A 286,049-nucleotide genomic window follows, 5' to 3' on the forward strand; every position below is an offset into this window, starting at 1 on the left:
AAGTGCTATTCAATTAACTCCCAATGTATGGAGGCAGAAATCTCTCTGGTTGACTAGAAACCACAAGAGGAAAATTTGTTATATTTTTCTTTTCATTTGGTGGATTTGACCCTTTAACAGACCAGATTGGCATAAGCATCTTTTTAAATTCAAGTCAAATTATTGTAATCTCAATTTTCTTATAAGAAAAATAGTTTTAACCTGTATTTTTTGAAGCAAGTATATTCAGCTTCATCTGCATTTCTATGAAAACAAAGTAAAAAGTAAAGAAAACTTCATAATTTTTGTATTTTATTTTGTATTAATGTATTATTAAGACAGGAGACTAACAGTACCAATCATGCATGAATTGTTATCTTAACTTTTACACACAGAAATACACCTTATAGCAGTATGGCTTGTAGCCTGCATTCTCTCTCTCTCTCTCTCTCTCTCTCTCTCTCTCTCTCTCTCTCTGCATATGTGAGTGAGAGACTGTGGCTGATACTGTGCCCGGGTGATGAATGACCAACAGTCGATAAAGTGCACAGCAATAACCTCCAGGCAATCCAGAGCACACTCCGTTACGGGCCAGCAAATTTATCATTCAATTGTCAGAGGATTTTATCAAGTATGTTTTCTCCCGTGTCTTTTGATTTATTTTACAATTTATAAAAGTCACTCTGAGTCAGCATTCGACAAGTGTCATTGCAACCAATACACAAACTTATGCAAGGCGCAGGAAAATTCCAGGAACATATCCAGAATTGAATGGTGACCCATGAACAACAATAGGATGTGGCATTTCGAAAATACTATTAATTTAGCAAATTGTCGAATTGTCAAATCTATCCACAACAGAGTAGCATGAGTGGTGCTGAGGCCAACAGTATGTTACAAACTAAGCAGATGACCTCGCTCTCTTTTCTCTCTCTGCTCAGACAAGTGAAGTGCGTGGGTTTGGGCGGCATGGTGTAGGAGGCCCAAACCCTGCTGAGCCCTGTGGGCTATGAACACTCATCAGCAGATGGAGTGCACTTCGCTATCTTGAACAGAATATACATGCTCCCCCATTACACAAATAGGTCTACAGCAGTGGAAAAGTTGTCTCAGCAAACCACTTGTTTATTTCTGTCTAGCAGGCTAATTGTTAATCATTTTCTTTTAATTGTGCTGGTGGGCCTGGCCTCTCAATCTGCAGTGGCAGGCCTCCCAAGGCTCGCCACAGCAATAATGGGATGTTCAGTCTCATGGGTTTAGTCATGCAGCGGTACCCTGTCCCCCAGCAGCCACTGAGCACAGCATGAAGGCAGCCCTTGAGGGACATTACCAGGCCAGCCTCTCGGATGCGTAATATGTAAGCTGCTTCTCACTAAAGGCAGGGAGCCTGGTTCTCTGTCTTGCCCAGCTCTTGCATCTCTCTCTGGGGGCTTGGCAGTGCCCATGTGGGGGTGGCAGTGATTGATGATGCCCACTCCGTTTAACACACTGTGGAAAACCAGCGGCAGATGGGGATCTACAAATGCATGCTTCGCTGCAAAGCCACATAAACCCAGGTCTTGAGGAAGTTAGCTTTGCTACAGTGTGTCAGTATGCTGTTTTTACAAATGCAGTAGATCATGTTGCTGTCTTTCTACATATAGATCATCCCATTGAACATGTATCATCCAATATGGCATGTGTCAGGAGAAGGGGTGACTAATGATTCAAAGAACTATATCACTCTTAAAGGCATAAAGACATGGAGCCTGTTTAAATATTATTCCGCAATGTGAGTTTTTTTCCCACCCATTTAAAATGCATTAAGTATGAAATTTAATGCATGAGTATTATGGATGCATGAGTATTCTTATTATGCAGTTATTGAACCATTATCATTCTGTGTTCATGTCATGTAGTGTAGTGCCATGTCCAGAGAGATTGCATTTGTGCTGTGTTCACTCTGCTGAAATTTGAACCCCCCATTTCCTCCACCAGTTTGATTTGACGTATTAATCTTATCAACTTTACAAGAGTGCAGTCGTGAATAACTTAAACATTCTAAAGTTATTTTCATGCAAAGGGGAGAAGAGGGTAGGAGGAAGTTATTTGTCGGTCTGGTGAAGTGGGAGGAAGTTCCATTTAATTGGATTTTGATGTGCCCTGTTGTCATGGCACCCAGATCCCATCCTTACACGTGAACTTATGTCTACGTGTGGGTCTTTGTGTAAGTGTGTGTATATAGATGTGTGTGTGCGTGCGTATGTATGTAAGACAGAAGAGCAAGTGAGAGACAAGGTGGAAGAGTGATAGAGACAGAAAGACAGACAGACGGGGAACAAAAGGGGGAAGAATGATGTGACTCAGGAAATGAGCTTCCATAAAGAGCATTTAGTGATTGAGGTATAGCTAGTAATATTGATTGAGAGAAATAAATGTGTTTGGCCATTTGTCACAGCGGCCTCAGGCTACAGCTGGTTAAGTGGCCACGGATCCCATCACCAGGGGCAAGTGAAATCACAGCCAAGAGGTTTAGTGCATGGGTAATGAAGGAACACAAAGTCCATCTGCATTTCAGTCTGCTTTGATGCTTTGATGTGGCATGTGCTCTATCTCGATTTATCTCCAAAGGTGACTCTATAAAATCTCAGATTAGCAAGACACACACATCATTTTTCTGCGCTGGATGTGGAGCACAAACACAAATATCCTGAGTATATTTTTTAACCCTTAATTAACTGGTAGAGAAAGCATTCCTGTTTAAAGCAACAATTTGGAGAAGTAACCATTCAGACAGTTGCTACTGTCCAGAGTGTCTTGCCTAACTCCAATGGAATGGTTGGGAACTCAGATGCTTTTGTTAAGGGTATGTCATTGATAGTTCAAGTTCAATTTCAACATTATCTTTCATATTTCTTAGAAGCAGTGCATTCCAATGGAATGAAAAGGATGGGCTCCAGTTAACTCTATATATTACACAAAAATAATCTAAAACAATAAAGATTAAAGCCCCAGTTTTTTTGGCCACTTGATGGCAGATGGGCAATCTTTAAACACAACACTGACATATTGCCACCTTATAAAGTTGTTGTGGCTAACATGTTAGCAAATAGTTGCTTATTTACACATTCAGCAGACACACAGCAGCATTAGCATTTATTTGGAGTTGTGTTTTGGGTCACCTGATGAATGTAAGTCAAATATTCACTCTCCTTTTAGCTCTGTTCTGGTCTTCAACAACTCCTGAGAAAAATATCTGGCTCTTTAGCTGCAAAATAAATGCTCCACTGTGTTCACCAGCTAGTCGCTAATTTTGTCTGTCTGGCATTTGGTGCTGAGAAGGTACAAACAGCTGCCAGCTTTGAGACTGAACCAAATTGGGATCTGCAGAGTTGGGTGTTAATTCTCTGTGGGTTTGTTACTACAAGCGGCCCCTTTCATATTACACACAGCAATTCGATCCATTGTTATAGATTGCAGCTTTAAATAATAAATATACAATTCAGATAAAGTATTAGGGACAAGCTGTACAATAAATAGGTTTTAGAAATACAGATATACTGTAGTTCTATAAATGAAAACAGTCAATAAAATATGAATCATTTATCCACCCACATTCTTCCATCTAGTGTGCAGATTTAAATATATAATATTTCATGTTGTAAGCTTGCTTTTCCTTATTTTTCCAAATATGCCATGCCACAAATCCATTTGGTGAAAAGGAAGTATGCCTTTTAATTTTAATCAAAACAGCTACAATTCCATTTCTTTGATTCCTTCTTTGATAATATGTTTGTGTATTAGTAAGCTGAATTGACCAGAACCCTGACCAGGCCAGAGCAAGTTAATGGTGCAATAAGCTCAAGGTGAGGTAAATGCTATCGTCACTGGGGGTAAAAAAATACCAGAAGTACTGATTCACTCCATAAACACTGTGTTGAATTAATTGCTGGTCCCAGTCCACAGACACAGAGTCATTAGTCTATAAATCCGGCCAGTTGCCAAGGATGTTAAGAGTGACATAAGGCAAGATTAACCATCCATCCTCAGAAGTACCAAACTGACTCACATTTGAGTGTGAATGTAAATACTAATATTGACATGGGGAGCTCTTGTAGCTTAACTGTGCACAAGGGAGCTCTAGCCAATCCAGTCACACACACACACACACACACACACACACACACAGAAAAACACTTCTTTTGAGGACGCCTTACATCATGAAAACAAATACATCCTACTTTTGTAAGTGTGCTTTGTTTGATTTTGAGAGGTGTTCCCAAAGCAGAGAGTAGACACTCCTAAAATAATTTACAGGAGTCATAATTTAGAAAGATTTAGAGACAAAATATTGTTTGTATGGAGGAGGTGACAATGGAGGAGGTTTTAAAGCAACAAAATGAGTCTCACTGTATTAAATAATGGACTGTGACAATGTTCATGGAGATGGCTTGCTATGCTCCATATCATTTTCATATCATATCATTTCTTGTGGTTGTCAGATATCAAAAATAGATAAGGAAGCACCTCAGTGTTGCATGTGAGCACTTAGATCCCACGACAGTGCTGACGAGAATCTGGAGCATCCAAATTTAGTCGAATGAAATCCGGGGTTAATCACCCAGGATGCAACACAGACTCTCAAACATCTGTTAGAGAAGAGAGAGCACGGTGGCTTGCATGGAAAATTCATTTGCTCTTCAAATAAATAGGGGGATACGGTGAAATTACTTTCCAAGCCTTGAGTGGAGAAGAAACATTAATTTGTTTTTTGACCAAGCTAAAAATAATGTTGAATGGAGAAAAAAAGGGAGGTACAATTATGCTGTCCACAGGGCTGCCTCTCTTTAAACAGCAAGGAGTGTTTTATAAAATCATAACCTATTATTCCAAATGGGCTGGCTTCTCATTAGTCATTTGCTCCAGAAAAATGAATCTATGTACATACAAAATAATTATATTATTGTGATTAATTGTATAGTGCTGCTGAACAAAAACCTGTTTCAAAAGGTAAGCAGCTGAGCACGCACAGGTTTGGCTAGCCTATATTAAGCGAGGCTGTTCAAATGTTGTAGATATTAACCCACATCAAATGGAGGCCTATTGCTGGCCAAGTGGGTTTAAGTGCCTCATAAACATTTCAAATATTTGGACTTCAAATCTATGCAACATGGACATAAGATATGGTGATGGTTTTTTGCAAGGCCACGGCTCTGTGGCTAACCCTGCACTACAAAAATCTTTGTTTTGTCTCTGGAGAGCTAGGGGTTTCTATCCCAGGTAAATCTAAATCCCAGACTCTACTCTATTATTCTGCTCCATTCTATTTTACTCCACGCTACCAGAAGCAGTGTTGTAAACAGTTACATGAAAGTGCAATTCTCTAACAAGGAGTTTTCCTGGCTGTTAATTTGTGAGTAGAATCTTTTGGCTGGATGACTGTTAAGCTCCTGCTAATTGTTGGGAGGCAGGTTTACCTTGAAAACACGCTTCAACTCTCACTTCACATTAAGACTAACCAATACAGAGAAGTGAAGAGAGAATGAAACAGACTTAACACCAAAAAACTTAAGACAGCATCCTATGGGAAGATCCGTGCCCATTCATCTTTAATGTATCTCAACTTGTGCTCCGAGGCTCTGAGGACTGACAACGGAGAACAGACAGAACGAAAGAAGAATGGGAAAGGGAAAGAGGGAATTTGGAAGGAGAAAAGAGAGGACGAGGGGGCAGCTTACTGGGGAATAGGAGTATACTGTGAATGATTGATGAGTAGACAGGGCTGTTGGGTGCATTCGCCAAGCAATAAAAATGGACTAATCCATCCTTTTCACTCCCTGAGGATCATAGCCGTCACTGAGCTAGTGGGATTTTTGGAACTTTCCAGGCTGTTCACTGACCAGTTTTCAAGAAGCAAAAACAGTGGAGAAGTTAGTGCCAAATGGTATCCAGCCCACTGGAGTCTCTCCATCACCTCCCTTTTTCAATCTCATTTTTTTTTTTTCATTTCCATCATGCTTTCCCTTGCCCCTGCTGTCTGTCTGGCGATCTGTCTTTTTGTCTTTCTATACCTGTCCATCTGACTGAGGTTTGGTTAATTTGCCTGGATCAATCTGTTCCCCCCAAAATGTCCACACTCATCTCCTGTGTCATTTCCCCCTTGACCACCCACTCTCACCAGTGTAATTTTCCCTCCAAACTCACCTTCATTCATGCTGCATCCTGATTACCCTTTTCTCCCTCTCTTTATTATTTTTCCCATCAGCTGCCGGTATTTTTTGGTAAACACAGAGTGACCCCTGTTGGTGGAGAATGTACTTACAGGCAGCAATGGCACATCTTTCTCTTCTCTAGGGGACATCAACCGTGAAATCAGCCTGGCATTGGGTACACTGTGACAGACCCTCTGTCTTGGGGCCATATTTGCCCCCTGCTCTCCTTCCTCACTTGGGAAGTAGCACTAGTCAGCAGGTGGGGTTAGTCTCCTTGCTTCTTATGTCTCCACTCCTCCCTCTCGTTTATAGCTACTGTACAGCTGACCAAGTCATTAAAAGGCTCTAAACTTGTAGCTGGCAATCAGTGCCTTCTCATGTTTTTCTTTTTGTCTTAGATATATGAAATAATGTATTTCTAATGTAGTGCAGTGTGCTGTGCTGTAATAAGCACTCAGATTTTTTACTTAAGTACAAGTAGCAATACCACAATGTAAAAATACAATAAATAGATTAAACGTCCTGCATTCAATTAATGTATTAGCAAAACATACTTAAAATGTCAATTGTCTTAATCTGCAAAGTAACTAGTAACTACAGCTTTCAAATAAATGTAGTGAGGTAAAGACTACAATATTTCCCACTGGAATGTAAGTGGAAGTCTAAAGTAACATTAAATAACGACAAAAATTCATTTGTGCTTTTTTTTAAGGCAATAATTCAATATTTCACTTTCTTGTTAAGAGTTAGATGAGAGAATTGATACCACTGCAGTAAATAAAAGGCTACAGCCAGTAGTTAGCTTAGCACAGCACAAAGAGTGGAAATAGGGGAAACAGCAAAACTATCACATCTGGCTCTATCTAAAGTTCATTACTTAACACATTATATCTTGTTAGTTTCATCCATACAAAAACCGATGTGTGAAAACAACAAGTTGCAGTTTTATATTATGTGCTGGACTATTTCTTGGGCTGGCGCACTTACTTCCTGAAGTCTTGTTGTCAACATAAAGTTGCCAGGCAACCAGCAGAGACTTCAGGAGTATGACATCTTCAGTGGTGAGCTTTAGAGGTGCTGTTAGGCAGATTTTGTTACTTTTGGACAGAGCCAGACTAGCTGTTTCTAGTCTTCACGCTAAGATAAGCTAAGCTAACCAGCTGCTGGCTGTAGCTTCATATTTACCGTACAGACATTGGACTGATATCGATAGTTTGTTTATTTCACAAAATGTCAAACTATTGCTTTAAGTATAGTACTTGAGTAAATGTACTTAGTTACTTTCCACATGGCTTGCATGCTTATTACAAAAGTAATGACAAAATGTAAGCTACAGTTGTGTCTTAATCTACAATATTTTAGTCTTTCACCAACATTTTTCCTATGCTTTTTTGTTCTTATTCAATTTGTTAACTCAAAAGCACCATCATAGCATCATAGATTAACAGAAATAACAAATTATGCCATTGATTTCTTTGACTATAGCTTGAAGTAGAACACTCACAAATAATTGGTTATAGTAGTAATGTTATAAGTCAGTCTATGTTTGTCCATACTGTATAGGTCATTTTACAATATAAATAAATGTGACTATCCATATGATCTATAGGCACATGTTCACATGTTTCTAGAAACAGATCTAAACAGACTACTTCACATTTGCTATTGAAACAATTGAGTGACTCATCCATTCGGAGATACAGTAGCTTCCTGAGAAATAAAGTTGATATCACTGTATTTATCTGCCGTTGCTCTTGGAAGTCAAAACAGAGAGAAGTGAATCATCTCAAATTTGCTAAAACGCTTAAGTTATGACACAGCCAGAGGAGATTTCCTTTGAAATGTTGAGTACAGTGTGCTGGGCTGTCTACAATAAGTGAAGTGTAATTGGGCTTCAGTGTAGAAAAATGTCCTGAGCCTGACTTCAAATTGAATTTGCGCCAGAGTGAGAAGAATGAACAAGACATATGCAGATGGGAATGTCACTGTGAACTATGCTTTCTCTTTGCTTTCATCATCCACTAAAGGCATCATGACATTGTCGATTTTGTTAAGGGGATTCAGTTTTAGGAGTGAAATAGATCTATGTTTGAAACAGGTGATGAGAAGGTTTGTGGGAAGCACCAGGTTTGTTTGATTAAATCATGTACGACAGTCCTTGTATTAGGGAGTAAATGACTCAAATATCACTGAAGTTACACAAGGAAACTTAAGTGATATTTCACATGAAGATGATTTATTAAAGTGCTGACAAGCTTGGAAGTAAAATAACACCTCAGACATGCACCTAATGGCTTTCCGTTGGCAAGTTATACCTGACTCCCCAACAGCCAATCACGCTCTCCTCAGACAACATATTTGGTCACCAGATGAGACTGGCCCCTCTTAGACTCTCAATTACCTCACATGATTTATTTAAAATTTCATTTGATGAGACTGACCCTTTGCCCCAGCCACAGAGAAGACTGAGTCATAAACGTCAACCATGAGATTTTGATTTAGGGAGATCCAAGTGATTAAAAGTTAATTGTTGAAATGTGTCAAGGTGGCTTGTTTAATTATGGCGAACGAGGCATTCATTTTCAGCACGACTTAAAATAGCGCGGCGGGTAACTAACACTGCGAGGCTCGCCTGTGTGGATGCAGCACTGCTTTATTTACTTTGCAGAAGTCACTGTGATGACCCCTGGGGAAGATAATTAAGGTGGAATCAACATTTCATGGTGTACGTGATGAGCATATCAAGACAATTATGCTCTTCAGAAAAGGGACGGGGAGCTTGAAGCAGGAGAAAATGCTGATAACCAGTGTTACGCAGGTTTAAATTGTGAGATATAACAGACAGTTTTGAGTATTCAGATGCGGCTTATCCCCAGGCTACCACTTTAACAGGATAATTAGGTCCAATGTAGTAGCTGGAGGAGGTAGCTGGTAGAGTGGTAGTGCATGGATTCAATCAGCCTGTATTTTTTACCGTATTGTTAAGCACTTGAGCCATTCCCCACTTTGTTAGTTCCCCCACTATCCCTGGGAAACTAACAGAATGCTCTACCCATCTCCTTTAGATTTGTTGGGCACATATTCATTGCCACTGATTTATGTGTCAGGTCATAGTCCTCCATTGGCATTAATGTATTCCATCATTTCCAGTGTATTCGAGAAGAAGAGAAGCTATGAAGAGCTTTCTTGCCTCCCGCAAAGTTTGAACTGGGTCATGTTAAAGACTCTGCAGGCCATTTCTCTTTGCATAAGTGTTCCTTTCATGGCATGCCAGTTACACAGCAGATACTCAAGCAAAGTTCTTTTTCATATAAACTAGCGCCCCCTTTCTCTCCTTGTGAATAGAAAAAGAGCACATTCGACTATTAATCAACAACGGTTAAATTATTATTATTATGACTCCAATGCGATCTTCTTGTTTTATCCAACCACTAGTCCAAAATCCAAAGATATTCAGTTTATAATGATATAATACAGAGAAAAGCAGAACATTTGCACTATTGAAGAAGCAAGAACCAGAGAATTTTTGGCATATTTTATCAAAATAGTTGCCAATTCATTTTCTGTGGATCCACTAATCGATTAATCGACTAATCGTTACAGCTCTACAAAATATTTTCTGCTGAATACTGGGAAGAGTTCACACTGTTACGATTGCCTTCTGTCCTCTGTGCTCCTGTGGCCCTTTTCATGAAATTTGCAACATGTAAGCTGTAATTTGCAACATGAAATATTTTCCCCTTTTGCTCATTTTGAAACATTTCACAAAAAAAACCCAACACCATACTTGCGACCCATTAGCTTGCGAGAGGATGTAGGACTCCCAAATCTTTCTGCACTTTGCAAGAGAAAGTCATTTGAGAAATAAGATGATGTCACTATTTGCGATCTGCGTGTAAGCAGTGCTTGTAAATCACTTTTGTGAAATTGGTTAGTTTGGAGAGGGAAGGAGAGGAGCCTGACAACATTTTTTTGTTGTGAAAAAAAGAATGTTAGCTATAAAGTTATGTTTGTGGTGTTGAATATCTGAACTACAAAAATGTATGTTACTGAAATCTTTTACATATCTGTTGTTTATTAGTAGAATTGTTCATTCTGGACAGGTTGACTATTTCTCCCATCAAATATCATTTAAGCTCACTTGTCTGAGCCTTAATGGTTAAAGCTTAATGTTATTCCTAGTTCAAAGTACTATTTAGCATGTTTCATTGGCATTAAAACACAAACACACACGTACACACTCAGTATAATTGCAAAACTAAATTATGGTGGCCATGGGGAAATATGAATTATTTTATGTGTGCTGTACTCATTTCACGCCTGATGGACTCTCACCTTTAACCGCGAATGTGCATGTTTTCGATGCATTTTCAGGCAAGGGTATTCTAATAAAAAAATGATGGCAGCATTCTCCCTTTTTAATTGGACATTGTTAGAATGACATATCAATCCTGCTGCAGAGATGCCCTTTCCATGTATACTGTAATTGAAACGTTCTCTGTTTCAACCTCACAGTCCCACTATACAGGAGATTGAGACTGCTTATGTCTTGCAAATCTGGACCGCCTGCATGGTTGTTTATTGTTGACTCTGCTTTACTAAGCATCATATCATCATATCAATTTATTTTGTATTTGTTCCTTACTATTATCTTGATGTGATTTACTCTCTCTGTCTTCTGGGTCATAAATGCTTCTTGAGTGGAAACACACTAATGTGCAATTCTATTTGTTTTCTCACTGATATTAGCAATACTATTACTATTGGTGATTCATCCGCCTTCATAGTCTTTGTTTTCTGCAATTTTACATTCCAAAAGCTCTGATTTCCATTAGCATTTTTGCAATTATCCAAAAATTCTATTAAAGTTCTTGGCAATGAAATGACAAGAAATGATCACCCTATTAAGCCCCTGGAGCTAAAAACAACATAATGTGCATAGTATTGTATGGTAATAATTTTGATTAGAAAAAAAAAGTGAATTACTACCTGTGTTTAACCACTCAAAATTCCATTTCAGGTATTCATGGCATGAGGCTGACAAGCGAACTGAAGCCGAGCAAATAAAAACTGGCAGCCGCTGGTTGAATGGCTGCATGTTTGGGTCATGATAAGGAAGAATTACATTTCTACACATCACTGAGGAGAGGAAAACAAAGCCTGGTGTGGGGTTAAACTGTTGGAAAATAACCTGGCAAAAAATAAGGAAAAGAAGCATCATTCTCTCTTAGTGATTTAAGCCTTTTCCTCAGTGGAAGATGTAAGTGATTTAGAGCTCATCAAAATCACACAGTATGGCCCCCAAAGCACACATAGTAAAAAAGTATGATAGTGGTCTGCAGGGGGGCGGGGTACTGTATCAATCTTTTGGGGGCGTTCCTAATGGAGCTATTACAGAGTCAGTTGTCATAGCCAAAGAACTTCATTAATCATGACAACAGGGAATACTATCTCATTTAACATTACAACCTCCAGATTCTCTATATTCTGTATGATCAAATTCAACACTGCAAACTCATTTATAGATTCCCATCCATCCATGCAGGAAGTCTGACTCATATCCCCCCTTGCCCGGCTCAATGTCAACCTGCCCTTCACACATTTATATTTTATGTATCTCTGTGCAAGCAAATCATAAAATCATTCCAATAAGGATGAAATAAGAAAATAACAATAATAATAATAACAAATCTAATATTTGCAGGTTTCCAGAATATGCTGATTTTCTGTTTCATATAACAGTATAATTTATTATCTTCTTGTACTGTTTGTTGGTTGGTCAAAACAAGACATTTGAAGATGTCAACTTTCTGATGAACATTTTTTTTCTGACTGTTTATAGACCAAACGTCAATCAATCAAGAAAATCATCAGCAGATTAGTTGCAGCCCTACTTTTGGTCAATGGTCAAAGATACAAAGGCCAGAAAGAAAGTATAGATGCAGATTCATTTCAGTTGGAAAGGACAAAATAGGGGCACAAGGCCCACTGTACATTATCCCAGCCAGTTGGCAGCTTGGCTCCTGAGAGCCCACTCCCACTGGGTGTGAATCAGAAATCTAACAGCTAATGGCAACAGTCGCACCATGGTAGCACTACTGACGGCAAACTAATACCCACACATACAGTGGAGCGGAGCACAAGAGCTGTCAACACCCCACCATGACCCTGTGGGTATAAACTGGCACAAGAAAAAGAAAAATCACGCCCCAGCTGATATTGATGGCTGTTATTTATTTTTCCAAAACCTCTTAAGCACACTTGAGCCTTTTACCACTAAGGGTGGATTTTCCTCTTCAGTGTTTGTCTTGCTATAATCAAAATGTCAAGTCACATTTATAAGTGGAAGAGGGGGCATATTGAACAGGTCAGGGAAGGAGTATATTATCATCAACTCTGTAAACACAATTCAAGCATTTATTTTTTAATATTTCTGAGTGCACCCAACCTCAAAATAAATCCCAAAAATTTCTCCAGCAATTCAAATATTTCCCTAATTACATGTTGTGCACATTTTGGGTCACTAGAGAGCAGCACGGACAATTTCAATTGTGTTGCTTCAACTTGGGTTTTTCACTCCAATGATTTTACACATACAGTAAAGGACAGTTTCCTCATCATAAGGAGTGCTATGCAGCAAAGTCTAAAGTCTGAGAAAATAACCCTGATGATGAATCAGCAAATTATTTAACAGAAAGCCAGAAGGCATGGAGTTTGAAGACATGGGCATTTACCAGGGAGGGTGGGTCAACTGAAGATGCTATTTGCATTATGGGAAATGTAAGATCAAGTGTTTTTGAAACGTTTTTGATCCATGCTAGAGACTAAAATTCAAGATATTTCAGCCTCTGCTCCCTTGATTTTGACCATTTCTATTTTTTTAATGTTTTTTTAAGTCCCCAAACTTTATGGACGTGCAAAACTACATTGCTGGAGTGCCCCTTTAATTATCATGTATTACTTTTCTAGTACATGAACCAAAATCCAGAAATGATTATGTATCTTACTGCATATCATAAGAGTAGAAGAAATTAGAATTTATCAGAATCTATTAGCGCATTATTGAATTAACAACGTCACGAGACAAGCATTGACTAGAGTGAACGCCTCCTGTCTCTCTCCACTGGCTCCTAACTCAACACCATACCTTCACGTCCTCGCTGCCAGCTCTGGATCCCAACCCCTGGTCTCCTTCCACTTCCCCTTTCCTGTTCTTCAATAAATCTCTTTATATTCCTAGCCCTTATCTGAGTCCTGCACTTGAGCCCAACCGTTTAGTAAAATGTACTCAAGCAGTTGCACAAACCTCCTCTCATGCTGAGTCAGGAAAGCAAGGTGTGTAAATGTCTGTATGAGTTCCAAGTTACGTGAACATGATATGACCTAAGTTTTTTTTTTTCTGTTTGAATGAAGTGTGTTTCAGGATGAGTTAATAAGGCAATTAGTTCGATGAAAGAGAAACTTGAATTCAGAAGGTGTACACTTGTATTTTTCTGATTAATAAGGAAAATAGGTGTTTGAATATTTACTTTCTTGACATTTTGTGAGGTTATTGTATTTATTAGACTAAAAAAGCTAAGCCCTCTTCCCTGGCTCAATAAGAAGTTGTGGTCAAGCAAGCCAGAAAGTGAATAAAGAGAGGGAGCCTGGTTAGCAAGAAGCAGTGAATCAGAGAAATAAAACATTATTTTCTGATTTAATATTCCAATAAACTGTTAACATAAATACATTTAACTGCTTTTTCAATAAATGTTTAATGATATCAGTATAATGTTTCTACTTCATACAAATACTGATTACTAATCACTAATATTTGTAACATCACAATTCATAATTAATCTGAAAAGTAAATAACAGTTTTTGAGGTACACATTTCAAGACATGTACTTTGAATGTAAATAAGGTGCCAGAGTGCGTAAAGAAGCATCAAAATAGAGCTTGTTTATCAAATATTTTTTCCAGGGGAGGAAACCTCCCTACTTCCCTATAGAGGTCTGGGCTTAGCCCCGAATGTCCTCTCATCCAAGAAACGCCCCTGCAAAGAACAGGAGTCCTGAGGGGAAGAGACGTCAAAGTAATCAACTACTGAATGCAAGAAGAGAGAACAGCTGTCACACCATAAAACGATTTTACCCTTTTTACTCAGAATGGAAAAGTCTTCTCTATTAACATTCCTACAAACACCATTATTTATTTTGTCATAAACATAATCTACCACCATGATAAACTAATAACAATGATACAATGTAGTTTTTTATGCTTAGCTCCTACAGGCAATAACCTTCTTGATTGATAAAGGCTGGTACATGTTCAGAAACTTGAATTGGTAGCCGGAACTGAAAAACAGCAGCTCATTCCAGATAATACTCAGAGCAAACAGGCACCGGCCTAATCTATCTTGAGCAGCACAGTAGCACACATGGCAGAATGCGAGACCGTCATGATTTTCAATTTTGATGCAGTTATTTTTCAGCATTGCTCCACAGTGTAGATATTGTGTGACTGAATCACCACAATAAGAGCGAAGCGCTTCAGCAGAAACTCCAGGTTCTTTCCCCGGGATCCCAGCAGAGAGTGCATTAATCATCACAGTCTCCCCTCCCAAGTGAAGACAGAGAGCAACAGCTGGGGGAGAGGAGCTCGGCTTTAAACAGTACAGACTGCAGGAGGTTCAGCCATCACTTCTTGTTGTGGATTCTGACATCAATAGTAATGAATACCTTGGAGCGTTGCCTGACCGCCTGAGCATGAATTGCTATCACACATGAGGCTGGGCATTGGAAGCGGTTTTGTTTGTGTGTCTTTGTGTGTGCTAGCGACCGTGTCTGTGGGTCTGTGTGTGTCCATGTGTACTTGTACCTGCACGTCCTCATGCATTGCTGCGAGTGTTTGCCTTTGTTGGGGCAGATATGAGTAATATGCAGAATAACAGGTAGCCAAATGACCTGGGCTGACAGGAACAATTAATCAGAACATTGTTGGTGCTCTTGGACGAGGCCGGGGCTTCTTGCTGAGGTTACACCTGCAAGGGCTGGAGCTGCACTGGGATCCAGTGCACCTATACACAATGATCTTCAAATGATCTATGGCTGCTTGGACCACATTTATTTCAAGCAAAGAAGGAAGTGTTTGCATGGTTGTTGGACAGTTAAGGGTTCAGTTCACCCAAAGTGCAAATAATTATTTTCTCAAAGAAAACTCAAAAAGACTGATTATCTAATTTGTGCAAACATAAACAAAACTATCTGAATGGCTAGATGCCACAAATATAAAATAAACTTTTTATATTTGGTTGAACCAACCTTTTTATAGAATAGAGGATAACACACACGGGGTACATCCTCGCTGCTCTCGGCCATCATGAAAGCCGTTCCAATGCTTTTATTTCTGCTCAGAGGAGTGAGGAGGGATGTCTGAGGAGGCATGAGTAAGGATACATGAGACCCATTTGTGGAAGTCTTTTATGGGACTGTTTTCTGATTCACCATCTAGTTAAAAATAATGGATCTGCGTTGTGTGTGTGTCGGTCTGATTAACAAAAGAACCATAACTGTCTTCATTCGTTAGAAGGATTTTTCTCTTCATGATTTGTTAGTTTCCCTTTTAATCTGTATCATGAATAATATTACTGTATAATCAGAGGAGAGGAGATAGTCTGTTATCGTTCAGCAACAAACACATTTTAATTGTCATTTCCATTTTGTCAAATGTGAAATGTGAAAATCCCAGTACATCTGGTAGAAACTAGTTTAATGTGATATATTTACATTTCCACTTTCACTAAAAATATTTGGGCTAATACACAATTTCTTAAAATTTTAAGACATTCTAATCATAACCTGTATTGTTAAATCAGAATCAGAATCAGAAATACTTTATTGATCCCCGAAGGGGAAACTGTTACAGCAGCTCACCTTTACGTCAGTGCACACAGGAATGTACTAGCAAAAAATATAATACAATACACTATGATACAGGGCAGAAAATAAATAAGTACCAGGTGAGTATAAGTATAAAATAAGTGTGAAGTACAAAGTGGGTTTACCGGTTGATAATGATAATACGGTAGAATAATACAATGTAATAACATAAGTAATGTAATGTAATAAGTAGTAGTGCATGTACTGTCCAGTTAAGTGTAGCCTATTGAGATTATTATGAGACAGTGGATATTGCACAGCAGTACTAGAGGTATGAATACATATCAATATCAATAAATAGGAAAAACTATTAACTGTATTAACACAGGATATTGCACAATTATTTCAAGTATTGCAGAAATGTAATGATAAATGTCCAGTTTAATTTACAGACTAACACAGAGGGAGGAGTTAAAGAGTTTGATGGCCACAGGCAGGAATGACTTCCTGTGGCGCTCTGTGGTGCTTTTTTGGGGGGATGAGTCTTCAGCTGAAGGTGCTCCTTTGCTTGACCAGCACGTCATGGAGTGGGTGGGAGACACTGTCCAAGATGGCATGTAGTTTGGCCAGCATCCTCCTCTCTGACACCACCGCCAGAGAGTCCAGCTCCACCCCCACAATGTCACTGGCCTTATGGATCAGTTTGTTGAGTCTGTTGGCGTCCGCTACCCTTAACCTTCTGCCCCAGCATGCAACAGCATACAGGATAGCACTGGCCACCACAGACTCATAAAACATCTTCAGCATTGTCCGGCAGATGTTGAAGGACCTCAGCCTCCTCAGAAAATAGAGGCGGCTCTGGCCCTTCCTGTAAACAGCCTGAGTGTTCTTAGCCCAGTCCAGTTTATTGTCCATGTGTACTCCCAGGTATTTGTAGTCCTCTACAATATCCACACTGACCCCCTGGATGGAAACCGGGGTCACTGGTGCCTTGGCCCTCCGTAGATCCACAACCAGCTCCTTAGACTTTGTCGCATTTGTCGCAAATACTGAATTTATAAACAGAATATCAGTAAATGCAGATGCAAATATTATTATAACTTAAAAAACTGCATCCTGCCAGTAGAAATGGCTCATGTACAGGAAAGGACGTCTCATTTCTCCAAAAATGTGTTTCCTTAATACCTCTCTCCTTGCATCTCTCCTCACGTCTTCAGTGGGAGGGACTAACATACAAGGAAAAGGTGCAAGTGAGGAAAACGTGGATGCAATTAAGGGAACTGGACCCATGGACAGACTTGCATTAACTGATTTTTTTGGCCACTTCATGGCAGCGTAAACAAGCTGTAAACACAACACTGGCATATCCCTTATAAAGTTGTTGTGCCTAACATTAGCAAACAGTTGCCTACTTAGACATCCAGCAGACACAGAGCAACATTAGCATTTATTTGGAGTCGTGTTTCCATGATGTTCACCTGATGAATGTAAGTCCAATATTCACTTTCCTTTTAGCTCTGTTTTGATCTCCACCAATTCCTGAAGGAAACATCTGGCTCTTTAGCTGCTAAATGCTCCGCTATGTTCACCAGCTAGTTTCTAACTTTAACTGTTTGCCGCTTGGTGCTGGTGGGCAGCGTACAGTTGGTTTTTCTAGAGCTTTTTCAATTTAAACAACTCCCTGCTGCATCAGAAAATAGTGGATGAGCAGTAAGAGTGAACCAAAGCAGAAAACTCGCACGCCGTAAAACCAAAACAATGAGTTAAAAGACACTGAAAAGCTCCAGAGATCTGAGGGGAGAGACGGAGTTGGGTGATAATTCTCTGTGGGGTTGTCATTGTAAGCAAGCCCTTTCACATTACACATACTTATTTTATCCATTGTTAAAATAAAAATATTGATTATAACAGCTTTAAACATATCTTATTAATTTGTCTTTGTTAAGTCCCCTTCATTGGCAGTATGACAAGGAAAGCTGCATATGTACAGTAGAATAACATTTTAAAGAGCGTAGAAAAGGTTTCAGTCGTAGTCATCTGGACACTGTTTTCAGAATCAAGACGTTTCGGCTCCCATCCGGAAGTCATTCTCAATTGTGAAAATGGTCTGAGAACTCAGGAATTTAAGCTACTCTGTGTTGCTTAGGCCCTACCCTCAGGGAGGAGTCTTCCTGAGTGTCTGCTGTTTACCCTCTCTAGTTTCACCTGAAACTGACCTTCTTTTGTCTCCATGATGCCCAGTAATCAGGCCTATTGTTTTCTGGCTGCACCTCCCTCATCACTGTTAAGTACCTGATTAGCACAAGATTAGCATAAGAGGTAAAAAAAATACACTTTGTTAATTAATTGCCAGCCAATAAGAAGGTTGACAAACCAAAACCAAAAGAAATTTGTGTACTTGATGTCTAGATAAATACAAATGCTTCCAGAGTACATCTCGGTGGGTAGATGTCCATGAACAGCAGACAGGAGTAGTCACTATATTGCAATTCTGTGCTCACATCCTGCTCAGGGAATTCAGTTGTCACTAATCAAAGCAAATCTAATTAAACACAGACTCGAAACCTGGGCCCTCTCCATTCTATTGCTCTTTTGTCCAATCTTCTATCAATGCTATAGCCACCTAGCCAGTCTTAATGCTTTACCTCCTCTACAGTCACACACAATGTCAGGAGGTCAATGCTTGCTGATCTATGTAGGACAAGCAGTGGGGTGTCTGAAGTAATAAATGAACAAGATGAATGTGGGGGATATGCTCATTTGAAGGCTCTTGTCACTGAGGGTTTGTCGTCCGGCTGCACAAAGGGTGGAGCCGTCCTGCCTGATTTACTTTAGATTCAAACCATGGCTAAATTGGAAATCGTGAATCACTCTGACACCATTGGTGCAAGATGGATTACTCCAGTTAAAGGCTGCCTTTTCTTTCCTTTGGTTCTTTTTAAAGAAATCATACAAAAATTAATTTTTCTGACAGACGGCTGACCGGGGCTGTCAACGAAAGGAATAGCAAAGGGAGGCCACTGAGACACTACAAAGCTGTTTTATCAGCACGACACTATCCCAACCACATCCAAAAGCTCTCAGCAGAACAATGAGCCTGGCTGAATATTCGATCAACTGTCTCAGGTTTAACAAGCCTTGCCAAACTACACCTGCCTGGAGGAAAAAGATATGCCTTTGAGCAGGGTAATGCCTCCCCCAAAATATTAAGGAAGTAAGTGTTTGATGTTCACAATGCCCAATTTGCACTAATATCATCCAATCTTGGGCACTTGGATTCTCAGCAAGGTTCAAGCAACTAAACGATAGCTTTCTGGATGCCAATAATGCCTTCCACTAAAATCTAGCTATAAATTACAAAACAATACACTCAACCACAGCCCACTGTAGGCTAAATGGAGCATTTACAGGTTGAATTCAATAAAATACTATATAACAGTCCTTCATGCCAAGTGTGATACAATGGATATTTCTTCATAATGCACTTGTAAACTCTCCCACATATAAAGTCATGGATAACTCACTTGTACAAAGCTGTGGATTTATGTGTGTGCTTTCTGTATCTTTCTGTCTTTCAGTCTGAGCTTCAATGTGTGTGTGTGTGTGTGTGTGTGTGTGTGTGTGTGTGTGTGTTCACCCCAACTCATCGTTGCCGGCTGCAGCTCATTGCCCTGCAGTAATATCAGGCCTTGCAGACACCTGGGACCAGTTGTGTGGGCCCTCAGAGGAGGCAACCGCCTGGCAACTGGCCCTGATTACTTTCTCCACTCTCCGGAACTCAACTCTGTACATGCCATTAACCAGCTGCATGCAGTGTGATCACAACTCGACCGTGCCATTAACCCTGTACGCAAAGGGTTGTTTACAAATGCATACACACACACGCATACACACACACACACACATGCACACACACTAAACAGCACTTCACAACTTAACCACTATCCTACTGGAGCCACAATCATTTGCAGACCAACATAATCTCCCGGGTGAGAGCTATACAGCGGTATAACATGGAGCAAGGGTGACATCTAGTGGGCAAATTATAGCATAATTAGACAACCAACTTATTATTACAGTAATACACTATAATATACAGGGTAAAAAGGGGTAAGATGCCCCCTACTGAAAAAATTATGAGCTGTTGGAATGTGATTTCAGTTTGAAGTTGCATGTACCAACCCAGATTGGGGGGTATGTTAAGTTTTGCGTATTTGAAATTGGCTTAATTTCCTCATGTCTGTTTGTGGCCCCACAGACCCCACTGCCGTATATGTAAAAGTAATAATTACAATTGCAAAATCAGGTAAATCATGTATCTCTTCTCATTTGCAGACAAAGAAATGTACAGTATGCATATCCTACATAGTGACTTTACTTATGTTGGGGGTTAGTTACACCCCAGAAAAGTGTAATTCCCTGTTTGACCTCTAATGAACAAACTTATACAATTCCAATTGCAGCATTCCAAATAGACTTATTTGGGATTTGGGAGGCATAGTGCTGAAAAGCTACTGACAGCACCAATCACAGACATAGAGCATATGAAAATTCATTCTATTTAACTATGTTTAACAGAAGTAATGCAACATTTTGTGTGGTGGACTTTGAAACATGGCATCAGTTATGATCATCTTTATAAGCAAGTCTCCTAAATAAAATTTTGAAGGTGATAAATCAATGTTACGTATGTGTCTTGAACTGTTAACACCCCCCCCACCCCCACCCCCACCCCCACCCCACCCTCAATCTGGGGGGACTAATTTTGATTTTAGCTATCATAATTTTACAATTAATTTGCAATTTAATTTACAATTTACTATCAAGTTAAGAGCACTTGATTTGTATTGATGTCTTATTTACACTGAGTAAAATAAAATAAATAGACCAAGTTATTTTAAATAGGCTACTTTAATAGTACTCAGGTCCTTTACTTAAGTAAAATGTGTAATACCTGCATGCAAAAATACTCCATTACAAGTAAAAGTCCTGCATTCAACAATTAGTAAAAGTAAAAGTACAGAAGTATTATTTATCAGCATAATATACTTAAAGTATGAAAAGTAAAAGTACCCGTTATGCAAAATGGCCCCTTTCAGAGAGTTGTATTATTACATATCACTGGGTTATTATTAAAAATGTGTATTTTGTGTATTGTAGTGTGAGCAATAAAAATACATTATATTTTATTTGTTGATCATATGTTTTGTATATGAAATAATATCTGAAACAGCATAGTAACTAGTAACTGAAGCTGTCAAATAAATGCAGTGGAGTAAGAAGTACAATATTCCCCTCTGAAATGTAATGAGATTGAAGTATAAAGTAGCATAAATTATGACACAAGTACAAGAAGGCCTGCCTCAAAATTGTACTTCAGTACTTGAGTTACTTTCCACTACTGCCTCACACAAATCAGTAACAAACATAATTTCAATTATGTCTCCATTTCCACATTTTAAAGAGAGGTATATGACTAAATGATGGTTTATTCTTCACTAATATTTTTTTTATCTGAATGCTAATATGTATAAGCAGCTATGTTTTGCTCTAATAGAAAACAAGCTAGTAGCATTATCAGAGTATGAGTTGATCTCATCTCTTTGTTTCAGAGATCGTGGTATTTGTGTGTGTGATTCACTTTTACACATCAACCAAATTCAGACTATGTAGAAAAGTAAGTACATAGGTGTGGGGGGTTGTAGGTATTTTGCCCCCAAACCACTAGGGGGCGTCTTGTCCCCGATGTGAATTTTTTTTTTTTTTTTCATTTATAATGTAAAAAGGAGGAGAGGAGATCCACTGATATTCGACACATGTAAGAATAATGTTACTCCAAAACATGACAGAGGCATTGTTCCAGTCTCAAGCTTTTGGCTTTACTTTAAAACCATCATCAATTTCATATTTTACCCCAAACTTATGAATTGGTCCTCACATGAATCTTCTCATTGGATCATCAACATGTTTTTTTCTGTCAAAATACACAGATTCATAAAAACCAACCAGGAAACATTTGATCAAGATACCTCAAAATCCAAAACAGAGAAAAGTAAGGCCATTTAAAAATTACAACCATTACTGTATGTAGGCAACACATAGACGTGAGCGTTCATCTAAACCCTAACATAACCTTAATATATATTACATATTTCTATCAGTTTTCTTCTTCAATTGAATTTTTGTTATATATTTATTGTTGTAAAATTTGCTCTATGAATAAATTAACTTGACTTTGTTTTAGATGCCACCTCTATAATGCCTTAACCTTACAGCAAATGAAGAGTGAATTTAATTTCATTACTTTTATTGACGTTCTTTTATTGCCACTGTATTCTGTAACTTGCCGGAAGGGACAACAGCAACAAAGAAAGAAAGAAGACAAATGCTGTGTTTTACAACGTGACTGACTGACAGCCAAAGGAAAGGGAACACCTTATCTTACCTCTGATATATGCAAATTTTTCAAGGCTCAGCATGCCTTCGTCAGGAGGAAGAAAAGAAGGGAAGAAACTATTTTCCAGGAGGGAGGTGCTATGAAATCAGAACCGTGTCAAAGTTACTGTACTTCGAAACATTAACAGGAGTTATAAGTGACTTCTGATCACAAATGGAACACGGGGAGAAAGCGACAAACAGTGAAGGTAAGTTCTCGGTTCTCCTCTACGGTGAGATTTGTTGACGAGAAATGGGCTGTTACCTAACCTGACCGGTTAGCAGTGGAAATGTCCCGTTGGAAACTTATACTTGTCACCTGTGTCATGTAGATGTACGCGCTTGGTGTGTCTCCTAAGGTAGAGGAACGTTAATTACTCGTTTATATGTTCATACAGGTAACATAACGCGCGTGAAGCAGCTCAGCGTTTCTTCCTGTTATGTTCAGCTCTCTTTATTTAACTTTACAGTAGCCTACAGAAGGAGCACGGGCCTCCTATAGGCCTAACTGATACTGTGTGGTAGGCGAGTCTTTTCCCATTTGATTTTAACTCCTTATTATTAAATGTGAATACATTTGACAGGGTAACATCACGCTGTTGACAATTACACCATACAGATTTACAGACATTTACATAGAAGAAAACTTTTTGAATGCTCATTTGTAGCTTTATCTGACTCACCAAATGATAATATAAAATACATAATATCATGGAAAATGGCAACTGACAAATCGGTCAAGAGCATATTAAGAAGGAATAGAAATTCTTGGTAAATATAATTTATGTGAGCATTCACAATGAAGACTATTAACGTTTTAACTAACGATTATTTTCATTATAGGTTAATCTGCCTATCTTAATTATTTTCTTGAGTCAACAATTAATGTTTGGTCTGTAAATCTCTGAAACATGTCCATCACAGTCAAATGTCTTGTTTTGTTCGCCTAACAGTTCAAAACCCCAAAATATTCAATTTACTACATTTGAGCACCTGGAAGTACCACTTTTGTTTTGCTGCCATTTTTGCTTAAAAAACAGTGATTGTCAATTCATTTTGTGTCCATCGACAAATCAGTTAATTGACAAATTGTTCCAGCTCTAAAGGCAATCCAACTCTATAGTATGTACTGTATGGTGGAATAGTTATTACAAACTCGTGCTGTGCAACTCAGAACTAAATTTGAAAGTCTAGTGGAGATACCAGAGTTTCATAAGATTCATTTTACAATCTTAATGCTACTTAAAGGGAAACAATAAGGGAAAACTGGATGTTAAGAGGTTGAATTATGTCAAATAAACATGTATTCCTAATTAAATGTCATTTTCTTTCAGTCAGTTGATGAATTTCATCCTGAGGCTGTGTAGCACATCGTCTATGCTGCTGAAAAGAGGCCAGATGCTCCAGGATGGACCAGGCAATTCTCAGCCAGAGCTCAGCTTCGGACCTGCTTGAACCAGACAGTGAGGAGTTCCTGCTCAGAGTGGACTTCTTCAGGAAACTGGGTTACTCCTCAGCGGAGGTGAAGGCTGCTCTGAGGAAGCTGGGCCTAAACACAGACACTAACGCAGTGCTGGGAGAGCTGGTCCGGAGCAGGACCGGCACTGCACCCTGCATGTCCAGTTCTGACAGTGATGAGAGTACAGGCCAAAAGGACCCTCTTCTGCCTCCCAGTTGGGCACTTGGACCCTGCAGAATGAAACCACAACAGACTACAGACACAGAATTGAAGCCTGTTATTATCGATGGCAGCAATGTTGCCATGAGGTAATCTTGATACATCTTTTTCTCATAATTTTCATAGCTGCTATGTTTTGCTACTTTGAAACATGCATTTTCCTCAATCGTCGTGTCACTTTATATTCATCTTTGTCTTTATATTTGTCTATTTAAAAAGGGCGTTCACCACCCTGCCTGTGCATGCATTTTTGTAAAGGCCACTGCTACAATATGCAAATTCTAGGCACACACCTCTCAAGAGATATGAAGTGTAATATATACAAGTTCGCAGTGAGTAATAGCCCGTGGGAAGGTTTCCTCAGAGAGAATATTCAAAGACACATTGTGTTTACACAGATCAACTGAAGTTTTACCACTCCCTTTCACATCATCATCATTTTCATTATTTTATTTATTTAAAGCCTGTGAAAACACATTGAGGAAGAACCCTAATTTTCAATGGTGCTGACGTACATACAATAAATGCAAACACAACTAAAATTGAAAAGCAATAAAAGAAGAATACATGGCTATATCAATTAAAACAAGAAAAACATTAAAAACAATAACAGTTACGATCAAGAAGATTAGCAATTAAACCTTGGAATTGTCTCAGTGGTATTAACAAGGTCAACTTAAAGTTTTGTCCAAGTATGTGGGGCACAGTAACAAAAAGCAGATCTTTCTAACTCAAATCTTTGGCACCCACAGGGTGAGCCATATCTGTGAGTGGATACAATGGATACCAACTTTCCAAGAAAGCAGGGCTGGGTGATGGTGGGGGCTTTTGCAGAATAGCTTTATAAATAAATAAGAACAAATGCTGATCCCTCCTTACTGAAAGAGCAGGTAAGGCAGGTTTTTGGTATAGTAGGCAATGGTGTTTCCCGGGAACTCCTGGGGATTTATACTCAAATGATTTAAACTCATGTTCTCTCATCTTCTTGTTTTTACAGTCATGGCAACAAAGAAGTGTTCTCATGCCGAGGCATCCAGCTGGCAGTGAAGTTCTTCCTGGACAGAGGTCATAATACTATTACTGTGTTTGTTCCCACTTGGCGCAAAGAACAACCCAGACCTGATGCCCCCATAACAGGTGACGATACAAGAAATATACAACCAAGCAGACAGATTGTTCTCATTAAGCAGACTGGAGATAGTTTAGCCACACACAGACACAAGCAGAAACAATGTCATTGGCTAAACCTTAAGCAAGTAGAGGCTAACACCCACCTTTAAAAGGGAGTCTGACCTCAAGTGGCCAGCAGGTCAGCCAGGCTAACTAGTTTACTTTTTCAGTAGTATTAGCATACTGGAGATAGTAGAGATGGAAATGACAAGTCACTTTGCTGATTTGAATCACTTTGCTCAGTTCAGTTCAAAGATTTGTAGTCACTTACTTATGTTGTTCGTTCACTTTTTTTCTTAAGCTAAGTGAATGTGTCCTTGTTAACACGGACCAATATTCGGCTGATTCTGACTGTCTTCATTTCAGTAGTACATTCAGTCTGTTTCTAGTCCAAGCTGTCACGTTCAGTTCAGTACAAAACTATGGCTTAGTGATAGAGCTGGTCATCCACCAATCGTAAGAGTGGTGGTTCGATCCTGGCTTCCCTCAGTCCACATATCGAAGTGTCCTTGGGCAAGACACTGAACCGAGGGCTGTGCCCTGCTCCCGAGGGCTGAGCCCTGCTCCCGAGGGCTGAGCCCTGCTCCCGAGGGCTGTGCCTTCGGTGTGTGTGAATGATTAATTAGTTTCTTTGTACTGATGAGCTGTGTGTGAATGGGGTGAATGCGATATGTAGTGTGTGAAGCGCTTTGAGTGGTCAGAAGACTAGAAAGGCTATACAAGTACAGACCATTTACAAGCACTGCACATAAGGTTAATAGCTCCATAGCCTGTTATTTACAATTGTGCTATCAGATTATGATTATGCCTTTCAATATGCTAGGAAGTAACGTACTATGCAGTACAGCTGAGCTGACAATGGTGCTCTCAGTCACCAGTTAGGGAAGCTCCACTGTTAAAAGCTACTGATTCGGTCAATGCCATTAGTGATTCTGTATACTGTAGTCAGTTCACTTTGAATATTAATTGATAAAGATTTGTTTGTTCTTACATAAGCAGGAAATACTAGAATTGGTGAGCTGAATTGGATGACTTACATGACATGACATGCCAATCATTTGTAGTTTTAGAAAAGTTGCACCTCTAAAGCTCACTAATTAACACGTTATATCTCATTTGTTTAATCTGTACAAGTGTTTTAGAATGTGTTTTCTCCTTTATCTATTTCTTGGCTGGGTACAATAACTTCCTGGAGTTGCCCTGCTGGCAACTGGTCCTGCCCAAGGAATAGTCCAGCCCATAACCCCCATGTAAATGAATTGTCATTTTACATTTGTTAGATTAAACAAGATATAACGTGTTAATTAGTGAGCTTTAGAGGTGTTGATAGGAGTGTTGGTAGAAAGCAAATAAGCATATTTTCCAAAATCTTCCTTTAATTAGCCAGGAATCAGTGGTTCTTTGCTTTGTCCCCTGAAGTTCAATTAAATCACTTCTCTTTTACCAAGAAATGAGAATACAACTACTACTTAAATCTCTGCTAAAACTGTAGCTGTAGATATGTGTATTCCTGTATCCATGATTCATTCTCCTGGCAGCCATAAGATAATGTTTCACTGTTGTCAGAGGCAGAACTACTGAACTCCATTGGGCCGTTGGGCAACATGGTTAAGATTGTGAAACAGAGGTTTACCCAGTTGGCTACCAAGTTATGTTTGAGTATGAAGCCAAGACAACAGAAAGTGTGGGCATACACTAAGAATGATTTGCTTTAATAGTTTTCGCGTGGGTGCAGTATGATTGTCTCCAGCAGTAGGACACAGTAAAGAGGTCTACATTTCCGACAGCTGAGTCACTAACAGTTTTGGGTGTTATCTGAACAATCCAGATTAATATCATGTCTGCACTACACCATCTCTTTGAGTAGAGAAGCTACCTTTTATTCAGTCATAATGCATCATGTTTTTAAACTATTCAGCCTTACCTGACCTCTGACAACAACAACAACAACAACAACAACTATATAATGGAGGTTGGGCAATCCTTTTAAAACTGATGCATCATTACCTTGTGGCTCTCATGATTTAGTAAGTGTGTAGCCTGGGTAGAGAAATCCAAAGGTTCTATTTTAAATCTGGGAACAAGGAAGTAAAAATCAGCCTGTAGTCATTAATGGGAAAGCCCCATCAGGAAGTTCAGCTGTTTTTTCTTCCACAGCCAGTTTACTTGCAGCAAGTAGTTAACTGCTGACAATCATCTACAGCAAGAGATCATATACAGCAATAAGTTAAGTGAAGACAGAACAGAAAAAGAGAAGCACTTAGTTAGAAAGAGTGTGTGAGTGTATTGTCTGTAAATCAGTAGCTCAACCATTCACACATATAGCTTTCATGTAACCTGGCCTCTTGGTTATTTATACAGATTTCATGGTTCATTTAATTTCACTTCTAACTTGTGTAATAAGCACCCACAGTGTTTGTATTATCTTTTCATTCACTCATGTTGCAAATAGAGTAATATGATATAATGTAAATACAGATAAATATGATGTTTGTGCAGGTGACGTAATACCTTACCTGATGTCTTTTGTTTCCTATGATTGATTGCTGGGGCTTTGTTAAATGCTTATTGCATTTTTCTTAAGCTTTGTGGTTTTTGTAACGTGCAGTTGTGGATAATAACAAATGTTTATCATGTTTCATAAGAAAGCTACACACTTTATATACAACTTTAAATGAAAAACTATGACATACCTTAGTTAAATGATTGTTCGCACTTTCAGATCAGCACATCCTGATAGAGCTTGAAAAACGGAATATAGTGGTCTTCACTCCATCGCGCCGTGTTGGGGGTAAGCGAGTGGTTTGCTATGATGACCGCTTTATCGTCAAGTGTGCATATGAGTCAGATGGAGTGATCGTATCCAATGACACCTACCGTGACCTCCAAGGAGAAAGACCTGAGTGGAAGAAATGCATCGAGGAGAGGCTCCTCATGTACTCCTTTGTGAATGACAAGTAAGCAATTAGCCTGTTCTTCTACCTGAGCCTATGAGGTTTCACACTTTCCTTCCATGAATGCTGTTTAATGTTGTTGAGGCCATGTTGCATCTTGAGGGTGTAATCAGGGAAACATAATTACGCAGCACTCAGCTGATTTGTCACAAGCAAATGAAGAAATCAGAGATCAGTCATTTCTGTTTTTTTTTTTTTTGTCCAGGTTCATGCCCCCAGATGACCCTCTGGGTCGCCGTGGCCCCAGTCTTGACAACTTCCTTAGGAAAAAGCCTCTGCCTACAGAGCAAAAAAGACAGCTTTGTCCATATGGTATGATATGATTAGCACAGAGCTCAGGAAGAGGAACTCTTCTCATGCAATATACTGTATTGTATAACAGTGTATTGTTACTTTTCATCCTTTCAGACAAGGAAGGAATGTCGTTCCCAAATGAGATGACCTATAACTTGTGTGTGTGTGTGTGTGTCCATTTTTGTTTTCCTCAGACAAAAAGTGCACTTACGGCATTAAATGTAAGTTCTACCATCCAGAGCGGGCAAACCATTCCTACCTGTCCTTGGCTGATGAATTGCGAGAGAAAGCCCAGATTTCCACTGTAAAAGAAGAGAGAAATGCCAGATTATCACCCAGACAGCTTCAATCTGATCCTGGGCATGCTCATAATGCCTGTTTCCATCCTCATGACTCTAACACAGAGTACATAAAAGACCAGCAAAGTTCTTCACATCCCGGTCAGGTTAGTGAAAATACACTGCTGTACTGGGAGGATCCTAGAAAAGGTCAGAATCATATGCCCTGTTCTGTAACAGGAAGCCAGTGTCAGAAAGAGTGGCCTGGGCTGCACTCAGTGCCCAATCATTACTATGCCAACATCTCTCATGAGTACCTGGATTCTGGCTTTGTCTCTCATGAGAGCCAGTACTCTGACTTTTCGCATTGCCCCAGCAACTCCCACAGGCTTAGGCCCGAGCAGCAAAGTGCTCTCGCTGGACCCAGACATACCTCAGTGCATTTAGAAAAAAATAACACCAGCCAGTCCTGCAGGTGCTGTTCCCATGTAGTGCCCTCAACAGCTCATCAGCAACAACATGGAAACCTGGACTCCAAGGGTCAACCCAAACACAACACCTACCCTTCTCACTTGTTCCCATCTGGTGTGCCACATCAACACAGCCTCCCCAGCCATCTCTATTACACCAGAGCCCCATATCATCAGCAAAATTACCTGTCAGATCCCTTTCTGGCGCTGTCCCAAGCCAGGACATCATGTAGTCTCCCCTCTTCGGTCCATTCCTCACACTCCCACAACTCTTGCTGCTCTTACAAAGATCATCAGTACCATTCCTGGGGCCAACAACAGTTATCCACTGCTGCATTTGCTCCACAAAGGTTGGAACTCCGCAAAAAACTGCAAGCCATCTTCAACCCACATCAGGTGGACACAGTCATGGAAATGTTTCCACATCTGATGGATGCTGAGAAACTGGCTGCAGAGATCCTCAACCTGAAGGCACAGAGAGGGATATTCTGATGATTTCTCTGATGACTTTCTTGCCTTGCGTCTTCTTCAGGCAGAACTAACTAACTACATGTGTTGACACTCTGGCATAGCAAACAGAGAATCTCTTGAGAAGCTTTTATAGTGTCTATAGTTGAGTGATTTGAAAGCTACTTGCAAAGATGTTTTGTTGTGTGTAATGTGCCATTATAGAAGTGCAATTTGCCTTCCTATTTATGAATTGTTCAGATAATCTGTTCTGTGTTATATGCATTTGTATGACATTGTAGTTAAATGTGACTTTGTCATCCATGTTTTGGATGAAAAGTGCCTCTAGACCAAAAATAGTTATGACTGAGAGAGTTTTGACTGTTGATGCATATTGTGTCAAATGTGATGTATTTTAATCTCTGTCCAAAAAGAAGTCATGCAATAAGGAATAGCTGTATAAAGTATTACTTTTTCTTTTACTTTCACTGCAGTTCTCCAGAACAGCTTGCTGTTCAATATTATCTCTGAAGTGTAGCTACAGTATATTTCAACACACAGGAATTATAGTAAATCCTGATCTTACTAGGAAACTGAGAAAAATACTTTGACACTAGTGAAAGGAATTTGCTGGTGTGTCATCACCCTTTTCCTGTAAATCAGCATCAGTTTCATGAAACATTCTCAGAACAAGTGTTGCTGTAACACTACACTTTTCAATTGAAAAATGGCAATGAAAATGTGGAATTTAGTTCTCATGAACATGCAGATTTATGTGAGTCATAGTAAGCATATCATGTCACTATCATATCACTAAAGATAGAAATAATGCCATGTTAGATATTATGTGTGTCAGTTGGACTTGTAAGGTTAGTGCTGTACCAGGCTTTCTTGCGCTTAACTAATGCATCTGTAAATATGCCTCCAAAGTTTATCAGGAACTGAGGAACCTGTCTACTACAAGAGCCCAAACAAATTTACAAACTAAGAAATGTTCTACTCTGCAGCTCATGTTGCAAACTTGAACAAATCAGAAACTCATTTTGTTTTCCAGCATCTGAGAGGAAAGGTCAGCCTGTGTTTGTTTGTTGTTGTGTGACACACTGATGTCAATTAAACAAAGTGTCTGGCTATTCTGATGTTGATGATGAATGATATAGCTTCATTTTTTATAAAGATGTTTTAACTGACCTATGGATAGCAATGTTGGTCGTTTGGTCAGTCGGTCCAAACTGAAATATCACGATCCACTATTTGATGCATTGACATGAACATTTTGTACAGACATTCATGGTGCCCAGAGGATGAATCCTAATGACTTTAGTGATCCCCTGACTTTTCCTCTAGCGCCACCATTAGGTTTACCTTTTTTTCATATCTCAACAACTATTGGATGGATTGCTGTGAAATTTGGTAAACACATTCATGGTCCCTAGACGAGGAATTGTAATCACTTCAATCCTGACTACTTTGATTTGACCAAAAATCTGCAAAACTAATGGCATTGCCATCAGTCTCAGTTGTACTTGGTGTTTAGTGCTAATTAGTAAATGTTAACATGCTAACACGCTAAATTAACACGGTGAACATGGTAAATATTATACCTACTAAGCATTAACATGCTAGCATTATAATTGTGAGCATGTTAGCATGCTGATGTGAGAATTTAGCTCAGGGCAAGAAAATAAATTGTTCACAGTGCTCAACGGGTTCCTGTACCTATGTTCTGTACCTATGGTTCTTAAGCCTGACCATGTGCTTGAAATTCAGCATTTCTCTGTAGCTGTGTTTCCATCAACATATTTTTATGCACATTATGAAGTATCACATTAGAAAAGGTTAACAGCAAAATTCGCAAAAAGTTTTTACGCTTGCTTGAGTTGGTTTTTGCCTTTTTCGAAAAAGAGTTAATGCACTTAATGGGAGTTGGAAATACTTTTTCCAAATCAGTTCTGACATAGTGAACATTTACATTGTCGTATAGCCCTTGCTGCGTGCATTAGAATCATTGCATTTCCTTGTCTTTGTCTCCAGACAGCATGAAATATGGCCAATACTAGCTGACATAAAAGAATAATTACAACTGGAAAAAAAAAGACCTCTCTCCATTTTTCTCTCCTAGATGGCCAAGGTGACTGGTTTTGTTTCTTCTTCTTTGAGGTTTGCTTCAAACCAGTTGATGGAAACACACCTAATTTGCTTTTTTTTCCTGCTTCAAATTTGCTTGACAATGAGATGGCAACACAACAATGACACTTTTTGGCTTGTTTTGTGAGCAGACTAGTACACCAACTAACTCAACAAAAGAACAGCAATTACTTTGTGCAACTCTAACATCACTGTCTGCCAAAGCTCACACAATGGAACTATTTAATGAAATGGTATTTTTATTGTGAACAACAGACAAGACACACATGACATACAAACATAATGTTTATGTATATACTTTGATACAAAGATGTATCTCATTATAATAAGGTATCAAATCCATGGCTGTAACTACTGTTCTGCATTCAGCTGGCCCTCTTTCCATGCATCCAGATGGGAAGTCTGTTCTTTTGTCATTCCCAGGCCATCAGTAGTTTATGGAATGGTACAAAGGCACCATAGCCAGGCTTGCTGCAATTGACAGAAATAATAAAATATTAAAACGATAGGCATGTTTGAAGTTGACACTATAATGTAATGTTATGAGTTTAACCCAGGCTTTGGGAATCGTAGTTCAATAACAGATGATCCTGCTAGAACATTACAAGTTCATTTAAAAGTAGTGTGAAAATCTGCAATGTAAGAATAGCAACTTCTAGTCAATAAGCTTCAAAACACATTAAAAAGGGTCTGTAGGAAGTATTTGAATTGCCTTTTCAAAAAAGTAGTGAGTGATTATCCCAGTAAAGCACCATTGAGTGACACAGTGGTGGACACAATAAATCCCAGTGCAGCACTGAACGTCAGGTTGCACACCCTGAGACACATTAAGAAGCTACATTTTACTTGTGTTCACACAGTAAGAAAATGAGATCAGTTACCATTCAAAGTAGCTGTGTCCTCTGTGGCTGCCGTCATGCAGTCCGTGATCAGGTGTCTGCAGCTCCACCCCAAGGTAGAGATCTGCTTCCCCCTGCAGGTGGCCCAGGAAACGAATAGTTCCTGTGCTGATCCGTCCAGACGGCAGCATGATCCTGACCCGGTGACCCAGTTCCAGGTCCATGGGGGAGTGGGGTACAAAAACCCGGTGAGGTCCTTGGGATGTCCTCCATAAACCTCACACTGGAGGAAGAGAGGGTTCAATCACTAATACAACAAAGATAGAGATGACTATGATCAATTCTATGGTACTTTATTTGACAGCTTTAGAAACATCAGTGATAGTATCATACTGTATATGGAGGGTGTTTTTTCTTGCTGAAATATTCCTTTTAGGGCTGCACCTGGTGATGGAAAGTACATACTCTACTTAAGTACAATTTTGAGGTACTTGTACTTGAGTATTTCCATTTTATGCTACTTTATACTTCACCACAATTCAGAGGGAAATATTGTACTTTTTACTTTAGTTACTAGTTGGTCTGCAGATTCATATTAATGATACAAAACATAATCAACAAATAAATTATGATGTATTATTCTGGATAAAGGTAATACTTTATTGATCTGTTGGTGAAATTCACAAGCTGCCCAGCAGTATATAGTAAAAAAAATAAGCCCCACCTTTATCAACTACAACATTAAACTGATGTACATCTTAATACATTAATAATTATAATTCAACAATATAATATACATTCTGAAATGGGCCATTCTGCATAATTAGTACTTTTACTTTTTGTGCTTTTGCATTTTGATGCTTATGCTTTTGTACTTTTACTTAAGTAACTTTTTGAATGCATGACTTTTACTTGTAACAGAGAAGTTCTACACTGTGCTAATGCTGTTTTTACTTAAAGTACCCATCCACTCAAAAATGTGTTTTTCTTATGTTTAAGTCCCCTAAAATGTCAGACCTTGACTTTACTGACTTTTGTCGAAAGTTTGTCACTAGAGAGGTGTTTTCATATTCCTGTACTGAAGGGGGAGATGTCTGTAAACTTCCCTAAAATCTGAGAATCAAACGTACTCTGGGCAAGCTAGATTTGGGACATCACAAATTCGAAAGCCAATCGCAATGCCACCAGCAAAGAAACCTGAGACCTCCAGCGCAGAGGGGACTTGTCAGTACAGAGAGCGAGAGTTTGCACCAAGTTAGCATAGTGAAAGTTTTGACAGAAAACATGGTGGAGTTTTTGGATGTAAACCAGACCCTGGAGCTTCCTTCCACTATCTATTAACGTTGCATCATAACAATGTGAACACACTGTAACATTGTAGCAGATATTATTGTATGTTTCACAACCATTAACACTGTGTCAGCCACTGCCAGTTGCAAGCTAACAAACAACTTAAACAAATAAAAGATGCTAACTACACTTACCATTCTTATACGTCTGCTAGTTGCAGATTTTGGTGCACAATAGACTCCTCATCTGAGTCTGACTGAGGCTCAAACCTTTGGCTGAATCTCTCCGATGTTTCCTCTAACTCTAGCCCTCTTTACACGCACCGCTCTCTCATCATGGATGTATGTCTCTCACCCACATCCATGCTCTCACCAGCATAGGTCAACCTAACACGCAGCAGTGGTGGGCGGGGCATTCATATATCCAGAATTTCTCAATGAGGGAGAAAGAGTAGATGTGCTTCCAGCCCCTTTTCAGAGTTTTTTTAAAAAAAAAAAAAACTTTTTATGTGAGATAACCATGTTAAGCAAAATATTAATCATATCAGAGTATTTTTTACATACTTTAAAACGTGTCTGGAGGGGAAGTAAAAGATCTGAGTACATCTTCCACCCTTCTGTACCTGGTGGCTGAAGATGAGGAGGAGGCAGGTCTTGAGCTCAGTGCCGATGAAGAGGATAACTGGTTGCCTGACAAACTGCTTGCATAAGTGTCACATCTTGATGGCACCTCAGACCCTTTGTGTTGGTACATAATTCTTGAAAACCCGCCTGTTCATCAGAGAGTAGCAGTTGACATCATTATTGAATTAAAAAGCATGCATGTATAAAAACATCTGAATGAACTCAGCGTTACTGCCATTTACTTGAACACTTCTCAAATACTTCTCCATTGTCCACTCCTGACTCTCTCTGGTCATCACAACTGTCCTCTTTCACCAACACTCCAGTCTGAGAGGCCAGCTAGGGAAAAGGAGATGAGTAATCATTACTGAAGTCATAGACACAACTTAAACCACACACACACACACACATTCACAAGCACACCTGATTATGTAGCTCTTCCTGTTTTCTTTGCAGCTCTGAAAACCTCCTCTCCCATGATGCTCTCTCACAGGCAATCCTGGTCTTGATTGACAGTATCTCTTTCTCGGTTTTGGTTAGTCTTTTTTGAAGGGCAGTTGTACGGTCAGGGCTACCTGGTATGGCTGCAATCCCTTTACTTTCAGAACCTGACAAATAAAGTCAAATCAAGTCATCACATCATATCTCTACTTACACATGTGCTGATGTGATGTAAAGTAGATTTATATTAGGATGCAGATAGATTGTTGGCTCCATATAACCCTGATAGATTTGATAGATAGACTTTTATTCCATAAGAACAGTTCATTTTGAGGGATACTGGAAGGTCATCTTTTATAATCTCTCCCCAAAAACAAAAGGACCAATGCACATCACATTTAAGGCTCAGAGAGCTAGAACACACCAGCCTCTCTGAATAGATTTAAGACAAATAAAGTATTTTCAATTGAAAGTAAAGATTTTATTGGGCAATTTTTGTCGTTGATTTTATGAGATCCTTACCCACAAGTTGTCTCCGCTTTCTGCTTGTGTCCTCTGTAATGTGTTGTTCCCTTGGCAAGAATTTGATTGCATTGTATGGGCATATCTGCAATGCATATAAATGTGGCTTTTATTCCCCATACAACTCAACGCTTATCAAAGTGTGTTATTGACGAGATATCCAAATTGCAATAAAAATGACAGAACATACACTCACCCAAAGGAACCTGCAGGTGCACAATATTCCCTTGAATGTCCAAGTAAACACAGTCTGTAGGATATATGCCATCATGTTGACCTCACATTGTGTTATTCTGACTGGGGAAAGAATTACTGTTAATGTGAACTAATTCAGCTGAAATGTTATTAGATCTCTACATTACAGTTTATTGATAATGCTGCCATGCTGTGACCTGATACACAAACAAACACATATAAAACAGAAACACGGATGGAAGATTACTATTGGAAAATGTATAGACAGAGCTGGACACTGACCTTTGCCAGAAGCTCAACTGTGATGGGAGGAAACAATCCCATGTGAGGTCATAAGGAAATGGTAGCTCCCATTTCTGCTCAATGTCTCAATGTCACTCTCCTAGTCCATGGTGAATGCTAATGTGGCGCACAGGGCTCACTGACCTGTTGCTATGCACCAAGTCTGTGTGAACAGTGCTGCTGACGACTGCTGAGTAGTTAAATCTTGTCTAATCTTCTTAGTCATGCGGTTACAAAGTCCATGTGCATCCAGGCTGCTTAATTTGGTCTACTGAGCCTTATCTATAAACAATGTGAATAAGCCTCCACATGCAGTGCAACTGTTACCCCTGTTGGAGGATGGAGGATTCAGTGTCAGCATCCATCTGTTCTGTCTGTGTTTTGACACATTCAGTTGTAAGAGCTTAAGAAGTAATAAACAAATGTCAGACCAAAAATCAAAATAAACATCATCACCATCACATTTACGTGTTCCAACTCTTCATTAATCTTTTTTTACACTGATTAAAATATTAAAACCCAAGGGACTTTAGACTCTTTTTTTCCACGAACATCCCTCAAGGAGGTATGTGGACATAGTTACACATAAAGAACAAAAGAAACAGATATAAAGTAAGTGGACAGTGACACTTGTTCCCCAGCAATTGGCAAATAACATACGATCAATAAGAAAATGATAAATAAAAAAAGTAAATATACAAATAACCAAATATACAATTGAGCAAACAAGCACACTCTGATCAATATTCAATAGTTACTCAAAGGAAGTCATTGTTATTCTAACAAACTTATCAAGATTGGTTAACTCTTAGATGTTCTTAGAGCTGAATTTTTTTTTCAGATTTAACTGCTTGGATTGATTCTGTAGTATCATTTAACTCATCTGTTTCTCTCATTGTAAAAGCTAGGACAAACTAACACATACAACACTCCATGTTTTTATAGCTGCATTATTCCAGATGGAAATATTATACCTGACATATTTGGTATTTTTGGAAACTTTGGGATTTCCACTAGTTTTTAGTGGTGGGTCTAGGAGAGTTACAGATAAGCATGTTTTGAGGGGGTTCACATCTGTAATGGTTGAACTTTATAGAATATCAAAGCCCTTTTTATACATAGCCACAATTTTAAGACAGTGCAGCTAGACAATGATTCTATACATACAGACAAGGCAACCATACAAAGGCTGGTTAATTCTCTAGGGGGCCCCTACTGATCGCTCTTTTTCTCCCACTTTCTGTTCATTGTGTAGTAATTTGTAATTCGCTTATGGTACCTTGATTAAGAACTAAGCACAAGATAACTGAAACAATAAAGGCTTTAAAACTAGATTTAACTTTGAGGCCCTTTACAATATGGGAACTATTATATTAAAAATTAGTACTAATTAAACAAATGATCAATAAATCAATTACATGAAAGTTGGAGGTTTAACCTTGTACTAACTATTTAATTTCTATTCCAGTGTGCTGGAGGATAAACCCAAAGAAATAACAAAATGTGTCACTGTTATCAAAGCTACTGTACGTCACTCATTTGACTATGAGTTATGTTCAACATGTTGGCTAGCAGACAATGGTGTCTGTGTAAAGGATATTTTGGAATGTAAATGATGAGGATATTTACATGGAGATACTGTAACAAAATGTTTTGTTATTTTGGCATGCACAAAGGTGCTGGGTAGTTTCCTATCAGAGTGTGTCGTACAGTAGTTCTTTGACATCTGGGGAAGAGGGCCCAATTTGGCAGGAGTTTTGTCGTATATATCTGCCATGGCAGCCCTTATTTAAGTACCATGTTGATCACTGTAAATAAACAACTGTATGCATGTAAATGTGAGGATATACAGTATGTTTGGGTGTGCATCTGTGTGATTTCCATGTAAGACACCTACATGTGCAGACTGTGAAAACAAATCTCTCCCTGGGACACTAAAGACTATCTATAAGTCGCACATGTATAGCTAGGAATTCTAAATGAATTTTGCTTGCAACCTTATATTTAAAGGATGGGTTCACATTTTTCAAGTCTGTCTTCACACAATACTGATATGTCTTTATGTACATTGAAAGAGTTACTGGTAAAATAAACAACTTCATACCCAACAGCAGTGGCAGCAACATTTCCACCTATTCTGGTCATGTGAAAAGGTTACCATATGTTGCAAGAACATGTCTTTAACCCTTGGAGACTTTTAGGTTATGAAATTCCAGTAAGATAATGTATCTTGGATTGATAATAGAGGACGTCATATTAAGACATCATCTCTTTCTTTGATAAAATTAAAAAATTAAATAAATTAAAAATGACAAAAAAGGAAAGAGTTATTGGTAATTGTTCCTCCTGTCCATACTGGCCGTGAAAAGATCCCTTCCTAAAACGATTCTAATGTAAGTGATGGGGGACAAAATCCACAGTCCTCTTTCCTCTTCCAAAGTTCAGCCGAAGCTCATATGAGGCTTCAGCAGAATGAGTTAAGTGGTTATTTTCAATAGTTAGTCGTTTTTTTGTGAAATTTCCTCTTTGTGTTGCTGTTATATCCCCTCCACTGCTCCACTCAGCTAGGAAACACTGTCCAGGAGACACAAAGAGGGACTTTTGTACTAAAAAGGCTGTAACCTTGGAAGATACCCAGTTGTTTTGTCTAACTCAGACTGCTGAAGTATCATATAAGCTTCAGCTGAACTTCAGAGTCCAGTTTTGCACAGAACCAGGACTGTGGATTTTGTCCCCCATCTCTTCTGCTGAAAATATATTAACTGCGTGGCCAGTATGGACAAGAGGAACATTTACAGCTACTGATAACTCTTTCAATGTACAAATGGACATGTCGGTGCTGTTTTAAGACACACTGGAAAAAAAGTGAATCTATCCTTAAGTGAAATATCATAGCAGGCATTTTTTTACACCTGCTATACATTTCATCCCACTAGTAACAGCAATGATGCCCAGATAATACAGAGACCCAGTATTTTGGTTACAGTCTTTACTTCATTATTATGTATCATAGTGTATCCTAATATGTAAACAGCTCATATTCTGCCATTATAAAAATCCATAAATTAGAATAATATGACATTACAAATATAACACAAAGCCAGAATTGATTTTTACCACTTATAGAATTTTAGAAATAACTCTCAAACTCCTGTGTATCTTTAGCAACCACATCTTGAATAAGCCTTACCATAGCAGACAGAATTTCATGTGTTTCAGTGAGCTGTGGTGAAAAAAAGGAAGGACTTCTGTCACCTGAATTGTACAAGTGCCTTTTGTGTTGTGCCCAAGAATTCTACGTTCTTTTGGCCACAAAGAGGTAATTGTAGTCTGTGGGGGCTTCATGGCTAGAAGAGAGAGGGGGTCTGATTTCAAATTGTGTGGAACAGAAACCAGGAGGTTCCCTATACAATCACCCCACAGGGCACTGAAATCTCCCCTGTATATGTTGTAATGTAATAGCTTATTTTATGTCAAGTTGACACACAGTAAAGTGGCATTACACGATATTTTGATAGAAAAGGTAATTAAAAGTATTTCTTCACCTGTTAATATAGAGCAAAATCACTAAATGTGATTGACTGAATTAAAGTGTTTAAATGAACCGTTTGATCTCTCTTGGGTTGACCAGATTCAGGTCTACATCAAAACTCATAACCAGTCATAATTCTGAAATTATGAAACAAGTGCTTTCAGTTTTGACATATAATGCTGTAATTTAACCTGCCTGTTGTGAAAATACCCAAATTAGCTTTTTCCTAGAATCATTACAACATCTTTATACCCACCCAGCAACAACAGGCCTTTAGTCTCCTCCTTTCCCACTAGTATAGCTGCTCAGGTGAGAGTTTCCACTTATTACGTTGCAACTACAGTGCTGTCAGCAGGAAGTGAAGGGGGGGAGGTGACAGAGAGCAAAAGAGAAAGGGAACGCTGGAGAGAGAGAGCTCATTCACTTCAACCACAGCTGACAAAAAAAACCTACAAAGTGCACCGCAGGTGAGTGGACTTTAATAGAAATATTACTGATTTTAAATGATGAATTTTGTGACCGTGATTTTAATTCAGCTAAACAGAGCTTTGATATTTGTGCACAGGGAATCACAGGGTGATGCAGATCAACAACAGTGGTACTATCGTAGCCAGTGAATGATACAGCAGGGGAAAGTTGTGGTATCTCTTATGTTTTGATGTTTCTGTTACAAACATTATGTTTTATGTATGCATTATTAATATGTTATGATTAAGTCAATCACTATCAATTATTTTGATAAATATGCATGAATTTGTCTGATCAAAATATATATCAGTCAATTTAAGAATCAATCCAAGAATGTCTTCTATTTTTTTCAAATATCATTTATCTTATTTTTTTCTATATGCAGGTTAATAAAAAAGAAAGAATTAATGCATGCAAGATAATAAATGATTACAAAATTATTCACAAAACATTGTCAACAGTTTGTAGCATCTCCTCAACACAGAGACACCATTTATTCACATTACATTCATAGAAGATAGTCTCATGTGAAGATTATGCCTTTTCTGAAATGGCTGAATGTTCACAGCAGGTAATACTGTTGAGGGTTCCTTTTGTTATCATTTAGCTAGTACAACATGGTGAAAATGCTTATAGTTTTTGTAACAAGGTCAACAGGAAGGTGTGATTTACATCATGATGATTTAGCACCCGAACACATCTCTTGATTCACTATACATCAAATTCCTCTGGAGTGAATATCCTCTATCAAATCTAATCTTCACTTTTTCCAGTTAAACTCTGAATTTTGAACTCAAAGCTAAAATGGCCACTGTTGTCACTCAGTTTCCAGGGTGTAGAGCTCACAGGAGGCAGTGCTGGGATCCAAGGGTGAAGGGAAAAAACAAGTTGTGCCGCTTAGCAATTCTCCCAAGGGGACTGATCGAGGAACAAACACATTTTAATTGCATTCAATGATAAACCACTGTAAACAGAGACAATTATGATATAATTGTGTGTCACTACACATAACCAATATTAGCAAGAATGACCTCATGAGGGGGTTACCATTTCTGAAAATTTCTTATCATGCTTAAACTTAAAATGTTCTGACCAAAGCTTTTGTTCTTGGTGCGAAAAATGTGAGAAATTGTGTGTAAAAATGTGAAAAAAGTTGAAGTGTAGCTTTAAATCACATTTATCAAATTCTTGTATTGTTACTTAAACAAACAATCATGGGATCAGTTTCACCAGGACAATCAGAGGATTGTAAAAAGAGAAGACCACAGATGAGCCTAGCTCTCACAGATCAAAAGAACTGCCCAGGTGGGTTACAATGGACAAGCACGGCTGTAATTCATAGACCTATTAGCGTGGGTAAACAGTTTGAATTGTGCCCACATTACCATCTTTCATAAAAATCTTTTGTCAACACACAAATCAAGTTTGTTACTGCTCAGTTTATTCGGCAAGCAGAGATTTGTCATTATGTCTGTGTAAAACTTTGTGGACATCAATATCAGAACGTCTGGCTGTTTCATTCATGTTAATTATATGTTTTACCCTTCCCTATACCAGGATTTTGAAAGATATGACTTCATTACAGGCTGGACAAAGAGCTCTCTCCCTTTCTGCCAATGTGATAATGGCCTCCACCACTTTTATAAAAGACACAGGTATGAGTGTGTTTGTTTATTTAAAATCACTGTCAGTGGTCAAGTCAATTTTATTTCTACAGCCCAAAATCACAAATCACAAATGGCTAAATAATCTGTACAGCATATAACACCCTCTATCCTAAATTCAGATAAAGAAAAACGTGTGTTTGCCAAGAAATAAATGCAGGTAGAACCATTGAAACTCTGGGACTCCGCTGTCACTGTCCCAAAAGCAAAGGTGTCATACTGTAGTTCTCTCATGAACAGATGACACACACATGTTGGCGCAGTTACTGTGCACCAGTGCAGCACGTGTGGCCACACACACATACATACAAGCATGCATGCGTACGTATGTTTACACTCTGTCTGCTTGATATATTTCTTTTTTGCTCTCTTTATTTACATTCATGTTTATGTGTCACTAGCAAACATGCACTTTATTTTACTTTTGAGTGGATGCCATGACTCTGATGCTTGAATTTAATTTCTTTTATTTTTCTTCATATGGTACACTGTGGGGAACAAGACTAAGAGTCTACAGTCACACTGTAGTCTCTTATACTAATGTCAACAGGCTAACATGCTGATGTTTAGCAGGTATAATATTTACCATGTTCGTTGTATTAGTTTAGTATGTTAGCATGCTAACATTTGCTAATAAGCACTCTTAGGCTGATCGGAATATCATTAGTTTTGCAGGTATTTGGCCATAAAGCAAAGTATTGGACAAATAAAAATTTTGACTTGAGGATGGCACTAGAGGAAAAGTTAAGGGATCACCAAAGTTATTAGAGTTAAAACCACAATTGGTCAACCTCATTGTGGGGATAGAAGGAGACCCTGATGAAATGAAACAATGAAGTTGTTCTTTGTCAGACTTTTTTCCCATCTCCATACACTTTGGAAGCAGAAATCCTGAGTGCTAGAGGCAAAGTTAGGGGATCACCAAACCTAAGACAAAATTTTGTGGCAATTCATCCAATAGTTGTTGAGATTTTTAAGTCTGGACCAAAGTGATGGATAGACTGACATACATTGCCATCCCTAGAGCCCAGTTCACTCAAGAGCAACACATTGGAAAATTTTGTGATGTAGATGTTTGTAATGTTGAGATATTTCATTGGATAAGTGAAAACCTTGACAGATGATCACCCAAGTAATTAGGATTCATCCTCTGGGTACCATGAACATCTGTATCAGGTCTCATGGCAATCCATTCAGCATCCTCTCCTCTGGTGACCATGCATTTCTGTGCGAAATTTGATGGCAGTCCTTCTATGATTACATTTTTTTTAAATTTCTAATATTAGCCTTCCAGTTCACTCAAAAGCGACACATTGGCAATTTAATATTACCTCAAAGTAACACTTATTACCGTACAGCCATTTTAAGAAATTATTCCAGTATATATTTTTTAGGGGAACCAATGCAATACAAATTGAGTTTCCCTGATATTATGAACAGTGACTAGCTAGGCTAAATAACTGCAATTAATTTCACATGTTCTGGTTTCCATACACTAAATACATATTTTCCTATTATGTTTCCCAAAATGTCAGGCTGCACTGGTATCCTGCGCCTCCTCCTATTAGGAATACTTCTGCCATCTGTATTGGTGTCAGGCCAAAGTTCTGGTGTCTCCACTGTTGCATCCGCAGCCGCATCCACCATCACCACTGAAGCCACAACAACCACTAGCACCACCACCTCTGAAAGCACAACAACCAGCACCACTACACAGCCCCCCAGCTCTACCACCGCCATAGCCACAGGAAGCACAGCAACCTCAACTACCATCCAGCCCAGTCCTATGACAACCACTGCCAGCACAGCAACCACCCAGTCTGCCACCTCTGGAGGTACAACATCCCCCACAACCACTTCCACCTCCGGAGGCCCAGCAACCCCCACCACCCAGTCCCCCACAACCACTACCACCTCTGGAGGCCCAGCAATCACCACCACCACCCAGTCCCCCACAACCACTACCACCTCCGGAGGCACAGCAATCCCCACCACCCAGTCCCCCTCAACCACTACCACCTCCGGAGGCACAGCAATCCCCACCACCCAGTCCCCCTCAACCACTTCCACCTCTGGAGGCCCAGCAATCACCACCACCACCCAGTCCCCCACAACCACTACCACCTCCGGAGGGACAGCGATACCCACCACCCAGTCCTCCACAACCACTACCACCTCCGGAGGCACAGCACTCCCCACCCCCACAACCACTACCGCCTCTGGAGGCACAGCAATCACCACCACCACCCAGTCCCCCACAACCACTACCACCTCCGGAGGGACAGCGATATCCACCACTCAGTCCTCCACAACCACTACCACCTCCGGAGGCACAGCACTCTCCACAGCAATCTCCACCACCCAGCCCCCCACAACCACTGCCACCTCTGGAGGCCCAGCAATCACCACCTCCACCCAGTCCCCACAACTACTACCACCTCTGGAGGCACAACACTCCCCACCCCCACAATCACTACCACCTCCGGAGACACAGCGATACCCACCACCCAGTCCCCCACAACCACTTCCACCTCTGGAAGCACAACACTCCCCACCACCCAGTCCCCCACAACCACTTCCACCTCTGGAGGCACAACACTCCCCACCCCCACAACCACTACCACCTCTGGAGGCCCAGCAACCCCCACCACCCAATCCCCCACAACCACTACCACCTCTGGAGGTACAGCAATCACCACCACCACCCAGTCCCCCACAACCACTTCCACCTCCGGAGGCCCAGCAACCCCCACCATCCAGTCCCCCACAACCACTACCACCTCCAGAGGCCCAGCAACCCCCACCACCCAGTCCCCCACAACCACCTCCACTACTAATTCAAGAACCACTTCTGCCTCTTCTACAGTTGGTTCAGTTGCCATGACCCAATCCAGTACCACCATGATGGTCTCAGGTTCGACCAGTTCATCTTCCTCCATGACTTCTGGTTCCTCAACTTCAACGATCAACTCCACTGGTATGTTTTGTTTCACCAAATAATATGTTTCAGTTAACTTTCCAGACTTTGTCTTTCCATATCCTTAATCATGACATCCATCTTTTTGTTGCAGGTAACATGTCTGGAGTGAATGGAACTACTATGTCAAATCTTACTTCAATGAGCATGGCAAGTCCACCTTATTAGAGAGAAGTGTATTACTGTATTTGCGTGATTCCCGTATCATTCTTTCTTCTTTGTCCCTTTAGCTTCTCATCTTCATCATGTGCCTTTCATCTCTCTCAAACCCAGATATACTGTCCCTCATTCATGTGTAACTACTCAGACTGCTACACAATGTACACCAGTCAGAATGCCACTTCATGTGCTGCTGGTGCCTATTGTCAGGTAGGGGGTCAAATGACACTGACAAAACCTCTTGAACCATCTAACAAAACTATTTGAAGTATTGCCCATAAAATGTCCTAAAATGCATTACAACCAACCAACCGACCGACAATGTATTTACTGACATGTACATACAGAAAAATATACAGCCAATGTTGTACTGTATTAGTAATCCATAGAAGCAACTGAGCATTCAAAAGATGTAGTGGTATCTATAAGTAACTACTAAAAGTAAAGGGTAATAATCCTTTTTTATACTTTACACTTTTACTGCATACATAATGTAATTGTCCAGTATAGTGTTATATCTTAATAATGGTCAATGATATTTACAGAAAGAAAAAAAGGCAAAGTCCATTAAAACGTGTCTTCTAATATATCATTCTGCAATGTATCAGCTGTTAAGACAGATGGACATGTGCTACATTGTGAGCTGCAGTGCCTCTTGTGCTGATAGCTGCTTCAAAGCCTCTCAGACCAACTGCTCTGTGGACTGCTGCAATTCTACTGGATGCCTCAATAGCAGTTTTGCATCCATGATGATAACAACCACAGGTAAACAGACTCATCTTTCACATCTTTAACCTCCCCATTTCATGACTCTCAGAATCGTTTTATTTATTTTTTCATCTTCACACTGTCCTTTGAAATTATGAAATTTTATTTTATATGTCATGACTGCATGTTTACAGGCATGCACTTTTAGTCAGAAGTTTGAAATTTCTTTAATATTTTGCTCTTTTCCTTACATGATTTTAGTAATTGCAACCACAACAACAACCACGCCAGTTCCTAAAACGACTGCCATCAGTCCGCAAACAACAGCAAACAAGGTAAGGACAAAAGGCTGCATGTGTGAGTGTGTGCTGGCATGTGACTGGATGCATATTTATGAGCAGAAGGCTAGAGAGTTGTATGTATTACTAAATTCAATTTTTTATGTCTCCTCTTGGTCACCTTGCCTCAGACAGTCTTTGTGACTAACTGCTAACAACTGTCAATGTCTCTTTAAAAAATGATTTATATACAATGTTGACTTTGAACCAATTCCCAGTTGTTATAATAACTGTCTGCCAATTAGTTAATATTTTAATGAACTATAGAACAATATAACAGTTGGCTAAACAGTATAGCAGTTCTGGTGTGAGAATTAGTATCATCCTTTGTTCTGTTGTTTTTTTCAGGGAAACAAATGCCACAGTGGTGTATGTACTGGTACAGATTGCTACACAGATTTTAGAAAATCAGCGCTTCAAACATGCTCCTCCTCACAGCCACACTGTCAGGTGAGAACTGCCAAACTTAATAGCAAGATGCTCTAAATTCCACAACTTAACACAAATGTCACCAACACCTTTAACAATGATATAATACAGCTCTAGCAACATCAAATATCAAATTCTAAATATAAGATTGATTAAAATGTTTAACCTTCTGGAGTCCAGGTTCATTTTATCTTTGTTTAGCACCTTTTAAACTGTCCTTACCCCACATGGATGGTATCCTTTTTTTCAGTACAAACTCTAAGTCTGACTTGTCAATTTGTCAATGTGACAAAGTTTAAAGCTGCCAGGAACCCAAAATACAAGAAAAATGATGCAGGCACCCAATAAAAATGTGTACATCTTTAGTGATAATGATTCAAACTATTATGATAGATCTGAAAAAAAATTCAGCAGAACAATTAAAGAAAAAAACTACATTTACATGTAAAGTGGTTGTATCCCAACTTGTTTTTGTGCTTTTTTCACTAAACGTCTATGTATGCCTGTAAATTACTGAAAATATTAATAATTCACAGTTTTAAAAATGTCTTGTCTCTACACGATATATTAATAGTTACTATTAATAAAACATGCTCTGTGTATTCACCAATGAGCAGACAGACTCCAGAGGATTTTAGACAACATTTAAATATCTCAGTCTCATATTTAGACTTTCAACCACTTGTAGGTCTCACACTGTTCTTTCTCACCCACTACTGCCTTTGCAGCTGACAAAAGAAACTGTGAATACCAACTTGCAATGGACAGCAGGTTGCACCACCAACTGTTCTACCAAAACCCCATGCAAGGCCTCTACACAACCTCCATGTCATTTGGAGTGCTGCAACGCCACTATGACCTCCTGCCTATGGTTGAATGGCACCCTGAATGTCCCCTCTTTCGCCACAAGAGGTCCTCATCTTAACACAGAATTGATTGCTTCTTTACTTTGCCTGCTTGCCATCACTTTGCTGCTGTAAGTGACTGAGTACAATCTTGCTCAGCTGCTGTGCGGGTCATTAGGTAACCAAAACTTTGTGTAACGCCCAGTCCCTCTAGACAAAAAAAGCTTAGCAGTGCAGAGGTTAACACTACTTCATATACACTCATTTATCTCACTGATATTCAAACGTGATTGTACTGTATATATGTATGGAATTGTGTAAAGCCTCAGTTACAATGTTGATTTTCTTTCTTGTTTTATTAAAACTTCCCAATCACGTTTTATCTCTGGTTCAAGACCAATGAAAAATGGCTTTGAACAGTATTTCTAAATGAAAAACTATATCAAAACATGCCATAAGCAACTCAGTCTTCACATGACTTCACATTTAGGGTGCAAATCACCTTTACATTCAATAATATGATATATTAAAATGAAGTTTGTTCTCAGTGAAGTTTTCATAACTCATTTTAAATTGCTACACAACTTGTAATTTGTTTTAGCCATGACCTTGCCCACAACTGTAATTGAATTCAGATAGTGTCTTCCTAAAGAAAGCCAAAAACTGTTTTGTTTGTGCATTCCCACTTGAATGGGTAAGTGAGCCTAAACTCAACATCTCTGTTAATGTGGTTGTAAATGTTTTATTACCAAAACCTCTCCCTAGATTTTCACCTCTTCAAGCCATTGTGAGAGTGACGCAGCTATGACTCTATATGCACTTTATGAAACAAATGTTTGAGCTGTTACAGGGTGTTGTAAAGGTTTTCTGTAGATGTAATCATAATAAAATGTGCAATTTAGTACTTTTGTCTACTTATTGTCTAATATTTTTGTGAACCGTGAGTTGGATGTCTATTCTGTGTGGTTTACAAAGTATATATTTTAAGGTATAATGGTGTCATGTAAATGTTAAATGAAATCAGAATCATTACAATTTATTCTAGTTTTGTGTACTGCATAAAATATAATGATTTTGCCTAAAAATTAAATAAATCTAATAACTACATATCTGATGAATCTGGTGTAGCCCACTTTCCTTCAACCTTAAACTAACTTAAAGGTCTAGTGTGTAACATTTAGGAGGATTTATAGGCAAAAATGGAATATAATATTCATAAATATGTTTTCATTAGTGTATAATCACCTGAAAATAAGAATTGTTTAGTTTTCATTACCTTAGAATAAACCCTTTATCTACAGAGGGAGTGGGTCCCCTTCCACGGAGGCTGCCATGTTGCACCGCCATGTTTCTACAGCAGCCCAGTGGTTCCCAACATTTTTTGGCTTGTGAGTCCTTATAAAAAAGCAGTATCTAGTTGGGGCCCCACATTTTAGATGGCTATGAGTAAGCAGTACCACCAAAGAGATATTTCCCCCTCTAAATTCAGAGGTAAAATAATCCAATGTTTCACAAAAAAACATGTGCCGATATATCATTATCAGAATTTTTAAACTCTCTCAGACTTGGCCTAAAAAAATCAGTATCATCAGGCTGTAGGCATACTGTGCATAGGCCAATGGTGATTCGGAGTTGAGATCCTTGTTCTTCAGGTTGATGCAACAACTAAGTCAAAGGAGGTTTAGGCTAATATCTCAATGTGATGTAATTTCCTCGATTTTTGATCGAGTTCACCACTGAACAACAACATGGACCCAGGCATGCAACAATACCTTATTATTTTAAGACGAATAAATGTATTACAGAAAAGACCACTTAAACCCATTGACCCGGTGGCTCATCAAACATCCTCGAAAGCTTCGATGTAACTTTGTAGAAGTGGCGATACGGCTCTATTGTAGCACATAATCCTCTTTGGATCATTCGCCCGAGGCCTAATCCGAACCAAACTGACAGCCCAGATGTGTGACGTCACTGCGGGCGCACACAGCTATTATGAATCAGTGCGTGGCAGACTGGGTCGGGCCAGCAGCGCGAGGAAGAAGAAAACATCTGGATCGAAAAGGAATAATGTCGGATTACACGGGGCTCCTGAAGCGTCTCTCCACCCGCTGTAGCCTACACTTGACTTTCACTTGAGAGCGAAACAACTGCGCTGCTAGAAACACCTCCGGGTATTTTCGTGTGGGAAGCCTGAGGCAGAAGTTGTCACACAAGTAGGCTAACTAACTGCCTTCACTATGGATCAATCCGTCGCAATTCAAGAAACTTTGGAAAGGGAAGAAAACTGCATCATAGTATCCTTTGCGACGTTCATGTGCTGGTTTATGGATTATCAGTACTTCAAATGAAGGATTACCTGCTTCAAACTAAATTGAACTAACACGACTCCGTTGAAGAATACCAGAGCCCGGAGAGAGGCCTGTAAGATTAAGGATCTGCCACATGGTTGACATGTCTCTGAATAAATTAATCACTGAATCACTTCAGGCTGTGATTTCAATCAGGCAATGCATTTCCAGTGAGCGTAGTTTTCAGCACTAGTGTAGTTTTAATCGGGTGTGACTTCCCAGTTCCCATGGATATGATCCAACGTTTGTAGTAAGACCTTTCATCCACAAGATGGCAACTTTGTTTCTTCTTCTTCTTCTTCTTCTTCTTCTTCTTCTTCTTCTTCTTCTTCTTCTAATGTTTTGTGGCGGTTGGCAAACAACTTTTGGTGCATTACCGCCACCTTCTGAAATGGAGTGTGGCTCAGACTGGTCTTATTCCTATCCTATATTCTTCTTCTAAGACCTGTCTTTTCCAAAAAACTAAATATTGCCCTGTACCCCACATGCCTTGAGTTCAGTTGTAGTAACTGCCTAAAAAATACTTTTTATGCACCAGAATTGCACCTGTCAGTTAGTTTAATCTATAAAAAATTATCATATTTTCTAAACTGATACAGTTAATATGTAAATAATTAATTTGGAAAATAACTACAGATGTCAGATAAATGTAGTGGAGTAAAAAGTACAATGTTTCCCTGTGAAATGTAGTGGAATTAGTATAGAATGGAGATACTCAAGGACTTGTTATAGGAAACAAAAACAAAAAAACATTCAATATTTCCCATTGTACCCAAAAAATGTGTTGAAATGAGAGGAAGGTCATATTTCCTGGTGAAATACTAAAGGTGCCACTGAAGGAGCACATGAACATATTTCCACTATATCCTTAACTAAACTGTGAACATGCTGTCCAATGTGATGTCCTCTTTGATAACATTACAGAGAGCAGACTTCTGGGATTGGTGGAGTCTACAAAAGAACATGCGTGAGTTATAATAGATTGTACAAATGAGCTACAATATGGCTTCTGTGTATTATTGTATTATTATTATTATTATTTTGTAAGGATAGAGGGTGACAGCATTATGCAATCCAGGGCAACACCACAAATTGGCCTCAAAAATGACCACAGAGTTGCATCAACCTGTCTGACACAGTAACCAAAATTATATATTATGTGAAAATGATAGTATTTACTGCAAAGCTGCTAGGCTATTGTAATGGCTTGCATTATATTTTACTACTTCTTGTTTTTATTGTGTCCACACCTCCATGTGCCTTCTGATGTAAAAATACTGTTGACTCAGACTGCTAACTATATAGTTAAAAATTAAGATGTCTGTCTTGTAATGTTTCGTAGAATCTTTATTTATACCCATCGAAGGATGGCCATTACTGCTGATGACGTGTCACTGGAGGACATCATACCCATCTCCCTTGACTTTGCTGTTGTGGAGGGTGAGCTGCTTTCATATGAAATACCTCATTGCAAACAGACTGACAATTAAAAAGTAGAGCGCCAGATAATATTGTGTTCCTCAAGATGACTATTGTTTCTAGTGGAATAATGGCATGACAGTAAGCGCCATTAAACATTTCTCATGCTGCACTCTTTTTAGTTTGCTCACCAGAGGAACTTGCGGTTGTGGGTAAGTTGCCCTCATTTCCACTGTAGCGCAGTCATACAGTAATATGATCCACCACATGAAACTGAATATCAAATGTTTTCTACGCTCTTCGTCTGATTCTAGGTGGTGATACCAGAGTGAGATTAAGCTACCAGGAAGAGGAGTTAGAGCTCAGACTTCCTTTTGGGTCCCACTCGCGGCTCTTCTTAAGTGAGGTCAACAGGGCGTGGAGTGGTAGGTCAGCCCTCAGAGTTTACATGACATCCAGCTGAGAGGATTCTCAAAGCCTTTGAAAAATCCTAGAAAGTTTATGGACATTTTAAGAACCAAAAAAAAAAAAGCTTTTTGAAAATGAATTGGGAAACATGTGGAAAGTACTATTCATTCAAACAGCGCAATAGCACAAGCATCGACCCTCACCTCTTTAGATACTTTTGTAGACCACTAATTATTTGTTTGGGTTTAGTAGTTCATATATTTTCTTTTCTGAACAAAGTAGGAGGCACATATGTGTGAAGAAGCACAAATAATCTGCTCTAACCATCTGTTTGGAGGAAACCTGCTCAGCCAGCCTTCAGTTGCCTTGAGGTTACATTATGTGGCAAACCATGAAATACTTTTATTCTTAACCTCTGACATTAGTTTACTGGAAAATGTATTTATTGTATCAATGTATTTGTGAGACTCTTGGTGGCTGTGGTTTCACAACTTACACCAATTTTGGAACTACAAACTGGTGGTGTTACTTCATCTGTCAGTCACTGGGTGTACATAACACATGGCTGACAAAAAAGGGAGGGGTGTATTCAGACAGAGAGGAGGGGTGGAGCTTAGATGGTATGTAGTTTGCCTCTTTCACAGCAAGCGTTTGCAAAAGGGACAAGATGAAACAGTTTAAAAAGGACATGTAACTTCCTCTTCAATACTTCTCTTGAACTACTTTTAACTTTTTATCTGAATGGAGCAGGCCATTGAAAGTTTAACAGACAGTCTGCTTTGTTAGGGATGTGTCTCTTTTGCCTCTGGCTCACTATTTTTCACAGTGGAAACCCCACGTGAACACGGACGAAGACCGATATGTTGTTTGTGTTCCTTTTTTTGTGGTACTCTTAAGATGAGCCACAAAGGCTTTTAACCTGGTGAAAGATACCAGTGATGGAAAGATTAAATGACCTGAAACCTGTTGTTGTTAAAGAGAAGAGTGTGAGAAATGGTAAAGGTAAGCAGATAAAAGTGAGATCTCAATGCACTGCAGCAGCTTTAAGTTGTAGTCACATTTAAAGCAGCAGAGCACAAAGCATGAAGGTGGTCATACAAACTAGGAGTACAGTTTGTTAGATAAATAAAACACATAGTGCAAGAAATAGAAAGCTGTTGCTCAGATATGCTTTGAAATGACCACTCTTTTATTTCCTTAACACAAGCGGAGTCGATAAATAAGCATTCTTGTTTATACTGTGAATCTTGCTCTAGCTTCTCCACTTTTGCATAAAAACAAATCAGCAGAAAATGCAATATTCAGATCAGGCTCTTGTTGTATTCCTTACTCAATATTGCGATCATCCTAACTAATTCTAATTCTCTTGCTCTCTCTGTTTGTGTTTCGTCAGATGTTTGCAAGTCTCCCACACAGGTACCCAAGTTCGAGTGGATTAATAAGTACCACAAAGTCCCCAGAGCCCAGGGAGTTGTCAAACAGGCCCTTGCACCCCTCGGCACAACACTCACTAAACTCAAGCAGCACCGGAAAACAGGTTTGTTCACAGCCAGCGTCTTCATGTCCAATAAACTTTTTTTTTGGCATGGGAAAGGTCAAGCATAATTAATTAAAACTAAATAAAAGCTTTTTAAAAGGTGGCACAAACTTAGCAGATCTGATACTGAGGGGGAGTTTGTTTCACACTGTTGGAGCTTAAACAGCAAAAGCATGATTTGGGGTCTTGGTGCAGAAAAAGGAGTTAATAATCAAAAATATATAACAGAGCCAAACAATGGAGGGTTTTAAAAGTAAAGTACCTTTGACCTATGAAGTAATTAATTAGATTTCATGCAACATTATGTTTTTGCATGCTAGATTAGAGCCATGCTGTTTATGATCTGCATGTCATTTATAAAACATACAATGTAAAAAGTATGTAAATGGGGAAAAAAGGGAACAAACAAAAAACTTATGTTCATATACAAATCATATCACATTTTTCACCATAGTGTTTTAATATTTACTCGTTTTCTTGAAGTGCATTAAGTTAATTCCCTATGTAATACTGTGATTTTCCACATAGTAGATTTCTGTTTGTCTGGCCTCTCCTGGCTCTGCAGCAGGCAGCAGGGGAAGGTAAACTCCTCCTCCTCCTCCTCCTCCTCCTACTACAACATTAGCATGGGCAGGTCTGACACAAACTGGACATTGTTCTTCAGTCTGCAAAGAATGCGTGGGAGCGGTTCAGGGAGATGTCTAGGGTGATGAGAGACTCTGGTATGAAAAATAGTCCTTCATTTGTTGATTTTTGAGGTGGTGAAAGGAAACGCCATTGCATCAATTTGTAGCATTCAGTCTACCCTAATCAGCTAGCTTCCTAGCTAATGCTAGCGAGTAGTAGTAGTAGTAGTAGTAGTAGTAGTAGTTCTTATTTCAAAGAAGCTAACTTTAGCCAGATTAGGTAGAGGGCCAGTATTCGTCAGACGGAATAATGGTTGTTTTAAATCCTAGTAGTATTAATAATATTATCTGCCTCAATATCAAGCTACCGTAAATCTTATCCCACGTAGACGGTGAGAGACTAGTGACGGCTAACGTAAGTCCTAGCTAAATAACGTTAATATTTATGATGTTAGTGGTCGCTATGTGACAGAAAATGATACACCTGTTGTGGTTGGTGTTGCAGTAACGTGTTTTAGTAACACAGAATTGTGTCACTCAGTGAGACACAGTATTTGTCTCGCTTCTTAGGCAATTTGCTGTTTTATTATCTGGCTGTTTCCAGATAGAGACTTTCATTTGTGACTCACCCTCTTAGCTAGCTTAGCCTGTTAGCTTTAAATCAGTTGTCTGAAAACTTTCTTCCGACCGTCTCTCAAAAGAGAAAGGTGCCCACTGTCTGCTTTTGCCTTTGGCTGTGAGAAAAGCACCTCTGTCATTCAGCGCCAAATTATGCCAAGTGTTTTATTAAGAGAAACAAATTTTATTTGCATGTGTAGATTTACTGTTGAGAATAAAAAATTATTACTAAAGTGGTTCCTCTGCAGTTTATTACCTTTAGTTTTAGATCATGAGGGGAAGTTGTGCAATGTTGAACTTTGTGCCATTGTAGTTAAAAAGCTATGACTGTTTTAATTCTGTGACCTGTTAGAATAACTTGACATCTATGATCAACCGCAGATAAAGAGGCTAGGAGTGTGAAATTGCAGTTCATGCTACAACCTCCACTGTGGTTGAAATTTTAGTTAAGCACATTAGCTGGTTAGGAATAATAAAGCATGTGCAGGAATGTAAAATATGCCATGCAATATAATACCTGCGCTACTCACACACAGGACCCTCATTTGGTAAGGCCCTTTTTCAGGAGCTGATTGTAAACAACAGGTGTAATAAGTAAAACTTGATTTATATAAAATAAATAAAACCTAACCAGTACTTGGTTGGTATTGGTTTAGGTAACTGTGAATGGGTGATGAAGAACATTACAACGGTATAAAGTTTAGTAGGCAGCTTTAAGGTGGAAAAAGCAATGCCAGAAAGCTATGTGCCATACTTTTCAGCAAGACTAACATATTGCGGCATAACTGTCTTCAGCAGGGCGCAAACAATAACTGCCATTTGAGTATTTAAATCAAGCCTCAATATTTGTTTTAATTCTTGTTTTGCAAGTTCACATTATTTTTACACTGTTTCATTATTGTTTTACTTTTTCCAGATAGTGTAGTTCACTGAGAAAAATTGTGAGTCTCTTGTGTAGTCTTATTTTTTTATATCACTTTTGATCCACCTGGTATTCAAAGCAGTTTAGAATGAACACTGTAAAGTTACTATACTATAAGGTTATTGATGCAAACTATAACATTGTAATGCAGCCATTCTTAATGCATTATGGTTTATCAATCAACATGAGTACTTGCACACCAAGGGTTAGTGCTATTAATACTCATGATCTCTTTTTTTCATAGGTTAGCTTGGAAAACTCTTGAGTCAATTTAACAGTTACATGGGGTTTTTTCTGTGTGCACAAGAAGATTTTCACTTTCTCAAATGTAGCTTCCTGCATGCCTTCAAAAGCATTTCACAGTTTGCTGGCGGTTTTCTCAGTCAAACAAAGGGCCATCTTCTTTTCCTTTTCCTGTTCATGCAGTGTCACTGGTTTTGAATTAAAGTGTCAGTTGATCATTCTGGGAATCTTTTAAAATGTATTGTATCTTATAGTTGACCTTGCTTAGCCTAACCTTTTTTTTTTTTTTTGGTTCTTGTTTAATTTTTTACCAAATACAAAATGAAACAAACAGCGCAAGCACGTCTGACATGTTGACCTTTTCTCAGAGTTTGGTACACAGGTCACATACTCCAACTTTGTCTTAGTAAAGTTGGAGTGATGAGAACATTTTCTTTTGTAAAACAAAGATGCAGCAGAAAATAACCAACTGTGGTAAAAATGAAAAAAGCAACTTTTTTGTTATAACTGACTCAGACTTTAGTGCTGCGTTAGACAAAGCAGTGACTAAAATCATACCTTTTGTAACAGACATTCTGCTGTTTGGGATTGGCAAAGCTTTGTCAGTTTAGTTTAGATGTATTTTAATGTACTTTTTATACTTTAATTGTGTGTTTAAATGTTTGAATATGATTTGTTTTTACATTCCCCAATCCCTTTTGTTTCACAGGTTTATTACCTCTCTGTTTGATTTCCTTACCTCTGTGTGTACGAAAATTGTATAATGTTATTAATAGCAGTACTGATGATATCCATGTACAGTCAGTTAATGTCAATGTGTTTGAGCCATAGGGTTCTTGCATTGAATGCTGCACACAGACAGATCAGAAAACAAATGCATCACAGATTGCTTTCAGTTTGCCAAGTAGAGGTCATGTTAATAAAAATTACAAATATTGAAGTCTATTATGTTATCTTGGTCAATATATCTAATTTTTTCGGTCATTATGCAGTGCTGTTGGTCAGGTGCATTAATGTAGCCTGCTATAACTTTGTAGAGTTTAATTTCCTGCTCAAAGAACCTGGCTTTCCTTTTCAGAAGAGCCAGCTGTGTTCTCTGCCAAGCTGCAGGAGACAGGGCCATGCTGTCTCATACTTGACACTCGCCCATTAAATCCAACTACTTAGGATGCAATAACTGTAACCAACTGCAAAAGATGGCCTAAGTCCATTGACCACAACAAGTGAGCCCTGACTTGGCACTTTTATGATTGACTTGTGTGTTACTGTGCGTGTTTGTTTTTATTCTTAGTCATAATTAGCTTTAATTTATTCTCCATATCAGTAATTAAAAGGTTGAAATATGGGTTTACTCAGGGCTGGGTTCTTTCTTATTAGAGTGAGTTGTCCCAGGCTGTCAATACCTAGGGCACATTTTAAGATAATGTTAATGGGAAGGTCCCCCAGCAGCCGGCAAAACACAGTTACACACTTTATTAATCTTCCTTTTCTCTCCTGCTCTTCCTGAACAGAGAAATCATCAGACAAAAAGGGAACTTTTGAAAGGGAGAAAGGTTCTAACAGTGGCACACTGAAGTCCAGAGTATATTCCAGCCCAGAGAGGTAAGGCCTTTTTATTAATTCAGATGTGGGAGCTCTCAAAACCAAAACTCTTTCTACCCTATGTCTTTTTACATAGTTGTAGAAAGAGTCTTGGAATATTCTACTACTATTGGAAGTACTGTTGATGAAAGTTGCCCAGTGGAATTTTCTTGTAAACAACGTTTCTGTTTACATTCAGTGTTACTCACCAAAATGTGTTGTTTGTAACAATGAGGCTTAACAAACATGTTGAATGCATTTCCTTCCTCATAAAACAAGCAAAGCCAATTTTTATTATTTTATTTTGAACCCTGTGTTGTTTATATCCATGTTTACTTGCTAGCTGTCTTCTTCTTTCCTGCCTTTTGTTGGTGCATTACCTCCACCTCTAGATCAGTGGAATAGTGTGAAACTATTGGCAGGAATGTGTATTGCATCATCTGCGTGCTTGTGCACCATAGTGCTACTAGAGGTCAAAAACTTCACAGGGTACCTTTTCATTAGGAGTCACAATTCTCCAAATCCATGATTCAATTTTATTTGCACTTCTTTTTTTTTTCAGCACTGACTGCTATGCCATTGTTAGACTATCAAGTCTTGATTTGTAAAGATCTTCTTTAAAAAGATATAACCACCATATTATTTTTTTGGAATGTACCACACTAAGGCCATATGGTCAAATTTAAATAATTTATTTAAAATATAGTAACAATAACTTATTTCACCAGTCAATTTGGAACAAACTGTTAAACACAAAAACAAAAAGAAGAGTCACTAAATGGCAGAAGGGTACTTTACAACAATTTAAAGTTGATAAGGTTCAAAATGCAAATTTGGTCAGTTGTTTAACCTGGAAGCCACTGCTGCCACTCTTGGAATGAATGCCTACACTCTAAGATGGAGTTTAGTCACAGCATATTCCTGGAAGATTACAGGGTCTAGGCATATTACATTTCTTTCTCTCCCCTTAGCCTCATTTCATATTGACGACATGGAAATCGAGCTTCACTGCATAGCCTGGGTTCCTCTGTTGTCACTGTGGTGATCTACTGTGCATCAGGCTGTCTGGAGCAGAGTGAAATGTCTGTTGTGCCATAATTTAATTTCTAGCTTTTAGGCGAGGTATTGCTTGATGCAGTTAGGCCTGAGTATCCTGAATGTGAACTGGCAACTGTACATAGGTACTTGAATAGAAAAATCTAAACCACCAAACGCAACGTTTATGATAAGAAGTTACCTCTGAAATCACACCAGCCTGACAAAATGACCCAGTTTCTATCTTGGTCTATTTACCCTCACTCCCACGCCTAACTGTTATTTCTTCTCTCCTGGTGTTCAGTCAAGGCATCTCCAGTCGAGAAGACCGGGATGACCTTGTGCGCTCCTCCAGCCACACCCCGTCTAACAAAGCTCATATACTGACCATGCCGCAGTTCGGCCTGCGCGACAACCTTATTAAGTGTGAGCTGCTGAAGAATGAGGACCTTTACACTTACCTGGAGGACTTCAGGTATTTTAATCTTAATTGCTTGTTGTGTCAGTTTTAAATCAGTTTTAAAAATGGGCTGCAGCTATTGATTATTTTAGTAATCGAGTATTCTACTGATTAGTCCAGCAATTAATTGAGTAATTGGATAAGAAATACTTTTGCTTTATTAATTAGCAATAGTAAATGGGCAAAAGAAAAAAATAAAACAGGTCTTTTAAAATGAACAACTAATTGGTTTCCTTTTTAGAAAAATCTACATTTTTATTGCTTAAATTGCATGCAATAATATTATCTGTCAAAACTAAACCCATTTAGTGCATTTAAGTGCCATATTACATTATGGGTTTTAAAGAAAACTTTCTGAAATGCAAAAACACAGACATTTTACTTGAAAAAAGGTATATATAGTTTTATATAGTTTCAGAATTATAACTAAGTTTCAATCTAACTACAGCTCAGACATGATGTAAACCTTTACTGTCTTCTTTTTGGCATTTGTAGGAGGCAAAAACGAGTGGACTGGAACCGTGACTATCATGATAATAAATAACATGAATGAAGCTCAGGTTTTCCCAAATTGACCACAGCATTTAATTTTCTGTGGTTATTTTCTTGAGCAAAACCTATCTAACTAGCCACCATATTGATTGAACTAGCCATTACATATAGCCATAATTAACATAGCCTTCATTCTTTACTCGCCTTCATATACCTTGTGTTCGGGTCTGCTCTGTGGACTGGATACGTAGAATGGATGCTTTCTGCTAAGATGCTGAAGCATAGACGTTGTGCTATTGTGGTAGGCTAGTTCAGTTTTACAGCAGACACACTATACAGAGTTTTCGTGGACACTTTCTGTCGCTTTCTCTGGCCTGTCGTTTCTCTGCGTCCCTCGCTATTTTCTCTCTTCCACATTTTAGTAATTTACGCTGTCAAATCACACCAAAGACGCTCTGAACCGTCTCTGATCACACACAGCGTAAGCGTGTTGTGCGACAGTAATCATCATCCATTTAAATGAAGCTTTGATGCAAATAATTTGCATCAATGATTTTTAGTAATCAAGTTACTCAAAGAATCGTTTCAGTTCTACTATCATCATAGAAAGTCAAACATTTTTACTTTATCAATAATGTGTTGAGACTTTGGGTGGGACTATCTAATCTAATCCAGAGGAGTGTGATATGGTCTTTCGCTGTTCATTTTGCTTAGCCTGAAACAGTTAAAGGTGTATAGCATTTAGAATCAAGAAAATGCAACATTTAACCTATACCACAATATTACAATACCCAAACTCTTTTTGAGCCTCTTAGTACTGCATTATAGTATAGATTTGTTTCCCAACTCTATGTGGAAAACTGTTTAAAAAACAAAACAAAAACAAAACCTAAGTTTTGAGTTTAGGAGGCGAGTCAGCATATTTTCACACTATACAGTTGTGTTGAGCTGTACTCTGCTGGCCAGTTATGAATCTAAAATAGTTTCTACAAGATAGTTTGTGCAGGAACAGTGTGAGCCCACACTGTAACTTTTTTGCAGTTTGGATACTAGAAGTGTTATGTAAAAAGAATGAGTCAACATCTGTGGGTTTGTATTTCTCTGTACTTAGCTCTTTGCTAAATTCAGCACTACTGTCTTGATGCTGTCAAGAAATGCACCAACCTAGTGCATTAACATACTGTAGCTCAGGTTGTAGCTCTTCATCTCATTTCTTATGTATTGTAGAAATTATTGTCCCTATAGAGGCCTAGACATTTTATTAAGGGTTTTTTGTTTCTATCAGATTGTTGAAAAATAAGCATTTGCTGAAGTCAGCATCGTGGTTTGGCTATTAACCACAGTGCCTCCTGCTGGTAGATCTGTGTCTTAATACTTACACCCATATAAAGAATATAGCAAAGAATATAGATATAATGGGAATGGAAGAAGGAATCTTGAATATGAAATATAGAACAGCATTTGTGACACAACATGAATATATATTGTGTTAAAACATGCAAAAATATGAATGCTATTCATTGTAAAATTTAAAAACTATAGTAATATCAAGAATCACTATATGTGGCATTGGTAGCACGTTGGATCAGTGGATGGCACTGTTTCCTGACACCAAAAAGGTCCCGTGTTATAGTCCAATTCCCATTCCTTTCTGTGGAATTTGCATGTTGCCACAGGTTTCCCCTGGTGGGTACTCTGATTTCCTCCCACACACACCAGACATGGCGCTCAGGTTAATTGGAATATCTAAATTGTCAGTAGGTGTGAGTCTGAATGTGTTTTTCTTTAGGTATGTGACTGACTTGCAACCTCTCTAAGATGTTTCTCTATCTTTTGCTCAAAGCATGCTGGGAAGGCTCCTGTCCCTACATGATCCTGAATGTGCTGATTGGCTTATAAGCCTGAATAGTTGGATTTATCAAATATAGCAGATAGAAAAGGTTGCATTGTGCTGGGACACATGTGCATTGCCTGCTTTCATCTCATATTACAGTACATACTGAGAATGTACTGAATATCCATGCTGTTGTGCAGATTCAGGAAAAAAAAAGATTTTTGTAAAAATACAGCTTCAGCATCTTTCTAGTTAGCTGAGGGTGGGGCCATTAGGGCAGAAAGTGTTGTACAGTGCGATGGCAGTCAGCACAAAAAAGAGCTCTGTGCTGCTCCTGTGCAGCAGCATGAGCAGGGCAGCAGCTGCCTGAAGGTCAGGGAAGAGGGCTATTGAATGGAAGGAAGCTGATTTTCAATCTGCACCTGCAGAATAAATTTCAGTGTGGATGTAAAAGACAAGGACTTGGCCCTCTTACCATTTCTTGCAATTGATTTGCCCTTCAGCAAGGCACTTAAGTTTCAGTGGCGCTGCTCAGTGTTCAACAGATAAGACTGTGTGTAACAGATACGCCTATTGTGTAACTGTGTATAAAGGCCGGGGTATACTCGATCAGAACTAGTTCTTACAACGTGCTGTACAACCACATCAGAAATCAAAAGTGTTTATAGTTGTTCCGAATGACTACATTCAAAGGCGGCGTGAAAAGCCGGCTGTCATTGAGAGACGCAATATCATTTTCAATATAGGGATAACGGAGCACATTTTCATACAGTCTCTCCTGGAAGTCATTCATAGTGTTGCACTCGGTTATACGTGTGAAAAGTGACAGAAATAGTTATGTCAAGAATGGGGGGGAAAAAGAGAACTAGAAAGAAAAGTTCAAACCGTGACTCCTTTCTCACCTCCACACAGCTGTCCAATCACAGCGTAAAGTGGATGTGAACGTTGGATGGACTGTTTTGGAAAATTATAGAAACCCCCCTGACGTCAGAAAGGTGTAAGGGGAGGGTGTTTCCGAAGCTATTTGACCATCCGACAAGCAGTTCTGATGGACTATACTGGCCCCTTTTTAATAAATAGGAGCATTTATGCTGAAAAAGAACAATAGTGCTCATTCAACATACATAACATAGAATTTCTACACATGAGCTAGTGAGTACTGCAGTAAAGCAACAAGGCATCATCTTAATATAGATTGAGGTCATTGTTTCACTATTTATAATATCCCCTGATGTGAATTGGAAATGCTAGAGACCCTCACAGTCAGCAGGATAAAGAGAAAATAGTTAGCACTTGTTCAAACAAACTGTGGCACTATATTCCTCTCCTTTGTGCCCACTTCTCACCTCTCCCCATCCTGTTTCAGCTTTTTTCTTGGCACATACAATGTGAATGGACAGACACCAAAAGAAAGCCTCCGTCCTTGGCTGAGCTGCACTCTCAACCCTCCTGACATGTACTGCGTGGGGTAAGTCACATTCACCCTGCTGGAGAATAGCCTTGCAATTCTCTGCATAATCCCATTACACAGACAGACATATACTGCTCAAACCTCCAAAAGATGCATGCAACCATTGATCCTGTTTTAAGTGGGAGAACATGCCCACCCACAGATTCAGCACTCCACTAATCCTGCCTACGTTTCAGTTAACTACTTTGGTGTTGAGTGAAAAAGTTTTGAGAATACCATGAAAGTACTGGGTAAAGCTCAAACATGTGAATCAAACTCTCAAATAAATTTTACAGTTTGTCCTTCCTGATAGTTTTCAGGAGCTTGACCTCAGCAAAGAGGCTTTCTTCTTCAACGACACCCCCAAAGAGCTGGAGTGGACAAAGGCTGTGTCCGAGGCCTTGCATCCAGATGCCAAGTATGCCTTAGTAAGGAAGTTTTTTGTTTTTGTTTTTTAAATCTTGACCTTGTTTTAACATTGTTCTTAACCACTAATAATATTTGGACTGGACATGCGAATGTTACTGCACAGCCCACTATTTTCTGTGTGTAGAGCTTGTGTACCTCTTTTTGGCATGGAGGCTGGTACTGTATTCAGTTTTGACCAGTGTTGTATGTTAAAATATTTTCAAGCAATTTTCATTGTGTTTGAAGTGTATTGTGTTAAAGTAAAGTTTCTGCCTGTGACCATAGTAATTGTCTACATAATATTATACCATTATTACACAGGATATTCCTAAGGAACAGTTATGATATCCCTTTTTAGTTGATGAGCTTAGTCAGGCTTTATATTTTTGGTCTTTCTCTATGTCTTCCCCTTATTCGCGTTCATCTACTTCCCTTTTCTCAGCATGCTGGCTTTCTATTTTCTTGGCTGGGTTGTTTTCTTCTTGTCATCTTAGGGTTTACAAGATGTCTGTAACTCACACAGCCAGTATAATAACGTGTCATTTCTTCATCCACTGTCAATGCTCTGACTAAAGCACACTTGGCTGATCTGTAACTGACACTGTATAGCACAGCAAGCTGAAAAATAAATGTTTTCACTTCAGATCTGAATGTTGGTTCATGTAGGATTGACAGAGAGGCTTTTCAAACTATTTTGCTTCCTCCCCTGCTTTGTTTTCTGGGATGTACTTTTTCTTTGAGATGAGACAGGGGGTGAGACTAAATGTCTTCAACTGTAAATATTGTCATTGTTTATAGTAGTTGCGATTGAAAAACAGTTAAGATGCTGATATAAGCAGCATAAACTGCATTAAAGCACTTTTGAGCATGAGAACTCTGACTGCCCATTAAATACAAATATCCAGCAAATCTGCTTTCCTGTATGAAATGACATTTGTTAATCTACTCATTTTCTGCTACAGGTGAAGTTGGTGCGTCTGGTGGGCATCATGCTGATCTTCTATGTGAAGAAGGAGCATGCAGAGTTTATCTCTGATGTGGAGGCTGAGACTGTGGGCACTGGCATCATGGGAAGGATGGTATGTACTGATTCTGCGGGTCTTATTCTTTCATGCACTGGTCTTCATGTAGGTTTACTGGTGTTGTGTATATAATATAAAGATATTACTTTCAGCACTGAGCTGTCGAGAGCAGCCCTGATCAGAGCCCATTCTTCAAGCAAGCTGCCCATTTTATGTCCACAGGACAGGTACATAAGGGAAAAGGTGTCACTCATCTCCATCTTTTTCCTCTTTTTGCTAACGCACCAAAACCAAATTATGAAACTACTTACCTCCTGTGATGTTTTCTTCACTCCAGTTACTGTATTCATAACAAATAACGTCAGTCCTTTTTTTTTTCTTTCTCACTCTTTTATCTTGCTTTGTCAGAGATGTATTAAAATGTATTTCATCCTTGCAGAGTTTCAAACTGACTTCCAGGCATCAGGTGCCAAAAATATCTAAATCGAATTTTAGATGCATTTTTATTGATTCCACTTTTGGTAACGTCACTGACATTGTCTTTGGCTTCACATAAAAAACCTTCCATTGTCAACATATTAAAATACATAAATTACTTCTCACAAGCTGGAAGTTAGAATCAATGTTACCTTTACACATGAACATTAGATTATCGCAGCAAATGAATGAAGCAGAAAAAACAAAACATTTGGGTTCCTACAATGACAGCATTGTTTCATCGACAAAACAAATCCAGGCAAATAACAATAAATAAGCCAATATTTTGCACAAAGGTTTTGCTGTGCCAATGAAAATTCAAAGCCTCGTTTTGTTCCTCCTTTGGGCTGTTCTTCACTTTAGAGCTCCTTCATCCATGGAGCGCTACAACCAGCAGCTCCAACTTCACTCCTCATGCATTGTTGCAGAATCGGTTATTCATGTCTCGTATGTAGCCGTGCTTACTAAGCAGTCCCTGCAGTGTAGAGCAGATGGCTGGCTGGTGACCAGTGGGGGTATCCTTTCCTGCAGTAATGAGAGACTGGTTTCTGATCTGCACCAAGAACTATCTGAAACATGCCAAGTATCAAACTGTTGGCATAATATCGGATTACTGTCAGAAAAGGAGCATATACAGTATAACTGCATACTATCTAAAACAATGTTTTTTGAAGGACCTTTATAGTTGTGTTGCTTACATTATACTGACACAATTTCTCTGTTTCTCTCTCTCTCTCTTTCAATAACACATTGATTCGCAGGGAAACAAGGGTGCTGTGGCACTCCGTTTTCGCTTCCACAACTCTGATATCTGCGTGGTCAACTCTCACCTAGCTGCTCACATTGAAGAATATGAGAGACGTAATCAAGACTACAAGGACATTTGCGGTCGTCTGCAGTTTCGCCAGCTTGACCCTACCCAGCCTCCACTTACTATCATGAAGCACGAGTATGAAACCAATTAAATATTATTACAGTTACAGTGTCATGATATGTATTAAGTGGTTTCAGACTAAGAAAAACTTTGATCATAAAACTGCCTCTGATCTGGTATTTTTTGCTTTAAATCCGGACATGAACTGAATAAGATACTGCAAATTCTTGTCAAATATCCAACTGTGACAATATTTGATCCATATTTAAGTTATCTCCATGTTTCTTTCTCTGTTTCTCTGTGCTTCCTTCAACAGTGTGATTTTATGGATTGGGGACCTCAACTACAGGATCAGTGACCTTGAAGTCGACAATGTGAAGGAGCTAATCAGCAAGAAGGACTTTGAAACGCTGCACAATTATGATCAGGTAATATCAGTGATGGTCGCTTCTTTCTGCTATTTAAGTTTTCACTCATCATTTGTGTTTCTGAGTGGTGATACTTACCAGCTGCATATGGTCCTTAGCTCAAGAGGCAGATCGATGAGGAGGCTGTGTTTGTTGGCTTTGTGGAGGGAGAGATTAATTTCCAGCCGACCTACAAATATGACACTGGTTCTGACAAGTGGGATACAAGGTAATATCATATGAAGGCCTGACTACAAATAGCAGAATGAAATATCTTTTAGTAAGGAGATCATTTTTCATGTTACGACTATGTTCATAGTTAAAGTAAGGATAATTGCAGAAAAAAATGTGAAGTAGTCCAACAATGTAACTACTTGTGGTGCTATTGCACCACACACAGAGCAATTCAACTTATCTGAGAAATGTTTCACTGTTAAGACACTTCATTCCGTCTCCCCCATAGTTTAATGTTTATGGAAGCTTTCTAGTCTACAAATAAACATCTCTCCATTTATATGTTCTATTACGTTAAAGCCACAGTAGCATTATGATGGAAGTATGAGGTTCAGGGAGGAAAACTGATATTTTAATGTAAGGCAAAAGGCTCATGTTCATCCATTAATCTGACTCTGCTCTGCAGCAATGTTAAAACAGCTAGCTTGTAGCTAAAACTACAACAAACTTTCATTTGCACTGGTAGCCTAAATAAATCACTTTAGCCACCCAGTTTTTGTGCTGTTATTAACATTATCAATAAACATGCCTCACAGTTAATGTGACCCTAAATCACAGGAGTAGTGTTGTGTGGTATGTTCTGCTCTTTCACCTTCTGCTAAGAGAATTTCCCTATGGAGATTATATCATTAACTGTAATAAAGTGTACAAATACACTGTAATACAGATGTAATTTTTGCCTTATGCATTTTGATATTTTGTATAGTAAAAGATGTAATAAACATACTTGAGAATTAACATCTGTTCTTCCTTCTGCATTTAGTGAAAAATGTCGCGTGCCTGCGTGGTGTGACCGTATTCTGTGGAGAGGGAAGAACATCAAGCAACTGCATTATCAGAGTCACATGGCTCTGAAGACCAGTGACCACAAACCAGTCAGTTCCCTGCTTGTCACTGGGGTAAATGATTCAGACTTCTAACTGTTTTCATCTTGAATTCCTTTCTTTTAGTTCTTGTTGTTTTAAAGAGGATGCAGTGGTCCTCCTTTTGAATCTCACACATACTTTTGAAAAGTAGCGGAGGGGAGAATAGATAATAAATCAATGAAAATGTATTGAGATTCTATCTGCTCACTTTACGTCAACAGGCTCATATCACATATGTATTGCAGTATTATTTAAGGGTTATATAACACAGTTGTCTATGCTGTATTGTCTCCTACAGATCAAGAGAGTAAATGCTGAGGCCTATAAGAAGACCTTTGAAGAGATTGTACGCAATATAGACAAAATGGAGAATGAGTGTATTCCATCTGTAACCTTGGCCAAGCGAGAGGTAAAGTTTTCTATCATATTCAGTTCTAGTACAGTGTAATGGGAGCTGTAATACCTCTCTGATACACATTGTACAATGAATGATGTTCCTCTGATGAATTCAGTAAGTAAACCACCACTAATGAAGTTGTGTATTGATCTCAGGCTGTGAGCCTAATGCACACATATATATCGGATACATTTACATGAAATAGAGTAGAATTTTTCCATCTTCCCTCATGAATCCTTCCCTCTTCTTTCAGTTCCACTTTAAGGACGTGAAATTCATGCAGCACCAGGCAGAGACATTGAGCCTCATCAATGACGGGCAGGTCCCATGTCAGTTTGAGTTTATCCAGAAGCCAAATGAGCCCACATACTGTAAGCCCTGGCTCACAGCCAACCCCCCCAAAGGCTTTATCGCTCAGGGTGAGTAGCACATACAGTCAGAGTTTCATCCAGGAGTCACAGATTTCATTTTAATTAAAAAATCATTGTCCTGCCTTTTAGGTTTTAGAAATTGTTAAGTACCCCATGAACTATGAGGCCAGATGTCTTTGATTTTGACTTACAGTGGCAGGCTTTCTCTCTTACAAGATGCAAGTAGATCAGGGATGTCTTGGTGCTTTGCAAATCCTCAAACAGTACTAACTCAGTAAGTGCTTGTAGTAACCATAGCACAACATAACAACCCACCGGGGCAGCAGGCATCAGTTCCTGAATTATGACAGTTCAGCCATCCCCTTACTTTGTCTGTGCAACTCTCTCAACATCTAGGTGGTTCTGTGGACATTGAGCTTGAGGTTTTTGTAAACCGCTCAACAGCGCCTGAACTTAACTCAGGCAAGGAGCAGATCGAAGACATCCTGGTGCTCCACCTTGAGCGCGGCAAGGACTACTTCATCTCTGTGACAGGAAACTACCTGCCCAGCTGCTACGGCACCTCCATCCATTCATTGTGTCAGCTTAGGGAGCCCATCCAGGACATGCCGCAAGAAACCCTCCTTGAACTGGTTAGTGCTCCCATGTGCAGAGTGGGGACAGTGTCCTTGAAATACCCCATTCAGAGTGTCTCATAAGCCACAGCATAGTAGTGTTTTTTTTGTTTTTGTTTTTTTTATAGCTTTGTAGATTTGGAGTTTAACAGTGAGTCCATTTTGACTAAACTGCTTCCCTTTGCTCTATTTGTTCTCAACATTAGTCGGAGAAGTCTAGAGATGAGAATGGAGCAAAGACTGAAAAGCCTCTAGACATTCCTAAAGAACTCTGGATGATGGTGGATCACTTGTTCCGCAATGCAATCAAACAGGTCAGAAAATGTGTTGATGAAGCTTTTATTTTTGTGCTATAATAAAATCAAAGAACACTATTTAGGTTTTTGGGGCACTTTTCTTGTTTGCAGGTTCGTATCATTAAAGGCAAAATAAGTAAAATTTTTGCGATTTGTCAGTAAACGCAACATTCAAAGTTGGCCCCTCCTCCCCAGCCCAGAGTGAGATTGAGAGTGAGAGTCTCATATAGCCAGACCTATCTCCACACTTGGTTTTAGCGCTGTGCCGGCGCTGAAGACGAGAGGGACGGAGACAGCGATGAAAGCTGCTCCCTATGTTACAAATCCCAACCTCACAGACTGCACGCTGGGGTCTACACACCACTGCCCAAAGGTTGATGCCCAGAAACGTCCCGAACACAGCAACCTAATAAGAAAATGCAGGCAGAGGTCAGGGTCTCTGCAGATACAGCCACCGCCACACACTTCTAGTGGGTCATGTTGATTGTGATGATTGAGAGGGATTATTTTTGAATGAGTCAATGTATACATGTTTTTTTTAGGAAAATCCTAATTATTCTGCCTTTTAAAGTGAATTGTATAACTCTTTACCTCCTTCCAAGCTTTTGGTGTATTTCTTATTAAGGACAAAGAAATGAAAGTTGCTGCATGCCACTGGAATTAAGAAAAATAATCAATGTTTTAAAGATTTTTCTTGAAGCTACAAAGACACTGGTATGGCTCAGTAATTTAGTCTGCCAGCCAAGTAGCTTTGTAGAGCCTCTGCATTCATTTGGTGAAGGGAATTAATCTTTATTTTTAAAAGCATCGATTCAGGTAGTTTAAACACAGGATTGTGCTTTTAATTTTAATTAAGTGAAAGCAACTCCACTAAGCCTCAAACCACAAGAGCATTTTCTTCAGCCCAAGTGAACCGTTTGTGATTTAGCTCCTTTGCTTAATAAATGTGCTGTGTGCAAATATTTAATATTTACTGTCCTCTTTTTGCAGGAAGACATATTTCAGCAACCTGGGCTCCGGAGTGAATTTGCAGAAATAAGGGATTGCCTTGACACTGGCATGCCAGATTCTCTCCGTATCCTTCAAAACTATTGCCATCATAACCATTGGGGGGTATTTTTATCTTTATAGAATATTTGCAAAAGGTAATGCAGTGAATTCCATACATATTTTTTGTTGTTTTGACATTGTATCCTAGTACACTGGGTTTGAAATGAAACAATGATTGAGGTCACAGTGCTGACTTTCAACTTGAAGGCTACATGTGTACATTTGCTACACTGTTCAATTAATGCTGAAAGTCAGCAATTTAACCTCATAGTCATTGTTTAATTTCAGATACAATATTCTGAAATACTGAGGCAATGCAAAAAAAATGTATTTCTGTCTAATCTGTCTGTCTGATGGACAATTTGAATGAATCCTTGGATGCAATGATTCTCATTTTGCACCTACTACATTTCAAAACATGCAGATTCTGCTCAACAATTGTCCTTGACTCTGTATTGACTTGCAGCGGGCAGTAACCACTCAGTAGCAGAGGCCTTGCTTCTCTTCCTAGATGCCCTCCCAGAGCCTGTGGTTCCCTTCTCCTTTTATCAACAGTGCCTTGAAAGCTGCTCAAATGCCAGTCAGTGTGAGAAAGTGAGTGAGACAGGCCACTGTTAATCGCTGTTAATTACCATTAATCTATTACAAAGATGTGTTAAAATTCTAAAAGTTAACCTCTGGCTTTTTTGATATAATGTTAATTTCTTTTGTCTCTAGGTTATTTCCATGCTACCTCAGTGCCATCAAAATGTGTTCAACTATTTAGCTGCCTTTCTCCGCGAACTGTTGAAGAATTCTGCTAGCAACCGATTAGATGTCAACATCTTGGGTAAGAAAAGGAAGCAGGTTGCACTTCAGTCTCTTTCATTTGTGAATGTGTTATTATTAGGTTTTGCTTTGTGCTTTAGTCAGCATGTGTTAAGTGAAGAGAAATACGAATAAAGCAGTGGGAAGTGAAAATGAATGAATGAAAATCCTGTTTTATTATTCTGTTATATTTATGACTCGAGGACTGTTTGCACTTACTTTCTTTTCAATACTCTAAGGGAAGGGACTATAAGGGAATTGTAAGAACGTGTAAATATGATAATTATTTAAAATCCTTCATTTTTTACATTGAATTTTTTTCTCATCTTCTGTCACATTCGTTGAAACATGAAAAAAAATTACTCTGCTAATAAAGATAGATAATAAACATTACAACTAAGAAAAGGAATCTGTTATACTATGCAATATGAATAATTTATTTTCTTTCTGCATAGCCACCATTTTTGCCTCCTTGCTCCTGAAATCACCCATGAAGCAGGATCTTGCAGAAAAGCGGAAGACTCAGGAGTTCTTTCAGAACTTCCTGACCCAAGGCTCCTCCTAGATGGAGGCCTTGTTCTTCATGCTGAAGTTGAACACTAAAAAATATACAGTCCAGTATTTGAAATAAACTGTAATGATTTCTTATATTCTTAGATGGATCTTTGTATAGATATATAGTATAATTACTGTGAGATGAAGAGAAAAGTGACAGCTCTTATCTGATATTAGTTTGTTTCAAAGCAATGTTTGTGATCTGTTTATGCACAAAGTTTATTGTATATTGTTGAGCGTCTGTAGAGACCTAACAATTTTTAATGTCTGTATATTTTATTTAAAAAAAAATAATTTGTATTTTAGTGTTTCTGATTTCAACAGCATATTGATTTTATATATAAAACTATTGGAAACAAGGTGTTTGTCACTGGTGATTTTTTCAAATAAAATTTTATTCTGAGTCCATGTTGCCAATCACAAGCAAATAAATTAACACTAATTTGTTTATAGTGCGTGTGTGTACAAGAGAATATCTTTACATACATTCAGCTTATTTAATCATATCTGCAACATAAAAAGTCAAAAAGTTGCATCTTTAGAAAGAATAAGGTTTGATGTTTTAATTTAGCATTAGGAATTATATTTAATTTCCCATAATTCATCACGAATGGCTGTAAGTCTGTGACGTTGTATGGTATCCTAGGGAGGGGATAGAAAGAAAGTGCTAAACATCCAAAGCATAGGAATAAGGCTTAAATATTAACACAGGTAAATATATTTAATGCCATTTCCTTTTACTCGATTAACTTAAGCGTTAGCATGCCAGGTTATCACTTGGTAACACGAAACGTGTTATCCTTGCAGTGTCGATAGCTAATCAACTGTCGACAGTAAACTGGCTAACGTTACTAGCTCGCTCTAGCTTAGCTTTGAGCTAAATTGTTGCTAGCTAGCAAAGCTATGCTTGTGTAGAGAAATAAAGTGATAGTTGACTTAGCTAGCGTATAGCTAGGTAACTAACGTTCATTTGGCTGCCTGGCGCTCGCATGCTAAATTTTGACATTTACTTTTATGTTGACTCTGCAATCAAAGTCACACAATGTTAAGAAGTGCGAATAACGATAGACGTATTATTTAAAATGCACCAATTACGGTTTGATATATGTTTGTAGCAACCAGCTAGCGACATGTCTCTTAGGCTAGTAACGATTTGACCAATATGTACTCTGGAATAACGTCAGGTTAGTGATCGACCACAGCCTGCTAACGGTGTACGGTTAACTATCTCAGTACTGTGACATTAAGGTAACGTTACTGAATTGTCAGTCAAACGGGGTAATGTTACACTTTGCAGCCACAGCGTGTTTATCAGGCCACTCTGTGTTTATAAACCGCGCAGTATTGTAAACGTTAGCCAGCCATGTCGAGTATGGAAAAGTTAACTGGCATTGTCGTGTGAGTGTGACAGCTTTCATACCTTACTCATAACGTTTTATAAAAGATAGAGTGAGGAGTTATAATCGATTGGAAATCATAAAGCATGTCAGTTAACTTAGCTGAGTTTAACCGCTGCTGTCTCGTGACTTATGTCATTGAAATCAGAAAGTTCTAGATCTCGGGGTGGTTAGTTTCCCATAAACATGGCAAATGTGTCGTTGGCTTACTCTGAATCACTCCGTTTTCCAATACTGAACATTATTAACTTTCTTTGACACGCGGAAGTCTGCTTTGGGAGTAGACGGACGTCTTTACATTGGCATTTAGTATAGTCAAAGCCCCCCTCTAGACATAGCACACATATTTGAGGCTCTGTCTGCCCAGTTGTTTGTAATTGTTCCTGGCTGTCAGAACAGGCCTTCAAGATGCAGTGCTTTCTAGGAGCATATTAGGTGTTATGATAAATGATTAAAATGTCCAAGTTCTCTAATGTCCAAGCTGAGCTCTTTTAACTAGGCAATGTGGCTTTTTATTTTGAATGGAGGTTGGTCCACTGCCACATTAGATCTGCAGCTATGTTAGGAACCGTCCAAACCTCTCAGATCATTTGGGACAGGTTTGCTTACTGTCCCAAGAGTCAAACTAAACATGGGGAAGCTCAGTTTTTAAACATCACATATCTAGAACAATCTCCCAGAAAACATGAGGTCCAACTCGGTTCTTTTCAAATTTAGGCGTAAAACTTTTCTGTTAGGCACTGCCTTTTATTAAATCAAACGTGGGACTGTTCATTCATATATTGCACTGCACTCTAATGGCACTGTAATTTGCATTCTCCTGTTCATCTGTTTTATTCAATTTTATCTTCTCTTTTATTTTACTCCTTTTAAACCCTGTTAAATGGCTTTTTATAACACTTTGTGTTTATCTTATATCTTAAGATGTGCCTTTTTATGTCTGTAAAGCTCTTGGAATTGCCATGTCATTGAAAGGTGCTATGCAAATCAGTTCCCTTGCATAGCTAAACTAACTCCATTGCTAAGCAAAAGTAAGGACAAAACTAATCTTACTCGTTTATTTTTCAGGCTGTAACGTTAACAGTGTGAGTGTGCAGTCCTCCTTGCCAAGGAAGGAGAGGCACCAGGGACCATGAGTGAGAATGGCCCTCATACAGGGGCGACTATGTACTTTGAGGTGGAGGTGGATCACCTGGGGCGGGACGACGATGAAGAAGAAGAAGACAAGAACCACTTTGACAAAGACAATGACCTGATCCCTGAGCCTTCATCATCCTCTGGTCGGGTGTACGACCGCACCACAGTGCTCATTGAGCGGGATCCCATCCGGCTAGACGAGGAGGGCGAAGAGGAGGGTCACTGTGGAGGGGACGAAGATGGGGTCACCTTCCTCACTGAAGGGGAAGGTGATGGAGATGAGGAGGAGGGCTCTCTGGCCTTTATGACTGACCCTGATGGCATGTCACAGGGTTATGTGCACCACACCATTTCTCCAGACCAGATCCAGTTCACAATAAATCCAGGCTCTACCCCCATGCCACGCAACATAGAGGGGGCAACCCTCACCCTGCACTCTGAGTGCCCAGAGACCAAGCAGAGAGAGGTAAGCCTAAATAAGTGCCGATACCTTTTTCTTTGAATCTTTAGTATGAACACGTGCAAAATGATTTCAATAAGCAGCTTTGTTTTATATCAAGGTTTTATGCTACTATTCAGTAATATATGACCTAAATACATTTTCACATACCAGTTACAACACAGATGAGGGTAGGATATGGTCAATAGAACGTGGTCACCTGTTATTGCTGAAGTTATGCTTGGTTTTGTTTGGTTATTGTTGTAGTAATTGCTTGGTTTGGTTTGTGGAAGCTCTTCCAGTCATTCCAGCTAATTGCGCAACAGAACAGCAGATGGTTTAAAGATTTGTCTAACACATCTGATGGTCTTACTGTGAGACGCATAATGTAACAATGTAGCAAGTCTTTTTTTTTAACATGCCTTTTCTTGGTGAAATGCAAAGTGCAATTTCAAATACGTTAACTTGCTGGAAGGGCAATTGCAAATATGTTTGTGTACTATTAGGTCATTCATTAGTTGCTCATTTGGCTTAGGTAGAAGTTACCACCTCAATACACCAAAGAGTTCAGCTCATGTCTGTTGGTAATGTCACCCTGTTTCCACAGTGTTTTCACACAGTGCTAGACCTTGGCTTAGCCCACTCACAACCCACTCTGTCTCCTATCTGTGTTCATGCGGTGAATGTGCCATATTTTGACACCTATCCCAGCCTAATTAGTGGAAGTGGACTATAAAACCATCTGACAGCAAGTGTGCACTGGTAAAGCAGCTGGTCCTTGCGGAATAAGAGGCAGGGTGCTGAAGGACTGCAGGGAACAACTTAGTCCCCACTCAACATCTCAGTCCTATTTTCAGCCAGTTGTTTCAAATGTCAGATGATACACACTAGATTCCTATCAAGGAAAATGCCACATATTGTTTCTGTGCCAAACACATCAAAGCAAGAGGCTGTTAATTATTGACTAGTTGCCTCAACATCTATTATAATGAAGAGTCTTGAGAGGATTGTGATAAATCCGGTTCCTGGTGGAGTACAAAATATATTTGATGCACTGCAGTTTGAATAGGAGGGGCAGAAGCATAGACGAGGCTATTTTGTATGCTGCATAAAATTTACTGTCATCTTTATAGACCCAAGCAATATGCCTGTTTGTGTTCTTTTTGTTGATTTTCAGTTTGTGTTTGATACTGTAAGACTAACTATATTTTATCGATGAGATATCTACAGCTAGATGTGAATAGTAGCATCATTAGATGGGTGGAGTAATGGAGTGAATGCAATGTTTTAGTGGATGTACTGATCAGTTTAGTAGCTGGTGTCAGCTTTTTAAACACAGAAAAAAAATTGGAATACTGTAAACACTAAGAAAATTATTTTATTTTAATTATATACCCTACTGCCATCACCAACAGCAACAACAAGACATATCTAAGGAGGTGAAGGAGAATGTCATTGAAGTTGTGGATGAATTCACATTTTTAGGAACAGTAATAGAAACATACTGGTTCTCTCTTATTGTGAATTTGTGGTACTTTTTCTTGACTGTAAGTAATAAGAACTGCACAAATAGTTCATGTTTCCAAAAAGTCTGCAACAACAAAATAGTGTAATACTGTTGTGATGGTTCACAAGAAGATGACTAATGATAATTATTGGTGATGTATCACATCCTCTTTTTAGTGAAAATTATTTGTTGACATGAGGTTTAGGGTACGGGGTACTGTCTTTGTGAAGTAATGTGCCTGTTATTCTTTTTAACCCACCTGCATAATATCATTGAATAAACAAAATATATTAATATGAAATATGTATATGTGTGATGGTTGGCCAGTATTTGTTGGTGTTACTGCAGAACTGGTGCTACAGATTGTCTTAATCACCCTCATTGTGCTGGCATTGTTGGTTTGTTACATTTAATTTATCTGTATTATTGTCTTTGTCATCGTTATGACGTTATGACTTGATTTGTAATCAGAATCAGGTTTATTGCCAAGTAGGTTTTCACATTCAAGGAGTTTGTCTTAGTAAGAGAAAATGTAATTTTTAAAAGCTAAAAAAGCAGGTACTGCAAGTCAAGAAGCGTAAATAGAAAATAGAAAATTGTCAATAAAATATGAAAAAATATTATAAGAAATATGTACAATATAACTGTTTTTTACCTTTTTATGCAGGAATGTGTAAAATATTGATCAGGGAATGTGCAAATGTTCACAGTATGAAGTAAAAAGAATATGTGCAAGATAGTAATCCAAAAGATGTGCTTTAATGTAACACACTGAGTCAGATGTGTATACTTTGCATTAATATAACGTGTAGTGTCTATGGGTTGGGGGGTATTGTGGGTTATGACATTGTTATGATGATTGCCACAGGCACAGAATGAACTTCGCTATCCCTAATCAGAAGTGCACACGCCAGAAAATGGAAGAAGCCTTTAACAAAATTAAGCTCTATTATGCTACCTTGTAATATTATTTTGATTTTGCACATAAAACTGTTCTGCCTTTCGATGGAGCCTTTACATAAAATCACAGAGTGTTAGGAAATTGTGGCAGTCGTGCTGCTGTTGTGAATATATGCGCACTGTGATGTGGTGCCAATTATGCTGTGTGCATTCAATTCAGTGTGTACTACATAGAAAAAACAAGTTTAGCAACCTTGCCATTGAAAAGCATGAGAAGAGTAGACCGGACCCAGGAGTGGTTATTTACTGTGAACAACAAATAGAAAATTCCAGCCTCGAGTTCAACAGGTGTCAGGAAAAAATCTTATGATGAGCAACTTCAAGCACTTTGTGATATTGCTGTAAATACTCGTACATAACCATTTAATTAGTAATAGAGTGGTCTTTTCCACTGTGTATGTGAGAGGCCAAAGAATAAAATGCTCTCTCACAATGATCGAACTGATGGTGGAGAGAAGAGTCACGGTGCTGTGGGAGATGAATACAGTACTGAGCTACAAGCTTTAGTAAGCTTCCCACGGTAGCTTTGCATGAATGTTTGCTTAACAAATGATCTCTCCCACTTCCTTAAAATCAAAATGAATGGCCTTAGACTACCTATCACTCAGATTAGTGTTTGTTAGTTAGTAAGACTGAAAGGAAATTTAATCAGCTTTATATCACTTACACTGTATATGTAATAGCTAAGCAGGTTTTGTCCTTTTCATGGTATGATTGTGTGAAGCACTTTGTTACGTGGGTTTAGAAAAGTGCTCTATAAATAAAGATTATTATTATTATTAAAAATATAACTAGGTGTGTTTAAGTATGTGTCCTGAAGTGAAGCATTGAGACTGCTGGGTTGCATGAACAATGTAGGGTTTTAACTGATGTGTCGGTTATTTTCCAAACTGACAAAGACATCACTTAATGCACCATAAGAAATGTTTAGCATCATGAGGAAACTTCAGTTTTTGCTTATGAAAATATATATCAACATGTATTAGTACTGTTAAGTGTATTATCATTCACAGCAAGGCAGTTTTTAATAAATTAAATTAAATTAATTAAGAAAAAAATATTGTTATGACATAAAAATGTTATTTCTGTTCATGTAAGCAACTTCAGCCAAAACTCTCGCAAAACAAATATCCTGATCTCAAATGTAGATTTCATAAACATAAATTAGAGGTTTGTTTATTACTGACATTTTTTATTTTGACATTACAATAAACTTGCTAATCTACCTAATCTAATACAACCAGGGGTAAACATGCACTCTTTAAGTCTCTGATCTTTTTTTATAAGATCCCTAAGAGGAATAATGTTTGCTGAGACAGGGGATTCGCTTGTCAAGGAGGCCAACTACAAGCTTCCTCCTCCTGACTTTGTGTTCAATATAGGAAAGCTTTTTTTTTTTTTTTAGCAAGAGGAGAACAGACTGCTTTTATTCACAATCCCCCAGTGCTTTTGTGTGAGAAGAGACCAGGAGACTGCCACACTGCATTGGAGATTGGTGCTGTGAAACAGAATTGGATGGGATGTATTGCATGGAGGGTTGGTCATCATCGCTGTCCTTTGTGCTTCATTCACTTCATGTTCTGACGGGTGGCAGAGTCATTGAGTTCAAGTCCAGTCTGAAAGGTCTCACTGACTCAAACTGCCATTGCATCGTATGGCAAGGCTGGTTATTACAGAGATTAATTACTTTCTCACTGGCTTTTTGAAATATAGGTTAAAGATTATTGTATTGATTTTTTTAGAGAGACAATGCTATCTTTTTCCTTAGCTTTAGGATGATTTCATACAGTAGAGTTGATTTCAACAATTTTAGGTGCTAATTTCCCCCTCCTTTTCTTTCTCTATCAGGTGAAGCGCTACCAGTGCATGTTCGAAGGCTGCACAAGGACGTACAGCACGGCGGGAAACCTGCGGACACACCAGAAGACACACCGGGGCGAGTACACATTTGTGTGCAATCAACAGGGCTGTGGAAAGGCCTTCCTCACCTCTTACAGCCTCAAGATCCATGTCCGTGTGCATACCAAGGAGAAACCATTTGAGTGTGATGTGCAAGGCTGTGAGAAGGCCTTTAACACGTTATACAGGTAAGCCTTCACGCAACTTTGTGTTTTGTGTGGAAACTAGTGTTGTCACAATACAGAAATGTCTAACTTTTATACAAATAATGTAATATGGAGATGGACACAAAATAAAGAATTAAATATAATTAAAATGTATAATGTTCTCAGGTTTATATAGAGGTGTCTTGGCAGTTCATTTTCTTCTAACAACAGTTAGTATTTTAAAGTATATTCCTCAAAGCCTACAAATCTCAAGTTTAACTTCATTATCCAAAGAAAGAAATTTGTTTGGTCAGATGTGCAAAAACACACAGAATCAGTCCAAAAAAGTCCACAAAGTAAAACTAAATAAATAAATAATACCAAGAAAAAGCAGAGCATTGTCATCTCAGGGTACTGTGTCCTGTATGCTCTCCCTCACTAATTGCTAGCTTCTTTCTAATTATCCATTCTCCCCAAATGAAAATGCCCTCCTCTAATCCACACACTTGCACACACAACCCGGGAACATGACGCTGGTAACAAAGGATCGCCTAAATCCTGCAGTTTTCATCTTATGTTGCAATTTTCTGCCCCTTTTTCAAAAAGAGGTGAGTTTGATCATTTAAGACGTGGTGTATCTTATTTAAAATTTGGTAAATCTGCCGTCTGAGATTGATAGTGCAGATGAGTATCTGTACCATTAAAATTTTTCAGAATTGATATGTATAAAAAAACATTTGTTTTTGACAGCACTAGGGCCTAATTACTGTTTTAGTCTATTTTGACCAATGCCAGGCATGTTCTTTGTTCGTAGCAATTTCACCATTGAGATTTTGCTGTGATCTTACGCAGTCCACATCCGAGTCTCTGGTCTGTATTGGTTCAGTTGCTATGACAACATGTCTGGGGCTTGGTGGAGCTGTGCCACCGCCATCAACTCCCTGTCAGGGAGGTTGTTACTCAGGGCAGCCAACTGGTGCCACACATTGGGTGGATTCTCTTTCTTCCATGCCACCCAGATTCTCTTATATAACCACCATTGAGAGAGTGTGTGTACTTTGTCGTTTTCCCTGTCTGAATGTGTATTCAACTGTCTTTTCCATATGCATTTAAGACATTCTTAAAATAAGGAACAGGAGCAGCACATGCCGTTTAATGCCACTGTGCTTAGTTTGTTTCACTCTGCATGTCTCGCATTGTGGTTTAATAAAACACACTTGATTGTCTCTGCAGACTTAAAGCACACCAGAGACTTCACACAGGCAAGACATTCAACTGTGAATCAGAAGGATGCACGAAGTACTTTACCACACTCAGCGACCTGAGGAAGCACATTCGCACACACACTGGGGAGAAGCCATTCCGGTGAGCATTTCCATTATCACATCAGTTTTAATCCACCCCTAGTAGAAGATGAAGGAACTGTGATACTACTTGATACTCACAAGCAGTTCTTTTAGTCTGTTTTAATGTTTGCTTGTCTACACAAACAAAAATTTTAGGGTATTTTCATATTAAAACATTTTTACTCATAGTGTCTTTCACTGTGTTGTTTTGGGAGCTGCATTTTGGTTAGACAGAGGCCCAAAATAATTGGGAGACTATTCAGCACATTAGTTTCCCATCTGCTGTACATATATACATATAGTTGGCTATATGTATATGATGAGTCAAGGGTTCTCGCTGTTCTTGAAAATTCATCACTGTCTTTTTGCATCTGGTCTTAATCATTTTTTGACATGATTTTTTTTCTGTCTTTGCCGTCAGGTGTGACCACGATGGCTGTGGCAAAGCCTTTGCTGCAAGTCATCACCTAAAAACACATGTACGGACACACACAGGTACATATTACTGGTTTGTTATATGTAACCATGATTTATCTAGGGAAGCTTTAACAAGGACATTTTTCAGCTATGCCTGATTTGCATTTACATTGTTACCAGTGCCTCCCACACATTGAATAGCCCAACCAAATATCTTTTCCCGAGAGCCTGTCCTTGCGATTGGCCGATAATCGCAGATTATCAGCCAATCGCAGATATATCAGTAGTGGCGTATATGTTATCTGATATGAGCAGATATAAAACAGTTTTATTTGCAGTGTATTAGACAAAAAGAAAGGTATGTATTGGTGTCATTACAAAGTTTATCGCACTGACACTACAGTGGCTAAAAGTGAAAGTAACAGGCTACTGAGAATCGCACATGCTCTGCAGAGAAACACTGAGAGAGAGAATCTTCTACCTATGCTGTTGTTTAGTAAAAGCTTGTTTCAATAGGCAACGTCATTAATAACAAGCCTCCTCCACACGCGGTTCACCAAGCTGCTGTGAAAACAGACTTGCGGATGAAAAAGCTGACAAAGAAAGTCAACACATACAGGGAGAAAGAGAAACAGAAAGAGGCAGGAACCAGCCAGCCGTTTCCCCTGAACGTTTATAGCAGAGGCGCTATTTTCTCTTGACTCGGCAGCAGTGAACCACGAGTTAGTGTTTGTGACAGTTACATTAACAGCGAAATATTGCTACAGGTGACATGTTTTGATAAGCAAGAAAAAGCGTATCTGATTAGAGTTCAATCCATTGAAATAATAGTTCAGAATCGGCACAAAGCTGCAGCATGAAACTCATAGCTTGACAGAGCAGAGAATATGTAGTGGAGAGCAGAGTAGAGAGCAGTGGTGGAATGCAGCTAAGTACATTTAGTATTGTACTTTAGTATAATTTAGAAGTACTGGTACATGTACTTTTTTGAGTATTTCCATGGAATTTACTGCTACTGAACATACAGTACTGATGTTTATTTAGCTATTTTATTTTTATTTATTCTTTATTTTCTCAGTGTTAATTTCTAGAATTGGTTGGCAATGTATATATTAAATTACTTAACATGTTAAAGCATATTTAACTTAAATATTCTTTAATAAAGTTATTTGTTTAAGAAAACAGCCTTCTGAGTACCTTAGCATAGTCATATCGGTGCACAGCCCACATAGAAAAGGTCTATTTTTATTCCAGCTCAAAAATTCATAAAGGCTGCCATATTGATAATCGGTGAATGTTTCCCCTCTAAAATCGGTTTCGGCCTCAAAAGTCCCATATCGGTCGAGCTCTACTTTTTCCTGCAGCCAAAAACATTGGTTTTGTATTTATTATGTCTTTCTTTCAAAAGTCTGTGAAGAAATGTAGTTAAAACAGCAGTAATTAAAAAGGCTGTGTCCATGTGTACTTGTATTAATTGGACAAATAACTTCCCTGATTGTTTTTGGCTGTGCTCCTGGACCTGATGGCTTAGAAGCTACTACTATAAATCAATCAAATATAAGTTCAACATTGAGCAAAGCAATCAATATACTCAAATTACAGTTAATGGGCATTGTCTGACTGACCTGGAGATAGTCAATAGTTGTGTATTTTTTATGTTGTGTTTTTTTTTTCCCGTAACATAAGTGCTGGTTACTTTATCATTAGGCTGAGGCGTTGCTAAACTGCTGTAGTTCATTGTATCATAATATTGTAGTTGTACTTAAATTTTTAGTGTCATCAATAGGTCATCGTTACATTTCTTTGTAACGTTTCTCTGAAGTTAAAAATAAAGTAACAACTTTTATCTTGCCTGACTTTTAAAGATTAAACTGTGAAGATTAGCTTTTACCTATCTGTATTCTTCCCTCTCTGTGCTCGTTCTGTAGGGGAGAAGCCATTCAACTGTCCCAGTGATGGCTGTGAGAAGACTTTTAGCAGCCAGTACAGTTTGAAGAGTCACATCCGGGGCCACGACAAAGGACAGCCCTTCAGCGTCACCCTCACCCATCCACTGTCCGAAGTGAGTCACAGTACAGCAGTGTAGGACACTGCTCTCAATGTCGGCACAGCTGTCATGTTCTCCATGCACAGCCTGAGAGCAACATGACACTATGGCCCTCATATTATTCACTTTGTGAATCTTTTACATGTGCTATGCTTCAGGAGTACAATGTGCCTTTTGATGTTGGGGGTATTTCTTGAATGGCAAGTTATATTACTAGATGGGAGGCATTCTAAAGCGCATGTTAGGCAAAAACAAAAGCTGCATACCTGCACGATGTAAACATTTGTAACTGTTTACAAAGGCCTGAGTTAGAGGGGTTCACACCAAGGTTATTATAGTTTTGCATTTTTCATTAGTTTTTATTTTTATTTCGTTTTAACTTTTTGTTTTCAATTTGAGTTTAGTTTTAATTAGTTTTTAAAGCAGGTTTGCTAGTTTAGTTTTTTATTTTTTGAAAATGCTTAGTTTTAGTTTATTTTTTATTTGTAATATGGGGTATTTGCACATTCGTACTGTCTGGCCTGGATCCAACGTTAGCTTCTCTTTCAATGGAAGGGGGCAGGGCGCTCTCTCTTACCTTGTTAAGTTAAGCTAGGTTAGCCTTCTTGTGTGATATTTAGGTTTTTTTTCCCAAAAGGACTTTCAGATTCGTGGGATTTTTCCCCTTGAGAAATGTTTCATATATTTTATCACCTTCCACTACTACAAGGCACTTCGTTTTATATCTCTTACCTCTTGTGGTAAACTGTTCCTTTCTAGTAAAACCTTGATTTTTATATTAAGATACAGTAGGTGTTGCATTCATTTCCAATTTCGTTCCTCTATCTTGTTTGCATGACTCAGCACTTGATCCCATAGCAGTGGCAAGTTTAATTAGGTCCTATTCATCTCTTAATTACAGGATGCAAATCACTCGCTGTGCCTCAGTGACTTGAGCCTCATCTCTACAGACTCAGAGCTTCGAGAGAACATCCATAATGTGAGTCTGGCCTTTGCTTCAGCTTTGTCAAACAGACATGGGATTGAAGATGTTGAGGAGCTGTCAAGATAGTTAGTAAAGATGTCAATTAACAGGCAGCTATTTTGACACCTAAGTTCAACTGTGACTGTAATAGGAATTTAGATGTAAAAAGGTCACTTAATGCATTTATTAAGTTTTGATTTTATTACAGGCTCAAAATTTGGACCTCAGCAATGTGACCCCTGTGAAAATATTTGAGCTCATGTTCCAGAGTCCTGAAAATAGTGTCAGCCAAGATGATGGCCATCCCAACGGTCAGTACATTTCAAAATCTGTCAACTTGAATTGTATTGAATGTTCTTGTTTACTGATGGAATTATTTTTTTCCCTTTCCTCAGAGAGCCTTGCTGAACCCTTCAGCCTAGAGACCTCTACCCAACCGGTAGTGACTGATGCCTCGTCTCTCATCTCTTTCTCTCTCAATCCTACCTCCTCATCTTCCTGTTGCCACACAACTGCAGTCATGGAGGCTCCTTCCCAGCTCAGTCAGAGCTCACCCTCTCAGGCCTCCACCCCTGCCTCTGTCACCGCTACTGTCAGCTCCGCACAGCCTCCCCCTTTCGTGCAACTAACCGGGCCTCAGCAGACCTCTGATGTGCCTGCACAGGCTTCTGTCCGAGCACCAAACCATGTCACCCCCCAGCACTACGTGGCACTGCCACCTACATTCCTGCAGCCCGATAGTGCCACACAGACCACTCCTCTACCACCACCCATCTCCGCTCCTCCTCCAGTGGCTCCAGCACAGACCACCACAGCACCAGGCCCTGCTGCTGTGTCTGTTGTTGCAGCCACCACAACAGATGCTTTGGCAGCTGTGGCTCAACCTGTGCCTTTGGCCAACAACCCTGTCCCCAACTCTGGCCCTGGTTTGCCTGCCACTCCTGCCACCATCACCATAGCACCCACCCAGAACCTGCTGCAGCCCAGCCTGGTCATGTCTGACCAGAACCTCCAGTGGATCCTCAGCAGTGCTGCCAACAGCCAGCAGAACCCAGAGCAAGCAGTGAGTAATGCTCCTACACAGTGTTTGCACAGAGAAATGGTGACTTGATTTGTACTAGTTTTGATTTTGTGATGCGCTCTTAAATTTAAAAACACATTCCTGTATAAATGAAATTATGTATTTCTCGCATTTTCTTATAACTACATTGTGCCATGCACTTAAGTAATTACGCAAAAACTTAAACTATAAATTTAACAAATTATTTTGTAAAGTAAAATAGTGGGGATAGCTATTGCATCTTTTTTATATTCTTATCAATATTACTTTTAATACAACACACATACATCAACCACATCTCTTCAATACAGTTAGAAATGTGGTGAAAATCAACCTCATAATACTCTTAACTTTTTTTTATCCTGCTTGAACTGTGGTGTTTGTTTGTTCACAGCCACATCAAGGAGCTCCAAAAGTGGAAAAGGTTTTCTTCACTACAGCTATACCAGTGGGAGGAAATGCTGGTAAGTCTTATTATGTGGATTTCTAAGAATTATTATATTTCTTCATGTTGTGGACATTGGCCAAAAGGCTGTAATGAAATCATAAATTTGTTTTTGACAGCCAGCGCAGTACTTAGCTTTAAGGATTGATTAAATGGTAGATTTGTGTATCCAGAGAGTTCCACTAAGATACTGAAACAATGGTTTTATTATACAAATGCAGTTCCAAGATGCTGAAGCTCAATTAATGCACAGTGCTAGAACAGTTAAAACGGTATGCCATTATAATATTTAATAATAAAGTTGACAAGTAAACAGCACAGAAGCAACAACATTCAAAACATTCAGGATAAGAAGAGAACAAGTATTGTTGGGCAGATGAGGATGACTTTGACCAGTTTAAACACATCAAGTACCGCATGTCCTTCCACGGTGTTGGGGTATTGATGGAAACAGCAATATCATCTTGGGCTGGAAATGATTGGTTTTCATATTGATTATTGAATCAAAGATGTTTTCAATTAATCAGTTAGTTTATAAAATGTCAGAAAAGAGTGAAAAGGGCAAATCATTTGTCTTTCAATGCCAGCAGTCCAAAATATATATATTTTTTTTACAAATTATATTAAAACAAAAAGAGCAAATCCTCACATTTGAGAAGCTGAAATCAGAGCATGTTTGGCATTGACCAATCGATTTATATTATCCTTATTACCCTCTTCAAAAGAGTAGTGCCTAAGTATCTGATTGCAGCTTTTCTCGTAAAAGTTAACTGTTCAAGATGCTGTTAGGAACAAGTGATCACTTGCTTTAAATCAGTTGATTAAAAAAAAGTTATCACATGATTGACCAAGAGTTATATCAGTACCAGTGGCATTAACTCTTGTCCTCTTCTTAGTCAACAACTGATGAATGCCAACTTCTAAGCAATTAGTAATTTTTCACCTCTTCAGAAGCAGAAGCAGAAATCAGAAATACTTTATTGATCCCCGAGGGGAGACTCTTTTGTTACAGCTGCTCACTATCACGTCAGTGCACACAGGAATAGAAGTTCTAAGCAATCAGAATATAAGACACTATAATACAGGTAAGATAAATTATGTACAAAGTGGATATAAGTATAAATTAAAATAAAAAGTACAAAGTGGATTTACCAGTTGATGATAAGTATGTACGGTGTAATAATACAAGTAGTAAGTAATAGTGCATGAACTGTCAAGTTAAGTGTAGCTTATTAAGATGATTATGAGATGGTGGATATTGCACAGCAGTAATATAAGTATGAATAATATCAATAAATAGGGAATTTTAAACTGAAAAGAGTATATAATATTGGCCTCAAACTTTTCTATCTTAAATATTTTCATTTTCTTTTGATATGCTTTGCAGGGCATTTGGAAAGCAAATAATGAAGGATTTCTATCAACTTAGCCACTTAGTTTTGTCCTTTTTGTTTTCAGTTAACTTTAAATTGTTTTTCTGTCTTCAGGCAGCTCAGTCCAACAGATCGGCCTCAGCCTGCCGGTCATCATCATCAAACAGGAGGAATCCTGCCAGTGCCAGTGTGCCTGCAGGGACTCTGCTAAAGACAAGAGTTCAAAGAGTGCCTCCTCCATTGTTTCGGCCCCAGCACAGCCGCAACCATCAGAGCCCGCTCCTCCCCCACCGTCACAACCCCCAGAGCCTCCACACCATCCGGCCACCTCATCTTCCTTGTGCTGCCTCCCTGAGTCTTCCTCCAAGGTGGGTGGTGAGGTGAGGCTGGAGGCCCCCTCTTCTTCCTCCTCCTCAGCTCAGACTTTCTCCACGATAGTGAGCAGCACTGCCACCAACCCTCCCTCATCTGATGGGTTAGCCAATATGGATGTCTCGGACTTCCTCTCCCTGCAGAGCCCTGAGACTGCTGCCAACATTGAGGCTCTGCTGCTGGTCGCCGATGACTTCAACATGGCCACTGATGGCAATTCTTAGAAGAGCTGCCTTCTGAGTCTGGCACCATGTGTTTGTTTGTTGCACCCACTCATCCACAGGCATCAATTCCACCCACATCGCGAGTTATTCTCCACAGTGACGCCTCTTCTTTCTCCCTATATAGTGTGTGCATCGAACCCCCTGTACCTGCAGTGCATTCTCGTTCTGTATGGCATTGCGCAACGTATATACACGAACTATGAATCATTTTTCTGGTGAGACTTGCAGTAGTTGAGTTTTTAAAAACAGGATTAGTTTGCTTATTGAGATTTAGCAATGTTGATGCTATTTAATGCAGGGAAAAGGCAGCAGATCCTTTGTTATAAACATAATCAAATGTGTATATATATCCCTTGATATCCACTCTGAATTGGTTCAATGAAACAAATGAGTGTTGTCCAAGCACTGATAACTTAAGAGTTCCATTTTCCTAGCTTGAAGGTCACACACCTGAGCAGGAAAACAAAACTTGTCTGTATATCCTTGTACTGTACTACAGGTCCGAACAAATCCTTAAAGCTGGTATGCAACTGACCAGAATGCACTGTATATTAGAGGAATTTGCTATAATTTTATCAAGCATTGCTCCCAGTAGGAATTTGAAAGGGTTGGCCACGTAGCCCCTCATATGGCTGTCATACAATAAGAAGTGATTTCCTCAGTATTTTTATTTCCTACGAAGACTAGTGTAGTCCAGAAAATGTGATGATTCTTTTCTACTTCTTTTGACAGTTATTTACTAATTGAAAAAAAAAAAAACCTGTGACCAGATCTGCCTGAAATTAAGTCAATACGTTAAGTTGCCTATAACTTAAACTAATTTAAAATTGTACATGTTAATTTATTTAAATGCTTGATTCTTTCATTATACTGGTAATATTATCTTCAAGATTGCAGAGAAATCTATTAATTTATTCCAATCACTTGTTGTATTTTTAAGTTGAGCTGTTTGTTACTGAATTGCTTTTTTTATTTTTTATTTTTTTTAAAGGACGTAATAGGTATTGCTAAAAGCAAGTTTGAGGAAAGAGGCACCAATAGTTATAGACTGCACAGTGAAGCAAATTATTCTCTACGATCTGCTTGTTTGCAAAAATTGTCCTCAATGAAACAGTAAGGAACTACTGTCAACATCCCATATTTTATAGGGTTGTGACCCTCTCAGGGATGCATCAAGTCATAACTGATCCCCTTAATTTGTTACTGAGACATGTTTTTCTTACCAGATGCCCCACACTTGCAGCAGCCCTACATTTTGCTGCACTCTTCCCTGTTTATTGCACACTAACTTGTAAAGTGAGTAATCTGACAGCTAATGTTAGCTGAGGTGCAGCACCACTACATACTTTTGTATACAACTGCTGTAAAGTAGCATTTAAAAGATGGTGTCCTGGCGACAGTGTAAATACAATACACTTTAGTGTAAACATCTTTGAGAAACTTGTAGATTATTCTAGAATTTGTATTTTTGTATAGACTTTTGAATTACTAACTCTCAGAGTTTGGAGCTTATGTATACCCTCTATCCTTGCATTCTTCCCCCAGTCACATTTATGCAGAAGAGTTTTTGCTGTGTGTAGTTAAATGGTTCTACTAGCAGATGGGCTTTTGTACAGTCCCCATAATAACAAAATATATGTAACACACAGCCTCTTGCTCGGAGTATAATTTAACAGTATTGTTTCACATGGGACACAATGCAATGATGATAGAGTGAAGGCATTATGCCCTGTATACTAAGAGTGTAGAGCTACTTGGCCTTACAACAGAACTGTTCTATGAGCCTCCTTGCCTTGACAGTCTCTGCTTCAGACTTGCCATTGACATGCCAATACACTCATCTTCACTGAGTCTCAGGCAATCACAATAAGGCAAAAGCATTGAGACAGAAAAGCTTATGGTTTTTCCTCGAATCTGTATTGTTTTCCAGCTGTGTGTTTGGAATTGATATGCAGCATTTCTAAAAAATATAATTACCACATAACAGATGCAGGTGATGTGATTCTACATTTTAGGTCCAAGCTGTAGGATCTAACCAAACTGACAACTCATGTCTTGCTTTGTTCCCCCCTTTTGCCATAATTTACGAGTGGAGCTTTCCCCTCGATTCACAGGTGCCAAGACCGCTGTTAGATATGTTGTGAAAGGCTCCAGTCACATGTTGTGCTCTAAACCATTCCATATATGCAGTATTAGACATCTGGAGGGTCGCTGCTTGGCGCCGTTGGATTACAAAATGTTAATTTAACTCACCATTTTCCCTGTAAAATTACTGCCAGGAGTCAAGCTCATACCATCAATATATATTCTCATACATGCATACTGTCATTTAACACAACTATGCAATTTTAAGTGTGGCATTCACAAGTTTTAATACTGATTCCAAGACAAAAAGATTATTTATTCCTCCCGTCATTAAATTGCGCAGAGGCAAAAGTTGCCTTTCCAATGCATACATGTTAAGCATGCTTCTTGTACTCCAGTAATCTGCATTTCATATTTGGAGTGGTGTGAATCTGGACTTTACAGTGTGTCCTTAATGTTGCACCACAACCATCCTTTTACATGCTGTTTAAAACCAACTTGATTTGTTTGAATGAGTACTTAAAGAATGAATGATTCTGTTTTAAGAATTATTTTGGTCAAATGTACGCAGCTTTTCCTTTTTACACTTTATGCATAAACATGTTTCATTTGGGCTCCATTTATAGTCATCTCAGCCTTTCACATATTTAAATTTGACATGTGGATAATCTATTGGCCCATCTTCACCAATGAAAGTCAAACTTACAGCTGCCGATATGTTTTAATCAATAAGCAGAGAAACTTTTTGACTTGTGGGCCAGGTTTCTTTCTGGAGTTTACCTGAAATGGTAATGTCAGCAAATCACTGATGGTGACATTTGTTTGGAAGCACATTGTTTGATCACAAATGTATAGCCAGAGTGTTATTGGAAATTGAGAATTTCTGCCATCAACATTTTTCCAAATGGGCAATAAAAAAAAAAAAAAAAAAAAAAAAAAGGGGGGATGACTATATGCTTCCAAAGGAATGTCTCAACACCCAAAGAGTGAGGAATTGTTAAGGATTTGTATTTTTAAAAGAATGTATAATGTGAAAGTGTTTGCTTATGCTTGTTTCGTATAAAGTATTATGATAAATAACTTTCTGAATTGAGAGCAATATAATACTAATAAAACCTTATCCTTGTCACTGAAATGGTTGCTTCTTCTGCTTGATGTAGTTTTTTTACAGTTAAAAATGACAGTTGCTCTTAATTGAATTTAATTATAGACAGAAGGGGGGGGACTGTTCCTCTTCTGGTCACTTCTGCGGTGATAAGGACACATCCTGGAGAGATTTTCTCTGGGGGACATAACCAAAATTAACTTTCAAAATCTGCAGTAAGTCACAAGAGTCCAAGGAGAGAAAAGAGAGCTCACCACTAGAACATCACTTAGATCCTTCAAGTCATTCAGGACTCTGTTGCACAGGGTTATCTTCTCAGACAGGGTCACCAGTCTGTCCTCGACTTCCACCAGGTTCTGTGGAGGCCAAAACATGTTGGTCACCAGTTAGTTTGGGCAGACAGCCATCAGAAGTTCAAGCTTCAGATTGTGGCTGACCTGTTTGACTGGTGAAACGCCCTCATCAGTCCGCAGGGTCATCGTGTCTTCTGTACAATCTGTAACTGTTTTACAAACACAGAAATATTGCTAATGTAACAAATAAACTGAAACGCTGCATGTTTTGTTACCTGTGTCCGAGGCCATGACCTTTGACATATTATTTGTCCCGTAAACTCCACATTTACATATTGCGTGTGCCTGCCTTCTGCGTTTTTATGCAGGTGCTCACAGGTGATTTAAATGTTCCTAATTAATGAGGAGGGCAGGCAGGTGACGTAGGATAAATACAAAAAATATGCGTCAGTGTGCGCAATGTCTGTTGGAGAGTGTAAAGAAATGCGAGAAAATGCTTTTCCAGATATTATTACATATTTCCAAAAGAACATATACAGCATTTAAGGAGCGCCAAATCCAGTCTAGAATGTTTGTTTATTTATTTATTTATATAGCAACACTATGTTATAGCTAATTTTGACAATAAAAATGTGTAAAGGGTTCGGGGGTAAATAAAAAAGAGAAGAAAACCCGATAAAGAAAAAAGTAATTAAACAAGTTCGGCAAGTGGTTCGGCAGTTCAGACAATTATCTTATACAATTTAAATATATTGAGAGTTTTCAATAAGGTCAGTAGATTTATGGATCGTTTGAATACAGTGTTACATTTAATTTTTGACATTTTTTAACAGGTTTTCTGTTATGAACGTACTTTTTGGGATATAAGACTTTGCTAAGATGATACATATTTGTAAGATATAGGCCAACCGGTTTTTGTAGAAAAGGTTTCAGTCGTAGTCATCTGGACAATGTTTTCAAATTCAAGACGTGTCGGCTCCCATCCAGAAGTCAATCCGGAGATCACAACTGAGAATGACTTCTGGATGGGAGCCGACACGTCTTGAATTTGAAAACATTGTTCAGATGACTACGACTGAAACCTTTTCTACCAAAAAACGGTTGGCCTTTTTTTTTTTTTTTTTTTTTTTTTTTGCACAATGTGCTTCTGGCCCTTTAAGAAAGTTGGCGTCATTGTTTGGGGGCGTAACCCGGAAGATGTGTTATTTCATCAGGTGACAACCAACATGCTCCCCCGGCTGTAAAATGACCCATCTGTGGCTGTAGCTTTGGTTTTATGAAGTCTGTTTGTAACATCGCGGTTGAATTAATCAAACCCAGAGGAGCTCACAGTTCGGCCGCAGCTCGTCGACTCGGAGGAGAGATGTGTAAAGAGCTCAAGACCAAAGTGCTGCGTTTGTTGCCGCCGACCTCCAATGGGCCGTCTGTTCATCAGGAGGGCCAAACAGGTTAGCTCCATCATTCACAGCAAACGTGCACGTTGGTCCCTATAGACTGTAGGTTTTGAAAATAGGTGACTGACTGAAAGATTTACATAAGATGTTTGGCAGCCAGTAACGTAAACAACAACGTAAACGTGTGTTAACGTTAAATCAGATTCCTGTTTTGCCTCTCTTGTATGACATGGACCTGCCCCCAATTTGATTTTAAAGGCTAACTCCACACCTATACAGAACTTACGTCTTAGTCCAACAATTTTGGATAGTAAAGTTAATACACTTTATAAACAGACAGCTGTCTGCCCAAACTGGACATCAGGGCATCAAAGCTTTATTTATATTGTCAGCAGGTGACACTTTAGATAGTCCTTGACTTAATGGTCTACTTTCAAAGTGTTACATATATAAAAGTGTGGACGGATTAACAGCAAATATTAGAAGTGAAAGGACTTGATGAACTATGATCTGTAATTAAAGTGACTCATTATGAAGAATGGCCCCTTATGGCGTGTTACATCACTGATGTATTTATTTGTAATAATTTTAATGTAGCTACTTACATATACAGTTGGCAGTGGTGGACAGTAACTAAATAAGTACATTTACTTAAGTACAAATTCGAGGTACTTATACTTTACTTGAGTAGCCTATTTCCATTTTATGCAACATTATGCTAATATTCCTCAACACCCCAGAGGCAAATATTATACTTGTTACCCCTCTACATTTATCTGACAGCTTTGGTTAATTTCAGATTACAGTTTTTCATACCCTTCCTGTCCAGTGAAAACCATCTCCAAATTTGCTGATTTTGAATTAGAATTTTTTGATAAACTGAAGGATTAAGTGTTCCTTAATGGGTTGAGAAAATTCTCCTACTTCTTGAGCTAAATAAACTATTTAAACCCCCTTGGATTAACTGAAAAATGCATCGTCACAAAGCTGAAAACAGGGCTATTTTTCTGAGCTTGTGAAAAGTTGTTTTAGAGACACGTGGTTCTCACAGGACAGCGACGCTACAAACACATGCTGATTTTATAGAATATGATGCATTTCTGTAGATTAAACTCCCCAACAGTATATAAAGTAGTTCAAATTGTCTCAACCTTAAACATCTACAGCAGTAAAATTAAACATACACATGAATGCAGCAGTAATATTCATCCAAAAATATAATGTGTAATAGTAAAACACTGAGAGAAACCATTTTACTGAGCAATGAGTACTTTTACTTTGATACTTTTAAGTACATTTTGTTGATAATACTTACATACTTTACTTAAGTAAGGTTTTAAATGCAGGACTTTTACTTTACTTAAGTAAAGGATCTGAATACTTCTTCCACCACTGACAGTTGTGAAGTACCCACTGAACCCATGATGAAGTTATAAATATGATAAATAGCCTATTTATCATATTTATAACTTCACAGATGGGTAACAAATTAAAGCCAAAACCATGTTTTGCATGCAAACCCTCATTCTGCAAAGTAACTAGTCGACTAACCACAGCGATTAGATAGGTGGAGTTGAGGAGTTCCCTCTGAAATGCAGTGGAGTAGATGTATGAAGTAACACAATAAGTGTTGAAGTACTACTTTGATGTACTTGTGCTTTACTTAATTCAAGTGATAACTAGAATACATTTAGGCGACTCACAAGAAACAGACTTTTAAAAATCCTGATTTTTAATCCCTAGTATGGGTTAAGCTCCAAACTATCAGAATCCTACACTTCCCAAGTGTAGTTACACATAATGCAACTCAATAGTTAGACACTCTGCCCATGTCTTGCATGCCCCCAGTTATGACAAGAGCCACTGAAGAGAACTGTTCACTGATTTTTCCTGTGAACATTTTACATTTTACAGATGGAGTGTCCTTTATGTGCAGTTATTGAGCAATACATGTCAGTTGTTACTGCTAGTTTATCTCTTTCAGCCCTTCACTACCCCAAAATCCATTTACAATATACTACTGACCTGATCGATACAGTATTATTGAAAACAGCATATATATGTTTTTACCCTCAGTGTTTTGTGTTATCATGTGTGTCTTGTGGTGGATGATGCCTCATTGACCCTCCTTGTTTTTGAACTGCAGATGGTGCTGAAATCCTGAATTGCACAGTGAAGGCTCTGAAGGAGGGTCATGTGGTTGGTGTGCCCACAGACACCATCTACGGCCTGGCATGTCTGGCCCAGAACTCTGAAGCCGTCAGGAAAACCTATAATATCAAAGGACGAAATGGACAGAAACCGCTGGCCATCTGTGTAGGAGAAATTCAGGATATCTATAAGTAAGTGTATGTACGGGTCTGTTTTACTATCTCTACAGTTTGAATGCAGATTTTTTTGTAATTTTAAAATGTCAGTGGTAACTGTTTTGGTGTCAATCCCTCAGAAGTGCTATGGTTTATCTGTAGACCTACCATATTGCACACATATATTAGTCATACACAGAGGAGTCACAAAGAGGCAGAAATACCATCTCCACACCAACAAGACACATTTTACATTTTTCTGTCACAGAAATATCCCAGTATTCAATAATTAATTTGTTAGGAAACTATGTTTTAAATTAAGGCATTTTAAAGTAAATCACAAAATAAGGCAGACTACCAAATAACAACATCATCCTGGATTAAACAGAGAACATCACAATGTCGAACTCTGCAATACTATCTAAACTTGGATTTCTCGTATAATGACTGACAGTACTGTACCACCGACTTTAAAAGCACTGCCCAACATAAACATGGCTTGTTTTTGTTTCCATGGACAGGTACTGCAAGGTGACGGTGACGAAAGCGCTGTTAGGTGACCTGCTGCCTGGTCCCGTCACTCTGGTGTTTGAAAGATCTGAAGTACTGAACACAGATCTCAACCCCTTTACTTTGGTAAGCCCACTCCTTTAAGTGGAAATTACTGAAAATAAAGCATCAAACAAATGTTTTTTTTAATGAACGTCAATCATCTGCTGTTTACGTGTCCATGTGCTCCTCAGCTTGTAGGCGTTCGAATCCCAGACCATGCCTTTATGAGACGCCTTTGCCAGATGTGTGCGGAACCACTCGCACTTACCAGCGCCAACATCAGCTCACACACCAGCACCGTGGCTGTACATGTAAGTGAAAAAGTGTGGGAAAGAAAAATAATACCTGAAGCTGAGAGATCCTTTTATCAGTCTCACATGCATTATGTTTTAAAATTTCATTCAGTATGTTTTCCAGCATCTTAATTCAGGTTGAAAGGGTGTTTCTCTTTATTTTATCACTTTGTAATTTAAGTTAATAAAATAGTTCTTTAATCATTAATGCTGCTGTGTTTTCCCTCTGAAGGAGTTTCAGGAGCTCTGGCCCAAACTAGCAGTGGTGGTGGATGGCGGACCAATAGGAGACCAGAGCCGCCTTGGATCAACAGTGGTCGACCTATCAGTACTCGGCAAATACCGCATCATCAGACCCGGCTGGTGAGTTCATGCTGTAACTGTACCCAAATTAGCTTTCACTTGCTACAGTCCCATGTGCCATTTTTTTTCTCTCTAAATGAAATCATATCTACTAATAATATCCACAAAATTATTAAAAACTACTTTTTTTAAATACTCTGGCACCACACAAATATAACATGCTTAAAAGTCACAGGACAGAAAGTCAGTATATCTTTTTAATTGCACAGAGCAATTAATTTAGCAAGAGGCTTCCCATTTTTCCTATGATAGATTTTTGGCCTCCTCGCTATTTATCGCTGTATACATGTACACAAACGCGATGAAGGTCACATTATACTTCCGTGCAACAAAATAGCCCCACACTCAGCCCCGATGTGATGTGATGGTTCAGATGACAGTAAGAAATAAATATTGATCAGAGCGACCTGTAAACCGTGTATGAGACCGATGATGCAGTTTTGTAATATTGTACAAAACTACATCATGGCATACCGCTAGAATAATGACTTGTGCATTTCCAAACACATATGCCATGTCCCAAATCCTACATACCGATTCTAAGCAGGTTTTAGTATGTAGTGTGTTAACAGTGGAAAAGTGACAAAATAAAGTATACTCAGAGCAGACAGTACTCATACTAAATATGGTCAGTTTTTGAGAGTGCTGTTGGTGTACACTGTTCTCCCACAATGCAATGCACAAAGGAAATGGAGCATGCTTACAGGTGGGAAAAAATGTAATAAATTGTGGGTGGTGGTGGAACATGCTTAAAAAATCTTGGAACACCAAAAATAAGTATTAAATCTTTGGAAAAACCTGTTGATGTCTCTTTGTGAAGTTTAATTGGCAATAGCGCTCTAAAGTCACAGTCTGATTGACAACTGACATATTGTATAATTTCCTGTTAGTATTAAATTGTAAAGTATGTTGATATTTTTGTATACTAACTGCTAAAACAGTATAGTATGACGAGTATGTAGTACATACTGTATAGAATTAGCATGGGCAAAGTTGAACTCTCACCCAGATTGCACAGAAAGCACCTGCCAGTGTTTTTGGTTTACTACTGTTCTTTCTACTGAAGCAACAGTGTCATAACAAAATACTCCACCACTGGGAGGATGAGCCTTCTGCAGCACCTGCTATGATTAAGAATCTCCTAGAAACTATTAAACAAAATGTAGTCAAGCGTGTGCAGACAGAATATGTAAATACTCTGACCACAGAAAGTAATATGGGGTGTTTTTCATTAATTGGTAGAATAAAACATGGTTACAGTTTACTACAGTATCTTACCACAGACGGGTGCCACCCCCACCCCCCAAACCTCCCACGTTTACTTTGAAGGAGACTCTGTACATTAAACGAAAAATGACTGTAATTCTGTTTTCAGTGCCCTTTTGTCTACGGTTGATGTGCTGGAGCACAAATATGGACTGTCAGAGGACTTTGGGGAAGAATGACCTTTGAACTATCCACACACCACACCGCACGCTGAGACGCACAACCAGCACTGCCCCTGGGCTTCCTCAGAAAAGATGAATCCTTTTCACATTCACATGAAAGAATTAGTCTTTCCCGGGAAAGACTAGAACTCAGGAACAACTTGAGCGTTAAACCGCTGATGACCGATATTGTTCTGGTGGCAGCTTTAAGGTCTGGAGTAACTTGTTCTTTTGATGACCATATTTTCTGCCTTACTATGCATCTACTATCATAAGATTATGTGGGAGTTTAAACTAAGTGTCACAGTTCTCAATTTGTTGAAACAGAATAAGGTCAGCTATATGGTATGGGTTTTATTTTTATTTTTTTATTGCGTAAAAATAGAATCTTTTTGTGCTGTCAAAGCAACATGGTTTAACTGAGAGTACAATGGTTTGAGTTTTTATTTTGACTTGATATTTCTATAATGGTTACTGTAATGTTAGAGGTGTAGAAGAGTTGTATTTTATTGCCTGAATAATTCTTTGTGATAACCTAAGGGATGGATGGGAGACTATACATCAAATGTTTTGAGTCCAGAACTATTTTTTATTAAATTATGAATCTCCTGTATTTATTTTATCCCCATATCAGTTTAACAACATAAGGCTTGCGCTACAATTGGTCACCTGCTACAGTTACAATAACTTTTATGTTTGATGTTGTAGCTTAAACTACATTACATTTACAAGTTCGAAATATTGTAATATTTCAGAGTCGTGTTGGTTAGCACGTGACCAAGTGGATGTACGGTATGAAATTCATCTGCCCACTTGCAGTTGTTAAAAACTGGAGCATTTGTTTAATTCTCATCACCTGATGTAAACTTGTTTTGATGGATTGTACAACCTTGGAACAGAATACACAATAAATGTTTTTTCAGTATCAGTCTTATTCATGCATAAGAAGATATTTGAGACATATTTCTGTCTTTATTTTTAGGTGTCTGGATTTTACTCATAGTTGATTCTTAAATGGAGCGTGAAATCAAGAGTCAGATGGCAAGTGTTTAAAAAAAAAAAAAGCAGAAACCACTCAGAAGTGCCCTTCACATCTGAAGACACATCAAAGAGCATACTTTTATTTTCAAAAATGCCTGTCTGAAAGTACTTTTTACTTTAATAGACAGCAGGATTTCATCAAATCTAAATCACGCAAATCCACTTAGCAAAGTGCCCCAGTCAATGTTTTTTTATTCATATAGCCACTCCGAAACATTGAGCCCCGGCCGTAACTTTTTCAGCTTCTGATTCTGTTGTTTTTACTTAAGTGAAAAAAGTCATGTGTTCCCACGATGTACGTGGCTTTTTTCCATGAAGAGAATTACACCAAAAATCGAATTAATTATCTGGTAGGTCAGTGAGTATTAGGAAAAGTTTAGCAAAATTCTGACTTTGATGTTTTTACAATCTTAAGGCCAAATGTAACACTTTTAATGGCCTGTCTGACTTACTTTACTTGCCAAATTGATTTACATACTCTGATACTGAACACCTTTGCTGGTTAGCACAGTGGAGAGGAGCAGTGCTAATCTGCATGATATAAATACTTGAAGGGTATTTTATTTTATTTTACTTACCAACGAATGTACTTTTCTTGAATTTTCAGAGGATTTTCACTGGTGAAACCTCTTTGACAGAATTAGAAAAAATTTGGAATGATATGAAACCCTATTGAAATATTTTGAATGATTTGAAATAAAACTCTTAAAGCAATAGTATGACATATTGGGATTGGGAAATAATATAATAGTATTCACTTGTCAGGAATTAGATAAAAAGATTTGCCAGAAAATCACTGCATCTGGCCAAGAAATAGTCCAGCGCATAACCCCTTGTAAAACCACAACTTCTCATTTCTAGACTGTTTTTTGTACGGACTAAACAAGTCAGATATAACCATAGACTATGGATATAAGTGTTAATAAATTAGCTTTAGAGGTGCTGGTAGATTAATTTTGTTACAGTTGGACATAACCAGGCTAGCTGTTTTCCCTTTCCTTGTCTTTATGCTAAACTAAGCAAGATGGCTGCAGCGTCATATTTAGCAGACAAATAAGTGTGGTATCAATCTTCTCAACTAACTGTCTTCCAGAAAACAAATTAAAGTATTTCCCAAAATGCTCAACTGTTCATTTTAATTTCTTAAAAATCACGTTGAAGATATGGGATTTTTGCATGACAGGTGCAATAAAACCTCTCTTTACTTGCATGCTTAACCCTTACTTACTGCGTGTAAAACACCATTGTCATCACCATTTTAACGAGCTCTCTGAACCAGGGTACAGGGCAGATCAACATTAGTGTCTCATTCTGTTAGAGAACCTGTTGTGGATGATTTTGTTCTCTTTGATGTGTACACACTTCCACTAGAGCATGCTGTTTCAAGTCAGTTTAATAAAAGCTCACATGAGCCACTGCTCCTTCTCTTTGTTGAACTGCTCCGCCCAGCGACGGGTCAACTCCAGGTAGTGATCTGGTCCATGTGGCTGATAGTCCAAGTACACACGGGTCACGGTTTTTTTGGGCACCGCCCTCTCTATCTGCGTCCCCTCGTGCCATTCATTAAAAGATGTGATGGTGACAATCTCTGGCCTCACATTCAGCGCCGCCTGCAGGGCCGTCTCATAGTAGCGACCGTTCACCCTGTTGCGCATGTTGTGGTTGTTCCATGGCCGGATGCTGGTGTCGATATAACCAGGTCCAACGCTGGGGATGAAGAGGAGATTGTTGCCGTCACAAAAAGCTTTGATGGCCTTCCAGTTCTGATGAGAAGAGCCGAAGGAGAAACCGTTGGAAGCAAAGTAAGTGTACATGCCATCAAAGCCACCTGCCAGGATGTCGTGCTTGTGGCGCTCCTCCACAATCAGGGCAATGAAGATGGAGTCATAGGCTGAGCCACGCACGCTGTGGGAGCCGGTGGGAGTCAAAAATTCAGACCAGGACTCTGGTGGAGTTAGGTAGGAGTCGTAGATGTAAAATAGAGGAAGACTCTTCCCAGTGCTGGAAGTAAACTTGTAGAAGGCTCCATGGTCACCGTACCTTTAAAGACAATAAAACAGTAAAATAATAACTTAGTAAGTTAGTGCTGAAACAATTAGTTGATTAATGATAAGTCAAGAGGCTGCAGAGTTCTTTACAGGGATGTGCCACAAACTGGTGATTTTACAAGGCTTGACAGCAAAGTAGCGGGGCTAAAAATGTAAACTCTCTCGTGAGTCTGGTGGTAGAGAAAAGAACATGGGGTCATTAAAATAAATTCAAAAGGGTTTATCCCCTGAGGAGCATTATTGTGGTCAACAAGTGTCATTGCAATCTGCCTGTTAGATTATTATATTTCTTGTGTTTCAAGTTGACCGTAGGACCATGAGGATAACACAAGAAGAAAGCTCATGTTGAAAATGGAAATGGTTTATCCTCTGGGGTGCATGGACCTGCTCTGTCATTTGACAGTCTTTTTGATATTACTTGGGAACAAGTGGATATTTTGGCCTGATCGCACTTATACAGTTTGTTTCCCCTTAAGTGGTTAAAGAAGGTTTATAGGGTCACCAAAAACATTAGGATTTATACTCTGAGTACCGTGAATGTCCACAGCAAACTTAATGGAAACCCAACTCAAAGTTTCAAGATACCTTGTCATGGACAAACATGTCGGTCAAGGGAAAATAATGACCAAATAGCGGTGCTAGAGAACAGGTCAGAGGGTAACTCACTCTTCATTGAATGACAGCGTGCCCAGTAGGTGATGGGTCATCTTGCCGTGGACCAAAGAGCAGACAACAATTATCGCTGTCCTATCACAAACATTTTCTTTTTTAAACTCGTTGTAAACGGAGTATCTTTTTTGTATGTACTTGACAGGTGCTCCTTTTCAGAGCAACCTCAATACTAAAGGTTAGAAAAATAACTTTTGCTTCAAAAACTCATTCATAAGTCATGAAATTGGCCTTGTATAATCAGAAATGCTTTCTAAAAGTATTTCCGTTTTGTAACTACTGTTCTTTCAACTGTGCATGAAATCTTAATGGTTTTCTATTTAATTTGAGTCAGTGATGAAGAAGTGCAGCCAGACGAGTGCCTACCTGTCAATGATATACTTGATGTTTTCATGCACACTCTGGTCGTTTCGTCCTCTGTATGGTTGGATGTGAAATGCGACCTAGGAAAAAATGCAGAAAGACACACGCCTTGTTGGTTTCCATTCATCATATTACTGCCATTAAAAATATACCACAGTCAGCGCTCACAGATGACCTTAGCAAGTATTGACGTAAAAAAAATCAACATTCAGTTTTTAAGGGGAGACTTCTCATACAGCGGGTGACAATATAACCCTCTGGTTTCTAATTAAAGTTTGAGATGTTGCCAGGAAGAAAATAGCTCAATAAGATGCATTATATATTAGAGTTCTACCATTCTAATTGTGCAAAACAACTTAGTCATGCACCATTTTGACCTTGTGTGGCCCTAAAGCATAGCATGACATCAGGCGTCTGATTTCTCTACCCTAATACCATATTACAGATGACTTTACTTGTTTACAGGTTTTCTAAAAACCTATGAATAAAAAGTGTGACACTGATTTTGGCCACCAGTACAGCACACCACAGTTGGCCATTCAAATGCAAATTCTGTCACATTGTAGGAGATATTTTTCACCCTTAAGTGGAGCCCATTGTATCGCTCAGTTAATGGCTCAGTTAGAAGCGGATATTTGCAATTGATGAACAAAAGCAGCAGAAAAACAAGGGACCTGAAGTGACATGTACACAAAAAGTTGAATATTTTAAGGCATAGACAGAGAATTCAGTGACTTTGAATAATGTATGATAGAAGTGAACACTTTTCTTCTCGAGCAGTGGACACCCAAGGGGAACACTGTGAAGGAAAAGGGCTTTTTAAGATGATGGAGGCCAGCAGCATCTAAATGGATGTAAGATGTCATTGAGTGAGCTACAGAAGGCTGACATAGCCTATGTTGTATGATTCCTGTCTTATCCCTGACGAAAACCTAATGAAAGTCTGCATTTAGCCCGGTATTTCACTTGAACAACTAAGAATCTACAGCCATGCTAGCGGCTCTATGAGGCTGTGAGGCTTTGAGCTAAATGCTAACATCAACATGCCAACAAGCTCACAATGACAACGCTAACATGCTGATGTTAAACAGGTTTAATGTTTACCATGATCACCATATGAGTTTAGCGTGTTAGCATGCTAACATTTGCTAACTAGCACTAAACACAAATGCAGTTGAGGCTGAAGGGAATGTCATTAGTTTTGGATTAGGGTTAGGATTCATCCTGTGGGTAAGATGAATGTATGTGCAAAATATCATGGCAATGGTCTGCACCAAAGTGATCAACTGACAGAATGATATTGCCATCCCTAGAGCCACACCGCTAAAAGCAGCATCACTGACAGAATTTGCAGGATTAAAGAGCATATATCACTATTGAGAATAAGAGCTTCACAATGATGAAAAAGAACATTTTCCATTGGTTCCACATTTAATCTTTGTTAGATGCATTTTGTAATGGTGTTCCTGTTAAAATGTTTACTATAGGGAAGCTGTATTGCAAGCATATGGTGCACACTGCACTGGAGTTTTTCTGTGGAAAAAGGACTGTTGGCGGCACTGAGTGTGTCACTATGACATTGACCCTAAGTGTACTAATGGATTTGCTAAAGCGTAGCAAACTGTTTTAAACTGCAAATGTCTATAGATAAACTGTCAGCTGGAGGCAAGAAAACAGGACCACTTGTGCCACTAATGGAGATGCTAAGTGCTTTTATGTGCAACAAAACATACATTTTGATGGTGTAAGATGCACTTTGGTGGCAAAATATCAATTTGAAGAAAGATAGAAGAAGCTCCTGGCCATCTGAGTAAATCATAGCCTTGAATCAGTGTTTGTGACACCATAACTCTCTGAACTTCTTGTAAAGTAACAGCTCAGTAATGTGAGATGAAATATGTATGTAAACATACCTATTTTGAAAAACTGTGAGGTATTAGAGGATATGAAGCCACATAATTATCATCCACAGAGGGGGAAAAAAAGCTGTTATGGTCTGCTGTTCACTGCAGCAGAGCGCAGGCCACTAGAAAACTCAGCTCATTTTCCAAACACACTGGCCTATTACTCTGTGGTAATTTAGAAGTAAATGAGACAGAGTCGACACATTTTAATACCTCATAAACATTGACAGCATGAGCCTGGAACAATACCAGCATGATTTATGCTGAGCAGAGTGGAATTTAGTGCCATGTCATGCAGAAAACACTAAGGGAGGGATATGAGTCAACACAAAGATAAAAGGCAAGACAAAAGTGAGCACATTTGTTATGCGGGAGTGTCAGTTTCACTCTGTGGTCAAAGCCAGTGGACACACACAATAATCGAGGGTCACATAAGACTGAATGTAGCTACTTGGTGCATCTGGAAACAGGAAATTGTGGCTGATGCCATCATAGGGCACCCATGGGCCTTATTCCCCTGTGTACATGCAGCTACATGGCCTACTTACTGGATAGAACTTTTACAGCCCCTCAGGGTGCAGATTGCTCAGAGAGGCAAACTGAGTCATGGGACCCATGATGCACATTTCCCTTCTGCTCCCTCCCTCCTGCACCCAGCTTCCTCCGTTCCCCACCCTCCCCTGGGCAGAAGGCCTCACTTCAAGCTGAGGTCGAGGGGGGCAGCACTTCTGTTGAGGCTCCATGTGATCTGGTCTCCAACTGTGCCGTAAAAAATACAGGATACAGGAGCTATGTGTGGGTGCTGCTGAAATACTGTTCAACTTAAATAATAAAAACGTACCCTGCTTTCCTGTGCAGCATTACCCAAAGAGGGGCCAGTGTGTTTTAATCTTGGCAAGGCATTACTAACCAGGCAAAATAGGCAACTGCGATAATTTGTAGAGCAGCTCTATATCAAAATCTAGTTTAAACACATTTTCCAGGTTCTAATTCTGCCTCCCTGTGTTAATTGTTCAGTTAACTCTTGTTAAATGCCAAAAATATGCCCAAAAAATTCATTTTGACAATTTTTCAAAGCAAAACCCCTCATCCTGTAAAACATTAACATATTTTTAATGACTTAGCTTGAGTGTGGCAGCGTATACATAACTTTATGGAATCAAATGTGGCTTGGGGTAGCTAGCTAAACCTGTCCATCATACTTGGCCATTAGCTCATAGGTTGTAGCAGCTAGCAAAGCAATATCATAGTAGGAAGTGTGTGTTTGGATATCAGGGGCCCAACAGCAAATTTTTGCCCAGTGCCCCCTAATAGGTTAATCTGGCCATGAATCTTGGAAAGGTTAATGCCATATTGATGCCCCACTGAGCTACATAAAACCACTGTAAAAGACTCATTCACATGCTGTCTTAGATTGCTCTTTCAAGCAGTTAATGAGGAAGAGTGCCCAGCTCACTGTAATCCTCGGCTTCAGTTAGGAGGAGTACTGCTGTGACAAACAAGACAAGACAGCACAGGACAAGGAAGGACAAAGATATCAGATAGAAAACAAAGTGCATATGGACAGGTATCCTATCCCTCTTTAACAGAATCAAAAAACAATAAATAATACATAAATAGTTTTTTAGACATGCACATGATTTCTGAGTCATCTTCCTGTTTTTTTCTGTCTGTCTCATCTCTGTCTTTTTTGTAATATAACACTATTTTTGCGTACTTATACAGACTCTCCAAGGGCCTGATGTTTCAAAACAAAACTGCATGTGTATTGTCACATGCATTTCTCAGATTGGCTGCTAGCCACTTAGTAAAAGCAGATTGCAGATATGTGCGTTTCCTGAATCCTGATCCGATACATTTTTGGCTGTTGCCACTGCTCCTGTGGGACCATCTGTCCTCCTCACTTGGGCTCCCCCCCCCTCCCTTTTAGCCTGCCTTTCAGTAGAAAAGAGCAAAGAATTTATTTAAGGTTGTTGCTTTAGAAAATTTGCATTAGAGTTCCAAATGATCAGAGCCAAAGTTCTTTACCTTGTCAGCATTTTGCTGAAATTATGCAAGAAGAAGCACTCCAAAGATAAATGTTCTTCTGTGCAGGGAGTAGGAGGAGTTCATCAAAAACAAGGAGAACTGGAAGAGGGTACTTGGAAATACTGCCCTGAACATGCTACTGTACACAGAATAATTTTATTCTAAGGCTTTCTTAACTCTGTTCTCCGATTGTGATCCTCTAAGTGCTTTTATAAGACATAAAATATAAGCACTTCCTTCCTATTTCAATGAGATACTGAAATGTTCAGTTGATTTGTAGGAAGCATGTCACAGTCTGTTTTTCCACAGACGTTTCCTCCACGCTTTTTATGAAAATGTCATGCTTGCTGTGTCCCTGATGACAACAAAGCATGGCATTAAATTCGATCTATTAGCTTCTCTCCTGACAGCATTATGTGTAAAACCTCATCAGCTCAGCGTTGCATGTCTAATCCAGGCTTTCTCGTCTTGCCCTCACAGATACATTAATTCTTTGCCTGCAGCCAAACAGCAGACTAAACAAATGTGATATCAAATCTGACAGATAGGCCTGACAAACCTACTGCCTCTCATCAGAGCTGTTTATAGCCAACATGTGACACATCGCTGCTGGAAAATAAATTCTCTTTATCTTCACATCAGGATTCAAACACTGGCATTATAATGAATTGTGTTACAATAATGATCCTTCCAGCTACTCTGCTTTATAATTAATCTTGGTGATAGCTTTAGCAAGCTGCAAATACAACTTGTTTCCTTATAGGTCAGTAACTGATTATTTTTGTTCCTATACTTTAAAATACGAACATACCTCAATAAGCTTAGAAAATACAATTACATATGTAACCTGCTGACTTCAGCACATCTCTCAAATGTAGGAAAGGGGCTCTTCCTTTAAGTCAAGTGGGTGGTCTGCTAAGAGTTATGAACTGGGAATCGAACAACAAAAAATCTTAATGCTATGGCTCCTGTTTAACATTTTATTTCCTATGAACGTCATAAACAATTATTTTTATTATCAATTATCTGGTGATTTTAAATTTAAATTTCAATAAATAGTAAAAAAGAAAATGCAAGTACATCTTAAAATGTCTTGTTTTGTTCAACCAACAGTCCTCAAAACCCAAAGATATTCAGTTTACAATGATATGGCAATGACAAAGAAAAGCAGCAATACTCATATCTGAGAGGCTCAAACTAGAGAATAGTTAGCCATTCTTTGACTATTTTTGCTTGAAAAATGATTGATCGCTTATCAAAATTATTATTTTCAGTGGATCAACTCATCCATTAGTCAACTAATCATTTCAGCTTGACAAATCATAGTAACTCAAACAAAACCGTACAGTAATTCGAATGTTTTTATCTGGTTCCTGGCCCCCTAGCAATTCAGCTGGCTGATTTTTCTTTACCTAAACATGTAGTGTGTTGCGCAAATGCTGTTGGTGTATTATTAATGACACCTGCTTTAACATAGGAAAACTCTTACAAGCCTGTCTCTGTTATATGTCATTTCAAATTCATACAGAAAGAAGGCTCACTTTGGCTTCTGAGTAGCTTTTAATATGCACATTAACACATGAACACATGATGTATCCCCCTTACACTCAAAAAACACCTCAAACTCTGATCACTGTGTCATTATATTAATCAAAAAATAGAAAGCTATGCCATCAAAGATACTGTTATAATTTCTTATCTTACTACCAAGCCTGTAAAAGTTTAATAAGCCTTCGATACAGTGACATCAGAAGGACCAACATGGACGGCAGTTATTTCCTTCAACGTGCCATTTTCCAACCTAATTGGCAATTGGTCGTGTGGTTTTTCCACGCCCCACCTCTCCACCCTGCTGATATGCTTGCAAGCTCATTCAGGGCTCACTGAACAAACTCATCCAGCAGCAGCAGCTCTTTGACCTGTTTTTTGCTCTAATGCTGGAGATGTCACTGCAGCTGCAAACATCCGGAGTCAAATCCCTGAGTAGCACAGACAGCTTTATAGGAGGCAGCAGAACAAGTAAGAAACTGCCGCTTTCTGTGTGTAACTCACCACAACACAATGGCTGGTTTGAGATAAATATCCTGAGCAGTGAGCAAGCTCTCTTTTCGCCTCTGTGAAGCAACAATTATCCTTTTCTAGCTCCTGTGTCACTGTGCTCTTAGTGAGATGAATGGATGCAGCAGTAATGGACATATACAGCAATAATATGTCTATTATTGCTGTATATGTATCTCCAGACATTGACATTTGAGTTCAACAAGCTGGAGGTTTTACACAATTACCTACTTTAGTACCACTATACAGAACATTGTCTTTCTCAGTTGTAGCCTTTCTGTAGTTTCATGTAGTGTGTAGTGTGTGAAAGTCAATGGGCACAGTTCAAGCTGGCTTACTGTACTTAATGGAGTGCCTCAAGGTTCTGTGCTTTTATTTTCTCTTTACATAAATAATTTAGGTGTTAACAGACATGACACTAATCCTCATTGCTAAGTAGACGATAAGGTGTCGTATAACTGTGGATCTTGACTCCCAGATACACTTCATAAAGACAGTCCGCCTTTAATATTTTACAGTCTCAGCTCACTCAACTCAAACTAGTACTAAATGCAGATAAATCTAGGTTGATGTTAATGCTAACGATAGGAGGGAGCCTACAGACATTGTGGACATTGTTACAGCTCAGGGGGAAGACAATAGAACTTGTCCTGTTTGTCTTTTGAAGCTAGGAGAAGACTGGTCGACGCCACCTTTTCACAGGTTCTTGATTATGGCAATTTGTTGTATATCAATGCATCAGTACAGTGCCTCCGCATGTTGGACTGTTTATAATTGCGCATTGAGATTTGTAACCAAATTAAAACTACTCACACATCATTGTGCTTTGTATTTCAGAGTTGGCTGGCCATCGCTGCCCATGTCGAGTCCCTGGTATATTTTCATTTATAAAGCCGTTCCGGGCAAATAACATTCATATCTCTGCAAATTTATATAACAGAGTTCATCTTGCAATCATCATCTCAGATCATAAGACATACTGTACTGTATATCTGCTCTCTGTCTCTATGGAAAGCCAGAGATGGTAAGGAAAGCCTTTATATTTTCTGCTCCAGCCACTTGGAACAGTCTGCAAAAGGAAATTAAATTGATGAATCTGATATCTCTCGCAGAATTCAAGACGATAGTAAACTTGAGGGTAAATGCTTCTATTCTTAGAAACTATTGCCTATGTTCTTAGTCTACTTTTAGTCTTATTTTAGTATTATGTGTATTTAGTATTGTTTTATTTATCTGTTTTTTGTTGTTGTTTCATCTGCAAATTGTCATGCTGCTGTTCAGTGGCATTTACCAGGTTAAATAAAAATTTGATAAAAATAAACACCCACTGCAAAGCCCATACCGGCATTATTGGTGGAAAACCAACTCTTCCATCAACAACTGCTGAATTAAAATAGACAAATCACTGAACAATCAAAACTAATTTTCCTGTGACAACTTGCAGTATGCAGTAAAAATTGAGCTGAAAAGATTTGATTCATTGCTCTTCTTTGAGCCTTGGACTCTTTCCCCACTTTGTTTCAGGTCTCACACACACACACACTCTCAAAATGTGCTGATGCCTTTTACCTTGAGGTTATGTCTATATGCAGTATCCAATACAGCTGGTACCAAATCCTCAGCGGGTTCCCCATTGTCGTCAGCCAGGCCAGGAGGATACCAGGACAGGACCAAAACCCCTGGAGACACACAGAAAGTCTTGAGTCTGATCGTCCTTCCTGGACCAAAGACACTGGTTAATACCTCAGAGAGCATCTACTGCTGAGAACCTGTGTCCAAAATGCTTATGATCCTCTAAACTCTTATGCATTGTTGAAATGATGTATGGATTTCATTCTGATTGTAAGAAATGCTGACAATCCTTTGGGGAGAAATGGGTGCTGAGAAACTTTTGCTTTCATTAATTAACGGTGAGATTTTCATGCAGCCCTTCACACAGTTTTACCCATTTGAGAACACTGAACGAACACAGTCACTTGCACTTTTATTGAACATGCTGTAAAATTTCTGCCCTGGTAATCCATTAGGGTAATTACCGCACATATTTTACAAGACTCAGACAGATGCTGGTAAGGTTTGTGGCAAGATGCTATATGCATGGACAGATTATAAGACAATGGGTCCTTGGGCACAGATATGTAAAAGGCCCCCACCCCTCCTAAATAGGAAATAAGAGCAAGACACCACAAAGAGCAAAACGTGTCTCTTTGTGGTCGTTTAGCATCTTTTGTAGTCGTTTTGCAGTAGTTTTGGGGTCTCTTTGTGGTCATTTGGTGTCTCTTTGCGGATGTTCTGCATCTCGTTATGGTGGTTTTGTGTCTCTTTTTGGTTGTTTAATTGACTTTTCCCACAATGTTAACATTCACTTTAAAACAGAGGCTCGAGCCCAGTGGCCCCCTGAGCCCTTGGGCCCCTGGGCCTGTGCAATAATCCATCCATGGCTGTATGGAGGAGAGTTGATTGCTTTTATCTGAATGCTTATCTGCCTACCTGCTCACCTGATTGATGAATATGCACCTGTCATCTTTGGACCACATATTATGTCTTGTTTTAGTGGCAATCTCTCTGTGCAGCTCAAGTGTGTGACAGCTCATAAATTCCAGCAGAAAAATGCTTCCTCATGCTCTGATGCTGGCTGAGAAATAGCTTCATATCAGCCACAGTGGTGCCTGGCACCAGAGAGGATCTGGCACATCGAATATGCACTCCGAGCTAATTCATTAAACTCATGTCCGCTTGCTGTGGAGCTGTGGGGACTATTCGATTACAAGACCCAACTATGTATGTGTGTATTAAGAATATGGCCGCAGCTATTTACTTTATTTATGGGCCTCTGTGAATAGCTGGGGAATCAGTCGTCAAGCCAAGTGGAACAATTTAGAGTTTGGCTGGCTGTGGTGTCTAATGAAATTGACTGTTTTAACTAAGCATTGTGAGGCTGCACTCCCATGAGCCATCTGTCAAGGCAGTGAGGTTTCAAAAGGGACTGATGGTCTGGTCATCATTCTGGATGGTGTACAATAACATACTGAGCCACAGGACAGAAACACCAGGGCCATCATGGGTAGGCTGCTAATGGCTGGACAGTCCTGGCTGTTACTCGACACCAGGCTACAGGACTCTGCTGTCTTTTAGGGAAGCCATACAGGTTTTTAAAAAGGCAAACAACATGCAAGGGACATTAGGGCTGGGTGATAATTTAATACTGTGCATCTCTTCTTTTATTTAAATCTGCAGTACACAATCCAACTTAACCTTAGATAATTACACACCTTTTAAATTTAGATGAAGATTGAAGATTATAAAAATCTATTATCAGATGTGTTTTATGACTTTTGCCATTGTTTTTATTACATCTATTTGTCACTTGATTGTTGGTCGTCTGGCTTTGGATGTGCTGTTTCTTGAATGCTGGTTGTGTGTTTGTCTGACTGTACATGTTTTCTTCTCAGGAGGTCTCTCATGAAAAGGAGATCTTGATCTCAAAGAGACAACCTGATTAAATAACGTTACAAAAATATTACCATTTATTGACTCAGGTTTTTTTCTGATGAAAAGCATATGAGTGGAACAGTCCATTGCATTAAACATCAAGTTGATTATTTTAAATGTGTCCTAAGGGACACGCTGTGTGAAAAAACTTGAACCACTCTAAAATTTCCTGAATCAATTTTGAAATTGTCAGGAAAGTATTCTAGTTCTAATGTAGACTTAAGAAGTTGATCTCTTGATTACTGGAGCTTTTAAAGTCATGAAGTTTCTCTCTGCCGCAGCAGAGATTACGGGACTTTGAGCAGAGCGTGTGTGGAGCTGTCCAGTGGATGTGTGGTGCTGAAAATGTGCTGTGCCCCTCAAGCTAAAAAGGAGGCATCTTTGCGCTTAATAGAGGCCAGATTTCTGTGCACGAAAATTCTCTCCCAAAAATGTAGGGTGCCCGTTGCATCTCTGAACTGTACCTGCTGCAGATGCTCCGATCTGCTCCATGTGGGACTCCAACACGTCCGGATCCCTCGAGCTGTAAGGATTGAGTTCGGGGTAGAAACTGGAGCCGATGTCCTCGGGCGGCATGTGTCTCCCTCTCGGGTAGCTCGATGCGATTTTGGGGTCCCAGTGTGGAACCAGGATGTGGTCCCAATGAATGTATTTGCCGTCCATGTGTGGGTTGCCGTACCAGATGTAGTAAAAAATATGAACATCATAAAATACGGTCCCCTCGGGGCCGGAGTTGGATAAAACTGCTTTGGTGTTGCTGCCAGCCGGGCGGGCTTGACCCGGGGACGCGGTGGCGTCAAGGGACACGGAGCGCCGGTCTATCTTCCCCTCTATCATCGGCAGGATCTCCAAGCCCGGAGCCAGATCAGAAAAGCCGTCACTGGGCTTCAGGGTCCTCAGTCCCATCATGGTCCCAAAGATGAACAGCGTGAAGAGAAACAGAGCAATGCAAGCGTTCCTCCGTAGTCTTGCCATGTTTGGCTGGAGTGGCAGGAGCTGCAAACGGCGTGGACGGGATCAGGAGCGCAAACAAACCTCTCTCTGTCCTGTCACTGCTTTCCCAGCACGGAGAGTTCACCTCACAACGTACGAGCTACTCTTCAAAGTGTCCTGCACGGCATCTGCAAATGGCATATCCTTGTGAATTCATAACTAAAAAGTGGCTACATGATTGCAGTACAGTCGCAGCAGACTACCTGAAGCAGTTGGCTGTGAGAAATGTCACTTTCTTCTGCAGCCTCATGCTTCAAGCTTCGTATTGTAGCCTGTGAGCAACAGAAACTCACTTCCCAAAGCGCTTCCTCTGCTCCATACAATGGGAATAACCGAGTCTATTAACGTGTTCTCCTCCCTTCAGCTCCAGGGACGAACAGCTGGAAAGTTCGTGTTTAATGCTGTAACAGGGCGAATGTCCTCAACGTTGTTCCCATCAAGACGTTTCACTCACTGATCGCCAAACTGTCACTCTGAGCTGCTTTACTCCTCCAGCTGGCTGCCGTGTCCCGCCCAGAAGCTGATCCTTCCACCTGACACCGGACAGATGATCGGCGTCGGGATGCAGAGTGATGCTCTCCGGTGATGGTGTCCGGAGGGGGTTTCCAGCCTCCGTGGTTGGTTGGTTTCTCCTTCACACAGTCCGTTTTGGATATCAAAGAGGCAGGACTCGTCTGATCTCTGTTTTGTCGATGTGTGCATGCATGGCTGCAGAACATTGCGCAGACAGAAATATAATAACGTTTGGGGGGGGGGGGTGTTGGAGCATCCTATGAATATGAATGTCTGCAGATCAGTAACGAAGTTATGTCAGAAGCGACATCACCATGACACACAGATGACTCCATGATCACAAAGTCTATGAGTCTAACCTCTTAGCTGGAGCCACCGTATCAACTGTCATAACAGTGTTTTTAAAGTTCAAAACACATTTTTATCTGAAAGCATATCCTGATTTTACCTGAACTGGCTGTTTATTTTACTGTTTATTTTATTGCTTTTCTGTATTTCATGTGTTTTATTTCTTTATATTTCGTCATTCACTGTGTTATTTTATTTTTCTTGTTGTGAAGCACTTTGTACTTTGTTTTGATAAGTGCTCTATAAATAAAGTTTTATTTTTATTATTATTATTATTATAAAGTTCAAACTGTTTGTTTGTCTGACTCTGAGGCTTGCCTGCACGGTGAGTTCAGAGTTATACTGACATCTATTGGTCATATTATAGAACACAAGTGGACTTCACCATGTTGCCTTCAGGTACTGCCGGAAATGATGAAACCCAAATGTCTAGATGTTGTGATGTGCAGTTTATTAGGCGGAGAGAGCAGGGATGTTGGTAAACAAATGTGGCAAAATTTTAATTTATCTTTTTTTTATCGAAAGCAAAATATCCCATTATCTGAACAAAACGAAGGAACTTAGAAGGTTTATTGGAAAGCAACATGTCGAAAAGGGCGTCCTGCGGTTTGCTTTCATTCACATAAAAGGAAGTAGCAACTATACCGGACAAATTGATGTAGGCCTTATAGAGTGCCCGGTAGATCGCCATATTTGTAGTCCATTAGCTTGTTGCACCTCGGGTTGACTCCAGCTGTGAGATCCAGACGCCTTGGTTTCCGGCCAGGATAATCTGAGACAGCACTTGTGAGGCGCTGACCCCTCCACTGGAAATGAGCTGACTTGCTGTCACTTCATATATATATATATATATATATATATATATATATATATATATATATATATATATATATATATATATATATATACACACACACACACACACACACACACACACACAGTAAGTTAGGCATATGTGTTGTTTAAAATCTAATTCAGTCTAAAATAAGACAAATAAAATAATTTTTCAGACGTTCATCCTCCCGTTCATCGCACATTGCTGTCCAGGGTGTTGGCAACCAAAGGCAAATGGAGACATAAAGTAGGCCTATATTACCGAATTTTGTTGTTGGCGTGAAGATTCAGCTTTAGAAGTTGTCCATTTTAGAGTGTGAAATTCTGACCCTACAATATTAAAGTCAAAAGAGGCGGAGTAACTAAAACGTCTATTACTGTCAATTTTAAAAAGCTCAGTAAAACATTTTGCACCAGTTTAAAGCAGAAGTGGTGCCATGTTTTAAGCTCATGATAATTATATTGTAATCTATCTCCAACTGCACCAACAACAAATAGACCTATCTATGCGTACAAGCAATTTCTTTCTTTCTTGCGTCAGACTTGTTTGTTTAAATTACTAAAACGCAGTAGGCTTATTTCAGGTTATATCATCCGAAATAATTTTATAATAATATAATAATCAGTAATATTAACATATGTAGACATTTTTGCAGATTAAAAAATACCACAAAAAATGCCTCCACAAAACTGGAAACACCTCTTGTCATCTTACATCTCATAATAGCATCTCATTTTACATATATGCGTGTTTTGCGGGTCCACAAGGGGTCGTTGTGGTAGCTGTGATGAACTTGACAGGTCGCCTCTGAAACATATATACATATATAATATATATAAAGAGGTGGAGCTGTTCCGTTAATCAAACAATACGAAATAATAAAGGTAAGGTTCAAGTTAATCTCCACAGAGAAATGTAAGAAATGCGATTGATAAATCTTCCTCCCTCACACAGGTCTAAGCTACTGTTAATTCAAACATATATAGACATTTTAAATGAATTTGTCATATTCTTCTGATGTTTGTTGGTATAATCAGAACGAAATCATTTTTCAAAAAATATTTGACCTTTTTTTATTTTATTTCAGCTTTTTCTTTATTCTAGCTCTTTAATGTCAGCTGAATGTTGACAATGACTAACTTGTACATTAGGTTTTTTATGCTACATTGTTTTTAAATTATTATTATTATTATTTCGTTTTGACTCATCACTGAAAATTAATTAAGGAAGTTGTTTTTTGTTTTTTTGTGGTTATTTCGGATTTGGACTCTTTCACTTTAAAGCTTGGTTTAACGATCACTTTCCTCTGTCGTTGACTCATCCATTATTCCACAAGGACACGAGTCAACATCTTAACATGATGTGATCAATCACTATTGATCCATGAATTCGTTTGACCAGCTTGGCTTGCTTTCATGATGAAACCTTGTATTGGGGGCTGTTTTTTGTTTTGTTTACTGTTCCGCTTTCGTTTTCTTCTATATTGTGACTCTCCACCTCGGTTGTCTGACTAACTTTAGCTGTTGCTCCTCTGCTGCATGGGAAGAAAACACTTCCCCCTCCATGTTTCATCTGGATTACCATTACAATCCTTTCTATGGCATGTTAGGACAGCAGCTAACAAACTCTCTGATCGCATGGAAACGAATGCGCACATGACGAGAGACAAAATATGAGGTTACATGGAGTACAATAAAGTAAATCTTTGCATTCTCTTATTAAAATAAATACTTGATTCCTATTTTTTTTTTAACTCCCAAATCAAATTCACTTAAAATCCGTCCAACTGGACCTTTTAAAAACAGGCACTTCAGGCTCCACCACGTTTATTTGCTTCCTGTTGTCACCCCACCTTGAATGCATGTAGGCTACTGCATGCATTTAGATCCAACTTTAAGGACGTAAAACAAAATGTTATTTAATTCTGCCCATTTTAGTGTCATAATTCAAACCCTGTTTGTATAGGACAGTGGTCGTTTGAGAAATAGCTATATGAATAAAAGCAGGTTTAACATGTTTTATACAGAAATATGCCCAGTCTTGCAAATAAAATACCTTACAATTGGACGTATTAGTGCTACAAGTCACTGATTTTACTGATTCTGGATGGATATTATCAGGATTTTTCGTTAGAATTGAATGGCCATTTCCCACATTTGGGTCCTTTCATCACACAATATGCAATCTATCCTTTGGGGACTATGATTGTGAATCACGTGCACATGACCGAGATTGTGGGGGGTTTGTTGGATGAGAAATGGTCATTTGTATTGACCAACAGAGCTGACCACTGCAGGAGAGGGGGAAAACGCGTTTCAAAGAAAGAAAGAAAGACACAGGCAGCAGTCAACGCTGGGAGCAAACTGGCCCACAAACATGGCAGAAGGTATGTTGGGAGCTTTTGTGGAGTTATCTCTTGGAGTGGTTGGAGTGGTTTCTGAAGGGGCTGGGTGTCCTTGCATTGTTTTTGAGATTTTTTTTGGGGGGGGGGGATTCTTCAGCAAAAAAATTCTGCCAGGGTGACCCCCACCCCTCATTGTTTAGGGGGAATAGGTTGCCAGCCCCTTTTGTTTACCTCCCTCCCTCGCTTTCCCTCTCGCTGCGCACTTTCTGCTTTTCACAGCATTTTGCATGAAAGTGGCAATCTGTGAGGATTACCCATCTCTGAGGGCTTAAAAAAAAGGATACTGTAGCTTGGGTGCTAATTTTGACTCAAAGCAGAACTGAAGACATGGGCTCCGTTTCTAACCAGGAATTCCCAGGTTGAGTAACAAAATAAACGGCATTTTTCTTTTTTTAACGAGTTAATTAAGTTGTCTTCTGATGGACTGTCTATCTGATTGTGATGGGACGTTTTTAGGCATTGTTCACACACGTAATGTGCAATCCGTGTGTCTTGTGCATTAAACGCTCTTTAGAAATTCTGACATAATGCCTCCAAGAGCACTTATTTTGCACAAACTCGTTGCATACTCATTTAGAAAGAAAGCCATGTGTTGCTTTTATGAAATTAGCGACAATTTTCTCCGAAATTGTTGGCTAAGCTTGTTACTGGTATGTTCGTTTCATCGATTCATATTGATTGATGAAGAAAAGTTTTTAAAACCTTATAGCATTTTTTGTAATTACATAGGCCTACTACACTTTTCATTGCAGGAGTATGTAAGACCGAGGAGGATGAAGGACCGAGTACCGAGGAGGATTCAAAGTCTTTCCACGGGGTCGGCGTGTGTAAATGGTTCAACGTCCGCATGGGCTTCGGGTTCCTGTCCATGACCAACCGGGAGGGAGTGCCACTGGGCGAACCGCTTGACGTATTTGTCCATCAGGTAGGATTTACTATCTGCTCGCGGGCTGGGGCTGAAACTGAAACTATCAACGTACGAAAACCCAGCACAGATGTTCCTTCTAAACGTGAATAGCATGTGCATCTCAACAATGCAGAAGTATCAAAATCTCTAGATCTGAAAATCTACTTACCAGCAGGAGTGAGATCATCCCACCTGTTTCCAATACAGCGTAATTAATTTATTTTCTTTCCCCCCAGCATCTTCGAAATTAGGCAGCAATGACTCATAGCCTCAGCAAAAAAGATAACCGAATAAAAATATAAAGTGCATTGAAAGAAACAAGATAAGTGACACTCAATTAACATGCGTTTTCATATGTTTGATTAAAGTTAATAATATGTGATATGTTTAACTGGTTTAGATGGATGTTTTTTGTTTGCAGTGCAGTGGGTGTTTCTCCCTCTAGGGAACACGTGTTGCAGCCAGAGGAGAGCAGCGGGCCTCCTTCGTGTTTTTTGTTTTTTTTTGGAGGGACACTGATGTAATATGACGGAGAAATAAAAGTGTGGTTAGAGCTAACACTCTTTAATAGCTTGACATTAATGCTTAAAGATAAATATAGAGCTAATGAGTGCTGTGTGAGCTGCATGAAAACTAGTCCTTTAAGGATGAGGGGAAATGTAATTGATCCTCCTCTAAAACTATTTGAACTGTCGATATTTGTTCACTTTACGTTTTGTTTGGGATATGATGAGTGGACGTCAGATTTTGCTATTTATTATCGCATCTGTTGACAAAAGGGAAGCTTTTAAAATTATTCTTAAATGGTTTGGGGTCCCAGACTGAAAACTAATAGGTAAACCATCTAAACAAAGTTATCAATCACTTCTTTTTAAGGTTAAAATATGCTCTTAACACACACATTTCAGGCAATAGTCATGATTTTGCCCTTTGTTGTATTTTTTTTCTCATTTGGCTTAATATAACACAATCACTTGATATATATTTATGCAAGATTGTGTTGAATATTACTAGTAGTACTTGTTGGATGAACTTTAGATGTAGTTTTACAGTTGCTGTTCTGCTCTTTTTTCAGTCTTCATTTGAGGTTTTATGGTTTCTTTCACAGTCTGAAGAGATAAAAGAAAACTTCTCAGTTCATCCAGGTTTTTAACCAAAACCTTCATTCACCTTTTCATATACAACTGGTGAAGTGGGAGGTAGAGAGGTGGGGGTGCATTTCCCTCCTACTTCTCATGTGAGTAAGCGCCTCCACTGCTTTCTGATAAGATAAAGGCTTAGCATGTGAATGAGAGGAGTCCCCACTAGCTGCTCATTCATCTCAAGGTTCCTGTCATAAAGTGATTAAAGGCTCTTTGCTGTCTGCTCCCCCCCCTCTGTGTGTGTGTGTGTGGCACTGTTATACTAGCTTTAAAGAATAAAGAAGCTTTCTGGGTTTATTTTAGGTCAATTTCCTTGTCCATACCATGCCACCACTCTGCAAGGCATCATGCTGTGATGATATTTGTCTATTAAAAGTGAAATTCCTTTTTTAAAGAATTAACTTATTATATGCTATACATACATCCATATAATTTTACTCTTATAAGCTTGAACGTTCCACACTTGAAGCCAGTTTACTCAAGCAGCTCTTACTCGTTTCTGTTTTTCCGTTGTCTGCCTTCTGTTTATGATGATGCATATAGAGATTGCATTGTTCCATGCAGACGTAACTGAAATATTGTTTGACTATACACAGGAAGCTGGTACCTGATTAATCATTTTGCAAACCAAAACATGAATTCAACTGGGGATAGAAACTTACAGCTATGTGCTCCAGTAGTTACTGAGATTTAAAAGAAAATGGAAAGGAATGGGTGGCCTTACTAGAGGTATAATCCCAACTGCCATTTATATGCAATATAAAATAATCCAATCCAGTGTCCTGTATTTAAAGGGAGCTCAAATTGAGATAAAAACTTGTAATGCTCACTGCTTTACTGAAGCACTAATCTCACACTGTGCCCTCACGTGATCCACAAGAAATGCGTAACCAATGACTTACTTCCCTCTCTGTCACTAGAAAAGGTAGACACACACGTGTCAATGATAGATGTATAGGGGTTATGGCAACGTAAAGGGCCTCAGCCCTAAAATTAGTGGCCATGTGTCAAATAAAATTAACTCCCAGGGTCCACTGGCCTTTGTGCAGGTGGACAATAGAGCCATGCATCCGAATGAAGCACGCCTCGGCCGTGACCGAGACCCTCTTTGTCTCAGCAGCAGTCCTGCTATTGTCCCTCGCTGCTCTGATGTCTTTCTCTGCCTCACTTAGCTTCCAGACACATTCTGGATAGAGTTTACAGTAGACCCTACTAATAATGCCTCAGCATCAGGTCCTTGAAGTTAAAGACCCCATCCCGATCTGTACCTGTGTGTGTGTGTGTGTGGATAACCTGATGTGAGCATGTGGCTGCTGAGGGTCCGTTATGGGGTTGGGGAAGGTCACACATGGGAGAGGAAGTGGGTTAACGGTCACCAGGGCAGAGAGGCCTGATGGGATTGGGGCTCTGTGGACGTCCATGTTGCCACTCAAATGTCATGGATGGCTCAGTAATTGTGTTATTTCGCTGACCAAGACTTTGTAGCAGATGCTTAACTGTGACTGAATGTCACAGGATTAGAGAAGATGGTGCTTTTGTTTGTTTTGTGTTTTTTTTTTTCACTGCAGAAGGCGTTGCTAGTTTGCATCTCTCTGTGTTTGTAATGATTCCAACATACATTTTGAGGACTAAAGTGTCCTTATTGATTGATTAATTAGAAGCTGCCTCTTGGAGATTTACAAATTGTATCTTTTAAATGAAACTGTCTAAAATGATTCTCCTGTTGGATTTGGTTTAAAGCAGACCCCAGACTTTCCTCATAATAAACCGTGTGCTTGAGAAGCTCAGTTTGATTCCTGGTGGTTTTGGCAAACGCAGAGTGCAGATCATTATTCATAACGAACAGATGGATGTGACTTTACTCAAAAATGAAAGAAAGAAAACTAGATTAATGTTTGTCAAAACAAACCCGCTACATCATAGATCTTTCTTCTTATGTCAACAGTCGGCTACAGTTGTGACAAGTTAATCTCACAGTCCCACCAAGGGAATTTTAGAGAGGGGTTTCCCATGTTGTGTTAGCCAATCTCTGGGTTTTATCCTCAAAACCGCACCACACCTTCCCTTCCTTCCTTCATCTCTCTTTTCTTTTCTCTGGAATCGGAAATTATTCTGGCAAGACACTGGTATCAAGAAGAACCTCCTCAAAGGTCACGTTAGGTGAATATAGATTCAGTGACCATGTAGCTAAGCTAATTTAGTGTTTACTCTTCTTCGAATCTCCAGTTCCACTGTTACTTCATTGTTGATTGTTTACTGCTAACACGCCTCTCCAATGTTGCTGTTCATCAAACATGCTACAAAATTAAATCATCATGTTTCTTTCACAAAACAAGATGTCACATATTCAAGCACTGATATCAAAGGGAGGTATCAATGATTTGTGCTTTCCCTCTGCTTTTATCTTCCATGTCTTTCTGCCAAACAACTATCCAAGGAATGTCACCCTGACCCCCAACCTCCCAGAGAAGCCATGCTGCCTTCTCACCCCACCCCCAACCATAGTACTAACCCCTGCATCCTGCAGTTTAGGGTTAGTGGTGGTGGTTAGTGTGTTAGTAGAGCTTTGTGATGTATTTTGGAAGAGGGATGGGGTGGGGGCAGCAGTGTGGAATGCTGTTCCACCAGAGGGGGGGATGGGTTGAAGGTTATCCTCTTCATTTACCACTCAAAAAAGACAAAGCAGCATTAAGGCAACACTGCCTTTTATGCAGGGCATGTGTACAAACTGATCGGTAGAGCCGGAAGAGCAAGCATTGTAATGCTTGTTTGTTTATCAGGTGAGACATAATGATCATCTTAAAATACCAGATACCTGATAAGTGCTATCGGGCTCTGATGGTATCACACAGTGAAGAATGGGTGGGGGTTGTTCTCAAGGGCCAAAGTATCCACATTCTCAATGTGGAGGTGATGTGGTCACTTGTTGTGTAATATGTCAGGTTTTGAAAAATATTTATATATATCCAACTAAGAATCATCTGCTGTACGTATGTGATGGGGAAAAAAAGATTGAAACAATCATTCATCCCTTTGTGGATTGACTCTTCCTTTTGTGCCTATTAGGGATTGACAAACCTAAGTCACCATAAATCTGGAGTTCCCCAAACACCCAAACAATTTTGATGCTAAATCCTCTTCCTATGTCACCTTTCAGAGCAAGTTGCACATGGAAGGCTTCCGCAGCTTGAAGGAAGGCGAAGCAGTCGAGTTTACCTTCAAGAAGTCATCAAAGGGCCTGGAGTCGCAGCGAGTTACCGGACCAGGTGGCATCCACTGTGTGGGCAGTGAAAGGAGACCCAAAGGAAAGAAGGTCCAGAAGCGACGTTCAAAGGGAGATAGGTAAGCAGAGACGAACTGCGAAAGAACAGGAAAAACATTCAAATGTTTGCCCCTTGTGAAGTGGGTTTCTGAAATATATCAGTGTCAAGGAAACTGCGAAAATTTGTACAGTGTGTAATTTCATTGCCTCTGTGAGATTCTGTGTAATGGCACAAATCTGTCTTTTGTCTCTCTGCTACATTGGATGCAAACTCACCAATATCAGAAGGTGTTTTGATAAAATTAAGCTGCAGAACTTTCAAATCAAATGGCTCCAAGGCTGCCAGTCATTAATGCTAGTAGTGCAACGACTAATTTCACACACTAAAATATGCTGAGATGTTCCCACACACAGTACATGAGGATACATGGTTTGCAATGGACAGTGACAGATTATACACTTTTACATTAGGGACCCTTACAGGCTTTATTTCTCAGCAGTCCACAAACCATCATTGTTGTGTCCAGTTTGGATCAGATATACAATGGTGTTTTAGTTTCTCCCAATTTTCCTTCCTCTTCCTCGACCCCAACCCCCACCTCCAGCCCTAGCAAGGGTCACACCAGCAGGCTTGACGTGTGACCTGGATCAATAACTGTTTAAATCTGCTGGCCCCTAGTGAATTCACACCCACTGATTCACTCTTCCTGAACCTCTTCTACGAATGTGATTTTGTAATTTAAAAACCAAACTAATAACTAAAACAATCACAACTTGAATAGCATAAACATTAATCTAGAGTTTGTTGGTTATTCAAGCACTTTCTGAGGTATTGTTCTAATAACAGTGGTACGGTGTGGCGCATGCTTTGCTGCAACCACAAAGTCTGTACTTTCTCTTCTTTAGACAATGAAGACTTTTACTTTTTTAAAAATGTAGCCAACTTTATGTGATAGGAATAGTCTTAAGTATGTCATTCCTCATTATTGCAAAAGTGGGGATTTTTATATTTTTGAACCCGTACATGTTCCTTGAAAAATAAGAGCTATTTTAATGAGTTCAGAATCTGTGAAAGTTACATAAAAGCCAAAAACTTAATGATCAGTCTGCAAATATATCTTTATTAGTGAAACATTTCTTCAAGATTGAAAGATTTCTTGCAAATGCAACAATGTCTCCAAGTGAAAGAAAAAAAGAGCCAAGGCGTCCTTGATTTTTGGGTAATTCTTTGAATATCAATATAGTACAGGGTTATAGGTGTATCAACTTCATCCTCCTGTCAGTTGTGATTAGAGCCAGAGAGTAGTCAGTATGAGAACAGAGATCATTACCACCTCAAAGAGTCCTGGGAGGCCTGCTGTGGTTCAATACCTCTCCCTAGACCACACTGATCCATTGATAAGATATCGTTCCCCTCTAGCATATTTCATTATGCACTGGATGGTGTTTCTTTGGTTCATGTATGATTGATTGATCATATTTATTACCCAAAAGTCAGATATCATTAGGACAGTAGTAAGGAGTACACTGTTTCTTTCCAGTTTGCCACCAGAGTGAACAGCTGTTTTTCAGTCAACGTTTTATAGACGACCTTTGTGAGTGTGTGTATATATATATGACTGAGGGTGGGGAAAAAGCTCCTGTCCATTTAATTGATAACAGATGTATGAGCCCGGGCAAGGGGGTGAAAGGTCACTGTTGTCATGGAAACAGTGTATGAGTAAATGCAAGAGGGCTGGGGGCTGGGATGGGATTGGGGGTTAGAGAACTGAGGAGAGGGTGGGGGGTTGGGGAGCAGGGTTCAGAGGTCATTACTGCAGCTTTTTTAGACAAAGGGACCACTTCCCCTTCCCTCCACTTGCCTCCTGATGGATGCTGATGTAGGGGGCTTCTGTGATGTGACGGTATAGACCTTGACACCACCCCAAATGGCCACAGCTACAAAGCCACACTGACGCCCTGTCCAAACCTCATCTGCTGCTACAAGGGTGTCCGCAGTGGCACAGACTGACCACCTCACGCCCACCATCCATCTGTCTTCCGCCCCTGCACGCGTGGCCATTCTATAGATTATGTTCGAACAGAGGTGGCCGATGGCATCCCTGATGGCTCCAGTTGACAACTCACAGTATTCATTTCTAAAGTTCAATGCGGATGAAACGGATGTCTTACTTTGATACAATAGAGTCCATCGAGAAGCTTTTGGCAGTGACAAACTGACATATATGACAGCTGTTCACGATACTTTGAGATAACGAGCCATGGTAACCATACCAGGTCCATGGAAAGATAGGAAAACTTAATTCTTGAAATTCTGTGATCCAGTTGAATAATTAAACCTTCCAGAAACGCCTGCTTGCTCAAAGACTGCTAATAAGAAGAATTAATTTTGGTTGTAATTTTTGACCATCTAAGAAACACGACATGTTTTGAGATGTTCTGACCTGGTGTGCTCCTCCAAAAAGCAATGCAGTGTTAACTGGAATGCCCTTGCAAGATTTATGACCAAACGCAAACTCAATTCATTCTAGGTAAAATGTTGCCATCTAGTGGCAAACAGGTGTAACTTAAAGTCCCCCTCCACTCAAAAATGTGCTTTGGTTATTGCTACTTCATTTGGATGTTTGACCTTCACTGTGCAGAATTACATATGCGCAGAGTTTCACACTGGAAGGCTGTTTTCACATTCATCTGCTGAAGGAGGAACGTTTCACTGTGTGTGTTAATCCTGAATCTGAGTTAAAGATATGCAATGGACAAATGACAATAGACTCTGTGAGGCGGCACACTTCTTGCATCGAGCGGTTAATGTTTTGAAATTAATGCATAGATTCAAGATTTTTCAATGAGGATGAATAAGATGTTATTTTAAGACATTTTTTAACTTGCTAATGACATTTTTTGTGAGGGAAAAAACATATTAGACACACTGTTGTTCAGAATCAGAAATACTTTTTTGACCCCGAGGGGAAACTTTTGTTATAGCAGCTTACTACTAGTCAGTGCACACAGGAATAGAAGTACTAGGCAAAAAATATAATACACTATAATAAAGGTCAGAAAATAAATGAAGTACTAAGTGGGTATAAGTATAAAATAAGTGTGAAGTACAAAGTGGGTTTACCGGTTGATGATAATAATACAGTATACGGTAATAGTGCATGAACTGTCAAGTTAAGTGTAGCTTATTAAGATTATAATGAGACGGAGGATATTGCACAGCAGTAATAGAGGTATGAATTTAAAAAAAAGAGTGCTTTTCTATGAGAGGATCTTTAAAGCAGCTATAATCAATACTTTTATATTAACAATGGATCACATGGCTACTTGTATATAAAAGGGGTCCCTCGTATGTGCCACAGAGAATTATCTGCAGTTCCCCTCAGCTCTATGGAGCTTTTTAACATCTTTCAGCGTATTGTTTTGGTTTTCTGGCTTGCAATTGCATCATTTTGTTTCACTCTCACCGCTCTCTCATTAGTGTTGTTTTGGGCCGCAGCTCTCTTAAGCAAAAAACCTCTAAAAACCAACTGTAGACATTCAAAGGGAACGACTAGCTAGTGAACATACTAGTGTTTAGCAGCTAAAGAGCCAGCTATTTCCCAGTAATAAGTGGAGACCAAAAACAGAACGAAAAGGACAGTGAATAGTGGACTTACATTTGCCAGCTGGCCAGAAACACAACTCCAAATTGAGTAATAATGATGCTCTGCTGGATGTGTAACAAGTAGGCCATATCAATTTAACTGTTCATAATGATGTCATTGTTGTGTTCAGAGCCGCTTTTCGCTGCCCCCACGTAGGAAAAAAATCAGTTAATGCAGGTTTAAGCACACATTACATCGGACTAAATGCTCTCTGCTTTTATAGGTGCTACAACTGCGGAGGCCTGGACCACCACGCCAAAGAGTGCAAGTTACCACCCCAGCCCAAGAAGTGCCATTTCTGCCAGAGCATCGACCACATGGTTGCCAACTGCCCAATCAAAGCACAACAGTCCTCACCGGGTTCTCAGGGAAAACCGTCCCCCTCGAAAGGAGTCGAGGAGGAGCACAGCCACTTGGCACCGCCTCCCGAGACCTCTGATTAAACGAGAAATTGGGCAACATTGACACCGGGGAAGCACAGAGGCCAATCAAACTGCTTTGATGGAGAGATGGGACACACAATCCCCTTCCACCTTTTGAAGCTGCTTTAGGAACTACCTCAGGTTAAAAACAAATAGCTTATGAAGAATGTTGCTGAAGTTTTTTTTTTCCCCCCCATTTTCATTCAGTGTAACACTCAGGAATACTGCTTTATTATTGCACTCAGGACGCTTTCTAAATGTTTGAATCACTGCTGTTCTTTGAGGGGTTTGAGTTTTTAGTGAGCAATGCCATATAACGGATTATCTTGATGATTTTTTTAGAATCTGTATTTTCTTTTATGTGATACTGTGCCTCTCCGGTGGGCATTATACTACTTTTGTTTTTGCGTAATACTCAGTTAGTGTGTGCAGTATAGACCTACACTTTTACTGCCTTACCATATAGTCTCCTTCCTGAATGTTACACCTCACTATCCGACAAGGCAGAGACGTGACGGTTGGTACCTCTGTAATGAATGTTAGTTTGCATATCGCATGGGGAATGGGAGGGTTCGTGAAAACACATGGGATGGGTTTTAGGGTATAGCTATAGGCAATGTATTGGCATCTGCCAATATTGCTATTGACCATCCAGTAATCCTGGGGCCAAATGAATGTCAGACCAGAAGTGGTTTCCAGCTTTTGGTGAGAGTTATTTTTTTGTCATTTCATTATTTTCATCCAGCGTTTTGCTGGCTGTCTAAAGGTGCACGGTCTTCCTCACTGGTGCATGTTTGGTCTGCTACTAAAACTGTAATTCTAACTGCTGATGGTAAACCAAATATTCTCAGAATACAGTTTTGGAGATTGTGATGTGAATTGGGATTATATCGAATTTTTTTGTATGACAGTATTTACACAGCATTGCCATTAGTTGTAATATACTTCCTTAAAGAGTAACTTAACGCTTGCTGAAAATCTTGTATTTACTGACCTCCAGTGGTTGAACTTCTCACTTGGCTGCAGTAATGTACAGGTGCACTCCAGGACCTTGTGGCATCACTGTTGGGTTTGCTTACAGGTGCAAAAAAGCGCACTTCTGACCACACCCGAGACAGTCTCCCACCCTGTCAGACAGTCTCTCATGGGAGGTGGTGTGGAGTTAGAAAGATATGACGTTATCAGACCTCTGCAGCCTGCTCCTCATCTCTGCTTGAGGCTAGTGGCTCGAGGCTACATTAGCCACTACTAGCATAACACACCCAAATCTGCGACTTAACTGTTGGCGGTTGAGTTGCATTGTGGTTAAAGTAGGCGCCAAGGTTTGAACAAGGAAGAGGAGTGCGTGGAATAAAAAAAGATCTGTCTTTGTGAGTCCGACAACGTTATAGGAAGGCAATGTTAAATCGGCAGAGTAGTCTTTTAAGAGAGAAGTTCAAACGCTGCCCACTTTATAAACAAAACACTGCTTTTCAGCCTGGTGTTAAGTTACTCTTTAACCTTTCTTGGAGCTGGAAGCATGATCTTAGCCAACTTTCCATCTACAGTATATTCTCATTTTATTGGCTGCTGCGTGAAATGCTGCTGCTTTATAATGACCTCAACTTGGATTTGATAGAATTCCAACCAATGTGATACTAAAGCCAATACATGTACATCATCACTTCTAATAAGATACTTGAACTGGACTAAGTTACTGAGGGGTCCAGCTTGCTCTCCTCTTGATACTTGAATAAAATGAGGCAGAATCAGACATGATGTTGCCAGTGGGAAGGCTGGTGTTTTTGTTTATATCCAGTGTGATTCATTTCTAGGTAGTTATTTAAGGCATTACCTCTCTATAACCCTTAGTAGGGTATCAGGAACAACAAGCCTGCATGGGGGAGCATGTAGAACTAGCTAGCTAATCAGCGTTTTACTCCCGTTTTACAGGAGAAGCTGACAAGACTTTTACACCCAATTAATATATATGTAAGATTATTCTAAAGCCTTTTAAAAAATCATACTACTTATTTATTTTCATCCAAGAGTGCTGCCGCTTCTCCTTCTGCTCCTGTTGAAGCCTCTCAGCAATGAATGTTCTAGTAGACATCAAAAAAACTACCAAATGTCATTCAAAGCTACATCTGACTTGAGAAGATATTTGGGTAGCACATTTTTAACATCAAGGTACTTGTATGACTTTGAACATATACGTGCTTGATAAATCAGTCAATGTCCTTACCAATAATTCAGTGCAGTATGAATACAGTGTAACAGTAATATATTGCAACACAAGAGTAACAATATACAGTACATACTGTACAGGTACATAGTATTATGAGGACTGACGTAAACTGTAAGTTTGTTTTATTTTCTTTGCCTTGTATGATTTTATTTTAAATTCTTTATTTTTGTGCGCAATGAACCTTTCAGAAGACAGTCACATTGTTATTCCTATCTATCTATGCCAAAACCAATGCAATGTTACTCTGCACTAATCATGTGTAAAATGCATTAATATAATTTTATATTCAGTTTAATCTGTTTTGAATGTGTTACATATTCTATATTATATTTTTTAGATTTTCATATACCACATACAGTCGGTTGCTGGTTGGAAAAAAAATACCTGCACTCTTAGGCTCATCTCAGGAATTACCAATCTGAAAACTCAGGGAATACTTCAGATTGATTGGAAGGAGTCAAGAAGTGTTTATTCAAGACAAAGTGGGGACTGAATGTTCATCCGCATGATGTGAAGCATAGGACAAGAAAGCTAAAGTAAAATGAGTTTGGGAATGTATAATGTTTCTCTCAAGAGAAATACTAAGCTTGTGGCCAAAAAAGCAATGATTACAAATGACGTGAAACTGAGATTTACAAGCTTTTTGACTCTTTGTCAACTGTCCATGCACCCAGTGTGATGATGTTCTTTGTATTTCTCCTCTTTGACATCATTTGCCATGATAGGAAGAAAATGTTCCACTATTATTGTATTTTTTCCTCTATAATTGTTGTAGATGGAGATGTAGTAGAATATTGTTAAAAGGATTGGGGCTAGTAGTATATAATCCGGGGTTGTCTCATCTCAACACATGGCCGATACTTGGTGTTTCAGACTATCAATGCTTATGACAAAAAGAATGTGTCATGGATGACTTAATACTCAAATACTGTTTCATACTCTGTGGTTAGGTTGTGTTTATATACGTTTTCCAAGTTTAAAGGTTGCAGATACAAACATTGTTTTGATAATTCCACTCAGGATATGAAAGGATGAAAAGATTGTTAAAGTGCTCTGATTAGATAGAATGGTTTGCTTTTCTGCGTATTTTTATTTTGAATTGACCACTTATGATTGCAGTGCCAGTGTATCCTCTAACTTGAACCACTTTCCTTTCTCTCCATTTAAAAAGGGACACACATGGATGACTTTTCTTATCAATCTCTGTGATTAACTTTCTTGAAAATCCCTGAAACCACTGACTAACTTGTGTGTCAAACTCTTAACTGGATTCTGACACCCACTGTTTAGATAAAAGGTTGAATAACAGTTAAAAAGTGTTGTATTGTAATGCTTGCAATATTCTGCTGTACTTTATAATGTTTTCAAAGTATCATTTGTAAACTAAATTCCAAAGACAGTCTGATTGCAACAAACCTGTTTAAACCCCCCAGTGGTGTGTTATTGTGATATGATTGTCGGGTGTTAGGTGGGTTAGATATACCTTGAAAAACCAGGGACCTGTAAGACTATGTGCTCAGGGTAACATTTGAAGCACATCAAAGCATTCTGTATCACTGTTTGCTTCATGTGTGCTTTTCATGGTACATCTTGTTTGCGACCATCAGCCATTTAATTTGTGGTGTCGTATCTTCTCAGATAAATGGCTCGAGCTACTTCCAAAAAAAATGTGCATTTATTATGGATGAATGTATCAATGTTACTGCCATAAGACTACAACTATCTTGATCTATCTTATCTTGATTTAATGGCTAGTTTGTCAATGATGAGCAGCATGTAGGCTTTTCAAAGTATTACTGTGATAATGTTTCTATATGTAAAGATCTGCTCCATTTCCTAGTAAATATGTTGATATTCATGTGTCTTTTTTTGTCTTCCTGCTCTTACAACAGAGATTTCAAAACAACTACCAGTTCAACTAAAAAATGTGCATTCAAAATCTTACTGAAGTAAATGTGCATATGTATTATCAGCAGGGTGTAGTGTAGTATAAAAAGTAAAAGTACTCATCATGCAGAATGGCTCCTTACAAAGGAGGATATACCAGCCAAATAGATCTGTTATACTTGGCAGCCCAAATGTTAATGTTAATCTATAAAGTTAATTCATTTTTAAAATCTTTATTGATTATGAATCGATTAGTCAATAAACAGAAAATTAATCGGCAACAATTTGGATAGGCTAATAGATTAATCGTTAAAAGTCCTTTCAAGCAAAAAAAAAAAGAAGGAAATATTAGTTTCTCAAATTCTGAGAATTTGCGGCTTTTCTCCTTCAACATAAAAGGTATAAATTTTAACTAGACCTTTTCTACACTAAACAAGTAAAAGATTAAGAAAGATAAAATAGATTAATCTATTCATCAGTTGCAGTCTTATAGTACTTCCTTCTGAAATGTAGTAAAGTGGAAGTATATGTATTGGACATTCTTAAGTAGAAGCACCACAAAATTATACAGTACTTGAGTAAATGTACTTAGTCAGTCAGTCAGTCAGTCAGTCCATCACTGCTGATAAGATTTTATCCTATGGGTCATCATGTGAGGACATTTTCGGTTGGGTATGACTCAGGGTTTGAATGAGAAACATCTGACTAAAAAGTGCAGTATCTCACAGTGCTGCATTACATGAAGTGAAATACTGAAAAAAACAATTCCTCTTTTTTTTCTGCCTGGCAGCCCTCTGAAACCCAAAGTACTGAATTATGGTTCTAGCTAATAGCAGCGAATTACTGCGTCCATCCACTGAGGTCGCTGTTCTCTGTTTATATTTTCAATGACAACCTCATGGGTTAAATCCAACATGGCCGTACAGCAAGAGGAATGCTAGCAGATCTCACACTTCAAATGACATAAATTATTGCATAGCGATGTTGTTTTTATATTCCAAAGTGTACTCCTGTGTCGCGATGTGGCTGCCACATCACACAGTCGGTTTAAGAAGCCAGACAGTCTACAGAAGGAGCTTCGGCGCTGCTCTTTTAAAATACTCAAGGCACAGGGATAATGCTAATGTTTCTCTCTTCAGTCATTCAGCTGGACTTGCAGCACAAACATGCAAGGCTCTTCTGTACAGAAAACACGGAGACCCTTCTCGAGTCGTTCAGTAAGAGTGTGCTGTCTAAGTTAACATTAAACATATCGTTATAACTATAGTTAATATGTGGTCTCGCGATGCTCTTTAACGGAGCTGGGGCGGTTAACGTTAAGCAGACGTACATCTGCAACCAACCAGCTAGTCTTAATTTTTAAGTCTTCTCTCTAGTAAAATTCAAAAATACTGTTTGAAAACACTTCTGATAATGCATAAATCTCACCTTTTATATCGCCTACATCGAGTGGGGCGTCTTCTTCTCCTTATTGTGGTGTGCCAAACCGTAGTGGGCTCATTACTGCCCCCTGACGCCAGAGGACGAAATACAACCACTGGTACTTGACGGTTGGTCGGAAGAACCGCAGATGTAGTGGCTGTTTTCTCCCCATCGGCCACAAGGGGCCCATTTCACACTCGAAAATCACAAAGGCGACATTCACTGTGTTTTTCGGTTTTACATGAGAAACGACTTCAGTGAAGTCTAATTATTGATAAGTTTGTTGATTACATTTTTTGATTAATTGTTTAAAAATGTAAGAAAAAGAGGGGAAAATGTGTCATATTAATTTGCTTGTTTTGTCCAACCAACAGTGTAACACCCAGTTGTATTGAATTTACAGTGATATTAAACAGGCAACAGTAACAAATACCCACATGTGAGAAGCTGGAACAAGCAAATGTTAGCCAATATTTTTGCTTGAGAAATGACTTATATGATTAATCGATTATCATAGGCTGTTTTTATGGGTGTCTAGGAGGCCTTGTTGGCTTCTTTATTTTTAAGCTATTGCCTGTCTTTATGATAACATTTTTCAGTTCATAGTTTCCAATATATCTTTGATCAGACATGTAAAACCATGTTGATAAAGGTTGGTGGACTGTGAAAACACAAGGGACCACAATGGAAATATTTCCTGGACTCTGTCGATCTATCTGTGATCTCTGATATGCTGTATTTCATGAATTAGAATGCTGTCACCAAACTAAACCTACAACAATATGGCGTATACAGGCTTTTGTAGAAATAATGTTTTAATGTACAGGATTATAGGAGTTTTTTTGTGGTTGCCAGGTTGCAAGATGTAGATCTACCCCCCATAGGTGCAAAGGATGTCCTGGTTAAAATGCTGGCAGCTCCAATAAACCCATCTGACATCAACATGATTCAAGGTATTTGGTTTGTTGTTTACCTCACAACACCCATAACAGTGGCCTAATTTTAAAGCAGCTCTACTGACACGAACGGGATAGCCGAGAAACCCAGTACAGTATTTATTTTTGTAAGGTGTGAAGATCAGTTGTTTATCTGACAGTGTTTTTTCAGGTACTTATGCTATCCTGCCTGACCTCCCAGCTGTTGGGGGCAACGAGGGAGTGGCCCAGGTCGTAGATGTGGGCAGCCAGGTGAAGTCCCTCAAAACAGGAGACTGGGTCATTCCAAAAGATGCTGGTCTAGGTAAATTACAGCTTGAATTACACAAAAGAGTCCAAACATGTCTCCAAACATGGGATCTTAAGAGTTTTGTGCCTTTATGTGTAGGGACATGGAGGACAGAGGCAGTGCTAGCTGAGGACGATGTCATCTCGCTGCTGAATGACATTCCCTTGTTGTCTGCTGCCACACTGGGGGTGAATCCCTGCACTGCCTTCAGGATGCTCTCAGACTTTGAAGATCTCAAGCCAGGTAATCATTTCCACACACAGGGTCATAGCATTATTTTTCTTTCATATACAGTTGTATGCAAAAGTTTAGGAACCCCTGACAATTTCCATGATTTTCATTTATAAATATTTGGGTGTTTGGATCAGCAATTTCATTTTGATCTATCAAATAACTGAAGGACACAGTAATATTTCAGTAGTGAAATGAGATTTATTGGATTAACAGATGCAATATGCATCAAAACGAAATTAGACAGGTGCATAAATTTGGGCACCCTTGTCATTTTGTTGATTTGAATACCTGTAACTACTTAGCACTGATTAATTGGAACACACAATTGGTTTGGTGAGCTCATTAAGCCTTGAACTTCATAGACAGGTGCATCCAATCATGAGAAAAGGTATTTAAGGTGGCCAATTGAAAGTTGTTGTTCTCTTTGACTCTCCTCTGAAGAGTGGCAACATGGGGGCCTCAAAACAACTCTCAAATGACCTGAAAAAAAAGATTGTTCTACATTATGGTTTGGGGGAGGCTACAAAAAGTTATCGCAGAAATATAAGCTGTCAGTGTCCACTGTGAGGAACATAGTGAGGAAATAGAGGCACAGTTCTTGTTAAGGCCAGAAGTGGCAGGCCACATAAAATATTGGAGAGGCAAAGGCGAAGGATGGTGAGAACGGTCAAAAACAGCCCACAGACCACCTCCAAAGACCTACAACATCAACTTGCTGCAGATGGTGTCACTGTGCATCGTTCAACAATTCAGCACACTTTGCACAAGGAGAAGCTGTATGGGAGAGTGATGCGAAAGAAGCCTTTTCTGCACACACACCACAAACGGAGTCGCTTGAGGTATGCAAACACACATTTGGACAAGCCAGCTTCATTTTGGAATAAGGTGCTGTGGACTGATGAAACAAAGATTGAGTTATTTGGTCATAACAAGGGGCGTTATGCATGGCGGCAAAAGAACACAACGTTCCAAGAAAAACACTTGCTACCCACAGTAAAATTTGGTGGAGGTTCCATCATGCTGTGGGGTTGTGTGGCCAGTGCCGGTACTGGGAATCTGGTTAAAGTTGAGGGTCGCATGGATTACACTCAATATCAGCAGATTCTTGAGAATAATGTTGAGGAATCAGTCACAAAGTTGAAGTTACGCCGGGGCTGGATATTTCAACAAGATAACGACCCAAAACACTGCTCAAAATCTACTCTGGCCTTTATGCAGAGGAACAAGTACAATGTTCTGGAATGGCCATCCCAGTCCCCAGACCTGAATATCATTGAACATCTGTGGGGTGATTTGAAGCGGGCTGTCTATGCTCGGCAACCATCAAACCTAACTGAACTGGAGATGTTTTGTAAGGAGGAATGGTCCAAAATACATTCATCCAGAATCCAGACACTCATTACAGGCTATAGGAAGCGTCTAGAGGCTGTTATTTCTGCTAAAGGAGGCTCTACTAAATATTGATGTGATTTTTCTGTTGGGGTGCCCAAATTTATGCACCTGTCTAATTTCGTTTTGATGCATATTGCACATTTTCTGTTAATCCAATAAACCTCATTTCACTACTGAAATATTACTGTGTCCTTCAGTTATTTGATAGATCAAAATGAAATTGCTGATCCAAACACCCAAATATTTATAAATGAAAATCATGGAAATTGTCAGGGGTTTCTAAACTTTTACATACAACTGTAACTCCAAACCCTGGGATTGAAACCATCATTGCAGAAACTCTGTTATAATAATAAAAACAACCAATATTTTCAAAGACTAGAAAGGTTTTTTTTTTTGTTGTTGTTAGTATTTATGTTTTAAAAGACCACTAAAGCTCAGGTGACTTACAGTAGTAGTCCTTACTTCAGTCAGTGAATTTAATGCCACTGCCTTGGTCAGGTTTATGGGCCAATATTTGCAGTGTGAACTTTCACTGGAAGGAATCCTGCACCTTTTTTTTTTTTTTTTTTTTTTTTTTTTTTTAGTATTAATCAACAAGCAAGCTAGAAGATGCATGATGAGAACAACACACCCAATTAAAATTCTGATAAAATACAAATCTAAATGGAGATTTGAAGATGCAGTGTTCTTGTCTGCATTATGTCTAAAAACATGACATGCTGTGCAGTAGTCTTAGCCATCGTGTGACACTTTCCCTCAATCTGCCATCCTTGCAGGTGATTCTGTGATCCAGAACGCCGCCAACAGTGGAGTTGGGCAAGCTGTAATACAGATTGCTGCTGCAAGAGGAATAAACACTATCAACATCATCAGAGACAGGTGAACTCAGTCATACATGCTATACAAATACAATAATAAATATGAGATTAACTCTTAAATGACTGCATATTGTGGGTAAATAACTGACTGGTTACATTTCAGCTCTCTTCCCTATTAAGTATATCAAGACTTTTCAGGAGACTAAACTTTTCAGTCCTATTCATTGGCTCATTGGCTTATCAGCTGTCACTGAAGGCTACCTGACTGTTAGATAGTGGGGGGTTTTGTCCAAGAGTAACACAGAATTTTTTGTGTGCTAGAATTTATGACTGTAATGAACTTCTTCATTGTGTCTTCCTTTTCAAAGACCAGAGTTCACACAGCTCAGTGATAGACTGAAGGCCATTGGAGCAACTCATGTGATCAAAGAAGAGGCACTGCGGCGTTCTGAGATTAAGGAACTGTTCAAGGTCTGTGGGTCTGAAGACTGGTTAAAAGATGTGATCATGTGGCTTTGGTTATTGATGAATAAACACAGTCCCAATATAATTGTGTTTTTTTTTTCTCTTTTTAAAAGGCCTGTCCAAAGCCTAAACTGGCACTGAATGGAGTCGGAGGCAAGAGCGCAACAGAACTACTCCGTCACCTACAGTGAGGATGCTGAATTATCTTTGTTGACATGATCTGATATCTTAAACTGAAGAGAAAATCTGACCATAAAATGCCATGATTCGCATGTGTTCCAGGTTTGGAGGATCTATGGTGACGTATGGAGGGATGGCCAAACAGCCAGTTACTGTCCCTGTGGTAAGATTAAACCTCCTACGACCTCCCAGATTTAACATTACATTTCACAGAGACACTTTTTTTCCTCAGTAAACTTGTCCTCTCCAGAGTGCTCTTATTTTCAAGGATGTAAAGGTTCGAGGATTTTGGGTCACAAAGTGGAAGAAAGATCACTCAAACGGTGATTCGCAATTGCGTTTTCTCTTTCATAGCTCAAGATACCCAAATAAGTCTTTTAAAATGAATTTATTGAGCAATTATACTGACTTTCTCCTTAGATGGAAGGGCATTTAGAGCCATGCTGGATGAACTGTGCTACCTCATCCAGCAGGGAAAGCTGGCAGCTCCTGCCTGTACGGAGGTGGGTCTCCAAGACTACAGCAAAGCTCTGGATGCAGCTATGCAGCCTTTCACTTCAGCTAAACAGGTCCTGATCATGTGAACAGACTCATCAACTAATCAGTACTTTGTCATGACCAACGTGTATGAACTGATGTGTAACTGGACTGCCACATTGTTGTTGTTAATCAAATACACTGCTCAAGCACAGTCAATAAATGTGTCCTCACAGCAGGCTCAAAGTCCAGTATCTGTCATGTTATTCAGTGACATTTTGAATTCCCAACATTCACCCAATAAACAACTTTTCTTCGCCATTTCTGGTTTTATTGAGATATACAGTAGATTTTGATCATTCATATGATATATCATCATAGTTGAATGGTTGTTTCCGCCTCTTGAGCCACATGAATACCGCATAGTTTTTCTACTGACTGGAAATTAAATATTCAACCAGTACCAATAAACCAAGGTAAAGAGGCCACACCAAAGATTGCTGAAGCCAAAGGTTGTTTTTTCCCTGCTTAAGTACATCTAGTGCGTGACTCACTTTAATTATAGATGTCATATAATTAAAACATGACTGTTAAATATTGTCATTTAAAACAAGCATTTACATTATCACAATGCTCTTGATGTTGAATTTCAGTTTTTCTATCCAACGACTCACTGAAGCTTTAATAATATATTTTAAACATAATCTGTGATATAGATGATCATTACCGATTGGCCAACACCAGACTTACAGCCACAGAGAGGACCGGCAGCAACCCACCATACATGGCAGCTGCCCCTTCTTTTACCAGACAGTGTTCATACCTGTCAAAAGCTACTTCTTTGGCTGCACACACGTGGTCAACACGGCAGTCACTGTCACACACCGTCAGGTCATAGCTGACAGAGTTAAACTCAAAGTACTTCTGTAGGTAGCAGTGGTCTTTAGCAATGCGCTCCAGAACCTGATGCATGGAGGCTGGGGAGGCGTCTGGTACTCTGAAGCTCTCTGTGAGGCGATACTCCTTCTCCCAGCGTCCGCGGGCTGCATTAGCGTGAGTCAGGTTCAGATAATAGGTCACTACATCCTGAGTGTGTTTAAAAAAAATGAAAAAAAAAACAAAACAGAACAATAGGTGCTTTTGTGGAGGTTGCACATCCTTTAAAAATACAAATAGGCTGTATATCGTAGATTAGAAAGGTTCCTAAACATATGTGAAGGGAAATTAAACAGACTGGCCTTGACTTACTTTGACCAGGAGTGTTTGGGTGTTATATTCAAAGACACGAATCCCAGGGTTGTTGCCTCCATCTATTACTCCAGGAAGTGTTGTTTTCCACGGTGTGACACCTGGGCTAAGGAACATCGTACTGATAGGAGAGTCTGTAGAAACAGAGGGGCCATCACCTCTGATTACCACAGTATCATGTGCCAAAAGATAATAGGTAACTTCTGGGCACTTAATGTGAGAGTCACTGTGCATCGCAGTCAAGAACTTAAAAAGTAAAAACAAAATAAATGAAATATCAATCATTCACCAGTGATGCAAAACAAGGAAAGTAGTAGCAGTAGTATTACAACAGTCTGACCTTACCCTCTGAGTTGTAGAACATTCGGAAGCTATCAGTATGATGATGGCCAAAGAATTGTCCAAGTATGACCGAATGATGCTTCTGAATTAAATCCAAGTATTGCTGGTTGAATTTAGGTGTGAACCACGACTTACTTCTCTTCTTCTCAAAGGAACCTGGGGGAACATGACCAATGATGTACACCTGGTAGAGAAACCAATATAGAGTTAAGCAAAAAGAATCTAATTTCATTCACAGTAGTCACAGAGCACTACTCTTTTAATCTATTCATCTTTTTGCATGGCATGACTTGACATGCCAGAGCTCAGATTTAGGGAGTGTCTGGTTGTGAAAACGAACCTCTTTTCCATTAGACATTTACTCGTATAGGGGATCTAAACTGAAAGTATACTTCCTGTTTACCCAGGAATTATTATGCACTGAATATTTTATTGCCCTGTAAGCATTAATTCAAACTTGACAGCAAATTTAAAGAACGATAGCGGATAACGGAAATTAAATTCAATTTAACCCTTTTGCAAGGCACAGATAGACAAGATGCTTTGCCTTTTCTTTGTTGTTGGTGGCCTCTGTAAGAACCTGGTCCGCCCAGCTAAACTGGCCCGCTGGGTCATCTATGTCCTGGGTCATTTTGTTCTGGTTATAGTAGAGATTAGTGTTGAGGACCAGCATCCTGAAACCTGTTCGATTCAGCAGCTTTTCTGTATAATATCCACCTATGTAAAGAAAAACATTGCAGAAAATGCATGACACAATTGGTGTTTTCAAGCGTATAATTTGTGTTTTATCCACAATTTGTGCCATAAGGTGATTCATTTATTATCGTAGGAAAGCAATTGTGTTAATATCAAAACAACAAAGTATCACAGGTCCTATCTACCTTTTTTAAATGTTTTTCTGGACTTTGGATCCAACCAGTCCTGCCACATTTCTGCTATTTTGTCATAGATGTAGCTTGGGGCTGCAGGAAGCTGGCTCTTAGGGTGGTAGTCATGGTTGCCCAGAGCAGAGTACACTGTAGTGTCTAAGGAAGGCAGTAATGTAAAGCTTCCACCATTAATATGAATTAATCAGTATATGCTGATATTTTCTCTCTTAAATACACATGATGTCTCTTGACCTCACACTTACTTGGAAACACCTGACGTATCATGTGGGTAAGGTTGCTGATAATGTGGAGCACTGCTTCTTCTCCCAGATCCTCATTGGGTACATGTGGTGTGTCATCTCTGAGAAGCGAAACAATACATAGTAGTAGATTAAATGCTGAGTGGGGGAAGTGATATTTCTTTGGCCCCACAGTTGGAGAGGGTCCACTAAAGTAGTGTAGGAATATAATTTACAATGGAGGCCCGTGGCGATATTCTTTCAGTGGGACAATACTTCCAAGCTGTGCCCCTATATCGTACAAAAAACCATCAACACGATGATTATGAAGCCGCATTTGCCTCTGTAGAGAAGGACCTGGGACTCAACAAGCCAGCACCATGTCAGCAGGATTCATTACAAATGTTAAAATCAGCCTAAAGTAGATACATACCCTGTCCATACGATGAAGTCCGGGTCTGGTAGAATATCCTTCATGGCATATACAGAGGAGTTTATAAGGTGCCATGGCGAGTCACAAGCATAGTCTCCAAATTTCCCTGCATTGGCTGCAGGTCGTTTGCCGCTTGATGCGCACACAAGTTCAGGATTATCGGTCAGTTTGTATGTTGGGTCCCAGTGCAGATCCGTGATATGCCAGAAGTTTCCTGGATAAAAACGATGCGTAATTGCGCACATAAACTTGCCCCTGCACTATGAGAGGAATTGTTCAAGAAACATTTTAATATTGTAAAGGCCTAATAATGGTCTTTTGGCTACTTACCTGACAGTGCAAGAACCTCTTTGAAAAGCAGACAAGATAGGAGCAGCGTTAACGTGGACATCTTGAACTCTTTGACGAAAACAAACATCCGACAAAAGTCAAGTCCAGGTTTGAGAGGTAAGTCTATAAAGGGAAGATAAGATACAGCTATTCATGACGCGTCTTTGGCCTGAAGGGGATCAATTTCTAACAGCCTACCTCTGATAGCTTAATATGCATAGCATAATAAAAAAAGTTCAAACGTAAATGTGCATTTTTTCTGAATATAAAGAAGTAGCCTAGCCAAATGATTTTTGGCAGCAGACCCAGAACACACCCACTGTAATGTAAACCAGTAGGCTATGAGGCAAAGATTCTGTATCCAAATATTTACTTTGAAACAGTGCAATGACTAGACAATAAACTATGTAGCCTATTTATAGCTAGGCTACAGATTTGAGAATGCCATAAAAAGGCATCAGATAGGCTACACTAATCCGGGTACTTGAGTGCTGAATCCCCCCCATACGAACTATTTTTATGTAGGCTGAAGAAAAAAATCGGTAGGTCTACTTTTACATTTGCCCTTGATGGCATGTCAGTTTTAAGTTTACAGTAGACCTATATTCACAGCACAAATGGGTGCATGTTTTTTATTTTCTTTGATCGGTGTGTCAATGTTTCCATTTGTGTTACGGTGTGAATGTACTATGTCTTTAAATATAAAAAGGTAGAACAAGTCTTGAGATGCTTATGCTGCTTTCGTGTGATGCTCGTACTTCCCGGATTGGAGGTTGTAATTTTGAAATTGTTACAGGATATCTTTTCTTACAGTTGATTTTTGACAGTAAGATGTTAATCAAGCAGAATAACATTTAAAAACTAGATATTAGGTAGACATTTTAGAATTCCAAAATAGTTAAAGCTTGAGAATATGTATGCCTATCGTTATTCTACAAATATACATTATGCCGCCTAACGTTTATAGAAAGTTAGATTATTTAATAACGAAGACTTTTATATGTAGTGTAGATAATGTTCACACAGCAGTTGCCACGGATGCAGCGATAGAGTAGATTGTCAATACACGCAATATTTCCAACAGGACGTGAAAGCAGCAAAGCCGTGGCTTCATTTGAAAACTGGCAGTTATTCCCAGAGCTATATCCTTCAGGCACTCCTTTCTCCAAGGCTGTGTACCACCCCTACTAAGCTATATGAGCCAAAATATTGGGTAAATAGGCGCTAAAGGTATGGTTAAGGCCATATTTGAGAGTTGGAGTCGCCAATCTTAGCGGCAAAGATGGTATTTGAACACATCCAGAGAGGAAAGACTGTCTGACAGTCGAAAATCAGGGCTACAACATCCTTGGTGCCCCCGTGTAGGTTTCGCGGGACTTCTGCTACGCGCATGCGCTGTACATTGTGTTTGGCGCGCGGGAGTGCACAAGGAAGAAGTATATAGAACAGCGTGCGGCTATCGTCCCTGCTCCACAGTGTTATTGACATTTCAGATTTGATTTTATCAATATAATAACAAGGTGCCAACATGTGGAATCAGGGTGAGTTTAGTGTCTACACTGTTATGTTCATAAAGTGGTCGGGCCGGCTTGTTAATATTTTCTGGCTGCGGCTAACGTTAGCTTGATTACTAACTTGCCTCTTTGTTGTTGTGTTCTTGACGTTAACGTCAGTTGGCGAAAATTAGTGTTTTAAATGGGAAGCACGATGAATAAACGGCTCCTAATCTCAGCCTTTTTTCTTTTTTTCCCAGGAGGGTACAGTGAGTCGAGTATGGTCGGAGGGTACACTCAGTCTCCAGGAGGCTTTGCATCACCTTCCCTATCCCAGGGAGGAGAGAAGAAAGGGGTTTGTACTGAAGTCTAACGTTACACAACAACGTCTTTATAATCACTGGAAACTTGAAACAGACATAGAGCCATAAAAATGTGCTGAACCTCAATTACAACATCATACATAAAATTGCACTTTCATATTTTAAATAGATGAGGTTTATCAACCTATCATAAACTTGGCCCCTCTTTCCCATTTACACATTTGTGCCCATATTCCTGAATACTGATGGAGGCACTGACTGACAGTTGGATAGTGAGGCACAACAGTCAACCTATGTGTGTGTGTGTGTGTGTGTGTATGTTTTGCAGAGAACCCGTGCCACACAGATAATTCCCTGCACAGTGTCTCAGCTGATGTCTGCTTCCCAGGCTGATGAGGCCTTCAAAGTAGGAGATGTGGAAGTTGCCCAGGTAAGCTGAAGCAAAGCAGGGACTGCACGGTGGCAGAACATGAAAATAACTATCAATAGTGTCCAGTGTTGCAATTGGCTGAAACTAATAATTATTATAATTATCAGTTGATCTCTATCATTTTGTTTTCTGTTATGAAACTTTTTGGCTTCTAAAAGGGGGTCTTGACAGAAAAAATGTCAGAAAGTAAGTAAAGATGCCTATCACAATTTCCCTGAGTCATAGATGTCTTTTAAATTACCTGTTTTGTCAAGCCAACAGTGTAAAACCCAAAGATATTCAATTTACAAGAAAAACGATTAATCAAGAAAATAATCAGCAGATTAATCAATAATTAAAATAATTGTTAGTAGCATCCCTAGTTGTCGGATGAGTTAGTTAACAGTCAACCCAGTGCTGGGAGAATTAATAATATAATATAATATAATAATTGTTAGCTTTCTTTTAAAAATATTTGTGAGCTATTTGACCAATAGATATTATGAGAAAAATGGGAAAATTGTCCAAAAACCCACAACCTGCATTGATTAACACATTTTTTGAAGGAAAAAAAGAGACAAATTGTTTGATGCCATATGTGCTAAATCAAGAGATGATGCACTGCAGCATATTGTTACACCCCTATAATAAGAAAGTAGCCATTTAACTTTCTTGATCTCACTGTTGGATAAAAGTTAATGTTCTGTGTCATAGGTTACAATTGTGGGCGTCATCAGGAGCACAGACAAATCCATGACCAACATCCAGTACAAGGTTGATGATATGACAGGTGCTCCCATGGATGTGAAGCAGTGGGTAGACACAGAGGTCAGTGAGGGTGATTTTACCCTTGCACATACAATTTTGGAATATTCTGCTGTTGTATTAAACTCAGTCACTTGTGAGAGAAGCATGAATCATTTGTCAATAAAATATAAATAAAACCCAATACCGTGAAGGCCACATCTTTGGTGGTTTCCTGTTCAACTGAAGTTCAAGTTTGCAATTTGGGTTATTTTTGGATGTGAGATCTTTTGCTTCTAAGAAGTGTTAGTTATAAGAATAATCTTTGAATATTTCTGGTGAGCAATGAATTTCACTTCTCAATTTTATTATAAACCTGAAGGAGTTTTAGTGCACAGGCACATTAGATCACATATGTAATTATTATGATGTGCAAACATCAAAGTGCATGAGGTAAAATGTGTAATATATACATAAATAACATAGCAAGGACAGAGACACTCATAACCGCATGAATTAGGAATGTAAGATCAAGACCCAGACCTAATGTAACATGCGATGTAAAGTGCTGTGGCAATAATCCCACACTTTTTGCCACAAGTTGTTCAGGAGCTGTAGCATATCTTTGTTTGGTAAACTACATAAACCAAGCCCCTTAGCAACACTGTTGTTTTGGTTTGTATAGGACCCCAGTATGGACAGCACTGTCCTGCCTCCTGGCACGTATGTCAAAGTCTCTGGCAATCTGCGTTCCTTCCAGGTGAGTTTACTGTCCTAAAATCCTCTCCACATCACCCAGAAACAAATAGGAACGTAGCTTTAATGATCCCTTGCGAGGCCACATGACCGTGTGAAATTTAAGTTGCTGGTAGATATAAGCTTGTTTCATGAGCAGTTGTACTCTGAAAGTTTTATGTTTTGGAAGTGTTATTCACATTTATGGTGTGCCATGTGTCTGAATTTTACTTGGTTTCATTCGAGAAGGCTGTGGTAAACTGACCAACATTGTTTTTGTGGTTGTTTATTGAAATACATGCAACGCAGTTTGCTGTGAAGAGGATACGTAGAGATGGCTTTCAGAACTGTTCACTCCGTGTAGTTCCTTTGTGAATTCAGCTGTTTCAAGATTGACTGAGGGTGTGTGTCTTTGTCTTTCTGTCTCAGAACCACAGATCTGTTGTGGCATTCAGTGTCAGGCCCCTGGACGACATGAATGAAATCACCTCACACATGCTGGAGGTTGTCCAAGCACACATGGTGCTCAGCAAACCTCAGGTGAGAGAAAACCTAAGCATAAACCTTAGCAGCCTTTATTGTTTGTTGCAAACGCAGAAGTCAGGTTAGCGATCAGCCTGCATAAATACTATCTATGTTAAAGACTGCCTGGTTTAAATTATTATTGAGAAAATCAGCTTAGTATAAACATGGCATCACTTTGAAGATACTGATAACCAAAAACACATCGATCTGAAGCTGAAAAGCACTGACATTCTTAAAATGATGTTTGTTGGACAACTATTATATGAGGAGAGTATACTGTACCTGGTTTCAGCATGTACCAACACTGTTGTTATGTAGTTGTGTTAATTTGCTTTTCTCAGCCTTTTTCCAATTGAGGAACATAGAATAGTCGAATGGGCTGTTGTCATTATTTATGTTTGAGGATGTTCTTTGTGCTATTACCAGGAAATGTGTCAAAAAAACCCTCATTTAGTTTTATTTCTCTTTCAGTCCGGTGCCGGAGGAGGAATGAGCAGCCATGTCACACCCATGTCACGGCCGGGCATTGATAGCATGGGAGGGATGGGAGGGGGCTATGCAGGTGCTAACGACATGACTAACAATGGGTTGAGCGCAAACCAGAATCAGGTGAGCCTAAATTATATATTAATATTAGAATACACTACTTTTTAGAAAGGTTGACTCCATTACTATATAGGTAAGCACAGAGAGTCAGTGTGTCCTGGATACTGACCTGACACTGACAATGAAACTTTAAATTGTTATTAATGACTCTTACTATTAATTTATGGACTTTGCAATTAAATATAATTTAAAACTTTTTAACCAAAAAAGCAATACAATTTCAACTTTCAACAATTAGAAATTAATGTGGATAAGAACATTAACTAGATATAGAAATTGTCAATGATTGTGTCTCATACTTCCGGTCCATCCTTACTGTACCTAATGAATTACATGAAAATAGCTCACTCAAAACAAATAAGTAATGGTTTCAAAAAGAGTAGTTGCTAGAGTGGAATGATGCTTCTGTATTTCCAGTTTGACACTGTGTGCATGTTTTAAGATGTCATTGTTCATCTCAAAAGGTGCTGAGTTTGATAAGAAGCTGCCCAGACCAGCAGGGCATCAGCATTCAGGACCTAAAGCAGAGACTCAGCGGTATAAGTCTGGCTGTGATCAAGTAAGAGATGTTCCGCTTTAAGTCCTAAAGGGAAAAATAAAATGTACAGCGTGGTGTTTTAATGAATTAATTTACTGTAGTACAGTGACTGCTTTATCTGTTAAAAGAAATCTGTTATATGGAAGGGATTGCCACAAACACTTTAACAGAATGACTAGCCCTCATGGTCAGCAGAAGATTATGTTAAACTCTCAAACACTTTCTTTTCTCGTCTTTTTATTTATTACCTTTTTGTATCCCAAATCTGTGTCCATTTTATACTTCATTTTTACTATGTGCATTAACTCTAAGACCAAGATTTTATACTATATTATATCACTAGCCTTGTTTTTTTTTTCATCTCTTGTGAGGCACCTTTCTTTGTTTTGAACACATGAAGTTCATTTGCCTTGTGACTGCTCCCTCTAATTGAAAGGATAGGTTCACATTTTTTCATGTCTCTCTACCTTCAAAATCTACAGTACCCTTTCTGTGTTAAAATGTATTCCAGAGTTTATCTGCAGCTAATATGAGGCTTCAGCAGTTACAAAGTAACAAATGTCTTGTTTTGTCCAAAACCATGAATTATTGAATTTACTATAATGTAAGATTATTTGAGGAACGATCAGATGTTTGTCATTTTTGCTTGAAAAGTGACTTAAACGATCATTATCAAAATAGTTAATGTTAATGTTCTCTTGATCGACTAATTGTTCCAACTGTAAATGTGTCAAAAAGCGACCTCTTCGTTTAAGATAGCGGAAATCAGAAGTCTCAGACTATTTAATAAGTTGAAAAATTTTATTTGCATTGCTTGAAGTTTATATGAAAAAGTGCTTCAAAAATACTATTCATGTTTCTGTTTGTGTTCTAACAGGCAAGCAGTGGAATTCCTAAGCAATGAAGGTCACATCTTTTCCACCATCGACGAAGACCATTACAAATCAACAGACAATGATGATTAGAAACCTTAACCTTCTTAACACCAGTGGGGTTGCTTATTTGAATTGAACCTGATAAAAGTCATTAGTATAGGTTTTATAACTGAAAGCTATCAACTAAAACACAACTTCTCTGACCTCATTAATGTGGCAAAACAGTGAAATCCTGAGTTCTTCTCTGTTAATGTACTGTGGTTGATGTTAGTTGAAGAACACATGTTAAAGGTTTGGCGGGATCTTTGGTTTACACATCCTGTATTCCTGAGGTTGCTTCTGCTATTTTGCAAGTCCCAAAGGTGTTGCTGTTGAAGAAGCAGTTAATGCTATTATTCTGTACTTCCCTCCTCTCCATTGTAAAGCATTTTGTAATTTTAAAGACTTGGAACAAAAGCACTCAATTTATTTTTGTGTATATAACTTACTTTTGCCAAAATTAAATGATTATACAAAATACAGTTGGGTCATCTTTCAGGAATCTTTGTTTTATAATTTACACATACACTTTTTTTTTTAACAAAATAACGTTAGTTCTTAATAATACAGTCTTGTACAGTGGGTTTAGAAATTATTCAAGCCTTTTCAATTTTCCATTGTTGCATTAAACCTTCATTAAAGACAATTACCCCCCTCTGTCCATGCACAATTCCATGATGAGCAAGCAATTTGTGCAAATTTATTAAGATTTAAATACAGATTGCATAAGTCTGCCTGTCATCAAGTAAGAGAAGTTCAGCTTTAAGTCCTAAAGGGAAAAATAAAATTTACAGTGTGGTGTAATGAATTTAGAGAGTAAAGTAATTTACTGTATTACAACCATAGAAAACCTCTGAGCTGGAAAGCAGAGCATTGAATTAATGATATTATTGGGTGAGTTTTTGGAGGCTGCTTATTGACACTAAATGTGTGATTTGCACTGTGGTCTCATGGAATTTCTGTCAGTTCAATTTAAGAAGAGACAGAAACTGAGCTGTACGATCTTAAACAATTACGAAAGTAAACAAAGTACATTTTAACTACAGTTTTCTTTCACTTTTACATATGACTCTGACATGACCACAGATGTCTTACACTGTTGGACTGCTTTATCTGTTAAAAGCAATCTGCTGCATGGAAGGAAGGGATGTTGCCTCAACCACAATTCTAACTAGCAAAAGAATGTTTTGCCACAAACACTTTGTTTGTAGAACAAGCAATTAGTGCAAATTTATTAAGATTTAAATACAGAAATACTTTATTTAATGTGTATTCACACATTTAGCTGTGACACCCCAAACTGAATATTGCATCTTGTATGTTAGGGTCAGACTTCAGATGTTTGTCTTTACTTGATGGTGTACACCTGTGTCAAATTCAGTTGACTGGGCATGATGCAGAAATGTAGGCAAGACATCTGTGTATAAGGTCCCACTGGTACACAGTAAAAAGGTTTTTAACAAAATCTGAATAAACCAAAGAGGTCTGAGTGCATTCTGAAGCCACTTTTTTTTTTTTTTTTTTACAATAGATGTCTTCAGTACAAAATTCAACTCCAGACAAAATTATAATCGAGTATGTTTGTAATTGAAATAATGGTTTCTGCCTTAAAAAGAAATGAAGAAAAGAGATGGTACACATAATTAAGATACACAAAATGAACTTCTATATTATTTTGTTATCTCTTTGGCAGCGAGTCTTTGAAATTTGATGGCCCATTAGTCAAAAAAAGTTTCAAAACCTACATTCATTTCTTTGGGAAAATGTCAGTCCACAGTATAGTATATAATTGAAAAGTAACAAGTCCACCAATGACTACTTTCAAAGACAAATAAAAAAAATAAAAAAACAGGATCTGATACAATGTGCAGCACCTTTTTGTACTCTCAGATCATTAGTTTGCACTGACGGCTAGGAGAACTTCTGCTATTGCTAGTATTAGAATCCATGACCAGGTGAAAAGCTGCAGAGTTGCCATTTTGTCGTTTTTATGGTTAAGACCGCTGCCTCCCAGCAAGGACTGGTTTAAGCCCTCTCTGTTTCGAATTTGCATAAATATGGTAGGAGTTTGACATATACATTAAATGTCTGTACAATCACATGTAACCCATTACTACATCTGTGATGCTTATAAATGCATTTTTTGAGACAACAAGCTATTGATTCAACTCTGGTCATTTTTAAGGCTGTTGTTTGTGGTGTATAGACTGTATTACTGTATACTGTAGAGCGTTGCTGTTTTGTTCCAGAATGCACGCTATACAGTAAGTGCTTAGTATTGCACTATATAATGGCATTGTATCCAAAACTACCATATAGTTAGATCAACTACTTGCTGACAAGTTTGAACAAAAAGTACAAAGGTTCTATATCATACAAATACTACAACAATAAATGCTACAAGGGTAGTATTTGTTCAGTCATAGTTTGAAGGTGGTATAATGTAGGCGGTACAGCTACAGTCACCTAAAGCCTTGAAGAGGATGAAGAGGGTTGAGCGTAGAGATGAATGGTTAAAGAAAGAAGAGTTTTGCTGACCACATGAGAAGCAGGGGTGTTTTGTTTTTCAATACACTTGAGGATGCTGTCTCAACATCAAATATTTGTGTGGGCTCGCTCACCCACGTATCAAGTCTGAGTCCTTACCGCACAGCCCAGGTGTTAGTCTGGCCCTTTGCTGCATGTCACCCCCTCTCTCTCGCTCTACTGTCACTGTCAATAAAGATGAAATGCCAAAAAAAACAAACATTTGAAATGGACAAACATTTGCTATTACTGAAGTGTCCACAAAACTAAATCATGCACTTTGTGTGCATGCTGGTAGATCGCATGATAAAAACAAGAGGGTGACCCATTTATCAAAACATTTCTATACTGTCACTAGTCACCAAAAGCTCCACTGGGTTGCTATAATTCTTGCATACTATCTCATAGGTCCTTACGGATGTAGTATACTGTCAGGATTTTATAACTGAATAATTTAATATTTAACTGAAATATATAACCTTATGTTATAATGTTTATTTTCAGCACAATATTTAGGATTTCATGGACAGGTTTGGTCTGACTTAAGTCTCACAATATAAGACTATGCCTTGGTACATTGGCATGAAATGATTCACGGTAGGAGAGCTTGAAAACTGCAATATGACATTTTCCTTAGTCACTCTTATATTAATTTCCCACCGCTCATATGTGATATTTTGCTGTGGCAGTAATAGTAACATTTTTAGTAGAACATGACATTCTCTTGTGCTTTCTGCACCATTGTCACCAAAGTGTCATCCACAGTTTCATAGTCATGGTCGCTGTCCACATCTGTTTCGATGACACACAGCGGCACTGGGGGAAAAGAGGGGTACAGTTAATCTATTAGTTATATTCTATATTTGCAATGTTCTGTATTTTTCAAACTGTCAACAAATCCAATGAAAAGACAATGAATTGATCCTAATGACAAGTTTTGTCTGTGTGGACAAAGCCTCCAAAATATTAAAAACTCTTCACTGAGCCATAATGTTTCACTGGGTGACATGTTTCTTCATTACCATGAACACAGACACTTATTTTGAGTCAATCCCACATACACTGTCCTGGTGCCATAAATAGAGCACCAAATGTGTATTAATCCACAGCTGAAAATAGTCCCAAACAAATGCACTACTTGCTCCTGCTTGAGTAACCTTTGCTAAAAACTACAGTGCCCCTCTGTTTAACAAGTTACTTTGCCTTTTTTCCCTTCAAATTAAACTATATATTTGTGACCTATTTTTAAATTTTTACACTTTCGCTTGAGGTAAAACAAATGGGCTTGGAACTGACTGCCACAGACTGGGAGGGGAAGTTGGACAGTACTGTTGGTTTTGGTCTTTTCATGGGATTGTTGACAATAATGACAATATAGAATAGCATCAGAATTATCCTTTTGGTGTTGCCAGTATGGCTGAAACCTGGGTGATACAGTCTGCAGAGAGAGCTTCACCTTTTTTCGTAGACTCCTCCATTTTCACATATGTGTTTGGCAGAGCCTTGCCTGTTGCCATTTCAGCCGCTGAATGCTTTCGGGGTACAACTGGTGGAGGTTGATCATCTAAGATAGCCTGCACAATAGGAGGAAGAGGAAGAAACGTTCAGTTTTATCACACACATTACTTCTTTACCACAGCACAAAGAGGAAGCATCTTGCGTTAGCATAGTTTGATGTTAGTGTGAGAATGTTTTCTTCACTTGAGACACATGACAAGAACACATTAATATTGAACCACAAGCCATACTTACTGGAGGTGGGGGAGCTGGGGGCCTTCTTTTGCTTTTCAAAGTCAAATCGGCTAACTCTTTGGTTGGGACGCTTTTCTTTGCTCGATGTTTGGATGATTTCTTCGACACTTTTGATGATGATTTTTTGCAAGACTTTGAAGATGACAGATTTCGCTTTGGTGGTCGAGGTGGAGGAGCTGCATCTGAGTTCTCCTGTTTGCGAAATTCATAAAAGAACGAGTCTGTCACCTCAGTAACCCTGTCCACATGACACTTTGGCGGTTGACCGCTAGGCCATGGCAGGGGGTCCTTGGTAAAACTTACAGACATAGAAAGCCACTGGGTTGGGATCTCGAAACAGTGGTCTGGCCTGTGTGGAAAGCTTGCTTGGATGATGGGCTCTGACAAAGCCCCCTCTATCCTGAGACACGCAAACCCAAATAGTGGATCAGTCTCAAGTTCAGTATCACGGCTCACTACTTTAACATCCAGCGGCAAACTAAACTCCTTACCCAAGTCCCTGAGTCTGTACTTCTTGTTATCAGCGAGTACCTCCACAAAGTGACCCTGCATGTACAGAGGCAGAAAGATCTCCTCTCTCTCATCCTCCTGCTTCACCTCCTCTTCATCATCATCATCATCATCATCATATGGTTCTTGGAGACGCTGACACAAAAGAGCCTCGATGGACTCCTTCTGTCCCTTGCTGCTTTCACAAGGCAACTCCATCCTATCGCAGCAAAGGACCTCCAGTTGTTCCCCTACATTGAGGGCAGGCAGGCCCTCCTCCTCAACTTCCTCACAGTTCCTTGTTACACTGACCTTCAGACCTGGTGTCTGGGTTGAAGCAACGTACAGCTCGTACACTGAATTAAACTCTCTTGGCCGCCTCCGAAATCGTCCACCATATTGGTGAGATACCAAGAAGTACTGCTGTGCCTTTCGGCTCTTCGGGCTGGATAATAAAATCATGGCTGAGGTTTCTATCTTGTGGAAAATCAGGTGACTGCTCTGGCTAAGTTCTGGCAGCCAACTGCACTTGAACAGAGAGCGGCTCTCTGGGCCTTCCAATATCTCCACCACTGTAGGGAAGGATTCAGCTGGCTGGGAAAGGACCTCTGTCAGACTGAGCGGAGTCACAAAGTTCACATCCTTACACAGGTCTGTGACATCAACCACATCCACCTCTAAACTGGATGGAAATTTCAACACATTCTTCCTCACTGTACAAAAAATTAGAGAAATGATGTTAGAAAATGTAGTAGAGGCACTTGATCAAATTGCATCTTTGCAACAGAAACCAGAGTACAGTATGCTTCATCAGTGATATAAGAAGTATTCAGAACATTTACTAGAAACAAAAGTATTACTAGTAAAAGTAGCAATTCAACAGTGTAAAAATACTCCTGCAATTAAAATTTTACGTCAAAGTAAAATCATCATCATGTACTTAAAGTATCGCCAGTAAAAGTACTCATTATGCAAAAATATGGTCCCTGTGAACAGAGGTGGGTAGAGTAGCCAAAAGACTGTACTCACATAAAGTACTGTTACTTTGCAAAAACAAGTACTCAAGTAGAAGTAAAAGAGTAGAGTTAGAGTACAAAAGTAGGCCTATTTACTGAAAAAATAACTTGAGTAGCCAGTAACTTAAGAAATAATAATAAAAATAATAATACTGTCTTTTCCCCCCAACTCTTTTATTTGATGTGGATATGACTGGAATTATTTCAACCACAGATGGTCTTCCTCAGGTAAAGGTAAAGAAGCGAACATACACCTGTATTTATTTGTGATGAAATGACAAGTCATCATCTCCTGATTAGATAAGCTGCCACATAACACACCAGGACAATATTCCCAGTCTGTAACTCTCAAGTGTGATCACAAAACATTACATTAATATTATACTCATTACAGACAGCCACAGATCAGATGTGAGCCCAACACATCCAGGTCTATCCATCTCTCTGAAAATGTCTCATATCAGATGACTCATTTAGGCTAATTAGGAGAAAATGCTGTGACGTTTAATCTTTAATTGCCCAGTAAATACACGAGGAGGACCATCTGTGGTTGCAACGTTGTACCAGACATGTCCACATGAAATAAAAGTAGTTTGTCTCTTTTTTTCGTGTGCATAAATTGGTCTCTACTTTTCTGTCTCTCTTCATCAGACTACACCAATGAGCGTAACTAGTTAAATGCACACCTTTAATTTTTACATTATGGCAGAAAGCAGAAGTAGTGGGCCTAGTAGTTTTGAAGCATGATATACTGTGAGTATATATTATTAAATGTACTAGCATTAACAGAACAGACCCTTAACTTCTCTCTGTCAGCTCAGTGTCAGTACAGTCTGGTGGAATTTTGGTGTAAATATTAGGAAGGTAGGAGAACAGAGCGCCAGCAGACCGCGGATGTGCATGAATGCATAAAATAATGAATAAATAAAAGTAGCGCGATGAATGTATCCAAATGTAACGGAGTAAAAGTAAAGATTTTTCTCTAAAAAAATACTCAAGAAAGAGTAAAACGTATGTTGTATTAAAACTACTCCGACGAGTAGCCTACAATTTACTCAAAAAAGTGACTTAACATGTAACGGAGTAAATGTAAGTCATTACTTAGCCTACTACCCACCTCTGCCTTGTACTTTACACACAAAATGTTAATAAATGCTGATCAACAGATAAACAATGTGTGTTAATGTGTAAAAAAACATTATGTATGTAAGATGCAGATAATTTATTTATTTTTAAATTATTTTTAAATGAAAATGAAAAAGTAGGTTATTCTCACAGTTCATGATGGCGTGGACCTGGTATATTGGACTGAGGATAAGGGGCCGTTCACACTTGGTGGTGTTGATTAAGTGAAACCTTCGACTACACAGGTGAGGTGAGGACATGATCTCCCGCAAAGTGAAGCACTCATCGCTCTCACACTCCTTGAACTCCCCTTGGGAGGAAAATGGGATACACACTTCCGCAGAGGCGTCCTGTTGTCCATGAACACGGCAGCGCACCTGATCCTCCTCGCCCTCACGCTGCTCAATGGAGACCACTGTCAAAGCTCTCCCGGCCCCCAGTGTGAAATCGCCAAAGGTCATCTTGGAGCGGCTGGTGAAAGTGAAGGGAAGGCTGGATTCCAGGCCCACAGGCCTCAGGCTCATCATTTCCTCGACTGTACTGTAAGGCATCGCCTCCGGAACAACCCTGAACTTGCCTGAGAAACAGCGACAAATGTCAGTGGTCAGCAGCAAAATAAATTAACAGTTCTCAAGAGAAGCTCACACCGACCTGTGTGGTTGATAGGCAGCTCAAACTTGTCATTGTTGCTGATGTCTTCACAGCAAACTGACAGGAGCTCAATGCCAATGACCTTTATTAGATCCCCAGTAGAAAAGCACACTTCACTCCCAGAAATTTCATATATAGACCCTGAAACAGAAAGTGCGACATGGAGCGAGGAACAACAAAAAAAACCCCAAGATCAACATTCAGTAATGAGCAGATATATCAAGCATAAATAACACATTTTCTTATTTTTCTTAACTGGGACATAATCTTACGTACTCTAATATGAAATATTTCTATTTACCACTCATGAACAATACCAACTTTTCAACTATAACAATTGCTCACTGTCTTATTTGGCTACAGTAACATCTGATTTGGGGTTAAGAAAAGAAGCAAACAAGTATACTGTATAGATATAAATGTATGCAATACATACAGATACAAACAGACACAATGCAGACATCCAGACACGTTACGATTTCTAGTGATCTAATCTCTTCAGTTCTGTCCTCATTTACACTCACAGTTTCAGTTAACAATAAATAAAACAATAAACGGCCTACCTTGGAAATACACTCCAGAGCAAACTTGTAGAATTTTTGGCAGACATGTATTGTCCAATGATGCAATTAATTGCTGAAGAGGCAAAGCAGTCGTGCATGCCATCACTGCTGCCTCAGTGTGCTGTGATCAAAAATGAAGGCAGAAGGCAAATGACAAGAGCAGCATAAAAGGGAGATACTTTCTCAGTCAAAAACCACAAAAACGAATGAGGAAGTTACAGGAGCTGTTTGCACAATGCTTGCATTCACAGACGGCGGCCAAGTGAGATGACTTACGCCCTGCTATAGTATGAAGTTGTGAAAGAAAATGACTGAATTATTTTTATTTAAATGATTGCAACATAAAGTGTTGCTTTGTTATCACCCAAAGAAAATAGACCAAGACACTCTAAGATGTTTACTTTTGGAAATGTGTCCAAATTTGCATTTGTGTGTGCATGTGTGAGTGAGTGTGGAAACTGCAAATACTGCATTGTGTGCACATAACATTCCCAAGGGATAATGTACTCCACTCTCAAATGGACAAAATCTAATCTCTTTAAAGACTGTTAAAAGCCCCTCATTGCTTTAGCACGTCAAGCAGATGGACAACTTGGTAGCCTGGGCAAACACAACGTTTTTGTATCATGTAACAACTGTGTGGACAGATTACACAGGGCCGAATAGAAAGTCTCCCCCAGTCTGTCACACAGTGCTGATACCAAACACAACAATAATGGTTGATGCTTGACAGGAAGGGCAGACATGTTTCACCCAGCCAAGCCAGAAAAGGGTTCCCTGAGCTGTCGGGAAACCACCCTTCTCTCCATATGTATCCTGGTCCCGGTGCCCTTCAAAGCCCATGACATATCCTTAATACAGATAATTTACCCATTGTTGTCTCAAACTACCTCATACACATAGTAGAAAAAGACAGCACCCCCACTTCCTTCTGCCGATCTGCACTGTAGAGTAAACTAAGCATCCCCCCACCTCTGAGACATGATGAGGCAGTCCCTCACAGCATCTGACAAAACCCACAACACTTTCCAAATGAACCCTACAACAGTCTCAAAGATCAGCCTGGTCTGTCGGTTGAGGCTCTTGGGGGGTTTCCCCCCCTTTCCATGATCATACTTGGTAATGCCACTTCTTATGAGATGCTATCATGACAAAACACTTTGACTTAAGTAGAGAAAATGGAAGTATGCTGTTCTCAGGAACAAGAGTCAAAACCATAGACATAAACAATAGTATAAAGGCTATGACACAACACCTCATTAAGTTGAAGGCCCTTGCAACAACAAACATGTGAGAAACCTGTGCTGTTCAGGTTTTCAAACTACTAGCTCTCTACAACAACACAAATCAGATACATTTCAAAATTATTTTTCTGTAGCACAGCAGCACTATTTTCAGTTAGAAATCTAGGATCTGAGTTGTTTTTACTGTAATTCCCCTCACTTCATCTTAGCACAGTGAGAGTATGAGCGCGATCATTTTGCCCAGTTTCAGTTTAAGTTAGGGACATAATAGATTTTATGAAATGGATTTGGTGGTCTAATTTGGATGTTACGTGTTGGGATTGTAAGACTACAACTCCCAATAACCCAAAGTGACGTTTACCCAACATGCATCTCAGCTTTGAGAAGATGAGGCAAGATGGCGACTAAAATAAGCAAAGAGAGTCCCCCTCCTTTTGATTGTCCAACATGGTGAGAAAATGCACGTGTGGAAGTTGTAACTGTTTGTTTGTAATGCAATATTAGTTGCAAATGAGCAAAACAAGTTCACTCATTTATATAATTCACCTTTATTCAGAGAGAAGCTTGTAGTTACTGTAGCTAACGTTAGCAACTAAGCAAGCTAGCAAGCTAACCTGTTAACGCTGCCAACGCTGCCATTAATTTACAATCGGCGTTGAGTGTATTTTTTTCCTTTTTTCAGGAAAAGATGCTTCATATGTTTAATTTCAAGCGTGTCAGTTATGAACAGAACGCGTTCAGTGATATGGATAGGACATTTTAGCATTTCTAGGCTTTGTCTTGATCTGTGATAGCGTTGCTCTTGCAATAGATAACGACCGCAGTTAACGTTTCCATGAGCTTGTGGAAGTCCAAGCACTCGTTTTTATGAATAAATCTTTAACCGTGACAAGAGTTAGGATATTTATTTGTCGCTTTTAATGTTCAATTTTGCATAACCCGGAATGTAGACAGTTTAAATGTTTAAAAACGTTCATCAACTGTTTTCTTTCAGGGCAGGCAAGCCGCCCCCGGGGCTCCATCTAGACGTGATGAAGGGAGACAAACTGATGGAGGTAACTGGAAGCTTGGAAATGTTACTGCAGGACACGGTGGCCTTGCCATCAGCTTAACAATATTGTATACTCGTGTTAAAGTATGTAATGGATAGTATTGTGGGAGGTGTGTTAGTTGACTGCACCAGATACGAGCCTGACAGTCCACTTTGTCCCAGATGTGTTGCTCACTGGGATTTTCTATGGCTGCATGGCTTCAAACGGTGCGAGAGCAGCATTAGCCCCGAGATTTAAGCTTTTCAGTGGGAAGTAACACTGTTAAGTTATGGCTCAGGGGCACAGAGACATTGCAGACTGTTTGTAGAGCTTTTCACTAGTTGTTTTAATGACCATGATTCACTAAAACTGTCTCTTCCTGTAGAAACTGATCATTGATGAAAAGAAGTACTACCTGTTTGGGAGGAACCCTGACTGGTGTGACTTCACCATCGACCATCAGTCATGCTCACGTGTCCACGCTGCCCTGGTCTACCACAAACACCTAAAAAGGGTCTTTCTCATAGACCTTAACAGCAGTAAGACGACATTCACACTTGTATACTTGTTTTATATTTAGAACCAGTGTCTGGAAAGGTTTGACATACATGCAAATGGCTGAAAAACTAATAAAAGTGACTTGCAAAGAATCATTTTTACTGGCCACAGTTATGTACATGTAATACACATTAGAACTGAAATGATAGATAGATAGATAGATAGACAGACAATTAATTGGCAACTATTTTGATTGTTTTAGTCATTTTTCAAACAGACATGCTAAGCATTATCTGGTTCCAGCTTTGGAAACGTGTGGGTTTCCAGCTTTGTTGTCTTATATCACTGTAAATGTACTGTAATATCTTTGGGTTTTGGACTGTTGGACGGACAAAACAAGCAATTTCAATATTTCATTTTCTGCTTTGGGAAAATTTAATGGACTTTTTTTTCTCTCACATTTTATAGACAAAGTGATTACTCGATTAATTGAGAAAATAATTTGCTAATTAATCAATAATAAAAATAATTGTTAGTTGCTGCCCTGATACCAATTTTTCTTGAAGAGATGTCAATGCCTGATTTCAGTTTGATTTAAAAGCTTTGACCTGGCATTCTTTCTTTTAGTTGCCTCACACCTGCTGTGTGTTATCAGGCGAAAACATTCAGTTTTTACTAACATTAAGCTATCAGAATTTGCTTATATAGCAGTTCTGTACTCTCTTGCATGGTGTGATGAATGAAACACTCCAACCAGCCATTTATTCTGGTAATAACAGAATTATATTAGGTCACCCACAGCCAAGTTTGTAGTAACAAACTCCAGAAAACAGTGTAGGCAGGGGCAGGATATAGCAGACTGATAATGGAATTTGGAGCGCATCCCTTAAGTCTGCAGGGGCCCAGCAGAAAGCGCTCATGTTACACACATTCTAAACAATTTTAATGAAAATAAAATAGTAAATAACATAACATTAAAATAAAGAAGTTACTAATAATAAATAAAATTTACAGTAATAATGGCAAGTAATGGCAAATGATGGCAAGTTAATTAATTCTGCTACACTTGTTTCGTACAAATTTATGCTTTGATTGGTTCACAGAACCATCTTGAGGTATTGTTCTTTTATTATTGCTCCATCTCACAGGTTTAGTGTGACAGCAACACATGCATTGCCACCAGGACTGAATCACACTTGATTCAGTTCCATAATAATGTAACATTCGAAAACTATGAATAATCTGTCCTAACATATGCAAACCTCCTTATTTGACTGTCACCGTTTTAGCACATGGTACTTTCCTCGGACACATCCGTCTGGAGGCACACAAGCCACAGCAGGTTCCAATAGACTCTACCATATCTTTTGGGGCCTCAACGCGGACCTACACCATAAGAGAGAAACCCCAAACCCAAGGCACCGCTGGCACAGGAGACAGTAAGACAGGAGAGGATGAGGAGCTGAAAGGACTGCTTGGGCTTCCAGAGGAAGAGACAGAGCTGGAGGTACATTTAGTTTCTTGATAACAATATTCTCATGCTCTCAAACATGAACTACATAAAAGAGAATGAAGAAAGAAAATGGCTTCATCTTGTGTCTCAATTATGACCTATTTTAGCCAAAAATTACTGTTTTAGGTAGACTGCTGATAGACGCAGAACAATGTTTAAAATATATTTTAGTCCTTTTTAGTTATTCTTATGTTATTCATATGTTTATGACGTGTAATGTTTTACATTTCGTTCTAATCCTCACAGATTAGACTGTGTGAGTAGTAATGCAAAATGCACTGTCCAAAATTTGAGGAACAGATCTAGTGATTATATGACCTGTTTATACCTATTGCCTGTTTATTAACAAGTAGTTATGTTTACCTGTCCCTTAGTTTTATGATGCTACCTCTTATTATCCTGCTCAGTCTGGTGTATTGTTGTGTTGTAAAGTAGTAGTGTCTTGATGTTAATGCAGCCACACTACACACATTTTTCTCTTGCTGTCTGCATCGTGCTAGAACCTGACAGAGTTCAACACAGCTCACAACAAGCGCATCTCCCTACTGACCATTGAGGAGGGCAACCTGGAAATCCAGAGGCCTAAGCGGAAACGAAGAAACTCCAGGGTTACCTTCAATGAGGAGGACTCCATTATTAACCCAGGTACAAATCAAAGTGAAGGCGGCATAAAGAAACACTCATACCATGAAACAACTCTGTTGTTTTCACTGACAATGCCAAGCCAAAGCATTTTTTTAGGTTGATTGTTGTCATTTGTCAATAGTCCAGTGTTAAATTATTTTCTTGTGTGAAAGTCTTACAGCATGTGACTGAGAAGAAAATAACTTAGTTTTGATTTTAGCCTCCTGATATACTGTAAAGATATAACCAAGCTATATCACTGATCAGATATGTACATTTCTACTTTTCAAGAGAAGAAATGCACTCAGCAATAAATTGTAACACTTGTATTTTAAATACTTACAGAGGATATAGACCCCTCGGTTGGACGCTTTAGAAATATGGTGCAGACTGCTGTCATCCCCATCAAGGTAAGCTTTGGTTTTGCCATTTAAAAATGTATGATTCAATTGATACATTTAATTTGACAGGCTACAAAGTAGTACTGTATGTTGAGCAGTATGGTCACTCAGCACATTAACAGTGCCATGTTTCTGCCACTAGTCCTGTGTAGCTCACTGGGTGAGCATGGCACCGGTATTCTCTGAATGAGTGGTTCTGTTCTGTTTCAATTAAAAAGTAGTGTACTCATAGTGTTGCATAACATGCTAATTTGCAATGTGTTTTGATGGGTTATGATCTGCAAAGGCAGTAAATGTGTAATAAGATTGGCTAAATGTATTACTTGTGAATTTAATACTCTGTCATCCCTGCTGCAGAAACGCAGATCAGAGGGCCAAAACACTCTGGGTCTTGATGACCTGACTTCAAAACGCATCCATGGCTACAGTTTGGGCGGTGGTCTCTATGGGGACTTGCCTCCCACCAGTCATGAGAACCAGCCAACAGGAGCACCAGGAGGTGCTGCTATGCAGGGAGGGCTCCCTCTGCCCTTCCCCAATCCAGCACCAGAGGTGGACCTGGCCCCAGAGGCTCCTCAGCCCCCTGTCACCCTCAACCCCACCCCTGTCACAGCTCCCTACCTACCAGAGACCCACAACGAGCCACGCAAAAAGAAGTATGCTAAAGAAGCTTGGCCGGGCAAGAAACCCACCCCTTCACTACTCATCTAACCAGTTACTTAAAGCTGCTGACTCTCAGGTTACCAGCAGATACATCAGGGACTGTGACCTGGCAGAGGTGAAGTCATTCACTTCTCAATTTTCTTTTTTTATTTGTTCATCTTCATCACTCGTCATCATCATTACAAAAAAGCATCACACAATTTCCCTGTGGTCTGTCACAAGATATCATCTACATTACTAAGTCAGCAGTTGATAAGTTGGCCAGGAAATGGCAGAATCTTGTCGATTGCCAACAAAAGTAACGTAAATTTACAAGACCTGGCAGTGAGCATTTGAGCCTCAGAATGGCAGTTCTATATGTTTGTCTGTGAGTGACAGGCTACATGGATATGATGGGTCATTGAGTTGTTTTTGATGTGTTGGATGTAGAGTTGGATTTTTTTTCTACTAAACATGTTTCAACATTTTTTTTCACTCCTTGGGTATTTTGATAATGCTAAATAGCAAACGCATTTTTCATATTAGATATTTTACTGTGAGAAGTTAGGAAAGCCAGAGAATCCAGACATGAAGTCAATTTCTATCAAAACACAGGGCTGCTTTTTATTTTGAAAACCTATTGATATGTGATTAAACATTTTACTCACTGAAACATTTCCGTTACATGTGTTAGACTGATATGACATCTTGTCTTGTACTTGTCCTACAAGCCACTAGATGGTGACTTGTGCACAAAGGTCAGAGTTTTTAGGGAGATTTGGCTGCAGACTTGCAGGTACTATTGTGTATGGCCTGTTGCACTAACCATGGCATCCCATGAAAGTGGTGGTGCAAGCTTCTGGTTATTCATTTGGATTTCCCTGCAGATTAAAGCCATTTGCCCTGTCCAAACAGTATGTTGATCATATGTGTCCTTTGGCTTTTTCCAGTATATTGAGTTTTAAATGGTTTGTTGGCCATTTTTCCCAGCTCCAGTATACAGTAAATACAAGGATTTGTATGTTGGCAATAAATTGCACTGTTAACTAGTGACAGAATATAGCAGTAACAAATACCAACTTTGCTGCAAGATAAAAAGTTAGTAAAAACAGAAAGGTTTGGATTCAGTAAGTTTTAATGGTCAAGTAGCGTGTTAACATCTTTCACATGCAATAGAGTACAATGACATTTATACAGTATACTGTTCATATTTTGTTTGCCCTGAACTGGATTGAGACATAGGAACAGTGTCTTTGCACAGCAGCAGAAAAACATAGCTGTGTCAAACATGTAATGAACCAGTGGAACACAGTGTAATTGGTTTATACAGTGTAGTCCAAATGTAAAGGTCCCATGAAATGCTTTTATTACTTTTTTTTAGGGCAGTTTTGCTTTCATTCAAAGGCAGATAGTAGAAAGGTGACAGGAAATGAAGGAAGATAGAGGGGAAGTGACCTGCAACAGAGGCAGTCATCTGGAATCACAACCAGAATATTATGGTCATAGTATATGGTATGCATCTTAACCACAAGGCCGCCCCAACAGCTTTTTATTTCCTTTTTGAAAGAAGTTGTTGTGGGGACATTAGCTTGAAAGGTGTCAATTTTACTGTAAACAAAGGGGCTAGCAGTTATGGTAAGAAAGGTGGGTTAAGTTGATATAACATGCAGAAAGATCAGATGACCTTAACGGTTGGACTTGAAGCCCTTGTTGGCATGAGGTCACCACTAAAAATGCACTGCTGTCCAGGAAGTTGTTTTCTAGAAGTTCATTAGCCACTTCATGGGATCTTTAAATAAGTAAAAGGTTGGAGATCAAAGACAGACGTTTACAAACTGCTGGTGACTTTTTGTCCTTGTGGGCGTGTGGATTTTGTAATCATATGACTGTAAATAAAAAATGAATTACTTTTGACTCAATTCTCTGCAGTGCTTCCAGCTGTGATTAAATAATGTTGCATTGCTCTTCCTGATATTAACTGCCTGTTTTCCAAATGTATACCTGATGAAAGGTCCTCTAAAGGGAAGTAATTTGATGTCTTATTAGCAAACAGCATAGATTCTGTAGAACAAAGGTGATCCAGTGTATTTAGAGCCTATTGTTTTGCATACTGCACCTTCCTATAACTTTATTCTGAAGGTAAACACAGACCTGGTTCCACAGAGTTCATGTGGCACAGACAAATCACTTTCATGACAGCTAAAACTGAATCTTCACACAGTGGCAGTAAACTTTGTTAATGTTTAAGCAGACAAAACATCAATGGGCTCTATAAAAATGCTAAAGTGAAAGTGCTAAAATGTCTAATTAAAAACTGTTTCAGTGCAAGAAAATTATTATAAAATACAAATGCAACTTTTTCAGCAAGTAATCCCCCCCCCCAAAACATATTCAGTCACTAAATTAAATACAGCACAGTTCATCATTAACTTGACAGTACTCATTATTGCACTATTACTTATTACTTATATTATTACATTGTATTATTATACCGTGCATACTTATTAACTTCTAAATCCACTTTTGTACTGTACTACTATACAGTACTATACTACTGTATATGCACTTTGTACTTAATTTATCTTACCTGTATTATAGTATATTATAATTTGATTTGCTTAGTACTTCTATTCCTGTGTGCATTGACGTGGTAGTGAGCAGCTGTAACAAAAGAGTTTCCCCTCGACCAATGATCAATAAAGTATTTCTGATTCTGATCATTATCTGTTCTATGTCAGTGTAAAGGCATAGTAAAATATTAGAAATCAAGCTAACTCCTAAAAATGTTCCGTAATTGAATAATGCAATTTCCAGTTTACAGCATTTCCTGCAGTTTTCCCCCCTTTACACTTCTGGGTCTACAGGTTTGATCTTGATGTGGATGCCATTGAGTGAGCGAAGCACCAGTCTAGGAATTATCTTGGGTTCCCAAGTGGGGTCCTCTGTCAGCTGGTATCTTTTCAGTGTCAGGGCTATCACCACTTTCATCTCATTCATGGCAAAGTTCTGACCAATGCAGTTTCTGTGTGATGAAAACAAAATTAGCATTATGAGGAAAATGATAAATTAAATGCTTTTAAGCAATAACAAGAGGAGAGAAACATGTCGTGAGTAGTGAATTTAATCCTTTTCACTCAGAAGGAAAAAAACAAACAAGGGTTGTTTTATGGTCTTAAGAAATCAAATCAGTCAGTACCAGAATTATTTTTGCATGTGGACTGACATAATATTAGAATAGAGTGGACAAAAATATGGCAATAGCCCTGCAGTAAATGTTGATATGATGAAGCTCATACTGATCCGTTTTGGTGAGAATCTACATGTAACCACTGTTAATAGTGTGTATTAGGCATTTGTTGTCACAATTTGTAACAATAAAATCCTTTGCTAAATTAAGTGATATTTGCAATGTGTGCAACTGATGAATACGCTGGAAGCAATAAGCTTCACCAAATTGGTTCTTGCTGCATGGCTATTGTATTGTAAAGTGTTAAGTTGTCCATAAATTCCAGTTCATTCATCCAGTGCTTTCCTTTTTTATCTAACTAAATCAGTAGGGGGGAAATTAATTATTAATACTTTTGTCCATCTCAATCTTGAAGTTTTGGCAGAGGAGCATGAATGAGACTAACTACTACTTCCTCTTTCCAACACAGCACTTACAGCATGTCTTGGGGTAAATTATAAACTATGCATGATAACAAACACTGATTCATTAGGAGAGACACACATATGATGTTGAATTGACTAAGAGTTGTTTACTAAAATACAAAGATTTGCAAAGTTTGTAAGCTCAATTAAATATTAAGTCTGGTTCTGTTTGTAGACCCCAGATGTGTTGAATGAGCGGACGTCAATTTTCCTTCAGTCAGCAGAAAAGTGACACAGCAAATAAATGGAATAAAAAGATAAATAAACCTTCAAGTACTGTACATTCACTGACGGGATTCATATTCTACTGAATAATCCATATCATGCATCTTTTCAAGCTTGATATCCTATTTAGGACTAAACAAGTATTTCCATTTGAGGTTTGTGCATCGTTTTAAAATTGGATTAGTTCTAGGTTACACTGAGTTTACACCCTACCTCTTGTTTACTCTAACCCCTAATGAATCCTAACCATTTTTTTTATTTTTATAATTGTGTTGGTGAAAAGGGGGCTGGTGCTAGGTTACACGTCTACATAATGCAGGTTTTTGTCCGACAAATGAATAGACAGCACATTGCTGTAAACTGAGAATCTCCCTCCCTAGTTCTTAGTGACATAATCACAGAGTACCAGGTGTGGACAAACCTTGGCCCAGCAGAGAAGGGGACAAATGCATGAGGTGACCTCCTGGAAGCATTCTCTGGCTGGAAACGCAGTGGGTCAAAGACCTATGTTGACACAAGATGGAAAAAACTAACTAACACTGTGTCCAGTGATGCGTAAATCACATTTTCTTCATCTGTCCATGAATAATTGAATGAGTTTATACTCATTCACATCCCCAATACGGTGAGTGAATAAACCATAGCAGCTCCTAGGTGTCAGTTTGTGATATGCTGACATCTGCTTTCACTTCAAAGATTTACTCAGAATGAAATCATCTTGACTTACATCAGGGTTTTCCCAGACAGCTGGATTCCTGTGAATCCCATACACACTTGTTCCAACATTAGAACCTACAAATATAACATTGTGTTAGTTTAGGATTGTGCAGGGACTGGACACATACAAAGTGTATGAATACAAACTTTTATATTTAAGTGTGTGACAAATTATTGTAAAGCTGCCACTACCATTTAACCCCTGACCAAGTAGCAGCCTGTCACTGGGTCAGTCATTGACTTCTGACCAATGTTTGGCTAAAAACCCACAGAGCTTTGGGAAAATGTATATGAAATGATGCAGAAGACATCTGGAATATTTCCATTTGATAAAATGGTGCAACCATAAAAACATATGGAGTCTTGGATGTGAATATTTTACTAAGTGTAAATATAACAAAAGCTTAATTTAGGAGTTTAAACTAGCCAATGCAGAACATACAGTTTAATAGTGTCAGACATTGTGGAATAAAATGGTTTTAACAACCTTGAAGCTACTTATGGGGAAACAAAAGGGGAAAAATGTAGGGTAAAGGGTGAATATGTTCAGCCTCAGCAAGGCTGACTTTGTTAAACAAAAACTAAGGCAATTATGGAAAACCAATTTGAGACAAAACCAATATAATAAGTTAATATTTTGTCAATGTGGTAAAAGTTATTATGCATGCACAGTGTGCTGTCTTATCTACATTAACTTTCAAAAAACTAACAAACCTTCTGGTAAAGTCCTTCCATCAGAAAAGGTCATGGGTTTGGTGGTTTTTCTGGACATTCCTGGTACCGGAGGGTAAAGACGGAGGGATTCTTTTATGCACATTGTAGTGTATGGAATTTTACTCAGATCCTCCCTTAAAATAAGACAGGTTGCGTTAGTTGTAAATATTCAAAACCATAAAGTGACGACCTAAAGCTTACCTAAACCAGCTGTTGTGGTACTGATTTGCATTGCATATGGCAATGTTTAACACGTAAACCTACCACTCCATGGTGTCCTTGCCATCCAAGGCTTGAATGATCTCATCCCTGCAAATCTTCTGGTGTTCTGGGTGGCAGGCCAGACAGTAGAGGATGAAAGAGATGCCACTGGCTGTGGTGTCATGGCCCTCAAACATGAAGGTGTCCACTTCTGCTCGTATATCTTCATCTGACAGACCCTGCTGCTTCTCATCCTGAAGGGGAGATTAATGTATATATATATATATATATATATATATATATATATATATATTCACACACACAGTACATAACAATGAAACCATAAGAGCATAAAATATCCAATAGATAATGGCAGACAGGTGGGTAAGTCACAGAGCTAAATGTTGCACCTAAGGACAAGATAATTGACCTTAGAAAGTGTTATTCTGCCTCTACAGTGAGGAAGAGTGTAGTGATATTTAAGGTGAGAAAATCAAGCTGGTAGAGCAGTACAGAAATTTAAGGTGAGAAAATCAAGCTGATGGAGCAGTACAGAAATTTGAGCACTGTTCTTGACAACAAACTTTGTTTTGAACCAAGTAAGAGACACTTTCTCAAACAAAAGAAGAATCAACTTCTTTTCCTCTTGGTGAAAATTAGATGTATGTTTCTCCTGATATTTAAAATTAACATTTGATAAAACTTAACTTGAAGTCTTGTTTTTTGGTCTAGTAAGTAATATTAACATGAATATTATGTCAGCGAGAAAGTTGAGATGAGTCAGGCACCCACAGCTCAGGGATGTTTACAACAAGCAGAAGCTTTGGAAGGAAGTTCTTTGGACTCAAAGAATTTGAGTTTTTGCCTTCAGGCCGCTCCTCAAGAGTGCCACATAAGGACTAAAAGAGAGGACCGTTGCCTTTTATCAGTGGCCATTGATATGCTGAGCATGAGAGCCTATGCACAGTAATAGCCTTCAGTGTTTCCTTTTTTGCCACTTGCATATATTTGCACATTATGCCAAATCATTCTAATATGATCTCAGGTTTTATACATGACTTTTTTTTTTTTTTTTTTTTTTTTTACTGTTTCTGTGTCATTGTCTCATAGTTGTCTTATCTGTTGGTATCTGTGGTGTTGTGGCTGCACATCAGACTTCCCTCCAGTTACTTTGAGCTTAAAATGCTGTATGCCTTAATACCTTGATGGCTGTATATTGTTTGCTGTTTAAATTTGGTTGCTGCTACTTTAAGGTTGTTTATGCTTTTAATGTCTTAATACCATTATTCTCACTACTTTTAAATAATTTTCTCTATAGAGGACTTTGTAACATCATGTTTTGACAATTGGTATACAAGTACAGTTTACTCACTTCAAAGGTTTGTGGTTTGTTACTAATGTTATTACAGTGAGCGAAAGTGAGAATGTCTAATTTTCTGAAATCAGTAGATTGGAGTCGATATCACATAACATACTCTTGCAAAGAGAAGGATGTCCAGAAAGTCCAAGTTTCTCTTGGCCTGTATGCGGTCCAGCTCTTTAATGTCCTTTAGTGCTTCTTTCCTCGTTCTTATGACTTTCTCTTCAAAAGACAAATAACAGCAGCAACGTGTGAAATTTCAGAAAATACCAAAAGCTCAGTGTATGGGTGTGCTATATTGCAAATTGATCAAATCCAGTATAATTGATATTTGGCAATTGTTTCAGATTGTCATTAATCTAATTATGTGTTCAGATCTCACCTGTATGACTGTGAGCCACCCTGCGTGCTTTTCTGTATTTGAAGCCATGTGGGCTGAGGTAGAAAATTAGGTCACTGTGGTATGGAAACGTCCTGAACCGCAGGTTAATTAGGTAACTGAGCTCATACACTGCTTTTATGTATGCGTTTGTTCCACTGAAATAAGAACATAGAGTAGGCAAATGTTAAAAGCTAAATTTCCTCCACTCCTGATTCAGACAGCTGAAGCAGTAAAACAACTGAAAACATAGAAGTGAAACTGAATGGCAGAAAACGGTTTGTACAGACTCACCTCTCGGTCTGACAGTTGCTGTTGTAGCTGAAGGCACACTTCAAGATGCTGTCCAGTGTCATGAGGCTCACGTGTTTAAACAATTCAAAGGACTCATTGGTGTTTGCATAACTTTCCAATTTGTCCTGGCAACAGTGAGAGAACAGATGTGACATCTCTGCAGGAGATGGAAAAAAAACTCCAACACGCTCATTCGCTCAATCGACTTTGACACAAAATGTTTCAATTAGACAGTTTAAAAAAGGTCCAGTGTGTAACATTTAAGAGGAGCTATTGGCAGAAATGGAATATAATATTTATAAGTATGTTTTCATTAGTGTATATGTTGCGTATTGTCAAGCAGGGTACCAAGGGATAGGACCCAATTGCAGACAGTGGTATTCAAATGGTTGCAAAATGCAATTTCACCGCTAGATACCACTAAATCCTTCACCATTATGGTCTTTATTTACTTTGTATGAATTGTGATTTACACACATTATTTACATACCAACATAGTTTTGGCAGAATCTGACATCAGCTTTACGTATGGTTTCAAAACATCATAGTGGAAACCTGGGGTCAGGAACCTTCTGTGCTGAAACCACTTCTGACCTTTTGACACCAGTAAGCCTTCCCCTGAAGACAGGAAGAGGCCGTGTGTGTGAGTGAGTAAAGCAGCTAAACAACTCTGTAATAAGCCAAAATATGCTGCAGGAGAAAGGCAAAGCAGTCTTACCAATCCAAGACTCAATAAACCTATATGCAAAATCATCTTTTGGCTCTGTTAGGAAACAAACAAATATAAATGTTGTTACATTGACCTTTGGTTGTAAAACTGTAGCCAATGGCCCTGTAGGGGATTATATAGAGCACTGAATTGACTACAATATTATAATAGTAATAATATTAATTCAGTAGATAAAAGCTAGAAAATAATAGCTCACACACCTGTTGATGCCAGTATGGTTTTCACATAATCTGGATGATGAATGTTGAGGAAACAAACAAAGGGACCAAACCACAGTGGGAAAGCATAAGGGTACTGCTGTCCCCATTTCACTATCTTGTCCAAGTCTTTCCCATCTTGTTTAAACTGAAAGAAAAAATAAGACAGGAAGCTTGACCAAACCTTTCAAATCCTGTAACCTGCATGCTTTGTATCTCATTTATATACAGTATGAAGTGACCTCTGGGGAAGACAGTGTGTTTGCCTGAACTGTGTTGTTTACCAACCGCGTGTCTCTAATGAAACTCTACTTAAGTAAAAGTAGCAAAATCACAAAGTAAAAATACTCAATTACAACTTAAAGTCTTGCATTTAATTGTTTTACTTGAATAAAATAAGTATTGTAAAATGTGTTTACTTAAGTATCAAAAGTAAAAGTACTCATTATGTAGAACAGCTCCTTACAAAGGAGGACATACCAGCCAAATAGACGTTTTACCAACTGGCAACCCAAAAGCTGTTCCTGTTATTGGCCTATGAAAGCTATAAAGCCTTGATAAATTATTTAATAAATACTTAAAAATTCTTATTACAACTTGCAAACTCTTAATAATATATGGTATCCAGCATTTAAATGTTGACGCTGGTCTAGGTGGAGGTAATTTGAACTATTGTCTTATATACTGTGTATTCAAGACATCACACATTAATTAACATCAATAAGATGTAAATGTGTCAGATTTAGCCAAAACGCTAATAATATGTAAGATATTTATCTACAAAGTAACTATAGCTGTCAGATAAATATAGTGGGGTAAAAAGAACAATATTTCCCACTGGATTGAAGTGGAGTAGAAGTTTAAATGGAAATGGTCGGCCTACCTCAGGAGTACAGGTACCTCATAAATGTACTAGTTACATTCCACCACTGCTAATGTGCTCATTTATTTCATCCTAACGACTAGTAATGGTGGCTACATTATGCAGGCTATGTAACAGTTACACAAAGTTGCTGTTACGTTACTGAGCGTTCACGCTTGAATTACTTCGAAAACATGTCCAAAAAACCAGTGTCCCGGCGGTCCTGGAAAAGCGTCCATGTTTCGAAACGCATCCCTTCTTTTGGCGAGCAAAATATTTAATTTATAGACGACTGCACCAAGACAAAGTAGAGCAAACAAGTGATGCATATGAGGCCAGCCCAACTGAAATTTCACGACAGCTTCAGTTAACTCCATTCCGATGATGCCTGTGGCTCGCTGGAGGAAATGCTCTTTGAACACAACAAAAGGTAACCAACCTGATGGTACACAATGACGTGTAAAGCAAACAAAGTTGATGCTATGATGTAATCACCGGTGGGCGGCGAATTTTCTTCTTCTGTTAAGTTTTATGGCGGTTGGGATCCATAAATGTGCATTACCGCCAACTGCTGGATTGTAACACCTTCACAGTGTAAACTATTTACAGTGTCCACCCAAAGTGATCCCATGACATTAGTCCACTCTCTAACCCAGACCCAGTTGTCTGAGTTGGTGCAACTCCTTCCCTCAATGTAACATCCAGATCCTCTCCAGATATGTCCACAACATTCAAGAACCTTGTTGCAGCGCCCAGCACCATCTCAATCCTTTCCGACTTCCCCTTTATTTCTGCAGCACAATTTATAACCATGGCAATAAATGCCAGAAAACGTTTCTTATCCAGACTGATGCTCTGATCATCTCCATTCCCTTTCTGCTCCTTTTCCTTTTGCACTGCCATTTCACATTTTCTCTCCATACTCTTAGCAGCTTCAGCGTATAACAATCCCTTTTCTGCTCTGTTTTTATTCACTTTTACTTCCTTTATTCTTTTTAGACAGTGTGTGTCTGGTGATTTCCCTCGCAGTGCAGGCACTTTGCTTGCTCTTTCTCCACTTTGCACTCCTCCACATTACAGTTATCCTTCCCACATCTTCTGCCTCCTCTACATACTGCAGCAACATGTCCATATTCCTGACAGCAGAAACATCTGAGAGGAGCTCTCTCATATGGCCTCACCCTGTAACACACATAATCTAATTACACTCTTTCCGGCAATTCCCCCTCAAAGGTCAAACACTGTCCTCCTTCTCCCCTTTTCGGAATCTTGTCAGCCTTCTCGCCTCACACACATCTTCAACATAACGAAATGACTCGGCCTCCACTGTCAGTGGCACGCCACTTAGGCTACTACTCCCTTCTTCTTTACTTCTGATCCAAGTGGGAAGCAATTCACACTGCGATATTCAGGGCTCTATCTCTTTGATGATCATCCCACTTCTTGTTGTCACTGACCGATCTTACATCTCCGATCTTTCCTCCTACAAACTTTCCGACCTCATGTGGATCCTTGAAAATGCCGTCTGTTTGTGTCACAGCTACCATCCCGACAAGATACTTCTCCTCTTTCTCTATTGTCTGGCTGGAATCACTTGAATTACTCTTCTTCCCTTTTCTTTTTATTTTCAAATCCTCTCGAGTCCTCGTTTCCAATTTCGCGCTCCGATTCCTCCTCTGACACCATTTCTGCCATCGCTCTCTACTCCTTCAACCTCATCGGGCGGCGAAGCTGCCCGGTCGTCTGTCTATCAAATGGTGACTTCAAGTGCTAACGGAAATACCGGATTTTTAATGTACGAACGTCAAACAACAAGGTCGTAAATTGAATTATAGAAGTCCGTATTTCTTTTTAATGATGACCAATTAGCCGAAGTGTGAAATCCCTGTTAACAACAGATTATTAAGAAATATTTAAATATGATAAAATGATATTTGAGAATCTATGTAACAAACCTGTTTTTATTTTACCTTTTTAAAATCAACATACAGTATGTGTTGTACGTGTTGTAAAAATTACAATTTATTAAATTACAATTACAATTTATTAAATTACAATTTATGTAATATATATACACACACACACACACAAACACACACACACACACATTAAGGTTATTATGTTCAGTCTTTGTTTAAACTGTTTTAGAGAGGTGTTGATCCAACTGTATGTTCATTTTGGAGGCTAGTATCATGTTAAGATTTGTCCAGTTTCAAGAATGTGCAACAAAAAAAGAAAAAAGAAAAAAAGAAAGAGTTTCCCCTCGGGGATCAATAAAGTATTTCTGATTCTGAGTATTTCTGATTCTGAAATCAAAATTAGCCTACAACATCAAAACTTTAAAGAGCTCACGATTGAATGAAGCAACACTATTAAAATAAGCATTTGTTAGCTTGTAGTTGTTATGTGACTGACATCTGATTCATATTGTTCATATCATGTACATTTTTCCATTGTTGCACTTTCAAACACATTGTGCTTGTTATCAGTGTCTGCTCTCTGTTAACCTAAATCATCTTTGAACTTTCAGAATACTCAAATAAACCTCTTAAGATGGTGAAATAGTCATTGCAAGAAACTCCAGCAAAGTTTTAGTTTGGCAGATATTGTATTAACAACACAACTACAGTTTTTGTTTTACTTAAATAATTTACAAATGATCTCAAAGATGTATACACAGCATAAATTAGAATACATCAACAACAGTGAGTACAAATTGTTTCATACCTTTATATGAGAAATTACACTTGTTATTCATGCACATACTGTATCGCAACACCTATACTAATGCATAAAGTGGAATAAATGCCACACCATCAGAAAAACAGCGTGGGTGACAGCCACAGTCAATTTCCTCTGCATTGGCTGTTGGAACACTTCCGATGTGTCAACTTGAATTTAGTCATTACGCTCAATCTAAAACCCTCTGATGTGATGCTGAGTCTCGGCTCTGTGTTTTGATGAGCACTAATAGTGTAACCACTGAGGGGGTGCTTCTGTCTGTTCACTATTGTCTTTATTTCCGCTGAGACGTGTGTCTCAAGCATGATGCAAAAAGGCTTTATTTTTCTTCTGATTATTTGGAACTCATCCCCTTTTGCCTCAGGAAACAGTAAGTAACTGACTAAATCATTTATATTACACTGTATTTAAATTACAATTTTGGGAAGTTACTGTTGTCTGGCAATACATTATTCATATTTTCCATTTTTTAAGCTACTAGTGTATAACAGAAAATGTATTTATTTCAGCAGCCACGAATCACCTTCACTTCTCGCTGGGATGTCAAGCTGTGATACCTTGTCCACATTACAGAAGTGACTCAAATTCTTTCAAATGGTTTTACAAGAAAGATGAACGTAGTGACAAAATCCCAATCTTTTTTCAAGATAGAACAGGACTAAATCACCATCGGCAGCTCTTTCGTGACAGAATAAAGGTTCTGAGCAATCGTTCCTTGGTCATTAATTCTTTAACAGAGGATGATCAAGGCCTTTACTGGTGTGAATATTGTTTTCAAGACAATTGTCAGAACGAGCAGCCCACAGTCTTCAGTGTGAAGAAAGGTCAGGTTCTCTTAAAACTGAATATATAACATACCCAACTGCTTTGTGTATCCAGTTCTATACATTTGTAAAAGCCCATTCTCTATTCAAACAACCAATATCTTCTTATTTTTCAGAAATTCTGAAAGAAACTCATAAGACATACTACACTACTGCAGGCAGCAGTTTTACTCATGCATGTCCGAGTGAATTGACTAACTTAAAATGGACATTTGAAGCAAGTAACATGACTGCACTCAGGAACTCGGTACAAAGACCAGGATCCTACTTTGTGTCTTCCAACAAGTCTATATATATTGTAAATGTCAAAAAAGCAGATGCTGGGAAATATACCTGCTGGACAAGTGAATGTGATGGACACAGGCAGAAACTACTTATTATCAACTTGTGTGTAATTACAGGTGAGAAAATAACACACACATGCAATGTCAAATGTCAAAATGAAATGGTGTAACTTAGAATCTTTTTTGCCATATTACAGTTCACCACAGTGAGGATTCATCTGTTTCTTGTGCTGTGATGTGTGACGAGGAATTCAGTAACATCAAACCAAACAGCATATCAAATGTGGAGACAGGCACATGGACTATATCAGTGCTTGTGGATCCATATGGTTCTTTAAATTGCAGTGTAAATCGGATGTTTGATGGATACAGTACGGTTAACAGCACTCACGGACCATCAAATGCTTTAAACAAAACAACAGGTGGGTGTTTTGCCGTATCTCTGTTTAAGGAGTTCATGGCCCAAATCAAAGGAATATCAACTCTTATGTTTTTGGTTTTGCAGATACACCTACAGAGCTTGAATATCTGATTCCAGTTATTTATGGAACACCAGCAGCCCTTACATGTCTTATTTTGTTGGCACTTTTAATTTGCTACCTCAGACCAAGATTGCGGGCAGGTAGGATATACAGATTTTTGTCTCATTGAACCTGTGTATTGCTTGTTCAGTGGTCTGCTGGATAAAAATGTCAGCTAAATAAATATAATGTAAAAGAAGTAGATGTTTGATGTTAGGTTGGGCAAGTTTATATGTCCCTCCTCATTCTGTTTGTGTTTCTTTCTCTCCAAAGCATTTCCTATTTACTTTTGTTGCTGTGGCTTGAATGGCAGTGTGGTGGTAAGTGTTATATGTATACCTAACACTATCTACCATGCAGCAATGAACTAGCCTGTGTGTTTCTGTTCAGGTAATGACATTTCTTACTTCTTACTGCAGGTGGAAGAGGAGTCTTCGGTGGTTTATTCATCAGTTATCATCAGGAGACCTGCTAATCCAACAAACAGTCACACTTACAGTGATTGTGTGTATAGTGAAATAAAAGTATAGAGAAAAGGTCCAAAAGATGTTTTATTGCTTAAGATGGTCTATAACTGCCACTGTTATAATGATGGTTCCCACATCACTGTCATATGAACTAAGTAATTGATTCCTCAAAAGACTACTTGTGTTTCATGCGAAAAAGTGTTTGTGACTTCACCCACACGGTTCTAAAGGGAAATTTTTAAGCATTTTGGCACTTTTTTGATTAGGAAGTTTCCTAACTGAGTGAAGTGACCCAAATAGCAGCCATGATAAGAGCTGACTGAATTTTCTACACAATCAAAAAGTGCTTTATTAGTTCCTTTACTTTATTTCTTTACCCTATCAAACACTGGAAAGGGATATCGCCATTCCATAATTCCTTCCTCCAACATGACTGACAATTCAGGTGTTTCAAGCCAAAATATTTACATTTTTCCAGATAATTTAATGAGACACATGATACTAATGATCGACAATTCTGTTTTATGTAAAAATTATATTACTTGTGTTTACTGTCTTTAGGTACTGTAGCTACAGTATATAGAGAGGTGGAAAGTATACTGAACTAATAAATTTTTGGGGTTTTGTGCTTTACAGCTATAGTTACTTTGCAGATTAAACATATGTTAAACTACATAAAGAAGTTAGAATTAGCTACACCTAAACCAGCTACAACATTAAAATGTTGCTTACACACAGTGGTGGTAAGTGCATTTACTCAACTACTGCACTTAAGTAAAATTTTGAGGTGGGTTACTTTACCAGAGTATTTCCATTTCATGATACTTTACACTTCACTGCATTTTATAGGGAAAGACTGTAGCCTCCTCTTTACTCCAGTACATTTATTTGACAGCAATAGTTACTTTACAGATTCAGATTATAAATACAAAACATAGCAGCTTATAATGTATCATTGTTGTTAACTGCATTGCTGGCTTTAAATGTTGAATAGTACCAATAATGTGTGAAAGATGTGGAATATTTTACAGATTAAACTATGCAAGGCTATATAAAGTAGGCTAAAATCATCTCCACCTTGACCAGCTACAACAAGTAATCAACATAAGTAATAATAAACAATAATATATATAATAGTTTAACAGTATGAAGAGTACTTCACATAGTTCCATTATATTAAAAAATGGTAAACATCGCTAGGGCTGAGCCAAAACTCAGCAACTCACACCAAAACAATCTAGATGGATAAATAGCTCTACAGGTAAGAGGAAAAATATGTATTTTTAATTTTGGAGTGAAATGTTCCTTTAAGTAAATACTCTGAGTAGTTCTTCCATGCCTGTACACTGAAAGTGTACAATTACATGCACAATTACATACATACAATACATTTTAGTGATAGTACTTTTAGCTAACAACTTGGGGGAAATTTGCATGCATGGGTTTTACTTTGAAGGAGGTTTTAAACTAGCATTAGTACACTTCTTCCATCACTAGAGTTTACTCCAGTATGTGGCTGTAATGCGCCTCAAAATTGGACAACTGCTGCGGAAAAAAAAATCCCAAAGAGAAAAAAAATAAGGATTTAGGAAAAGACAACCGCGTAGCTGAGAGAATCCGACTGCATTTACACTAGGCGACGTAATTATGCGAAGGCGGATGTTATTGACGTGGGTCTGCCATGGTGAAACTACAATCTTCCGAAAATGGACTACAAAAAGCGCATCTTATTTCGTTCTTATGCTGTTGTTTCATGCAGGCAATATAAAAAAACGTTACTTCATTAACAAGGTTGGAGTGGAAATAAAAAAAGGAACACAAGCAGGGATGCTGGAAGTCACTCAAAGTTGGGGGTAATGAGAGGTGAGTCTGTAAATTCACATTTTTAAAAAAAAATCATTTGAATGGCCAGGATAACTTATATCTAATAGTTTTAACAACAATTTTGAAAACAGTTTGAAAACGTTTTACATTACAGCAGACAGCAAACATGAACACCTGTATGTCAAAGCAGCCACAGCAACTACACAGTCAACAACACAGAACTAATACATGAGAACTGCAAGGAGATGAAGAGGGAGAGACAGCGCCTGGACGGGGCGAGAGATGTGACTCACGACCAGCTCATCATAGTTTATAATAATGCAGCGCAGTGAGTATACAGACGTTTCATAGAGGAGACGAGTGGATATAACGCAGATCTATCTCTCTGTTTACTGTTAACAGAGACTCCAGTCTGCATTATAGTTCATACACTTCACTGATAAACCACAGAAGAGCAACATTAGGCTTCATGATCAAATAAAGTTTTTATATCATGTCCACACTTCTGTCCATATTCACACGCTCCCTCTCTTTCTGCTGCGAGTCTGCTTTACGTGAACGGCCGAATGGTGCGTCGCTTTAAATGTTGCAAGGAATTGTAGGACGGCATTATCTCATTTCCTTTCGTAAAGAATGGACCAATGTATCCTATGCTAAAGGAGATATGAAAGGAAGCACTGAAGCACCTTTCCTCAGCATTTAGATAATTCGAACAGCTCTTATCATGGCTGCCACTTAGCTACTTCCGGGTCATTTCACTCAGTTAGGAACCTTCTTAAACTGTTCGGCCGCAAACCCCGCTCTTTTCATTCATTCATGATTATTAACCGAGCAGTTTGGCATTGTTTTGTTGCAATCGGCTCTTTGTTTTCGCAGATAGAGATTTTTGTCGTCCCATTCAAGTAATTTAACGTTGAAATGCTTAGCACGGTAACACAGTTTACATTGTAGCTAACTGATGATATCTAATTTAGCTAGTTAGCTACAAGCGGTGTGTCTATTGAACAAACCGGTGAGGCCTACCTGATCCTCAGTCTTTAACGTTACTGTGGAGGCTCTACCGAAGACGAACAAACCAACATTTACCCGGTTTGCCTCAGTAAGTGATCAGCTGCATTTTGTTGTTCGTGGTTTCTCGGGTAACAGTTAACTTTAATGAAGCAAACTAAGTTACTATTGCGAGTGAGTTAGCGTTAGCTGTTAACTAAATGAATTAGTTAGCTAGCTCGTTATATTAGCTAACACTGGTTGCCGGGTAACATTACGTGTTAAAAGTTGACAACTACATTAACGGTCAAATGAAGACTGTGCCTATACGCCACTGATACAGCTAACAATATTTTCCTCCTTCAGATTCAAATACAACGCCTGCGAAAAGATGGAAGCTCCTCCTGTTACAGTCATGCCTGTCACCGGTGGCACAATCAATATGATGGAATACCTGCTGCAAGGTAAGTTACGTTTGAAACATCCACAGCTGAGGACAGAAAATGAAACATGTCAATAGACTATTAACAACTTTTATTGATTACTTTTAAGGCTCTTCGTAGCCTGGCTCCAGTCTATATTTTAGACCTTGTAATCTCTAATGAACCTTCACGTAGTTCTTCGGGTAGGGGTCTTCTGTCTGTTCCTGAGTCCAGGATGAAAACTAAAGGGGGCAGAGCTTTTGCCATCAGGGCCCCGAGGCTCTGGAACAACTTAACCGAAGAAATTAGGTTGTCTAAGTCACGACAAAATTAGGTTGTCTATCACAGTGAATGATATTTTATCATTCATTATTATTCATTATTACCTTTCTTTCTATGTGAAGCACTTTGTACTTTGGGTTGATAAGTGCTCTATAAATAGTTATTATTATTATTATTATTATTATTATTATTAGGACTGTTGTATTACAATGTTGTATGAGACTGCAATATTGCCAGCATAGGCAACAGATATTTGACCTTAACCTTGTTTATTGTTTAAATGTATATTAATACTACAGTTCTAAATACAATATATTCTGCAGTCCAGATCATCACATGACATTGTTAATATATTGTTTATATATTTTTGCATCTGTTTCTCTACCCTTTATTAATTCAGGTAGTGTGTTAGACCAGGCTCTGGAAAGCCTCTTGCATCGCCTTCGAGGTCTGTGTGACAACATGGAACCTGAGACTTTTACAGATCATGAACTGGTTTATCTTCTGAAAGGCCAACAAGGAAACCCTTTCATTCTGCGTGCCCGGCGCTCCCTCTCCCACCCCACATCTCCATGGCACCTACGCTACCTAGGCCAACCTGAAGTGGGAGACAAGAGCCGCCATGCTCTGGTGCGCAACTGTGTTGATGTGGCTGCCTCTCACAGCCTGCCGGAGTTCCTCAATGAGATGGGCTTTCGCATGGACCACGAGTTTGTGGCCAACGGGCACATTTTCCGCAAAGGCGCTATGAAAATTGTGGTTAGCAAGCTGTCACGCATCCTGGTACCGGGGAACACAGAGAACACAGAGCGTCTATCACTTTCATACCTGGTGGAGCTGAGTGTGTTGGCTCCCGCTGGCCAGGACACTGTGTCAGAGGACATGCGCAGCTTTGCTGAGCAACTCAAACCCTTGGTTCACCTGGAGAAGATTGACCCCAGTAAACAGAGACATTGAATCATTTAGAGAGTCAAGTCATCTCTGACTACTATGGACAATTTAGATCTCCTATTTTTCTTTTTTTTTATGATATTTACATTTTACCTAAAATTAAATACAGTGCAACTTTGACTTACAGTTACACGTCTTCTCGTCAGTTTATGTGAGCTGGAAAATGTCTCTACAATTACTACACAATATTACTGCATTCCACCAAAGCATCGTTACACGACGTTTTGACATGGTAACCTTATCACTCTTTAATCAATTAATACCGCACAGTTTTGGTTAAACTCATTGCTAGTTCATTTAAGTTTTTACATTTTTAGTACCCCTAAGGGGACTCCTGCAGTAAAACCCTCTCCTACACTGTGGAGTTTGCTATGTTTACAGAAGAAACAATAGTGGTGTGTTTGGGAATAAATAGATGAAAGGTAAGAAGCCAGTGCCTGCATTGAGTGTAAAGCTGTAAAAAGAATGACCCCTATACAGTATTGCTAAAAAAACATACAATACAGTACATAAAGTGATATTTGTCATACTAATAATAGATTTTTACATGACATATAGTTCTTAGTGTGGCTCCTGGAATTTTAATATGTTTAAGTTTAACAAATTCTTGATTATGCTTTTTGATTTATATATTTAAAAAAAAGATTTATTTCCCTCTATAAGGCAGGATTAACTAAAGAAACATAAGGTTTTTTATCAGTTTATATTTCCATCAGTTCAACATAGAGTTTTTTCCCAGAGTATGATGTATTTTATACAAAGACCTGTTTATTTTCTACTGAAGTCACATTTTAAAATGTTTTATGATTTGCATTCTACCTTTAACACTATTAGTTTTTCTTATTGATATGTTGATTGTACATCTTCTCATGAGGATGTTCATTTTATCCCACTAGGGGTCTCTCTTGCTCTTCGTGTAACTGGCTGTTTTGCCAGCTGAATGCTACCTCAGATCGTCTACAGGAGCTGTGGTTGCCATGGAAATAATTAGCTGTGAGATCTGCACATCTTTCCCCCCCACTCTAATTAGCTTTCTCAATTGCTTAATGATACATAGACCTGTGAAAGGCTTTCTTTCTTCCCCTCAACAAAAGCATTGATTTTCCCTCTCTTCCCTCTCATTTCTACTGTTAACCCATTAGTGCCTCTTTCGTGGGAACTTGAGCTGGGACTATTACACATGAAAGCACTACAGCTGCTTCAGTTTCTTCTGAATTCCAAAATGGCCTGTATACTAGTGAGTCAACATTATGGCCAATCTGCTGCGGAGACTGAAGTATCTAATGCACATCCTGTCAGTTATGATAATAATGTGGGCTGTAAGACAGGAGTGCTTCTAATAATACCTCTAGAGGAAGATGCATTTGCCGGGGTTGTGATGTAAAGTGACCATGAGCATGTCTGAAGGGAGAGCTTGAGGGCAGATGGCTGTCTCTACATGTTGACCTACCTGCATATCAAGGCTGATAAGGTGGAAAGGTGAGATGACATTGCTTCTACATACATGTGCTGCACCATGAAAACCACCCTTTGAACATCTTAATATACTGTAAATTATATTGCTTATGGATTCTTCAATTTGTATGTTTTGAAGGCAAATCCGATCTGTGCTCAAATTGAACCTACTTTTGTAGTTTGATTCTTAGTACACGAAGTTGCCCGTCAATGAGACCAGATTATCTGTTGGAGACAGTTTTATGTTCCAACAACCAGAAGTAGACTACTGGCCCTTAGGACTAAAGCATGATGTTTCAGCTCTGAGTGAATTATGTATTAAAGAGGCAGATGCCTCCTTGCCCAAGGCTTTATATGTCCAGCATGGATAAACTACAGTATGCTGGCTTTCTTCCACTTAAGCTTGTGTTTAGCACAGTGCTCTTTGGTGATGAGCTGGACTCCCACTGCACCTCCATTCCGCATTGCCTGGAGAACAAAGGCATAGCTAGGCTAATCAGTATCTTGGCATCAGGCCTGTGTGATGTAGCCAACCACTGACTTGCACAAGTGAGGGATTTAACTCATTGCTGGAGGCAATATGATATTCTGCATGGTTTATTTCAAGAAATTGAGACTAGAGTGACACCCTCTTTCAACACATTTTATCATTTCATTTGAATATTTTGAAAAATGTAATTGAGCCCAGTCTTGAAATTGCTTGTTTTGGTAGGCCCTACAGAACATCATGTGGTTCATGACTGCAACAAACAGTTATTTTCATTATCAGTCAATCTACCTTTTATTTTTTCAATTAATTGAGTGCCTTATAAGTTCCCAGAGCCCAAGATGATGTAATCATATTGCATGTTGTTTTATAACCAACAATAAGAGAAAAGCAGCAAATCCTCACATCGGAGAAGCTGGAACTATACTGTAGACACCTGGTGAAAAAGGTAACACATAGTACAATTGTACATACTTATTGTAATAGTTTGTGCTATGTTTCATACATACTCATACCTTGATTCGGAGTGCACTATTTCAGGGCATCATACCATCCACTTGCTCCTACTGTCTTTAAGCATCTTTGACATCATCAGTTTATTATAATACAATTATGCTCGCTGCTCTTTTGGGTATGAGAGCAGCGCACACAGATTTTCTTACTTGGGCCAATTGGTTGTTCTGGGTCTTTAACTGTTAAATATAATGAATTGGCAAAGGTAGATAGTGTTAGTTAATCATATTTCGTTAGACCTTTGAAATGCGAATAGAAGCCATTACCTGTACATGCCTTTGCTTTCCATTCCACAACACAATCTTAATTAAAAGTCTTGGCACCAATTGTCTTTGCTGCCTCTGAACATAATGTTCATAGTTGGCAGCGCAGATGCCAAGATGCCACAGAAAGCTGGCTCTTGCTTGGGCAGGAAGTTTTTAAGTCAGCCTACTTTGGGCCAATGCCACGAAGGGGTGAAATCCAGCTTCGCCTACTCAGGAACGTTCCCAATACTTGGATTTGAGCCCTCTCCTCCATGTGTCATTGGGAGCCCATATGCTTGTTAGAGAGTGTGGGTTGTTTGCTGAGAGGGAGAGGGGAGGGGGTGACCAGGGGAGGTGTTTTCCCAGACAGGCATCTCCAGCTTCCTCTCGTCCTAATCCCACTGTGCAGGGATAAATTGCACAACATCATGAGGTTGCGTCTTAAGTGGCGGGGCTATGGAAATGAGAGGTCGGGCCTTGCAGAAATGGGCGAAAAAAAATGCGTCCCTTTCCTAATGCGAATGAAATTCCAGACCACTTTTTCAGGGTACAAATTGACAGGCACAAAGCTCTGCCCTGTTGTTGATGTGGTGCTCTGCCTTGCTTGTGGCTGGCTGAGGTGATTACTGCTCTGCGGAACATGCTGTTCCAGGATCAGCCACTCAGAGCCTGAAGCCAGCCACGCTGCCTCTGGAATGTCTGGTATGGGTACAGTGTAGCAGTCAGCCTGGAAGGGACCGAACACATTCGTAGTTTTCAAATTCGTGTTGCCTGGGCCTCCCACCTCTCTGTCTGTCTGAGCCCTCTTACTCTTCCTCCGAGTCTTGTCTCTCTGGAGATTCAGTCCTGCTGCGAGCCTCTGGATCTGGTCGTTTGTCTTCTTGATGTTCACAATTACTTTTCTTTCACTTTATGTGTAATCAAGGCACATTGCATAATCTAGTACGTCACCAGAATTCTTTCACTTGTGAACAAGCACCACGAGTAGCACCTTGTGTTACACTTAAGCATTGGTTCGATTTGCTTTACTCTTGGCACATATTTAAATGGCCAAATGATAATAAAAGTACAATAAATAATTTCCCATTAATCAAATTAATAGGTGCAATATGGATCGTAGACTTTTTACTATTAGCAACATGGCATTTTAACCATCTGATCCCACTGATGTTCAGCATTAAGTAATTCCATGACACACTATGACACATACTCCCGCATTTAAAAGCGTGCTATTTTTGACACACATTTCTCAACATTAGTCATGTCTGAGTGCACACAGTTTGGTCATGTTGTGCAACTTTTAAGTACAGCTTTTGTCCATGCACACCTTGAATGAAGAGGGTGGGTTCCTCAGACAATTTTAGCCCGCTTGCTGCACAGGTGCTTATGAACTGCGCATGTGTCACTCTGAAATGTGAGGACGTTTTATTTCCACTAGAAGTAAAATATGTCGAGTAGAATCCTCTCTTATTTATACGTTTCTGAATTTTGGGTCCCATGCTCTGCAGAAAATGTACGCCTCCGTGGTGAGGGGCTATTTATTATTCAGCTGTTGAATATCGTGACTGCAATGCATTCATACCAATATGCTCCCATAGGTCATACTGATTACCCATGGGCGGTTAAAGAACGGCTGCCTAACTTCCTAATATTATCAGAAATTGTAGCTGCATGTGCGTGTGTGAGTGAGTATGTAGAAGTATGACTGCCGGTCCATGAATAAGTAATATTGTCCCCACAGCAACCATCGTCATAACAGGTGTGAATGTGCATAAAAATGTGAAGCAGAGTGTTTCTGTAAAATAGCTTGTGAGCTCAGCAAATCTTGGATGGATAAAGGTGAAACCTAATACAATTTTTGTGGGAAATAAACAGCCAATGAGATTCGAGCACCTGTGACTGTGTGCCTGCCAGATTTTGGGAGGGGGTTGTGGGATGGAGGGGCGGAATCCCCCCTCGTCCAGTGTTGCAGAATTACGCACACGGGTCTGACCGGGGCTGTGTCTGCCAGAGCAGCTTGTCTTTGGCGTTGAGGCTTGGCAAATGCGAGTTGAGATGATAATGTGCAAGTATTTTCTCCTCACTTTGGTTGGAATGTGGAGCAGAGATGATATTTCATTCTGGCCTCTGTAAAGCCTCATTTCACCTCACTCCTCCTGGATTAAAATCCAGCGTTACCTAGTCTCTCTTAATCTGAACTAAATCTGTCTAATCGGCATAGAAAATTACACTCACTGAGGTATAGCGCGCAAATAATCAGCAGAGGTGAAACCTGCGCGCCATGAGTTCTCCCTGGAGGGCATTTGGACGCTGCACACGCTGCAAGGGACAATTTGTTACGCACAAAGACTGATCAGACACTGTATTTTTAAAAGACAAAAAACCCTTCTCGAGGTTGAGCAGGAATTTCCCCTTGTGCGGTTTTCAGATTGTCTTGTTTAATTACGGCTGGACGTGGAGGCTGTCACACAAAGCGCCGTGAGACGCTCCGCCAGAAAGATCATTATGCAGAGTTTTGATTAAGAATTTGGGTTTTGCGCCCTCCGTTCATATGAGAGATCGTAGAGAGAGGGGGGAAAGAGAGAGAGAGAGAGAAAGAAAGAGCGAGAGTTCGGGATTTCGCTGTAATCATGTACGGAGAGTATTGATTTCGTGAGCGCACTCCAATTGGCAGCATCTCCACTATAGCGCCGGCGCGTCATCCTCGGTTCACATAGACGGAACGAGTTGTAAGCAAATGAGAACATGTGTGGGCTCTGATAGAGTGAGAAAAGGCAAGGGGGGGATAGAGGAGAGCAAGAGGAGGAGTGATAAAAGCCAATTTTATCAACCTGACAAGTGGATACGAAATTTGATTGCTGGACTATTTTTTTATTTTTCAGACTGGGAATTTATCGATTCGTCACATGCGCACGCCTCATTATAATTGCAGACAGTTGTGTGCTGTTCAGGCTGAATGGACTTGAATGTGCCGCTGCCAGCTTAATCCGTGCAGACTGGAAGATTTAATAATTCACGGTAATCACGCATTATCGCCTCAGTGGATGGTCTCTACACAGCCCTGGTGATTTCTCCCCTCTTTCCCCATTCTTCCTGTTGTCTTCTGGAGGATTTATCGACGACTGCTTTGCAAATATGCTCCTTATCTGAAATATCATCTGTTGCTGCAACTGGACGGAAAAGCCCCCATGACTGGCTCTGACACGCGTTTGAGATATACTGTCTTGAGGTGATGTGGACTGTTAAATAATAAGCATTCTAATCACCGTTTGATATTTTACTCTTGGTAAAATGGACGACAAATTATTATTACTTTTATTACTTCTCTTATCTCTACACGCGAGGCTGTGATTTTGCTTGTATTCATCATGATCCGTCTACTCCGTTGGATTGCCTCGTATTGATTCAGACTGTTAGCTTTATAGCAGTATCACAAGGCGAATTTAAACGTGAATTGCACGTGAATTTCATTGAAGACAGTGGGATACAGGGATCGTGGAGGTATTTCCCTCCCTTGCTCTTCGCTTGATTTATTCCATTTACAATTGAAGGGTAAATGTTGATGATGGAGGACGACGATCTAGACGCTCATCAGGTTGATTCGGATTTTGAGCCGCAAAGCCGGCCTCGCTCATGCACCTGGCCGCTGCCTTGCCCGGAGGATTTCCCCGGTGGACACGAGGTCAGTGGGGGTCTTCCACTGGCCAACATCAAGGTGGAACCAGAGGACGTCCCGGCTTGCAGAGCGGGGCTCGTAGGCGGTACGCCGGGAGAGCTGAAGCATCCAGCCGGAGCCCCGGCACCCACAGGCGCGACGCACCCATGCCTAGCCGGCGCGGCGCTTGATGTGACCGGACCGCTGCGCAAAGCCAAATCCTCGCGGCGGAACGCGTGGGGGAACCAGTCCTACGCGGATCTCATTACCCGCGCCATTGAGAGCACCCCCGAAAAGAGACTCACGCTGTCACAGATATACGACTGGATGGTCCGTTATGTGCCCTATTTCAAGGATAAGGGCGACAGTAATAGCTCAGCTGGCTGGAAGGTAAGGAATACAGCACACGGGCCAGCATGATGGGTTTATTGACGTGTTAATCATAGTGTCAAGTGATAATATTGAGTATTATTCTTATTCACTAAGCCATTATGATTTTTTCACCCCTCGTGCCATACACATGTCACCGTGTGATTCCGTGTTGGTTACGCATGAATGGTGCCATGCGTTATCTTGTCTTAGTTCATTACTGCCGTCAGTCATTCTAATACATCATTGATGGTAGAATGTAATAGACTGGAGTCTCTTGCTGTGTGTGTAACAAGACTATACTCATCCCAGCTGCAGAGAGCAGCTCATGGTAGGCAACAGCGCCCGTAAGTAGTGCATACAATCCTTTCACAAGGAGTAGGTTCATGATTAAATGGCTAATGATTTATTTCCATATCTGCTGCAGATAAATGTGGTAGTTAAATAGAAGATGCAGTGCATTTCCATACAAATAGGCAGTACACACTGATCTTCTAGGTATCAGTTTAAAAACACATTTAAGAATCAACAGAGGGGCACTTGTAGATCACAGGTCAGCTGTCCACAATGTAAATATTCAGAGGGGTGTTCACAACTGACCACAGTCCACCACCGCTGCTTGCCTGGCTGAAAGCCTAGAGTAACCTCCTGGACATCTGCCCATGTTATCAGCCTCTGCTCCCAGCCTCATCTTGTTTCTATTCATTATGGCCATTGGGGAACAGGGAAGGGGCAGGGAAATTAGCAGGGCAGCAGTGCTTGTCCTGATGGTGCACCTTTGCTGAGCTGAGACCTTGAGACCATAGATGTTAAGTGTGCATCATTTCATGTGTGTGAAATTAGAGGCTGTACCATATGACAGCTCATTGTGGGTGCATTGTCAGTCATCAGAATCTTGCTCTAGACTGTTCATTATGTCATATCTGGGTCCGTAGGATATCTGGTTTTTACAAAAGCAAGACCACGAAACAGGATTTGGAGGTGACTTCACATTGGCCAGCCATACCTCTTTTCCAGCATAAACCCATTACTGAATAGCCTGTTAATGCTCATTGCTAAATTTATCCCATTAAATACTTACAGGAAGAATTATTGAGTTGGCAGTGTCACATGATTTCCACTCCTCCAGAACTATCTAAGCACGTTATTCATATCATCAAATACAAAGACCAAAATAATGGGATGTGTCCAACAACATGCATTCATATATTTGTCTTTTTGAGGAATCGGTCTTCTGTCAAAACTTGTTATGTTGCTGTTGCATAACATAAACTCTATCACCACTTGGAGTTGAGTGTCCTTTGTTGCTCACAGCCCTAAACCACAAGCACCTGACTGACACCTTAAGCCTGCCCCATTAAAATGAAACCTGTTAAGGTGTGTCTCCAGGTAGCCTTAGTTTCATTAGCCCTGCACTTGCACCATGAGTCTTCAGCCACAGGTCCTCTTTATCTTTAGCGCCAAATTCCCAGTCTGCTATTTATGAAACTGCAAATTAGCGGGGGGGGGGGTTGACAGTAGCAGTCTGAGGTCCTGGGCTATTTCAGGCTACAGGCGAGACATGGGGCCCATTCCAGGTAATGACAGGGCATTAGGTAAGTCGTTTAAAGCAGGCAGCCATAATGTCAGTAACAGGGCTGACCTGGTTTTGGTCAGAGACAGAATGGTAATGTAAACATACACTTAGGAGTCACATGTGTAGCTTACTTACAGGAACCAAACAAACAGCAGATGGAAATATTGTCACTCAGCAGTATACATGTATGCGCAGTAAAACCCTAATTTCTGATGCAACATGTTCAACTTTTAAGTGAACTTGGCTCGTCAAATGAGAATCCTATTTGAATTTACAGGATTTTGAATACATAATGAAGCCCCGTAGAATATTTCTTTGCTGGGAATGTAACAGAAGGTCCATAAATTTAAATCTTTGCATACTGGGGTAAGACAATTTTTTTGCACTGCATGACAAGAAATTTACATGCAAATTATTTCATTAAGGTATTTATGGAATAAAAAAGGTGTGGACACATCAAACATTATCTCTTTTATGAGAGAGTAACAGTAAGATTGCATGGAAAGTCAGCCTGTAAGAACAAGTTTGACAGACTTAATGTGAAGTCACATGTTCAGATTCAGTCCAAGGACCCAAAATCACGCTACCTCCCCCCTCACTTGTGCACAAAACAGGTGCACTCTCATACATGTAATTTTACAATCATATCAGGCAATTATCTTTGACAGCAGCATTTGCAAGTTGGAAAACACTACTTGTATCATCCACTACATTTTCATCTCAATCAACAATATCATGCACGAGCAAAGCATTTGATGCAAAGCAGCCAGCTTTTTTCTGTTGTGACAGGGAAAGGAAAGAAAAAAGATAAAAGAATTGTTAGTAAGCTGCTGATGAAATAAAATGAAATTAAGTGGTGTAACTTTGCTGTTTGTGTAGGAGTTGGGCGGGTGGGGGTTGTGGGTGATGGTGGGTGGGCGACGACCAAGTATAAAAGCAAAGGAACCCCTCAAACCCGGAGTATATGTGGCGGTTCTAGGAAAATAATCTTCCAAAGCAAATTGTGTGTTGAAAATTATGCTGCCATGACTGGTATTGGAAAGGATGTGATGCTGGCTTGATGATGGGTACTAGACAGCCAGTACACCTAAACAGCGCCATTAAGCTCCTATAAATACATAATGGCTTTTGACTTCTAGGAAGGCTGCAATATTCTGAGGTCATGGCTTCCTAATCACCTCCTTACTGAAGGGAGGTTACGTAGAATTGTGCACTTGTGAACCCGATTACACTTTCCACTGTGGTGCTACTCACTACTGCAGTGTAGATTAGAGGCAGCTTCACTGACCTTTATTTTCCAATGTTCTGTAACTAAGCTGATCCAACATAGAAATTTGCAGGAGTCTGAACTAAAGTTAGCAATTGACTCTGAAGCCCTGTATGTATGGTTGTGTTTTATGTCTTTATGGCTAATTATATATGATTGCAAGCATCCATAGGTGCGTGTGGATGCATACTGCATTTGTGGGTAGGAGGAGCACATGTCAATTGCAACAAAGCGTCAGGGTTGGTAGTGTTGTGTGTGTCTTTGTGGGGGCTAGTGCAGGGGGAGGGGCTGTCTACTTCTATAGACGTGTGTGTTTGGGCCCGCTGATTGGTCTGACAGCATGTCACTACAGAGAATGGCGCGTAGTCTTGCTCTTGACTTCATAATGCCTCTAATGGGGTTTAAAGGGAACTTGATGTGGGGATTGCCCTGTAGGCGCCCAGAAGTTCATTAACTTCAAGGGTGTTAGATAATGCCATTGTTACGCTGCAGGGGTTTGCTTTATTGTATATGTCAGCATGGGTTGTTATGGGATAGAAAAATCCATAATACACTAAGCTTTTGGTGTATTAAGTATATTTAAATAGAAATGTATGATGCATGCCTCTAAGATATCATTACATTATATCATATACATTACATTTTGGGTGTATGCAAGTGCAACAACAGTGCATCTGTGTGGAATGTGTCTGTTTCTGCCTGCTTTAATGTACAATACACAGTTTTCCCTGTATGTGTTTACGGTGCAGGGCTTTTACCGACGCTTGGGGCAGTCAGATGCCAGGGGATTGTGCAGCAGGTTGGCAACAGTGTTAGGCAGTCACTCAGACACTTTAATCCAAAGCGACTAGACTGTTATTTATAAAGTGTCTTTGGGTAGCGGTCTGTGCATGGCCAGCAGGGTAAAAGGTCATGGGGCTTCCTTTATTGACAGAAATTAGACAGACCAGAAAGAGGAGGAGGAATGTGACAGCGACTGTAGAGCAGTGAAAAGGAAAGACGAACTGCATGTAAGGAAATGAAGAGGAGAGAAAGAACGATGTCTCTCTGGGTATATGTAGTCTTATCTTCTGCAAAGACACATAACCCCTGTCTCCACAGGCAGTAGTATTTATAACAGTACTGGATCATATCACTTTATCTAATTGATTTATAGGTAAAGAGACAGACAGACTCTCGTAATCCTGTCACTATGCACGGGCTCCAGCAGCTGCACTAGAGAAACACTTGTCAAATATGAGGGATATGAGTGTCAAATGTGCAGCAGAGAGTGTGTTTGACAGAAGCTTAACATAAAGTGGAGAAACTTTCTGAGTGTGTAGAGTTGCTTGTGTGTGTGTGTGTAGGGATGAATGCTTGTGTCGCTTGATGATGGTTGGGGAGTCTGGAGAGACTGGAAACTATCCTAGCTTTCAGCTGATTCATATTTTATCCTCTGTCTTGGCTCAGGGGAGCAGAGTAATTTGAGAGTGCGACATACACACACACACACACACACACACACACACACACACTTATGCATTCAGAAAATGAGAGCATATGATGCATGCTGGACAGATTTATGGTGTAGGATTATGAGCACCTTACATCTCCCCTTGGCTCCTGCAGCCGGAGCCAGGTTGGGTTCAGGCAGTATATTCAGGTTGAGTCGGGTATCTGATGCCAAGAAGCCCGTTCTCACTGCCTTTCCCCCTGCAGCCGTGGCAGTTCATTTCTCACTGAAAATGATTAATGTACATGCAAATTACCAAAGCATGGGCACGCATTCAAATATGGGAGACAGCAATCAGGAGACAGGAATATGAAAAACAATATAATTTGCCTTTGATATTACTTCGCACTCTTTTTATCACTCCATCTAGCAGACACCCATGTTATCTCCTCTTTAATCTCTCTGCCTTTCTGTTTCGCTCCATCCATCTATTAGACATTCTACACATTTTTTCTGTCTTAGTGGTTTTTGGCACAAGGGCCAATTGAGGTGAGAAGTCTTTCTCAAGGGAGCTGTAGCGTCAGGATTTTGAGCTTTAGCAGTCTCCTGCCAGTGATCTAGACTGCCTTAAGCAGCATGCCTCCTCTTAAGAGAAATCTCATATCTCACATTATTTCAGAGATAATAGGATAACAATGCTGGATTTTCTCCAGCTCAATTCTTCTCAGCTACTGGGTCTTTTGGAGCAAAATACAAGCGGATGAGACTGTCAAGTTCCCAATTCAACAGGGCTTAACTAATTTGGATGTTCTTCTCAGCTGAACTGAACTTCAGCTGTTGAAGCATTCCTTACCAAGCTTATTACCTATGGTTCTGCACTTTATTTTATTTTTTACAGCCGTTGGTGACATTTCTCAGAATATTAAATACTTCTTTCAATTCATTTGTTTCTCCTATACTAAAGAAACAGAGAAATTGTCTTTCTTTTCCCATTGCACTATTTAGGGTGCTGGTTTCCACTATTCCCTCTGGCTCATGCACACACACATTTGCACAAAACATGCAACACACTTGTGACTCCTCAAACCACCCATGGAGGAACACTCTGTTCTTGGGTGGGGTGAACCATTTTTGGAAGAGGAGGGGGCTGACCGAGAGCGGAAGCGACTTTCTGTGGTGCTGTTTTGCTGTCTGATTTGTTTTGAAACCTGTCTGACTTGCGGCGATTGGCTCATATGGAAGGCGTGGCTCTGTTTGGTAAGCACCCGTGGATTTTTTGGCAAAACCGTTCACAGCTGCAGGGACAGAATGTGGTGTGTTTCTCTCTGAGGCTGTGTTAGTTTGATGTCATGGAGATTTGACGGGAGGAGGGACAGCCTTGAGTGTTACACCAGTGCTGCGTAATTAGAACACATCTCTTTTTATTTTCAGGGAATGGGCTATGAAACTGGGGAGGAGGGGAGGGAACAGAAAGTGGTCTTCTTCTGTTGAGGGGTCAAGACATATGTCATGCTAGTGCTGCTGGACATACAGTGAGCTCTAGGCATACAGCCACAATACCCACATTTCAATAAAATGGGAGTAAAAGTCACTGTCTTCCTGCTCATTTACCCTCCAGCCACATTCTATTGACACCAGTATCCCTGTGACTTGTAGTCCTACTAATAAAAACCCCATGTATTGCTTATATTCTGCTAGTTTAGAGGGTTAGCTGAACAAGAAAAGAGGGAGGGTTTACTAATCTGTGTCAGCTGAGTTAATAGGAATGCTCCCAGAATACATTTCTTAGAATATAGCATTTTTCATTCATGACCATAAATACTTTCCAAAATGACTAATAAGCAATAAATGACTCATCATCTAATAGCTGGCTCAGAAATGAAATACCTCAGTATGCTGTTTCTCAATGTAATGCGGTTAAGAACATGCCCATTGTTATTACACATGCTTGATCAGTAGAGAGTACGCTGAATGGACAGGATTCACACTTGAAAAGGGTTATTCTAATATGTGAGATATTTGGCATTTTTCAAATTCAGTTAAGTTTTATGTTGAAGTAGCTTATTCTAATACAGAGTTAAGTCTGTCAGTTTCAATCTGATGGCAGCGGATGAAGTTATTTTGTCCCTGAAAAATGTTGTTTGTATTAAAAATACTGTAAATGACTTTGGAAATTCACTTCAGCATGTGATTCAAATGTGTTGGCCTTTGTGGTGCTAGAAATTTTGGTCTCCGTGTGTAGCAGCATGCTTGTTGCTCATCTGTGTCAATGTGCATAATGTGTGATTGTCGTTGTGTGTGTGTGTGTGTGTGTGTGTGTGTGTGTGTGTGTGTGTGGATGTTTAGGAGTGTATTTCTCTCCTTTTCCCCTGCATCACTGTGTATGAGTGTGTGTGTGTGTATGTGGGTGTGTTGGGGGGTTGATGGGCTCAGTGGGAGCCTGGGTCCTGGGGGAACAGCTCTTGTTAATAATTCAGACGAGGCTCATTATCAAGGCAGTGCAGATTTCTCCCTGATTCCACCTTAATTGCAGGCAGGCTGCTCCACTCAGGCAGGCGGTAGTCACGCTGGGTCGACTCTCTCTGTCTTTTTCTCTACCACTACAGGGCCTGCTTTGCTCTACTCTGTTCTGCTCCGTCTCCAGTACTCGCCCCTATCACAGCAAGACTGCCTCAGGCTAGCCCACTCCATATTAGCGTACACCTTAATAGCCGTAACATACTATGTATATGCTATTTATTTGTATTTAAAGATGTGCCTCATATATTTCTGATTAGATACAGACCATGCACTGTTTGGGCATTGCTATGGAATGTTTTGTTATGTTGGCCAACAAAGACGCAATCGGCAAGATGATGTGGTATGTTGTAGAGCTGAAACAACAATTCGATTAAGCAATATTAGTCGATCAGCAGAAAATATATCGTCAACAATTTTAATAATTTATTAATAATTTCAGTCATTTATCAGAGATAAATGCCAAACATTTGCTTTTTCCAGCCTCTCAGATGTGAAGTTTTGCTGTTTTTCTTGGTTATATATAATTATAAATTGAATTTTGGACTGCTGGTTGGACAAAACAAGACGTTATCTTGGTATCCTTCACGGTTTTCTGACATTTTGTAGACTAAATGATTAATTGATTAATTGTAAAAAAATAACCTTAATTTATAAGGAAAATAATCATTAGTTGCTGCCCTTGTAGGTTATATGATTTACGGTTCATTATGACTGAAGTACCATTTCTATACTTTATAGATCCATCTAAAACATAAGCCATATAATTCCTTATGATGATGCACACTACACAAAGCCTAATGTGTTTTGCTTTGGTTATAGGCTCTCTGAAATATTATAATGGCGGGTTTATCCTTGAAATAGCCTATAGCATATTATCATACTGATGACACTGTAGAGCATATGTTGCCAAGATTGATATCAGACTACAATAATACTCCTCTTCATGCCCATCTATAGGCTTATGTAATGTAGCTTGTCTTCATAATTTACAATGACTGATGGGTTTCCATTCAGTCCATTCAGTGAAGCCCTGTCGGAAGAGCAACATAATGGGCCTGATCTTGTCATACATGTATATGAATATTTCAAATCAAGTCATTGTAACTAGATGGGGGCTTTAGATAAACAACACAGAGGCTTCTTCCTCTTTGCTCTTGCTAGAAGATGAAGTGAGCTCCAAGCTGTATTCCTCTCCCGGCCACAAAACTTCCCACAAATCATGGTGCCCATATTTCCTAATTCAATTTTTCTCTGTGTCGGATATCTCTTCCTCTATTCAAGGATTGATGGACGTGTGCATGTGCATGTGCATGTGTGTAAATCTGTGTGTTTACGTGCACACATATTGCCATGTCTGTCCCTGAGAAACAGGTGATGTATGCCGAGCTAAACGGTGTATTTCACAACGCTCCATCTCGGGACCCTTCCTGGCAGCTATGTGCCGGGTCTCTTGCTCCTCTCTGCCTGTCCATCAAGCCCCTGTCATGAGCCAAAGGATTGTGGGAGGGGAAAGGAGAGCATATAAGGGCCGTCGATCAGTTTACCTGAGCTTAGCGGTCCCTGCAAGTGATGGAGGGAGCCGCCTAACAAAAGGAAATGTATTTAACGTTGACAGATCGGAGCAGGTGGATAGAAAAAAGGAGGGCATCGGAGAGGAGGATTTGCAAGAGTTATGTTCAAGAAAGATGCTTGTTATGCTAATGGCTGGTGGATATGCTGCGGCTGAGCCATGTGCCCGCGGCTGATGGATGGAGCTCTGGAGGTCATCTCAGGTAGAGGCTGGTCAGGAACCAGTGCAGCACCCTGCTGAGCTGTAATGTCTGCTCGCCTGAGCTGAAAAGAGGAAACTGACCTTGGAAAGAAATCACTTTACATGTGTGGTTCTGCCTGGGTGTGTACATTTGTATGAGTAAAACAACCCATGTGTGAGCAAATCTGTGTCGGAGCCAGCATATGTGTGGGGAGGTTACAGGATTGGGGTGAGGTTGTTGGGTTATGAGGTGACTGTGAGACCAGCTGGGATTGAGGGGGAAGGGGTGTTTTTGTGTGAGGTGGACGTTTGGTCTGGCAGGGGGGTGAAATTCTTCCCTCCCCAATTGGATTTGTATGTCAGTGGCATGAATCTGGGTCAGGACGCTGGGTCCGGTGTTTAGTATGCTGACCGTGTGAGGTCTGAACTCCGAGTTTGCTCATAGCCCTGAATGAACCAGCATGTCTGCCTCGCTCTGTCTCCTCTCCCCCTTTCTCTCTTTCTCTTGGACCCTTTTTTTCATCTCTGTCTCTTCCCCCTCTTTCTCCTTCGTTTTCTCTATTCCCCGAGAGACTTTTTCTATCCCCTACTCTGTCTCTCTGCCTTTTTTCTTTCCGTACCCCAGGCTTTTTTTTCCATACCCTTCTTTCTCGTGCTCTCTTTTTTACTGCCAGTCACTCACGGCCTTCTCTTCTCTACTCACTTGTTCTGTTTCACACTCTCAGTCCTCCCCACAAAGTAGCCTTTTTATCACTCATTTCCCTCTTCCCTCGCTTATTTCTCCTGCTCCTTTCATGTGCTTTTGAAATCCCCTTTTCATCTTTAGCTCTCTCTCTCTCTCTCGCCTGCTCTCTGCCTCACACATACACACACTGGCTCATTCAGTCATTCTTTTATTATCCCAAAACTAAAGTGATAAATGGCTCTCTTTCTTCTCCGTAAATGTCACTTGGGGAATTGTCTCTGCTCATTGATTGACTGGAGTGGAAGGATGGCCACACATGCACATGCACCAGTCGAGCACACGTGCACACGGGCTAAAAGAGAAAGACAGAAGAAGAAGAGAGCGACAGGGAAATGATCTATCATTAGAAGTACAGCTTGGCTGGGACTGCAGTCGTCAGGGTTAACATCTGGTCCTCACAGGTTCAGCTTTCTCTCAGAGGCTGATGCATCATTTGAAGAACTTGCGCAGTTGGTTTATAAGGAAGCATCAATTCTCAACAGGACTTGGCATTCACAGGAGTGCTGGGAAGCTGGAGCTCAACGAGGGATCAATCACAGTTAAACAATCTGAGCTGGCAGGCCAGGCCGGTCTTGCCATTTTCTTTCTAAAGTGACATGACGCAGAATGCATAAGTGTTATTCCCAGTTTTATCATTTGGCTTTAGCTTATCCTTAACTGTCAGAAAAATGCGGGCCAAGGAAATAGGCATCAGAGCCATTGTTCAGACCAGACAGTGTGCCACATGTGCGTGTGTGTGTGTGTAAGTAAGTAGGGGTTGATAATGCTCAGTCATTTTCTTAATGTCTCATTCACCCTGCCTCAGGCGTTGGAGCTTGATAAAGGTCAAGACTACTGGTGGTTACATGTCGTCTTCCCTTATTTCAGTATCTTCACTGCACAGCAGGGACTGTGGAACCAAGTAGAAGGGAAAGTCCACGGCCAGCCAGCGACAATGCTGATCAATGTCTTCGTTGTCAGAACCAGGATAAAGAGATTTAATAGGGAGACAGTGGGGAGACGGGGGTGGCTGGCTCAGTCAATGAAGAGGGGATGAAAATATTAAATTGATAGAGAGATGAGGAGAAGAAAGACAAGGAGAGTGAAATGAGGGAAATGGAGAGGGAGAGAAAAGAGAGCTCAAATAGTAGAGAGTAGATTATAGGGCTTCCAAGCAGGACTGGAAGCCAGACTTGGCTGCACTTCAGCTACACTCTGCACACTTCAGCTCAAGTGTGCGTCCATTAGTGCACTCCCGTTGCACTCAGAAAGCCATGCACTCAGAGATGCAACACACATGCACATACATGCACAGATACACACACACAGTAAATTTCTTATATGCTGTTCATACATGCAAAGCCCCACAGACATACAGTACACTCTTTCTCTCTCACACACACACACACACACACACACACACACACACACACACACACACACACACACACACACACATTCACAATCTCTTCACTAGCCACCAGATTGCTTCCCGTCAAAATAAATAATTAAATGCGTGCAATAACAGCTTCCGAAAAAAGATCCCTCAATTAGTGCAAAATGGGTAAATGGCGTGGGGTAGGGGTTGCGGGGCGGTGGGGGGAGGGGTGGTATTTCGGGAACACACACACACACACATACACACACAATCTATTACATAAGGCAAGTCATGACCCAAGAAGGTTTTTACGCAGTTGTGCAACGGTAATTTGCCCCCTCCCCTTTAGCAATCAGCTTAGCGAAGTCTTTTCTCAAATCCTTACAAGTGATCCATGCCCAAAGACTGGCAGGGGAGAGATCTAGATGAGTGCCAAGGAGGTGCAAGGGGGGCAGCTGAGGGGATGCTGCTGGGGTCAAGGCTGTGTGTTGTGAGTGTGTGTGTTTGTAGAGCTCTCTTTGTACATTTCCAGGGCTGTGTGTCTGGAATGGTGATTAGGAAAAGGTTGTAATTCATGCTAGGGAATGTGTGTGTGTATGTGAGGGAGAGAAAGAGATACAGGGCTAAACGTTTATGTTCCTCTTGAGAAAGGTATGTGTGAGAACAGAGGATGTGTGGTAAAGGTGCAATGTTACCTGGCTATGATGAGAGAGTGGAAACTGTAGGATAGAGCTTTACAGCCTGTTTGACCATGAAGATCAGTAATTATGTTGGAATTGCCAAATCCCCTCATGGAAATAAAAGCATGATTCATTTTCAGTAATAGGGTGCAACTAATGATTATTTTTATTATCGCTTATTCTATGGATTATTTTGATTAATAGATTAATTGTTTAGTGTGTAAAATGAAGAGAACATAGAGACGAAAGCCCAGTGCAAGCATCCAAACACCAAGGGGTCAAATTTAAATTACTTATTTATATTTATTTTATATTTAGTCTTATTTTGGTTAAAAAACTCAAAGGGATACAAGTTATAGTTACATGAGACAGACAATAGTTATAAATCTTCATATTAGAGAAGCTGGAACCTATAGGCATTGTTATTAACAATCAGTTGTCTGAATATGGGCTGGGAGAGAGATTTGTAACCTTATGTGGGATAGCATCCAGTTGAATCCACACTCAACCTTTGCATTGTTTGAAATCACCAAGCCTCAAAGTTCTTTAACTGTAAACCATTTTAAGATGCCAATATTACTGCAATAAGGGATGTTTATTTTGTAACAGCAGTGCCTACAAAAAGAACAGTACCTTGTTTTTATTAGGTGAGAAAAAACCTACATTGTTTATAATTGTAAATATGGTTCACTATCACACTATGATCTCCAAAAGATGAAGGCTTGAGTGGCCCCGTTTTCCACTGTCCTCTGTTGCTCCTGGTCAGTCATGTCTTTCCTTATGCAAATGCTCACATGCCAGTTTCATTTCTGACTCCATGCCATCCATAAACCTTCAATCTTTCCGCAGAGGTGGCATCTGTCCAGATTGTACTGTTGTCATCAGCAGGGCTATAATGCTAAACTGCACTCACAGTAGGTGCCAAAACCAAGCTCACAAATGTTTCACTGGGACAAATGTATTACAAAATAGGCCTAATCTGTGTGTGATAAATGCTACAACAGTACAGCAAACAGATGGATCCCCTAACCTGGAAACCTACTGAGTTAGCAAACTCTGGGAGAATTAGCACTTGCGCTAACACAACTAGCTTTGTAGAAGCTGTTCTGTTTGTTAAATGTCAGGCATGTTGATTCTGGTATTCAGCATAGGGCATCGCAGCACAGGTCACAGACCTGGAGGGATAGAAGGAGATCAGAGGGATCACTCTGACTAAGGAGAGTGAGTTAGTGAAGGGAATGATGGAGAGAGGTGAATGGTGGAATGGTACACGACTGACTGTGGACATGAAACATACTGACACAAAGTGTCAGATTAATGGATTTATTGATGGGTAAATGTACAAATGAATAAGCTGATGGCTGAAGGCACAAACAACTGCAAGTGATGAAATGCTGAGACGGAGTTAGGAAGGACAGCAAAATAAGTTAAAAGATCTTATGTCTCATGTGTTGAACAGTTGTTTCACCTTGCTGCGGTTAAGAGTAGGTCAACTAGCAATGATGCTTAGTGCAAGGAGAAAAGCAGCTGTGCGATGCAGAGTGGGTGAAAATGGGAGCAATGGGCTGAAATGGAAAGATGTAAGCGAAGAGGGAGAAGTAGGATGGATAAATCTGGAGCTGGGGAAATGAAAAGCTGCAACGCACCATGCTTAAGTGAGGGCACGACTTTTGAGATTTAGGGAGGGACAGAGAGGGTCAATCAGAGATACAGGGTGAAAAGGAGTAAAATGGATGGAGAGTGACAGAGGGGAGAAAATGACAGAGGAGGGGGCTGCGGTGGGGCTATTGCGTGACTGAGAGGAAAGTGCACTGCTGTGTGTGTAATGCTCTCAAGACAGATATTAAGACGTGCTGCCCGACTCGCACAGTCACTGCCCCTCACTCCCCTTTTCTCCTTTACTCTCCTCCATTCTGCTCCCTCTCTCGCTCCCTCCGTGTCCACTAATGATCCTCGCGTCCTGCCACACTGCCAGGCTGAGTGATGCCCTCTGACAGTCCCACTCAGGCGGAAACACTGCAGCCCCCTTCCAGGAGTGCTGTGACACACACACAATAAACAGAGGTGTAGCACTTTCTCCCATACATTTATCAGCTCATAGCTGCTGATAGATGTGTATGTGTATGTGTTTGTGTGAGAGAGAGTATGTGACCATCCAACTCTCTGCACAAGCACAAAACCCCTCAGTGGCGTCACAGTCACGCACTTACTGTAAATATGCTACCATCCAGCTGCATCTGTCTTCAGGAATTTTTATGTGATGGATAGACGTGGGCCATCGAGGTAATCATAGGGTACAGCAAGCTCGATAATGACGCTACCAGTGTCTCTTCTGGCCTGTGAGCTTGATGACAAATTCATTTGTAAAAGCGGACATGATGAAAATGAGAAGACAATACAAATGCACAATAGACATTAAGAGTTGCTCACAATTGATACAAAATGGTTTGCTTAGAAGGCTACATAGAATGTTTCATTTTGTTTCTGTGGATCCGGCATCAAAGTTTCAGATTTGTCATTTGACATAGTGCATATGTAGTTTTAACTTTATTTAGCAATTTAGATGACAGAATTAGACAAAGGGTGATAAATGCATTTAAGTATTCTGTTGACAGAAAAGTGATATTGTGGATCTCTCTTGAATTCAACCTCTTAAAGTACAGTGAGCATTGCCAATGCAGTTCCTTCTCAAAGGTTAATTCCCCTCTCAGTACCTCCAATGGTTTCCCTCTATTATGCCTAGAGTGTGTTGGCAGTCAGCTCAGGGGTAAGTAGCTTGTGGGTGCTGCTAGTTTTTAAGTTACAGTCTGTGTCTGGGGCCCAAATGCATGGGAGCGTCCTATTGAGGCTGCATTTGTAGGTAAGAAATAGAAGTCTTTAGTAGTAGGACTCTCTATATTTTTCAGAGGTAAGCCTTCTTTTATATATCACCTTTGGCTGAGGAAGAATACAGTGGTTCCAACACCTCGCAACATAAACTGATAAGATGAAGTATAAAACGTCTCTGGAATGTGATAACTTTAATGTAATAGAGCATTGTTGTTGTATCACATGTTCAGTTCATTGTACAGAAAATTGTTAGTAGGGAATCTCTTGAATTCAGGGTAGTTGGGGGTGTATGATATAGTATCCTGGCACAACCTTGCTATTTTTTTATTTTTTTTGGTGTTTATTTTGAAGAAAGTCGGAAATACTGCTGTCATCTCATGGAGTGACCTGACTACGGTAGTGACTGGAGGCACAAATTTAGGATCAACTAATTAACCACAACATCTATAAAGTGTCTATAAAAATGAGAGGGCATATCTTATAGCCAACAAGTCAAACCTGCATATTTTTACAATGCTCAATTTGAGTGCAGTAAAATGGTATGCGTTGTATTACATGATGCACATTGGTGTCACACATAAAATTTAGCTGTAGTCACATGATGGTGTCTTAGTTGTCACAGTCCATGCTACTCTCAACCCTGTCTCCTAAATATGCAACTAATATGCAACAGCTCAATATGAGCATTTAGCATATATGTTCAATATGATGTTTTTGTCTGACATGTTATAAAATAGAGACTTTCTAGTTATGTTTCATGCAGGTAGAAATTAATTCTAAATGAGACAGCATTTATTTGTGAAATCTTGCTGTGTCCTCCATTTATAGGCTAATACTTTTTCATTAAAAAAACCTTCCCATCACTACCCTTCTGTCCAATCTCTTTCCACTGCCATGCTTCTCATTGTGAGGCACTTTCTATTTTCCCGCCGTAATCCAAGCAGAGGCCCCAATCCTGACTGCCGGGGAGAGGTTAGGAATTAGGTCACAGCATCTCACTCCTCTAATTAGATGTTGTGAGTGTATGCATGTCAGTGCATGTGTATGTGTGTCTGTATATACGTCTGCATGCTGGGTGTTCTTAATCCGTAGGTGGCCTTTATGGTAATGGGGTATCCTGGGAAGACACGTTAACCCGCATTTCTGATACTCTCCAAAATGACGTTAGTACTTGAAAAGATGATGAGGAGAATAGTCAGTGATGAGGATACCGAGGCAAAACATATCCCAGGGGTGAAAGAACAGGTCAGATTCAGCTATAAAAAATGCATGTGAAGCATTAACATTCCCAAAGAACAAGCTCCAGTTGAAAGGGCACTGTGGCCTACACGCCCTGTGTTGAAAGCAGGTTAGGAGTCAGTTAGGATTGAACCTATCAGTGAGATGTAACTCCAACTTCTCTGTGGGAGTAAGTGGCATTTAAGGTGAAAGAGCGCTTCACCTTGCTCTTCTGAGCCCTGAAGATTTGTTCCTTCCTCTTTCTTAGATGTATCCATGTAGGGGGCGAGGAAAGACATACCTGCCTCTGCAGTTTTAATGTCTACTCATTTTGTTTATTTCAGAATGTGTATTGTGTTAACATGACCAAAAAACCGACTTGTTCATAAAAAGCTTGCGTGAGTCATTTTGAAGTTTTATACCCAGAAATCTATTGTACATCAGCTCAGCGGGTTGTGTCAAAAGGGCAAGGGGGTAAACAATCGGCATACACTGGGAGGAGAGAGGATGAGAATGAGGAATCATAGAGCATTTCTGTGTGTGTGTGACGACATCCGAGCATGAGAGTTCCTCATGAGAGTGTGTGTGTGGGAGTAAAAGAAAGAAAAATTAGCGCTGGGCTAGTCTTAATTAAGTTTTCAGGAGTCTCTTAAAAGGTCACAGCATGCCTCTACACCCCCTCACCACCACAACCACCACCACACCCCGCCAAAATTTCACTTTCCCTCTTCCCTCCCTTCCTCCTCTCCCTCCCTCACCTCCCCATTGCGATCTATCCAGTCATCAGCCCCCCATCTGTGCACATTAGCCATTCATGAACACACTCATTAGGGTGGGAGTTTGAAACGATTGTGTTCACTAGTCTGCGGCTGGAGCGTGGCGATTAATATTTCAGCATCTCCCGTCGAGGAGCTGAGAGCAAGTTTGGCCCTCTTAGGCTATAGAGAGAGAGAGAGAAAGAGAGAGAGAACTTCACCCCTCCCTTTCTCCCTCCAACCCCTCCAACCCCCCCGACAGTCTCTACAACTTACAGTACGTTGCCCCCCATTTTATTGCATACACACTCAAGATTTGGATACACATTTTTGTCCGCACACACACATAAGACCCTAACTCAAACTGACTTAATTGGGCTCTTTTTGTTTCAGGAAACCGAGAGAGGAGGGGAGGGGAGAGGGTGGAGGGGTAAATCACCCCCCCCCGTCTCCTCATTCCTCAATTGGTCAGGAGTGTCTTTCTCTTACTACCCTTCATTTTCTCTCCTTATAAGCTTGCATTGAATTGGTCAAGCTTGGGTAGGGGTAGGAGAGGTTGACGTGGGTGGTGGGTGGTATTCTTAATATAACCACACAGAGTTCATTCAGACCAAATCAATACTCTCTTCGTTCATACTGTACACTGATACTTGGAATTTAAGGCAGCCAGTAGCATCATGAGTTATCAGGCAGTCAATATTTGAAGCACTGCTCCTGAATACAGAAATCACTTTGAACCTATCGTTGAGATCTCTTCTCCTTGATTTCACAAGCATCGTGCTTCTGAGGCCATGTCCACATTAATGTGGATTCATTTTGAAACACATCTTTTTTTCTCAATTTAGAACTACACCGTTGGTGCTCAACAGTGCTTTGCGAAAAAAGGAAAAATTTGAAAATGCTGGATTTGTTCTGTGATTTGGACAGAGCATTTTTAAAAAGGAGTTATATATTGTCATTTATTCTCATGTCATTAATTTTTGTGAATCCTGATGGCACTCTATTCTTCACAATGGCTCTGTAAACAGCAAACAACACTTTAACATTGTAAGTGGATTAAGTAGCTTGAGCATGTCCAATAAAAGACATTCAAGCATTTTTGCAATTCAGTTAGGACTGCAGACTTGTACAAAACGATTTCCAAATGCCACTGTGGAGTGAAACTTTTGACAAACAGTCAGATTTGTCTAATTTATCAAAGTTTGTGAGCACAGTCCCCAGTGATGTGGTCAATGAAACCACTCCTCTTGATTTCATTCTTATTTCTGAGGCCATTTATGCTAATATGGATACATTTTAAAAACCCATTTTCTCTGTTTTGTTCTTCCATCCAAATCAAAGTGAGATTCTCTACACCTGAAAATGAAGCTTTTCCTCCCAAGTAGATAAATCTGTGATGGATGTTCATAATGCTACCTGTTAACCAAAGCCAACGGTACTTCCTGTGCTGCCGCATTAAGATGATGGATAGAAATTTCATTGTACAACCAGTTTATATTGACAAATAAAGAAAAAAATAATAATCACAGAGACATTTGTAAGCTAAAAGGAGTTGCTTTGGCTGTTTTTGCTAGCTTGAAAAGTTGTCAATCATGCATTAGTGTTTTTGACAGCTCTGTTAATAGGTAGCATTTATAGCCATCATTCACAATCAAATCACTGTTTTATAGTTGTACAGTCTGACAACAGAAACTGAAAGATATGTCAATGACAACATCCGCAGTGTGTGTTCGGCTACAATGAAACACAAAATAAGGGATCATAGAGAGTCAGAGGTGGCTGATAGTAGAGTTTTCTTTAACTGTCTATCCATGTGTTGACATTTCAGTGTGTACAGCAAACATTTAGAAAACAATCTGAAAATGCAAATTAAATGAAAAACATTAACATGTAAACAGCATTTTCAAATTTGCGTGCTTTACCATGGACATGGCATAAGAGAAAAATGTAATGTTCTTGTTCTAAAATAACCTTACAGGCTATACAAAGAAAAAGTTGCAGTTGTACAGAAAAACCATGTGTGTTTGACTATACAGTGCTATTCTGTGGTTTGAAGGATAGAGGCTGTAGCTGAAGGTCAAGGTTGGTTTGGAGGAGGCACAGTTAGAGTATGGCAGATTCAGATCCCTACCACCCTTCTAAGCAGGCCCCCACATTCAAGACCATCTCTAACTCTCCTTTGTTCCTCCATCCTCCTTTTTGTTCTGTACCCACCTCTGCCCTCTCAACCCCTCCCCCTGCAGATACACTCGACACTCGAACCCCCCCCCCCCACTTCATGCTTTTCAATCTAAGCATGCCATTCTCCATCTTCATCTCCATATAGGTGTACAAATAAGTGGAAGTCTATGGGCTGTGTGTGAGTAAGTGGAAGTCTGTATGCTTGTATTGCATGTGGGTAGGCATTCATGGGGAGCAGTGGTTGGTGCAGCACACACTGATGGCTAATGAAGTTCCTCTGCACCTCATAGCCCTATTAAACCGCTGCCCCCTACCTCTACCCACTTCACCCCCCACCTCTTGCCTTGTTTCTCCCCGAGGGAGAGAGTTGGCAGGGAGCGAGCCGGCTGCTATAGCAACAACAAGGAACCCTCCCTCTCCCACAGGTCTCCTTAGCAACTGGTAGCTTGGCATTGCGGTAATGAGTGTGCCCGGTGTGCCAGGCTTTGTGTCATGTTGGCATGTGTGTGCAATGTACGTGTGTGAGAGAGTAGGTGTGTGTGTGCATAGATGTGTGTGTTTGAGCATATATGTGTGGTTGTTTGGTACAGTTTGTCAATTTAGGTGAGAGTAAAAATGTGTGATGACAAAGAGATGTGGAGCCACTACTTGGTGCTGATCTAAAAAAATGTGAAGCTTATTTTATTCAAATGTAACTAAAACTGGCACTTGACTCACTCTACTTATCTTTTCTCTTTCTGGGTGTGTATATTTGTGTGTTCTGCAGATGTGTGCCTCTGTGTATTTGTGCTATTTTTTTCTTTATTGTGATTGCAGTCATTCTTCTCTGTACTGTAAAACTGAAGCAATTAAAGGGACGATCCAATGAATTTTGCATGCCATGTGCATGGCTGCCTAAGAGTTTCGTACTCTGCTGAAATTAAATTAAACGCTGAGAATGACATTTATTAAAGTGTGATCAGAGGTGTGCACTGACCTTTAGAATGTGGGAAATGAGATTCTCATTGTTATGAATGAGATAATGTGGAGGCCGAGTGTGAAAGAAGCCTGGGCCAGCATTGATTCCAATGTTGGTCGACAGTTTCTTTGTATATAGCCGAGGGAGCTTTCAATATAATCCAATCCACACTGTGCCCGTTGGCTATTAAATGGACTGATACACAAATATAGACACACAGGCGCTCACATAAATGCAGATTGACTTGTGCACGCTTGCACACACGCATATCTTGACGATCTTATAAAAAGAGCTGTAAAAGCCTCTCCAGAAACGTGTCGGTCTTTAAGAAAAGCATGGCAAGCCCAGTGGAAAATGTTAGTTTGCTCCCTAGACGAGGTGTGAAGTGCGAGCAGGCGGCCGGCCCCACAGGTGGCCCAGCCCAAACACCTGTTGTGTGAATTCTCAGTGGGAGGGCGCAAGCTCTCTCTACCTTGCAGGTCCCAGTGGAAAAACCACACCTATCCTATACTGTGGCACGTGCTCATTCATGTGCCCACACCCACTCTGAGGCTCCCCCGTTTTGTGTGTGGGCATCAGACCTGATGCCCAGATTGTGTCCCCTTTGCGCCCACCGGAAACACTCAGCTGTCCCTGGCATCGGGCGAGTGGATTTTCCGATCCCCTATCCGGGTCTCAGATGCTCTACTAATCTGTCAGCATCTATTTTTACCCACCAAAGCTGCAGCATCCCTTCTCTATCCCACACCCTGCCACCCCGATGCCAACCCTTCTTTTGGCGCCAGGGTGGGCACGGCTGCTGACTCGCCAGCCATTGGATGCAATTAGTGCACAGTCAGGCAGGAATCCCCTACCAACTCCATTACACCCCTCTCCACAGCCACTTCCTGATCTGAGGCTACTAGACACACTACCACACACTTGCTTTCCATTTTAAGCCTTTTTATAAATGGCACTCCTGCAGTGTTGTGGAATAATAGGGTCGGATACAGAGCACCTTTCACAGTGCTTGAATCACTCTACTGTGCAAACTCAGTCTATTCAAGTACAATGGCAGCCAAGGGAATGGACATTTGAATTGTACCTGTTCAGATTTGGTGTTGAGATTAAGTGAAAGTTCTGTCTGTAATAGGACAGCTATTGGTGAAAAGTCCTTGAGTTACTCAGGCTCACTTTAGCCTTTTCTGTAATGATCCTATAAGAAATGAAAGCCTGAAGTTTTTGCCTTTTTCCTGTAAAGCGTATTTATTCAACAAGAAATTACAAATGCTGCCAATCCTCAGAGAAGCCACAGTGATACACTGAGATAGATGCAATTCCTAATCCCAGGTTTATTTCTTTCCCAACAAGGGCTGTGATGTGCCTTGCATGCCAATGCAGTCGTGACCACTGCTGTGGAGGCGATGATGGCATGTGGCAGAGAAGTAACTGTTTCTCACCTCCTAATAAAAGAGACTCCTTTTTAATCTTTTCAATTTGATTGCATTCCAAAAACAGGCCTGTCTGCCCATCTGTCTCTCTTAAAGAAGCCTCCTAAAGGGATTTTAATCATCTGACTCTGGGCTTCTCAGGCAAATAGCTACATCTCTCTCATTCTCTCTCCCTCCCTCTCTCTGTTACACACATACACACACAAATAATTTCCAATTTTCTTTCTTGTACTCACTGTCATAGTCTCACTTGTCTTCTCTCACTCTCTGATACACCTTATCGTCTCAGCTCCATTGTGCCATATCTGTGCAGCCATTAGGCCCTTCAGTCCCTCTTCAAGTCCCCCTCAGACACATAAAATTCCCCCTATCCTGTCCCTATTAATCCACATGGCTCTAAATTCTTTATTTCCCTTCAAAGGGACAACGCAAGCCGTGACATCAATCATGGAAAGCGAATATTTAGCCGGCGCTAATTTCCACCAATAGCCTGGAGACAGGCTTAGCTGACAAAACTCATTCCTGTGCTGAACAAAACTGCTTGTGTTGAAACCTCCCCTCCCCCTGATCCCTCCTGCCTTCTGCACAGGAAAAAACAGCATCACAATAAACACAGTTAGTGCTTCTGTTACTCCCCCTTGATTTGGGCTTATCAAATGAATGTGCACCATAGAGGGATACCCTTTGACAATATATAATGGCTCCATTCTGCATGAAATGGTTTGGTAATACCAGTCGAGTGTGGCAAACGGCTTTACCCAGTGCCACTACAAGAACAGCTGCTGTGTTCTTAGCTGGGCAAGCGCACCATGCTGCCTCACCCTTGAGGTTGTTTGAATCGGGTGAGTGGTTTCTTTTTGCTGGTTCCCAGACCCCACTCACAGTCCTTAGTTCCTCACTCAGTTCTGTTTGAATGAGTGCACATTCGCCACAAGATGGGTCCTATAAACCGTTTGACCTGTTTCCTCGCCCCTCTGTGTGTGAGCATGTGTGTGGGTGTATGAGCGGGAAAAACCCTGAGTGGGTTCTGATGGGGGAGTAATGGAGGGGGATGGGTGAGTAGGGGGTATTTTGAGGGCACCCCTTTGTGTGGCTTGGAGGGGCCCCTTGCGGTACCTCTATATTCCCACCACTTACCCCGAGGCCCCTCCACCTCCTGCTGTACCCCCCCAACACAACTGCCCCCATGCCAGTTAGTCAGGTTATGCCAGATGAACCATTGGGCCCAACATAACAACCTCTACCCCCATACTACATCTACTCCCAAACTTCCAATCTTGGAAATGGCAACAGAGGGATGTGTTGGGCAACAAGCCAATTTGGGCAAGTCACTTAACTTACAAGCCTGTGGCGGTTAAACATTGTTGTGCGATATGGTATATTGAGCACCCATATTGGCCTCATAATGCAGGTGGATTGTGTAGTTAATCAGAACTTGATGTGTGCTAAGCCTCAGCACTGATAGCTATTAAACTTCATTGATTCCCAACACTAAATAGGCCTCTCCAGTCCCTGAATCAAATTGAGTTTGCATGGAAGGAGGGAGTGGGAACAGTAGAGTAATTGACTGGTATTGTAAGATTTCCAAGAGCCAAATGAATGGTTCTTAAAGTGGTTATTATGGATGAATACCAGGAACCTGTTTCTGTCAATCAACAGATATTGAGCAATAATCTGTTGGACCAGATTCAGACACGAAACTTTTGTGTCTGATTGGTTTGAACACATCAGTCCCTTCCTTGAGTCAGTGAAAAACCCTCTTACTTAATCCACCTGTGTGTTGTGGAAAAAGTGTCAAAATGTCAGATTTGTTCGAGCCTTAGCTTTTAATCTGAGGACAAAGATGGCTATCCTGTGGCTTGGTATCTATTGTCTAAATATCTAAATCAGCTATCTGGATTTTTAGGCCTTAATGAGAGTTGAACCCAAGCTTGTTTTCCTGCAGCCAAGAGAACCTTGTTCACCTTAATTGGCTTTGATTGGTCCATAAACTATTACCCTTATCCTCTTTTACTTCATGTGCCATTATGTCAAATTAATCAATTTCAGCCTGATTTAGTTGTGTTTGTAGACTGAGGATGAGGGTGGATGTCCCTGATAACAAAACAAAGAAGTCACACCACTACTTATGACTCTGTCTGTTCTTTTCAGTATTATGAGTCCAGGCAGTGCATCTCCCTGCATAAGTGCAGCCACTGGTTCATTCATTATTTAGAGCCCTCTCCACTAGGCCCATTGTATTAAAGGGGTATGATTTGAATAGGAAGCTGCTTCCCAGGCGTGTGATGTGTGTGTTCCTCTCTGTCATTGTATGTTTCTTTGGGCTTCATCCGTCTGCCTCAGCAAGCCAGGGGGCTGAAAGAGAATTTCCATTTTATGAATATTTAATACATAATAAAGTTTTCAATTTTATTCTATTCAAGCCGTAGGGGTAAAATGTGGAAAAGCCAAGCCTCAAGGACAGAACACAGAGTAAAGGTAGCTGATTCGATAGAGGCATCAAAAATACCGTTAACATCACTACCTCAGAAATCATCAACTAAAATGCACATACACAAACATTAGGAATAGTTTAACACTACATCCTATAAGGGTTTTATAGTGTCCCTATTTCCTACATCTCAAACTTCCCTTACTATTGGATCATAGCATATCCGGGCTGCCCGCTGTGTCCGTGGTGACCTGACATGGCTCTGTGTGAGACACCCAGCTGGGAGTGCCCCTGAATCAACTTGGGATTAGCCCAGGATTGTCTGGGATTACTCAGGGATGGAGGGGGATTAGCAGTGACTGCTTGTTTCGGGGGCGTGAGGGCCATAGGCTGGCCAAATTGCCCCTGACTCAGACTCAGGGAACAGGGGGTGGACAAAACCACACCCACAGTGGAACCACCTGCAACCTGAGCTATTCTTAGATTCTAAAACACACACACGCACAAACAGGATGACAGAGAAAAACCGGTGGTGGAAAATTACACGACAGGAAGCCAGCAGCTAGTGATGATGATGATGATGATGATGATGATGATGATGATGATGATGATGATGATGATGATGATGATGCCATGGCTGGACACTGTCCGAAATCTCTCAAATCTCTCTAGCAGGTGGATTCATCAGATAAAGAGGGTTTGGGATGATGACAAATCCCTCCAAGTTCAATGGGGCTGCTCTTCCCTCATACAGGGATAAATCGCAATTTGAATCAGACAGGTCACACAGAGTTGCAGCATGAAGTGGTCCAGCTCTCTGAAAGATGCCCCATTTACAGCCGGCCATGGTGGAATAGCATGAGAGCTTACATATGTTTTAATTCAGGCATGCACAGGATTTGATGGGGATGATTTGGAGTGGTATGATAGGTGGATGATCCAGCCAGGGTGAGACAGGGAGTTGGCGCGGCACGTAGAGAAGCCGTCAGAAGCAGGGAGCGGGCATCCCCTGCGGACCTGCACTGCCGAGATGAAAGGCTGTTTAGTGTAGGAGCAGCAGCATCAAACAACCGCCTCCTCTTGCATCCTTTCCCCCATCCCCCACTCTCCCTCCATCTCTCTCTCTCTCACTTTCTTGACTCTCACCACAATATGATATAGTTCTGCCATTGCACGTTTACCCGGTTGCCATGGTTACCCAATGCCGGAGGTGTCACAGCGAGATAACCCAAGGAGGCATTCACAAATCACCTGAATTCAGTTCGCCTCCCATTTATGTGTTCTCTGCTGCAATTTGATTTATTTGTTTCCCTGCCGTGCAATTCAGTGTGAATACAAATAATCTGCAACATAATGGAGATGGTGGAAGTGTGAATCTGAAACAATCTATTGTACCAGTATATTCCTAAACCACAGGAGGTGCTTTTGATTTGATATTTTCCTGCTTGAGTGTCAAAATGCCTCACGCACAACAAAGAGCAGAATTGCAACGACAGACTCTGTTGCACATCAGGAACCTTCAGCGTTAAGCAACCCTTGAGATGTAAATGATTATTAAAAAAAACTATATCCTAGGAATTACTGGGTCAGTGACTGTACATGCTAATAATAGGAAAGTAATTGGTGACACTGTATAATTGAAGGCATAGAGAATGAAAACAGAAGTGGAAAATTACTGTTTTGTACAAAGAAGTGTGTGAAATACAAAAAAGGAAAATCAAGACACAAGTCACAACATATGTATTACTCGTGACAAAACAGAAAGCGGGATCGTGATAAAGACAGAACAAGGGAGGGAAAGGGAGATAGGCAGTGAAGGTAGATGTCGGAGGGTGGGATACATCCATTAGCCTTCCTTGCTCCCGGCTCAGTCTTCCGATACATGCCCCATTCAAGCTACGGGAGCAAAAGAGACAGGGCTGGCACTAAGCCAGACTGGCACCGACTTCAAACATACAGTATGCCCAACCACAGCAGCTTACATCAGCCCGGCTGAAAGGAGAAATAGAGGAGGACAGATGGATTGATGAAAATGAAAGTGGGAGGATTGACGTACATAAGGAGAGTGTCTCAAGACTGAATCTCAGGTCATTTCAGGTTGGTTGAGGCTGACAGGGTCTTGCTCCATGCCAGCTGTAGCTGTCCTTCGAACATGTTTGTGTTTTAAATGTGCTCTCAGTTTGACTTTTGTTGACACTGATTGCATAGAGAGGTATGTATCTACTTTTGTGTGTTTTGTATATCTAATAATAGACATTGAAAAGACCTGATAATTTGGTAAATTGTTTTCTATGACTCAGCAAGTATAGACTGAATGATATATAAGCAGTTGTGACAGCTGTAGTTGTCATAAGGTTTGTCGGCATTGTTGATTTTTGATGTCAAAAATTCTTACTTTCCTCTGGAACATTTTATATGAATCTTATGCAAATTCCACTCATTTAAAGTGTTGACCTCAGAAAAGCTGTTTGTGTAAAAATGATAAGTCTCTTATAATCTCTGTCTCACCTTGTGTCTCTCTCATCTCTCTGCAGAACTCCATCCGACACAATCTATCCCTCCACACACGTTTTATCAGGGTGCAGAATGAGGGAACAGGGAAAAGTTCTTGGTGGATGCTGAATCCAGATGGAGGGAAGATGGGCAAGGCCCCCCGCCGGCGGGCAGTCTCCATGGACAACAGCACCAAATACCTAAAAAGCAAAGGCCGCGTCAGAGGCAAGAGGGTTGGCCGTCCTGGGATAGGAGCAGGGTCTGCTGTGGTGGGGCTCCAGGTCTCCCCCGACCATGGCAGCCCACCAAGGAAAGGCCTCGCAGGAGCTGGAGGTACATCTGGGACAGATGGAGAGTTTGACGCTTGGACAGACCTCCATTCCAGGGCTAGTTCGTCAGCCTCCACCCTGAGTGGGCGTCTGTCACCCATCCTCGCAGAGGGAGAGCCAGAGGAACCAGAGGAGGGTGGCCTGTCCTGTTCCACCTCCCCCCACCTCTACCCTTCACCGACCAGTGCTCGCTCTCCATCCATGGGAACAGGGAATCGCTGTCCTCCTCTGGAACAGCTGCCTCAGCTGGCTAACCTGACAGGTGCCATCAGTCTGGATGAGCAGCTGATGGAGGATGGTTATCATCACCATCACCCGCCACAGCAGCAACACCAGCAGCATCCGGCTGTTGGCAGACATAAGCACCAAACCCCTATCTACCACTACAGCTCTGGAGTGAAGGGGCAGAGCCCCTACAGTGCAGGTGTCTATGGTGCAACAGGCATGGGGATGCTGTGCCACCACTCACCCATGCAGACCATTCAGGAGAACAAGCCAGCCAGTTTCTCTGGAACCATGCGGGCGTACTCCAGCACCAATGCCCTGCAGAGTCTGCTAACGGGGGGTCCAGCTGGGCAACAATACTGTTCCAAGGACATAATGCTGGGGCAGGAGAGGGAAAGCCATCCTATGATGGGTCAAGCTAGTAATGGAGTAGGCTCCAACCATCACAGCCACCACCCTGGCCACCACAATGGCCACAGCCACAATGGACCTCATAGTCACAGCTCATCTCATAGCCATAACAGAACTCACAGCCATACTCATAGTCATAACAATGTAACCAACCACAACCACAACTCACCTCACAGTCTCGCTCACAATGGCCACAACCTCAGCCAGAGCCATAACCACACACCGCCCCGGGCTGTGGCCCTAACCCCACGTGGCAACAGCAATCAGCTGCAGACCTACAACCACAAAGCTCCCTACCTGTACAGCCCGCCATCACATGCCCACCTTCCTGCCTCAACCACCCTCCCACCAAATCCAGCAGGTATGCTTGGCATGCCCCAGGACTCCTGTCATGTGGCCACCGCCCCACACCCGCACCCCCGTCACAACCATTACCCCGACCCACTACACCAAGGCATGACTAACGGACCATACCACCATGGCCAGGGAATGGGGAATGGTAGTGTTGGTAGCAACTACCATGGCTATCACCAACCTCACCCCCATGAGAGACTACCAGCTGACCTGGACATTGACATGTTCCACGGTAGCTTGGACTGCGATGTGGAGTCCATCCTCCTCCATGACATTATGGACTCTGGGGAGGAGATGGACTTTAACTTTGACTGCTCCCTTGCCCAGGGGGTAGGCATAGGCATGGGTATGGGAATGGGTGTGACCATGGGCATGGGGATGGGAATGAGCGGTCTGGCTGGTCCACAGCAAGCCCATAGCAACCAGAGCTGGGTGCCTGGCTGAAGTCTATGACAACACATCCTACCCTCTGAAAGAACTACCCTACACATGAAGCACTGTGCTCAACTGTGACATTCCTGACTTGACACAGAGACTATAGGACCAACACTCCCGTCTCTCTTTGTTGTCTTGACATTTCTTCTGTCACCCTATCCTCTTTTGATTTCCCTTCTCCCCGAGAGATCTAGTTCATGTCACATTAGGTTTTTCTTCATATCAGCTATACTGTGATGACAATCTCTCAGCTGTGCTTGCCCAACATCGCTTCTCATCTACCATGAGAACTGAACTCTCAATGCACTTTATTGCAAGTGGGTCACATCTCACAGTGCAACGCATTCATAGAGCAGCTCAGACAGAGCTTGGCATGTTTTGTAAGGTGGCTGCAGCAACAAATGAGGAAATCACAAGCTCCGTTGATAAAGTGTCAGATCTTGGCATTGAATTAAAATTGGACTCTTTTTGTCATATGCTGTCATTGTCAGTGGTGGGGACAAGAATTGTTTTGCAAAAAATCCTTAGTTGCTTTATGATTAGATCTTTGGTTTTTAAAATTCATTGTTTGCTTAAAACCTTAGACATTGCCTGTTCCTCATCACTCACCAAAATTAAAATATGAATTAATACATTATTAAATTTAACCCTGATTTGACACTGGTTTGAATGTATGTATACAATAAATTTAAATAGAACTCTTATCTGATACCAGTTTCCCAATTTAATGATAATGACATTCACATGCTCATCATTTCCAAATAATTATCTTATGTCAGCAGTCCTGTTTGCATTTACAGCTTCATACATTTAGTCCTTGGCTCTTTGACTTTTCTCTTAGATGTAACATTTTGTTAATGCCCTTTTGCCATTGGTTAGAGAATATTGTCACTGCATCGTTAAATGGATTCTATCATTACCGGCTAGCATGCAATTTGGTGAATTAAAATGTCGTATCACCTTGTCTCACCTGGGCTTCTTGTGCCAGTTTCTCTCTCTCTCCTTCTCTAAGTCTCTCTCTCTCTCTCTCTCTCTCTCTCTCTCTCTCTCTCTCTCTCTCTCTCTCTGCCTGCCAGTGGAGACAAAGTGACCATTCCTCACTCCAAGCCATTAATGTGGCTTGATTGAAATTCAGCATCTTGCTTTTAATCTCCAAAGTGATGCAGCAGCGATGCGTCATTATTGAGAATCTAACACGTTGTCCTCTCATCTCTCACCCTGGCCGTCCAGGCCGCGGCTGGCTTCTCCAACTTAATGTGCCAAGAAAGCGAGACAAAACTGTGATTAACGCTAAGTCACTCTGCCGGCTGTTCTGCTCTGAGAAGGGCCAATGTCACTGTCCGCTTGCCTGCTCACAGAGGGTACAAAAAGGAAAAGATAGGATAGAAGGAAGGATAGAACAAAAGTCTGTTGTTGCAGTGGGATCAATCATCTGCCTCAGTTTCCATGCTCTTCAGGTGTGTGTGTCTGAAAACAGGTAGTGTATTCGTATTGTAAATCATCTCCATTATCTGTATTTTGTGTTCCCCTATTCCCATGTTTTCAGTGCTTATAACCTGAGCTTCAAATACTCAAATAGGTGCAAATGGAGAGATTTAAGGAGAAAACAATCAGCCAATCTGAGTGGCATGAGTCTATGTCAAACAGGGTTGTAATGCCCCACAGCCATCCACATCTACTTTTTGTGTGTTTATTCTGTTGTCTTGTAGTTGTTGTTGTATTGTTGAAATTCTAAGGACCAACGAGGACAACGCTGAAATGTTCATAGTGTAAGGATGGAATTCAAAGGTGAAATGATGTTGGTAGAGTGGTATGACCTTCCTATGCTCCAATATCGTGCACCCCTACCCCTACATCTGCTCTGCTCAATTGTCTCTGTTTGTGAATGGGGGAGTCTGAAGCTTGTTTCTCATTGCTCTTTGGAGAGAAAAAAAGAGGACACCCCTATTCTCTAGTTCCTTCAAGGAGACTCTCTGCACTTGGTCTGTACCAAGTATGGCACACAGTGGAAAAGAGGGGGGAGGGATGAGGGGGTGATGGTGGGGTGGGGTTATTATTGCAGCCAAAGGTCAAGCATGGCACAGACTATCAGACCCATTACTGAGGTAAATACCTTTATTTCAGGGCTTTTAGCCGCGCTGGTTCCAGTTAATCTCCGTGCAGAAAATGTGTGGAATTTTTTAAGCAAATGGGCCTCACAAAGCAGTTATGTTATAACCTATGCTACAGACATTTAGCAATGCCCTGCTATTGGAAAGAGAGCTATATATGATGTCTAATTTTCCTATATTTATTTATGAAAGAGATTGGTCTTTGTCACTCCTAAATGTGGTAGTTGTTTGAGTTAACTTCTATCCCCTTCCTCTTTTGTTCTGTTTTTTAAGATGTCACTCTCCCTTTGCCCCTTTTACTGACTTTTATTTTGTACAAAATCTATATATTAAGAATATTGTATAATAGTTTTTAAAATCTCAAAATAATATCAGTTTTGTTGTCTATTTCTTTTTTAAGAGAATGTATCTCATCATCTGGTGACTGTTAAATAAATGAAATTAAAAGAAAGTCTATGTCATCGCATTTGTGTGAAAATTAGCATGAAGATAGATTTGTTTTTTCATGAAAACACAGCAGAGTGACATTTTCCTTACAATTAAAATGTAACTCCTTTCACACATGCAGACAACCCCTCTTGGCAGTTGTGTTTGACCTGGACACCAAGCCGCTGCGTGAGAAGCAGAAAGAGTGGGCTGTATGAATGAAAAGGAAAAAAATATACCTTCCCATATGTCGTAAAGCCTCACTTGTGCTAGAGACTGCATGAGAAAGAAAGAGAAATAGGGTGATTTTTTTCTGTGTGTGTGTGAGAGTGAGAGTTCCTGACAGACAAAACAAGGACAGACAGCCAGACAGAGTTGGAAGGATTGGAGTGATAGGTGTGTATATATATATGTGTGTGTGTTTGTGTGTGTGTGTGTGTGTGTGTGTGTGTCATAAGGCTTGTTATGGCCCATGAAGCGGTATAGGTTGGCCCCAGCTGTCCAGGTCCCATTGGAGGCATTTTCACAAGAGGAGTGTGCAGAGCTACAACGCCATACTGCCATGCCCCTGGGGAGCCCCCCGCCTCTACACTCACTGAGACATTTGCACACACATGCACAGACACACACCACATATGTATATTCACACACATACATTTGAAAATACCACAAATTCACACATTTACAGAAAGAAGCACACAGCACAGTTATGAAACCATATGCACCAACACACACACTCAAATAGACATTTCTCACTTAGATGTACAGTTTTAATTGACTCCACTTGGCAAAGCCTCTCTGCAGGGAAAGAAGTGAGTAGTAGAGGGAAAAAGAAAGATATAGATGTGGATGGGGGAAGCCAGGCAGCACATGCATAAAGCTAAAGAATCCTTGACACAAAAACACACAATAAAAATGTGTTTTTGTAAGCATTTTTAGGGGTTTGAAGAGCGCAAACATGATCCACAAACTTTATAAGATGTTTCATAATTTCACAATTAGAACAAACTGAGTGTGATTGAGTGTAACTGAGACCGAGAGCCTGGCATACACCCAAAGTCTCACTCTTCCCTGCCTATCTCCTGAGAGAGATAGAGGTTGAGGTAGACAGGAAGGCAGTCCAGTCCAGGTGCTGTGCCTCGGGGAGGGTCTGCTGTTCTGTTCCTCATTATCAGAGAGAGAGAGAGAGAGAGAAGCTGTGTTACAGTGTCATTATTCATCCAATCAAGCATCTGGGAGCAGGTCCGTCCTTACTTGGCCCAGTGATATCGTTGGAGAGACCGCCCTTGGAGCTAAAGGCTGGTTGGCGACACTGCTAACTGCTACCAGACAGACCCACCCAGGCAAGGCTCCAGGGTACTGATGTCCTTGAGTGCTTATGAGGATTCAGCATTTCTCACTTTCCGGCCGAGCTGCAAAGTGAAAAACTGCTATATCTCCAAAATTCAATTGTTCATAGAAATGATTAATTCACCAATATGGAAGGATGGAGTTTGATGTAATGCTTCCAGAATGAGTGTCAAGACTTTTTCTCAGTTACTGCAGCCACTGTAAAGAATAAATTTAATAATCACCATACCACCAATAACAAAAGCAAGACAGCAATGATGCCAAAGTAAACAAAAAAAGCAAAGTCAAACAATTGTTTTATAATCATTATAATCAAGTCCTTTAAACGTTAAAATGTAACTAAGCTCCACAGATGCATAAACAAACTGTGATCTGTGAGGCTTGTCCTGAAAACAGATGATTAAAGTTTTAAAATCAATTCTGAAGCTAAGATGTAACCAGTCTAAAGGCACAGAGGTTGGTGTAATATTATCTTGTTTTTAGACTGATGAATGAACACAGAGAGTTAAGGTAATTTAAACACGGAGGGATTAATACATGGATGACTTTTTGCAGATCAGTTGAGGATAACAAAAAATTGTAGAAAAATACATCTTAGTGGAAAAAAGTCAGGCTGCACATTTCTTTTACTGTAACATGTGGTGTTGTCCTGAGGATGTCAAATGATCCTAAAGGTTGTCCTCCAAATTGACTCCATATAGAAAAAGAGCTCAGAGAGGACACCAAAAGACCACCAGGAGAGGGTTGCTGCTGGCTGAGCTGTTGAATTTGGGGGTTATATGTTTTATTTTAAAAAGCCAAAGCCAACAATTTGTAGCAGCATCATGCTCTGCCCCAGACTGAAGTGAAGAATGGATGAGTGAAAGCTAAAGATATTTCAAAGAATTCAAAAAATTAGACTTTTCTCAAGAAAAACAACAGCAGTCATTTCAGCAAATGCCCGAAAACGACATATCGGAGATTATGATCTACAGATTTTGATATATGTAGAGATTTTGCCAAACAGTACAAATTCTTCGCAATTTGAAAGAAAGTGGTCAATCATTATATTACACTGTACAATTGTAATATATATATATATTTTTTGCCCTCAAAAGCAGCGACAGCATCAAGAATATAGTCAAAGAAGAGGTGTTAAAACGGCAAACAACCTCCTTGGGGTTGAGTCGAGGTTTGAAGTGTTAAAAGAGGTTGTCAGAAAGGCCTCTGAGAATTTTCTGCTGAAAGCAGAGTTAAATGCTGTGGGACTGGTGCACAGAGGCCGGCACAATAGTAAGACAACAGCATGTTAAAAACTGGCCTCATGGACAGAAACATTTCTTTGAATGCAACAAATGACAACTATGTTAGTATGTTCTCGCATGAATAAAGCGAATACCATGGTACAATACTATTTTAGTTAAATTTATTCCAGTAACTCAGACAACGGATGAAAGATATATGATATAAATGCACACTTAGTTGCACAATATAAATGAACACTCTATAAACTACACCACAGAGAGGTCTTTGCATCACTTCACACAGCTTGAATTTTCCTCACATTGATGTAAACAAACCTTAACAGCATCAGCAAACATTAATAACTTGGAGTCAATTGTCGGCTAGTGTTAGACCCTGTATTAATAGACCTGTCAATCTATTTGGGAGTGATAGGAGTTTTCAGTCCTGCATTTTTGGTAGAAGCTACTCTTTTCTTTATTTTTGCGTGTTAACCATCAAAAGTGAATAGGCATAGCTCATGAACTTATTCTTGAAATAAGCCATCTAACTTTCTCATAATAGATGTTTGGGGATATCAGTGCATCAACCATGCAATCAACTATATCTTGTCAGCTCTAGCTGAAAAATAGATTGAATATCTTATTAAGATAAATCAAGGCCAGTTATCTTGAACAAAGTTTAATAATCTGGTGCATATGGTGCTTGATAACAGTTGTTATCTTTTATAAGAAAAAAAATCTAATCCTTCTAAAACAGGATCTTGTGACTTTCCTAAATTTGTATTTGGCAGTGCAATGAGATCTTAATAAGCATACTTTGTTGTTGCTTGAAGGCTTGTATAACAAGCCTATCTATTGTAGTTTGGATTCAATCCAACCATGATTCACACTGAAGCGATGCAGAAGGAGGGTATAAAAATGAATAGTGGACACAGCTTTTCCAAGTCTGCAGGTGAAGGTGTAATGTGTGGCCTAGTGAGCCGGGAATGTGCTTTAAACCAGAAGGCAAATGTTCAAGACCCCAGCTTCCACCTTGCTGGATTGTCCCTGAACAAGACAATGAATCCCTACAAGCTCCAGGGTCCTTGTCGGCTCCGACTAACCTCTGCAGGGGTGTTGTGGGGAATGGATGGGTTCTCTGTTCAGTGATCGATAGAGGATACACAAAAATCAGTCAAAAGAGATGCCCAACAGTTACTTTCAGGCTGAGATATATTGTAAAGCAATATAACCTTATGAAATCTGCCTCAGGATTGGGTTGCACCAGCTATTCGTAAATCCATCACTAAGTTTTTTGTAAGTACTAGCTAGTTTCAAACTAGTGATTTACTGCATCGGCTTGTACCATTATAACTTAAATGTCTAATGTCATATCCAATTATGCTAACCTAACCAATGTTATTTGGTAATGTTAGTGCTGTAACATTTTGTACGTTACTGTACAAATCTTTTACCATAACTTTGGTCTAACTCTTGTTTATGGAATCTCCTCCTTTTCTGATTTATGATCACTGTCATTGAATTTGCTGTCCAATTAAAAGAAAATGACCTACCAGGAAATCCTCCTATCTATGCTCTTCTTTGCGCGTTATTTAACCAATCACTGTCTTTAATGACTCAAAACCCCCACCCTCAAATCTCTTCCCTCTTGTCCCCATTTCACCCTCTTCCAGTGCTGACAGACAAGACAGATCTAATCAGATCTTTTCTCTTCTCATCTGCCAATGATCCACTCATCAGGAGTGGGAGAAGAGGAGAGGTGTGTGTGCGGGGGGGCCTAAAGCGGTGATGACACAATTAATGTCAAATTAATGCTCCTCCTGAGCACCGACATCACCTCACCTCCCTCTTGTATTTCTCCCCGCCCTCACCTCACTACCTCTGTATTCCCCTCCTCTCTTCCTCCTTTATTTCCTCCCAACACACATCCAGCCTGCCTCACCCATCCCTCTCTCCTCTCCTGCTCCTATCTAACTGCATGCGGCCTAATCTCACACATGGGGGAGCTCATCTCAGCACTGTGCTACTGTGCAGCAACTAGCTAAGCTCACTAGCGCACAGAGTACGGTGTGGAGTGCTAATAGGGACTGGGGGGTGGTTGGAAAGGGGTAGCAGAGCGGGGGGCCTGATTGGTGTCTCTAATTACGGCTTGATACTAAAGAGTAATTAATGAGTTTGTGGCTGATGGCAGCAGCTTTGCAGCGTCAGACTCGATCACAGGAGATAAGAGCTGTTTGTGCCAAGGCCATGCAGGATCCCACGGGACAGACATACATAAAGCCACACAGACATACGCACACACATAAATACACTGAATGTGCTTGCTATTATTAACAGTTACTCTTTTCATGAAATACACTGCTGAGGTGAGTTCAGGTAAAAGAATGTTATATTAAACCAATCACAAAGTAGAAGAGGAAGATAATGTAGATTTTTAAGCTTTGATTGACATGATATAGATTTTGGTTATGCTTTGTTAGCAGCTGTTCTGTACATTTAGTACAGTATTAATCTCTATAAACAGATATCTGCATATGAATGCATGAATCTGTAGGCAAGGGACAAGATTTTGGTTTCGGAAGTGTTCTGGTTTTCATTTGTAGTCAGAGTAGTATTGACCAATCACGTTTGAGTGGGCTTTGGTTGCATGGAGGTAAACAGTCAGGGTGGAGAGCAAAAGAGGCAGAATGCATTGGCCGAAATGCAATCTCGGAACCCATCGGCTATCGTCTGACAACAATTTAGCATTCATATGCAGATATCTGTTTATAGAGATTACCAGAGATTCTCGCATCTCAAGTTGCTAATCAGACTGTAAACAATGACTGGTGCCTGGATTTATCAGTTATCCGTTATCCGGATATCCACTGGCTACATCGGAAGCCTTGAAACAAGGCTAAATCGTCGTCAGATGATATCCGATGGATTCCGAGATTGGTATAGTATTGGTCAAATGTATGATTCATTTCCAAAAAAACTAGACCTCTCTGGAAAAAGTCTAAATTTTGCCAACCAATTTATGCTACTATCGCATTTTGTACTGTCATTTCTTAGTTATTATGTTTTTTAAAATGGTGAATACTCTTCAGTTGCACTCTTAATTCTTGACCTCACTGACTTTCACATACAACCATGCCCACATCCAGTATATATTACAGGCCGTAGCCAGGATTTTAGAAATACTGAGGTCATGAGTCCAAGTTCCCCCTACCGTAGAAACCGGTAAAGACTAATTATTTGGATTTGAACATTTTATCTATTCAGTTAAATGCTCAAATCATCAAATCATATTGTCTGTGAAATTGTTTTTGCTGTTTCAAACCTGTCAAACACTGTAGTCAAAATTAAATATATTGATTCTAAAAAAATACTGGAATCAGCCCGTTAAAATAAATGTCATCAGTGTGTCTTCAATGGTAGCTTCAGCCCTGAATACAGTGTACATTTACAAAAGGGTCCCACATCCAGGTTTGTATGTGATTCTTGACTTTACAACAAATCACATATACCATGCTGAACAGTTTTTTAGACTCACATGGTTTAGCTGAGAGAAAAAGACACATCATGAACTTATCACTTGTGTAAGCTAAGTTTTTAAGCTGCATTAGAGCTGCCTTTTGACAATTAGAGGGCAGAAAATAGACTCCAAAACAAACTCACAACAAGAAGCAAGGGAAATATGTCAACATGTCTTAAATGTTTCTAAGGCTGGTCCAATATTCTTTCACATTTTTGTCCTGTGGAGCACATTTTTTTGTTTTTTTAGTTTGGATAAATGTTTGACTCTCTTCACCTGCCACTTTTATTTTGCTTCAAGGAACTCAAAGACTTTACTGTAAAATGCAGTGATTAGTTTCCCTGAGCTGCAGCAAACAGATTTAGATGTGAGGGATGAAAAGGTGTCAATCAGTGTAAACTTGTACTCTTACTTTTACTCCAACTATTACGTGTGCTTTTACAAAATCTGGGTATTTTTTTTGGTGAAAGTCTGAATAAACTAAATTGATGAGCCTTGTGATTAGTGGTCTTTCACCTTGATGAGGGACAGATAAAGAGAGATAGAAATACAAAGCTTGAAGGACAATATATGTACCTGTGTGTGCGTGTGTGTGTGTGTGTTTGTCTGTGTGAGGCAGAGAGAGAGGAAGCTGTGTGTGTGGTTGTGAGAGAGAGGAGTAGAGAGAGAGACAGCGTGCTGAGGAGTGCCTCTAAAACAGGGGCAGCTGTAGTGTAGTTAATGAGGCCTGCAGTCGAAAGCCCAGTGTGTGAGCGCATTGTGTGTATATGTGTGTCAGTGTGTGTGTATATCTCAGAGAGAGAGATCGAGAGACAGTAAATACGTGTGTTTTCGTGTGAGAGAGGTGAGTTACCCAGTGTGCAGTCTTGCTTGACCCTCAGCAAGCCTGTCACCTGGAACCAACGGGCTTCAGAGAGGAGAGAGCAGTAGGGAGGGGGCGTGGGGATGAAACTGAGACAGTGAGGAAGATTTTTTTTTAAAAAGGCGGTGCCTCTCACTCACCCGAATAACTGGAGCAGACTTTCAGCATGGCTGCTAACAAGCTCTCTGTCTCTCTTTCACTCTCTGTCTTTTTCACTTTCTCTGCTTCCTTTCATTTGTCTCTCTCTCATTACCCCTCCTTTTCTTAGCCCTCTCCAGAGTGGCACTTTAATGAACAGACTGTGTGCGTGCAGCGACCAGGTTACCATAAGAGATGCCTCACAACAGCATCTGATTATAAAACCCATGTAAAGAGACAAAGAGAAAGAAGAAGAAAAAGCGTCTAGTGAGACAAGCTCCAGCTTTTCACGGCTCACCCCCACAGGTGGTGATATTAAGTCCAACAAAGCAGCACTGAAGGAAAAAACTTCTTATTGAATTTTTTTTTGGCTAAAATTTTGTCCTTAAAGTTATTTTTTAAAGGAATTGGTAGGAATGTTTCTTAAAGGAAATACACATATTTGCTGTATTTATGAGAATGAAATGAGAAGATCAATATCAATCTCATGTCTGTGTCACTCTCATTAAGCAACCAAAACTATTGAAATTTTGGCAGAGCGTGTATCACGGGTACTGCGTACAAGGCAGAAATGTAAACATGGCATATTGTGGTTTTAGAAGGGGTTCGTGCTGTAACTATTTCTGGACGAACAACAGATTGGAGCAGTGACCATATGTAGTTTCCCAAAGTCTTGTCATCAGAGTGAGGTTGCTGAGTTTGGTACCGTTGTGCCGGTACAGGGTCAAAAACAAAAACCTGTGCTAATCTATCGTATCTGTAAAGCAGAACTAGGACAGCCGAGGACAGTGAATAGGAGTAAACTGTTGGTCATCAAGAAATAGCATGTAACTCCCCCTAAAATCACAAATTGTTTTTTCCACATTTTATGTTAATGTACATGATGTATGATGTAAATCAATGTATGATGCATGTCATAGGTGTGTCTTGAAACTTTGGACAGAGTCAGGCTAGCTGTTTCTAGTGTTTTCAGTCTTTTTGCTAAGCTAGGGTAATTACCTCCTGGCTTCAGCTCTGGACTTAACGCACAGACATGAGGTTGATATCAATCTTCTAATCACACTCTTAGAAAGAAAGAAAATAATCAGATTTCCCCAAAATGTTACACTACTCCTTTAAAACAGATGACAATTTGTACCAGAGCAGTAAGAGCAGCACTGGCAGATTTATCTTAATTTGTTTTCAGATCAAGCTTCCTTGGTGGATTTGGTGGCAGTAAGTTTTCTATTTGTGAAATATTGACACAGCCTGGTGGGCTAACAGAGACAAGAGTGGAGATGGATGCTGGGAAACACATGTAACTGAGTACTTCTGATGACTTTGCCAGTGGAGAGGTCTCTCCAGAACAACAGAGGTCCCCCTAGTGTCAGCAGAGGTTCCTGTGGTGGAGCTCTGCTATGGGCTTGCCTATCAGGAAATAAAAGGGGCCACTGCAAGCAGAGTGTGTATGATTGTAGGATTTGGAGGGCAGATTTATTTTGTCAGCCTGTGAGAGTAGAGCCTTAACAGGCAATCATAGTGGAGGAGGGAGTGTGTGAGGGCATCCATCATAATATTGTCTGCCCAAGGGCCAGTTTCTCACACACTCGAATTATAGAGATAGCACTGACAGTAGCACACACTGTCACTCAGACATGTCTCTGCACGATATACGCAAACAAGACAAACATTCCCCACAAAATACAGCTCTGCCAGTGTACCCCCCAGACACACACACACACACATGGTCATGCCAATGCCTTCACATACTGCTTCTACACACCTCCTAGACACACAGCCTCACACACCCTTCAGACATACAGTCTCCTCTGTCCACACACACACACACACACACACACACACACACACACACACACACACACACACACACACACACACACACAAACCTTGCCTCTCGCTATTCCCTCAGCAGCAGCAGCAGGCAGGCAGACATGGTACAGTGTGTAGTACAGTGCAGTGTGGTGTGGTGGTGGTGGTTCTTTGCTGAGAGGAGCGGTCCAGTCTAGACGGATAGACATCTCATTACGCTCTCGCATGCTCTCCCTCCTCAACAGCACCCGCCGGCTAGCAGCCTGTCCTCACTCTGAGGGCCAGAATGGAGAGGAAAGGAGTGAGAAAGACGATGGAGGAGAGGAAAGGCAGGAGAGGTGTGAGACAAGGAGGAAGAATCAGAAAGGGAAAGAAGAGGGAGAGGCAGATGAGATGAGAAGGATGGGGGGAGGGAGAGAAGGAGGGAAAATTAGACAATGATAACAGCAATAATAGTCTTGATCCTCCAGGAGCCCCACTCCCAGAGGCTCCCTCTCTCTCTCTCTCTCTATCGATCTCTCTCTCTCTCTCTTTCTCTCTCATGCTTCTTCTCTCCTTCAGTCCCTCTGCTGCCCTCCCTCCTATCTTCCCTCCTGCTGCTGTTTCACTCTTAATTAATTTCTCACTACTCACCAGAGCCCAGAGCTGCAGCTCTCCTCAGCCGGCCTCAGAGACTGCTCTCAGATCAGCTCTCCCATTGCCTCACAGCCACGGCAGCTCATCTTTGCCTGTGCCGCGTTTTGGCTTCAAATCAGTGCTGAAGGTAAGCCTACACCGTGACATTGCCATGAGGTATGGGATCTACATTGAGATCAGTTTCACTTGCTTAAGTCACTGTTAGGCTATCTGCTCTGTCACTCCATTAGGCTTTATGGGGGTCAGATAATGTGCACTTTGGTGTGCGGCAAAGTCAAAAGGCCTGCGCTCAAATCAGATTGTTTTCTTCCATAACCGTAAGCCAGTGTGTGACTTGTATAAACTACCCCTGTCATCTGCCCGCCTTTTTGGTGCTCCTGTAGATAAATATAAACAAATTAAATCTAAGAAACAAACTTCTACAAATTGCTTCTTAAACTGACTCAGTTACAAATCAAACCATCAAAAATGGTGGAAAATATTTAAGGATGAATCTAGTTTATTATAACTTGGATCTTTTTATTTTTGTAGTTTGACCATCCTTCCTATCAGTAATAGTAAGATTTTATTCAACAAATGAATAGCTAAAATCTAGGAATTGAGGGACAGTGCTAAATGCTTCAGATAAGGAAACAAGCACTCAGAAGATCACACAAACAAACCTCCAGGTTAAACAAAACCTTTTGGCTTGCGACCCCCTTAAATGGAGAAATGTCTCCTTGTGACCCTTAATCACAAGTTATGGTCCTAATGTGTAATGAATGGTGAGCAGTTCAACCAAAGTGAGATTTTTCCTTCTCACACTGTTTGATTTGAATGACTTTTAAGGGTCATGAAGAGGTGAAAGTATCCAGTCTTTCACAAGAAAAAAGCAAAAATTTGAGAAAAGTCAGAAACAATTAACCCTTTTTGTGTAAGAGACATAAAACCTCAAATTGCTTTTGAAGGGCAGTTCTTGCATGGCAGCTCCGTCGCCATTGTGGTGTGTGTGATTGAGAGGCAAATTGTACAGTGCTTTGTCCTAGTAAGTAATGTATTTCTTTTTTTCCCTTTCCCTCATCTTCACATGACCCCTCAAATTTATCTAGAGACCCTTTGGGGGGTCCCAACCCCCAGGTTAGAAACCATAATCCATCACAGTTTACAGACCGATTTCCAGAGTCAACTTTGACCTACTGTACTTGCCATAGTTGTGCACACATTCAGTTTTCCTGTGCACTGAGGAATTATACAGACATTTTGGGTGCACTCACTTTCAGTTTTACCTCCAAATAAAACTCTTTTCAAACATACACTTAGCCCTCCGACCTTTGCCTTCCTCCCTAATTCCCAGACCATGGTAATCTTAGCCCAGGGCAAACCCCAAAGTGCTCACTGAAGTTTTTTTTTCTGCTAGCTACCTGGTGCATCAAGAAAAGAGGAAGGGCAATGACCTAAGGTTTACCACCACCCACTCCCAGAGCACTGGGTCTCTTCCCTTAGCAGAATTTGAGATTCCTTTATTTCTGAGCTTGCTATAGCAGCAATTGTTCAGTGAGTTAGAGGAAGGATGGTAGGACACAAAAAAGAAAAAGCAAGAAACTGAGTAGACATTCTCAAGGTCGCTCTGCAGTGTGTATAGAGACAGAGAGAGAGAGAGAAAGTAAATGCATGGATGAGCTCAAGGGCAGATGTGTATTGTAGCCTTCCTCAGGGGAACCAATCATTGTTGGCCTTTAGGTTTGACCTTTAACCCCGGTGGCAACCAATTTAACTAAGAGTAAAACCTATATAGTACTGCACTCCTTTTTCTCCCAGCTTCTTAAGAGACCACTTGGCCTCTCTCTCTCATTCAGTGCACTTTAGTTACCTGAATATTCTCAGCTGTCCGTAACCTGATTTTTTTGAATGCCACTTCACGAGAAACCTGGTTTGCTGTTAACAAAGCTAGATTTCTGCTGGGGAAACCTGGTTTCTTGCCCATTACGCTTAACTGGGTTTTTAACAAGTTATTATTATTTTTTTTTTTTTACATGTGTGCATGTGTATGATAAAGACCTCAGACAGGGAGAGTATCGCTGTGCAGCAGTTCGGTGGGATGAAGGGAAACATCATTACTCATGGCGATGTGTCCTGGATCCAAAGTGATTAAGTCCAAAGTCTGACTAAAATTGAAAAGTTTAAATAAGTCTGTTTCCATTGCTGAACAGTAAACTGTTCGGACACATTACATCACCCAATAATCAGATTTCTTTTGTGCGTGTAAATGTGGTCATTCTCCAAACCTTGACCAAACCTCGCTCTGTCTGAGCTGTCATTCTTCCACATCCTCCTCTCCTCTCCTCTCCTCTCCTCTCCTCTCCTCTCCTCTCCTCTCCTCTCCTCTCCTCTCCTCTCCTCTCCTCTCCTCTGCTTCCTTCCCTGGTTAAATGAGCCACAGGGGAGCATCAGACAAGCCATAACCCAGCAGCTGGAGCTTCCAGCTGGGTTAAAAAGGAAAAAGACAGGGAAAGGGAACGAGTAGATTGTCCTCATGGAGATGGCAAAATGCAGGGTTTACAGGGATAGAGCCTGATGCTTAAAATTAAGTGTGCTCTTTGTGTGAGTACACATTTTACATATATTACAGAAAATGTACTCTTTTCCTATTGTCTGTGCCATCTCTTTCCTTTCCCATAGTCTCCTCATGTTTTTCTGTTTTTGTAAATTTACATGCACACTTATATCTGAGTTTTGATCAGATTTTTGTAGTATGCTGTTTATGTGTTTATGTGCTGTTTTTGTGCAGCATATCCCAGCTTCAGAAACCTGGATAAAACCTTATCCCTGTTTTGAGACACCCAAACATACTCGCTGGATGACTCCAATAGAAACTGCGATACTGTGGGATGTAAACACCTTATCCAGGTTCCTGATCAGTATCTGTTCTCTGAAAAAATATCTCATAAAAAATATTATGACAGATAATATAATGATGATCTACATGCTGAAGTAAAAGTGAAGCTATGAAAATGTGGTAGATAAGTTGGGTATCACCTGCTTTCATTTTCCATTGCTAGTGATGAGATAGAGGAGCTAAATCAGTATAAAATGCATCAGTCTCTCCACCATCCATTCAATCAGTCACTTGAGGTTTAAAGTGGAAAAGGGTAATGCCAAAACCTGATGGGAAGAGACCACTGGGGAAAATTTGATGAAAATCACATGACCAACAAGAACCACATCCAGGTCCTTACTCTAACCTGGGGCTTGTTTCACCAAATTTGCAACATGCAAACTGCGATTTGCAACATGAGACAATTTCCCCTTTTGCTCACTTTGACTTATTTCACTAATCAAAACAAACGCCATCCTTGCCACTGAATCATGAACATGCTCTGTAGGATTTACAAATTTTACTCAACTGCTAGCAAATTGTTTTTGTGAAATGAGCCCCTGAACCACACATACGCATACCTGAAATGAAACATCTCTAACCAAATACTGAAACTCAATCATTTCCAAGCCCTTGCATAAAATTCTTGAAATTTGGATCACTGTCAGTGTATGCAACCATAATGCCACAAGATCCAAAATACAGACTTCTCTCCAGCCCAAATACAGGTTTTTGCTACTTTATGTCTCATGTTGCTTACATGATGACATCTTGTGTCTCATAACCTGATGGAAATCAACTTGACCTGATGAGGACAGGTCCAGTGGGGATTTCTAGCTGTAACATGTGATCTTTGTAGCTTCCAATTTCTTTAATTTGAACAACATCCAGGCATGGTTGGATTTGAAATCACAAAAAGCTATTAACTTTAGTATGATGGTGCTTAAATGTGTGCCCCTGTAGCCTAAAGCTGTCACTTGCAATATAGAATTGTTTGTCAGTCAGTGTAAATCAGATAATTAGTAGAAATAATGTAATATGTTATTCATAGGGTCTAATAGGATCAGGAAGGATTGAACCAATGAATGAGTCAAGCAGTCTGGCTCTGGTTGTAAAATTATGTAACTATCCTCATAGTGCTATACGTGGGATGTTGACATAGGAGATATACTTAGAAAGGTATTGGTAGGGGGTGCTAATCCAGATAATTTGGACTATTCGACATCACCCAAAAATGTGCAGCTTGTTGTACCTTGAACTATAAATTTACACATCACTTAAGTCTTATGATAATGAGATTCTAAATTAATAATAAGATTTGAAAACATGCAGAGGGGCTAATCTGGGATTGTTATTTTTGATGCAGTTTTACACATTTTTTGCTACCATTTAATGTTTTATGACAAGCCTACCTCACCATCTGTGCACCATGAAAACCATGATAAATGTAAACGTCTGACTTGAACGTGACATCCCGTGGGATTTTAATTCATCCTCCATGTTCTCACATTTAAAATAACACCATTATCACATTTAGGAAATTATATCAGATCAAACTGCTGTCAGGAATCCCCAATGGCATCTCGTTCATTATGATTTGAAAAGCCCCGAAGTGAACCTAAATCAAACCTCCTATTGTGTATATGGGAGGAGGGGGATGGAAAAGGTAAGTGGGTGGATGGTACAGGCCAAGCATAAGCAGACGACCAGGCCAAGTAGACAGGGACTGCTCCCCAACCTCCCACCCGTGAACACTGACACTAATTGAGAGGTCTATGAAATATAGATGATCTCTGTAGTGCCTCCCCTCTCACTCTCCCTCTCCTCTCCACTGTTCCTTACATCCACTATCTGCCTGCTTAGGTGACTCAAGATCAAGACTGCATGAAGATGGCGTGTTGGCATGCACATGCCCCGCTGCACACTAGGTATATCAGGGATGGACATGATCAGTCAGCCCAGTCGGTCAGTGTGTGTTTCGTGGGTGTGAGACAGAGAAAGAGATGGCATAGAGAGGGAGAAGGCAAAAGTGAATGTGTAGGATTGTTATTTTCTTAAGAATATAAGGAGAGAATAATTACAAGTATATAATGAATGTATATGCTTGTATGTTCTTGCTTGCTTTTCTGTGTTTATATTCTTGTAATCACAAAATATCTTGAGAGACGACAAGGAGAGAAATATGAGCAAAATCAGTAAAAGCAAATTCCCCTTACTTGGGGACTATTTTTGTGTCAGGTTGAGGTTGTGGTTAGGTTTTTTAGTTTCCTTGTTTAATATTGTCCACATCAGAAGGGGCATCTTGGTGGTAAGGAGTTATAGTGGGCAAGAAAGTGGTGAGGGAAGAAGTAGTAAACCAGAAACATATGACCCAGAGGATGCACTCAATATTCTCACATTGTTGACCAGTTTAGGTGACAGTGTAGTGGGTGGCAAATAAGGCTGTGGGAAAATATTGTCAACTTCTGTCCACCAGCCTCAATCAAACTAAAATACCCCACATTGTTTTGGTTGCAAATCTGCCATCTTGCGTGCATACTGGCCCAGTATCCGTAGAGCTTATGTTTGATGAATCTGCAGCTTGCAATTTACGTCCAATGCCAAAATTCATTGACAATGCTGGAAGTAGTGTGTCCGTTAGGTGGCAAGGTAGAAACAAAGGGTGTGGAGGTCAGGGTAGTGGATAGGTGTCTGGCATTCATGCCGAAGACTAGAGTTTGTGCTTCTGTCACAGACCAACAATTCATCTTGGCTTTTTAACTGTAACAATGATCCTTCCTTAAAGAAGTAGTTCGACCTTTTGGCAATTGTGCTAATTCACTTTATTGCTTTATTGCTACTGTCATGTCTCTACTTTAATATGAAGCTATCGCCAGCAGCCGGCTAACTTAGCTTGGCACAGACTAGCCTGAGTGTAAAAACGTTGCAGTGTTACGGGGGGTTATGTGCCAGACTCCAGGAAGTTACTGCACCTAGCAAAGAAAGAGTCTGGCCCTTGTAACACTGCAATGTGCCGTTTTTAGACTTTGTTCTTTTCCACCGACTAAAAAATGAAATGCTGTATAATGTGTTAATTAGTGAGCTTTAGAGGTGCTGGTAGGTGGATTTCTCACCTAACTCTCAGCAAGAAAACAAAATAGTGTATTTCCTAAGATGTCAAACTATTCGTTTAACCTTGACCACACTGTAGTTGCCATGTGCTAATATTGTAGAAATAAATCACTTTAAAAACATTGGCACTAAATGCATCGTTGAATGTAATCCAGGGTTTTTTTTTCAAAATTGTCCAATATCAGTGTTCTCTCTGGTGATTGGTTGGTGCACACATGCTAATTAGATTATATTTGTAACACATAGTCAGCCTTAAGCCAGGTGCCCAATATATGGTGTTTTATTTGTGGACATTTTTTGTCCAGCAAATTTCAGTCTTGACTGCCAGCATGACAATTAATCATATTTGAACAATATCAACATGGCTTTTCCAAACAAGGTCAGGAGTTCAAGAGGCCTCTTAAATGGAGACACACAAACCCTCTATTATTCAGATGAGCAAGAGGGCTCCAAACTGACCCTGCCTACCATGTATTCGGAAAACTTGTTTGGAGTCAGTTATCTAGTGGCCTTACCATCATGTGTGCAGTGTGGAGGTGAGGGTTAGATGTTAGTCTATGAAGGTCCTCAAAAGTGTAATTATACAAATGTGTTTTCATGTGTGTGTGTCTTCAGAGGGAGCACAAGGATGAAGAGGTCATTAACTTGCCCCGCAGCTGCAGAGGAGATGTTTAAAGGCCAAGGGTAGAGGACGGATGGAGGCCTGTTGCCACTGTGGTTATTTTTAGGGGAGCCACACCAAGCACACCAAGACCACATTCACTGAGGAATTACAGTATAACCTCATATCTAAACTATTTCTTCTCTCATTTTCTCTTTCTCTTCTCCCAGTCTCTCTCATTTCTCTGTCTTTCCTTTTCTAAATTTTGCTCTTTTGCTCATCTTGTGGTCTCATATGCTTATTTCCCTTCAGTTAACATTTCAGTTCAAATAAATTCTGTTCAATTAATTTAATTCAATTCAAATGAAGCTGCTATTTTGATATTACTATAAAAGAAAGATGTCAATACATTTATCTTAAGAAGTAGTACAAATTGTAAAGCTCTGCCCCAGTGTGTGTATCTGTGGCAAACACACACACACACACACACACACACACACACACACACACACACACACACACACACACACACACACACTCCCTCCTGTCCTGGCTTTCGAGAATTCCAGGAGAATGTTGCTTACTATCAGCACTTTGCCTTGGCTGTCAGTCGTCTGCCTGCTCTCTCCATTGGCTCACACACAAGTGGGAAATCGTGCCTCTGTGTGAGTGTTTATGTGAGCACGTGTGTGTGTGTGTGTGTGTGTGTGTGTGTGTGTGTGTGTGCTCTCATGTGCAGATGCACTTTTTGAGTACATGTGTGTTTTGCATGATCAGCTGAAAAGCCTAGTGTCGTTCTCAAACTCTATTGTGGAACAATACGGGGTGTAGTTCAGAGAAGACGCTCGCTCTGTCTGGAAATGCAAGATCCTAGTTTCGACATAATACTGGTGCTCAATTTTGCCCTTTTCCGGATGATAAGTGACATAAGCTGACATCGGGGTCAGCCATGCAGTCAATTGTAGAGCTGTGGAAAGCCATTCTAGCCCACTCTAGCGATGTTAAGCCCCTTTAAATCTCATTATCTCCCTCATTGGCATCTGCAATGCATTTTCCACCAAATGTCACATTATAATTTGTGAGACTCCAAATCAGCCATACTTTTCTTTACAGGTGAGTGTGAGAAAATCAATGAATTGAGCTATAGGAGAATGTCAGGGCATGGGAGAAGGAGACATACAGCAAAAGAAGGGAAAAAGGAGAGTAGGTGAGTTTCCATTATTTCCTCCTCTTTGTCACTGTCTTGTTTTCTGTCCCTTTCACCTTTCTTTTTGCCTTTCTATTTATGCATCTACAGTCTGAATGCTTCATGTAGACATATGAACAGGAGATTACTGTATACTCAAATATTCTCATCCCTCTGTGTGCACCCTTCTTATTTTTCTCACTCTCTAAAATATATTTTCTTTGTCTTTTTCATTACTGTATGTTGTAGCATGCTCTAAGTGTCTGTTGCATTAAGCAAAGCAAATCTTTTCCAGGTGAATATCTTATTAACTTTTGTCCATATTTATTTTGAACATGAACATGCTTAGGGCGGAAAGTACCTGGAATATATCAGCAGACTGCTTCAAAGGCCCTGAACCCCCACACAGGTGTTTCCAATTACCCTGGGTGATTAGATCTCTAGTAAGGTTGAAGCTGGATGGATCTGTGCTGGGAATTACTTTATGTGACGAAACTCTATGACTAACCAATGGGAATGGTATCAGGGTAAGCTGTCCTGTCCTAACAGGTGCAACAAAACCAAGTGGAGAGTGAGGGAGATGTAAATCAAGGCCAGTTTTAACACACCAACACAGTCCAGAGGTCTAATCAGGCAATATAAGAAAAACAGCTGTGTGGGTGGACTATGGGTGTGCAGGGGCCTTTAGACACATGGTAGCTGAGAAGGGACTATGATTAGACCAAATGTATTAAATTAGCTAATCATTTTGGAAACGACTACATCTGTTAAGCCGCCATACATGAACTAGGCTAGCTCACTTACCTCGGCTATATTCCAGTAGCTCTATAACCTTAAAACATTAACTTAATGTTCTTCTGGATACCCTGAGATCTGGATATACTGCTTCTAATACAATATTAGTGGGTGAAAAGCCAGAGATAATTTCTGTTATGAATTGGTGCTATATAAATAAAACTGAATTCAATTGAATTGAACATTTTTGGTGTGGGTACGTTGGAGTGGTAATTTGCATGTTGATAATACTGTTTGATTCAATTGAAAAGAGCTCTGGTGCTATCGCTCGGTCTAAATCTTTTGTTTGAACACGTGTGAAAGTTTTAACTAAACCTTGGTACATACCAAAAAACTGATCCAAGAAAGTTTGGATTCCAGTTTGGAATGTCTAGACCTTTCTATTGGCCATTGCCAATGGACACATGACTTGTCGGGAGAGGCAAAGGTGTAACTAATAACCATGATTATTGCTTGTTCCATTAAGGTGTTTCAGTAGGGCCTTGATTGTGTCTGTGAGCCAGCACTGATACTATGATACTATTATTAATTATATTAGTTACACCTGTGTTTGTTAGTGAGAGGTCTTTTTTTCTTGGACTGTGGTTCTTGTCACTGCTGACTGTTACTGTTGGACCGGGTGTAGACAGACGTGGTCTACACATGGACTTATATACACATGGAGTTGTCAGGCACTTCTTGAGTCTCACTGCTAGGGTGTTGCATGAACAAAGGTTCACACTATTCCCTCAACATATTCCCACCTTTCTTTTGGCATTCCCACCATAAACACTTATGCTGCGTTCTCGTTTTAATGGATGGATGGTAGAGATGGGAAAGATTACCATTTACATACTCTGCACACCATATCCATGAAATTTGGGTTTAATTACAATGAACAGTGATTTTTCGCTGATGTGAGGCATCCATATTTCTTTGGTTTTCAGGCACTTATGAGTTATTAAGTACCAAGTCAGACATATCTGAGCTTTCAGAAAAATCTGAGTTTCCTGGTCCGATTTCAACTTGAATGTTGGAAACTCGTAATTATGATAACTCTGATATGACTTGAATGCAGAATTAAACAAAGGTCCCAGGAACTGAACCTACAGTATGCCTCTGCAGTGTTGGGTGTTGAGTGTTTTGCCCCTGTGCTACAGTGCACTCCCTGGTATCAGTTAACTTTCAGGCAAACTATAGTGCAGTTTGTTTGTGAACATGAGCAAACCAAGATTTTCTAACATGTGACACTGATGTTTGGATACACCAGGCCTATCATAATGTACACATACACTGAACATATCGTGTTGCACCACATTTTGTAGTGTCAAATTCTTAATTAAAGAAAACCAGTTAGTCAAGCCAGTGAAATAAAAAGTGAAAATGGCAATGTATAGAATCAGTGAAATGATAAATGTAGGTTTCATTTCAAATGTTAATATAGTTATGTCTTGGTAAAACCTAGGTAGGACATAGTTGCAGCTATAATTTCTCACCTCCAAAGTGATATATACAGTACTTCCAAAAGCCACTCCTCCACTTTCATTGATGTTCCGGACTTCTTCTCTCTTTCGTAGCCCTTCCACCTCCCTTGTGTCTTCTTTCATACTGACCACAGTCTCTCCATCCATCTCTCAAATCATCAGTTTCTTTATTCACCAATCCTCCCTTCTCTCTCCCTCCCTTCCCTTTGAGTTCCTTCTCCCTCTTCACCCAGGTTTGTCGTCTGCCACTGTGGCATGCTAACACTCTTACAATGCAGGGCACTGAATAATTGATGTGTGGATGTGAAAGTTTGATGCCTGACTCGCGGGCAGACTGAACCTGCAGGCAGCATGCCTTTGCCCATCAGCCGACTCCCTGCTCTCTGCGCCACTCAACACTCTCTCTCTTTTACACAGACACACACACACACACACACACCTTAGCATACAGTACACATATCTCCCAATGGACTCCTCCACTTCTTCTCTCAAACTCATTGTAAAACCTCTCAGATATTTGCTGCAATATTCTGTAACTGTTACACATAGAAATTGACCTAGAATGTACTGAATAGATAGAACATTTGGCCTATCACCTTTATGATACTGATGGAATAAACAAACTCAATATTTTCTGGAATAAAGAAAAAACACCCCCCGAAGAAGACGTGCTAGGGAAGTCACTGAGTGCTGTGTGTGCAAGACTTGGGAATTTCATTGTCAGTAGCAGTTCAAGTAAACTTTAAATACAGTTGACTCATATTTCCCCAGTGATATGATTTGCTGTATCTATCAATTAGTTAGAATCTCACTCTAAGTACTTAAATAGAAACTGGTTTATTGAAAAACATGATTTAGGTAAGTAGGTACACCTGTTCTTAGGACATTGTCTAAACAGATGTTTTGTTGAACTGGTCCATAACTCCTTCAGAAGGCTGCCCAAAAAATTATATTTGATTACCCTACAATACCTGCAAAAATCTGCCTCATTGTCAACAAAAGCTGGTCTATGGTTACCATGAAGGACAACCTGTGACTGCATTTACTAAATTGCAAAGCATTTAGTAATAATAACTTTGGACTGTTTTTCTCATTTCTTTCAGCATCCTTCATATTCAGCACATGCAGAAATTAAAGATGAAATCAGAACTATATTTAGAAACAAGTTGTTTTCTTTTGCAGCTAAAAATAACTTGGTCACAACTTTTGTAATGCCAGTACATTATTATATTTACACGAACATGCTGTTTTCGTGCAATGAACAGTGTGTATCATGGTGGTGTATACTAACGTCAGAGCATCTCAGGTTGCATATTATGTCCAATCATTGACTTAAAGGTGTAAACAGTAATATTTACTGTCTCTGTGAGCAAGGTGACCATAATACAGTATATTAATGGGTGTTTGCGAGTGTTGCTAATCAATGCCAGTCACTTGTTTGTAACAGTGGAGATTAGGGCTGCAACTATGATTATTTTCATTTTATAGATTATTCTGCTGATCATTTTCTCGATTAATCAATCGATTGGGCTATAAAACGTTGAAAAATACTGAAAAAAATCACAATTTCCTCAAGCCCAAGGTGACGTCTTTAAATTGCTTGTTTGGTCTAACCAACAGTCCAAAACTAAAAGATATTTAGTTTCTGATCACTTAAGACAAAGCAAAACATCATGTTCTCACATTTCAGAAGTTGACACCATTTTTGTTTGAAAAATCAAAATTTTTTTCTGTCGATTTGATTAATTGACTGATTGTTTCAGCTGTACTGGAGATTTTCAGGCAGAGTGGACCTTATTGGCCTGAAGATACTCCACATTCCCAGGGCCCCTGAAATAACGTTACCCACTATGTGCTCTGCATCTTGTTTGCTTACTCCAAAAACCTAAGAACTTCAGTGCAACAAAAGGTGGACGGAAAAACTTTAACGTGGAAGCCATTGCCTTGATATTTCTTGGACAGGTAAGAAACCCCATGTAGATAAATGTTAATCACAAAAGCAAGCTAGCAAACATCAGCTCGCCACAGCCTCAAATTCATTAAACATTTACAAACATCCAACACTACTCTCATTGTATATTGTGATTTGTCATTTAACGCTAATACAAGATGTAATGAAACTTCAAATGAGAGGTATGCTAGCCTGCCTCTAGCATGCTAGCAAATTGGCTCACTGACTGAGCAGTGTGGCACCACCTCAGATTGAAATAATTTAAGACATAGATATGCCAGTCTAAAATTGTTTCCTACAACTGCTGCTAGATGTTAATGGAAAAACATTTTACTAATCACGCCTTTAAGCATTAGAGTCAAGCACTTACATGCTCAGATTTAAAATGCCACGATTTAAGCATTTTTTCTTTAATCTACAAGGCCTCCTAAGTGTTTGTGCTGCTTTAAATATACTGTGGAAATTACTGTTTATAGCCACAGGATTTGTGTCTCATATTTCTCCCCCAGGTCAGAAAAGAAATGGGCCAAAAGTGCCTCCATGAACTCTGCTTCATCTTAATGGAACTCAAATGGCTTAAAGCAGCGGTCTCCAGGTGAGTTGAACCTGTTAATGAAGAATTTTTTGGCAGACTCAACAAAGAGGTGCTTGCCTTGTTCAGTTAAGATTTTACCAGGCTCATGCCTCATATGAACCTGTGCGTTTAATACTAGACTACTGCCAGTTAGAACAAATGAAGTACATAAATTTTACTTTGCAGTCACAAGCTAATACAGCACTATGAGCGTTTTGCATGCATATTGTTTGTAGATCTTAAACAAGTAATAAATTCATTAGTTGATTGTGTGAACTATTTTGATAATCGATTTTGCCATTTTTCAAGCAAAATGACCAAAACGTAATTGGTTACAGCTTCTTAACTGTGAGGAATTGTTGTCTTTCTTTGTGTTATGTGATAATTAACTGAATATCTTTGGGGTTTGGACCTTTACTCAGACAAAACAAGCAATTTAAACCTTCCATTTCAGGTAATTGTGATTGACATTTTTTTTCAAGATTTTCTGATATGTTATAGACCAAGTGATTAATTGATTACTCAAGAAAACAATCTGCAGAAAAATTGATCATGAAAATAATTGTTAATTGCAACCCTAGTTTACAGTATGAGTGTATTCAGTGTGTGCCCACTTGTGTGTTTGTATGCATTGTGCTCTGCGTGAAGGCATCCATGTCCCTACCTCTTTATCTTCCCCTCTGACTGTCTACTGTATGTGAATGTGTCATGGAGGAGACATTAGGGCCCTGCCTGCTGATTTATTCATGATATGACTTTTAATATAATTTACTGGGACATGGGAGTCTGCATCTCAAATAGGCCTGCAGGCACCTTTGTGTGCTCGCATGCATGTGTGTGTGACAGAGAAAGAAAGTAACAGAATGCACTTAATCCTGCATGTGTTTGTGTATGTGTGTGTATTTGTGCATACATGTAATTGTGTGTGTGTATGAATTGGCACATGCATGTGCAATTACATTTGTATATGAAGATTTCTTTTTTGTCAGGGATGAAATTGTGACAAAGTGTGTTTGGGCCAGTGAAGAGGTGGACATGATGATTGCCTATAATAAGGTTGTGATTGAGTTATCGGATAACAGTAGGAAGCCATTGTGTAGTGGGCAATAGCTAGCAATGGGGGCCGATACCAATCTGTTAAGCAGCATAGGGTGTGGAGAGGAATGTAGGAGGAGGTGTCTAGTTTCTGTGGTGGGTGACTGTTTTGTTAGCCAGCGTGCGTGCTTGCCTGTGTGTGTGAGTTTTCATTTGATTTATGACTATGTATTTGTTGGTACATGTTTGACAGTTACAGTAGCAAAGCCACTGAACGTTGCCAAGACCGATGTATACCTGCAGCCAATGTAAAATTTGTTTTGCCTACTATATGTTGAAATCCAGTTTCCATGTTTTATTCTTACTAGATGGATATATATTCAGTTTAAGTCATAAAGACACATTCCACATATATTTTTCAATTGGCCCTAATGTGTGCAGAGGTTTTTTTTTCCCTAACCATACCTATTAGTGACTATAATTAAATGATGAGGAATAGGTAGGTGGATGGAACAGGAGGCAGACAGAGAAGGGGGTGGCTGGAAAGCGTGATTTAATTTGGTTATGATCTAATTTGCTTTGATTAAAAATGTATGCAAATCCCTCTTAGCATAAGGGATCAGTGAGGAGAGGCGACACCTCTCTTGCTCTTTCTCTCTCTCTCTCTCTGTCTCACTCCCGCTGTCACCCCCTCCCCCTCTACTTTCAGTACTCCTCCTCCCTCTGTCTGTGGCCACTAATGTGAGATGTGTGAATTGGAGGGTGGAGTGTGTACATGTGCGCATGTGTTGTTGGAGGTGTGCTCTTTTTTAAAGCGATGAGAGGAGCCCACTCACATTGGGTGTTATTGCACCTCATATCTGTTGGCTGAGTGTCTGCTACAGGCTGGCTCTGGGTGTGAGGTGGCTCTGTGAGAGTGTGTGTGTGTGGTTTTGTATGTGTGTGTGTGTGTTGGTTTGGCCTGACCCTGTCTGCCAGTGAACCCTTTGTAGGAGTGACTTTGCCAAGCCGCCCATGTCTCCCAGAGGTTGATCCTCCCCACAGCCCAACACTGAAGGTCACACTGCTGAACACAGTCTCCTCTTTTCAGTTTCCTTCACCATTCTTTATTTCTTGTTAATCTTTCTTTCTTTTCTTTTCTTTTGCACATGCACATACACATACACATACAGCCTTACCCTCCACCCCTGTCCAGTCTGTCCTCTGTACTCGCGGCCACTGACAACCTTCAGCCTGAGAAACAAGCTTTAAATACAGTGTACCTGTGCACCTCCACTGTAAAAGTGTTTCTCTGTGTGCGTGTTTACCCACTACTCTCCATTTTGTGTGAGTGTTTGTGGTTCTATTCTATTGTGTCTGTGTAAGGAGCAGGCCATCTAGGTAACTGCATCTATTTGCATGGGGGCTCAGAGTATTCATGTCATTCTCAATTTCTTCCCGTCTCTGCACTCTCTCTCAGCCTGTCAGCACTGCCTCTCCCAAGTTTACTGTAATGAACTCTGGTTTGCCTCTGTGTTCCCCTCTTCATCTCTTGCTCGTCTGACTCCAGCCCAGGGTCCCAGCAGATCCTTAAAAAGTCTTAAAACGCCTTAAATGTAGTCTTTGATATTCAAGGTCTAAAAATGTCTTAAAATATCTGGAATTGTAGGAGGGGAGGCATTAAATATGATCTGGGGCAGAATGAATAAGCGTTTCTTTTTTTTCTTCAGTTTTTATGTTTGATTTTACCAGTATTTTATATCTCACAACATTGTCATTGTTGTGCGTTAAATAAGTAGCGTACACGCTGCTTGGTAGTACGCCTTGTGTACAGGCTTTGATCCGGTATTTTAAATCTCAACAACAATGACAATTTCTGCAACGTCTAATATCTTTTTGTTTGTATGTTAAATAAGTATCGTACACGCCGCTTGGTAGCCTGCAGTAATAAGCCTTGTGTACAGGCTGTGATCCGTATTTTAACCTAGAAGAAGAACATGTTCATCCAGCTTCCGATTTGAGAGCTGCAGCGGGGAAAAGGAAAACACCAAGAACACGATGCTGAGAGCAAGCAATGCAGGCTCAGCCATGGCAATGCAAATTCAATAAAAAGTTCCAGTGATTTGTACGAGGCGTGATGTGAACTTTGTCGCAAAACATTCAAACTTGGAACAATGGTAAACATGGATTCTCACATGAAATCTCAAAAGCAGATGCGCTGTGTTAGCAATCGAAAAAGCGCTATGCCCATCGAGTCATACGCTGCTGCTGGTAGTTTGGCTGTAACGTTAGGTACTAGAGATGATTTGTCTACTGCGAATATGTCCGCTCTGCAGTGGTGGAATGTAACTTTGTACATTTACTCAAGTAACGTTATTGTACTTGAGTACAAATTCGAGGTACTTCTACTTTACTTGAGTCTTTTCTTTTCATGCCGCTTTCTATGTCTTCTCCAATAATGCGTCATCTCAGCGCCAAATATTATACTTTTTACTCCACTACATTTGTCTGACAGCTTTAGTTACTTTTCAGATGATGGTTTTTCATACCCATTCAATCCATTGAAAACCATGTATCGCCACATGTGGTGATTTTGAATGTAAATGTTTGCGATAAACTGAAGGATTAAGTGTTCCTTTATGGGCTGAGAAAATTCTCCTACTTCTTAAACTAAATATACTATTTAAACCCCCCCTGGATAAGCTGGAAAATGCATTGTCACAAAGCTGAAAACAGGGCTATTTTTCTGAACTCATGAAAAGTTGTTTTAGAGATACGTGGTTCTCACAGGACAGCAGCGCTACAAACATATGATGATCTTAAAGAATACGATGCATTGTTGCAGATTAAACTACCCAACAGTGGCCTATATAAAGTAGTTAGAATTAGCTCAACCATAAACATCTACAGCAGTAAAATGCAAGATACACATTAATACAGCAGAAATATTAATCCAGAAACATCAGATATAATAGGAAAATACTGACAGGGGACATTTTACTGCACAAAGTACTTTTACTTTGATACTTTAAGTACATTTCGCTGATAATACATTCTTTGTTTTAGTCAGACAGCCTCACAATAGAACTCTGCGTTTCCACCGCAGGGACCAGGGTCTAAATTAAGGTCCCTGCTTGGGGGGGTAGTATTTTCCAAAAGTACAGGAACTTTCGGGGTGGGGCTTGTGCGCTGAACATGTCTGATTGGTTGAGCTCTAACTGGCGGAGCAGAAAGTGGTTTGACCATCGGGATCAATGTGTTGCTGGGTCACAGGCCAGCCTTGTTTGGCACAGTGGTTCAGCTACTGCTACAAGCTACAAGCTATGGTGGAAGACATGGAAACAGATGACCAGACAGTTAAAGGTATGCTTGTTAAATGCTATAACTGTAACTGTTGTCAAGCTATTGCTATCCTAGCCAAAAGCTAATATTAGCTACATGCTAAAGCCAACTGCTAATGCTAACCGCTCATGGTGTAGAATTGTGGTGTTCATTAAGGCAAGGCTTGGCTAAACTGATCGTACAAAATGATATCTTGTTAATGTCATCGTGAGACACAGCGTTTACTTTTTCCACAGTGTTTTTTAGATGAAATGGGCGCGCACTGAACTGAAGACTGCAGACAAACACTGTATTTTGCACATTTATATTTCTGCAGATAAATAAATAGTTGTGGAAACAAATGTGTGTATAGTGGCTCCATATATGTAAAAAGACACATAATGCTTATGTTACCATATTCTAATATTTACAACGCTGTGAAAAAGCAGTGGCTTTCAAATTCACCATTATACACTGGTAAGCTCAGTATATAAAACCGGAATCAGAATCAGAATCAGAAATACTTTATTGATCCCCGAAGGGAAACTCTTTGTTACAGCAGTTCGTCTTTACGTCAGTGCACACAGGAGAAAGTACTAGCAAAAAAATATATAATACAATACACTATAAAAACTATAAAAAACAGGTCAGAAAACAAATTAAGTACCAAGTGGGTATAAGTATAAAATAAAATAAGTGTGAAGTACCAAATGGGTTTACCGGTTGATGATGATAATACGGTATAAATGCAATGTAATAATATAATTAATAAGTAGTATTGCAGCAGCAGTAATGGAGGTATGAATAATAAATAGGAAAAAAAACCTAAATATTGCACATGAGTATTACACAGTTATTGCACAGTTATTCAAGTATTGCAGCGATGTAATGATCAATGTCCAGTTTAGTGACCTAGGGTCATATAGACTAACACTTAGAGGGAGGAGTTAAAGAGTTTGATGGCCACAGGCAGGAATGACTTCCTGTGGCGCTCTGTGGTGCTTTTTGGGGGGATGAGCCTTCTGCTGAAGGTGCTCCTTTGCTTGACCAGCACGTCATGGAGTGGGTGGGAGACACTGTCCAAGATGGCATGTAGTTTGGCCAGCATCCTCCTCTCTTACACCACCACCAGAGAGTCCAGCTCCACCCCCACAATGTCACTGGCCTTACAGAGAGTCTTAGATGAGAGTGCATAGGTTAAAATAAACAAAGGCCCTTGTGCTGAATTGCAGGTGATGTGTTTAATAAGTTAAAACAATAGAGTTATGCAGCTGTGTGTGATAGGTGTAACGTAATGGGTGTAATTTGCCTAATCTTTGCGGGTCTTCAGACCGTGGTGGAAACGCAGACAACAATGGGCCAAAGGAACTTTTTAGTTCCTTGAAAAGTAACTCCTGGGAATAAAAGTTCTGGGTACTTTGGGTGGAAACACGCCTAAGCTGGTGAGTCAACCAGATAGTCAGTAAAGGCAGGGACAAACATACATACAATTGTTGAGTCAGTTATAGTTAGATTTTGACATCCCAACTAAGTGGACCAAGTGCATTTCAGTCTCAGCCAATTGGGTGATTAAGTTTATTTTTAACAGGTTTATCTTTTACTACTGGAGTTGAGGAAAAAAGCGGAAAAAATCCAGAAAGAAAACTGTACAATAATGTTGTCTTTCGCAAGATATATGGTATTATTTTATAATCCAAGTAAGGGTTTCAGTGCAGAACTAGAGCTTACCTGAAGTTCTCTCTCCTCGCACAGTCTCTCTGCACAGTTTTACAATTTAGCAGTTTTCCTCCATTTTCTTGCCTTTTGCTTGCAAGTTTAAGCACACATTTTGGAGAAAAAAATGGGTTTTTTGGATGTCTGTTTCTTTTTTGGTACAGGAAGACATGAGAATTCATTCTCACAGGATTTCTGGAGTTGACTAGCTATGCAACTCTTTTTTTTTCTCATTTTTTACTTTATAGTTGACAGTGTCGAGATATACTGGAAAACTTGGAAAAGAGAAAGGGGTATGACATGCAACAGAGGTCCTGGCTTGAACTGATCCAGGGACCTTGTGGTCATTAAGCGCCTTAACCATTAGGTAAACAGGACATCCCAGCTATGCAACTCTAAAGTATGTTCAGACTGAAAGCAAAGGAAATTTTCACCTTGAATAAATTGTGTGAATTTGACCATGATTTTTTTTTACTTTGTTTGCAGTCACACCGCCTCTAAAATTGGCTTTGTGTTCTGTCTGAATAAGTAAGTCTACCTGTCATTCAGTGTGTTGTTTTCTATATTTACTTTGTTGTTAGTTAGTTGTTACTTAGTATGTGCGTCTTTCTGACTGTCAAGAAATATGTTTATATTGATGGAATTAGCTATGTGTAAGGTGTCTAGTCTTTGTAAGTTTAAATAATGTAAAAGTTTAATACCATTCTAAACAAGACAGCTAATCAGTCAATTAAGTCAGCCAGTTTTTTACTTCAGTCTGAAAGTCAGTAAATCAGTCAGTTGGTCAGTCAGTTAACTCAGTCACTCAGGCTGTGTCTGCTCTCTTACATAAGCAGGGCGACAGATGCTGAATCATGATCTGCCCGCTGGAATGCTCTCTCTACCCAGAGGGTGCCAGGAGGGAAGACAACAACAACACACACACATAAACACACACACACACACACTTGTGAACTCCCTCATACACACACATACACAAACTCAACTAACTCTATGCATCCATGCAAACCTTGTGCACACACCCGCATGCATGTACAAACACACACACATTGCATGTCATGCACTATTTCACATGAGACTCACTCCTCATGATTGAACTCTAGAGGGGAGATAGTAGAGGAGAGAGAGAGAGAAGAGAAACACAGGGAGAGCGAGAGAGATTGAAAAAAATAAGAGAGAGAGAGAGGTTTGCAGATAGACTGACAGCGAGTTCAAGAGAAGAGAGAAGAAAGGAGTGAGATCTTCCCTCAGCTGTCTGTAAGGGTTTTGATGTGGTTTAAAAGGTTTTTCATGTTACGCAACTTTGAAGGCGAAGCGTTTGATGTCTAGTTTGCTAGTTTGTTAACTATTGGATTAATCTCTCTACCCTCTACCTCTCCTTTTCTGCAATTTATCTGATTAGTGCTAGGGGCTTGCGTCACCCTCTTTTTGCCTTTTGTCTAAAACGATACTCAGAAGGGTGTTTTTCAGCGTCTCTTCAGAAACTTGGCACCTATCATCTATTTATGGGAGAAGCAATTGAAACTGGAATAACGGCCCTATTTGCCTGCCTGTCTAGCCTTTCAAAAACATGACTGAAATGCTGATGGAACAATGACAACTATTTCTCCCTTTTTTCCCTCTTATCTCCCCGTTTCTCTCACTACCTCTTCCAATCTCGCCTCTCCACTTCCCCTCAGCATGGGTGATTCATTTGTCTCCAACACAATATAGCACAACATGGGCTTGCCACCGTCTATATTGCCACAATGCTTATTTGTCGAACGCTGAGGATTTCATAAATGTATTTCCACACTCTCTCCTTCCAGCGTTTTCCTTCTCTGCCCTTCGTCTTTTCCCCTCTTTCACTTATTCCCTTTCCTCTCCAGCAGCAGCAACACACACTTTCCCAGCCCCCTTCCATCCCTCTCTCTTTCCCTCTCTCATCAGATGAATGTAAGAATAGAACAGGGGAAGCCCTCTCACCTCTCCCTGCACGCCGACTAATTAGCATATTCATGAGAGGTCCCATAAATTATACATGAGATCCGGAGGGGAAACAGAGGCAGAAGAATGAGACGTGGACACACATTCTCACACACACACACACACACACACACACACACATGCACTCACATATGCAGGTATGCTCACACACACAAATAAACACATACTCACTTTATCTTTCCCTCACACCCTCTCTCAATCACACAACACAGATGGAGAGATACAGAAAGGTAATTGGTGAGGAGTGTGTGGTACAGTACATTGGCAATGTGCAGCGGAGACAGCAATATTGAAAGGGAGAAGTAGAAGTCACTCTAAGTCAAACAGGAACTGCAGTGCACACACAGGGACAATGCTTAGGTTGGCTGTATTTTTCTCCATACTTAAATGTAAGAAGGTTTAGGCACTCTGAGGCACTAAGTAAGGTTAATGCAGCTAGGGTTAATGCTAAAAGGAAACTGTAGAATGGAGGGTGTTAGATAAAGACAGATTTTGAGGTCATAAATTTACATTATAACCAATAAGAGGGAAAATTGAAAGGCCAGAAAGTCCCTGAGATTATTCCAAAATGTGACATCCATATTAGAGGAAACATCACTGTTTCAGTAGCTTGAAAGTAATTAAACATCACAAGTTCAGCTGCCTTTTGGTTGAGCCTATAAGTTATGTACCATCCTTCAAACCATACCATATTTGTTTTAAATCCAATTAATGTGTTTTTCTCTCTTACATGATGGATATCCCAATTTGGAGCCAGACTCTGACTCAGCATGCTGACGGATGACTAGACATCTTTATCCACATATATCATATTTACATATGGTCCAAAATAAATGCAATAAGATGAAAGCTGACAGGAGACTGGAATACCTCCAAGATTTGTGCTCTTTTGGATGAAAAAGGTCTTCTTCAGTCATGAGAATAAAGGCGCATCCATGGCACTCCATCGCAGCATCACTTCAAAAGGCTTATACCAATGCCATCATGTTGTTTTTCAAGATTAGAGTGCAAAAACATTAAGTTAACAAGCAAATTAATTGTATAAATACATGAATTTGAAAAAAGTACTAATCTAGATGTTCTTTGGTGTGAAACAAATGTGTGCTTAAAAATGTATCAAAGCAACTCTTTGTGATAAAAAATGTTCAGTACTTCACTCTAGGGCTGCAACTAATGATAATTTTCTTGATTAATCAATTCATTGATTGATCAGACTATGACATCAGATTGTTTCTTGTTTAAGATATTTAGTTTACTATCATACAAGGCAGAGAAAAGCAGCAAATCCTCACAAGCTGGAACTAGAGTACAGTATATTTGTCATTTTTATTTGAAAAATGACTTTAAGGATTAATCAATTATCGAAACAGTTTTGGATAATTTTCTGTCAATTGGCTAATTGATAAATAGAGTAATCATTTCAGCTCTACTTCATGCACTCCTTCGTCCATTTTGGAGTCAACATGAAATTTGGATTATTCAGTGCGACCAACTCTTTATCACACCTGAAAGGCAAGGTAATAACTGATGGGGCAACAGGCTTCTTCATACAGGGAGAATACAAGCAGAAGCATATTTAGGGGTCCAAGTTCCACATATAAATTAAAACTAAACAGGCACATTTTACATCTAAATCTACCATTAAACAAACCACTTTAAACAATGAGACCCACTCTTTCATACAACTCAGACCACATCTCTAGTGTGACTACATAGAATTTAAGATATTTGAGATTCAAATACACAGATACACAACATCAAGAAGATATATACCAAGCACAAATTACACATCCCTGTTAATTGCTTGCTATCTGCATTTAAAAGCCTTGGACTTGCCTCAATACCTTTCTCCAATAAAACTGATTTAATCTATACTGTATCATATTTGAATTGTGTGTTTGTCACCTCATTTGCACTTATTAGAAGAAATGCAAACAGGTGAAAGTGTGTTGAATAACATATTGCGGATACCTGCACACTTACATGACAATCATGACTCCACTTCATTTGCATTAATAAAAATGTGCTTTTAAGGAGTAGATTAGATTAGAGCAAGATATGCTGTTATTAGATAATGCTGTGCAGTTTGGATCCATATTGCACTCAACCAGACTACCGGCTTGACTGGATGATAGAAGTTCTGTTGAAATGATGTAGAAATGGAGAAGTGTAACCACAGCCTGTAGTGGAAGCAAGTTATTTCAGAGAGTTGCTGCTACACATGACAGTATGTTCAAGTGTGTGATGTTTCAGCTAAAAGGTTCCCCCTCTGGCTTGCATAATGCTCTGTTCCCTTGTAGTCCAAACCCATGTTCTAGCCTGCGGATAGGCAGTAGGGATCCTGCCATACATGCTTAAGTGCTTACAACAATTAGCTGATTCTGGGTGGTTTGGATCTAATTGAAACACAAGGGATTGAGGGCGATTGAGAGATGTGCCTCTCCAGTGTGGATGGAATATTCATGAACATGTTGCTTGGACTTATCATGTTCAACCAAGTTCTTCACTGTTTGCTTGAGAGAAACTGCTTTCTTTCATCCATCAGTTTCTTGATACAGAGACACAGGCTGAGGATATATAAATGTGTATTTGTGTGTGTGTGTGTGTCATATAGTGAGTTTCTGTGTATGAGCGCTTACACATCTTGTTGTGCATGTGATGTTTATCATCAATTTGTAGTACGCTCAGCTGTATGGGTTTGCAGAAATGAAGGAATTTGTCAATATGTGTTCTTGTCTGCAGGAGTGCGTGTTGGTGTGTAGACATAAACTTCTCCATGTGTGTTCACTCTCATATATCAAGCTAAGTGTTAACTAATGCACACCTGGTGCAGAGGTACATTAAAAATTTAAAAATTAAAAATTAGAAAATTAAATCATGTAAAGGAAAAAGTTGAATTCCCGCACACTGACAGCAACATTTCAGTCACAGATCTTTTGTCAGGCCTCATATTCACAATGTGAAACGCTAAAGCCACAGAAACATCTGAGACAATTAGCACATCGGTAACTGATCCTTAAAATATTATAAATATTTACTTAAATGACACAACATAATATATCACAATCAAATGAAAGGAGAGAGAGATTTTCCATGATATCCAATGGGTTTTTGAAAGGGTCTGGAATTTTGATTGGTTGTCACAACCTGTGGCTTTAGTATAAAGATGTGTTGTTTCACATTGTGAATTTTCTGGCGGACAAATGTCCATCAGTGAAACACTGTGTCTCTGAAATCTTGGGTGCTGGTATTGAACCTTTTATTTTACTCTTATATACAAAATTTTAAAAACCTATTGGGAACCATTAAAGGTACAGTGTCGTATAGCTAAAACAAGGCTCTTTTAACTGAAAATTTGACATTTGGTACACATGCAGTCTTGAGTTGTGTAAACACATGCAAGAATGAAAACACATAAATTAAGAAAATGCACTCCAAATCAGCTGCAAATACTAGAAAACATACTTAAGAGTTTAAGTACAAGCATTGATACAAATGCACTGCAGTTGCAGTGTGAAATGATGATGATAACATGCTAGTTAGTGAGTTAGCATTACTAACATTACCTTCTATCTTGTATGTGTTTGGATATTTCTGGTTTTTGGAGCATATTTCCTTTGTCCTCAGGGGGCGCCATAGTTTTCACCCAGAAGCAGTTCTGCTCTTTTTCATGAATATGAATAACTCATTTCAAATGTGTGAGTGTGTGTGCGTCTGCCTATGTTTGCACGCATGTCTACGTCTGTGTGTGTATGTGCTCCTTTAGTGCGGGTGGCAGGAGCTAATATCAGATTACGAATGTAAAATAGCAGAGTGGCTCTCTCTCATTATCACTAATAAGACTATGGCCTCGCTCTCTGCGCCCTCTCTCTCTCCCTCTCTCTATGGTCGGTTAGATGAGAGAGAGATGAGCTGATAGAGACAGAGAGAGAAGAGGGCTGCTGAAACCTTGTTCCTGAAAGCAAACGATTTCAAAATGGTGTGTGCATGTGATGACACACACTGATACAACACACACACATACAACATAAATCTCACATGTTACACACTAAGCAAAAGCAAGGCTGCAGACTAACTCTTTCCACGAGGAGCACTGTCTCTAAAAATGTCACAAAAGGTGACTAATGGTCTTAGTCTGAAGCTCTCAAATGATTCTTATATATAGAAAGCCTCTTTCTTTCTGTCTTTCCTTTTCTCTCTTGTTATCGCACATGTAGACATACTGTGTACCATCTTACACTATTAAATGTAACATGTTCACACCCACTCACAGTCACTCACTGTTTCTTCCCCCTTTTTTTGTCTCTTACACAGTTACACATGAATGCACACCACCATTCTTCACACATCAGTCCAAGGACATTACACTAAGAGATATATTTATAGTCACATACAATTTCTGAGGCAGAACTAACGCTTAACATACAAACTCAATTAAAAAAAAACAATTATTCTTGCTACTTATTGTCACAAAGTTCATATTCTAAGTAGCAAATCTCTTTGTTATGTATGTATTTCACTGAAGCTATGCATTAAGATTAATGATGCCAGAAAGACAAGCAATTCTAATAGCACTGTAGAGTCACAATCAATCATGTAGCTGATTGGATATATGGAGCAGTTCAGCGATATCACCGCTTTTGAACATACATGCGCATGCTTGTTTGGAAGCACACAAAACACTGGTGTGTGTGTGTGTGTGCACAAATACAATTCACTGCTTTTATTTATGGACACATAAATGTAACTATTCTAGCACATGATCTTCCACTTGTGCAAAAATGTGCATACAAAATTGTGTTTTATCATGTATTGATATATTGGTTTAACTAAGAGACATACACACAGCACCAATATACTCAATGAATGCAATAACGTATATATTTTTTTCAATGTCACTCTCTCTCTCTCTGTCTCTCCTTTCCTCTCTCTTATTTGTCTCTCCGTGGACCACATTCGTTCAGTAATTACATTTCAGCCATTATTCTCGGCTGACATTTCTGTACAGTTAATCATGCCCATTTTGCCATCACGCACAGGTCAAAGTGTGTGTGAATAAGAAGAGGGCAGGCCTAAGTGTGAGAGAGACAGAGAAAGAGAACCTAAAAGGATGAAATTACATGTGAATCATGCATGCCTGCCACGATGTCTGCTGTGAGCACCCTCTGGACTATGTGTATTCGTGTGCTTGCATCAGCTGTGCATTTGCATGTATTATCATCTTTATTTATCTGTCTTGAAAATGTGTAATTAATCTGTCTGTGTATTGCTGCATATGTACCGTACATGTGTTCTGTACTTGTGTGTGTTTGTCCCTACACTTTGTCATGGCACAAAATATGACCAGGGTAATGATGTGTAAAGTGATGATGCGCAGCCACCCACTCTCACCAGGAGGGTCACAACCTTTGGCCTTGGATGCACCCTTGCATACGCTTGTGTTTGTGCGTGTGTGTGTATGTGTGTGTGTTTCAAGCCAATCTGGCTGGCGTCTGCTCACTCCTCTCTCTACTGCAGGCCGTCTGCTGTCTTTTATTTCTGCTTTAATGACCTATAAAGGGACTGTTACTTTTTAAATAAACCATAAAGTAAGGGTCATAAAAGGGGAGTGCAATGCTGGGCACAGGCCAAGCTCTCAGAGAAGTGTGTGTCTCAGTGTGTACATAGGCTTGGGTGTGTGCATGTGAGTGTGTGTGTGTGTGTTTGCATATGTTACCAATGTGCCACAATACACCAAGCTGAATCCGCAGCCAAGCAGATATCATAGTCTGAGAAAGCTCTGTAGCTCTGGATTTAACTGCGTGTCAAATGCAAGTCTGTAAAATGATAAACCTACATAAGTGGTGACCTTGCTTCACATAGAGATGAGTGGGTGGGTGAGGAACAGGTCCAAGGCTAGAGCCTTTTTTTCCCCATGCCACTGTCTTGGAGCTGCTGTAGTGGGTGTAGAAAGAAGCAAGCCTGGGGCTGCTTCAGTAGCGCTTCATACAATGAATAAAACCCCTTTACAGCAACTTGTATCACGGTGGACTCTTTTATATTCCCACGACCGACAGAGGAAGCTTATGAAAGTGCTTAGAGATGCTGAGAAGTGGTTGAGGCAGGTTCAACCAAGCACTACTGACAGTAATATATGAGTTTTAATAGGTGCATGCTGGTGATATCTGCAGGAGGTATAATTTCAGTAATACTTGTGACAGAAAAAAAGAAAAAAAGTTTAGGAAACAGTAAAGCACCTGTCTTAGAAGAAAGGTCTTTGCACCATGCATATTTACGTCTTAGTTAGAGGAATGTGTGGGTGCAAGTCATCGCTCCCTGTCTCTCTCCTCTACCCCCTCCTTATGCGTTGCGGTTCTAAAGCCAAATATAAAAAAGGGGGAGAAAAAATAATTGCCCGTTTTAGCAGAGTGTAACGTCGAAAATGTGTGTCGCTCATGCAGAGCTTCAAACAGGCTCGGCGAGGAACAGAGAGCAAATCTTAGCACGCCGCGTTTAGGACATCAAACGGGCCGCAATCAACTGCTTCACAGAGAGGAGGGGGAGGGGGGGACAGGAGGAGCTCGGAGGTGGCGGAGGCGGTGGGGGGCTCATTTCCTTTGACGTTCATGCACTTCTTCTTCTCCCATAAGAAGAAGTTTAGCTACTTCAAGCATCTATCTAGAGAAAGAGAGAGGCACTGAGTGTGAGACAAGGTATTGGGTGATACAGACATGTGGAAGTGGAACAAAAGCTGCAAGAGGTTATATAGAATGTAATGTGGTTTATGCTGACAGGTCACGTGGGAGGACAGAAGGATGGACGATGCAGGGTGGCAGAGCAAAATCCCTAACTTTTAAAAATATTTCCCTGAGATGTCATCATCTGTTTGCGGTCTTTTTATAATAAGGAGCCAATCTTATTTTCCATGCAACTTACAAAATAGACTGATCTAGCTTTTACATACAAACATTTCTTGTTGCAGTGCTCATTCACTGTTGCTCTCCCCTCAAGAGGAGCTGTTTGGTGGAAAAACGTCTTGTGTTAATTCAGAATGTATGAAGGGCTGGCAAAATTATAAATTGAATTAAATTGTTTTTTTTTTTGTTTTTTTTACAAATCTTTAACATCAATTTCAAGATTCCAATGTTGCCTTGTATGCAGAGCTACAACTAACCTTTTCATTTTGATTAATCTACCAATCATTTTTTGGATGACTCATTTAATCTATAAAATGTCACAAAATGGCGAAAAATGGCCATCACAACTTCCCAGAACCCCAAGATGGCATCCTCAAATTGCTTGTTTTGTCCAACTAAGAGTCTAAGACGGAAAGATACTCAATTTAAGATGATAAAAACAAGAGAAAAGCAGCAAATCCTCACATTGAGATGCTGGAACCAGTGAGTATTTGGCATTATTAGCTACGCTACCAGTGTGCCTCCAGGGATGGCAATATTGGTCTATCAGTTAGACTGTCCACTACTTTGGTCCAGACTGAAATATCTCAACAACCACTGGATGCATTATCATGAAATGTTGTCATTCATGTATCCTACTGACTTTGGTGATCTCTTGGCTTTTCATCCAATGCTACCAGCTGGTCAAAGATTTCAGTTATCTGGTGAAATATCTCAACATCTACTTAATGGATTGGCACAAAATTTGGTACATTCATCGGCAAGCGTTATCATGCTAATACGCAAAACTAAGATGATCTTGGTAAACATTAACCATTTAAACATCAAGCATGTTAACATTGTCATTGTGAGCATGTTAGCATGCTGATGTTAGCTTTTAGCTTAAAGTGCAGTCTTGTCGATTAATAATTTTGTCATTTAGGCTGTATATCTCACAAAATAGTGAAAAATTGAAAGATTTCTGAGAACCCAAGTTTGCATCCTCAAATTGCTTGTTTTGTCTGACTCACAGTCCAAGAAAGATAATTCTAAAGCTAGATTTAGAAAGCCCTAAACCAGAGAAACTGGCATTTTAACTTTTTCTTACTTACAATTATCAAAACTGCTGTCACTAAATGTTCTGTTGTTCAACTAATCAACTAATCGCTTCAGCACTACTTTATACCTTATTGTATCCAGGATATTGATATGTAAAGTTATGGTTTGCATCGTTAGAGACACTTAATGCACATCAAGTGACAAATTTGTATTTTAAAGGGATGCTTTGACATTGTTTGACAGTGACATTTTAAAAGACCATTTTCACAATGTCACAATGTGGAAAAATGTTTCTGCATTTGTCCTTCACAATCATCAAAACACACTGTTAGTGAATATTAACAATGCGAACATTATTTACAGAAACTGCAGAACGGATGTTTTCCCCTCATTGTGACAAATATCTGCTGCCAAAAAATAATCAAATACATTCAAAATGTCATGGTATGCCTTTAATTCCATTGAAATGTACCTTTTCCAAATGCTACAAATTTGCCCTTTTATGGGCACTGCCACAGTGACAATCTATTTGTTTCAAGCTGTTCTTTAAAATGCAGACAAAACATGCAGGGAGAAACCTTTCCTCTGGATGCTTACTTCAGTGTAAGAATCTTTTATTCCATAAACCTGCAGTAGATGGACAGGCTGACAAGCTGCAATAAAGTGTTCTTTGATCCTTTTCACACTCAAAGCTGCACTCCGCTCATTCTAGTCTTCAACTTAACTTGTAACTTTCACATTACAAAGATCCTTGCCTCCAATCACCTCTTCAAGCACGTCATCCCTCCAGTAGTCACACTGTGTTTCTCCTCTCCTTGCCCCACCTCTCCTTTCTTTCTTCTGCCAAGTCACTTTGTGCCTTTCTTACTTAATGTCAGTTCACCTGTGATCTTTCACTGCTTTCTCTCTCTCCGCTCTGTCTTTCTCTCTTTTTCCCCCTTCTTTTCTTGCATCTCTCCTGCACTTCTTTTGTCCTTGATTACCTAGTGGTGAGCTCCTGGCTGTGTCTCCCTGCCACTGGGTAATGGACTATTTGCATGCAAATGGCAGTGCCTGGAAAGATTAGACAGGGTGGAGTGGATGGTGGAGGAGGCAAGGGAGGAGGAGGAGGAGAATGAGGAAGGCAAGGCGACAGACAGAGACAGAGGGAAAAGAGGTGGAAAAGAAGCTCAAAACCAGATAAAAGGCAGGAATGAATGTGTTCTGCTTTTTATCATTTTGGCTGTCTGGAGGTCTAGATGATTGTCTTCGTTAAGACGCTATTATTGACAGTTACTTCTAAGTGTGTGCGTGCATGTGCATCTCAGTGCAGCTGTGTGTTTGTGTATGTAAGTGTACGTGATGTTCAAAGACTGAGAAAGAAAAAGTTTGAACGTCTGTGCCTCAGTATTTGCATGTTTATGTGCGCCTAACTAGCTTAGCTCCGAACTTGGAGAAGATAGGGCACTGCGGCATCTCTATTTCTGAAAAATTAAAGCTGGAGACCAAAGGTTTTTTGTCTGGAGAGAGAAGCCCAGGCCTCGCTGCCTCCTCCCCCTCCTCCGACTCCTCCAAATAAATAAGAATTTTTGATTACAGTAATCAGGGCCATTAATAATGCAGACGCTGTGATGATGCAGAGGAGATGAAAGATGGCTCTTCTCAACCTTTCTGTGTTAGGAGCGAGGGGAGATAGCTGCTAGCTAGCCACACACACACATTTGCACACACACACACACACACACACACACACACACACACACACACACACACACACACACACACACACACACATACATACACTCATGTGCGCAAACACTCACCCACAAGTATTCAGCATCAGTGGAGACTTGAGACCCAAAACACAACCTTACAGAAATATAAAGTTTTAAGGCTATTTTCATTCGACTCCCAATTATGTATTATATTTGATACAACATTCCCGACTAGTTTTACTACTTAGAACAAGGGTTATGTTTAGGTCATTTTGAGAGTTGTTGATAGACATTATAGGTATAAGACACCACAATAAGTAGCTCTTTATTTTCTATGTTATTTCACAGAGAGGATTGGCGATAGGAGAGTTGTGAATTGGATTTGTAGCATCTAATTGTTCTCTTTAGCACTTTTTGAATGTTCCCTCTCGCACCTCTCTCTCTCTCTCTCTCTCTCTCTCTCTCATACACACACAAAATCAGAACATATTACATACCTCACCTTCCTCACTCTGTGTATGCCACACACACACTCCTCACACCGTGTATACCTCTCCTTCCCTGAGGGTGAGTTGGCAGCAGGCCAGCAGTGGGGAGAGAATGCATAAAGAGCTATTGTGGCTGTTGTCGTTAATCAGGCCCGTATGCTTTCTGACAACAGCATGCGAGGAAGGAGGACTGTCTCTCCTATAGCCTCTCCATACACTCGCTCTTCTCCATTAGCTTACACCAGCCAGACAGACAGTCTCCAGTTAGAAAATGCTAAAGCATAACAGCACACAATATCGAAAGAGAAAAGTAGGCAGAGAGAAGGCGAGATGTGGGAGAGAGGTGTAGCACCAGGGTGCCATAAACTGGATGCCCTCTACCCCACCACCGTCCTGATATTCTCGTTGGAGACAAGCTATGGGTGAGTGAATGGTGATAAGTGAGGAGTTAAAGATGGAGCAGTTTGTGTGTGTGACTGATTCTGTCTTTGTGTGAGTCTACATGTTGGCTGCTGATCCATCTTTTTCTTATCGTATGTACATCTGGCAACGTGCACGGCCATGCAAATGTTCTTATATGTGTGTGTGTTCATCACAGATCCACAGAGGCCATGTCAAAGACTGTATCTCCTACAGGTGTAAGCCCTGAACATCTGGCTGGCACATTTCAAACGCGCAGAAAGGCAGGAGGGGTAGGGCAAAGCCACAGTGGAGGGCTGTACCACAGTCATTAAACAGCAGAGGGCTACGGGGTGGGAATGAGGACTGCACCACTACAGCATACACCTGCTCCTTGCACGTCTGTCTGCCCACAAACCAGTATTCTTCCACTGTGTGTTCATGCAATGCAATGGCCACCCATCGAAAACGACAACAAGGCTAAAAAAGCAGACATCTGGAGCCAATCATGACCACAATGGTTCATCAGCAGTGAAAGGGGAATACCAGTTTACAAATTTAGATACATTATTTTCATGGCATAAACCAATCATGGATGATGAAACAACAACTCTTTTTAAAGCTAGAAATTTGTGATGTTGCATCAGTATTGATCCACTGACATAACAAAAGGGAAGTGTAAATGAGGATGTCTGATGTTTGATAAAATAAATTCACCCAAAAAAAGAGAAAGTGGAGTCATTCAGGATACTATCCCATTCACTTGATTTGAACTGACTGTCCTCATAAAACACATATCACTAGCTAAAAACATAGCTAGTTGTCTTTTATATGCCTGGTCTAACAAGACTTTGTACATAGTTTATTTGGAACCCTTAAAGCCTGTTACACGGTCCTTCAGACATGCTGTTTGTACTGAAGACAGGATAAAGCCATCTTTTAGAGGGTTGGATAATGGGATCTCTCTTGCCCAATTTTTGTGACTTTCCAAAACAGAAATTTTGACAGTCACCCCCACTTTCTAGAACAGTTGGCCAGGTATGGAAAGGTGTGAAAATAGGAAGAGCTCCAAGCTTATTCTCTGTGTTGGCAGCAATGAAGGTGTTGCACTTTGAGAAAAACTGAAGACCTTAAATTACTATTCTTGCATTTGGTAGCAAACACATACTAGAAGATGCACCTAACTGTGTGTTATCTGTAAATGCAATATTTTATTTTCTGCAGCCTGTTTTTTGATCTCTTGTTTAAATTACCACTTCTGCTGTATTTTTACCTCAACACTATTATGACCAACTTCTGGTCTTGTCCCAAAACACTTTTTTGGACATGGTGGATGAGGCGTTTTCTGTTCTTGCTCTGAATTAGTTTTCTTTAAATATCTTAAAGGTCCTGTGTGTAACATTTAGGAGGAGGTATTGGAATATAATAGTATGTTTCCATTAGTGTATAAGAATCATTGTGTTTTCATTTGCCTTAGAATAAGCCATTTTTATCTACATAGGGAGCGGGTCCCCTTCCACAGAGGTCGCCATGTTGCACCACCATGTTTCTACAGTAGACCAGAATAGACAAACTAAGCATGTTTTTCGCGAGTTTCAAGGCCACCGTAGTTTCTCCTACATGCTTGGAAGGGGAGGGTGATGTGAGCGGTATTCAAATGGTTGCAAACTGCAATTTCACCGCTAGATGCCACTAAATCCTGCACACTGGACCTTTAAAGTTTGCATTAAGGTTTAGTGAAGCCTGTCAGCTTTACTATATTGAGCCTTCACATGTTTCATAATCAGGTGATAAGAGGCTGTAATAAAAGATGATCTGTGATGGTGGTCAATGCCAAGTGACCATATAAATTTAGAATTAGTTATTTCTACCATATACTGTACTTTACTGTAGCATCTTGATAGCCTATATACAGTAATAATGTAAGCCTAATGCATTTACAGTATGTTGATCTTTTGAAAACATTATGATGTGGTGATATAACTAATGCATTCATTACATTATGCGGAGGCTAGCAGTTAGCTATGGACAACGCTTGACCTCCTTAAATCCAGTTACATCATGTCCAGTAGGGATTAGCACTGTACACATACACAGCATGGAACTTACACATGGGTAATGGAAGCACAGTGCCGGATTTAACATTCATGCTATGGGCACTTACATGTCAGTGCACATCAGCTGGAGTCAACTATGCTCATGGTGTATGTGATACACATGACAGAGTGGAGAATCAGGCTCAGAGCAAAGATTCTCAATGGGGTCCATAGTGTCTGTCACATCAGCTTCAAACGAATCTGGGTGAGTCAGGTTGAGAGGGTGATGCATGGTTGGACTATCAATGCTTGTTCTGTTGGATCTCGCATCGAGCCCGCGTAGGTTTTAACTCAACCTGCTTGGATTTGGCTCATAGTTGCTTCACTTATGATTCAGACTTGACGTCCACTCAGTTTACCATCTGTTTTCATTTGACAGAGAGTCGATTTATCTGACAGCGGAGTCTCTCCACCACGACTCAGCATGAATGTGCTGGTCCAATCAACTTCAGTCACAGCCTGCGAGTTGTGTAGCATGTCATCTGATGCCTGCTGTGCCTGCAGATGCCAGGGCGGCTACCTCTGTTGTAGAATAGGGCACAGGTCACCACCCCTCTGCCTCTATCTGTCTCTTTCTTCCCCTCTTTTTCCTCCTCTTTCCTCTCCTTCAATCCACCCCACCTGCCTCACCCTTCCTCCCGCTCCCCCTCCCTCCTCTTTTTCAGTCCTCTTCACTGACACGTTAGTCAAATCTGCCTATTATGCGCTTCGTTGGCCATGCATTGCTTTTTATATCTGGCATAAAGCAGTCAATGACACTGAAAAGTGAGCGAACATTAAAAGAAAAAAAGGTCCACACACAGAAAAGAGTCTCATGGTTTGGTAGCCTTTAAATGTGAGCATCTAAGAGTAGGAATCAGTCATCAGTGTCACTGTTTGTTTTTCTGAATGCTTCCTCATCATTGGTGTATACAGGGTAAGCCAGAAGGCTTGTTACAATAATTATACACTCTGCAGTACGGCCTATCATTTGGCACAAAGGACAGGAGCATGTGTCTCAACAAGAGCAGGCCCGAACTGTTTTACATAGAAAACTGTTGGGGCGGATGAGTTTTGTTGTAATGCTCCAGCTATATACATAAATATACACTGACCATCCATACAATATTTACATATTCTAATTTTCTGGTGGCGGTAGGGCCAGGTATCATTTATATTATTATTATTCTATTATCCATACGATACCTGAGTTTCAATACCAAAACAATACTTTTTTTTCCTATACTATATAATAAAATCAATTTTATTTGTGAAAGAACCAAAAAATACCACACACCGTCGATCACTGGTACTCACTTTATTTACAACATTTTGGTCCCCAGACCTTCATCAGGTAAAATTTATATCTTCACACCTTATTTGAGAAATATGAATGTATTTTTTTTGCAAAACCCTTTAAATTTAACAAAAGCCAAAAGTGAAATTTTCTCTAAGCACATGCTATGACACATTGTCGTCAGTACCAAAATTGAGGTTTAGGTTCAGGTGGTAGACATTTTTTTTTGTTGATTGTCAAAAGCATCTCTTTAGAAATTGGACTAAAATTTTGCACTGAAATTAAGGTTGGAATAATCTGTACCACAATACTGCATGCTGTGCTCAGCCCTGTCATTATACCGTTTAATTCATATAGGTCCCATTAGGTCTGAATGCTCTCTTTTCATGCCAAGCTGTTGGACGGTATGGCTTCTAAATTTCGTTCCGGGAAGCCAGTGGTCGAACTGCTGGAGGCATAAAAGCAATTCTGGATCCTGCACAGTGTTGCAACTTTTTGAAATATAGGGCTTTGGCCATGGCTATAGTTGTCTGTGATGGGAGTGAGCTGTGAAGACTATAATCAGTGTCAGCTCACACAGCCAGACCTGACACCGCACACTGTGAGACGCAATATCTCTCCCTCTCACACACACAGACACACACACATATGCACATCATGTGCGCACATACTCTCTTTCTCAATCTGTCTCTCTTTCTCCTTGTCTCTCTCTGTCTCAGTCTCACACCCACGCTTTGTCTCCCTCTTTCTCTCTCGCACACACACACACAGATGGATTCTGGGTACCATTACAGTGAGTGACCAAGCACACAGGCATTGGGAGGCTGGACAAAGAGATTGTCACTCCACATTCAATGTGTTGAGTGTGTATTGCTCTCACCAACACGAGGATGGCAGGACTTGTGTCTATCTATATGACAGATGTGATTCCTAGTGAAGTGTGTGTGTATGTGTGTCTCTCTGCGTGTGTGTACTTATGTGCATTCCTTGCCTTTTATCTGGGTATAGCCTCAGAGCAATTCACAGCCTGTCACTCACTCTCTAGGACTGGCAGTGAGAGTGAAAGGGAGAGAAGGATGGGGTGCAGAAAGAAAGAACGAAAGAGCCCAAGCAGCAGAAAGAAGAGAGATTAACAACAATTGGGAGATGGAGAAGGACAGTGGGAGGCTGAGAGGGAGGACAAGAGAAGGAAAGGGAAAGATGGTGAGAGCGGTAGAGGCTGTTTGCTCCCTTGGGTGCATGGGTTAGGGCAGCCCGCGGGCGCAGTTGGCATGCAGCTGGGCACACTGTCGCTCAGTCCCTACGGCAGGCTGTGTGCTCGCACTGCCTTCCCTCAGAGAGCAGAGGTCGAAGGGAAAGAGGAGTGTATGTGTGTGTATGTGAATGAATGTGTGTGTGGCTGCTGCCTCATCAAAAATGCCAACACTGCTACACCATAGCCCATATCTGTTTATGGGCTCATTGCTCAGTCCCGTTGTTGCTCAGGGGGACCATTTGCAGTCACACTTGCATAATGATAATAGGGTGACTTGGAGTGGTTATGAGTGTGTGAGTGCTTTTGTGTGTGTCTGGACGCATGTGTTTATGTGCATCTTGGCTCCATTTCCTCCCCCGATTCATCTGTTCATCCTCGTCTCCTCATCTCACCCGCTCTCACACTTACCTCAATCAACCCCCCCTCCCCTAACTCGACTCCACCCTGTTCCTGCCCCATCCTGCCTCCATCGACCGAGTACCCACACACATGCCCTGGCATGACCCTGTGGGCACACCGCAAACTGTAGGGGCATGGCCCACTTTAACCGTACACTGGACGAAAAGGTGATGATTGCATCACATGCATCGTCTGTCTTTTCTCGCTCCTCCACCAAAACCAACACCCCACCAACCCATCATTAGTTCACATGCCACATTGGGTGTGCTCATTTTTCTTCCTCCCCTTTTCTAATTTTACAGGGCTGGGATCATTTTACACAGTGTGTTTTTTTCTTTTTCTTTAACCGCAGGGTGGTTTGGGCCTGCAAAGTATTTTACAGAGGGAGGGAGGAGAGAGAAAAACAGAGACACAGTGATGAGGAGGGCCCTCATTGTGTATCCCAGCTTATATACACAGTAGGGGTGTTGCAATATACCGGTATTGACGATAACCGTGATTTAAAAACGAAATATTTATCATGTTAATAATACACATATGATAATATCATGTAAATAATCCAGCACCTCTTAGATAATGTCTGTTTCTTTCCGTACCTGCTTTGTCATTGTAGGTGGACAAAATAGACAATAAAGATGAATTTGACTGATAGCATTATTATTATTTTAATTTTCTATAGATATCGTGATAATATCATCATTGTGAATTCTTTTGGCCACGTTAATTGTGTAGTGAAAATCTGATATTGTGACAGCCCTAATACACAGTATATTACAGTGTTGCATGGAAGAAATGTAATGAGAAGAAATTGATTAATACATGAAATCAGACAAGATAAAAAAGAAAATGTAGAAATAAGTTAAAGAGAAAGGAAAATAAGAATATGCAAGAAGAAACAAATATTTTACAGATTTTCTCGTGGTCCAGGGGACAAACTATTGGATGCCTTTTTTTATGTCTTCATTTAGTAAACTGGTGAGTTTAAGCTTATTTCAAGGTAATGCTTAATGTGCTTCAATCAATCAACAAGCAGTCTGCTCACAAAATTAGGTAAATACAACTTCTCAAGCACCTTTTTCCAGTATTTGTTACTCTGTATCCATTAGCCTATCCTTGGATTAACATTTTTTATACATACAAAACATACAATGGTTTTTAAATTGGCTGTATGCTGTGGCTGTAAACTGGAAATCAATTGGAAGTTTCATATAATGTACTTTCAAGTTTAACAGTGAAATTAGTGACTTTATAAATGTAAATTAAGGCCAGCCTGACTATAACATGTTATAACTTCACTATTCACACATTAAACATCAATGGGTTTGAGTGCCTTTAGTTAAACAGAAAAAAATGTTAATTCCCCCAAAGTAATCCAAACGATCTCATAAATGTTTCCATGTGTGATTTGCACACTCGCAGGGTAAAATACTGCTGTACACTTGCTATACAGGTGTCATTTGTGCTTGCAAGGACTAGATTCCTCTCTCAAGATGCCTCTACTTAGTCTCAAGGCCATGAATCCAAATGCCTGCCAGCATGACAAACAGCAGTGCTGCTCATCCTGCTAATTCAAAATCCTAGTCTTGAATAGACGAAGGACATCGTTTTTAAAAGAAGAGTGTGTTTAATCGCATTATGTGGCGCCCATATCGTTTCAGCATCTGTGCCCACATATGTGTCTGAAAGCCAGAAAAATGTGTGTCTGCCACGCCACATTCCTACCATAGCCTGGCAATGAAAAGCCTTTACCTCCAAATCCCCACCACATAACCTAGCCCAGCAGTGAACTAAGAGCACAGAAAGCCCATTAAAGTGGGAAGTGCATGCCAGCTTCTTAATCGAAACACATGTAAGCCATTAAGAGTACACTTTGAATTCTTCTCTGTGAACTAAAGGGGGAAACAAGACACAGAGGGAGAGAGGGAGAGAGAGCCAGAGACAGACGTGGACTGAGAGAGAATATTTGGGATTCTCATCTCACTTATACAACTACAAGTCAGCAACAGAAAGAAAGAAACGCAGATAATAGAAAAAGATACATAGACAAAAACACAGAGAAAGTAAAGAGAAACTGGGGGCTTTGATTAGTGGGCTGGATGATAGGAGTATATGTGGTGTTTAAGCACTGAATCCACACTTTCGCTGTCCCCCCCCCCCTATCTTTCAGATGGTTTGGCCAGGGGTTCTTTGAATTGGGTCCCTATGGCGACAGCCCGGCTGGCGGCCAGAGCAACAATCTTTCCTGATGCTGTTTGGAAGTGGCAGGGATCACAGAAGGCCACTTCTGAGCACAGACTCTCTGCGAGGGCTTTCTGTCTGTCTGACCGTTTGTCTGTCTATTATCACAGGAAACATCCCCAATTTCTTCTTGCATTTTGATAGTTTTGTTTAGTTTAAGTTTTCTTTTGGGAATAGTAAGTAAGATTATTACCGTAGGCATTGTTTTTGAAAAATCATTCAAAAAGGTGCACTGAGTCAATGCTTTCTCTCACTTACAGTATGTTGTCTCAGTGTAAAATGCTGTTTGTTGTTTCCTTCTGTCTCATTGTCTCTTTTTTATTCTTGCCCTCGTCCTCGATTTGTAATTCCTAATTCAACCTCCCACTCTGTGTCTTGTGGTTGTTACATAAGTGAACCCAGCTTCACACATGCATGTACACTCACATACACACACACAGTGCCCATTCATAGACCCCTCTCTCTCTTTACACACACACATTCACACCATATTTTATGTAATGTTGGAGGGAAGCAGCAATATTTTGTGGATTTAGATTTATGGCATTTTCTTGTGCCAGTATTCAATATCTATAGATTTGACGTAAAATCTATAGATATTGTAAATCCTTGTAATTATTTTCATGCAAAATAATTGCAAGGATTTAGTGTTTTTACCATGCAGGCTTAAAAAGCATCTAAAATAATGGTTAACTCTGGCACTCTGGATAACAAGATGGTAAAATATACCTAAATTAACTCAAATAAATGCATTTACAAATGAATGAATTGATGACAGAGATATGAGGGTTTCTTAAATGGTGTCTAGGTTTTATTTGTGTCGTGTCCAATCAAAATCCAATGGAAATTTTTAATAGATTAAATAAATGTTAAGGGATTCCCGTAGAAAATCAGTAAAATATTGATTAACTCTGTAATAACTATGCGATCAAATACTGTATACTACATCTTGTCCATTGTATCCATTGAAACTATGGTAAGCCACCCTGATCCTGGTTAATCTTTTCTCCTGATCAATTTAGTTAGTACAGTAGATGGTGGCCTAAACAATAGTTACGCTCATACAGTATTTTTCTGAATATTAATGTTTTCCCATTTCATAAAAAATGTATTACTTTTTTACAATGTTAGCGGAGGTGGTCTTAATTTCAGGCGTGGTGGTCCTCTTCTGCTATAAAACACCGCAGCAAACCCTGCATTGCATCAGATTTGTATAAAGATGAAACAACTGTCCCAGACTTCTAGGAAAATGAATCTGTTAGTTAACTGTGTTTGTCTTTCAGTGTCCTCTAGAAGTGTCCTGGGCAGAGAGAGGTTCAGCACTGGCAGCTGCATGGGACACACTACTGAGAGGGTCTCACACACACGCACACACACATACACATACTTTTTATGGGCTATTTCCAAAGTTTTCTTCATCCTTTCTGTTCTGCTTTTTCTTCAGTTTTCCCTCTGTCTTTTTTCTTCCTTTTGTTGTTTTGATGCCACTGATGTTTTTCTATTCTTTTTGTCTATCTTTCTTATTGTCAAATCCCTCATGCGCTCTCTTTGAACGTGTGGACTCACACTCAAATTCACACGCACACATCACAAACACTCATATATAGATGTACTCTTCTCTCTGTGACCCCTTCATGCATCTCCCTCGTTCCCTCTGTCTCTTCCTTTCTCCCCTAACCTTTTTTCTTCCTTTCCTCCATCAGTTCCCGTCTCACGTCTTTGCCCTTCCCTCACTTCCTTCTCTCACTCTTCCTCCTTTCCCTCCTGCCTCGCTAACTCCTCCCTCACTGTCTTTGATCTTGTTGGCCTCTATGTTGGTCGGCCTCGCAGACTGCTGTGGGCTTATTGACCAGGTTCGCAGCAGAGGAATTCCCATTCAACATTTCTGCACATGGCGTCAGTCACACCACCTTACATATCCATGAAAGGGTAAAATGACAAGATCAAGATTTCTCCTGTTGTTGACATTTGAAGCACTTGTATTTTTGTGTGTTTACATACTGTATATGTATATTCAATACGCAGTTTTCTTTAAAATGCACGTACATATGTGTATGTGTGAAAGACACCCTATGTCAGACACTCGCAGGCAAAACACACCTCAAGAACTGTAAACATCACTGACTCACCAAAACATACCAACCATGTTTGGTTTTCAGCTATGCCTTGTGAAGCTCAGCCACTTCAGGCTGGAACATGCTTCTTCAGGCTGCACATAAGCGAACACACACAGGTGTCATACATAGATGTTTGCATGGCTGTTTCTTTTATACTTCCACAGGTCTTGGGTGTATTGTTCAAGTGTTTTTTTCCTTTCCATTTCCACTCAACAGGAAGTGGATCAACAAATCAGTTTGCTTTACGCACAGGTCTACAAGAGACGTTCTTGAGATACCCTTGTCTGCATAAGTTCAGTGACGTTAACGTGAAACTATAATTTCAGCCTTGCATCACTGATGGTGGCTTGAAAAAAGTAGCGCATTAATTCAGGCAGGGCACGGAAGTTGTGCTTGCATTAGCTGACTGGCATCAGCTGCTTTATTCATGCTTCACCATCAGTGGCTCATTCGTGAGCTGCTTGGCTACCAGCTGACTCATATTCATATATGAATCATAATCATATATGAATCATATGCACGACAGCTTTATAACCTGACACTTCTTACTATTACTTTGGTGATACTTTGGACCTCCACAATCTCCATAGATTCTTTTTCTACCAAATCCAACTGTGTAACCATTTGCTATAAACATAACGGTCTCTGATCTGTTGCATCAATGTTGCTAGCCAATCCTGGCCCACACTGAAATAAAGCGGCTTTTTGTTTTTGAAATTCATGTTAAATTCATTGACGGTTAAATGCTCTGACGTGCGGTTTGTGGTGTGCACAGAGGTCAGGTGGACAGTTGGGATAATAAGCAGACTGAGATGAACAGACAGAAAGGTAGGAAATGAGAAGAAGACAAAAGCAGGAGCAGAAGTTAACTGCCCAATGCCATAGCAGAAGGATAATTATACAGTGACTGGTTTCCTCTTGAGCAAGCAGTCTATATGTACATGCATACATCCATGTTTGTACAGTATTCGTGTGCGTGTAAGGGTGTGCATGTGCATGTGTGTACATTGCAGCCACAGGCAGACACATGGGAGCCTGAGGAGTGGTGAATATTACAGAGGAGTGGACCACAGAGGGACCAGGCCCATAGCCAACAGACAGGCCCCACTCATAAATCCTCTCCACACTGACGCCTTTCCCCTCTGTCTCTCTCTCTCCGTCAGTCTGTCTTTTCTCTACTTCTTCCACTGTGTGTGTGTGTGTCTCTGTTTTGTCTCACTCACCCATTTTGCATGTCTTTCTCTCCTTAGTTGGGAAAAGGGAGTTGTCACTTGTGAAATCAATGACTATGAGTCTATAATATGAACAATTTATAACACTCTAGGTCTATGAGCAATGGGCTCTGTAGACCTATTTGAGGTAATTGGAGGTAGGGGGAGAAATAAGCCCTATTCACTGTGGTATCATTTCACCTGTAAACTTCCATAATAACTCTGGTGTATGTAAAAGATTCCACTTTTTGACAACTTTGTGTTTTGTGTTTTTAACTATGAAATTTACACATGTACAAGAGATCCTGAAGAACCCACTACTTGTTGAAAGACTGTACAATCCTTTTAAATGCCATTGAGATAACAGTTTTGTAATAGTTTTGTAAGCTGGATGTCTAAAAACCAAACTTTCAGTTTCATTCACCAAAATCTGAAATTTAAATTCAGAAATCGGCAAGCCTATAAGCTTACCCACTCAACTCTGTGGAGCAACACATTAACATTTGCATGCATTGGTTCATTCAGCATCCTGCCACTGTAGAGGTTTAAGGCAAGGCCACTCTATCTGGTTGACCTCATAGGCCAACAACAAAACCCCAAACTCTGAGAGGGGAGAAGGTGGAGAAGGTTGATTGTCCATACTGTAATTTCATTATGTTGGTCTATTCTGTATACGCAACATCTTTTGCATGTTTGTCCATGCTGGGAGAGGGATCCCTCCTCTTTTGCGCTTCCTGAGGTTTCTTCACTCTTTTCAACGTTAAAAGGGTTTGTTTTTTGGGGAGTTTTTCCTCATCCAAATCAAGGGTCCAAGGATAGAGGGTGTTGTATGCTGTACAGATTGTAAAGCAGCCTGAGGCAAATTTGTGATTTGTGTTGGAAATCAAAAGTGTTTGTACTAGTTCTGAATGGCCACACTGGAAGGCGAAGTGAAAAGCCGGCTGTCATAGAGAGGGGGGAGCGATGTCGTTTTAATATGGAGATAATGGACAGTCTCTACAGAAAGGCATTCATTGTGTTGCACTTGGATATTCACATGAAAAGTGACAGAAATAGTCGTGTCTAGAATGAAAAACGAGAGCTAGAGAGAGCTAGACACAGCTGGCCAACCATGGCGTGAATGTCAGATTGGTTTTGGAAAGTTCCGGAAATGGTTGGACACATCACCTTAATCGGAAAGGTGCAGGTGGAGATGGTTTCCAAAGCAGTTAGATAGAGTATACAGGTGGCTTAAGATGCCACAGGCAGTGTGAAATAGAACAACCTCAACATACTGTATATCAACTGAAAGTTGGGGGATATCAGTCGCACACAAATTGCATGTAGTGGCAGCATACATCAAGCCTTTGTGCTATATCATATGTCTCTGAGTTTTTCTCCCATCTTTCCTGTCTTTCTAGCTAGCTAGCATGAGCAGCCACAACTGAACAAAAAGAATAGCCCCACCTACCTGAGCTCACAGTTTAACAGCCAGTCAAAAGAAAGCAATATTTTAGAGGTGCTGCGCAAAACACCACAGCAGTGCAACTTAAACATCGATGGCTACTATTCCTGCCCGTCTGTCCCCCTTGACTTCTTCCCTTTTCTCTCCCCAGCTGAGGTTTCAGAGAGGCAGAGATCTTTTCAGAAGGCAAAATGTGTTGTGAGTGGCAGAAATGAGATTGATTTTAATCAGAGAGCCTATAATTACATTGCTGCTGTTATTGTCACTGATGCTGACAACAGCCAGCCCTCCTGTCTGCCTGTCCTTCAATATGACTATATCTCTTTGTCTCCATGCCTGAAGCCTGTCTCACTGTCTGTCTGCCTGTGTCTCACTCTGCGTCTCTGTGTTCCTCTCTGTGAACCCGCTACCTGCCTTTCTGTCTGCCTGGTTATAAGTCTGACTGTGTTTCCTGTCTTAAAGCATGTTCTTTTGTCTTTGTTTCTTTTAATTGCCAGGTAATAAGCAGTGAAATTACTTGTTTCTTTGCACGTCCCTCTGACACACACATACAGGAATGATTTTTGCCAGAAGGGACAAAGAGAATGGCAGCTCAAAACAAATGACCTTGATGCGATTCACAACCTTCTAGTGAAGTTTGTTTGTCCTGTATCCTGTCTGATTCGTCTGTGTGTCTGCTGTCGCTTGTTTGTGTCCCTGTTTTACCTTGTGTATATGAATGTACTACCTGTTGTAATGAGTGACCTTGTGCATCCTAGACATCCAAGACTTCCTTTTTACAACATCTGCCTGTGAGTCTAAGCTCAGCCATTCACATCAAGAAAAAGCACACAAATCAATTTAGGCTCATTCAGTTAGTGCTCATTTACAGTGTGGCGACCTGCATTTAAGTTTTTCTAGGATGTAAACTTTATTGAAAAGGCAGAGGCCATTTAAGCCACATGGTGAACAACAAGCTACATGATCAACAGATTTGTTCATGTAGAACAAGAAACATTTTTAATATTTTCTAATCAAAATTGTACAACCCTAATTTTACTGTCTCTGAGAAGCAATGACAAAAAAACAAACAGCCCAACTAGTTAAAACAAATGTATCAAAAAAGAACGGCAAAAAGAAAAAGGTGTTGATATTGGTTCAAGTTTACATCACAAATGTTTTCTTTTTTTATAGCTGCTCATTGAGAGGTGTTTACATGTACAGTGGAGCCTGTCATGCATAATTCTGTATTGCAACAAGTGTTAGCATTGCATTACAAAATCTGGATGACACAAGTGTCATGTGTTGGCCGGAGTCATGTGTGGAGGTCACAGCTCAACAGCTGGCCAATCAGAGCTCCTACTACCACTTAAGGAGACCCAAAGTGTTCATAATGAAATGATTAAATATAACATTATGAAATAAATAATCATATGAATAAATACACACAAAATATGTAATCTAACTATGAAAACACACTTTTGAAAGAGGACATTTAGAACTTAAAAACTGCTGAAATAAAATAGAAATGACCTGCTCTGTTGTGAAAAGAAGCTAAATGAAATGAAAATCACATAATCATAAGTTTAAACATTTATTGGACTATTTCACAATTGTGTGGTTATATTGTATTTTTCTCTGTATTCATTCATATGATTATTTATTTCATGATGTTGTATTTATTTTTTTTATAATTTGGGTCACTTTGGGTCTACATATTGTGTGTGTGTGTGTAAAGGATGACGAACAAGATGAACTGTGGGATGGAATATGATAGAACATGACACATAAGTAAATACCAAAGTCAAAATTTAAATCCTTTAGATAATACATTTTGCACTTCCATTTAAAAAATACATTTTTAGTTCAAGTTTTAAAGACAGAATTAGGAAATTGAATAATGAATTGGCAATTTTCTAATGCATAAATATAATGAAAATTTAATTATCTGATTCATAATTGCTTTTCTAAATGTATCAATGTATTAATTTATTATAATTAAACAACTGCAGTATATAATTACTCTGGTGGCACACTTCAGACTCCATGGCCACTTAAAATATTTTGTAGTAAAGGTTAGTAGGCTAACAGTATACTTAAAATTGTGGTGAACAGATACTTATCTAGAGTTGATTCTCTCCCATTTAAAATCATCATATCGCTTAAGCTGCTCTTGTACTCTGGCTTTAGTAATTCTTGTGCAGTAGATGCAAACACATTGATTTTGTGTCACTAAAAATGTCAGTAAGGTGCAAAACTTGAATTGAACATAACACTCCAAAAATTGGAGCTGCAGGTCTTCATTGTGGTCAGGCCAAAAGGTCCTGTGGCCCTCCTTGTTCAGGATCCACTGCGGCCGTCTGCCTGTTGGTCCACTTTCATGTTTAACATGGCAGGGTGCAGCGTGGTGAACTCTGCTGCCTGGTGGCACAGAGGATTTGTGACACTGCTTATCCCCCCACACAGTGAGATGTCGACGCCGCTAGCAAGACAGAATGGCATAGGTCAACTCCTCTCTTCTCCCTCTATCACCCTCAGCGCCAGCGGTCAGAGCGGACTCCCAATTAAATATCTGTTCCCTTATAAACAAGGTCAGAGAGACTGGAATCACAGATTTAGGGAGAGTCAGAGCATGAATTTGGACCAAAGATGCAAAGGGGGAGAGGACAAACTGAGAGATGTAGCAGCGGAAGAAGAGCGATAGAGGATGGGTAAGTCAGGGTGGAGGGAGGGAGTAACTGGGAGGAAAAAAAACAGAAGGGAAAAAGAGAGGGAGATTTGAGAGACAGAAGGAAAAGGCAGTATTAATATTCACAGACTCCCAGTGCTCCCTAAATATTTTATTACTTCCAGCTGTTTGATGTTAAGGAGACTCACCAGAGAGAGCCCCCCACTCACACACACAAGCACACACACACAAACTCACACTAATAAAAATGGATACATGCACACACCATCACAAACCCACATGCAAGTAAATACCAACAGACACACACACAAACAAAAACTCACAGTCACATAAATAATAATAAACATGAACACCAACACACACACAGACGTACCAGCAAACACACTTCAAACACACACTCATGGACAACAGCAATTACACGTATGTGCCACTGACTGTACATCGATCATAATCTCTCTTTCAGGAGTTCTGTCACGTTTATTCATTTATTTATTGGCTTATTTATTTATTTGTGTATTCATTATTCGTTGGACTGACTTTCTTTCTATTTGCAAGCTTGGTTCCGAGGGGAGAGTGGGAGAACATTCATCTTCTGATGAGAGCAGTCATTAATTCAGAACAGGCCCATCCCTCGCTCTCTCCCTCTGTCAGTCTGTCTCTTTCTCTCTGTCCATCAGACAGGCTCTCTTGCTCTCTGTCTCTGCCCATCAGCCCGACTTTCTGCCACTGTCTCTCCCTCTGTGTCGGTCTGTCTCTCCTTGTCTGTGTTTTCCAGTCTCTCCCAGTCACAGCCAATGTCTCTCTCACTCTCTCTCTCTCTCTCTCTCTCTCTCCCTCTCTCTCTCACTCTCTCTCTCTCTTTCTCTCTCGGACTTTCCTAGCAATGCATTCTCCTTCTTCTGCATATCTAAGACTATGTCCATACTAAGTGGATGAATTATGAAAATGCGCTGGAGTTTTCATGTCATTTTCAAATAATCTCTTTCCACACTAAAACACCAAAACAATAGAAAAATGACTAAATCTCTTCTTCTCCATCCTCTGTCTGTTGACAGACCTATACTATGTTTTGATACAGCCAAACTCAGTTCGTTCAGACTAATGAACATGAAATTATAATTTAATTGCAGAAAGTTGTCTTCTTATCTTAACTGCTACACAGACCCTGACCAGGCTTACGTCATTGTTCTTTAAAAGCTGTGTTTCCCTGTTTGATTGCATGTCCCTTAGCCCTTTTTGCCTCATTCAGCCGCTTTTGGTAGCCATCAATACATTTCTGGAATTGATGGAGTTCAACCAGACTTGCTGTTTTTTTTGCATTAACTCATCTTTTCAGGGCCGTCCACATATTTTCAATGGGGCTGATGTCAGGACTTTGGGAAGGCCATTCCAAAAGCTTATAGTACCATGAGGAAAGATTTTACGACTCAATCGTTGTCTCAAAGATCACATGGTAAACAGTAGAAATATGGCGTTCACAATACAAGTAATCTACCAGGAATGTGCACTTGCATGCACTGTTATTGACTGGCCTTGTGTTGCTTGATGACGTTGCAGTGTGCTGTGGCAAAAGTTAAGCCCTCTGTGTCAGTACCACCGCTGTGCCAACCCCAATGGTCTCGCTGAAATGAATAAGGGGGCTGCGCTTTTTCACACAGTGCTATGTTGGTCTGAACATATCCTTACTGCAAACATACTCTAACTTGAATCCCCCTCTTATTCTTTCTCTCTGTCTCCCTCTCCTCCCTCTATCTCTCCTCCTCAGATCTGTCTACCCCCTGTGTTCCCAAGCATGTTAATCAGCAGATTGCTAATGAAGGCCTGAGTTCAAAGATGCACAGAGAGAGAGAGGGAGAGAAGGCACAGAGCAGTAAGATAGGGAGGAGTTTTGGACCAACTGTCTGTTTGTCAAAACATGTCCACTTGTCTGTCTCTTTGCCTGTCTTCTCCTCTGATGTGAGTCCCTCAATGAGCTCCCCGCAAGGACCACAACACAGCATTTGCTCTTTGGGTTTCCCTTTCATGTTCCATTAAATGTGAGCGAGAAGGAGACAGAGAGACAGCCAGAGAGGGCGAGAGAGAGAGATTAATTACATGTTTCAATAATGGAGATTAATTAGTATTATTTAAACATTGACAGTATCAACTAGACATCAAGCATTTTGCAAGGCACACAGTAGAGTTCTCACTTTAATGGGTGAATTCATGTCTCTCCGTGGCAGCCTAAAAGTCATCTCTTCACATCTTTTCCCTCCTTCCACTTCTCCTTCAATACTGTATATCAACACCGGTGGCATCCGAAATTGTTGTTTTCGTGCATATTATTTCGTCTTTATTCCTACCTATATTAAGCTTTACCAGCTTGAAATTATCTGCCTGACATTTATCTTTTGCTGCTTTGTTGCTTCCAGTACATAGACAAACCACAGCTTTTATGAAAGACAGCAGCACAGAAAAAACTCTCAAAGTGGAAATGGTCAAGTCAGAAGCACTCACGAGTCAAACCCTTCCCCTCCCCTCCTTTCTCCTGGTTGGATGCCAACACAAAAGTGAAAATATAGAAAGAGAAAAAAATCAAACATAGTGGTTGTGAAGATGTCACACAGCCCCTGTAAAAATGCCAGTGTCTCCAGTCTTGGCCCCAATTTGAGAGAGTGACAGGAAACAGTGAGGGGAGAGGGATAGAAGGCGGAGAGTCACTGTAGAGAGGAGAGCGTGAGCTCTCAAACCACATCCCTATGCCACAGGCCAACTTCACCCTTTTTAACAGCACCATATTTCCCCAAAATGTATCAGACGTGGCACGTGATAGCCAAATCGCAGTGAAATCTCTGATAAATCCAGGGACCAGTTTTTCTCTTGAGGGAAGTGCTGTCTGCTAGAATCATTTACAAGGGAGTGACGAGAAGATCTATAATGGTTCAAATAAATATAATAACTAAAAATAACTCAGCCAATAAACATATTGGCACTCATGGCCTTCATATACGCTCAACCACATACACATACACAGAAACGGGCACATATGCATCCAGACACACACACATTCACCTACAGTAAAATGGGCAAGAATGGGCAAAATCAGCTATAGGAGTGGTTCCCAACATCGGATCAGAAACCCGAAAGGGGTTGTAAGATAAATCTGAGGGGTTAAAAGTTAACTGGAAAGAAGAAAAAATATATTTCAGGTACATGAAATCGTGGTCATTTTTAGACTTTGATAATTTTTGGTCTTTGTTCTTCTGAAATAATAGATAACACTCTTCTTGTCTCTAAAAATTAGTCAAATAAAACAGGGGTAAAAGGTAAAATAACTCTTTGGTTGAACTGCTCTCAGTTCAATCTGTGCTGTTGGTTCTCAAGTAGACATAGATTCATTTTGAGGGGTCACAAAAGCCAAAAAGGTTGGGAACTATAGCATCAATTACATGGATGGATTATGAGATGATGGGCCCCTGGGCGAAAAGGCCACCCCCTCGTATGTAGCAGCACCACAATCAAGATTGCTTTGTAGTTTTTTTTTGGTGACATTTTGACAGGTTTATCATGTTGCTGCTGGCTGAAAATTGCAGCTAAAAACAATGTGATCAGGACAACCCTGCTTTTGAGTGTTCAGCAAGAAATGGTAATAACAGCCACTTCATAAATAAGCACTGGTTTAGGGGACCCTGGACCTGTGCCTGGAGGTCCCATTTAGTAATCCATCCATGAGCAACAATGCAATACACATACGCAGTTCAGTACAATTTTCCATTTCTCTCAATGTGTGTGCCCTGTGATTGAGATGTACCAGTCTTGAAACCTGGACTATCCATCGACTTGTTTTTCAAATTCTTGCTCTTCCAGGGAAGGTAGGTATGTGTTTTTTTCTGCAATGACCAGCTTCACATTTATGACTTTACATGCCCTGGGGTCTCCAAAACTGAAAAGCAGCATGAAGCTACCCTCCATCGATGCTGAGATATGTTAGGTCGGTGTGAGGGTTTGAGAAGTATACTGAAGTAACAAGATCTCTGGTTGAACTCTCACAAGACAGAGATGAGGGAAGTGAAGAAAAACCAAACAGCGGGCATCCGCCTCATACTCGGCTCTACGGGGTGCATTTGTGTGCATGTGCACATGTGTGTATGTTTGTGTGTGTGTATGTTCTTGGTGTTTGTGTATGCTTTCTCCAGCAGGACCCCCAGATCAAAACCGCAACCCACTCTCCCTCCCCATGCCTCTCTTTCTCTCTCTCTTTCTCCATTGCTCCACCCCCTCTCTCATTAAAAACTGCAGGCCCTGGCTTCTAATTAAATCCCACTTGAAAAGTCTTAAAGTCAGCCTCAGATTGATTCAATTTGCATTTCTGAACAGAGAACATTGCCTAAAAGGATTAATAAATTGGACGAAAAAATGCCTTCTTTCTGCGCCATGCCGTCAGAGCTTGTAAGACAACATCCAAAGAGAAATATCCCCCCTCAACAAACGTCTATCCAACATATGCTCTTGCTCTCTCTCTTGCACGTTCCTCCCAGGATGCCAGCAGAGATGGGAAGTGTGTATCAGGACTCTGTGTGTGTGTGTGTGTGTGTGTCTGTGTGTGTGTGTGTGTGTGCGCATGCATGTCCTCGTCTGTGGAACAAGCGCAGAGTCCTCTGAGGCACAGTCGGGGAGGAGAACACACGCAATCTGACTCTCACTGTGCGTACATGTGCATGTATGTGTGTGCGTGTCTATTTATGCCTGTGTGTGTCTGGGTATTTGTGTATGTGTGAGAGGGGCGACTTTGTTGGAGCGTGCCAGAGTGCTGAAAGTGACAAGGAGGCACAGTGGGAGAAGATCCTTGCTGTACTGTCTGTATGTGCAGAAACAGACCACGGCGGTGGAGCCATGCCATTGGCTAGCGGACACCTACAGCAACATGTTTGAGATCCAAAAACACATTGCCAGCTAAGAAAGCCAGATTCAATTAGTGCGATAAAATGAAAAGAGCAAGTAAGACATTTCAAACAGACCAAAAACTGATACCGCTGCCAAAAGAAAAGAGCAAACACTAATATGAGAATTTACATTTGCATTGACACAATAGGTCTGCCTGGAAATTGTACATTCAGAGGCTCTGTGTATATTTGTATTATATGATAACTATGTAACTATGGAACCGTGCTAACAAGAGGAAATTATCTCTGAAATTTCTTGTGATGACAGCTATCAAAGGCATCTGCAAATCTAACAGTGCACTTTGTATAAATGATTTGCATGTGTTTTGAGTGTGTAGAATATGATTTTTGCAGGCATTTTCAGTGTCTTTCAACCCTCAAAATATTATGAAAAAGAGACCCAATTTATCTTGTTGATCTTGTCTGTAATACTTTTATCAAAAGCTTGTCTTTATCATGTGGTTACAGTCACATACTGTACACCACTCATTATTTTCCTTATCTTTTCCATATAAGTGCTGTTCTTTATGTTTATGGTGATTGTATTTAATCAGTGAAGATCATTTTGTTTTTTCTGTCATCAAAACATTTTCCAAGACTCACAGAATTGTCTCTACTAATGTGTTTTATGAGTCTGAATTTGTTGAACCTTGGGAAAGTATGATTTATGCTACAGCGGACGGTTGGATGGAACATTGTCACTGTTGTTATTTGCCTGTCAAACTGGCTTGTATAATGGCTGATGGACTTTCATAGACTGCTAGTAGCTCAGTGGTTGAAGCCTTATTAATAAAAAAACTAGAACCACATGGAGACCCTGAAAAAAAGACAGGCACACAATATACAATAGGCATGGCTTCACTGAACGACACTTGGTTTGCCAATAATTACAGTAAGTCAGGCAGAGAAACTAGAATATGATTAGTCCTCAAATACATTTGATATGGAAATGTTTGAAAAGGAAGCAAAGCCAAATAATTTTATTTTACATAATGAAAGAAAAAATATTAATTGAAAGGGAAAACAAATCCATAATCATGATTAGAATCAAATTTGGAGAGTTTAAAGAGGATAGTGAGCAGCAAAAATGATGAGTGTTCCTGTCCTGTGCTCAGAGGAAAACAAAATCATCATGATGAAATTAATGTGGGGAGAAGAAAGGGGCAGAATTATCTGGCCCTGCTTTTTATTAAACAACACTGACCCCTAGTGATATTAGTTGAGATCATCCAGAAAGTTATTTGCATAATGCCTGTGTGCATGCAAGTGTAAACACGCTTATGTCTCTGCATGAGGATGATGAATACTTAAGTGCGGTACAATAGTTCTGTATGAATGTGTTTCTGTAGGTGTATGTTGCATATTTGTTTTTACATAGTGCGTGTGAAGGTTATGTGCATGTTTTTATTCCTCCACAAATGTTCAGTCATGAGAGCATTTGATTTAAGTACAGAGTCTGTGTACAGAGAGTGTCCATGAGATGTGTGTGCGTGTGTTTGTGTGTTCTAATAATGGTGCCTGGTGGACTGGGGCTTCCTTTGATGCGATGAAGGCCGACAGGCGTGAAACAGGTCCAATCAGGCGCGTGGGCGCTGCCAATTAACCCTTTTCACCGTGTGATACCAAACATAATTGCCTGGGGTGCAGGGGGCCACTGGGCCATGGCCTGCCCAGCGTAGGCTGAAATGGGCATTAGCAGTGCTGCCAGGTGACCATTACACACAATTGAACTGCTGGGTGTTTCTCCAAATCACACAGTTACAGTTGCTACCCAGACCTAATTGGCATGGCATTACCAAATGGCCCCTATTTCTAATTTTCACAGCTACACAATTTATCTACAATATCTTTAGAGATATTGTACTGTGCTAGGTTTATTACACTATTACAGGCATACTGTGTTTCAGTGATATTTTGCTCAGATTTCACTCTGGGAACATGGATTATGTTGTGTTTGAAATATATATAAATTTCTCTATTTGTAGTACATTTTGATGTTGCCATTATTCTGTTCAGAATGTTATATTAATCTTAACTGGAACAAATAGTGGTTAATAAGTTAAGCTTTGTGTGCTCTGATAATCAAATTTTATTCATGTTATGCTCAAGGCAAATACGCCACATTTTTATTCAAACACCCAAAACTAGAGCACAGATTAAATGAAACTAGAGCAGCGCTCTGAACGGCAGTAATGCTGCAATAACAACGGTTACTAAAATTCCATTCTAATTTGTCTTTTCTCTTAATATTCTTGCGATAAATTAATGATCATGGTTATTGACTTGTGATAAAATGACTGCTTATTATTAATGAAACTTTATTTCAAATTAAAGAGCTACATGAGAACTGAATAACTCTCTGCATTTTTACAAGCAATTCAGCAGTCTCAGCAGTGCATAAAAAGTGCCAATAAATCATTAAGATCCACTGACACTATTAGAATAAAAATGAGCTTTATTGGCCAAGTATGTTTAAGCACACAAGAAATTTGATTCTGGTTTCCAGTAACTCATTGTATTTACACACAGTGCCATAAATAAATGTACAGGAAGATGCACACAGACATAAACAATGGCAATGTGCAACAGAGATAAGGAAACATAAGCTTATAGCTACTGTATGTACAGACAAGTAGATATATACTCTTTATATAAACAACAAATAGAAAACTGCATACATTGTTTATACACATAAAACTGTCACTGTAAATGGTGCATACAGGGTTGCAAAAAGTTCAAGAAGGTGTCGGAGTGCAAAAAATACTGAAATAAATGGTGTATCAATATCAATATTGGTATAAACGTATTGCAAATATGTTTATCGTGTATGTACCAGCAGATAAGTAACAAGAAACTCTAGTAAAGAATTGCCAAAGTTTGAGGTATTATATAAGCAGTGTTGCCGTCACACCTCAGTCAGGCTTTAATGCAATAAGTGACCTTATATAAATACAGTAAGTAGTTCATGCACAGTATGTATACAGTATTATATATATATATATTCTGTATATAGTACATTGTGTTAGCTTGCGTTAGTTTTAGCTAGGTGTACCTAATAATAAACTGGCAACTGAGTGTATGTATGTATTACAACTACAACATACAGTCTGCTTATAAACCAATATTATGTAGTTACATGCTACAGTATTGTACTGTATATTACCGTGAATAAGATATTTTGTTATTGCAGTGTAAAAGATAACAGATAAAAGATTATTGGGATATTAGATAATTATATTTTTTTTAGCCTTCGGTTAAATCTATTTTTTGCATTTCATAGTTGTTTCTCCCATGCCTGAAATGCCTTCTTTTGGCCGCCAGGGGTCGTTGTTTTGTATTTTCACCATCCTCCAGCTTGCCCGACGCCTGACTGACTGCCCAACAAGAAATGTTGGCAAAACACCCCCTCCTCATAGTGTAGAAAAAAAAAATGGCGGACAAGCGCTAAATCCACATCAGAAACAAACACACACGTTACAAAGCAAGGTAAACATCCTCGGATACACCGAGCAACGTCTCCTTTTAGGCTGCTTCAGTGTTGAGCCCAGACCACCACTGGCTAGCCTCAGTGAGCTGGTATGCACCCGTTTTGCTAATGCTAATATTTATAATCACGTCAACAAGCTAGCATGCTAAGCTAGCATCCTGGGCAGTGGGCATGTCTCTGTGTAGCAGTGCGTAGCATAGCATACTGAATGTGGTGTGTGCACGGCTGCATGCATGTTTTCATTCAGTATTATTTTTGACTGATCTATACCCTAGAGGTTACCGTCATTGTAGCGTTAACTCCTGAATAACATAATTAGCGATGCTGTCACGTAACGTTAAATGAGCATCCAGCGCGCATGCAAATGTAGCACAGGAGAGGGCGGGGGCTTTGTGTTATGAATGGAGCTCAACAATTTTTGGCTATGAGAGACGCGATAGTTTGGCTGTAAATGGAAACAGCGTCCCATGTAGATGTCAGACAAGTGGTACTAGCGGGACGTTGAGTCTTCAACACTCACTGGGTTAGCAACAGGAGGAAGGTGTTCCTGCTGAGCTCTCTAATGCCAGTACCTCCTGTCACTTTCCCAGACGGAAAAACAAGGAGCGGACCGCTTTAATTTGGACGCCATCCCCCTTGGCGGAGGAAAAAGGCGCACTTCTATTGAAAAGGAAATCACCCGGAGAGGAGAAACGCTGCTAAACGGTTATGAAGTTGTAAGGTAGGTATGTTTATATGAACAGCACCCTATCAAGTGACCTTATGGGTCCTCTGTCACTGCTCTTTTACTCGTTTTTTTGCGTAAAATAACATTAGTTAATTTATAACAGCTCTCATAATAAAGCTGGTATGTTTTTTCTCGGTAAATTCAAATATTTGGCAGATGGTTAACAAGTGTCGCTCTGTAACTTTACTGTTTGCCAGTACTAACTTGTATGTTATTCCTCACATGCGATTTTGGACATGTTTTGCGTTTTGCTGTCATATCATAAACTCTAATCTAAATCTTTGGATTATGTCTAATATATGCCACATTGGACTGTGGTCACAGCAGGATTGAAGGAACAGGAACTTAAAGCACTTGTTATTTCTATCAGTTTGACCAGTTGACCTGTTGACCTGTATGTTGTGTCTGGATGGTAATGTTGGTCAGCCCAAGGTTTGGGTTACAGGAGTCACTGAGCCTCAAAACATGTCTCCTTCTCGAAACCCTTGTCCACTGATTGATGAGGAGAAATTTTGTAAACATTCAGCATAGTGATTTTCACATAAAGGGTAATATTCTGTTTTCTTTAATCAGAAGGCAATAGGTTTTAATTGCATTTGAGATTATTGCATGGGAGTGTTTGATTAACATTGTGTGGAGTAACACTAATAGCAATTTCAGCAGAGTGATACTGAACATTTTAAGAGGTATTGATTCAATTTTACTGTAATTTCAGAGGCTGTAGTTTTGTGGTGTTGCTTTATACTGAGAGGTGTTTTTAATAGTTTGTCCCCTCCATTTATATTGATTACTGTCTGCATATGCAGTTAGTACAGCAAGGAGCTTTAATGTATTTTTTTCTTTTAAATTAATCTTTAGTGTGAAAAAGTAAATTAAATCCATATGTCGTAAATTGTTGGCATGATCTTTGGTCTCTTTGTTGAACTTGCCTCTGGTTGCCTCCCATGACAACCCCCTGCCTGGAGAGATGGCCAGTGAGCTACAAAGATAAACAGGGCAGCTCTCTGGTTTCCCTTTGAAACACAGTACAATTTACACATGGTAGCCTAAGCTTGGGTCTGAATACTCCTGCATTTTTAATTGGTGTAATCACTTATTTGAGTTGATAAAAACTCTTACACTCTTCATTACCCCATCGTTAACCCCTTAACATAAAGTTTTTCCCTGTTTATGCCCCATTTTTGTGAAATTTTGTTTTGACCTTATAGAACAAGCATATAGAAAAACACAAACAAACAAGAGATAACTACACATGGCCCCCACCCTGATACATCCACTGAAATACAATAAATGGAAATGGAGCCGCGGTATCGAGGTCCTGCCCATACATACGGCTGACTCAGTTGCGAGCCGGGCTCAACTATCAATCATGATGTGAAACCCCCTTTGTATAGCATCAAATAACTAATTAAAACCAAACTTATCAAAAAGACGAACACTTGAACATACACCAGAGTGATAAGAACTACCTAAAATGACAGAAAACATCTTTGGGAAAAATTTGACATGTACTTTGATTTTTTTTTTTTGTTTGGACCATGTTCCATCCTCTAACATGGAGGGGGCGGGGTTTATGACCTATACTGCATCCAGCTACCAGGGGGCGATCGAGATGTTTTGACTTCACTTTTGGGGAGCTGTCATGTCGTCCATCTTTATACAGTCAATGATTTCTGTACATTTCTCCAAACTTCAAGGTGGTATATCTGGTGTCTTTGAAATGTTTTGATAATGACTACGATTTAATTTAATTGTCAAACAACAAACAAGAGTCACACCACGTTCTTTTTATTTCTCACAGTTGTGTGTGGTTCACACAGCTTTAACATAGCTACCTTTGTGGATTTTTTTCTCGTCTTAGAGTGGAGGCCACTGTTGTGTTGTGAGCTTGGTCAGTATTGTTGGAGCATGAGGAAACCTGTGCCACAGAAAGGTAAGAATTTATTATGCCATTCTCAGTATGATAACAGTATTTTTTCCAAATATTTGTAACAAACAAGTATTCACAGTAGCTTGCAGGTAAAGCTAGAAATATGGCACATTTAGTTTTAGTTCATTCCAACCATTCCTGTTTGTTTTTTCTGTGTAGGCCGATTCATATATTATCTTGTAATAGTCCTGTAATCCCGGACAGTGTTTGGAGCAGTGAGTGTGGCAGTTATTGCAAGGTACTGACTGATGTGAAAATCACCTGTAGTTGAGAGCTTATTCTGTCTTTCTTGGCTCCTCTAGCTATAGAGTGGAAAGATGCCAGAAGGATCAAGCATGCCCGGAGTGGACGGCCCTCCCGGGTGCCCTCACAGTACCAAGGTAAATAACCCACAGCAGCCAGTGATATATGAAGTAAGTTTTGGGCAATTCCAATAGGAAACGGTGCCCAGGAATTTGCCTCAGCATTGTTTCATTAATCATCAAGACAAAGTTTGCTACAAATGATGATAATATATTTCATGCCTCGTGTCTCTTTGTTGTTTTGTGTTGGGGCTCACAAAACATTGCATGTAAAATTCAACTCAAAATTCATAAAAAATTAAACATTTGTCAAACGTTTCACGACTGGAAAAACACATCTGAACACCTTTGTGATATGGTATGAATTTCTTGTTGCTCTTGTTGTTCTTCTACAGGGCATTTCAGTTGGGAGAAATACCTGAAAGAGACGGGTTCCATCGCTGCTCCCTCTTCTTGCTTCAGACAGGTGAGCAAGATTCATATCTCCACTCTCGACTGTTTTTCTCAAACCTATTTGTAAGCATCTCTCCTGTGATTATTTCATTACACTAAATTCTCTCTCCACTGCTGTCATTGTGCTGCCACTCTCCAACTAACACTTGTCTATCATGACTATCTAGAGCCTCACACCTCCACTTAATGAGTTCAAGGCAGGGATGAAGTTGGAGGCCCAGGACCCGCGAAACACCACGTCCACCTGCATCGCCACAGTGGTGGGCCTGACAGGCTCACGGCTGCGGCTGCGCCTGGATGGGTCAGACAACAAGAATGACTTCTGGCGCTTGGTGGACTCGTCAGAGATCCAGCCAATCGGCAACTGTGAGAAGAACGGAGGCATGCTGCAGCCACCACTTGGTAAGGACACACACAAATCACATGACACCTTGTGTTTTCATGACTGTTCAAGACTGTTAAAGGTTTTTCTACTGACTTCACAGTATCTTTTCTACTTTTCTTTTTTAGGGGTTTTCAATTTGTCCACTAGGTGTCAGTGACTGACAGCACAGAATGTCACTGTGTCATGTTAATGCCTATGAATAACTTTTTGACACAGTTTAAAAAGCCTCCTACCCAGGACATTTCTGTATTGATTAACCATGGGAAAAGACACAAATGCACTCTGTTGTCTGCGTATTTAGAATGTTACTACAAAGTGTTGTTGATCGTTTTTAGGGCTGTAGCCAGCTATCCTTTTCATTATTGATTAATCTGCTAATTATTTTCTTGATTAATTGTTTGGTCTATGAAATGTTAAAAAATAGTGGGGAAAAAAATGCTCATCATGTCTCAGAAAATAGGTGATGTCTTAAGATGTCTTGTTTTGTCCGACCAATAGTCCAAAACTCAAATATATTCAATTTGCAGTAATTTAAAACTGAGAAAAGCAGCAAATATTCATATGTGAGAAGCTGGAACCAGATAGAGATAGTTAGAAAGAATGTTTTTGGTGTAAAAATGACTGAAACGATGAATTGATTATCAAAATATTTGCAGACTCATTTTTATTCAATTGACTAATCCATTAATTGTTTCTGCTCTAATAGTTTTCCATGATTTGTCTATGTCAATGTCACCATGTTCATCACACAACCCTTGGATCTAAAGGTGGTGTAGTTATAACAACAAATTGTCCTTCTTCAGGTTTCCGTCTCAATGCATCCTCCTGGCCCATGTTCCTTCTGAAAACACTAAATGGAGCTGAGATGGCACCCTCTCGCATCTTTCACAAGGTACCTCTACAAGGCTCACGAGCTCAACACGCAACACATTCTTGCTGTCCTATATCAGGGAGAAAACGAGCATGTTTATTTACTATTCATAGTTACTCGTTTATACTAGAGTTCACCAGGTTCTTTGGTCCACCAAAGATGGCTGACACTGATGCCATTATGTCTGGTAGAATAAGAAAACTTATCACCCATAGCAAAAATTCCCCAGCATTTGGTTTATTTTACTATATTTCCCCAGTACAAATGAACGCATAGATACTCACACATGCCACCTTCATACCTGACACCCTTTCTTTCTCTCCATGTTCCCCAGCAGGAGCCTCCCACCCCGGAGCAGAATTCCTTCCAAGTAGGCATGAAGCTGGAGGCGGTGGACCGAAAAAATCCACACTTTATCTGCCCGGCCACAGTGGGTGCACTGCGTGGTGTTGAGGTGTTGGTCACCTTTGATGGCTGGCGGGGAGCCTTTGACTACTACTGCCGCTATGACTCGCGTGACATCTTTCCTGTTGGCTGGTGCACCCTCACTGGAGACAACCTTCAGCCGCCTGGCACAAAAGGTCTGGACCTTAACAGTAGGCGGGAGGTTTTATGAAAAAGCATGTCACATGTTTGTAAGTGTCTGTTCATCCAAATTCCAAAAAAGATGTCATTGCACATATCTTTAAGCTGCCAGTATGCTTCTTCATAAGTGCTTGTCGGATGGTCGAATAGCTTTGGAACCCCTTCTGCCTACACCTTTCTGACGTCGGAATTGAAGGGGGGCTATGTACGGCCATTTCTGTAACTTTCCGAAAGCTCACACTCACTTAATGCAGTGATTGTCAGGGTTTGAACTTCTCTCTCAAGCTCACTTTCATTCTGTACACAACTGCTTCTGTCAGTTTTTATGTGAACAACAGAGTGTAACACGATCAATGCCTTCCAGGAACGAGGAAATTTGTGCTGTTATTCCCATATTGAAACAGTATTGTGACTCTACCTTCTCTATGAAAGCTGGCTTTTCACCGCACCTTATGTGGTTGGACAACACGTCGTACAAATTAGTTCTGTTCGTGCATAACCAAGGTATCTAGCCATGCAGATAATTTTGGTTTTATTTTCCCAGGTTTTGTGCTATGGGTCTCTGAGATTTCTGCCTCCACTGCAATACAGTGGAGGTAAATTTTGTTTGTGGTGTTCAGAGCCTTTAAAAATTATGTTAAAAAAAATCAGCGTTCATATCTCTTTCCAACACAATGATGTTGACATTCAGGAAATGGCTTTTTTTTTTTTTTTTTTTTTGCAGTTTGGATGAACTGACCTTTTAAGGGCCCTAGTCACTCATGGTCAACCCACACAGGTGTTTTCGCTTATTGGCCTGATTGGGTGTCTTTTCAGGACAGTGGAAGTGTGTACAAAATGTACACACTTTTGCGTGTGTACAAAATGTGCTTGATTGACACGTCCCTCTCTCTCCAGTTACAACGTATGCGTTTATTGTTCTTATTGGTATGTTGAGATCAGTGATCTCACAAAATTCCCACCATAGCTCCGATCAACTTTAACCTGAGCAGAGGTTCTAGTCAGTGAGGTTAACTGAAAATAACCCGTGTGGGTGTGCAGGGCCTTTAACAACACAAGGTTGTTAAAATGAAGTTCATTACTATATAAGGACGAATATGTAAGATGTATTTAAATTAAGTATATTGTAACCAAATTGTTAATTAAGTTACATAGAGTTGAATTAACACATCTATGACTAAGTCTCAACAAAAATTGAGCTTTCTAATCCTCATAAGGGTACTATTTATTTCCAGCCTATGTGTGGGATTGCATTGCACTGTAAAGATGTTGCTTTCATTTTGCCCACTCACTGTATTTTCACATTCATGCTGATAAAATCTGAGATCCATTTGTACAGCAAATCCAGTGCACAACAAGCACTTTTGTAAAAGAGCACATATTTTAGAACAACATTGAGTGGTAGTAATTTTTTGCTTCTGAATCCAAGACCTGTTGCAGATTAGCAACTTGTTCGCCGCAATAATGAGCAGATTTCATCAACATATTCTACTGGAGTTTTACTGTCATCTGCCTGAAGGCATCATTAGCACCAGCTGATCAAGTCATCAACATGAGTTTGCTATTTTTAATTCCTGATAGTGTCGAATCTCTCTCTAGATAACGTGTTCTTTTGAACTGTGTTTGACTTGCAAAATCCAGTAACATCAAGTCCAGTTTGTTAAAAGTTAAAGTAGGCTTGCCTATGGTTTTGCCTGCATTTGTGACACAGTCTTACCGTGAAGAGTTCTACATGATACATTGCTTCTTTGTTTTTCCATTTAGCAAACAAGGACTTTTCTTGTAACCAGCCATTTTTCTCTTCTCTTCTTCAAAGCATGTTTACTTTCAACATGAGGAAGAAGAGCCAGAATCAGAGTAAGCAATTTATATAAGAAACATAAAAGGAAGAAGTGGATACAAGGGTTATCAGCCACAAGTTCAGCCGTACTCATCTGTTAGAATCCACAGTATGTGAAGGACTGGAAAAGGAAGGAGGGAAATGGGGAGGCAGGACATGTCTTTGTAGCCTGCTAGTGTTTTATGAAGGCCTGGCACTCACCCAATTGGCAGAGTCAGGCCATGACGTGCTTGAAACGAGCCTGGGTGCCCCTCCACAGGCCTCTCGTTGGCACCCTGGTTAACAGGTTCTGATTAGATGCCTCTGAGAGAATTGAGTTAAGAGAGGGGATAGAAACGAAGAGAAAAGACAGACATATGCTGTGAAAGGTGGAATGTTTACATTGTCAGCAGATGGTGGGAGGAGAGAAGAAGAGAAGGGAGGAAAATGAAAGGAAGGAGGAGCAACTCCGAGGAAGAGTGGTAGAGGAGGACAGGGCAGGAGGAGAGGGTGAATCTGCAGACAGCTGTGCAGACAACCGCACACTTTTAACTTTTGTTCGGGCAAGAGAGGTGAGTAAAGATGAATGAAGTTACAGAAATGCAGTCGGAGTGATAGATTAAAAGTTCTTGAGAAGTTATCGTCCTGTAATATGAAGCTGGCAGTGGTGGCTTTATGAACTCAATGAACTCAGTGCACTCAGGGGAGAGGGAAAAAAAGAAGGGCTTGCTTGATACGCGTTTGTTTGGCTGTATTTACAAGCACTGCCATTGATCAATGAACATGTAACCTTGAGCTCTTTAAACCTTTTAAACATATCTAGGATTCGTCCAATCTGTGGAGGATCAATCAGGTGTCTTGTTTTTTCTTAGCTTCACAGTGATTCCCCTATAAAAAGTAGCAGTAGCAGCAGTAGCCTGCAGACTGAGCTTTGCATTGATTGGTGTGCCCGTTTGAAAATGTGTTTAATAAATACAGGCCCATGGGCCAAGACCTGTGTTAATGTGGCTGATCCTCTCATAAATCTGTCCTGGGTTGATCCAGGATAAATACCAGTGCATTTTAGTTTGTGTGGTGTGTGCGCAGGTTTGCAGGTGCATGTGAAGCCAGCAATCCAGGCTATACTGTGGTTCTTTCTTCTGTGTGTTTTTTCATGCACACATTCTTGAAGTTTTGCCAGCTGTGTTGGCTTCTATAAATTACACTGCTTATTTAGTTGTGTTTATGTGTTTAACATAGGACCTGCTCTAAATGATTTTACCATGAGTATGTTTCCTTAGTGGTTCATGTGATTTCTAAAATGCTTCCCGTCAAGAAAGCAAGAGTGTGTGTTCAGTTTGAGAGATACATTTTAAGACCGCAGCTTTCTACTTTATTAGGGGTTTATTCCACAGGCTTTTAGGGTGTTCACACATTTCTTCTTTTTATTCTAGCCAGCAGGGACTTGAAGGTAGACCAAACAAAAATCATCTTTGATTACCTCTGTCCTTTGTTTTAAAACAGCTCCTTCACCTCTTGCCTGATATCTTTCAGTCCTTGTTTTTACTCTGCTTCATCTTCATCTTCATCTTTTGTTGGTTGTTATGGATTGCAGTTTATGCAGGTAATGCCTGTCTGATTTCATA

The 286,049-nt window shown here is 39.9% G+C and overlaps 18 protein-coding genes and 1 long non-coding RNA gene across 40 annotated transcripts in view; 13 read left to right on the forward strand and 6 right to left on the reverse strand.

Annotated features, from left to right (window-relative positions):
* The first annotated feature begins 22,404 nt into the window (after positions 1-22,404).
* On the forward strand, positions 22,405-30,899 carry LOC122881831 (endoribonuclease ZC3H12A). Of its 2 annotated transcripts, none has more exons than XM_044208470.1 (6): positions 22,405-22,674; positions 23,800-24,232; positions 25,141-25,280; positions 28,036-28,270; positions 28,473-28,579; positions 28,756-30,899. In XM_044208470.1, exons 2-6 carry the CDS (start codon positions 23,874-23,876, stop codon positions 29,799-29,801), a joined length of 1,887 nt encoding a protein of 628 aa, XP_044064405.1. In that variant the 5' UTR covers positions 22,405-22,674; positions 23,800-23,873; the 3' UTR covers positions 29,802-30,899. The 2 variants fall into 2 exon arrangements, with proteins under 2 accessions (XP_044064405.1, XP_044064406.1); XM_044208471.1 differs by lacking the exon at positions 22,405-22,674 and adding an exon at positions 22,716-22,824.
* A 1,224-nt stretch (positions 30,900-32,123) lies between these two features.
* Positions 32,124-36,287, reverse strand: LOC122881832. Of its 8 annotated transcripts, XR_006379246.1 has the most exons (10): positions 36,097-36,278; positions 35,816-35,916; positions 35,620-35,704; positions 35,080-35,264; positions 34,899-34,995; positions 34,656-34,803; positions 34,228-34,502; positions 33,137-33,187; positions 32,786-33,026; positions 32,124-32,375 (listed from the first exon to the last, which is right to left on the reverse strand). XR_006379246.1 is itself a non-coding variant. In XM_044208472.1 (9 exons), exons 1-8 carry the CDS (start codon positions 36,136-36,138, stop codon positions 32,834-32,836), a joined length of 855 nt encoding a protein of 284 aa, XP_044064407.1. In that variant the 5' UTR covers positions 36,139-36,277; the 3' UTR covers positions 32,124-32,375; positions 32,786-32,833. The 8 variants fall into 8 exon arrangements, 4 of the variants coding, with proteins under 4 accessions (XP_044064407.1, XP_044064409.1, XP_044064408.1 ...); XR_006379243.1 differs by lacking the exon at positions 33,137-33,187 and having other exon boundaries at positions 35,816-35,869; positions 36,097-36,287; XR_006379244.1 differs by lacking the exon at positions 33,137-33,187 and having other exon boundaries at positions 32,786-33,050; positions 35,816-35,869; positions 36,097-36,287.
* A 3,684-nt stretch (positions 36,288-39,971) lies between these two features.
* On the forward strand, positions 39,972-48,120 carry LOC122882131 (integumentary mucin C.1). The gene is made up of 10 exons (XM_044209182.1): positions 39,972-40,095; positions 41,654-41,751; positions 43,296-43,595; positions 44,627-44,737; positions 44,832-44,887; positions 45,011-45,106; positions 45,505-45,661; positions 45,866-45,939; positions 46,291-46,392; positions 47,100-48,120. The coding sequence occupies exons 2-10, from the start codon at positions 41,667-41,669 to the stop codon at positions 47,349-47,351; spliced, it is 1,233 nt and encodes a 410-aa protein (XP_044065117.1). The 5' UTR covers positions 39,972-40,095; positions 41,654-41,666; the 3' UTR covers positions 47,352-48,120.
* A 1,091-nt stretch (positions 48,121-49,211) lies between these two features.
* Positions 49,212-70,929, forward strand: inpp5b (inositol polyphosphate-5-phosphatase B). 4 transcript variants are annotated; one of them, XM_044208107.1, is made up of 23 exons: positions 49,212-49,513; positions 50,455-50,534; positions 50,910-51,007; positions 51,169-51,198; positions 51,301-51,411; positions 52,788-52,931; positions 56,852-56,942; positions 58,261-58,431; positions 62,109-62,210; positions 62,506-62,620; positions 63,563-63,679; positions 64,861-65,048; positions 65,290-65,401; positions 65,500-65,609; positions 66,378-66,513; positions 66,779-66,889; positions 67,131-67,296; positions 67,645-67,880; positions 68,069-68,176; positions 69,149-69,233; positions 69,675-69,802; positions 69,926-70,037; positions 70,471-70,929. In XM_044208107.1, exons 1-23 carry the CDS (start codon positions 49,457-49,459, stop codon positions 70,578-70,580), a joined length of 2,718 nt encoding a protein of 905 aa, XP_044064042.1. In that variant the 5' UTR covers positions 49,212-49,456; the 3' UTR covers positions 70,581-70,929. The 4 variants fall into 4 exon arrangements, with proteins under 4 accessions (XP_044064042.1, XP_044064043.1, XP_044064044.1 ...); XM_044208108.1 differs by lacking the exons at positions 51,169-51,198; positions 51,301-51,411 and having other exon boundaries at positions 49,213-49,513; XM_044208109.1 differs by lacking the exons at positions 49,212-49,513; positions 50,455-50,534; positions 50,910-51,007; positions 51,169-51,198; positions 51,301-51,411 and adding an exon at positions 52,090-52,396.
* Positions 70,930-71,184: 255 nt separating this feature from the next.
* Positions 71,185-89,523, forward strand: mtf1 (metal-regulatory transcription factor 1). 4 transcript variants are annotated; one of them, XM_044208091.1, is made up of 11 exons: positions 71,185-71,281; positions 73,036-73,570; positions 77,859-78,097; positions 79,289-79,420; positions 79,823-79,896; positions 81,747-81,880; positions 82,767-82,844; positions 83,038-83,140; positions 83,225-83,892; positions 84,284-84,353; positions 85,822-89,523. In XM_044208091.1, exons 2-11 carry the CDS (start codon positions 73,100-73,102, stop codon positions 86,301-86,303), a joined length of 2,451 nt encoding a protein of 816 aa, XP_044064026.1. In that variant the 5' UTR covers positions 71,185-71,281; positions 73,036-73,099; the 3' UTR covers positions 86,304-89,523. The 4 variants fall into 4 exon arrangements, with proteins under 4 accessions (XP_044064026.1, XP_044064027.1, XP_044064029.1 ...); XM_044208092.1 differs by lacking the exon at positions 71,185-71,281 and adding an exon at positions 71,463-71,818; XM_044208094.1 differs by lacking the exon at positions 71,185-71,281 and adding an exon at positions 71,463-71,754.
* Positions 89,524-90,962: 1,439 nt separating this feature from the next.
* Positions 90,963-97,055, forward strand: yrdc (yrdC N(6)-threonylcarbamoyltransferase domain containing). The gene is made up of 6 exons (XM_044206701.1): positions 90,963-91,234; positions 93,327-93,522; positions 94,008-94,122; positions 94,230-94,349; positions 94,564-94,694; positions 96,070-97,055. The coding sequence occupies exons 1-6, from the start codon at positions 91,063-91,065 to the stop codon at positions 96,137-96,139; spliced, it is 804 nt and encodes a 267-aa protein (XP_044062636.1). The 5' UTR covers positions 90,963-91,062; the 3' UTR covers positions 96,140-97,055.
* Positions 97,056-97,198: 143 nt separating this feature from the next.
* On the reverse strand, positions 97,199-130,582 carry LOC122881043 (glycoprotein endo-alpha-1,2-mannosidase-like protein). Of its 2 annotated transcripts, none has more exons than XM_044206697.1 (6): positions 129,740-130,582; positions 112,224-112,409; positions 110,189-111,425; positions 107,802-107,911; positions 100,246-100,322; positions 97,199-99,202 (listed from the first exon to the last, which is right to left on the reverse strand). In XM_044206697.1, exons 3-6 carry the CDS (start codon positions 110,697-110,699, stop codon positions 98,566-98,568), a joined length of 1,335 nt encoding a protein of 444 aa, XP_044062632.1. In that variant the 5' UTR covers positions 110,700-111,425; positions 112,224-112,409; positions 129,740-130,582; the 3' UTR covers positions 97,199-98,565. The 2 variants fall into 2 exon arrangements, with proteins under 2 accessions (XP_044062632.1, XP_044062631.1); XM_044206696.1 differs by lacking the exon at positions 129,740-130,582 and adding an exon at positions 115,894-120,017.
* Positions 114,648-128,282, forward strand: lin28aa (lin-28 homolog Aa). Of its 2 annotated transcripts, none has more exons than XM_044206703.1 (4): positions 114,648-114,799; positions 115,570-115,742; positions 120,024-120,208; positions 123,999-128,282. In XM_044206703.1, exons 1-4 carry the CDS (start codon positions 114,790-114,792, stop codon positions 124,216-124,218), a joined length of 588 nt encoding a protein of 195 aa, XP_044062638.1. In that variant the 5' UTR covers positions 114,648-114,789; the 3' UTR covers positions 124,219-128,282. The 2 variants fall into 2 exon arrangements, with proteins under 2 accessions (XP_044062638.1, XP_044062637.1); XM_044206702.1 differs by lacking the exon at positions 114,648-114,799 and adding an exon at positions 115,013-115,175.
* Positions 129,195-134,847, forward strand: mecr (mitochondrial trans-2-enoyl-CoA reductase). The gene is made up of 10 exons (XM_044206698.1): positions 129,195-129,528; positions 130,589-130,686; positions 130,841-130,972; positions 131,057-131,200; positions 133,363-133,465; positions 133,773-133,875; positions 133,983-134,056; positions 134,152-134,212; positions 134,300-134,372; positions 134,470-134,847. The coding sequence occupies exons 1-10, from the start codon at positions 129,293-129,295 to the stop codon at positions 134,631-134,633; spliced, it is 1,188 nt and encodes a 395-aa protein (XP_044062633.1). The 5' UTR covers positions 129,195-129,292; the 3' UTR covers positions 134,634-134,847.
* Positions 134,836-138,355, reverse strand: smpdl3b (sphingomyelin phosphodiesterase acid like 3B). The gene is made up of 8 exons (XM_044206695.1): positions 137,988-138,355; positions 137,658-137,871; positions 137,249-137,346; positions 136,998-137,141; positions 136,664-136,833; positions 136,120-136,300; positions 135,775-135,908; positions 134,836-135,612 (listed from the first exon to the last, which is right to left on the reverse strand). Exons 1-8 carry the CDS (start codon positions 138,073-138,075, stop codon positions 135,250-135,252), a joined length of 1,392 nt encoding a protein of 463 aa, XP_044062630.1. The 5' UTR covers positions 138,076-138,355; the 3' UTR covers positions 134,836-135,249.
* Positions 138,356-138,410: 55 nt separating this feature from the next.
* On the forward strand, positions 138,411-144,756 carry rpa2 (replication protein A2). Of its 2 annotated transcripts, none has more exons than XM_044206700.1 (9): positions 138,411-138,529; positions 139,741-139,835; positions 140,132-140,233; positions 140,927-141,040; positions 141,642-141,716; positions 142,121-142,231; positions 142,688-142,825; positions 143,287-143,381; positions 144,238-144,756. In XM_044206700.1, exons 2-9 carry the CDS (start codon positions 139,761-139,763, stop codon positions 144,323-144,325), a joined length of 798 nt encoding a protein of 265 aa, XP_044062635.1. In that variant the 5' UTR covers positions 138,411-138,529; positions 139,741-139,760; the 3' UTR covers positions 144,326-144,756. The 2 variants fall into 2 exon arrangements, with proteins under 2 accessions (XP_044062635.1, XP_044062634.1); XM_044206699.1 differs by lacking the exon at positions 138,411-138,529 and adding an exon at positions 139,368-139,528.
* Positions 144,757-145,187: 431 nt separating this feature from the next.
* Positions 145,188-152,553, reverse strand: themis2 (thymocyte selection associated family member 2). Its single transcript, XM_044206694.1, has 6 exons — positions 152,397-152,553; positions 151,834-151,974; positions 151,334-151,759; positions 148,553-149,754; positions 148,257-148,374; positions 145,188-147,616 (listed from the first exon to the last, which is right to left on the reverse strand). The coding sequence occupies exons 1-6, from the start codon at positions 152,497-152,499 to the stop codon at positions 147,504-147,506; spliced, it is 2,103 nt and encodes a 700-aa protein (XP_044062629.1). The 5' UTR covers positions 152,500-152,553; the 3' UTR covers positions 145,188-147,503.
* A 1,399-nt stretch (positions 152,554-153,952) lies between these two features.
* Positions 153,953-160,268, forward strand: ppp1r8b (protein phosphatase 1, regulatory subunit 8b). The gene is made up of 7 exons (XM_044206937.1): positions 153,953-154,090; positions 154,635-154,695; positions 155,057-155,210; positions 156,459-156,676; positions 157,183-157,327; positions 157,652-157,716; positions 158,065-160,268. The coding sequence occupies exons 1-7, from the start codon at positions 154,038-154,040 to the stop codon at positions 158,416-158,418; spliced, it is 1,050 nt and encodes a 349-aa protein (XP_044062872.1). The 5' UTR covers positions 153,953-154,037; the 3' UTR covers positions 158,419-160,268.
* Positions 159,467-169,403, reverse strand: LOC122881139 (cytochrome P450 4B1). Of its 3 annotated transcripts, none has more exons than XM_044206935.1 (12): positions 168,119-169,403; positions 166,821-166,965; positions 166,609-166,653; positions 166,381-166,508; positions 165,891-166,015; positions 165,600-165,754; positions 165,333-165,439; positions 163,921-164,111; positions 163,657-163,790; positions 162,953-163,017; positions 162,647-162,729; positions 159,467-161,371 (listed from the first exon to the last, which is right to left on the reverse strand). In XM_044206935.1, the coding sequence occupies exons 4-12, from the start codon at positions 166,405-166,407 to the stop codon at positions 161,194-161,196; spliced, it is 1,065 nt and encodes a 354-aa protein (XP_044062870.1). In that variant the 5' UTR covers positions 166,408-166,508; positions 166,609-166,653; positions 166,821-166,965; positions 168,119-169,403; the 3' UTR covers positions 159,467-161,193. The 3 variants fall into 3 exon arrangements, with proteins under 3 accessions (XP_044062870.1, XP_044062867.1, XP_044062869.1); XM_044206932.1 differs by having other exon boundaries at positions 167,865-168,120; XM_044206934.1 differs by lacking the exon at positions 168,119-169,403 and adding an exon at positions 167,701-168,007.
* A 1,785-nt stretch (positions 169,404-171,188) lies between these two features.
* On the forward strand, positions 171,189-174,487 carry LOC122881140. Its single transcript, XM_044206936.1, has 5 exons — positions 171,189-171,646; positions 171,727-171,951; positions 172,035-172,151; positions 172,324-172,370; positions 172,470-174,487. The coding sequence occupies exons 1-5, from the start codon at positions 171,472-171,474 to the stop codon at positions 172,578-172,580; spliced, it is 675 nt and encodes a 224-aa protein (XP_044062871.1). The 5' UTR covers positions 171,189-171,471; the 3' UTR covers positions 172,581-174,487.
* A 537-nt stretch (positions 174,488-175,024) lies between these two features.
* On the forward strand, positions 175,025-177,109 carry med18 (mediator of RNA polymerase II transcription, subunit 18 homolog (yeast)). Its single transcript, XM_044206938.1, has 3 exons — positions 175,025-175,440; positions 175,695-175,792; positions 176,433-177,109. Exons 2-3 carry the CDS (start codon positions 175,720-175,722, stop codon positions 176,987-176,989), a joined length of 630 nt encoding a protein of 209 aa, XP_044062873.1. The 5' UTR covers positions 175,025-175,440; positions 175,695-175,719; the 3' UTR covers positions 176,990-177,109.
* On the reverse strand, positions 177,062-181,939 carry LOC122881143. The gene is made up of 2 exons (XR_006379108.1): positions 179,441-181,939; positions 177,062-179,361 (listed from the first exon to the last, which is right to left on the reverse strand). It is a non-coding gene; the product is annotated as an uncharacterized LOC122881143 (long non-coding RNA).
* A 182-nt stretch (positions 181,940-182,121) lies between these two features.
* Positions 182,122-213,645, forward strand: LOC122881138 (forkhead box protein O4-like). Its single transcript, XM_044206931.1, has 2 exons — positions 182,122-183,728; positions 209,371-213,645. The coding sequence occupies exons 1-2, from the start codon at positions 183,240-183,242 to the stop codon at positions 211,090-211,092; spliced, it is 2,211 nt and encodes a 736-aa protein (XP_044062866.1). The 5' UTR covers positions 182,122-183,239; the 3' UTR covers positions 211,093-213,645.
* A 63,553-nt stretch (positions 213,646-277,198) lies between these two features.
* The window catches only part of LOC122881524 (polycomb protein SCMH1), an 18,987-nt gene continuing 10,136 nt past the window's right edge, over positions 277,199-286,049 (forward strand). The window contains exons 1-8 of one of the 3 annotated variants that reach the window (XM_044207807.1): positions 277,199-277,351; positions 277,943-278,073; positions 279,941-280,012; positions 280,312-280,389; positions 280,707-280,777; positions 280,932-281,166; positions 281,953-282,041; positions 282,355-282,601. In XM_044207807.1, the coding sequence (XP_044063742.1) occupies positions 279,988-280,012; positions 280,312-280,389; positions 280,707-280,777; positions 280,932-281,166; positions 281,953-282,041; positions 282,355-282,601 (745 nt within the window). In that variant the 5' untranslated portion in view covers positions 277,199-277,351; positions 277,943-278,073; positions 279,941-279,987. Of the gene's footprint in view, positions 277,352-277,424; positions 277,442-277,942; positions 278,074-279,940; positions 280,013-280,311; positions 280,390-280,706; positions 280,778-280,931; positions 281,167-281,952; positions 282,042-282,354; positions 282,602-286,049 lie in introns of those variants that run through there. The other 2 variants (XM_044207809.1, XM_044207808.1) reach the window with 2 other exon arrangements.

This window comes from Siniperca chuatsi, linkage group LG9, assembly GCF_020085105.1.
Source record: "Siniperca chuatsi isolate FFG_IHB_CAS linkage group LG9, ASM2008510v1, whole genome shotgun sequence".
In the NCBI taxonomy this organism is placed as follows: Eukaryota; Metazoa; Chordata; class Actinopteri; order Centrarchiformes; family Sinipercidae; genus Siniperca; species Siniperca chuatsi.

What these genes read in the sequence shown, in the direction of transcription:
- LOC122881831 (XM_044208470.1), top strand. Translation starts at nt 23,874, where the DNA reads ATGGACCAGGCAATTCTCAGCCAGAGCTCAGCTTCGGACCTGCTTGAA. An exon ending in ACCTGATGCCCCCATAACAG is followed by an intron (nt 25,281 to 28,035) that starts GTGACGATACAA and finishes TCGCACTTTCAG; the next exon opens with ATCAGCACATCCTGATAGAG. An exon ending in AAGACAGCTTTGTCCATATG is followed by an intron (nt 28,580 to 28,755) that starts GTATGATATGAT and finishes TGTTTTCCTCAG; the next exon opens with ACAAAAAGTGCACTTACGGC.
- LOC122881832 (XM_044208472.1), bottom strand. Translation starts at nt 36,138, where the DNA reads ATGGGATTGTTTCCTCCCATCACAGTTGAGCTTCTGGCAAAG. An exon ending in CAGTTGAGCTTCTGGCAAAG is followed by an intron (nt 35,870 to 36,096) that starts GTCAGTGTCCAG and finishes TATATCCTACAG; the next exon opens with ACTGTGTTTACTTGGACATT. An exon ending in GCACCTGCAGGTTCCTTTGG is followed by an intron (nt 35,705 to 35,815) that starts GTGAGTGTATGT and finishes TATGCATTGCAG; the next exon opens with ATATGCCCATACAATGCAAT.
- LOC122882131 (XM_044209182.1), top strand. Translation starts at nt 41,667, where the DNA reads ATGACTTCATTACAGGCTGGACAAAGAGCTCTCTCCCTTTCTGCCAAT. An exon ending in CACTTTTATAAAAGACACAG is followed by an intron (nt 41,752 to 43,295) that starts GTATGAGTGTGT and finishes CCAAAATGTCAG; the next exon opens with GCTGCACTGGTATCCTGCGC. An exon ending in CCTCACAGCCACACTGTCAG is followed by an intron (nt 46,393 to 47,099) that starts GTGAGAACTGCC and finishes CTGCCTTTGCAG; the next exon opens with CTGACAAAAGAAACTGTGAA.
- inpp5b (XM_044208107.1), top strand. Translation starts at nt 49,457, where the DNA reads ATGGATCAATCCGTCGCAATTCAAGAAACTTTGGAAAGGGAAGAAAAC. An exon ending in AAGAAACCCTCCTTGAACTG is followed by an intron (nt 67,881 to 68,068) that starts GTTAGTGCTCCC and finishes TCTCAACATTAG; the next exon opens with TCGGAGAAGTCTAGAGATGA. An exon ending in TCCGCAATGCAATCAAACAG is followed by an intron (nt 68,177 to 69,148) that starts GTCAGAAAATGT and finishes CTCTTTTTGCAG; the next exon opens with GAAGACATATTTCAGCAACC.
- mtf1 (XM_044208091.1), top strand. Translation starts at nt 73,100, where the DNA reads ATGAGTGAGAATGGCCCTCATACAGGGGCGACTATGTACTTTGAGGTG. An exon ending in CAGAGACCAAGCAGAGAGAG is followed by an intron (nt 73,571 to 77,858) that starts GTAAGCCTAAAT and finishes TTTCTCTATCAG; the next exon opens with GTGAAGCGCTACCAGTGCAT. An exon ending in ACCAGTGGGAGGAAATGCTG is followed by an intron (nt 84,354 to 85,821) that starts GTAAGTCTTATT and finishes TTCTGTCTTCAG; the next exon opens with GCAGCTCAGTCCAACAGATC.
- yrdc (XM_044206701.1), top strand. Translation starts at nt 91,063, where the DNA reads ATGAAGTCTGTTTGTAACATCGCGGTTGAATTAATCAAACCCAGAGGA. An exon ending in TCATCAGGAGGGCCAAACAG is followed by an intron (nt 91,235 to 93,326) that starts GTTAGCTCCATC and finishes TTTGAACTGCAG; the next exon opens with ATGGTGCTGAAATCCTGAAT. An exon ending in CGCATCATCAGACCCGGCTG is followed by an intron (nt 94,695 to 96,069) that starts GTGAGTTCATGC and finishes TTCTGTTTTCAG; the next exon opens with TGCCCTTTTGTCTACGGTTG.
- LOC122881043 (XM_044206697.1), bottom strand. Translation starts at nt 110,699, where the DNA reads ATGGCAAGACTACGGAGGAACGCTTGCATTGCTCTGTTTCTCTTCACG. An exon ending in CATATAGACATAACCTCAAG is followed by an intron (nt 100,323 to 107,801) that starts GTAAAAGGCATC and finishes ATTTTTTCCTAG; the next exon opens with GTCGCATTTCACATCCAACC. An exon ending in ATCAAGTATATCATTGACAG is followed by an intron (nt 99,203 to 100,245) that starts GTAGGCACTCGT and finishes TTGTCTTTAAAG; the next exon opens with GTACGGTGACCATGGAGCCT.
- lin28aa (XM_044206702.1), top strand. Translation starts at nt 115,145, where the DNA reads ATGGGCTCCGTTTCTAACCAGGAATTCCCAG. An exon ending in TTCTAACCAGGAATTCCCAG is followed by an intron (nt 115,176 to 115,569) that starts GTTGAGTAACAA and finishes TTTTCATTGCAG; the next exon opens with GAGTATGTAAGACCGAGGAG. An exon ending in TTGACGTATTTGTCCATCAG is followed by an intron (nt 115,743 to 120,023) that starts GTAGGATTTACT and finishes GTCACCTTTCAG; the next exon opens with AGCAAGTTGCACATGGAAGG.
- mecr (XM_044206698.1), top strand. Translation starts at nt 129,293, where the DNA reads ATGTTGTTTTTATATTCCAAAGTGTACTCCTGTGTCGCGATGTGGCTG. An exon ending in TCCAAAAGATGCTGGTCTAG is followed by an intron (nt 130,973 to 131,056) that starts GTAAATTACAGC and finishes CTTTATGTGTAG; the next exon opens with GGACATGGAGGACAGAGGCA. An exon ending in GAACTACTCCGTCACCTACA is followed by an intron (nt 134,057 to 134,151) that starts GTGAGGATGCTG and finishes CATGTGTTCCAG; the next exon opens with GTTTGGAGGATCTATGGTGA.
- smpdl3b (XM_044206695.1), bottom strand. Translation starts at nt 138,075, where the DNA reads ATGTTTGTTTTCGTCAAAGAGTTCAAGATGTCCACGTTAACGCTGCTC. An exon ending in GATACGTCAGGTGTTTCCAA is followed by an intron (nt 137,142 to 137,248) that starts GTAAGTGTGAGG and finishes TGCCTTCCTTAG; the next exon opens with ACACTACAGTGTACTCTGCT. An exon ending in CCCAAACACTCCTGGTCAAA is followed by an intron (nt 135,613 to 135,774) that starts GTAAGTCAAGGC and finishes AAACACACTCAG; the next exon opens with GATGTAGTGACCTATTATCT.
- rpa2 (XM_044206699.1), top strand. An exon ending in AGCAGTGGGTAGACACAGAG is followed by an intron (nt 141,041 to 141,641) that starts GTCAGTGAGGGT and finishes TGGTTTGTATAG; the next exon opens with GACCCCAGTATGGACAGCAC. An exon ending in ATAAGTCTGGCTGTGATCAA is followed by an intron (nt 143,382 to 144,237) that starts GTAAGAGATGTT and finishes GTGTTCTAACAG; the next exon opens with GCAAGCAGTGGAATTCCTAA.
- themis2 (XM_044206694.1), bottom strand. Translation starts at nt 152,499, where the DNA reads ATGGCATGCACGACTGCTTTGCCTCTTCAGCAATTAATTGCATCATTG. An exon ending in CTCTGGAGTGTATTTCCAAG is followed by an intron (nt 151,975 to 152,396) that starts GTAGGCCGTTTA and finishes TTTCTGTTTCAG; the next exon opens with GGTCTATATATGAAATTTCT. An exon ending in GCTGCCTATCAACCACACAG is followed by an intron (nt 151,760 to 151,833) that starts GTCGGTGTGAGC and finishes GCTGTTTCTCAG; the next exon opens with GCAAGTTCAGGGTTGTTCCG.
- ppp1r8b (XM_044206937.1), top strand. Translation starts at nt 154,038, where the DNA reads ATGGCGACTAAAATAAGCAAAGAGAGTCCCCCTCCTTTTGATTGTCCA. An exon ending in CCTTTTGATTGTCCAACATG is followed by an intron (nt 154,091 to 154,634) that starts GTGAGAAAATGC and finishes GTTTTCTTTCAG; the next exon opens with GGCAGGCAAGCCGCCCCCGG. An exon ending in GGACTCCATTATTAACCCAG is followed by an intron (nt 157,328 to 157,651) that starts GTACAAATCAAA and finishes AAATACTTACAG; the next exon opens with AGGATATAGACCCCTCGGTT.
- LOC122881139 (XM_044206932.1), bottom strand. Translation starts at nt 168,056, where the DNA reads ATGGAGTTAACTGAAGCTGTCGTGAAATTTCAGTTGGGCTGGCCTCAT. An exon ending in AACCATACTGGCATCAACAG is followed by an intron (nt 166,654 to 166,820) that starts GTGTGTGAGCTA and finishes GTTTCCTAACAG; the next exon opens with AGCCAAAAGATGATTTTGCA. An exon ending in CCCTTCTCTGCTGGGCCAAG is followed by an intron (nt 161,372 to 162,646) that starts GTTTGTCCACAC and finishes TTCATCACACAG; the next exon opens with AAACTGCATTGGTCAGAACT.
- LOC122881140 (XM_044206936.1), top strand. Translation starts at nt 171,472, where the DNA reads ATGACTGCACTCAGGAACTCGGTACAAAGACCAGGATCCTACTTTGTG. An exon ending in CAACTTGTGTGTAATTACAG is followed by an intron (nt 171,647 to 171,726) that starts GTGAGAAAATAA and finishes GCCATATTACAG; the next exon opens with TTCACCACAGTGAGGATTCA. An exon ending in GCTTGAATGGCAGTGTGGTG is followed by an intron (nt 172,371 to 172,469) that starts GTAAGTGTTATA and finishes TTCTTACTGCAG; the next exon opens with GTGGAAGAGGAGTCTTCGGT.
- med18 (XM_044206938.1), top strand. Translation starts at nt 175,720, where the DNA reads ATGGAAGCTCCTCCTGTTACAGTCATGCCTGTCACCGGTGGCACAATC. An exon ending in GATGGAATACCTGCTGCAAG is followed by an intron (nt 175,793 to 176,432) that starts GTAAGTTACGTT and finishes TTATTAATTCAG; the next exon opens with GTAGTGTGTTAGACCAGGCT.
- LOC122881138 (XM_044206931.1), top strand. Translation starts at nt 183,240, where the DNA reads ATGTTGATGATGGAGGACGACGATCTAGACGCTCATCAGGTTGATTCG. An exon ending in ATAGCTCAGCTGGCTGGAAG is followed by an intron (nt 183,729 to 209,370) that starts GTAAGGAATACA and finishes ATCTCTCTGCAG; the next exon opens with AACTCCATCCGACACAATCT.